The 243,793-nt window shown below is 40.3% G+C and overlaps 1 protein-coding gene and 1 long non-coding RNA gene across 13 annotated transcripts in view; one reads left to right on the top strand and one right to left on the bottom strand.

Moving 5' to 3' along the window:
* The first annotated feature begins 4,274 nt into the window (after positions 1–4,274).
* On the top strand, positions 4,275–165,306 carry LOC148006549 (uncharacterized). Of its 5 annotated transcripts, XR_015684642.1 has the most exons (8): positions 4,275–4,415; positions 5,664–5,734; positions 32,470–32,523; positions 33,328–33,620; positions 111,889–111,981; positions 114,954–114,986; positions 163,909–163,980; positions 165,097–165,306. It is a non-coding gene; the product is annotated as an uncharacterized LOC148006549 (long non-coding RNA). The 5 variants fall into 5 exon arrangements; XR_015684640.1 differs by lacking the exons at positions 4,275–4,415; positions 5,664–5,734; positions 32,470–32,523; positions 33,328–33,620; positions 111,889–111,981 and adding exons at positions 109,854–109,916; positions 110,042–110,123; XR_015684641.1 differs by lacking the exons at positions 4,275–4,415; positions 5,664–5,734; positions 32,470–32,523; positions 33,328–33,620 and adding an exon at positions 109,943–110,123.
* Positions 165,307–222,284: 56,978 nt separating this feature from the next.
* Positions 222,285–243,793, bottom strand: part of Macrod2 (mono-ADP ribosylhydrolase 2) — a 2,026,216-nt gene continuing 2,004,707 nt past the window's right edge. For all 8 annotated transcript variants that reach the window (NM_001428715.1, NM_001428716.1, NM_001428717.1 and 5 more), the window contains 2 exon segments: positions 222,285–225,358; positions 230,717–230,784. In NM_001428715.1, the coding sequence (NP_001415644.1) occupies positions 230,717–230,784 (68 nt within the window). In that variant the 3' untranslated portion in view covers positions 222,285–225,358.

Genomic DNA, 243,793 nt, shown 5'->3' with positions numbered 1-243,793 from the left:
CCACTGTTGTCAAAGAGACCACTTTCAGATTAATTCCAGGATGACAGCAGCCCAGACAATGGAGACCTGAAGCAGTGTGACCAAGGGGGCTGGCAGGCACAGAGAGAAGATGCACCTCTTGTGAGCGGATGTATAGAGAGGGTGGCTTTGGAGGAAAGCACTGTCAGAACGTAGAGGATCAGTCACAGAGGGTGACTCCTTCATAGATGAACCTGCCCCATCATGCTGGCACAGGAAAGGAACTGGTTGTTAAGAGAGGTTAATTATACTAGACGCAGTCCCCATTGTTACTGTGGGGGTCCTTGACTCCCCATGGAGGAAACTGCTGCCTGGGTGCTCTGGGATGGGACTCTAGACACAAAGAGAAGAAACCCTATCATGGACCCTGGCTGGGTCTTTCCAAGGAGTCCCTGGGCCTTAGGGAAGGAAGATAAATCAGCAAAACTTGAAAAGGGCAAGCATTTGTTTAGAGAGAGACAAAGATTAGGGGCTGGCGAGTCCTTCTGGAAGCCCAGGAGCATCACTGATGATACCATCATCAGGGTCAGCACTGACTGAAATCTGTTACTAACCTTCCTAGAGTGAAACCCATGGCAAGTGCGGACTCTCTTCTCTTTCTATTATTTATTTATTTTGTGTGTGTGTGTGTGTGTGTGTGTGTGTGTGTGTGTGTGTGTGAGCTTGAGTGCATGGGCCCGTGCATGTGTTTATTGTAGTTTGAAGCAGGATTTCATACACACTAGGCGAGTGCTCTGCTAAGTGCCCAGCTCTTTCACTGTTCTTTTTCACACAAGGTGTTCCATACATCCCCAGGCTGGTGTGAGCTGACTGTTTATCTCAGAACAGGGCTTGACCCTGAACTCCTTCTACCTCACTTTCCCAAGGAACCAAGATTAGAGGCCTGTGCCAATAGGCCCATGCAAGGATCATATATTTCTGACCCTGACAGAGGAGACTCCTCCCAAAAGGGGATTCATTCTTTTTCTCAGAGGTTCCAGACCATATATATGTGTTACAATTCCCAAAAGGCTGTTGTTGTTTGACTAACATGGGCAATAAACACCTACCGGCCAGAAAAAGCAAATAGAGTAAAATCAGTCTTCAGAATCCAACCTGGCTGGTCTGTGAGCCTTATCAAGTAGAGTGGGTGGGACATTCAGGTAGTATTATTTATCCAATACCTGACCTTGTGGCAAACACTATAGATTTGCATAAATGACAATAGTGATACAAAAAGAGAAGCATTTCTGTTTTAGAAACACAATCTTCTTAGGTATCTGCTCTCCTCTCAGGCTTGGTGTGTGCTCACACTTTTAAGGACTAGCACTTGTGGCTCTGTGTCACTGGCTGTCCCTTGGTCTATCTAGCAGGGCTTGCTTGACAGAACTGGAAGCAGTTCAGAATTCACATCTCCTCTCCTTCCCCATAACTCTTCCCCAAGCACTACCAAATACAAAAACAAAGGCCAGCTTCTGAGTGGGGCCAACATTGCACATATCAGAGGCAGCTAGGCTGAAGCTGCAACTCTGTCAGACTTTGACTTGAGGCAACGCACCAGCTTGGCTTCCTACACACTTCTGTCTTGGCTTCCCATTTAGTCTCGGAGTGCTTTGTGTCACTCATGCTCTTTCTGTCATCCATTTAACCCTTCTCAGAGGAAGGAAGGACCAAATAGGGGAAACCTGGAAGAAAGCTCATGCTCCCGGCCATATTTGTTCAAGAGTTTCTTGCCTTTAGAGCTAAGGATTGGCTGGAATCGCAAACCCTTTATGAGGAGTCCTCAGAAGGATGCTGTTGATTCACAGAGGTCTAGGTAGGTGCACTCCGTTCAGTGTAAACTGACATTGGAGCCCAATAGCCAATGGGCTTGAATTTATTCCAAAGAACATACTCCTTATAGGTAGATTTTTACCATCTATGCTTAAAGTACCTTCTATAACATAAATGAACACATGAGAACTGTCACAGGAAGAAGAAATCATTCTATGTTAATTTCCTCTCAAAGCTAAAGCTGGGTAATCAGAGTCGTGAGCTGACTGTGTTATCTGCCTACAAACAACTGTTGGACTGAGCGGGGGTTGGGTAGTAAATTAAGGTTCAGACATAGTCTTTAGGTATGGGAGAGGCCATGGCAAAGCTACAAGATAGGAGTGTTTTAAATTCAGAAAGACCCTGAAGTCCTGGCAAATAAATTCAACCTGAAGCATTTGACATAATATTTAGCCCACCTCACTCTAATTATCCCTAAATTATAGAATTGCTATGACTTTTACATGAAATTGTATGTACAAAGGATGCTTTGTTAAGCTTGGTGCATAGTAGGTATTTAGTGATGGTACTTGTGTTTTAATGAATTACTTAGTTGCAAATAGAATTTGCTCAAATTAGGAAGGAGGGAAGAACCATTTGGGGGAATTATATAAAGCATGGTTGGCGTAGCCTCAAGGACTAGGAAACTGCCTACTCACACAGCAGTGATTCTAGGCTTGTGATCTAGAGGAGACAGAGACAAGGTGTGCCTTAGGAGAAGTCCATTGTCTCATTGGAATGCTGCCTCCTGCCTCCTGCATTGTTAAATAATCAAAGTGAAAAGAAAAAGAAAAGCAAAAACAAAGGAAAAAGAAAAAAACAAAAGAAAAATGGAGCTAGGTCTGTGAAATTCTGTATTCTGCTGTAATCTTTGTAACCTTTAAAACTGCAGACAGACAAGTAGTTCTTATTTAGTCAGGGACTGCTTGTTGAGGTTGGCCTCTGTTGAATTAAGGGCCACTTTGATTTATTCTCTGTATACAGGCCAATTAGTTTGTTCTTTCAGTCTTAACTTCCCCAATCTTTAACTGTGTAGTTGGGACAAAGAGCCCTGGCCTTCCCCAAAGGATACCCAAAGTCCTCTCCTCCACCCTGATGATCATAGGTAGAGATAACAATTAAAGGAATAGTGTATGAATTCTGAGTTAAGGATTTGAAATGGTTCCTCTAAACACTTCTCCATCTGTGGGTCATGTATCAGATATTTATATTATGATTCATAACGGTAGCGAAATTACAGTTATGAAGTAGCAACAAAAGTAATGGTTGGGGTTCACCACAACATGAAGAACTGTATTAAAGGGCTGCAGCATTAGGAAGGTTGAGAACCACTGATCTACCATGACCAAACCTGGGGAGAGGACCTGTAAGACTGTGGGGTGCTGTAGATTTTAGATAATTATCCTGTTTCCTTATAAGATGACTTGTGTTGGCTTTCTTTTATTGTTGGTTTGTTTTTATCTCTTCCATGATCTGAATGCAGTTTTTAGCTAAACATTTTTCTTGTAAAAACAAACCACTCAGTATTATTCATCTCTGAGCTTTAAGAATTTTGGAAACTTAAACCAATAGAGAAGGCATTACAAGGCTCAGTGCTCTTGGGTGATGAGGATGAGAATCTGGGAGGAGTCTTGGGTTGATGGATGATTCTGACCTACAGCTATTGTCTTTCCTTCTTCCCATGAGGACGGACCCATGCTACCTATAAGAGACAGTCACAGCTTTAAGTGAAGGCATTCTCAGGAGACCTGCCTCTTGTATCAAGACAAGGCAAGAAGCCCTGGAAGCTTTTTGCATTTCTTCTCTCAGCCATGTTTGATTCAGTGTTTAAATCCTGAAAGAAATAACAGCTGTTTTTGTACCATCCCATGGCTTACAGGGAGCCCAGGCTGCTTTGTGATGGAGTGCTTGCGGGATTTAGAAACGCTGACTCCATAGGGCTGCTAGGAACAGACACAGGAATAAAACAAGCTTTGGCAGCATTGATCATGGCCTTGCTGATGAAAAATGCAGTTCCATGTGGCCAGAACATACCTTGAACTGCAGTCCCACTTCCTCATTTACAAGAGGCCAAAATCTGGCAGTGCATGGCTGAATCGGCCACCAGGGTCATGGAGCATATTGGGAGCCAGGGAAGTACAGAGGAAGCACCAATGTAATGCTGCCTCAACTTCTCTCACTTGTTAGATAGATGTCAGTTAGCTGATTTTTCTGGAGTGATATGAGGCTACAACCACCTTGAGGCTGATTTTCCTAACCTTCTCAATGTTAGTGAAGCCTGATCCACAGTTGGGACTCTCAGGCAACAACATCGATCACAAACTCAATACCAGTCAGGCAGTTCATGGACTCAATGTGTTCCTTCCTTTTCTTGTGTCCACCTTTCTTACTTTCCTTGTTCTCATCCCCTTCCCCCTGTTTCCTCTTTATTCCATAATGCTTTGAGAGATGTCTCCTATTCTCAGCAGGGGTTTTCTTTCATCGATGGCGGCCCAGATCATCTAGGCTGACCCAGAAGTGAAATACCGTCACTGCCTTCTGCTTCCCCAGTTTCCAGTTTCTGGGTTGAAGAAGACAGAGCTGAAAGGCAGAAGCGATCTGCCATGGTACGTCATTCTCTGGGTGAACGTAAGGTTGATCGTTTACTCTGGATTCATGCAGAAGGTGACGGAAGGTGCTGAGTTTGTGTACATTCCATCTGCACATTTTACAGGCAGTAGAATTAAACTACCAAATAAAGAGTATGCACAATATAATCTGAGTATCTTACTACCCATCTAAACCAGTGTATGGTTTAGAGACTAAAATAGCTATTGGGGAGACCATTGCAGACTTTCAGAACTTGAAGGATACATAGTGATAAACCAATCCACTCCTTTCCTATACAGTAGATTTGGCAGATTAAGAGGAAATTTGTCTAGGGCACACTGGTGTGTAGTGGCAGAGACCTTTGCTTAAAGTGCCTGGCTTTTCATTCTTCATACTACAACCTCTTAGCCTGTAAGATTCCCAAATATTTTCACCGTCTACATTTTGAATAACAAGAATTGAGCTGAGGATTATTGGAGGCAAAGGTTATATAAAGAATGAAGACATTATTGAGTCACAGTCCTGACCTTGGTACTGAGCGAAGTGACAAGAAGGCATGGAAAATGATGCTTGCATAGACCCATGTGCAGGGGGGAAAAAAATCCGTGTTCTTGGAGATCTGGACATAAGTGCTGATTTAGATACTTACCAACTGTAATCTTAGAAAAGTCTTTTCCTCTTCTCATGCGTAATGCAAAGGAAATTATTTCTGGGGCTCTTCCTTCAGAATTTTATTGTGCAGTTCCAAATGTACATGTTTTAATTCAACAAAATTTTTAATGCATACTTCTTATGTATAGGTTATATGGTCCCAGGAACTGGCGGTTCCACAATGAGTGTGGCATGAGGCAGATACTTATGATAACAGAGCATCATTTTTGCATAAAGGGACAAAAAATGTTACAACCTCAAGGGTCACTCTTCTCCCTGGAAGTAGTAGCTGGAAAAATATCCACCTGTCTCCCTGCTCCCCACAGCCCAGAGTTCTAGGGTTTGCTGTTTCCTGTGGATAGAGTGGCACATGGTGCATTGTTCAGTGGTGATGTTTAAAACACTGTCTTTGAAATATTATGACTGTATGTGTTTGTGTGCGTGTTTCAAGGGTGACCTATATCTTTTAAAGAGAGAACTGTGGCCCACAAGTAAAAATACAATGAAGACTATTAGGAAGTCAGGGCTGAAATCCTGCTGTTGTTATCTCCAGCTTGCTTTGGGGCACCTGGAATACTGACATACTTTTCTTGATTTCTTCTTGCTCTACTCAGGGAAGAAACTTTCCCTGACTATACTGGTCATGAGGTCAAGATGGCAGTGGACTTGGAACCATGAAAAGAAGGTATGAGGAATGGTGTAGGGAAGCACAGACTTATGCTGTGAAGGTTCAAAGGCTGGGTGTGCTGGGGTAAACTGACAGTCGGCAGAGAATCAGAAGAAAAGGCACACACGTTCATTACCACGCACATGTGGATGGGAGCTTCACAAGATAGGGACATCAAAGCCAGGCCAGATGGTTGAAACTTGAATGCCCTCTTCACAAGGAGATGAAATGGAGATGCAGACACTTTGAGAAGCAGGGTAAAGGATGTTTTGAGAGAGATAAATGGCTTGAAGAACAGTCACTAGCTTGGGACCAGGTTCTACCAAGGTGAGGAGTTAGACTTCAGTCTCGTCTTCGGAAATGAGCCGAGACGCACTTTTCTTTGAAAGATAAGGAAACTTCAGAAGTAGTCCTCACCACATGTGCTCACCTCCTGGTACTCTGAATTTGAGGTTCAAGTGGTTGTGGTGGTTTGGATGAGGAATATCCCTCAGAGACTCATGTATCTGAACCCTTGTTTGCCTGTTGATGACACTTTGGGGGAAGATTATTCAATCTTTAGGAAGTGCAGCCATGCTTAGCATGGGTTTTGAGGGTTTATAACCTCATCCAACTTCCTGTGCTGTCTCTCTGCTGCCTGTGTGTATATGAAAATGCAGTGAGGCAGCTTTCTGTTTCTGCTGCCACGCCAGGCATTTCTTGCCACGAGGAATTTATCCCTCTGGGACCTAAGTTACTTTTGGCCATGGGTTCTTATCACAGTGACATAAAAGGAACTGATACAGTGGCATGTTTTTGATATCTTTTGCTTGCCTCCATTTTTCTCTGACACAGAGTTTCACTGTATACTACAGGCTACCTTACCCTCCTCAGTACTGGGGTTTTAGATGTGAGCCGCGACACTGGAAAGCAAAGGGTTGGCAGCGAGCCTGCCATTTATTTTTGGAGTTTACTTGGAGCATCTAGAAAAGAAAGATGAATAAGGCAATCTATTTACAAATTAGTAATAACTAGACTTCCCAGGAAACACCTAAGTGGCATTTGCTAGCAGAAAGATAAGGAAAAACCTTCATCTGTGAGCTACTCTTAGCAGGATGTACTTAGTTAATGTCAATAGCTTAGAATAAATAAACCTGACATTCATGAACTTATGTGATATAACTCACTGGAAAATGTCACATAAGCTTGATGTACAATTAATTTGCTAATTGCCGTGTCTTGCTATTGTGTGTAAACTCTGGAATGGATGAAAACTTCATACTAGGTAGCATCAGTGATTTGTGGTGACTTGGTTTGCTTTGCCTGTGTATTGTGTCAGGTGCTCTCTCAAGTCAGATATGAAGGGTCTAGCCATGGGCAGGAGGTGCTTCACAGCTAAAGCGGCTTCTCTCTTCAGGCAACATAAAACATGTTGTTCTAAAACTATGTGAGACACTTTAAAAGGTAGCCCTCTGCATGTGAGAATTCACATGGTGGAGGCAGGGTAAACAGTTTTGGACTTCTCCAAGGGAATATGCTTGGCTGCCTCTGTGGTAAACTTAGACTCATAAGCAAATGTCATACTTGGTATCATTAATAGTTTCAGTGGAGTCTTAAATGTGTTGTTCTTGTGCTTTCTTAGATGTCTACCAAGGTAAGGCATTGCTGATACCAAATGCTTGACCATCACCAACCTTTACAGTTGAGATTTTGTGTATGTATAGTAGAAAGAAATGATGAAGAGAAATTCAGATTTTACATAATGATACTCAGGATAAAGGCCTAGGAAGTGATCAGGAATACTCTGGGTTTTGCGCATTCTGTAACTATCATGGAAACAAATTAGAGATGGATTTTGGGAGAGCATATTCGTTACTTGCTTCTTATAGTGGATGTGGTCCCCAAGGAAGACCCTGTCTCTAACTCTCTAGTCAGATATATTCCACTTGGTGATATGTTTTCCTCAGGAAGCCTTTACCAGCCCAAGGACTACATACAGTTTCTGCTCCTGCCCCATGCAGTCTTTACTACTTCTTTCTCTTTTCCCCACTAGTGATCTTGATGTACTAGCTGGGCTCTAAGAGCACCAGTAATAGAAATGATGGCAGACACCACTTAATTTTCAGTTAATTTTCTGTTGCTGTGAGAAATGTCATGATCCGAAACAATGTAAGGGAGAAAGATGAACAAGTTTGTTTTGGCTTACAGTTGCAGAGTGCTACAGTCCTTCATGGGAGGGAAGGTGCAGCATAGCATCAGGAGCAGGAAGCTGGCCAGTTACATTTTTATCTGCACATAGGAAGCCAAGAGTGAAAACAGGAATTGATGCAAGGCTGCAAACCCTCAAAGCCCACCAGAAAGACTCCACCTTCCCAACTTGAGACCAATGTTCAAATACATAAGCCATGTTAAGGACTATTTTTTAATTCAAACTGCCACACTACTCTGAAGTACCCACCTCTTAGCTTTTTATTTGTATGCATTGCCCATTTGCAGTTTGAAAACCAAGAGATGAGTATTCTCTTCCATCTAAGTTAAAAAAAAAAGTCTGTAGAGGAGTGAATGAGAAAAAAAAGCACAAAAAAAAAGACAATTGTCTTGTAAATAAAACATACTTACTCTGTCAGCCTCAGCCAGATAGAGTCAATCTGGACAGAGCAATAGGTTTCCACCGTAGCTCTCTACCTTGACCCCTGAATTACCTTGGGCTGCTAAAAAAAGTATTTTACCTGGATTGCATTCCAATGAAATTAGAATTTCAGAGAGAGAGAGAGAGAGAGAGAGAGAGAGAGAGAGAGAGAGAGAGAGAGAGAGTTAGTTCTAAGCATGCACCTTTATAATTGTTTCCCAGGTGGTTCTAATGGACAGTCATATTTGCAAAGCTCTGAGGCAGGAGTTCTGTGGTCATTTGTTATGTTCCTTAGGAAAACAGTCAGGCAAATTTGATCCAAGATGTAAAAGGCCTTAGGCCTAATGTCTTTCCTAGTGTGAGGTCAGCCGGATAAAATGGCAACCCAGTTGTAGAGAAGAGCATTTAGTCCGGCCATGTACAAAATGATCTCTTCTGATGTCTGTGGAACGAATAGGTCTCATGATGACACTTCTAAATGAGATTGTGCTTAATGAGCCGAGGACATTGATGAACCAGAGAAGGACTGGACTCCTCCCATTCCAAGATTATCAGCTTGAGTAATGCATTGGTATCTCTCTCTCTCTCTCTCTCTCTCTCTCTCTCTCTCTCTTTCTCTCTCTCTCCCTCCTTCCCTTCTTCCCTCCCCCCTCTCTTACCATTTAACAAAATGGTTAGCAATTCCTAGCTTATAAGAAAGTATGAAATCCACCTCATTTCAGGGTTACGACTCTCCCCACTCAGAATTGACTCCTTTGTCCTAAAGGAACATAAACAGCGATTTTATACATTATTCCAGAAATGTTGAATGCTGTAGACAACTGGATCACTGTACAGAACCAAGTAGGAGACATATCTGCAGCCAGTGCATGCATGTAAGGAATTTTCTCTCTGCATAATTTTTCGTCTAAGAATGATAGAATGAGGTCCACTTTAATTAAGGGCATAGGGAACACTAATCTATTTTGAAAGGCACCACTAATCTACTTATTCTGAATGGTGGCCATGCTATGTAGATACTAATGTGATTTTCAAGGGAACAGACATAAAAGGGAGTCTAGTGCTAGGAATATCTACAACTGAAACTATGTGTATTTATATTACCTACTCGCTACCAAGCAACCCTAAATCTAGTCTATTATATCTTGTCTAGATAATGGATGTGTCTTATTAAGGGGTTATATACATAATATAATTAAAGTCTGATAAGCAGGGTAAAGTTTTATATATATATATATATATATATATATATATATATATATATATATATATGTTTTCCGTTTGGTTACTATGGTCAATAGTACAAGAGTTTTGTCTCCTAATAAACTATGAGTTACTTTTGTACATACATTTATGCCTTTGGATTTCTATACTGTATAAAGCTAAGAAATAAATTATATGCTACTGTGTTTACACATGCTGTTGCTGTGAAAGTTTCATGATACTGTTGTAATTGTATTCTTTAAACAGATATTAGAACTTCTATAGAAAGTTTCTCACTCATAGAATAGAGTTATTTACAAAATCCTTGAGTAGTTTCAGCAGAGCAAAGTAAAGTGTGCCATCATCAATCTGATTGGCAAAATAGCTGAGTTCTCAATGGAAGAGTCCATGGGGAAAGTCATTAAAAATACTGCAAGAATAGACTGGGGAGATGGCTTTGTTAGGAAAGTGCTTGCTGTGTAAGCAAGAAGACTTGAGTTCTGTCCCTAGAATCTGTACAAAAAAAGTCAGATGTGAGAAAGTAAAGAGGGTAGATCTCTGAGGCCCGCAGGCCAGCCAGTCTAACATAATTTGCAAACTCTAAGCTAGTTAGAGACAGGACTTCAAGAGACAAAAAAAGAAAAAAGTGGTAGGTGTCTCGGGAATGACATCCAAGTTTGATTGACCTCGAGTTTCCAAACTCATACACACAGTCATACATATGCATACATATACACAAATATACTACAGCTATATGAATATCATAAAAAGGAGAGCTGGGGAATGTAGCTCACTGGTACAGCATTTTCTCACCATATATGAAGTCATAGTTTGATCCCCACTACTATTTTATAAAAAGAATTAGCTTCAAATACAAATTGCTGTCTACTGCAGGAAGAAGAACATAAAAATTTGGAATATGGATACATTAATTACTATATAAAATAAAACAAGGAAATGAAAACAACAAAAAACTCTTTGGCAGATTATGAGTATATTTAGAAATATAAAAATCAATGTTTATACTACAGTTCCAAGCAAGGCATTTGGACAAACAGAAAACCATTACTTACACTCAATAGAAAGTGTTCAATGGAGTTCAACCTCAAGGAAAATGAAGTCTGTGTTTCAAAGTACCTGGGTACGCTAACATCTAAGAATGCTATTTGAGCAGCGGGTCCGCTTGTGTTTGGAAGAATGTGCTCTGGGAAGGGAATGTTAGTCAGAACCACAAGTTTTGTGTCTGTGTGTTAGAGTCTATTTTCATATTTTCTGGTGTTTCTCCCAAGGGCAAAACATAAATCTCTTTAGACACAAACAGCTCAGTGGTCAGGAAGGTGCAAGGACTGGGCGACAGAACGTCCTGAGGGTGTGGGGTGCGATGATCATGCTTCAAGGTTATTTCAAAAAGGAGGGAGCAACTAGCAGTTTTGAGTGTTGTTGAGGAACTAAGCCGGGCAGCCAATACGTTCGTCCCTTACTGTAATTGTTTGCGGATTGGACAAAATTCGTATCAGCAGTTCCTATTGAACAAGTGTAGTCTGTAAAGTAGTGTAAGCCCTGGACTAGAGGAAGATGCTCCACACGCCCAGCTCTTAACTCTAGTCCAGTTCTCTTTTAGAGGCCATAAAAGATATGATTGAAATCATGTATGTGGCCACATGCATTAGAATTCTTCATATTGTTCATGTTTGCATTTTTTAAATATGTTGGGCCCCTGTCTTACAGGTACCATTACCCAACGCATGGGTTTTTAGCAGCAGTTCACTCCAGTCAACCTTTTTGTAAAAATCTGCACATTGTCATTGACACCCAGTCCATGTACTTTTTTGAACACTTTTTGGGGTGTGATCCAAAAGACAGCAGAAATTTTCAGTGAGAATCCGTGAAAAGATTTAATTGTAAGGTGTATGTATTCACACAACTTGCCTGTTTCAATGCTGGAGTGAAGAGCTTGCTGACAAGTCCCTGCCTGGGAGGAAACAACCTTCACACCTTCCTGCTAAGTCATGTGTGTTCTAGGGTCCTCTGTGGCAAAGAAAAGAACAGACACAAATGCGTCTTCGTTTTCAGATAGGCTGTCCAGACGGATGGGCTGGATAGCAAGTGCATGGCCTTGGAAAGAAGTAATGCAGACCCTAGATAACTTTTAGATCTAAGATTATAAACAGCAGCAATCAAAAAGGCAGGACGCCTGTCATTGCTAGATTTGGGTAAATCTCATTACTTTGTCTTATTTCTAACAATTGTCTTTTCTTGAGCTCCTGTCTTTTCTTACATCCTGTAACCTTTGAGCTTTCATTGCGTTCACATCTCAAACAGTCAAAAGAAAAAGAGCTTGATTAACAACAGTGTGGTAAAAACCTTTCTGATCACCATTACTAAAGCAGGCAAACAGCCAGTCTGAAAGGCGAACTTCCACCAAGTTATCTGGGACACTCAAGTTCTTCCGTGATAGTTGCGATCTTAGCTTTCCTATTTTGCTTTTTATTTTTCTTTACAAAATGTTGGTTTTGAAAACACATTCAACTAGTTGAGAATCAACTTCTGAGATTGGACAGCATGTGATCCCATAGAACACATTTGCACAGATAATAGAGCACACACCCAGTACCCTGGAGGTATAAGGAAGGTTCGTAGGACAAGATCATTTCACATCTTAGGAAAGATGCGGTTTGAATATGAAGGGAACTTTGTAATGTTTGAAAGGGTAAGGGAGGCAGTTAGGTAGGCGAGCATAGGAAATAGCTTAGTGACGGAGACTATTTGGTATGCACTAAGCACACCCGGCTCTTACAAGGAAGCACCTGTCAGGCAGCTCCTTTCCTTGCGCATTCCATGCATACACTCTCCGAACAATGCACCTAGCAGTCTTGGGTTCCCACCTGCATTACATTCAATACTGGAAAACGGTGTAGGGTTTCGCCTCCCCTAGCTACAGCCAAACTAGACTTTCTAGTCAAACATATCTCCAGAGGATCTAGATATGAAGAATGGAAAGGCTAATCTGGCCAGAACTGGTTTTGGGTTCGTGCATATTAAAGCAAAATTCTGTCCTTAAATGAACTTGGAGTTTCAATGTAATTATTCTTCCTCGTGCACAGGGGACTGTATTATACCAAGGAACTTTTCCCAAATTTTACTGTTTTAAATATTCTAACAATGAATTGCCTAGCACCAGACTCCCTGAAGTCTTAATCCGGGTTGATGAATTCAATCTGAACTAAGCTTTCAGTCTCACTGCTCAGGATTTGTTTCCCTGCCTGGACACCCACAGAGTAGCTTCAGTGGGGGTTTTAGCACAGCCCAGTTCACACTGATGATGCTGCCTACTTGAATTGTTGTCTGTCTGTCAACCTGGAGGTTTGTTGATCCTCCCATTAGTCTGGAGCTGGTCTTGTTTTTGCCTCAGTGGCCCCCATGATCCTTTATCTCACTTCTTAGTTTAACTGGACTCTGAGGCTCTGCTCAACTATGACCCAGCATCTCGACTCTGCAGACCTAGTAGACCCCCAGCAGGGTCACTATTTAATATCATCAGAGACTTCTTCTTCATCCCTGTCAGCTTTCTGCTTACCTTGAGCTTCTTAGAACTTTCTGCTTTGTCCCCTTTAACTCTTTGTAGCCAATCTCTAATACACACACACACACACACACACACACACACACACACACACACACACATCCCTCAGCCAGCTACCGATGAAAATCAGAACTACTTGGCAAATTACAGCCAAGAGAATTGAATTTATTGTTATTCAATAATTCTGACCTTTTGGAAAGACGTGAATAGACACATCTATCTACATACCTGGCATGGTACACTCATGGCAATGATAAAGCTAAGGACACTTGCCTGAGAAATTAAGAGTCGGGCAAATTTCAGCTTCATATGAAAATGCTATTCCCTCCCTGAGCCTGAGGACCTTCTGCAGCCCTGAGAGTGTGGCACGGGGACCAGCAAGTGGATGGTAAGAATGTTCTGCAGTGGCCTCAGCTTTGGTACAGAAAGCTTATAAGATTCCCCACTTCACCCCTTGTTCCCTGACTTGTAGAAGAGTCTCACAGCCAACATTTGTCTTCATTAAAGGTTGTGGATAATTGTTCATTGTTTCACAGCCATTGAAGCTTAATCCTATTTTCAACCTAGATTAAATTCTCAATCATAACCATGCAGATTTCATAATAGAACTGCTATCTTTTCTCATGTGTCTACATCATAATGTGCTATATCATCATCATATTATTATTGTTGTTGTTTCTATGGTGCTTAAAGATAAGTGATTCCAACAGAATTTTTAAAAAGATGGAATGCATACCAACTTGACATTTATAGTCTTTATTTTTATGCTAGTTCAGAAGTAAAACTAATTATGCAAAGTTTATGGTCAAGATATTTTGTTCTGCAACTATTTCTGAAGTCCTCTATGGATAAAGAAAACATAGTTGTTGGAAAGCTCTTAGGCAGATCAGGGTTTCTTTAATATTTTCCACATCCTTCTACTTTTCACACATGTGTAGCATGTGCATATGCTACTTGTGAGAAATCAAAGGATAGCTCTGTGGAGTTGGTTCTCTTAATCCACTTTTACCAGGTTACCAGACTGGCAAAGCAAACAGCTTTATCCCTTGAGCCATCTCACTTGCTTTTTTTTTTTTTTTTTTTTTTTCGTTTTTATTTTTTTTTTATTAACTTGAGTATTTCTTATATACATTTCGAGTGTTATTCCCTTTCCCGGTTTCCGGGCAAACATCCCCCTCCCCCCTCCCCTTCCTTATGGGTGTTCCCCTCCCAACCCTCCCCCCATTGCCGCCCTCCCCCCATAGACTAGTTCACTGGGGGTTCAGTCTTAGCAGGACCCAGGGCTTCCCCTTCCACTGGTGCTCTTACTAGGCTATTCATTGCTACCTATGGGGTCAGAGTCCAGGGTCAGTCCATGTATAGTCTTTAGGTAGTGGCTTAGTCCCTGGAAGCTCTGGTTGCTTGGCATTGTTGTACTTTTGGGGTCTCGAGCCCCTTCAAGCTCTTCCAGTTCTTCCTCTGATTCCTTCAATAGGGGACCTATTCTCAGTTCAGTGGTTTGCTGCTGGCATTCGCCTCTATATTTGCTGTATTCTGGCTGTGTCTCTCAGGAGCGATCTACATCCGGCTCCTGTCGGTCTGCACTTCTTTGCTTCATCCATCTTGTCTAATTGGGTGGCTGTATATGTATGGGCCACATGTGGGGCAGGCTCTGAATGGGTGTTCCTTCAGTCTCTGTTTTAATCTTTGCCTCTCTCTTCCCTGCCAAGGGTATTCTTTTTCCTCATTTAAAGAAGGAGTGAAGCATTCACATTTTGATCATCCGTCTTGAGTTTCGTTTGTTCTAGGGATCTAGGGTAATTCAAGCATTTGGGCTAATAGACACTTATCAATGAGTTCATACCATGTATGTCTTTCTGTGATTGGGTTAGCTCACTCAGGATGATATTTTCCAGTTCCAACCATTTGCCTACGAATTTCATAAACTCGTTGTTTTTGATAGCTGAGTAATATTCCATTGTGTAGATGTACCACATTTTCTGTATCCATTCCTCTGTTGAAGGGCATCTGGGTTCTTTCCATTTTCTGGCTATTATAAATAAGGCTGCGATGAACATAGTGGAGCACGTGTCTCTTTTATATGTTGAGGCATCTTTTGGGTATATGCCCAAGAGAGGTATAGCTGGATCCTCAGGCAGTTCAATGTCCAATTTTCTGAGGAACCTCCAGACTGATTTCCAGAATGGTTTTACCAGTCTGCAATCCCACCAACAATGGAGGAGTGTTCCTCTTTCTCCACATCCTCGCCAGCATCTGCTGTCACCTGAGTTTTTGATCTTAGCCAATCGCACTGGTGTGAGGTGAAATCTCAGGGTTGTTTTGATTTGCATTTCCCTTATGACTAAAGATGTTGAACATTTCTTTAGGTGTTTCTCAGCCATTCGGCATTCCTCAGCTGTGAATTCTTTGTTTAGCTCTGAACCCCATTTTTTAATAGGGTTATTTGTTTCCCTGCGGTCTAACTTCTTGAGTTCTTTGTATATTTTGGATATAAGGCCTCTATCTGTTGTAGGATTGGTAAAGATCTTTTCCCAATCTGTTGGTTGCCGTTTTGTCCTAACCACAGTGTCCTTTGCCTTACAGAAGCTTTGCAGTTTTATGAGATCCCATTTGTCGATTCTTGATCTTAGAGCATAAGCCATTGGTGTTTTGTTCAGGAAATTTTTTTTTACCACTCCTCAATCCAGTCATTGTAGAGCTGCTAGTTCAAAGAAGACCACTGCCAACTAAGCCGTGTCATCTTGGGAAGTCACATTAACTGCTTGGTCTCATTGATAAGAGGTTGGTGTACCTATTTGTTCTCTCCCTCACCCCCTCCTTCCCTCCCTCTTTCCATCCCTCCCTCCCTTCCATCCATCCATCCATCCATCCCTCTCTTCGCCCCTCTCTCTCTCTCCCCTCCCCCTCCCCCTCCTCCCCTTCTCTCTCCTTTTAAGTATGTTGTTACTAACATGAAACTCAAGATTACAAGATGTGTTCTTGGACCATGCTACCATTTTGCTCTGTTTGCCTTTGTCTTTTTGTAGAATGCTTTGTTGATGAGCTCGGGCCTATGTGTATTGTGATAAACACTCCACTTGTTAATAAGCAGTGCTTCCAATTTCCTGCCGCATTTAAAGCTTTGTGAGATTTCTAGGTTACTGAAGCGTGACCAGGATAATGCATAGCGCTTCTATGATTTAGAGCGATGCTGATTCTCCTGTTCTTCGTCCGTCACTAGCTTCCTTCTTCCCTCCATCCTTCCCTCCTTTTACCTCCTTGAGTAACTTGGGTTCTGAGTGAAGGTGTATGGAGAACACCTTTCTATATATAAGCAAGAAATGTGTATCATCCCTGGGAGCTCTGCTTGGTTGGCATTGTTGTTCTTATGAGGTTGCAAGCCCTTTCAGCTCCTTCAATTCTTTCTCTAACTCCTCCAATGGGGACCACGCTCTCAGTTCAATGGTTTGCTGCTAGCATTCGCCTCTGTATTTGACATGCTCTGGCTGAGCCTCTCATGAGGCAGTTATATCAGGCTCCTGTCAGCATGCATTTCTTGGCCTCATCAATATTATCTAGTTTTGGTGGCTGTATATAAATGGGCTGAATACCCAGTTGGGGCAGGCTCTGAATGGCCATTCTTTCAGTCTCTGTTCTAACCTTTGTCTCTATATCCCCTCCTATGAATATTTTTGTTCCTCTTTGTAAGAACTAAAGCATCCACACTTTGGTTGTCCTTTTTCTTGAGCTTCAGGTGGTCTGTGGATTTTATCTTGGATAATTTGAGCTTTTGGGCTAATATCCACTAATCAGTGAGTGCATACCATGTATGTTTTTCTGTGTTTGGGTTACCTCACTCAGGATGATATTTTCTAGTTCCATCCATTTGCTTATGAATTTCATGAGGTCATTGATTTTGATAGGTGAGTAGTACTCCATTGTACAGTGTACCACATTTTCTGTATCCATATTACCCAAAGACTAAACATGGACAGACCCATGGCTCCAGCTGCATATGTAGCACAGGATGGCCTTGTTAGGCACCAATGGGAGGAGAAGCCCTTGGTCCTGCAAAGGCTAGACCCATCCCCAGTGTAGGGGAATGTCAGAGGGTTGGGAAAGAGTGGGGCTGGGAGGGGGAACACCCTCACAGAAGAAGGGGAGGGGATTGGATGAGGGGCTTATGGCCAGGAAACTAGGAAAGGGAATAACATTTGAAATGTAAACAAAAAAGTTTCCAAGAAATAATGAAAAAGAAAGTGTATCATATATTTTAAAACATGTGTTCAAACCCACAGACACCAATTATTAGTTATCAAAGCACAACTTAACCTCTTGTGACAAGAATAACCTCTTCTATCCATTTCAAGTAGGTTATTGATAAGTAGCTTGTTGGAGAGCTTACTAATTGTCATATAGGTCAGGATTGACAGATGAGCCATTTGCTGACTCTTTAAAGCTCCTGAGGGAAAACATAGCTGCTGTGCAGCTTATTCACCAGTCAGCTGAAACCTGCAAGCGACCTGAACTGAAGAAACTGTTGATTCCAACCAGTGTCTTTTCCCATTTCCTCAAAAGTAATTAGTAAACCACAAATTCCAGTCCGTATGAAATTATAAGGACCACCTATGTCCTTAAAGTATAAGAAACTATAAACACAGACACCTACTGTGAAGGTTGTGTTTCTTCTCTTCTTAATATGACTTGCTAATAGAACAACATTTGTTGCAATGAATTGACTCATTTTGAAAGTGAAAGATCTGTTTCTGATGTCAGTTCACCAAAACGACACATAAGATCTTTACATTAGCTGTTGGAGACTATTCCTTGCCACCAGACCTGGAGGTATGCACTGTAGAGGAGACAGGGCTCCACATCTGCTAATGGTGACTTTATTGTTCTTATTCTCCGGGAATCCTTCTTTCTTCTGGCTTCAGAGTTTTCCTTGTGTATCCTCTTCCTTCTCTGAGTTCCTACTATAAAGGGACTCAGTAAAGAAAGAATAAAGTATTCTCGGGGGTAGTCTTAGGAGTGTGCCACAAAGGAAGGCATGTGCTGAGTAGAGTTTCAAACCAGTCCTGGGGCATTGGCTTTGGAGGTAACTATCACATTTCTCAGATAGATTCCCCAGGGCAAAGATTTAGAAAGACTGCTTAGGGAACAGAAAGGGACTCTGAAGATTTGGAGGTACAAAGGTAGATTTGAAAGCCAAAGCAACATCAAGTAAAGAAATAGAAGTGGAGTTGGAAAAGGTAATTGTCAGTAATGGTCCTCAACCACGGTGAGACTCGGTATAGAGCAGATGGCTGCTTTGTACTGCCTTCATTGTACTGCAGCAAGCCCTGCTCTTCATGCTGAATTTCCTCAGGGGCACAGAGGCGTTATACAGTTCAATGGCCCTTCTGCACCCTATGATTGTAGGCTGAGGTCTCCTCCAGAGTCTCTAATACCTCTCCCTGGCCAGCTTCCCTTCCTTATTCTCTGATTAAGGAGCCGTGAGCCTCTCTATCCATCTGCAGCCTAATCTGGAATTTCCAGGGTTCCCCAGCTAACCATTAAATCTGAGAAACAACTATAGAATTCTATGCTTCTGTTTTGTTAGTGGGGTTTGGGGGCAACAGTCCATCAACTGTAAGTGTCAACATACTAGGCTTGGCCACCTGTCCAAAATACAGCAAAGAGATAAATAATTATGAGAAGCAGAAACTATAACTTTTGTGGTAATGCCATGAGTTTTGGCATGAAGAATCGAGGAATGGGGTAAAGGAATTCATAATAAAGTAGTTGCGTTATTGTATTTGGCCATACAGTTTCTACCAAAGAGGTCAAGTTCAGCCACCCAAACATTAGAAACGAATTAAAACAGCCAAATCAATAGTAAAAAGCCGAAAAACTATGATTTATTTAATGTAGCCACATTGTTAAGGAGGACCAAGAGATCCAGTCTCCGCCATGGCTATTTTCAGGGTACTGAAGTAAAATCAAAGTTTAAATAGAGAGTCGAGTAGGTGGACATGAGATTCTTGGGAAATTTTCCATCTCTTTGGGGTCCATTCTTTCAAGAGTCTGCTTGTCAGTTTGAGAGACAAGAGTCGTTTTAGAATATTCTCATTTTTGGCCAGGGAGGTTACAGTCTATGAAGATAGACAACAGATAAGTGCCAGTTCTACAAGGTGATCCAAATAATTATTCATTGTTTGGGGGTACAAGGTGGTTCTCAGAAGCAAATTCCTCCTGCTCCAATGTGTAGCATCCTTATTATTGGTCACTCTCCTCATATGGGGTATTCTGCCTTGTGAAGTCTTCTGTTCCTGGAATTTGAAGTAACTGTTGGTTTAATACAGTAACTGATGACCATTAGGCAACTTGGGGGAGGGAGGGTTATAACAATGGAACATCATAAAAAACTGACAGGATGCCTCCAGTTACCCTTTCATTGTGCCTAGTCTCTGAGGGGAATGAGATAGCTTAGGCATCCCAAATTTCTAGATAGGCACTCCTTAAGTGATTAGTTCACCTATGCGCAGAGATAAGCAGGTGACCCAGAGCAACGAAGTATTAATTGGAGTTTAAAGCCTGGAGTCTGGCAGCCTAACAAGTTGGACTCAGCTGCCTGTCAATTAAAGTGACAAAGCATAGGGAAAAGAGGAGAAGGTATATTTAGTCACTGAAGCCACATGGAAATGGAGGAAATAAAGAGGGGTTCAGTGATATTCAAGTCCATATTTAGGATGCTAAATGGGATTTAGGGTTTTTTAAAAGACATTTTATTTTCAGTGGTGTGTGTGTGTGTGTGTGTGTGTGTGTGTGTGTGTGAGAGAGAGAGAGAGAGAGAGAGAGAGAGAGAGAGAGAGAGAGAGCGAGCCTGTGGAGGCCGGAGGTATTAGCTCGCCTGGAGCTGGAGTTGTGAATGACCTGACAGGTTCTGGGAGCCTACTTTGGGTCCTGTTCATGAGCAGCATGCGCTCAAGTGGTGAGTAGTTTAAGTTTAAATAAAGGGCAAGAGTATGCATTCCTGGTCAAAATGTGCTCAGCCCATCACTGAAACGTTCTTGTTTTAGATTTACTCTTTTCTATAAATGAACAGAACAATTGGAAATCTCCCAGCAGGCTCCTCCTCTGGCTGTCTCTGGGCATTCACTTTCCTTTCCTCCAGATTCTTCCTCTAGCAAAAGAATTTGGGGGAATTCCAGCTCCACGCAGTTTATAGCTTCAATAGTATTATAACTAAGGGGAAGGGTGTATCTCCAGAATATCTTCACTTCTGCCAAGATGGCTATAAAGGCAGATAGAAAATATAGTCAGAGATGCCAGGCTTCCATCCTGCTATTTGTTACTAGGTGGGCCTTTCTGTTACCAGGTTACCGTGGGAAGCCAATGCATTTTAGGTAAAGCATCTTTTAGAACCTGTTACATCCCCATTGGCTCTGGTGTGTTTCCCTGACATCAGTCTTTCCATGCTTTATTTTCACTGTGTACAAATGCTGGAGTTGATGTCAATCCTAAATACATGATGAGACAGACCAATGACCCAAATCATTATGGCCAAATTAATTAAAGCAAGCTTTTTGATTCATGTACAATGACTGTCTTCCCCTAAGACAGGGTTCAAGAAGTCAGCATCAGACATGGCAAAGATAAGGTTTTTATAGTTCAGGGGTAGAGGGGTTTCTAAATTAAGAATTTGGCAGGCAAATAGGCAGGATTACAGAAGCAGAATATAACAGAGTGGTCATAACAAGGTAGTTATAACAGCAGACAGCAGTAATAACCTTGGAAACAAACGTAGGGTTGCAAGATGGTGATGGTGGTCATAACAACAGGCGGTCATAATAACCTTTTAAAACAAAGACACGGCTGCTATTTCCTGGAACAGGCAGTACAGAGCTATTATAGTTAAGGTTACAGATGGGGCATAGCCCAATCTTTCGGAAACAGAGATTTAATCAAGAATGAACTTTGTTTTTACTATAAGATGGCTTTCAAGACAAAATGGAGATAGGGTAGTTCATCATTCCCTCCTTGTCTTGTGCTTCCCTGTCAAATTCTTAATAGGGCCTTAGCATTCTTTATCAAGAGGAAAACAAAATGTGTAATGCATTAAAAGATGTATTGCTCATTCATAAATTATGCCTGCTCGATTAGATATCTTAAGGTTATTATCTTGGTATGACAATTGGAACTACAGGTAACCATTTTGTCCCCTCTTCCAGGACGTTTCCTTTAATATTCCTACCTTTCTGTTAAGGTTAAGTGGCAGCATACGCTCTTCTGTAACTATTTCCTGCTGAAATTAGGATGCTATTGCTAGTGTCTAGGAAGGCTAGAATGTTAGCAAAAGGATGGGAGAGAACTAGGACAATGGGATACTCGTCAGAGCATCAGGAACTGATCCAGCTGAAGAGACAGGGAAGTTACATCCACTGGGCAAGTCCAGCATTTCCCAGTGGTAGACACTGCAAAGTATCTCTGCTAAGACAGATAGACTGGGGACAGCTCAAAGCTAAAGAACCAAAAGGAATCTTTTCTTTTGGAGCTCCCCTTCAGGAATAGGCAATAGGCAGGGAATCTTAGGTTTCTCATTCACAGGAGTATTTCTCTGTAGTCAGTTTGACCTGTAAAAGGTGGGTCTAAGTCTTAATTCTTTCTCAATTCCATAAAACTTACATTATTATGTTTTGTAATCTTAGTGAAATCTACATTGTAGAAAAATCAGCTAACAGGTGTCTGTAAAACAGCTAGAGTAGATCCATGCTTCCAAGTCATAGCAAAAGCTATGCTTTCGGTTAAAAACATAAACATATTTTTTTTTCAGTCCAGAGGGCTGAAGACTGTCTCTATCTAACCCGTCTATATCTCTATCTATAGTGCGCTCTCTCTCTCTCTCTCTCTCTCTCTATATATATATATATATATATATATATATATATATATATATATATATATATACAGAGATGTTTTAACTTGAGGATAAACATCTTTAAGTCTATGTTTGGAAGACAACCAGGGAAAATTTAAAATCTTGAACTTGTGACTGATAATAGCAGTTAATGCTTTTCCAGATTATCAAGACTTGGCTGATTAATGTTAAAACTTTAGATTTCTGAAATCTTAGTATAACAATAGCATAGAATAACTTGCCCTTAAATATATTCAGTCAGTCTTTAGAACCTTATCTCTCTCTCTCTCTCTCTCTCTCTCTCTCTCTCTCTCACACACACACACACACACACACACACACACACACACCCACACAAAGAGAGATGTGTATAATTTAAATTATTTTAGACATGTATAATATATATGTCTTAGTTACAGTTTTACTGCTATGAACAGACACAATGACCAAGATGACTCTTATAATGACAACATTTAATTGGGACTGGCTTACAGGTTTAGAAGTTCAGTTTAGTATCATCAAGGCAGGAACATGGCAGCATCCAGGCAGGCATGGTGCAGGAGGACCTGAGAGTTCTACATCTTCATCTGAAGGCTGCTAGCTGACTATTGGCTTCCAGACAGCTAGAATAGGGTCTTAAAGCCCACTCTCACAGTAAGATACCTATTCAACACTTACTCCAATAGTGCCACTCCCTGGGCCAAGCATATGCAAACCATCACAGTATATAAACCTTAAACTTTTAAAATCCAATTATTTATCTTTAGACATAAGTAAGTGGTTGAATATTGAGAGCAGTCTTTGCAAATAAGTTCCTTTAAATAGTAAAAGTTACATCTAAAACCAGCTTACCCTTTAATGTGAAGCCCATTAGTAGGACAGCCTTGCCTGTGTGTTTGCATTTTTCATCAAGTGACATAATAGCTCTAAAAAGACAAGGCCTGGTTTTTATAAATGCATTAACCAGGCGGCTGTTGCTAAGTTGATAAAGTTAGTTATCTGTCAATACCACCAGGAATCTGAGAAGGATAAATTATATCAGGGAGTATAATTCAGATGCCCTATGTATCAATTAAAAAGACAGAGACTTATGGCTATCCTAGGTTCTTGTGGTCTTGGTGGCTTCATTGGGAGCGAAAGTGTTTGGTCTTTGGCTGTCAACATAGGACAGAATTACATCTTCAGTTGCTGCAAAGGACATCGTCGGCCTTTGGCTGTTAGACCCAGAAGGTCTGAGAGATTTTTCTGGTTAGGAGGAGCTTGGAGAATCTGACCTGCTGTGATGAGGCAGAACAGAGTAGTTAACCCAACAGTGTCCACTTTGTGGGTGGAGGCCTGGTGACAGGGGCAGTTTTTCCCAGCGATTAATGTTTCCATAATTCAGGTGAAGTTGTCTGTGTCCATCATCTTCTTTGGAGATCTTAGGGTTGATTTTAGGAACTGAAATTTCTGTCTGTCATAAGAAGCTTTCTCCATTAAACATTTTAAACATCAGTTTTAGCATCTCTGTAAAGTTTTTAGGGCCATCTATTAAGTATACCTGACTCTAAATAAACTACTTGTATTAGTTACTTCTTTTAGGTTTAACCTTGAAAACATATACAGAAAGCTAAGTGAAGCTTATTAAAATAAATCATTAAATCATAAATTCAGTTCACGGGGACACCAGCAACTTTACTTTCCTCATGCTTTCATAGCACACCATTGCAGAATATCATAGATTTTTATATGACTCAGTTTATGAAAATAAGTAAACCGTAACAAAGTTAGCAAACACAGGGAGGATCTACATATATTCCTAAGTTGGGCTCTGTTAGTATGAATAGACCTTACATAAGGAGCGACATTTTTAATTTTATAGGCTTTTTTGCAGACTGTTTAGGTCATTGTCTTGCTATATCATAAGATAGGAATATCCCAGTTTCTGATGATTAGTGTTTTGTATTTATAATTTTGGCTCTAACTTTAGTTAATCAGCAACTCCACTGAATGTCTGGAATTCAAGTCTAGCCTTGAGTCACTTTCAGAGTAGACCTGTAAGCATAAAAACCATGCCTTGGGTTACATTCTTTAGTTAACAAGAACAGTTAACCAGAAGCAGAACTGTAGAAGTTAAAATAAAAGGTTAGTCCATTTTGAGACTTCGATGGATTATATCTTTGTTTTCATTTTGGCAGGTTTTGCTGCCTATATGTTTAGTTTTGGTAAGATAATCTATGTGGCTTTCTGATTATTAACCCTGTTGTAAGTTTTAAGTGAGCATTTGTTACAGATTCTACAGAGTTTTAACCATATCTGTCTGATAAACTTCTAGATCCTGAGAATACAGAAAGTTCATATAATAGTCTTACAAATTTTTAGATATGGTTTATATCTTAACGAAAGTTTTAGGGAGTTGAATGAAACCAAAAGTTTCAGTTATTTTGTGTCTGCTCTGCCTTGCTCCTATTTTTTCCCCTATCAAGGCAGGTGAATCACCTGACATAGGACAGAAATGTTCCAACTCTATAGCCAACTTTTTATTATAGTAGAAAAGCATAAAACATTGTTTCAAAGTTACCAATATCCAGAACACATTTGAATACCTGTTATACTGAATCCAGTGACTAGAAAGTTAAGAGATAAGAAATTTTCAGTCCTGTCTATTAAAGTAGCCACAGCAAGTGGCAGTGGATCGAGGCTTGGTTGAGCTAGTGAACAAAGTCACCCAGAGTAGCATGCTGGGTGTGTGTGTGTGTGTCCACATTGCCTTAGCTCAGTGGTATTGGAGTGGCAGCAACTAGAGGTTGACTTGTAAAGTCCTTGAAAAGTTAATGCTGAGAGACTATGTATTAAACATAAAGTCCTTTATGTGAGGATCCTGGCTTCCTTCCAAGTATAGGAATCATTTTTCTTTTACTTTCCAAAGTCACCACAAACACAACCCATATCCTAACTCTTCTGACTTAAGACACTTTTATACACTGAGGCATGTCTGGGTGCTGTCTAAGAAATGTTCACATCTTGGAATACTTCATGACAGAAAAAACTCCTCAGTTCATGAAGATTCTGCCTCCTTCAGATAGGTCTTTGGTGTCTGTTGTATGAGTACAATGGACTCATCTAACAATTCAGTAGAATGTAGCACACCCAGTACCTGCAGAAACAACACAGAGTGGAAGAAGTGATGAGAGGCTAAGGCAGGAAACATTTCTAAAAGGCTTGGTAGTAAAACCATGAAAATCCACAGGCATACACTCTGTTAGCCACCAGCTATAAGTCACTACCACATGACTTGGAGTCTCTGGGAAAACCCATATCATACAAAAGCAAACAAAAATGAGGGTGAAACTGACAAACAGAATCAATAGTACAATGAGAATAATTTTCACTTTATGAATCATCTCAAGGGTTTTAGTGACTGCTCTGAAGTGGCTTGTGTCTACTAACTATGGAGCTGGCACTAGAATCTAGATCTTTGACACCAAACCAATGCCTGCCCTACCTTCCTGGCCATAGAACAACAACAAAACTAAACTAGCATAAACAAAAAACCTAGATACCATATTGCAAAGAACTCAGGATTTACCATTATCTTAATGTCTGTGTAAAGAATAACCAGAAGAAGCCACATCACAGGCCATAGTTGTCCCTGCTTATACATATTTCTTTTGATGCATGTGGCTTGGTTGTTTACTTATTTGGCAGGATTAGCAAGTCACGTTGCTTGGGCTTTCAGTGTGGTCCCTTGAGTGTGGAAAGCCACTGAGTCCTCTTATCCTAATACTTGACTGTGGACCACAAGGATGTCTGCGGGGGACACATATAACGGCATGAAACAGATCCACTGCTACTGAAGCCTGCTGCTTCAGACAATCATGGCTCACCTGATTTTCTGAATCACCATTGGCACTAACTGATGTTTCAGAAACTAAAAGCATTTAATTAAACCTGACTTCTGAATTCATTGTGAAAAGAAGGATCCTGTGCCCATGCCCCAACCCTGGTATCCACTAAGCCTAATGTGCTTGTCTGTGATGAAACTCCAATCAGTTGGGCACAGGAAGGGAAGATGAACATAGGAGCTAACTCTTCATTGTATGAAGATGTTGGGTCAGCCAAATGTCAGCTTCTGAGCTATGGTTAGGAGGGCTGTGCTTTGAGAATGTTGGAGTTTCTAGTCTTCATCTCAGCAAAGCAAGGTTGCATTTTGAGTCTGCTGGTGAAACATTTCCTGTGGGTTTCTGCACACATTATTCAGAGGATATATTTTCCCACTGTATCCCATCACTTCAACCTCAGTCCATCAAAGTTTCTTCCAGGAGTTGCCATGTATATCTGTGAACGCCTAGAAATCAATGTTGTGTAGCTAGGGGTAAGTGACTTTTCAGATACAAAGATGCCTTCAAAATGGCATGTGAAAGGTAACATTCAGGGGTGGAGAGATGGCTCAGAGGTTTAGAGCACTGATTGCTCTTCCAGAGGGTCCTGAGTTCAATTCCCAGCAACCACATGGTGGCTCGTAACCAGCTATAGTGAGATCTGGTGCCCTCTTCTGGCCTGCAGGCATACATGCAGGCAGAATACGGTATACATAATAAATGAATGTTTTTAAAAAGGTAATGTTCAGCAAGTCAAGTATAATACTCAGAATTTCCAGTATCATGTTAATTACTCTCTCCTGAAGAAGAGTAGGCAAACCCAAGCCCAACTTTACAGTCAACTCAACAAACCTAAGAAACTAGGGTATAAGAGGAGTGTTGTATGCTGTGTTTACTCCTTTGCCAATGCGATATCCAGGAGACCCAGCTGCCCCAAAGATAAGAACACCTGTGAATGAGACGTTAGCTGAGACATTTAGCCTAATCCTCAGTTCAAGTCTTCATTCTACCTTGGAATTTTTTGTTGTTGTTGTTGTTGTTGTTGTTGTTAGAAGATCGCTCTATGCCTCAAATTCACCACGTGTGCAATGAGGTAACGCAAGGGCACATAATGAATACAGACACTTTAGGACAAGGCTTTGAAACCTGTAAAATACTTTGCATTTTAAAAATCACATCCTTTCCAAAGCAATTTTATATTTAGCTAAAAAAAATAATTCATGGAGATTAGCTAAAATAAGAAACTAAAAATAACTTGAAATCCTCTCATCCATTTTTCTCTAGGCACACATGCTATTATTGTTTGAATGTGAAGGGTCCCACTCAGGCTTGAATTTTGAAAGCTTGCTCCTTAGACCGAGGTGCTATTTGAAGAGTCTATTTGAACTTTTGGAAATGGAATCACGATTGACGGATTATTAGGGGTGGGTCCTTGTATTTCTCAACATGTCCTGCCCTATTTTCTGATTCCTGTTTGCTATGAGGTGATGTCCTGGCTAGTTCCGGGTCAACTTGACACATGCCTATGTCATTTAGCAAGAGGCATTCTCAACTGAGAAAATTTGTCCATATGATCTGCCTATAGGTAAGCCTGTAGTGCATTTTCTTCATTGATGATTGATACGGGGTGTGTAAGAGGCTAGCTCACGTAGTTAGTGCCATCCTTGGGCTGGTGTCTGGGTATAGTAAAGCAGGCTGAGCCAGCCAGAAAGAGAAATCCAGTAAACTGCATCCCTCCATAGACTCTGAATTGGCTTGGGTCTCCAGATTCCTACTCTGACTTCCCTGGATGGTGAACTACAAGCTGTAAGATAAAATATAACCTTTCCTTCCCAAGTTGATTTTGGTCATGGTGTTTTTTCACAGCAATAGAACCCTAACTGAGACTGGTGAGGAGCTCTTCTCTGCCACATGTTTCTACCACCAAGATATAATGACCAAGCATGTCCCCCCAAGTGACCATGGACCAAACCCTCTAGAAAGAGAAACCTAAGCAAATCTTTCCTGCCTCAAGTTATTTCTTTCAGGTATATGGTCATAGCAACAAGAAAGATTACTACTTACTTTCCCTTAAATTGGAGTTATATTGGCCACACATTTGCTTGCTAAGCTACTTTGTTACTTAATGCCATATTGAGTTTAACATTCTGAGCTATTAAGTATTTTGTTCCTATAGCATAGGCCCCAATGATTGTATAATATTTCATTGTATCCTTACAACATTGTTTATTCTTAGTATTACATATTCATGTGGTCTTCAGCCTTTGCCTCTCCATATTCTTTTCTCCCTCTCTCCTTCCCTCCCTTCTCTCTCTCTCTCTCTCTCTCTCTCTCTCTCTCTCTCTCTCTTTCTCTCTCTCTGCTTTCCTTTCTGGCTTGGCTTGGCTCTCTTTTAGTTGGCAGTTCTAAAGGACGCAGCTGAATGCATATTACTGTGGCAGTTCTAATAGAAACAAAAGGCGGCACGTGACTGAAGCCTGCCTGTGCTGCCACGTCCCTTCCTGGGACTTTTAGTTCTCAGAAAAATGCTGCAGAAAGACTTTAGCATGGTTTCTCATCCCTTTCAGTAATTGTTCTTGGCATTCTCCTCCCTTTTCCTATAATCCTACAGGATCCTGCAAATCCTTCCATTGAGTTTCCATATTGCCCAAGGCACCACTGCCCATTCCTGTTCACTATCAAAAGATCTCTACCAAATGCAATCAGGGAACATCTGTAGGTGATAGAATACTAATCTGACTTTTCAACACTTTAAACTAATTAAAAGAATGACTTACAGACTTACTAAAATCAAGGGTAACTCTATAATCTTATGCAGTTATTTAGTTTATCTTTTTTCCTCTATGAATACATAATTGCCCTTGGAAATTGTAAACATTTGCAATATTTTAGCCTGCCATGTAAATTGATATTTGTTTAATTTGTTCACAACATGCATTGGTGTCTTAACTGGAAACTGTTGGGGATCTATTTTAGCCCAATCTCTGTTTTTATGGGCTATTTATGAACCTCGGAAAAGAAGGATTTACTATCATCTTTATGGAAATGCTGTCAGGGCTATAACTATGGTAACACAGATGGCCCCGTTGTAAAACATAAATGCAGTGTGCATACAAGGAAGCGCGCTTAGGTAAATGGATTCTTTGCTAGTCTATGGGACAGAATATGTGCTGTCAGGTAGGTTCTATTTATTTAGGTGGCCGCACAGAGCAAGGAGACAGAATAGCTTTCTTTGCAGTGTTTTGGCTTCTTCAGGTTTAAGACTGGTTAGTAGCTCCTCTCTGACCAGAACACTAAGAAGCAAACCAGGAGAGCTTGTCTTGAGGCTTCTACAGAGAGCTAGTCAATGGCTTCCAAACTGGGAATAAGATCCAAAGTTAACACTAAGGCTAGCTTAGGGCTCATCATGTAAATCTGCATCTTGCTCTGGTGAGTACTGAAAAATAGTCTATAGGAAAACAGAACAGACTTGTGCAAAATTTTCCCAGGAATTACAATGACTACAGATTTAGAATCTAGTAATCCTAGTTTGGGATTCAGTTTGGCCAGACTGGCCTGATGTTGAATAATTTATGCAGCCAATTCCCAGGCATTAGATATTCTCTCTAAACAGGTTCCTTATACATTCTTGACAGTTATGAGGATTTATGGCTCAAGGCTCACCTGCCATGCAGTCAGTACTCTCTAATGGTGGCCACTATTATTTTGTCATTGTTTTATGTTTTAGTAAGATATTTTGGGCTTTAAAGACCTCTATATGCTTCAGTTAATGGGTTTATTGAAAAATACACATAAAGGAATTAGTGAGATAATAATCCTAGCCACAATAGTAGAAGTAAAATGAGCAAGTTTAACAGCAGAGCAGGGAGGCCCATGGGAATACTGAGATTCCCAGGGTATGTAGCATGCTCAGCTCCAAAAATTTGGAAATGCCAAGTTTCCTTAGTCAGTTGATGCTTCATTCTATTTGTACCTGCTTCTTTTCATTTATATCAAACGACTACTAAGCTTTTCTTTTTATAGTGTTCATTTGTTTATTTTATTTTAAAATGAGGTTTTTCGAATTGGAGCATACAGAACACAAAGCCATTATTATTAATGGCTCCATGGCTTCCCATAATATAGGTATAATCAAAGTTGTTGAATCAGTCTTTTCCTACAGAGGGTCTATGTGATTGTTACCAATATTTGACTACTATTTATGGCATGGTTATGTCGTAAAAAATATTTCCGGTTATCCTCAGCAAAATATTTGACAGATAAAAATTATAATTATTCAAGATGTGCAATGTGACAATTTGATTTGTACATACATTACCAATCCAGTTAATTAACACTTCCATGCCAACGGTAGTCATCATTTGTATGTAGGGATGAACACTTAAAAATCTGTTCTCATAAAATGTCAAGTAAACAATATAACATTAATTATAGTTACCATGCTCTATGCCAGAGACTCAGAATTTACTCACCATGTTGCTAAAAGTTGGACCTTTTATACTTCAGAAAAAATTTCCCTGTGTTCTTTCACTCCTAATAGCCAGTTTCCATGCCCTACTTTATGTTCTTGTTCTGCTTCATAGCTTTTTCCCCCTGTCAGGTATTTTCTGCTTTCTAATACTTTAGCTTATTCAAGACCTTGGCTTACTCAATGCCTCTTGGCTTCTCCTGGGGCATCTTTCCAGTTCCTACTGACCTCTTTGCCCTTATTCAACAAGAGTTGAGTTAACCAGAGTCCAACACGTCCATTTTCAGGGTGGAATTGCCTGCACGAATTTTAATAAACCTGCTTGACTACTTAGCTGAGACGCCATTCCTGGTGAAAGTGGGCACAGCTGAATAATATTTTACCTGCTTTTGATGTAGCTGATCTCAACTCCATGCACACTGTGCAGAGACAGAGAGAGTGAGGAACAGGGGAGGGAAACAAGGACATCAGGGTTCAAACAGAACATTGCGTGGCCTGTGTGTCTGCTGGTGACCTGATACTCTGGGATGAAATGGTTGACATGGGAGATGTGACTTTGAAACTTCTCAGTTTTCTCAGTTCCAGTGTGTTGCCTCTGGAAGGGGAGATACTGAACTGTGTGTGAATCCACTGCTTGGATGTGGGCATTTTTCATGCCATGTTGTCTTTGATCAAACCTCCTGGAAACAGGCTCTCAGCTAGAGCCTTGTGGGTTGGTTGGGTGGGTGATGGTCTCTCGAGGCATCCTCCATTAGAAAGTAAGGGGACAAAACTGTGAAAGGAGAAATCAAAGTAGAGCAATTCAACTGGCCTTAAAAACTGCCCCTAACAGAGTGGGGGAGCCAGGACTATACATAGCCAGTAAATTCATCACTGGAAACAAGCTGATAACACCTTCCAGCTCACAGCCATTGCTACAGAGGGACCCCTCAAGGCCAATAATAACCAATCTTCTTGGCAGCTGGGGAAATGCGCGTTCATTCCTGATCGGCCATCATACACATGTTGCTGTCTAATGATCCAGCTTGTCCATGATGTTGCCTCACTTAATGTCTTCTGGCTTTCTGGGTCAAAGTGTGTACAGCAGCACCATGTTTCATTTAATTTAACTAGGAAGACCAATGAAGAGGTGAATTTTAGTCCAGGGGAGGAGAGAAGTCAGAGTAGAAAAGGAGAGATGAATTTTTTAATGCAAACTATTTTATTTGGTACTCAGAAAACTAAAGCAAAGATCACTTTCCAACAATTGGGGCAAAATATCTCTGGTATATTTGTTGCAAGTTAGATACAATGAACATCCATGATATACCATTCATTACCAATTTGCTCTCTCATCAATCCATCCATCCACCCACCCACCCACCCACCCATCCATCATCCATCCATCCATCCATCCATCCATCCATCCATCCATCACACATCCATCTATTCATCCATGCTTTCATTGAGTACCATTCTAGAAACTAAGAATATATAAATATTCAGAGCCAATGAAGGCTTTGGCCCTCTTCCATTCAAGAAGATACACTCTAGTTAGCAAGGCAGATGCTCTATTTCAGGTAGGTAAGATGCTATGAAGAAACAAAGTATGAAGAAACAGGAAATGAGAGAGGATGCTGTTTTATATACCAAGGACCAGGAAGAGCTTTCTGTCCATGTTCTTTTTAAGCAGTGACCATCACAAAGTGAAGGAACCAACAAAAATAATTGGGGGTGGGGGTGGGGTCAGGCATGGTCCAAGCAGAAAGAGCAGGAAATTCAAAACCCTGAGGTATAACAAGTAGGTTTGGGATGGTGGAAGAAGGAAGTAGTCTGTTGAACTCAAATGTTGTGGAATGTTGGGAATGAAGGAGAGGATGATAAGACATGATACTGGAGACAGACAGAAGTTACACTATGTGGGGCCATGGGAAAGTATTTGGAGTGTTTTGAGTGAACCATGAACAGAGGATTGAAGTTACCTTGTGCCTCTACCTCAGCTTAAGCAGCAATACTTCAGTCAAGAGCAAGGATAGAAGAGGGGGACCAACTAGTACAGTCCACAGAGGAAGAACAGGAGAGATGGAGAAGAGCAGAGAAGGAGATATGGTCACTTCAATGCAAAGACAGTCTTATTTGGTGCTCGGAAAGCTAAAACAATTATCTGTTTCCAGCAGTGCATTTGCAACATCTGTGCTGGGTTTGTTGCAAGGTGATGGCACCCTGAGGTATGTATTTAAGGGTGAGTTTTAAAATATGCAACATTAAACTTGGTTCCTGAGTTTAAACTGTTACTCCCTGAGCCCTGTAAGATGAGTGTGAAAGAACCTCTCTCATAGCCCTCCATCGTTGAGTATAAAGGACAATGCTTTTTATCTATGCACACCCAATACTTACTGTAGTGCCTGGGACCAAGGTATATATGAGATGAGTAAAAGACCGTAAATAAACCCCCGATTGATGGAGGCTTCTACAGACAGTATATTTTCTGGGCATTCCTTTTGAGAATTATAACATAAAGTCACAAAAAATAGAATTTTCTCTAACCAATCAAATTGCATTTTGACTTGATATTATGGGAGGTCACATGAGATTGAAAGTTAACAAAGCATGTTCTCTTTGTAACTAACAACTCAACAGGCTCAAAGAATAGCTTTATTTTCTCCTGACTAGATCTCTGTGGCTAATTTTTCCTAAGAATTCATCCCTCATCTGCAGCACAATTTGTCAAGAGTCTCAGCAAAAAGACTCTTCCTCTTTCTCTGAGATGAGTGAGAACTTAACCTACTGTGACCAATGTGTGTGGGAGAAGAGATGCCGAATAGGTCCAGGCTCACCGTAGCTTGTATGGTGGTGTCTGGTTATGGCCCACCAGACCCTTTAGTCTTGAGTCATTCTGTCTGAGAACATCTGTGCCATGCTCTTGAATTCCAAGCTTCCAGGGAGGTATTTCACACAAAGCTTCTCACTAGGTTGCACTATCGTCTTCCAGGTGAATGAATGTGTTACCTACCAAGAATTTTGCTGTCTAGGTGAATGCAGTCCCTGTCAACCTGACCAAATTGCATGAGACACAAGTGAAAGCCATTGAGCCAAGAAGCCCCCCAGGACTAATGAGAGAAAAGAAGTTGTGTTATTGTATATGTTCTGGAGTGTTTTTTTTAAATACAGCAAAGGATACTGAGCAATAGCGATCATGGACATCATGAGATCAATTCGAGGATGGACATTCATGTTGAGTGAGTGATTGCATGCCAAATCTCCTTCTCCCAGGGAGACCTGGAACCCTTCCTATCTGCCACCCATTTCACAGGCCAAAGGACTGGTGAGTCGCTGGTGAGCATGACCTCAGACACATGTCATTATGAGTGAGTGCTTGCCCACCTTCATCTCAATGCTGCTTTTTTAAAATCATTTATTTACTTTATGTACATTGGCGTTTTGTCTGCATGCATGTTTGTGTGAGGATAATGGATCCTCTGCAACTGGAGTTACAGAGAGTTGTGAACTGCCATGTGGGTGCTGGAAATCGAACCCAGGTCCTCTGCTCTTGACCACTGAACTATCTCTCCACCCTCTACCCTCATTTCTACCCATGCTACTCTCTTCTATTTGTCTCCTCAGTTCTCATAAGTAATTTTCTTTATGTTTATAATCAAACTTCTCTCTTGAACATAGTTCCCTATATTCTTTCTCCCTCTTCAGTCCCCACTTATTGTTAAAGTGTTCCCCATACTAATGCTCCCATACTCCCTCTCTGCCCACAGGACTGACAACTTCCTCTCTGAGGCTCTCATTCAGTGTTGGATGGCTAATGTTTTTGCCTGCCTGGCCTCCCTTGAGTTTTATTTTGGTACTATGGAGAAGTCAACCTTTACTCAAGCTCTGGGGATAGACATTCTCCCAGAGAAAACTCCCATAAATCAAAGATACATCAGATGATCATACCCAGAACTTTGTCCTGAATGTTCTAGTGTTTGATCTGGCATTGTTAGAAGATGATTATTACTGAGTGTAGACACCAAGAGTGTAGATGCCAATGTTTGCCTGTTGCCTGGCACTGAGGACCTGAATGCCTTACATGTACTGTGTTCCCAAGCCTGCTTATTTATTGATTATTGTGTGTCTGCCTTTTGTTTTATAAACAGTTATTCCCTGGAGGAGAGTATTTTTCATACCCTCTACCAGTTTTTCTCTCTCAAAGTCTCTTTTCTTTTCATAAACAAATTATTTTTAAATTAAAATCTTCTGGGCCTTGCATATGCTCAGTCATTCCCATGTGGCTGTCTTGCCCTGGCTGGTGGACTGTGGAACTGTAGGGAGACTGCGTGTTTTCACCATGGCTCTCTGTGTGCCAAGTTGGAACTCAGCCCTCACAGAAGGTTGACAGGCACTTCTGGAAGAAAACAACATTTTGTTAGTGCCCAGACTTTCTTGCTGGGTTTACAGTGCTGGTTGTACGAAGTCTAGTATTAACATGGCATACCCTTGGAACTATGATTGGAGGAATATTCTAGAAATCTAATAGAGTTGGCTTATAGAAAATATCATGATCCTAGGTTGAAATTAAGTTGGAGGAGGAAATAGGAGTTCAAGGGTGTGGGGAACAAGTATCTGCGGCCTTAACTTCTACATGTATAGCTTAAGCTTCCTTATCCTGGAAAATCAAGGTCAGATATTCTCAAGAATATGCACCTGCCTTGTTTATTTGTTTGTTTGTTTTTCTCAAGATAGTTTTTATTCTGTAGCCCAGGCTGGTTAGAACTCACAGGCCTCAATTCATGGCAATTCCCTTGCTTACATAAATGAGTCACCACATTTTGCTTAACACTGTCAAGCATGATGTTATTAGAGGAAAATTCCACACTATAAATTTTGTCTTATTTAGAGTTGGTCCTATTTCCAAAATTTCTCACATACATGTAAACATTCCAAACTCCCAAAATATCAGAAGTCTCAAACACTCCTAGTCCCAAGTATTTAGGATAGGGATACTCAGTTCATCCCTCCCCATTGTCTGTTTGTATCTGCCTGTCTATGATTTGCCACTGCCATAAGTACAGAAGGAAGATCTATGGTGTCTCTGAGTCAGTTGACTGTAGGAAGAAAAGCCAGTGGTGAAGGGTGACAGGGGCAAATCTAAGGTTTGTAAACATGGTATCTGCTTTGTTGTCCCACTGGACATTCCTTTCTTGTCATGCCTGTGCATGTTGATGGCTTCCATTTTCCAAGACCAGAGAAAGCCCAAATGCCTTTGCCAGTCTGGGAATGTATTTGTGGTACAGGGGTTGGGTAGACAGATGAGTACAGAGGAGATGCCTGAAGAAGCTACGAACCATGGACAATAAAAAGCTACGGGATAAAGACTTTCGGTCTTTTCAGTCGTGGTGGCATGTTCTATGCAATCTCCCAGCAACCCCTCAGTGAAGCTGAGTTCCTTCATCGAGCTGCCTCACCATTCCAGTCTCTCTCTTATTTGTGCTTTGTACCGAGATCATTGTCTTGGGTGTTTTTCCATTTAACAGCTTCTTAAACTATATTAACTTACTACACTTTTCAACTGATTTATTTTTGGCACAGTCCTAATATGTAGGTGTGTGCAATAGGTACACAAGCCGAACAGTGACAATAAATCTAAAGAAGTTGTTATAAAGCAATATTTGTTACACAAGTAAATTTATTATTTATTAATGGTGAAGGCAAATTTTCATGCTAGTGATAGAAGTGTTTATTTTTATATAAAGAATGAAATCTTGGCTGAATATTTGATGCTGCAGGATGCATAGAGCATCTTCAATATTTTTCAGAGTTGACTGATATTTTGATTTTATAATAGTCTGTGCCAATAACTCTGCTTTGCATGAATCTCTAGCACAGAATGGCAGAAGGGTGTTAGGTGCTGCTTCAGAAGTTGCTGGAAATTCTGTTTCACTCCTAAGCCAAAATCCATTGATTGATTTTTTTCTTTCATGAGACTGAAGTTAGCAATTCAAATAGTAATTTTAAAATCAAACATCCTAACACAATTGAACTCAATGTTGTATTAATTTGATACGTGCTGAGGAATGACTATAGAAAATATTAAAAGCTGTTATTTTCCAAAATTAAACCATTGAGTTTCTACAAGAGCAGAAGCCTTTGTAGGTACAATAAAACAATGCAATTGGTAACATACAAAATAGTCTTAAATCTGAGCCACGGTGTCCGAAGCACATTCTCAGGTGTGGGGCATGTACAGTGTAGAGCAGAGTGGACATGTTGCATGTTCAGAACCAACAGTAGAGAGAAGGCCCATGATAGGACATGGTCATGCACTACTGGAAACATGTTAGCTTCACAATGCATTTGACTGTGGGTCATTGCATGCTCACAAACTTTTAATTCTTATCACATTTCTAGACCATCAAACTGGTCATGTCGCTCATCTAAGAATCTATGGTTTAGGAGAGACCCCAATTCAAGAAGAAGGTTCTCAAACTGCAGAGCCAATCACTGGCAAGAGTGGTGTGGTGTTTATTATAGTTAGAAAATAGGTGACAATGTTCTCAGGACACAAGTTATGCCTAATGATTCCCTCCCCCTCTCTCTACTCCTCTCCCTCCCTCCCTTTGTCTCTCTCTGTCTCTGTCTCTGTCTCTGTCTCTCTCTCTCTCTCTCTCTCTCTCTCTCTCTCTGTGTGTGTGTGTGTGTGTGTGTGTGTGTGTGTTTGTCTTGGTAGGTTTGAGATTGGAATACTGTCAGAATTACTTTGGACTGGAAGATGAATGATAGAAACCAGTCTAGATTCACCCTTGAAATAAACAAAACTGAGCCTTCTACATCAAACCGTTTTCTGCAAAAGTCCTGACTGACCTCCCCCAGCTGCCGTAGTAAGAACACATTAGTTGATAGCACAAAGCATTTTCAGCTCTTGGAAAAGGAAATGATGTCGATGTTCAGACACTTAGTTTCTTTACTTATTAAGGGATCTTTTTGGTTTTAATAGTGCAGTGGTTTTGATATCCAGTTCTGAAATGGCAGCATTATGAGCTGAGCTATGGCCATGAATCGTGCTGATTTTCAAACAGCTATGCTTATTACAAATTCACCAACATAAAAAGTGCCACAGTGATGAACTCGTGTGTCCTGAGCTATGAAATCATGAAAATTTAATGGTTGCACTTTTGTTGCCCCGAATCCTGTTTCCATTGTTGCTGCTTCGTTCCTGTTTAACATGCTTGAAGCATTCCACAATCTAGCAACCTGATCCTTTCAAGACAGCTTGTCTTTCACTGTGTCCAGAGCTGGGACCAAGGGCTTTGATCTTTCCTGCATCCACTCTACAAACTGGCAATGAATTCTCTTACATAGCTGACAGGCTGTAGTGAAATACCAACAGTGGCAGTGATGTTTTAGTTGGAGCTGGGAAAAGGGTATGGCTTTGGACTCAGATTAAGGATTTCACACTAAGATTTAAAACACAAAACAAACAGCATTTTTGAATTCTTCCAAAGTGATTCTTGTGAATGGGTTCAAACTTATAAGAAGCATATATGTGTATAAGAAATATATATATGTATACGATGTATATGCACACATATATGTGTATGTGCATGTGTGTATATATACATATATATTGCTATGTTTGCACTATGATATATGATTTTTCCATTTATATCTTGGGCAGCTTAGGAAAATTGTGACTACTCATCAGAATCATTTTTTGCAGATTAGTTAATGACTTTAGAGATACAAAGTGACTTAAGGTCACATCCCTTAGGAACAGAGTTGGCTTTGCTGTTAGTCCTGTCCTTGTGGTTGTGTCTTACTCTTATGTAGGTATTAGGTTCTTCATCAGCATATTTGTCTGAATCTAACTTTCCCTACCACTGAACACCATTTTTCAGGAAAACATAATCCCATGGAAGCCCCTACCAACACTATGATACTGCCATGGGTTGTAGAAATGTGTGCCTATTCCAATTATTATGTAATCTTTAATTTCATCGTTGTTATCGGAGGATGAATTTACCTACTTATCTACATCTAAGATCATGAATCATTTTGTGGATGATTCTTTTGAGACCTCCTTTCAGGAACCACAGAGATCTTCACCATGGGTGTTCCCAGCAGGTCATACCTTAAGCTGGGTGGCTTCCAGAGAGAATGTTTCTGAGACACAGATGAACACAAACTTGGCTTACTTCTCCAGATTTAAATGGTGAGCCATTATGCCAGGTGTGGCGGTATACACTTTCAATCCCAGCACGTGGTAGGCAGAGGTAGGCACAGATCTCTGAGTTCAAAGCCAGCCTCGTCTGCAGTCTGGACAGTCAGACCTATATAGAGAAACCCCATCTCAAAACAAAACAAAACAAAACAAACAAAAAAGGTGGCTTGTATACTGCTTTCTTTGGAGTCATTGAAGGCTTGCTGTGTATTTTTCCCAGACCTGCATGCTAGGGCTTCATGAAGCTCCACAATCACTGTGTAATTCTGCACATTTAAAGAAGCCCGGGTTGGGGATTTAGCTCAGTGGTAGAGCGCTTGCCTAGCAAACGCAAGGCCCTGGGTTCGATCCCCAGCTCCGAAAAAAAAAAAAAAAGAAAAAAAAAGTGTAGGTAAAGAAGCCCGACACAGCCACAACACTCACTTCCTAAGCTCAAAGGAGCCCACTGGGCCACAGCTCTTCCTGGAAACCATTCAAGCTTTCTTTCCTTTGCTTTGTCACTACTGAGACTCCTTCTCTGTGCCGTGTCTAACTGGGACTCCAGGCTTTCTTTTATCTGTTTGTGACGTTTATCTCTTGAAATGTTGTCTCTGAATCATTTTTCTGGGCACACTCAATCAGCACCATATTGTAAGAAGAGTCTTCCTTTTGTCAGGTCATTTTTCCACAGGTAAATTCCTCTGGAGTCAGGGGAGCTGGATTGTGCTATGCACCTTCCCTACTTGGGTTTAGATGAGTCTTGCACCCTCTTCACTGGCTCTCTGGTGAGAAGTAGGCGATAGTGACAGACACACTGCCTTATGCTTCCTGGGCCATTTGGGTTTGTTTAGCTACTAATACTTTCCATATGCAATTGTCTAGTACCTTGTAAAAGTTTGCCATGAACCTAATGGCTGGAATCAGGATAAATCATTTTCTATTTTTGTGTTTCAGTCTGGGTATATGTGAGCTGGTTTCTTGGCTCTAGGTCTTACAGGAGTGTAGAGCTGCTAAAGTGTTGGACAGGGCTGGGATTTTTATCTGAGCCTCATGATCCTGGCTCATGGAAGAATTCATTTCTTTGTGGTTCTGTCACTGATCATCTGTTCTTTCTCCCCTTTGGTGCTAGGTATTAAATCCAAGATTATCAGGTCTGGGTGCTCTGCTACAGTGCTAGACTCTAGACTCTAGCTGTAACTCCTTGGCCATGCCCATCCCTTCTTACTTTACCCCCTGTCACTGTCTCCTGTATGTGGCCTCTAGTTCTAGTTTATAGCATGCCTGATTCCTTTTTCTCAGCCAAGCAGGAGAATATCTCTTGGCTGATTCCCCTTATAAAGACTGAATCAGTTTGACAAAGGTAATCTCTTTAAGGTTAACTCAGCATCTCCAGGAGGCAAGGGGATGACTTTTTTGTTCTTTTGGTTTTTCCTGGTGTCATACTTGATGTGTCTCAACAGAAAGGTAGCCTTAGTGTTCCTGGATCACATGCTATATGTTTAATTAGGAACCTGATATCCGACAGCTCTGGTTAATAGTACCGTGAGTTCTGATCATCAGTCGTTGGGTCTCATTGGACTCACAGACGTCGGGTCTCATTGGATTTAGCCCTTGGCTTAGCAATCGTGACTGGTCCTTAATCATCTAAAACTGAAATTCTCACAGATCCAGACTGTTCTTCCATTGCTGCAAACAAAGACTCTGGCTTTACAGCATGGATATACAAAGGTGATCTCAGCTCAGATGGCCTTTTTCAATAAACTTTCGGCCAATACTGACTCGCCTTGATTTATGAAAACCTCTTCGTTCTGAAGGTCCTTGATGCAAACAGTTCCTGAATCTTCGGGGAATTCTCTGATATGTCTCATGTTCTCCTTGGCTCAAGATTCAGACTTCAACATTTAATCAACACCAGCCCATCTGCTTTTGAGATTATAACACTTTGTTTCTGTCAAGTTTCCTACTTTTCTTACTGTTGCTATAGAAGAGTTTGAGGAAGAAATCTAAAAGATTATGCTCAATGTGTCATTTTACTCCATTAAAGTGTATGCATTTAAGAGGTGCAACATGATGTTTTGATAGACATATGCTCAGTGGATGACTACTACAGTCAAACATTAACATATCCTACGTGTCATCTTCAACCAGAAGCCAGTTAATGCCATTATTTGAATGTTAGGAATCTCTGAGTGAAAAACAGGCATCCCAGTCGGGAAGACAGTGAAGTCACTGGGTATTCTATGATACAGCTTTGGCAAGGCCTAAGAACATAATCTTGAGACTGTGCAGTAAACCATTGGAATGGGTAGACATGAGTTAGATTTCTTCATGATACAACAATTTTTCAGGAGTTATGAATTGATTAAAACAACTCTACTCCCTCAGTGAACTGGATTAAAGGTTGAAGCACACACAAGACATGAATGGGACTCGAAGATGAACAGCTCCTTCTCATTGCACAAATAGCATGTGATGTTTTAAGTTGAGTCCTTCCTGTTGGGGCAGCTATAAACCTGTAATTAGCAGAGTTAGTAAACTAGAGACCACAGTCATTTGGGAGATGGGCCTCTAAGCATGCCTGTGTGGGGGATTGCCTTGATAAGCTTAACTCCTCTGGGAAGACCCATCATAACGGTGAGAGATCCTGGATTGCATAGAGAAAAGGAGCTGAATCTTAGCAGGCATTCCTTCATTGCTCTCTGTTTGCTGACTGTATATGATGTGACCAGATGCTACAAGATCTTGCCGCCTTGGCTCTCTACCATGAGGGATTGAACTTTAAACTGTGAGCCAAAATAAACTCTTTCTACCTTAAAAAGGTCTCTGGTGCAAACATATGACTTACCTTACCGTCACTGTGTAGGCAGTAGGATGGGGTTCATGGTAGGCTTTTGACCAAGACATCCAAATCTTGAGCCTTACCTTTCAGATCCATAGTCCTAAAAGAATTGCAGCACAGCATTTGGGAGATCGCAGTATTGATCACCCATAAAAAACCCATAGTTCCTACAGACCTGGGGGCTTTATCAGTTTCAAGACTTTCTCATGGTTCCTTGTTTGAAAGACCAATATAAAATGAAGTGATCAAGCCAAAGACCAAGCCTTACTATAATGTTTTCCATCTCTTTATAGGACACAGCCTTTGAATAACACTTACTGTTGACAGATTTTTGACTAGGACTAACCTGTGCCAACATTGATGCCTGTAGTCATCTTAATGAACTTGAGAAAGCCTTTTTTTCCTTAAAGAGAATGAATTGTTAAAAGTAAAAGGAACAGGGGGAAAGAAAAAAAAAGGATAGACTTTTATTCCTAAACCTAAATGTTCCAATCTGGTAAATGTAACTATTTTTTTGTCTTCTATATTTTGTATATTCCTATGAAGAATCCCTTGGAATAAACAAGATTAGGTAATATAACAAAATTAGTATTTTAAGCTATTCGGAAGAAAATGAGTTCACTTATTTCATCTATGTATCTGTTGCATGAGAACACATATGAAACATTCATTTAAACATTTATACACACCTACAAATGTATATAGCTTAAACACGTATATGAATTAAAGCCATGTGTATGATGAGTTATGATGAGCAATGGTTATATCTAATTACATCATCTGAGCTTCCTCTCCTACCACAGCAGAGAGATAGGTGATGGGATAATGTGTGTCACAAAACTCTTCCCAAGTTCCATAGGAAGCAGACATGGGGGTACCTAGAGGTTAAAGAGAATGCAGAAATTGAAGTGCCAGTAAGACAAAGGTAACTTCAATCTGATCTCCATTAGTAACTGACTTCTGTCAACAATCAAATGATTTGAAAACAACTGCTCCCCTCTTCCCTTAAAAATTTGGTAAAGAACCACTCATTGCCTGTTTCATTTTGACATGAGCCTGTTGAGGCCTTTATTGGCTTCTGATCTATGGAAGTAAAAAGTCATTGAGTTGGGTGAGCTCAACTCAAACAACAAAACCAAATTTGTACCGATCTGTCTGACAGCAACAAAATGCTCACGTGACAATCCAAACACAAAAACTAACAGTTCCATTTTCCTTCATCTTTAAAGTCTTTTCTTTGTTTATTGGATGGCCTCCCAATATAAGACTTCAGAGTTTGCCTTTTTTCAAACATGAACTAATATATTTCTCTGGCATTTCGTTTAGCATTTGTTTCTTTGTAAGCAAAATGACTCTAATGTCTTTAGCTATTAGTTTCAAAGTTTCCTCCAATATATATGTTGGCAGTTACTTTCTTTACGATTTATTTATTTGTATCCTAAGATGTTGTTTCTTGTGCCAAGTTTGAAAACTGTATGTAAATAGATCAACAAACATGAAAATATGTGTAATGTCAAGTTACCACCAAAATGGATATAAATAAGTGAAGATTTGACTGGTCATATGGCAAAAAATGAAAAGATTGGTAACATGGAGTAGATTAAGTCCTGCTGAGTGGGAAGTGAGATATGGGGCTTTAAAAATATAAGATTATGAAGCTGTGTTAGTTGGTTTTTCAACTGAGCAATAATTTGAAGAATAAAGTTATTTGGCTCATGGGAAGGTCATGGTAGAACAGGCCATGTCATGGCAATTGGGAAGGGCAGAGGGGATGCCTGTGCCAGTGTGGACTTTCCATACTCTCCCTTTCATTCTGTCTTTCCATCTGCCTCACCTCGGAAGTCCTATATGGAAAGGAAATATGATAGCATTCCCGTAAACAAAAACGTGATTTCTGCATAGCCTGGAGATGTGCACCAAGGAAAAGAGGTCTCTTCTGGTAATGTTTGAGGTCATAAGACATTGGAACTAAATGGCCAAGAAAGCATACTGGACCTGACAAGACAGAAGAACATTTCAAAAGAGTAAGGCACAGGAAAGGAGCATTCGTCTTTCGTCTTTCAACATTTATGTACCAGTTTAATCTTTTACAGTGAGACTCTCTCTCATTTTTTATCCCTAAAGTTGTTTTATAAAGGGAAGATAGTTCTTTGGAGGTCTTCCAAGAGAAATCCAGATCTACTTTCACTTTTCAGAGCACAAATGAAATCAGCACATTGTTAAGCCCAAAAAGTTCAGGCAGCAGGTGGATAATTTAGTCATGGAGCTGGCTGGTTAGTTATTTCAATAATTGAATTTAGGCCATCACGGATAATGTAATCCAGTTTAATTTGCAAAAATGTCAGGCCTGGAGACAGATCAGAAGGAAAGCATTTGGTGATGGCAGAAACGTCACTGGAGAGATTTACATAGTGTTATGAGCTGTCTAAGAAGCGACCCTTTCACAGTATCACGGCTACATTGAAGAGATTTGATTAAGAGCCTTGGCAATCTGGTGTGTGCCATTAATGTTAGTGTTACATAATGCATTTTGATAATTTATTTATGAAATGTTTGATTTAGTAGTCCATTTGTCCCTTGTCAGAAGCATCTTGGAATGCCTTCATTTTTCGTTTGTTTACTTGAATAATAATTTGATTTGGGATTTCCCATTTGGCAAGTGGGTTCTGGTCCCAATAACATATACAATAGGCCTAATAGTATTCTGTTCTAAAAAATCTGTAGTTCCTGGATTTGAAAAGCAAGTTATAAGTAAAACTAACATATCCTCCATTTCCCTTCCTGGATGTATGACAGAACATCTTTATAATTATATTGATTTTTGCTCAAGTATCATTTGTGTTCCTGAGTATGTCTAGAAGGTTTGGGCATGGCTGGTGGATGTGTAAAAGAGTCCAATTGACATTTTCTTGGAGGCTTGGAAGAAAATTGGCCATAAAGGGCTGTGAGTATTAGGTGACATGAGAGAGAAGTAGACATTATAAGTGTATATGGTGGCTGGAATTCAAACTTGATGTGTATCTAATAGACCCATGGATGACTGACATAAAAAAGACTAAAGGCCTAGATCTTAAAGAGACATTATGTTACTGGGGACTACTTTAATTTTCAGGTAGCTTTGTACCTGTGATCTACTTGTGTTGTAGAGCAAAAGATCCCATTGATTCAATGCCAGAGGACAGTGGCTCTTGAAACATTTACATCCATTGACTAGAGTTGTTGAAGTTTTGATACAAGCTGAGTACCACTCCAATATTATGAGATCAATTTGCATGGAGCTGATGATAATTTGTTAAACTCGTGCTGCCCAAGGAGCTCTAGATCAGGACTTTCTATTGAAACAAGTCTTTTCTGTGGTTTCTTTTTATAAAAACCATGTATCAATGAGGTAGAGTATGGATGTTGGTAGAAGTCTCACCATAGCAATAAGTCCTGGATCCATTCTTCCTCGCAAAATCTTACTCTTAGAGTGCTCATTTAATATTTATTACTCAATAGTATTTGTATATATTACTTCCCAGGGGAGATAGATAGTAGATAAAAAGAAATAGAAGTGAAGCTCTTATATATGGAAAAATTTAAGTGTACCAAAAAACTTTGTTGGTTGACACTGGAATATAACCTAATGAAGAGCAATCACAGCTCCAAGTGGATTATCATTATTGCCAATTTCAAACCAAGGAAGTAGAAGTGTTAATTAAACCAATGACTGCTCTGTGTCTAATATCTCTTCTTTTCCCACCCATATACTTAGCAGATAGTATTTTCACCCTGCACTTATTTTGTTGTTTTTAATTTTTTCCAGCATATGTTGGGACCTTGATAACACAAACGGTATGTTTTCACAGATAAAAATGATAGTTTGAGGCTCTCTAATAATCAGGTGCTTCCCATGAAGATCTCTCAAGGTTTTGCAAAGCATTTAGAGTATTTCTGGTATTCTGCATTGTAGAGAGAATATCTTGTGTCTGTATGAGTGTGGCGCCTCTCAATAATAAATATGATGGCCAATTAGTTGGGTAGGAAGTGGAAGGTGGGACTTCCTGAGAGGGCGAAAGGAACTCTGGGGAGAAGAAGGAGGAAGGTCCTTTCGACAGGAGACATGAGAGGAGATGGATGTAACTATGGACCTGGGAGTTATAGCTAGTCACATGGCTGGATGGGGCTAGATGGTTGGGTTAATTAGATGAGCTGGTTGAGAGTCTTCCCAGCAAAGACCTCAGGTTTTGAAATATTAAAAGGTGTGGTTGTTTGGGGAAAAGCTTATCAAGGAATAATTGCTACTTTATCAATTTCTAACATTAATATATACAGATCACAATAACCATTTAATCTATAACACATTGTGGAGATGGGCTATTGCTTCCAACACTGTAACAAAGGTGGGGAATAATTCATAATTCCCTCCCAAATTTAATGTACCTAGGCCTGAACTGTTCTTTCTGGAACAAGCAGGGGACTACATATTCATCCCAGAGTTTTGGTGTGTGATATTTATATGAAACAAGAGAAGTGTCCAGGAATTCTTACATAGGACTCGCTGACTCAGATGTTCTGGCCCCAGTGGAAGCAGTAAAAGGAGCTAGATCATTTATTTCACAGGGTCATATTTATTTTGGCAATAGGTTACACGTCTAAGGATGCTGCAAGCCCATAAGGGTCTCTTTGCAAAGCTTTCCAGGAGGAGATGCTATCAGAAATACAGACTGTGCCCTGTAAGAGCTCATAACCCTGGCTATGAGTGGTTATGCAGCTGTATTTCAGTAAGTCTCTGAGTCATCACCCAAGCTTTACTTCTGGAACATCTGGGATGCCTATGATAGTCAGGTCACTCTGCAAATAAATGTAGTAGGAATCCCTGGGGTGGACCTGGACAACTGTATTTTTCCTCCAGTTCCCTTGAGTGGTCAGCAGTCTAACAAATGCTTAGAATGACTAGTTCAGTCTCTGCTCTTCCAAATGTGGTCTTTGGACCAGTAATATTATCCTCACCCAGGGACTTAATAGGAGTGACGTATCATTGCTCTATTTCAGACCTGCTGAATCTGAATCTGCATTTTTGACAAGATCCTCATAACTCTCTCGTGCAGAGAACGTTTCCAGATGAGTTGAGCACAGTATGGTGGCTTACAACTATTTTTCCAGACCATAGTGGGCTGAAATAACAGGTTTTTCAAAATTCTGGTGTCAGCCTGGGCTACACAGTTTCTAGGCAAGACTAAACTATAGAGTCAGACCCCATTTCACTATCACAAAAGGAAACTTCTATTATGATTAATCTTCATTTGTTGTTAACTGGATTTAAAATCACCAGGGATATGGTGAGGCATACCTTTGGGTATGTCTAAGAAGGCTTTTCCAGAGAAGATTAACTAAGGTGTTAAAATCCACTCTAAATGGGAATAACATCATTCCATGGACTAGATACCTTGACACATGAAAAGGGGAACTGTCTGCTTCCTGATTTGCCATGTGTGAACTGTGTTGCTCTATCACTGAGGACTGAACCCTCTGAGGCCAGGAGCTAAGACAAACTCTTCCTCCTTTGAGTTCTGCTGGGATTTTGACCCAGAGAGGTAGTTACTGGCTACCACAGTAACTGGGCCACCTAATGAGGTTTCTGAGATAGGAGAAGGCAATTTTTATTTTCCATTTTAAAGTGACAAAGAAATGTTTCCCACATTACATATCTGTACAATTTGTTTCAAATGTCATTAACATGTATTTGCAGTTTAGAGATGACTACCTAATAATTTTGTAGGCAAAATGTGATTCAAAACTATAGTCAAGACAATGCTCAGGACAAATAATAAGGATTGGAGATTGGCCTATCAATGTCCTTGGAGGTATTTCACAAATAGGACCCCAGGAGGAAAAGGTGGTTGTCTGACTGCTTTTCTTTTGATAAAGGCCTATATCTACTGGGAGATACATTATTTCTGCAAGAGGCATTTAGAATGGGAAAGGTTGATGGGGATGGAAAACAATAAATGCAAGCTTTGACACTTGTGGGAACACAAATACTGACAAAGGCGAAGTGTATTTTCAAAGCAAGGGAAATATTCACTCTGTGGGTAGATGGAATTTACATAAAACTTGATCAAATACACACTCCCATCCAAAGTTTAACACGGAAGCATGGCCTTTTTATATGGAGCGTTGGTCCTTTGAGATAACAGAAAAGAGGGGTCAGCAGCTGCAGAGAATGGGCATAAATATTAAACACCCAGATGCAAGGAGCTCTAGGCTGGAGAGAGAAATCTCTTGTTGAACTCTGACGTGCTGGCTTCCCTCCTGGCTGTTTCCTTTACCAAAAGTAGCAGAAACATGGAGTCTGTAGAAAGATCTTCAAAAAGATAGATTTGAACACAGATTGACTGGCCTTCTCTAATAGGACAGATTTTTTTTCCTGTAAGTCATTGAAAACCTTAGTGGACAATGTCATGTCTACATTAAGATCCACAATCAGCCTGGCTGTATGTCTGAAGCATCAGCAGTGTCTTTCTCTCTTTCATCTCCTGCTCGCCACTTGCTCATTCCCTCAATCCTTATGCTATTGGTAGTCTTCTATCAGAACCAGCATCAGAAAAGCGATTTCCTTATTTCACTGTTGCAGGATGCCCATGAATGTTTTAGTGGATACTTAGGGTAATTTCCCTTCATTTAATTGGTGTCAGCTTGCCCAGTAACAAGAGAAACTATGCCAAGATTGTTCCCAACAGTTCTGATTTGATCAGACCTGCGCAACATCCAGCATCCTGATGCTCGTTTACAATGTGCTGGCCTTCCCACTGCCACACCATGACGGGTCTGCTTGGTTTTACGGGTAGTATTTGACTTGTCCTTAGATAAAGGTCAAGGGTAATTTATCCACGAGGCATCAACATCTTATTAAACTTTCTAAGCTGGTTGGGATGTGCCAGACTTAACCCACAACTTTTTGTCTCTGTCACAGAGAAAAAGCAGCTGATTGGTCCCCATTCTGTGCCCTGATCTCCAACCTGCCTGCCTGTAATGACCTCTGCTCTGTGTTGCCTCTGTCTTGACCTAGAGTTCCACTTTTCTGTATTACTAACAGTGCTGTGAAGGTCACGTCATCAACTTGATGTTAAATTTACAGACCTGTTTTGTCTAAATTGAATTCGTTTCCAACATTTAGAGATCAGGAGACTTCACAGAAGGACACATGTTGCCTGCATTCTGGGAGGTCTGGCACCAAGGACAACCAGACAGGTACCTCGCATAACTGTTCTCACCAAGGCTTCACCCAGAAGCTGATGGAAACAGATGTAGGGACTCACAGCCAAATATCTTGTGCAAAAGGCAGAGGTAGGATTGGAGGATTTAGAGAGGTCAAGGAGACATAAAAACCAACTAACCTGAGAAGATAGGGGCTCACAGAGACTAAAGAGTATGCATGTGATGGATTTACCCCCCCCCCCAACGTATGTAGCAGATGTGCAGCTTGGTCTTCATGAGGAACCACCAACAACTGGAGCAGGGGCTGTCTCTGACTCTGTTGTCTGCCTCTGAGCTGCCTTGCTTAGGTTCAATTGGAGAAGAAGCATTTATTCTTGCAACTTGATAAGCCAAGGCCTGTGGATATCCATGAGAAGCCTCCCTTTCTCCTCAGAGAAAGGGTAGGTGAGAGGGAGGGTCTGGGAGGAGAGGAGGAAGGAAAACTGTGATTGGAATGTAAAGTAAATAAATCCATTTTTAAAAAAGAAAACACATATTTCTATTTTCTTATTAAAACAAAAATAGAGCAAGGCAGACTATCTAGCCATCTGGGCTAGGTTGACAGAAATGACTGGGTCTAGGAAGTCTCCATGGGCCTGATACCCTTTCCTTCCCCTTGGCCCATCCCCTTGTACCTTTCAGAGGATTGGTAGACAACTTTATCTTATCTTCTTCACTTACTCTCTTTTCTTGGCATGCCAGCATTTCTGTTTAATTCAGTATAATATTTCAATTGTCATATAGCCCGAGTATCCTATCTATAAAGCACTTAGAATGAGGAGTGCTTCTGGTTTTCTGTATTGGATTTTTAATTTTGCTTCTGGTCTTAGAATATTTCCTCATATATACTAAGATATCTTGGGGGCAGGACACACATCTAGGAATGAAGTTCCTATGTATTTAATATATCCCAGGTACACATAGCTGCAAGGTGATTTCATACAGTGGTTGTAGTGGGATTTGGTTCTGATGAGCTGTCAGTGGGGTCAGATATGGGATTTTCACTTTGGCATCAGGTCAGTCAGTAGTGGTTAACGTTTCCATTTGTGCAGCATTTCAATTTTGCATTTTCTGTTTACAGATACCCAACCTTATTGTTGTCATTTGGAGAAGTATTAATTAGTAACTTTCTAATAATTCTGAGTGGTCCTTAGAGTGCATGATCCTTTTTTCTTTTCATGAAATTTCTGTCTGCATCTCTCTCCTTTTTCAAATACAAATGTAACAACTATTACTTTGTACCGTGGGCCTATTTATTTTATACTGCAGTACATCAAAATTCTTCAAAATTCTGTTCTTGCTCTCTGCTGTTCCTGTAGAAGGCAGCATGTCTGGGAACTGTCTGCTTGATTGGAAGATGATCTAAGTTTGAGGGCATGGTGGAAGTTGAGTTCTTCCATAAAGGATTTATGCCTCTTCCTCCGCTGAGCCGGGGTATACCTACTTTGGGATTATGGAAATCAAATTACTTCTTGTGGTTTCTTGGACTACAGAGCTGTTCCTGATACTGGTGAATTAATTAAGGATATGAGGAGTTGCATGGAGTCACCTTCAGACACATGCTAATCCCTCATGCTCCTGGCCCTTGACAATGCTTTGGAATCTCATCACCAGAGATAAACAATGTTCTTTAATCATGGATCAGAGAGTGGGATCAGAGGAGGAGGTTAACACCTGTCAGTGTTGTTTTGTAATAATGTTATGATTTGTTATTTGTTTGGGTGAAGGCTAGTGTCTTACTTACGGTTATTATGGCTGGGATGAAACACTGTGACCAAAAACAACTTGGGGAAGAAAGGGTTTATTTGACTTACATATCACAGTCTGTCCAAGGAAGCCCATACAGAAGCTCAAACTGTGCAGGAGCCTTGAAGCAGGAGCTGATGAGTAAGTCATGGAGGAGTGCTGCTTATTGGCTTGCCCCAATAGTTTGCTCATTGAGTTTTTAATAAAGTTCAAGACTACCTGCCCTAACGTGTCCCCACCCACAACTGGCTGGGCCCTCCCTCTTCAATCACTAATTAAGAAAATTACCCGTAGTCTTGTCTATCTACAACCTAAGACATGGAAACATTTTCTCAATTGAGGTTCCCTCTTCTCATATGACATTCCCTTGTGTCAGGTTGACATAAAACTAGCCAGTACAGATGGAGAAATGACATCGATTTCAATGTACAAGGCTGCTCATATAGTTAAAATGATCTATGAGACAACTTCACCAAAAATCTAATACCAATATGCAAGCATTTATATATGCAGTGATGATCTCTCTCTCTCTCTCTCTCTCTCTCTCTCTCTCTCTCTCTCTCTCTCTCTCTCTCTCTCTCCAGTCCTTGTTAGGAATCTGGAATCAAAGCCATTCTGTGGGACCTGGCCTTGGGTAGAGAAAACACCCATGGCCGACAGCCTCCTGTCTCCTTCTAAAATGAATGCTTCTGACTGATACTGTGTTAAATTCTTTGTGATAAAACTGTTGTGGGAGGATCAACTGAATCTTGTTTCCTTTTAGTGGAATGCCCAAGATGACTGGCATACAAACCATACAGTATGGACTCCTATTTGTTTTCCACCAGAACTGAGGTTCTGTTGTCTGCCTCCCTTCAGCTACTTCCTGCTGATCAAGGAAAACAATGCACTTCATGGCTGATAAAAACCTAAAAAATCATCTCTCTTCACTTTTTATTTTCTCCAAGACATCGATGCATTCCTTTATTCAGAATTGCCATCAACAGAGGACTCATTCAGCATATCCAATCTTCTATATGATAAGAACAGAAATCCCGAAGTGAATGTATATGTTGTGTGCATATACATTTATGAATAATATATATGTACATGCATGAACATCCACCTATTTATATTTATAGCTATGCACACACACATTTTACCTATGGGTACATATGAACTTACACATGTATTCATGATGCTATAGTAATCTGGCTTTCACTCATGAGTTGTCACTGAAAGATGTGTTGCCTTCCATATCTTTTAATCTTTTACTATATCAGACTATTGGTTAGTCAATTACTATATGTCAACCACTCATTGCCTATACCACCACATATGGCCTATGAGCTGTTTTTAAAAGTAAACTTTTGCAAGAACATAGTCACACCCATATAGGCACACCATGAAGATTTGCATCAGTCATGAAGTATGTTGGTTTCCTTGGTCAGCAGGAAGTAGCTGAAGGGAGGTATAGAAGCCTCAGCCCAAGTGTAGTGGAGAAGGAAATAGGACCATGTGCTGTGTGGATCACGTGCTAATCACCTTGGGCATTCCACTGACAGGATTTAAGATTCTGTTGATCCTCCCACATCAGTAATACTACAAATTATTTAACTGTCTACGGCTGCCACAGTAGCATTGATAGACCAGACCTTCTGGCCTCCAAAGTCTAAAGAGCTTGCTCTTTAATCCTTTATAGAAACAGTTTAATGATCCCTATCCTTATCGAGACTCTGATCACTACATTGCATTGGGATAAAATATTTTCTAGTGTGGCTTCTCTTTGTATTTTGTCCTCTGTGTGTGTGTGTGTGTGTGTGTGTGTGTGTGTGTGTGTGTGTGTGTTCAAGTTACTATAAAAACAGAATCTTATGAGTGGACCAGGCTTGAGTACCTAGGGTTAGATAGTACATATGAAAAGGAAGCAATAGCTACTCCTAGGTACCTATTTCATAGGCCCCTAGTGGTCTATGAAGAATATGATTAGGTTTATGATTATAGTTAAAATCCTGACCTGCATGTGATGGTCCCTTGCCATTAATATCAAGAAGCAAGGGATGTCAATCACAGATAGCTGAGCTATGCTAAGAGGGTGGGGAGACAATTTATATTGACTGTCCTTGGGGACACCATTAGGAACTGACCTGACTCTGCTCTCTCCCTACAGTATAAGTGGTTGAATTCTAGCAGAGGCCGTGGTTGCTTTCCTTCAATCAGCTAAAATACTTGGTCTTGTAGGGACTGTCTCTGTTTCACAGGGACCACAAAACAGGGCACATGCAGTATATATCATGTCACCCAGAGGACCAAGGAATGGAAATTGGAGACTTTACAGGGCACTAAAACCAGGCTTCTGTTTTTGACAGCTTGGATACCTGTTTAATTCAACTACTTGCTGGGCAGATTAGCAAAGATGTGGCTAAGTTTTTCTGGCCACAGTTGGCTTCCCCTTAAAGCTCATGAAAGACCCAGGTGATTCTGATATTTAACCACTAGGAACAATCAGACCCAGGCTTTTTTCCTGATGATTCATTTTGTTTTTAATATGAGCACATGAGTGTGGGTGTTCATAGAGCCAGAAGAGAGTATTGGATCCCCTAGAGCTAGAGATGCAAGCATTTGTGAGCCAGCCCATGTGGGTGCTGGAATTCAAACTTAGGTCATCTGCACAAGCAGCAAGTGTACTTATCTGCTGGGCTAGCTCTTCAACCCCAAGTTCTGAATCATATGGGAAGCAAGGGTTTAAAAACTGTATTTGTGAACCGGATGTAGATCTCTCCTGAGAGACACAGCCAGAATATGGCAAGTACATAGGCGAATGCCAGCAGCAAACCACTGAACTGAGAACGGGACTCCTGTTGAAGGAATCAGAGAAAGGACTGAAAGAGCTTGAAGGGGCTCGAGACCCCTTATGAACAACAATGCCAAGCAACCAGAGCTTCCAGGGACTAAGCCACTACCCAAAGACTATACATGGATTGACCCTGGACTCTGACCTCATAGGTAGCAATGAATAGCCTAGTAAGAGCACCAGTGGAAGGGGAAGCCCTGGGTCCTGCTAAGACTGAACCTCAAGTGAATGTGATTGTTGGGGGTAGGGTGGTAATGGGGATAGGAAGGGGAGGGTAACACCCATATAGAAGGGAAGGGGGAGGAGTTAGGGGGATGTTTGCCTGGAAACCGGGAAAGGTAATAACAATTGAAATGTAAATAAGAAATACCCAATTTAATAAAGATGGAGAAAAAAACCAACAAAAAAAACTGTATTTGTGAAGGATTTTGACCTGTATGTAAATCAGACTTTGTCTTGGGACTAAGTTGGCCCAGCTAGGCGACAATCAGTAACCTGTTCCCAGATTCCAAGGCTTTCTTCAGACTTGTGTCACATGACCCAGGGTCACAGTAGAACATATACTGATGGTCCCATAAAGAACCCTGTCCTAGAGGCTCAGTCAAGTGCACAGTGTGACTTCCCAAACACCCAACGAAACACTTAGGGCAGTTAGCAAACTTGGGTTTGGACACTCTCCTTGTTGCTCTCACCTTTGTGTGTTCATGGCCCCCTGTGAGCTTCAGTCACCCCAATTAGAGCTCACTGGAGTCTGAAAACCCCACTCCTCAAGGTTCCATTCAGATGGTCACCAAATCCTACGCTTCTGAACATTTACCCAGGGTCTCATTATTTCTTGCTTTGCATCATCCTAAAAGTGGCACCGTTCCAGATACTTACCTCAGTCAACTTTCTCCTCACACCTCCTTCATGCCTGCTCTCTCTCCAGGGTGCAGGGATTTTCATAGTATGAGATTGTGAGCCTCTTCATAGCCCACTGCTGTTGAATTCCGCAACCTCCTTCACTGTGTGCCTGTACTGCACTGCCCCACGTTCTATATCCTCACTGTTCTATGACCACAATGGACTGTGCTCACACGAAACCACATGCACGCTGCACAGTAGCCACACGACATTATACTCACATTGTACCGTGTCTGAAATACACTATGCCCACACAGACCATGTATCATAAACCTATTGCATTGTACTTTTGCTACAATGACATCGCATCATACACATTCTGTACCATACCTCCAACACAGCATACTCACATTGCATTGTGCTCACAGGACATTAACCCGTACTACATTGTACTCACACTGCACTAATCCACGATGCACGGTACACATAATTTACAGTATCTGCACTTCGCTGACTGGAGCAACACTGATCCCCATTGTGCTGATGCATGCTCACACTGCATTATATACATAAAACACCCACCTCACAATACCTTTGCTGCACTCATAAAGTACTGTACCAACACTGGATTGGCTTACACTTCATTATACCATGGCTCCTTTATATCCACAGTGCCCTGCGTCCACAGTGCACTGACCCGCATTACATTGCACTCACGAAGAACTGCAGGCACACTATACTATCCCCGTGTTGCATTGAGTCCACTTGCATTTGACTCATAATTCACAACTCATGCTTCATTGTCCTTGTGCAGCACTGTTCCAGACTGCCCGGTACCTTCAATGCACCACAGTATACCATGCTGACCCACCCTGCATTAAACACACTTGGGGATCAGGTTCTTTGCAGCTCTGCCTTGCTCAAGCTCTGTTTGCTGTCCCTCTTGCTTCAGTCTAGAATCTAAGCCTCACTGACTTGGGGATCTTAATTTTACCCACTAATCAATCCTCTTAGCATGGAGTAGTGCTTATCACATTGTGAGTGTTCGGTACACATTTGCCGAAGAACAAATTTGCAGATCTTTTTTTCCCCTTCATAATCCACTGCAGTTCCTAATAACCTTCCCTATCAGCAAAAAGTTCCCTCTGTCCAAATTAAATCCCTTTTGCTCCCAGGCAAGTGTATTTCCTTGTCTGCACTTTTGATAGAGCTGGCAAACCAATTAGGCTCCATTTGCCATAGAGAGCTGCAACCTGGGCTCAGAGGATCTGTGAGTTCTTGCCAGCATTGTTCTCATCTACTTTGAGTCATTTCAATTTCATGAATATCTCTTCTGAAACATCATATTATTTTCAAAGAACCAGGAAGCCATCCCTATTAAGGAAGTCGTTTCTGATGTTTACAAAACAGTATAAGGCTTGGGTCTTTCTTTCCCCAGATCTGCAGTCCTGTTCAATGCACCTTGAAACAACACCTGGCTCTCAAGTGGGCTCGTGGTGTGCTTTGCTGGTCTGGAAAAGACCAAATGCCCATGCTTTGGGAACTTTTTCTGTTGTCATCAGGGAATAAAGTGGCCGGTTTCTATTTCCCATTGATGAGAAGCAATTTGTTTGCAAGTGCAGTCATTTGCTATTTGTCCTCCCCTTGCTGGTTCAAGGCCAGCAGGACTCTGAGCCCTGAGGGAGGACTGTCTTTGGAGAGAGGTGGTGATACTCTATTTGCTTTGTTCACAATTGCCATCCTCCTTCCACTGTGTCCTTGGCCAGGATGGGAAAAGGACAAAGAGAGGGAGTAAGTTTCTCTATTCTACAAGAATAGTTGATTCTTCAAAATAGTGTCTAGCCCTTGAGATGGAGAAAGAGCTACTTTGTTTGACCTTACCTCAGCTGACTTCAAGAGCAGAGAACGGGTTTCAGAATGGCCACAGTTCAGAGCCTGCCTCCTGTCTCTTTCACTAGCTGTACGTGTAGTATATTCTTCTCTATGCTGAAGTCTAAATTCTCTATCAAAGTCAGAAGTTTGACCAAGACCCCTCTCAATACCTTCCACTCTTCATAGCACTAAGACTAATGGCCAAGCTCCACAATCCTTTATGACCTGGCTGGTGTCTCTCCATCTGGCTCTACTCTGCCCTTAACCAAATACAGATAAAGTGGAGTCCCAAGAGCATCAGGGCATACAACACCCGGTTCTCCTGCCACCTGCCTGGTTGTCTCTACCTGGGATGCCAGTCTCTATTTTCAACAAAAGCATTATTTCACATTCAATTTGTGGGTCTTATTCCAGGAAAACCCTTCACATTGAGATGGTTGGAATAAATGTTCCTAGAGTGGATATTTCAAAGAACTGATAAGCTCCCCTACCTCCACTGGTTAGAGTAAATGTTCCCATCGTCTCAGGGGAGAAATCATGAGCTCAGAGCCATGCTTGTGCTGCCCTTGAGGATGGAGACATTCAGTCTTTATGACTGGTCTTTTCACTGACCCTTGTTCTAGAACCTCTAACCCTTGGGTGATCCCATCCCACCCCCTTGAAAGCAGTTTTCGTGACCCCCTCCCTTGGGCTCTTGCATTCATAGAACAAATCCCTAAGCTTATGTGGACCACTTTTCCCCATGAGTCTAGGACTCACCACAACCCCAAATTCACCAGGTGACAACCAGGTGATCTGGCCTGGCTGTCATTCTCTCTGGATATTAATTTTTCCTCAGAATGCTGGTAGGGGTAATTAATAACTCTACTTTTACCCAATAAGTTGGTCTTCACCATCTTGCCCCTACTTATTGGGATGTCCCATTCTAATTCACAGTACCCAGCAAGCAATATCTCTCTATGAAAATGCCCCTTAACTTGCACTTTAAAAACAACTCTCTCTAGCGAGCCATAGCTTAGGCTCCCCCCTTCCTCATTTTCTCAGACATTTGCTTTGTTCCTGGTTCTCTGTGTGAACAGCAGGTCTGCCCCTTGTGCTCTGCCCTGGGACACTGATGAGACACTGCTTTCCGGTGAGTGAGGTCATCTGCCCCTGCACTTGTGTACTCTCCATTTTTCTAGGTTTCCTAGAGATGTCTCACCCCAAAGTCAACAGGAAGTACCTAAAGATCATGAAGACCATCCTGCTCCACCATCACCTTTTTCTAATTTTTCTTTTTTAATTAAACCAACCCCGGGGAATGTTAACATTTTGTCTAGGCTCCATCCTACAGTTACCTGGCAACAGCCAGATGTGCCAGACTGAATATCAAAGAGGCTGCTTGCCCCTTCCTCTCTCTCTTGCCTCATTGTGCTTGCTCTGTTCTCTTACCCCTTCCCCCTCTCTTCCCATTTCCCTCCCCCCAACTCTCACTCCATGTACTCATGGCTGGCCTCCTCTCTCTCTCTCTCTCTCTCTCTCTCTCTCTCTCTCTCTCTCTCTCTCTCTCTCTCTGCCTTTCTCTGTCTTTCTCTGTCTTTAATATCCTCTCAACTCCCCTGCCCATGCCCTGAATAAACTCTATATTATACTATGGCTGGTCCCTCAGGGGAAGGAATGCCTCAACATGGGCCCATTGAGGCAACCCCTTCCTCCACACCTGACTACACATCCACCAGGCATATTTCTTCTCTCCTTTATTTTTATTTCACACAATACTAGGCAGTAAGCATTTAATCATTTTATGATAAATTTTAATTTAAAACCTAAGGAAACAGGAGTTTTCAAAGCCATAGGTATATGCTACCACTCTGACCTCTGAGTTTTCCTTCATTCATTCCTTTTACAGTTAACTCAGATACTGGCATTATCACATGTATTTATTGGTACAATGTGCTATTTTAGCAGCATTCTGAGTTCAGTGGGTGCAAACACACACACACACACACACACACACACACACACACACACACACACACAATCGAGTGAACATGCTCTGAAGAAAGCATCCTCTTCTGGGCTCTGGATCAACTTTCAAAGTTTAGAATTTATGTTTCAGATTACTCTGATGGTTTGCCAAGATTGCTATGGAAATCATGACATTTTTCATTTTATTGCTAAATGACGAGCAAGAGTGAACTTCTTAAATGAACCTACAGCATTAACACGAGACAGTGCCGAATACTGCTCTTTTGTCTTTGAGTCCTGCATTTGTCAGAAGCTGATGGGGAAAAAAAAGCCTTCTACTTAGTGGAAGGGCACAGTGTATTTGTGTATCTGTTGGCCCCATGAGGTAATTCATCTCTGCTAATGAAAAGGAACATTATCTAAGTCAAGCTTTTATTATGCTGGTGTATTGAGCAGCCATAAAATGTACCTGGAAAAGTGATTTATTGATCAGGTGATAATGAGGAGACATACCTAGTCTGCTGAAGCATTCTCCTCGGTCCATGGAGAGCAATGAGTGGAATTGGTCAGTGTTAGGGTGTACTATGGCAACTGTTTAGGATTCTGAATCCAGCCCACTGAATGTGTCTCTTGTTATTCAATAGAAATGTTGCAGAAGTGTACCTAGTAGGAAATCAAAGCTCATATTTTAAATGTTCTCAATCAACAGTTTCTTGCCTGATTCTGAAAGTTCAGTAAGAGGTGAAAAGTCTCAGATGGAAAAATACATAGGATGGTTGACAAGAAATGGTTCACACACAAACACATAGAAACACACCACACCACACCCCTCCCCCACACACACACTGAGCATGGAAAGATTTTCAGTTCTAATTAAGTTAGTTGGATTAGAATGACGTGGTCCTTTTCTAAAGAAAACCAACTCATTTAGTTTTAGGATTAATCTGCTAAGAGGAATGCTCAGGTCAGTAGGGCATGAAGCATACTGTGACCCTTCCAACAATCCATCTTTTGGCATACCTTCCCCACGTGAAAAATTCACCCAGAAAGGTGCAAGAGGGTGCATGAATTTTATGCTACCCCACAGTTGGTGGCTTTAACAACAACTCTAGTAGTAACTATTCTCCTGTGAGCAAGGATCCCAGGTGACTCAAAAGACTGGAGGTGACTGATTATTGTAGGACTCTGAATCTTACAGTTTCCTTTCAGTCCTATAAGCTCTCAGTGTTGTTCTTGGCAATAAAATTAAATATAGTCTCTTCTTACATAAAAATTTACTTACATCCAGTTTTGTCAAGTTTTATCTAGAATTTATGTTTCAAAGAATATGCTTCCATCCTATAGTAACACACACACACACACACACACACACACACACACACACACATTGATATAATATCAGGATTGTCCTTTGGAAAGCTGGGATAAAGAAAGAGAAAGATTATGTAGATAAATTAAATCATTTACTTACCTAAATAAAATTGGCTTCAGACCTAATGTTGTTTTCTCCTCAAATTCATATGCTGACACTCTACTAGAGTGTGCTTGAAGACATGGATTCTAAGTGAGGTGAAATGAGGTCATGTGGGTTGACCTGTATAAGAAAGGACAATGGTTGGGAAAGGACAATGGGAGGAGATTGCTCTCTCCCTGCTTCCCTATCTTTTTCCTCTTCTCCCTCTTTCTCTCCTCTATTTGGCCTCCCCCTACCTTTCCTTTACCCTCCCCTTTTCTCTTGTCTCTTTCTCTTTTATCTTCCCCTCAGAAGGGTGACTTTGACAGCATGTTACAGGAAGTGGGCTACCTACAAATCTGAATGAAAATTTTCACTAGACCTGGATTAGCACCTTGATCTTTGTCGTCTCAGCCTCCAGAATTATGGGGAATAAAATTCTATTGTTTAACTGTCTAAGCTGGGCTATTGTCATAGCTGTCTGAGTAGAACAATATAGTTTTCTTACTGTGAAGTGGGAATTTGCTGTGAAAAGGATGGAAAAACATGGAAACCACCTTGGAATTGGATAACAGGTAGAAGGTAGAAAATTTTTGCAATGTGTTCTAGGAAAAAAAAATCTAGATTGCCCCGAAGAGATGGTTTGATGGAATCATCATGTTTAAGGTGATCCTACTGACAGCTCAGACAGAAATGAAAAGATTTTCTCATTAGAGAACACCAAGATGGTGACCCTATCACTCTGTGAAGGGTGTGGAATTAATTGTGAGAAATAAATTTCTGTTATTTAAGCCATCCATTCTATGATGTTCTGACAGCCCTTCTAATGAAAGAAGGTTTAAATAAGTGTAACTGTCAAATTTATTTATAGAATATATTTATTTATTTATTAATAGTTATTTATATAATATGAATATCTTTGGCTTGGTGGTCCTGTGGTAGACTCTATGGCTGATTGTATGGCTATAATAATGCCCACAAGTTCATCTCTAATGTGACCTTGAAATTCACCAATAAAGATATATAATCTATGCTCTTCCTTTTGGGATTTTGCAAGCTTGTATGTCATTGGTAACCAACAAAATTTGGTAGCAGAGATGATGTGTTCCTTCTGAGACTACGTCATAAGGCAATATACTTCCTAATTTGCTAGCTGCTCTTGCTTTCTTTTTGAGCACTGAAGTGATGTGGAGGAATTTGGATAGCCCAACATTGCATGCTATAAGAAGCCTGGGCGAATGAGGAGGTTATCTTCATACACTCTACTGTCAAATTCAGTGATCCAACAGCCTATGAGAGTATTCAACAATTAAGTCAACACTCCTTACACACATGAATGAAGATGATTCTTGATGGCTCAACATTCCAACCACCTGTACTCACTTGGTATCTTATTTCTAGACAGTCAGAACAAGGACTTATTACAGGTACCAGCAAAATGATCTTTGCCATCATCACAGAATTGTCTACTGCCACTGACTTTCTTTTTCCATCTAGGATGGGGCCTGGATGCTCTCCATACCTGTTTTGCCTTTCTCCTAGTCTCCTTGCAAGGTCCCTGATACAGAAGATAAATTTCGGAGATTGTAGCACCACTCAAGGTGGGCAAAGGCTTTGTGCAAGAGCATGAAAAGGGAACATGGTTAGTCTTGGGCTAGACCTTGTCTATTAGGCCTCAGAATAGCCCAGAGTGAAACAAGGCTATTTCTTGGCAGTTCATTCCAGCCAGATCTTCACAGTTCTACATCAAATATGCAGTATTTAGCCTAGGACAAGTACAGTTATGGGTACTAAGGAATATTCATTTAACTTTCTTAAGAAGCTTTGAGTTTTGCTATCATTTTGTTTTAACAGATGAGGACTACTGCAGTTGCTAATTAGTCTCTACTCACATTGACCCAGCAGTGGTGCACGTTCCTTGATACCCACACCAACATCTTGGATTCCTGAATGAAACACACACACACACACACACACACACACACACACACACACACACACACACCACAACAGCCTTTTATTTTAATATGCCTTAAACAGTTCAATGGTTGAACCACTGCCAAAGCTCCATGGACTAACCCCTCCCCTCTATTATTCCTGAGTTATTACTTAGTAAATCTATATCCTATCACTGTTGCCCTACACCCAGCCAGTGTCCTTCTGGGGCTGCTCTTCCCTGGCTCTTACATGTTGGCAGTCTCCTTGTCAGCACTTCTCAGGCATGGCTGCTACTCCTCTGCTTGAATGGTGGCTCTCCCCTTTCCCTCTTTACGCAGTTCCTAGTCTGGGAATCCTAAAAGTCCCGCCTCTGTCTCCCTGCCCAGCCATTGACCGCCAACAACTTTATTTACCAATCAAAACCAAGTAGGGGCAGGGACCCTCAGAGTCTTACATGCAGACATGCTGATTCTTATGGAATTTTGGGACCCCAATTAACATGATATAAATAGCATTAGACCAACTCCACAACAGAGGACTATGAGGTGGGGTGATGTAATGTCACTCTATCAGGATTATTCAGAAAGAAGTGGCTGAACCTGGATTTTTTTATTTTATTTTATTTTTTTTTATTATCTTGAGTATTTCTTATATACATTTCAAGTGTTATTCCCTTTCCCGGTTTCCGGACAGACATCACCCTCCCCCCTCCCCTTCCTTGTGGGTGTTCCCCTCCCAAACCTCCCCTCATTGCCACCCTCCCCGCATAGTCTAGTTCACTGGGGGTTCAGTCTTAGCAGGACCCAGGGCTTCCCCTTCCACTGGTGCTCTTACTAGGATATTCATTGCTACCTATGGGGACAGAGTCCAGGGTCAGTCCATGTATAGTCTTTAGGTAGTGGCTTAGTCCCTGGAAGCTCTGTGAACCTGGATTTTTTAAACCAATTTCCTTTAACTGCTCTTTCTCTTACAGCTTCCAATGCTTCCATATCACCACTGAATAGTCTCCTCTCCTTCACCCGTAACAGAAATTAACATGCTGATTTTCTGTGCCCTGTGTGTGTATGTCTGTGCATGTGTATGTGTGCGTGTGCATGTGTGCGTGTTTGTGTGTGTCTGCATGTGCATTCACATACATATTCTTGTGTACACATCTAGTATGTCTTTTTCCGATGTGCAATTGAGATTTGCCTTTCCTGAACCTGTGGTTGGAGGTAGGAACAGCTAATGTTTGTTTTAAGAGATAAACAAATACTAACCCAGCCAACCATAAAGGCTTCTGGCATTTTCAAAGCATTTCAGACCTTTTCATGAAACCTGTCAGGCCAGAGAAATGATGCTGTCCCTTGTCATTCATTCTTAGTGGGTTTAATGAAGATACAGGGGTTCTCTTGACAAACCCAGTTGGGCTTAGCAGATTAACCAGGCTGCAGAGAGGGTGTGAGGGAACAGACCATTTGTCCTCATCATGTTTATTATGAGAGAAAAGGTTAACTAATCTTTCCCCCTGCATTGACTTTCCCCAGAGCCTAGCAAAAGTGTTGGAGCTGAAATACCTTGAACCCTCTTGCTTATAGGCCTTGTCCTGACTCTCATGATCATGTCACAGATATTATACTCGCATCAGTATCATTTGGGTCGAAAAATTATTATGTTCTGGCTCTCAGAGCTAAGTGTCCAGAACTAAATATTCTGATCTTTTCTTAGGAAATATTATGTTTGTTAGTGAGCTGATCTGGGTGCAGGTTGGTTCTCTTGACTGCCCCTGGTGAATGAATGAACACTGCTATTTTCCAAGTTTATGGTGTGGCTGTAACTCCTAATTGTTGCAAAAAGGCCTCTAATTCCTGCCTTCTGCATCTAAGTATAGTTATTTTCTATAGTTGTGACCACATAGCAAGTTAAGGAAATGATTTCTCCTGGCTCATACAGTAGGAGAGCACTGTCCACAGGGGAGTGGTGAGCAGTAGGGACATCGCAGAGTTCATGCCTACAGAAGCATGTGCCTGTCCCTTGCCATGCTTCCGTGAATCCAGGATGTGGTGAGGGAAATGCTGGAACTTAGCTGGTGTTCTACCCTTTTCCTCACAGAGTGCCGGCCCATGGGATGGTGGCAGCCACGTGCAGGATGGTTCTGCTTTCCTCAATTAATCCTCTCCCAGACATGCCCAGAGGTATGTCTGCCATGAGGTTCTCAATCCAGTCAAAATGTCCAGGAAGATGAACTTTCACACTGTTTTCGAAAACATGCTTTTACAATATTTCACACCAAGTGAGATAGAATCTCACTTCTATACTTTAAAGCATGACTTAGCTGGGTGATTTTCTTTGTCTAATGAGATACTAGCTAAGGCATGAAAAGTGGGGTTTCTTTCTTGCTCTGCATCTAGAATCTGGAGGCTTTAATGTTCCCTTCTCTGGGATAACCTGGTAGTGGGTAGGAGACCATAGGAACAGAAAAGGTTAAATAGTTGGTCTTGCTATCTTGACAGATACTCTGAGAACGTTACAAAAACTAGAAAGGTCATGACCCAGCTGCAAGTCAACCTGTCAACTTCCCATAGCCACAGGGGAGCTCCCAATACACATAAAGTCAAGTAAGGCCAGTTCAGAACTGCAAGGATGGACCAGGGAGTAATCAATTTAATGATACTGTTAAAGTTTTCAACCGGTAACTTTGGGAGTGTTTTGTTACATAGTCAAACCTTACAAATATGGTCACTTTGTGGTTTATTTTATAAGTCTCTGAAAAGTGGGAACAACCATTTTCTGAGTTGGCTACTTTGAATTTGTCATCTCTATTCAAGAATTATATTTTTACCAACAATGTAATAAGGCTTGTTTAAGGCAAAATCAATATTCAGTGTTTACCTTCTATAAGCAAGACAAAACCTATGTTGTTGGGTTAGACGAGTAATACTGGGTATAATGTCTATTTGAATGAATTGAGTGTCACATTACCCTGTTCATGAATATATGGGAGACTAACTAAAAGAAATTTCCTTCCCTCACAGCAAGATCAAATTGATGGTTTAGTTGGACCTAACTAGTTCAGAGATATTGAGTTTGTATTCGAAAATTTGTCATGTAATCAAGTCTTTGGAAACAAATTAACTAGCTGAGAAAAAATAAAATGGCATGCTATTAAAGCCATGTAAAATATATTATGTCAATACTAACAATTAGCAATTATGATTTAAGCCAGTATCTGACATGAATACCGACTGGTCCCCCACAACTTCAGAAATCACATAGCTTCATTTTTATATTGTGACAGACTCCACCCCAACTGAGAAAATATATACTACATTTCAATGGAAAAAGTCACAAGGGAGCAGCAATTGTGGGAGGCATTGATGGGAAATAGTCTACCTCCGATGGTCAGAGGTAAAAGCGGACTTGATCTTGCTTCTCATTTTTGGATCATAATTCCCCATCATGGATGAAATGGATACACATACTGTCACCAGGATCTTCTCCCAACTGCCTGTCTACATCTATTAGATCTAGTTATAAGAAATCAGTTACAAAACAAACAAAAGAATAGTATGGCAATCCATCAAAGGTGAAGGGAAAAGTCCCAGGAGTGAAGAGGTTTTGTCATCAGCAGATAGTTCAGCTGTATTTGTTAAACAAAGAAATTTCCAAAGTCTGGAAGGAGCTGGTTAAGAGTGAAGCAAAAATAATAAGAATCTAGCAAGCCACCAACACAATCGGAGTTGGGACATCTTAGAATCCAACTGCTGTGCAGTGGAAGAGCTGAGAAAGGCCACCTCATTTTGAGCTACTCTTATATGCATCAACTATCATGGTTTTCAGAACTTTTACATCAAATTGATCTAATGTCCACACAACTTCCACTGACCCTGGGTTCATGGCTTCTAGAGAAATGCTGAAAAGGACTAGGATGAGAAAGAAACTCAGAAGAAAGCAGGCATTGCCCGATTACAGGATCTTATTTCCCTGCTCACGGGGCATGAAGACAAACAGACGACCCTGTCAGGAAGATGATCTCCAGGACCCCTTCCTGAGCCTCCCCTGAATTCTGTAAGAACAAAGCTAGTCTTCATGGAGTTTTGCAGTTGTCACTCTGGTGTCCCAGGACCACAAAACTAGTTTCATTTTGTAAACAATTCTTCTCATTTGGAGAATTCTGTACATTTTGAAATTATTAACAAATGAACCAGATTTAAATTGTTTGCTCCATAAAAAACACCTAAGCTGTTCTCTAGTGAATGGTTTATTAGAAACCATATGAACCCACTTCTGAGATGCACATAGAGGAACTTAGCCATTCCCCATAAGGAGCTGGCAATACTGTTGAACAGATGATCCCAGGACAGAGATTTTTCTCTTGATTCAAATTTGGGTGACTTAAAATGTTCAGCATCTTAAGCCCCAAAATGGTCCTGTGAGCTTTCTTTTTCCCACGCAGCGCTTCTCAAGGAGCATCTACCCCTCCTGCCACATCTTTGGCCCTGAGGCTTATTCCTCTGGAAACCAAATCTAAATGGGTTTGCTTGGAACTCAGTTTTGTTTTGCTTTGTTTTGTTTTGGACTCTCTCAGGCCTTTCAAAACAGCTCAGTGCCCTCTACGGAGTTATAATGCATTAAAAATCCTTTTTCCTCATCTCGCTTATTATCTGAAATTACACAGCACTGAATCAGTGGAAGATCTCTTCACCCTGATAGGCTAATTTTAATGATTAACTGAGGAACTGTTAAAATTTTACTTCAATGCTCCACTGTCATTATGGAATTAGTAATAACAACCGTGGTTGGGTAGAATTCTAATGAGACAGAGGGGGTGGCATGAGGGGTGGGCAGGAGTGTCTTTGCTTCCAAACCAGCTGAGGCTTAGATCTTCTAAACACTGATCTGAAAATTTGGAGACTGAATGGCTCTTCAGGAAGGCAAGTTTTCTTAATGAGATTTATATTCTCTTTCAGCCTCTGATTTGTGCTGGAATGGAAGGTGGAGATAGAGCCTGGCTTGTCTAATATTCCATTGTCGAATCATCTAGCAGCTCATAGTATAAGCCACATATAAGGATGAACTCAAGAGGCCATGTGCCATGTCTGAGCAAACGCTGAAGTGGATAGGTCTTTGGACATATGAAGAGGGGGCTCATACTGGTTCTTTTCCTGGATGCCATGATAGTTTGAATAAGAATGGTCGCCATAAGTTAATATATTTGAATATTTGTTTACCAGTTGGTAGACTATTTGGGGGAGGACTAGGAGGTGTGGACTTGTTGAAGGAGGTATGTCGTTAGGAGTGGGTGGGGTTTAAGGTTTCAAAAGCCTACATCAGGTCCATTTTCTTCCCACCCCGCCCCCATGCACCCCCCATCCTCCTTTTCTCTGCCTCCTGCTTATTGATCAGTTACTACAGTCTACAAAATGATGGGCGTGGACTCATTCTCTGAAGCTGTAAGCAAACTTCCAATAAAATGCTTTCTTTTATAAGTTGCCTTGATCATGGTGTCTCTTCACAGCCATAGAACAGTAATTAAGAGAGATTTTCATTGAGAATGGTATAAGGAAGAGGTTCAAGTATCAGAGTTGTGGGGACAGAGAGATGACTCACACTTAAAGGCCTTTACTGCTCTTAAAGATGACCCTGGTTTAGTTTTCAGCACCTGCATCGAATGGCACACAATTACCTGTAACTCCAGTTCCAAGGTGTTCAGTGCTCTCTTCTGGCCTCTTTAAACACCCGCACACATGTGCTGCACATAAACTCACATATGTGTACATAAATGTACATAAATATAGTAAGTATCTAAATAATCAGAATGACCAGTGAAGAGGGTCTTCATATTGCTTCCTGTGGAGATATTTCCCATGTTTTCCTCAATTTGAGCCTCAATTTCAATTTCTCCAACCCACCTGTTTTAGCCCAAACCCATCATTCCTACAAAACTATTTCCAAAAGGGATTTCACTTTGAGAAAAGCTCTCGATATTTAACTTAGGCTGGCCTGAATCTCTATGTAGCCCAGACTTTTCTTGAACTTCAGGTCCTCTGCTTCAGCCTCCAGAGTGCTGAGATATATAGACATGAAGATTTTGTGGTCATCCACAACAGATACTTATCTTTGCTATTCCAGGACATTCCCTTGGAAGCATTTTTCCCTCATGTCCCGCACAGCTCCAGTGATTAACAGGAATAGGAAAGAAATGTTGACAGAACAAAGTCTGACATTGAGATTGGGTGGCCTGGGCTCTCTGCTGGAGGAGTCATAGCAACCCAGAAGTTAATCATGTTTACTATGTATGGTGACAAGGAAAGGTGGGTTATCATATACAGCTGAATATGGGTTTATGGTTTATAGTTGAAACAAGGAATCAGATCTCCTGAACCTGGAATTACAGATGGTTGTGGACCACCAGACATGGGTACTAGAAATCTGACCTCTGGTCCTCAGGATGAGTGAGAAGCATTTTTTAATGAATATTTTATTTATTTACATTTCAAATGTTATCCCCTTTCCCTGTCTCCCACCGCTGGTAACCCCCTATCCCATACTCCCTCCTCTTACTATGAGGGTTCTCCCAAAGATACCTGCCCACCCACACCTGCTTCCCGATCCTGGGCTTTCCCTACACTGGGGCATCAACCCTTCACAGGACCAAGGTCCTATCCTCCCACTGATGTCTCACAAGGCCATCTTCTGCTACATATGTAGCTGGAGGGGCACCTTCCATGTGTACTCTTCGGTTGGTGGTTTAGTCCCTGGGAACTCTGGATAGTCTAGTTGGTTGATATTGTTAACAATTTTATCCTAGGGGGTTGCAAACCCCTTCAGCTCCTTTATTCCTTTCTCTAACTCCTCCACTGGGGACCTCATACTCAGTCCAATGGTTGGCTGCACGAGTCTGCCTCTGTATTTGTCATATTCTGGCAGAGCTTCTCAGGAGTCAGCCATATCATGGTCCTGTCAGCAAGCACTTCTTGGCATTTTTTTCTTTTTTTTTCAGAGCTGGGGACCGAACCCAGGGCCTTGCGTTGCTAGGCAAGCGCTCTACCACTGAGCTAAATCCCCAACCCCTTCTTGGCATTTTCAAAAGTGACTGGGTTCGATGTCTGTATATGGGATGAATACCCAGGTGGATCGTTGCTGGAGGACCTTTCCTTCAGTCTCTGCTTCACACTTTTCCCCTGTATCTCCTCCTGTGACTATTTTTGTTCTCCCTTCTAAGAAAGTCTGAAACATCCTCACTTTGGTTATCCTTCTTCTTGAGCTTCATGTGGTCTGTGAATTGTACCTTGGGTAGTCAGAGCTTTTGGGCTAATATTCTCTTATCAGTGAGTGCATACCATGTGTGTTCTTTTGTGATTGGGTTACCTCACTCAGGATGATATTTTCCAGTTCCAACCATTTGCCTAAGAATTTCATAAAGTCATTGTTTTTGATAGCTGAGTAATATTCCATTGTGTAGATGTACCACATTTTCTGTATCCATTCCTCTGTTGAAGGACATCTGGGCTCTTTCCAGCTTCTGACTATTATAAAGGCTGCTATGAACATGGTGGAGCACATGTCTTTGGTATATGTTGGACCTTCTTTTGGGTGTATGCCCAGTAGTGGCATAGCTGGGTCCTTAGGTAGTACTATGTCCAATTTTCTGAGTAACCGCAGACTGATTTTCAGAGTGGTTGTACCAGCTTGCAATTCTACCAACAATGGAGGAATGTTCCTCTTTCTCCACATCCTTGCCAGCATCTGTTATCACTTGAGTTTTTGATCTTAGCCATTATGGCTGGTGTGAGGTGGAATTGTTTTAATTTACATTTCCTTGATGACTAAGGATGTTGAACATTTCTTTTGGTGATTTTTGGCCATTCGATAATCCTCAGCTGAGAATGTTTTGTTTAGCTCTGTGCCCCATTTTTTTTAATACGGTTATTTGATTCTCTTGAGTTATTTGTATATTTTGGATATCAGCCCTCTATCAGATATAGGATTAAAAAAGATCTTTTCCCAAACTATTGTTTGCTCTTTTGTCCTACTGATAGTGTCTTTTGCCTTACAGAGGCTTTGCAGTTTAATGAGGTCCCATTTGTTGATTGTTGATCTTAGAGCATAAGCCATTGGTGTTCTGTTTAGGAAATTTCCCCCTGTGCCCATGTGTTCTAGGCTCTTTCCTACCTTTTCTTCTATTAGTTTCAGTGTATCATGTGGTGGTCCTTCATCCACTTGGACTTGAGCTTTGTACAAGGAGATAAAAATGGATTGATTTGCATTCTTCTATATGCTGACCTCCATCCAGTTCAACCAGCACCATTTGTTGAAAATGCTATCTTTTTTCCACTGGATGGTTTTAGCTCCTTTGTCAAAGATCAAGTGAAAATAGGTGTGTGAGTTCATTTCTGGGTCTTCAATTCTATTCAATTGATCTACCTGCTGTCCCTGTATCAATACCATAGAGTTTTTATCATGATTGCTCTGAAATAAAACTTGAGGTCAAGGATGTTGATTCCCCAGAAGTTCTTCTATCATTGAGAATAGTTTTCACTATCCTGTTTTTTTTTATTTTTTTGTTATTCCAAATGAATTTGCAAATTGCTCTTTCTATTTCAATAAAGAATTGAGTTGGAATTTTGATGGGGATTGCATTGAATCTGTACATTGCTTTTGGCAAGATGGTCATTTTTTTACAATATTAATCCTGTCAACCCATGATCATGGAAGATCTTTCCATTTTCTGAGATCTTTGATTTCTTTCTTCAGAAACTTGAAGTTCTTATCATACACTTGCTTGGTTAGAGTCACCCCCAGGTGTTTTATATTATTTGTGACTATCGTGAAGGGTGTTATTTCCCTAATTTCTTTCTCAGCCAGTTTCTCCTTTGAGTAGAGGAAGGCTACTGAGTTGTTTGAGTTAATTTTATATTCAGCCAGTATGCTGAAGTTGTTTATCAACTGAAGGAGTTTTCTGGTAGAATTTTTGGAGTCACTTAGTTATACTATCATATCATCTGCAAATAGTGATATTTTGACTTCTTCCTTTCCAATTTGTACCCTTTAACATCTTTTTGTTGTCTAATTGTTCTGGCTAGGACTTCACATACTATATTGAATAGGTAGAGAGAGAGTGGGAATCCTTGTCCAGTCCCCGATTTTAGTGGGGTTGTTTCGGGTGTTTCTCCATTTAGTTTGATGTTGGCTACTGGTTTGCCACATATTGCTTTTACTATGTTTAGGTATGGGCCTTGAATTCCTGATCTTTCCAAGACTTTTAACATGAAGGAGTGTTGAATTTTGTCAAATGCTTTCTCAGCATCTAATGAGATGATCATGTGGAATTTTTTTTCTTTGAGATTGTTTATATAGTGGATTACTTTGATGGCTTTCCATATATTGAACCATCCCTGCATCTGTAGGATGGAACCTACTTTGTTATAATGGATGATTGTTTATTCGTAAATGAAATTGGTTTGAAGTTCTCTTTTTTGTTGGGTCGTTGTGTCATTTAGGTATGAGTATAATTGTGGCTTCATAGAAGGATTCGGGTAGTGTTTTCTCTGTTTTTATTATGTGGAATAGTTTGGAGAGTATTGGTATTAGGTCTTCTTTGAAGGTCTGATAGAATTCTGCACTAAATCCATCTGGTCCTGAACTTTTTTTGATTCAGAGACTTTTAATGACTATTTCTATTTCTTTAAGGGTTATAGAACTGTTTAGATGGTTTATCTGATACTGATTTAACTTTGGTACCTGGTATCTGTCTAGAAAATTGTCCATTTCATCCAGATTTTCCAGTTTTGTTGAGTATAGGCTTTTCTTATAGGATCTGATGATTTCTTGTTTTGTCTCCCCAAATTTCTGATTTTGTTTATTTGGATACTGTCTCTGTGACCTTTGGTTAGTCTGGCTAAGGGTTTATCTATCTTGTTGATTTTCTCAAAGAATCAGCTCCTGGTTTTGTTGATTCTTTGTATAGGTCTTTTTGTTTCTACTTGGTTGATTTCAGCCCAGAGTTTGATTATTTCAAGTTCAGCCTTTGTCCATAGTGATCTGATAGGTTACATGGGATTATTTCACTCTTTTTGTTTCTTTTGAGGCCTGTTTTGTGACTGATTACATGGACAATATTTAGAAGGTAACATGAGGTGCTGAGAAGGTATATTCTTTTATTTTAGGATGAAATGTTCTTTAGATATCTGTTAAATCCATTTTGTTCATAACTTCTGTTTCTGTTTAGTCTGTTTCCATGATCTGTCCATTGTTACAAGTGAGTGTTGAAGTCTCCTACTATTATTGTGTGAGGTACAATGTGTGATTTGAGCTTTAGTAAGTTTTCTGTTATGAATGTAGATAAGATGCCCTTGCATTTGGAGCATAGATGCTCAGATGGAGACTTCAACTTGATAGATTTTTTCCTTTGATGAGTATGAAGTGTCCTTCTTTATCTTTTCTGATGACTGTTGGCCGAAAGTCGATTTTATTTAATACTAGAATGGTTACTCTGGCTTGTTTCTTGGGATCACTTGCTTGGAAAATTTTTTCCAACCTTATCCTCTGAGGTAGTGTTTGTCTTTGTCACTGAGGTGCATTTCCTGTATGCTGCAAAATGTTGGTCCCTGTTTACATATCCAGTCTATTAATCTATGTCTTTTTATTGGGGAATTGAATCCATTGATGTTGAGATATTACAGAAAAGTAATTGCTGCTTCCTGTTATTTTTGTTGTTATACGTGGATTTTTGTGTGTGTGGCTATCTTCTTTTGGCTTTGGTGAAAAAAGATTACTTCTTGCTTTTTCTAGGGTACAATTTCCCTCCTTGTGTTTGAGTTTTCCATCTTTTATCCTTTGTAGGGCTGGATTTGTGAGAAGATATTGTGTAAATTTGGTTTTGTCATGGAATATCTTAGCTTCTCCATCTTTGTTAATTAAGATTTTTTGCGGATATAGTAGCCTGGGTTGGCATTTGTATTCTCTTAGTGTCTGTATGTCGTCTGCCCAGGATCTTCTGGCTCTTAGAGTCTCTAGGAGAAGTCTGGTGTAATTCTGATAGGTCTGCCTTTATATGTTATTTGACCCTTTTCCCTTACTGCTTTTAATATTCTTTCTTTGTTTTGTGCATTTGTTTTTTCGATCATCACGTGACAGGAGGAATTTTTTCTGGTCTGGTCTATTTGGAGTTGTGTAGGCTTCTTGTATGTATATGGGCATCTCTTTGTTTAGGTTCGGGATGTTTTCTTCTATGATTTTGTTGAAGAAATTTACTTACTGGCCCTTTAAGTTGGGAATCTTTGCTTTCCTCTATATCTATTATCCTTAGGTGTGATCTTCTCACTGTGTCCTGGATGTCCTAGACATTTTGGGTGAGGAGCTTTTTGCGTTTTGCATTTTCTTTGACAGTTGTGTCAATGTTTCCCATGTTAGCTTCTGCACCTGAGACTCTCTCTTCTAACTCTTGTATTCTGTAGGTGATGTTTGCATTTATGACTCCTGATCTCTTTCCTAGGTTTTCTATCTCCAGGGTTGTCTCCCTTTGTGATTTCTTCATTGTTTCTATATCCATTTTTAGATCCTGGATGGTTTTGTTCAATTCCTTCACCTGTTTGGTTGTTTTTCTTGTAATTCTTTAAGGTTTTTTTTGTGTTTCCTTTTTTAAGCACTTCTACCTGTTTACTTGTGTTCTCCTGTAATTCTTTAAGGGAGTTATTTTTGTCCTTCTTAAAGTCCTCTATCATCATCATAAGATGTGATTTTTTTAATCAGAATCTTGTTTTTCTGGGGTGTTGGGGCATCCCATGCTTGCTGTAGTAGGATAACTAGGTACTGATGATTCCAAGTGGCCTTGGTTTCTGTTTCTTATGTTCTTGTGCTTGCCTCTTGCCATCTAGTTATCTCTGGTCTTGCTGTCTCTGACTGGAACCTGTCCCTCCTGGGAGCCTATGATCTTTGATGTGTCAGCAAGCCTGGGAGACCAGTTCTCTCTGGGCTGGATTTGGGTCCGAAAAGTTGTGCCAAAGTGCTAACTCTGGGGCACAGATGGAGACTGGAAGGATCCCGAACCCTGTGGTCTCCTGGAAGGCCCCTCTTTGGCCAGTTTTTGGAGCAAAAGTGCTTGTCTCACCTGTGGACTTAGGAGTTACAACACTCCTGGGAGATCAACTCTCCAGGCCAGATTTGGGTCCAGAGAGCTGTGCCACAGGGTTAACTCCAGGGCACAAACGTGTGAGAAACATTCATGACCATGAGAAACTGGAGAGCCATCTCTCCAACCCTGAGATGCTGAATTCTTTTATCCTTTGGTTATGCACTGTGCATCTACTCAGAGCCTATTTCGTGTAAAGTGCATTGCTGTGTGCTGTGGAAAGACAAGGAGTAAGCACCATCTTTCCTGTTTCTTATAATCGACTTAAAGCAAGGATTCCATAAGAGAGCAGTGTCAACACTCCTACTCTGGAACTCTGGGGTGACCCCCGTTTGCTGCCTAAATAGATTATGGACAGGAATAGTGGCATACTGCTTTGACTTTACTGTGCTTGGTGCTGCCGCTCTTGATTCTCGGGTTTCTGTTTTGGTTTACAATTCTTGAATATGTTCTTTTCTGAATCTCTATACCAGATTTAGGAATTTTTGTTGCATTATATCAATGCAGAAAGGTTGCATCCTATTGAAGAACTCTCATTGAGCCCTCTGTCTCCTCCCCGAAGAGTGATTATGATTGTGACTTCTCACAGCTTAACTTAATGTTCATTATATTTTACCTTATTTATTACTTTATTTTGTTACTCAGGTTAGTCTCAAATGCAGGGCTCAAGATTCTGATTTTGCTTTAAATATTAATGCTTATGAGGATGATCCTGTAGTTTATATATAATTACACATTGTTTATACTCATTATTGCAGATTTTCCCAGCATGTGAATACACCATGATTTATATTGCTTTTCTATTGTTGCTGGGCAGTTGGATGGTTTCCAGTTGGAGCACATTATGAACAGTGCTATAGTCATTCTATTATATATACATGAATACAGTTCTGTAGGTATGTGCTCAGGAGTGACATTTTTGGGTCAAAGGATGTGTGTGTATGTTCTGCATCAGTGAGTGCCAAATTGAGTGGCACTCTTAACAAGCATGTTGCTAGAAGTATTTCAGCAGATGAAAGACTTGTTTGGGCATCAGCAATAGGATTTGGTTTTCTACAATGGTGTTTTAGTTATTCGATGGGGGCAGGCTAGGTCTTTCAAATTTTTCTTTAATCATTTTAATCTCCAAAGCAAAAACATGAACATTCCATGTGAGTATTTTGTAATTACTTAACATTGTTGATGCTATAAACATCTGTATTTTGCACAGTTTTTGACCATTCTTACCTTCTTTCTTACTTGTTAGGAGGCAGTTACATCATGCCATTCTAATAAGGTGTGGATCACTCCCCCAGAATGGTTTCTCTGTCAGACTCTTCAGCCTCATTATCTTTCTGACATTCTCATTTTTTTAAACTCTATTTTTCTGCTTGATTGTCACAATCCTTTCTATCTTCTTTAATTTACAAAGCAATAAGTATTTCTTTCCATTACATTTTTGTTGACTCTGTGGACAAACTTCTCAGGTAGTCCTTCAGAGGACACTGGGTTTGCATCCTTAAGTGCTCTCCTCTTGTTCTTAAGCATGGACTTGTAAGTAAAAGTGAGATGATGGTTAAAAGGGTGAGACCTGAGGTCAGATTTCTCTGGGTCAGATACCAGCCTTGCCATGTGCCAACTTTTTAACCACAGGAACCCCTTACCTTCTGTAAACCTCTATCTCCCCATTCAGATAGTTGGATTTGTTGGAGATAAGATTCTACCTTAGCTTCGTGCCTGCTGTGCTCTTGTTCAGAGGGCGTTACTGTCCTGTGACTCATGTCTTACATCCCTGAACCTTGATCACATGGAAGTCCCTTGCCCTGCTCTGCCCTGCCCTGCCAGCCCTTTCCGTCCTTGAATATTTATTTGGTCCACCATGTGTTTACCTGATCCTGTGTCAAGATGGTACTCATAGTGAACAAAGTCCTTGTTTTCAGAGGAGAAAATTTAGTTTGAGTGATAAGAAACCAGTCATCAACAGTACAGATCACTAACTATTGTACTATGCATCTAGAAAGGCATGGTGTTCTTAGTGTCTAATAGGAAGGTATGATGTAATTGGAGAAAACTTTCTTAAGAGACCCTTGTCGTGGAGTCTAAATAATGGGAAAGACTGAATAGACATTCTACCCATTGTAGAGTACATAACCAATTATAATTATCGCTCCTTCGATTGCCATTTTCCTCTTATTTATGAAAGTTATACTCAAGACTGCTTAACAGATACCCCCATGAAGCCATGCATCCTAGCATTCAGGCCTCTGTGGTCTTCTTCCGCACTAACTCTGGGCTTGTCATATGACTTGCTTTAACCAATAGCATATGAGCATGTAGCAGAAGCAGAAGCTCTTAGTCTACCACAAAGACTTCTTTTTGCATGTTTCTCTGACTTTGTATGACAGCTTGTGTAAAGGAAACTCCTAAAGGCTGTGAGACTCTACGGAAAGAAACAAACAAGCAGTTAGACAAGTTGAACCAATTCCCTCATGATTCCAGCCACAGTCACAGGAAATGTGCGTGGATCGGTCTTGCTTCATCAGTTCTTCAGCTAAGACTAGGGGGACAGTAGCTCATGGAGAGAGCCCTGGAGCCATGGAGAATCCTGGCAGCATGTCTTTCAAGATACTAAGTTCTAGAATAGTTATTTTATCTAGAAATGTGTACCTGAATCATACAGCCCATTTGTCCTATCAGATTTAGATTCATATTGTATATAAAAAAACAAAACAAAACAAAATCAAAGAAACCAAAAACACCAGGGTGGACTAAATCCTTTCCCTAAACATCACTCAGTCAGTCTGAAGCATATGAGCCTCATGCCTATGAACTCCCTGACGTCTGATCCTATCCCTTTATCATTTGTGCACATATGCTTTTTCCTGGAGCTATGACTTAATGGCTCTCACTGTGCTACTCTCCAAAGTATTTGCATTTCCTCAAAATGATAAAGTAGTTCAGAAGAAAACAAGATATTTAATATAGTCTTTAAAAAATTGTTTTTGGAAAGTGATGAATAGGAAGACAAAGAAAGCCATGGTGTCTAATTATACTGACTGAAATTGGGGTGGTCTCCAGATCGCAGAAATGCTATAACTGTTTCTCCTAAAGACTGCTTTCTACAACATTGAACCTAGAACTTCACTGCTACATAAGTTATTTCTCTTCCTGTGTTGCAGAGTGTATTAAGCTTTGAATCTTTTCAGCTAGGGCCAGCTTCCCCATGTTTTCCCTAAAGACAAGTGTGATTCTGAAATAAATAGTAGAGTAAATAATGAAATTCAGGATCATGTTACTGCTCACATTTGTGGGGTGCCTGGCAGAAGTTGAAATGGATGTTCCCATGTGACACATAAATAGCTTAACGGTTTAAATTAGATTAACAATGTCTTGAGTGAAATACAGCTTGCTGTTAATGCATTGTCAGACCCAACTTCACATTTAGACCCTTCAGATGAGTCTCTGTTGGTTTGAGACAATGTGGAGGATGATCTATGACTCCTATACCATGGTCCATGACCCTTGTATGTGGTCCTGTCCCAGAAATCAACTTGTTCTTCTTGTATTACCTTCCCTACTTCTGTCCTACACAGAAGCCAACCACATGACAAAGGCTCACAGATTTCCAGCCATCATCCATCACTTGTAACCGCCTCAGGTCTAGTGGAACAGAGTAGAGCCACACAGGTCATTCTTACAAGGATAGCTCTTTCGGCTTTGCTCAGGATCTATACTAGGTTTCCCCTGGAAGTTTCTCTCATAGTACAATGGCCAAAGTCATTAAATGGCTTATTGAATTAGAGAAAGAATGATGTATTCTGATTGTGTTTTCTGTTTTTCAACCTGAATATATACCCATGTCTCCTTCTCAGCTATTATAATAGCAATATCTGGGACACCTGTTCTAACAGTGGCAGTCAACCAAGGGCTGTCTTGTTCTGGGACAGTTCTGGCCCATTACATCTGCCATGACAATGGCTTCTCATAGCAGCCTGGTGACTGAGCTCTTCTTCCTGTTTCAGAGATGAGGGAATTCAGATTCCTGGAAGTGTAAAGTGATAATATTTTGAACCAAGGGAATTCTGATTCCAGAATCCTTGCTCTGAACTGCTTTACAAGTCTTCCCTTTTGGAGCAAACCTCAACTCTCTTAACTCACTGTGATGCTTTTTTTTCTATGTTATACCTTCTTTTTGGATGCTTATGAGATGAGTCAGTGGGTAAAGTTGCTTGCCGCCAAGATTGATGACCTCAGTTTGATCCTGCAAGTTGTCTCTGGTCTTCAGACACTTGTGGCAGGAGTGTCTGTCTGTAAATGTGCATGCATACACACGCACAAGTAAGTATATGTGAAAATACATTTTCCAATGATACAAAATCTATACATGAGTGTCCTATAATGTGGAAAAGTATTTTCAACACTGCGAAAGCTACCCACATGTATATCACCACTTGGCATTATGAATGAATTCTCCTTTCTTCCCATTTATCAGTACAATAAGAATATGCTGGTTTCTTTTAATTAGATAGAGGAATTCAAACTGATGTAATATGATGTGTTAATTTCAAAAGGTTAGGGATCCAATGTGTTATTTCCATACATGTGTACAGAGAGCTAGATCCAGGTGACCTTCTGGTGCTGGGGTTAGGGTGTATCTGAAGGTCAGGCAAAATGAGGAACAGCATGGAGATGGAAGGAAACATTGGATAGTCATGCAAAGCCTTGCTTTTAGGAGGAATGTATAGGATGGAAAGTCACTTGTGAACGGCCACACCTCTTGTTAGTTAGTGGCAGGATCCCACCTAAAGCACAGGCCTTGACACCACAGGAGATTTCTTTTTTTCTTCATGTGCCATCAGCTCTGAATTGACAGGCACCAGCTGCCTGTGCTTTGCTGAAGGACTGACATATTTCCACTTGTAGTAGGCGGGTGCCTGCAGTGCTATCTCTTCTAAGGAATCTCAGATGCTTCTGGTTTGGGGCGGGGGTGCAATGTATGGAAATTAATCTAGTGTTGTGATAAACTTAGCAGTCGTTGGTCACATTCAATGACAGGTGACAATTTTATTCTGAGAAAAGCTAACTGCACAGTGAGGAAGGGAAAAGAGTTTTAATGACAGTAAACTTTTTCCTCCAAGAGGAAAAGAAAAGGACCTCATTTTAAGAGAGGTTGGAGAGGAGTCTCAGAGTTTGGGTATTTATCTTTAAATCTTTTGGGGTGGAAAAATGGACTTGGTACATATATAGGCATCTCAGAATGAATATGTCTCATCTGTCCTAACATATTTCTTTTCTGTATTGTCAGACATATGCTCTATAGAGCCTGGAAAACAGAGAGTAAGATTCAAGTATTTTCAATCCCAATTCCTATCTCTGTTGAGCATGTATAGATGCTCTACCAGACATACTTTTAATCATCTCTTAATCTAATATTAATATAATAACCAATGGCTGGTGAAAATAGAAATATAACAGGTGATGGTAGGGTAGAATGAAGAAATTAGGAAAGAGGAACACCCCTAAGATAGGCTTAGAAATTTCAAGTGGATCCTGGGCAAATATCATTGCTGAAACCGCTTCCAAGTTCTCTGGTAATTAATTCTGCTACTGTAATGGACAGGGCTAAAGGTTCATATCCAACCCCACCTCACCACACTGCAATCATAGTCTAGCCAGATGTAATACCTCACAGACTGCATTCATACTTTTTTCCTGCTCTCCTCAGAGAGATGAAAGAACAATGAAATTGTCATCTCTAAGAAGGAAGCAATGGCCAGAAGGCATTTTCCCTAACTCTTTGACAATATCTGTCTGACTGCTGTCCATTGAGTGAGGAGGCACCATGACCAAAGCAACTTTTATAAAGGATATTTAATTAGTGCTGGCTTACTGGTTCAGAGATTCACTCTATTATCACCATGGTGAGAACATGACAGCATCCAGGCAGATGTGAGGCTGGAGGAGCTGAGAGTTCTGTATCTTGATCCAAGGCAAACAGAAGACTGGCTTCCAGACAGCTAGGGGGAGGGTCTCAACGCACATCCCCACAGTGACACACCTCCTACAACAAGGCTATACCTACACCAACAAGGCCATACCTCCTAATAGTGCGACTCTCTGAGCCAAGCATATTCAAACTACCACAACAGTTTTATCATTTAGAGGCTGCCTTCTGTAGAGTAGTGAACTCCCCTCCTCCCTCTTCCCTCCTTCTCTTCCTCATTTTTCTCCTCCTCTTTCTCCTTCATTTCTTGTTCCTCATCTTCCTTTATTGTGAGCTTTCTAAGCATTGGCATATTGTATACTGTGATGGTTTGTATATGCTTAGCCTAGGGACTGACACTGTTGGGAGGTGTGGCCTTATTAGAATAGGTGTGACCTTGTGGGTGTGTTCTTTAATACTCTTGTCCTAGTTGCCTGGGAGTTAGCATTCTGCTAGCAGCCTTCAGATGAAGATGTAGAACTCTTAGATCCTCCTTTTTTTGCCTTGATAGTAGACTGAACCTCTGAACCTGTGAACCATCCCCAATTAAATGTTGTCCTTATAATAGTTGCTTTGGTCATGGTGTCTGTTCACTGCAGTAAAACACTTACTAAGACATTTAGATTTTGTTTCCATTCTTCAAGAACTTATAAGGGTAATTACACATATGCTCATTAGAGATGATGTTTCAGAAGACTAGGTGCTTGTGCAAATGCACCCAGCTACTAAGTTACTGTGGTAACAATCAGGTTTGTGGTGAGCAATGTATTATTAGATTCCTGTTACACTAATGAAATGTCTGAGACAATTAACTTATACAGGAAAATCTTGTTTTGGGCCTAGAGCTTTAGAAGGTTCAGTTTAAACTGGAGAAGGTGCTGTGTGCCCTCTTCCAAAGCAGCATCTCATGGTGGAAGTGTGTGTGGGGAAAGCAACCTAGAACCACAGGGAAACAGGAAATGACTAGAGTTCCACAGCCACTTCAGTGCCTACAAAGACCATTAGCATGTCCAGGCATTACCCTGGAGTTTTCAGCTCCCAAAGATGCCTTTCTGTGGAACAAGACTTTACAACAAGGACTCTTTAGAAACATTTGCTCAAACCATAGAAAACAGGCACATTTATTTGCTGGGATCAGGAACTGGCTACATTGGGTCGTTAAAGGATATGTTTTCCACAAAGATTAAAAGTGTATATGTCCTGCAAATTACAGGGTCAAAAAGTCTTCTCCAGCAAGACCAAGAGGTTTTTCTCCACTTGAGAGAAACTTATACTCACCATTGACCACAGGTGCCAGTCTCAGAAAACATTAGGAAACAGAATTGGTAAGGGGTGGGAGCACACATAGCACAAGACGGCCATGCCCCTGACAGTTTACAAATCTCCATCAAATGCCAGTTCATTAAGCGGTCACCCAGAATCCAAACCCCTTTAAACTTAAGTGTATATTAAAATGATTAATTAAAACAATTAGCTTTTTAAGGAAGGTCAGATTTCACTGAACAATTGAAATTCACATAAAATAGTCGAAGATATCTACAAGGACACATTTACATGAATGCCTGTTGGCAAGTTTATTTAAAACATATTAAAAAGATGAAGAGACGAAGAGCAAAATATGAGAGGCTATGGAAAACATTCCAAGAAGGATTAATCATTAAGCAAACTAGCTTCCATAATTAATTCAAGGTGTTCAATGTTAGAAGACAATTTGGAGGCTGAGATAGGAATAGCATGAGTCCAACTTTGTCCTGGGCTATGAAACACGTTTCAGGCTGCCTGGGCTATATCATATGATCATATTTTCTTTCTTCCTAATATACTCTTTATTAGGGAGAAAACAATAAAGTTGAGTTAACATGTACGAAATTGTTTTCAAATAATGCTCTACATTTTCTATATATGTTTTCATATTTTTAACTGTATTTTTTTCTTTTCCATCTTTATTAAATTGGGTATATCTTATTTACATTTCAAATGTTATTCCCTTTCCTGGTTTCCAGGGAAAATATTCCCCTAACCCCTTTCCCCTCCCCTTATATACGGGTGCTCCCCTCCCAATCCTGCTCCCATTACTGCCCTCCCCCCAAGAATTCCGTTCACTGGAGATCCAGCCTTGTCAGGATCAAGAGCTTCCCCTTCCACTGGTGCCCTTACTAGGCTATTCATTTCTACCTATGCAGTTGGAGCCCAGGGTCAGTCCATGTATAGTCTTTGGTAGTAGTTTGGTCCCTGGAAGCTCTGGTTGGTTGGCATTGTTGTTCATATGGGGTCTCGAGCCCCTTCAGCTCTTTCAGTCCTTTCTCTGATTCCTTCAATGGGGGTCCCGTTCTCAGTTCAGTGGATTGCTGCTGGCATTCGCCGATGTATTTGCCATATTCTGGCTGTGTCTCTCAGGAGAGATCTACATTCAGTTCCTATCAGCCTGCACTTCTTTGCTTCATCCATCTTATCTAGTCTGGTGGCTGTATATGTATGGGACACACGTGGGGCAGGCTCTGAATGGGCGTTCCTTCAGCCTCTGTTCTAAACTTTGCCTCCCTATCCCCTCCTAAGGGTATTCTTGTTCCCCCTTTAAAGAAGGAGTGAAGCATTTGCATTTTGGTAATCCTTCTTGAGTTTCATGTGTTCTGTTCATCTAGGGTAATTCAAGCATTGGCGCTAATAGCCACTTGTCAATGAGTGCATACCATGTGTGTTTTTCTGTGATTGGGTTACCTCACTCAGGATGATATTTTCCAGTTCCATCCATTTGCCTATGAATTTCATAGTCATTGTTTTTTTATAGCTGAGTAGTATTCCATTGTGTAGCTGTACCATATTTTCTATATCCATTCCTCTGTTGAAGGGCATCTGGGTTCTTTCCAGCTTCTGGCTATTATAAATAAGGCTGCTATGAACATAGTGGAGCATGTGTCTTTGTTAAATGTTGGAGCATCTTTTGGTTATATGCCCGAGAGGTATAGCTGGGTCCTCAGGTAGTGCAATGTCCAATTTTCTGAGGAACCTCCAGAAAGATTTCCAGAATGGTTGTACAAGTCTGCAATCCCACCAACAATGGAGGAGTATTATTCTCTCTCCACATCCTCGAAAAAATCTGCTGTCACCAGAGTTTTTGATCTTAGCCATTCTGACTGGTGTAAGGTAGAATCTCAGGGTTGTTTTCATTTGCATTTCCCTTATGACTAAAGATGTTGAACATTTCTTTAGGAGCTTCTCAGCCATTCGACATTCCTCAGCTGTGAATTCTTTGTTTAGCTCTGAACCCCATTTATAATAGGGTTATTTGTCTCCCTGCAGTCTAACTTCATGAGTTCTTTGTATATTTTGGATATAAGGCCTCTATCAGTTGTAGGATTGGTAAAGATCTTTTCCCAATCCGTTGGTTGCCATTTTGTCCTTACAACAGTGTCAATTGCCTTACAGAAGCTTTGCAGTTTATGAGGTCCAATTTGTCTATTCTTGATCTTAGAGCATAAGCCATTGGTGTTTTGTTGAGGAAATTTTCTCCAGTGCCCATGTGTTCAAGATTCTTCCCCACTTTTTCTTCTATTAGTCTAAGTGTATCTGGTTTAATATGGAGGTCCTTGATCAACTTGGACTTAAGCTTTGTACAGGGTGCTAAGAATGGATCAATCTGCATTCTTCTACATACTGACCTCCAGTTGAACCAGTACCATTTGCTGAAAATGCTATCTTTTTTCAATTGGATGGTTTTGGCTCCTTTGTCAAAAATCAAGTGTTCATAGGTATGTGGGTTCATTTCTGGGTCTTCAATTCTATTCCACTGGTCTATCTGTCTGTGTCTGTACCAATATCATGCAGTTTTTATCACTGTTGCTCTGTAATACTTCTTGAGTTCAGAGACAGTGATTCTCCCAGAAGTCCTTTTATTGTTGAGGATAGTTTTGGCTCTCCTGGGTTTTTTGTTATTCCAGATGAATTTGCATGTAATATCTTGGTTTTGTCATGTAATATCTTGGTTTCTCCATCTATGTTAATTGAGAATTTTGCTGGATACAGTAACCGGAGCTGGCATTTGTGTTCTCTTAGGGTCTGTATGACATCTGTCCAGGATCTTCTGGCTTTTATAGTCTCTTGTGAGAAGTCTGGTGTGATTCTGATAGGTCTGCCTTTATATGTTACTTGACCTCTTTCCCTTACTGCTTTTAATATTCTTTCTTTGTTTTGTGCATTTGGTGTTTTGACTATTATGTGACAGGAGGAGTTTCTTTTCTGGTCCAATCTATTTGGAGTTCTGTAGGCTTCTTGTATGCCTATGGGTATCTCTTTCTTTAGGTTAGGGTAGTTTTCTTCTATGATTTTTGTTGAAGATATTTACTGGTCCTTTGAGTTGGGAGTCTTCACTCTCTTCTATACCTATTATCCTTTGGTTTGATCTTCTCATTGTGTCCTGGATTTCCTGTATGTTTGGGCCAGTAGCTTTTTCCGTTTTACATTATCTTTGACAGTTGTGTCGATGATTTCTATTGAATTTTCTGCTCCTGAGATTCTCTCTTCTATCTCTTGTGTTCTGTTGGTGACGCTTGTATCTATAGTTCCTTGTCTCTTCCTTTGGTTTTCCATATCCAGGGTTGTCTCCCTTTGTCCTTTCTTTATTGTTTCTTTTTCCATTTTCAATTCCTTTACCTGTTTGATTGTGTTTTCCTGTAATTCTTTCAGGGACTTTTGTGTTTCTTCTCTAAGGGCTTCTACTTGTTTACTTGTGTTTTCCTGCATTTCTCTAACAGAGTTCTTTATGTCTTTCTTAAAGTCCTCCATCATCATGATCAAATGTGATTTTAAATCTAGATCTTGCTTTCCTGGTGTGTTTGGATATTCAGTGTGTGCTTTGGTGGGAGAATTGGCCTCTGATGATGCCATGTAGTCTTGGTTTCTGTTGCTTGGGTTCCTGTGCTTGCCTCTCCCCATCAGGTTGTCTCTGGCTTTACCTTGTTTTGCTATTTCTGACAGTGGATTGACTGTCCTATAGGCTTGTGTGTCAGGAGTGTTATAGACCTGTTTTCCTATTTTCTTTCAGCCAGTTATGGTAACAGAGTGTTCTGATTTCAGCCATCCACTGTCCACTGGCTTTCAGCTGTCCCTGTGCACGGGAAACAGAAGGGCCTGGCCCTATTTCTCCTGGGTCCATGTGCACAGGGGGCCAAGATGGTGCTAGACATTTTCCTCTAGAGTCAGAAATGTCTCCTCTGGTTTCCCAGGTGTGTCCGCCCCTCTGAAGTTCTAGCTCTCTTCCATGGGATTTGGGTGCAGGGAGCTGTTTGACTGGGTCTGTTCAGATCCAGGCGCAGTGTGGGATTACTGCAGCTCAGGGCTACTGCAGCTTGACTGCCCCTATCTTCCTGTTCCCAGAGGCCCTATACAGTTTCCTCTTGGGCCAGGGATGTGGGCAAAGGTGGACAGAAGTGTTGGTCTCTCCTGCCCTGCAGTCTCAGGATTGCCCACACGTCTGGGCGATCAGCTCTCTCTCCCACAGGGTTTGGGAGAAGGGAGCTGTGGCATGATCATATTTTTATAACTAACAAACACATTAATAAATAAAATAAATTCACTTAAATCCAGAGCCATGTGACTTTTGAATGATATAGAACATGGCATTATGATGAAAAAATATTTAGGAATTATGGTCTGGGTGGGATCAGATCACCTGAAAAATTAGGATAACTTCCATTGCTAGATGGATAATATTTCTCTAAGCACATTCCCAGGCAGAGAGACTAAGTTGCCTGTGAAAAATACATTAGTGCATTTCCCTTTCAGATAGGAGAGTAGGTGCTTGACTGAGGTATGTGCTAAAGGGTTGGGGTCATGGACATTTGGGATTACACAGCAGGAAGCAAGAATTTTTTTTTTTTTTTTTTTTTATTAACTTGAGTATTTCTTATATACATTTCGAGTGTTATTCCCTTTCCCGGTTTCCGGGCAAACATCCCCCTCCCCCCTCCCCTTCCTTATGGGTGTTCCCCTCCCAACCCTCCCACCATTGCCGCCCTCCCCCCATAGACTAGTTCACTGGGGGTTCAGTCTTAGCAGGACCCAGGGCTTCCCCTTCCACTGGTGCTCTTACTAGTATATTCATTGCTACCTATGGGGTCAGAGTCCAGGGTCAGTCCATGTATAGTCTTTAGGTAGTGGCTTAGTCCCTGGAGGCTCTGGTTGCTTGGCATTGTTGTACTTTTGGGGTCTCGAGCCCCTTCAAGCTCTTCCAGTTCTTTCTCTGATTCCTTCAATAGGGGACCTATTCTCAGTTCAGTGGTTTGCTGCTGGCATTCGCCTCTGTATTTGCTGTATTCTGGCTGTGTCTCTCAGGAGCGATCTACATCCGGCTCCTGTCGGTCTGCACTTCTTTGCTTCATCCATCTAGTCCAATTGGGTGGCTGTATATGTATGGGCCAAATGTGGGACAGGCTCTGAATGGGTGTTCCTTCAGTCTCTGTTTTAATCTTTGCCTCTCCCTTCCCTGCCAAGGGTATTCTTTTTCCTCATTTAAAGAAGGAGTGAAGCATTCACATTTTGATCATCCGTCTTGAGTTTCGTTTGTTCTAGGGATCTAGGGTAATTCAAGCATTTGGGCTAATAGCCACTTATCAATGAGTGCATACCATGTATGTCTTTCTGTGATTGGGTTAGTTCACTCAGGATGATATTTTCCAGTTCCAACCATTTGCCTACGAATTTCATAAACTCGTTGTTTTTGATAGCTGAGTAATATTCCATTGTGTAGATGTACCACATTTTCTGTATCCATTCCTCTGTTGAAGGGCATCTGGGTTCTTTCCATTTTCTGGCTATTATAAATAAGGCTGCAATGAACATAGTGGAGCACGTGTCTCTTTTATATGTTGAGGCATCTTTTGGGTATATGCCCAAGAGAGGTATAGCTGGATCCTCAGGCAGTTCAATGTCCAATTTTCTGAGGAACCTCCAGACTGATTTCCAGAATGGTTTTACCAGTCTGCAATCCCACCAACAATGGAGGAGTGTTCCTCTTTCTCCACATCCTCGCCAGCATCTGCTGTCACCTGAGTTTTTGATCTTAGCCAATCGCACTGGTGTGAGGTGAAATCTCAGGGTTGTTTTGATTTGCATTTCCCTTATGACTAAAGATGTTGAACATTTCTTTAGGTGTTTCTCAGCCATTCGGCATTCCTCAGCTGTGAATTCTTTGTTTAGCTCTGAACCCCATTTTTTAATAGGGTTATTTGTTTCCCTGCGGTCTAACTTCTTGAGTTCTTTGTATATTTTGGATATAAGGCCTCTATCTGTTGTAGGGTTGGTAAAGATCTTTTCCCAATCTGTTGGTTGCCGTTTTGTCCTAACCACAGTGTCCTTTGCCTTACAGAAGCTTTGCAGTTTTATGAGATCCCATTTGTCAATTCTTGATCTTAGAGCATAAGCCATTGGTGTTTTGTTCAGGAAATTTTTTCCAGTGCCCATGTGTTCCAGATGCTTCCCTAGTTTTTCTTCTATTAGTTTGAGTGTGTCTGGTTTGATGTGGAGGTCCTTGATCCACTTGGACTTAAGCTTTGTACAGGGTGATAAGCATGGATCGATCTGCATTCTTCTACATGTTGCCCTCCAGTTGAACCAGCACCATTTGCTGAAAATGCTATCTTTTTTCCAATGGATGGTTTTGGCTCCTTTGTCAAAAATCAAGTGACCATAGGTGTGTGGGTTCATTTCTGGGTCTTCAATTCTATTCCATTGGTCTATCTGTCTGTCTCTGTACCAATACCATGCAGTTTTTATCACTATTGCTCTGTAATACTGCTTGAGTTCAGGGATAGTGATTCCCCCTGAAGTCCTTTTATTGTTGAGGATAGTTTTAGCTATCCTGGGTTTTTTGTTATTCCAGATGAATTTGCAGATTGTTCTGTCTAACTCTTTGAAGAATTGGATTGGTATTTTGATGGGGATTGCATTGAATCTGTAGATCGCTTTTGGTAAAATGGCCATTTTTACTATATTAATCCTGCCAATCCATGAGCATGGGAGATCTTTCCATCTTCTGAGGTCTTCTTCAATTTCTTTCTTCAGTGTCTTGAAGTTCTTATTGTACAGATCTTTTACTTGCTTGGTTAAAGTCACACCGAGGTACTTTATATTATTTGGGTCTATTATGAAGGGTGTCGTTTCCCTAATTTCTTTCTCGGCTTGTTTCTCTTTTGTATAGAGGAAGGCAACTGATTTATTTGAGTTAATTTTATACCCAGCCACTTTGCTGAAGTTGTTTATCAGCTTTAGTAGTTCTCTGGTGGAACTTTTGGGATCACTTAAATATACTATCATATCATCTGCAAATAGTGATATTTTGACCTCTTCTTTTCCGATCTGTATCCCTTTGATCTCCTTTTGTTGTCTGATTGCTCTGGCTAGAACTTCAAGAACTATATTGAATAAGTAGGGAGAGAGTGGGCAGCCTTGTCTAGTCCCTGATTTTAGTGGGATTGCTTCAAGTTTCTCTCCATTTAGTTTAATGTTAGCAACTGGTTTGCTGTATATGGCTTTTACTATGTTTAGGTATGGGCCTTGAATTCCTATTCTTTCCAGGACTTTTATCATGAAGGGGTGTTGAATTTTGTCAAATGCTTTCTCAGCATCTAATGAAATGATCATGTGGTTCTGTTCTTTCAGTTTGTTTATATAATGGATCACGTTGATGGTTTTCCGTATATTAAACCATCCCTGCATGCCTGGGATGAAGCCTACTTGATCATGGTGGATGATTGTTTTGATGTGCTCTTGAATTCGGTTTGCCAGAATTTTATTGAGTATTTTTGCGTCGATATTCATAAGGGAAATTGGTCTGAAGTTCTCTTTCTTTGTTGTGTCTTTGTGTGGTTTAGGTATAAGAGTAATTGTAGCTTCGTAGAAGGAATTTGGTAGGGCTCCATCTGTTTCAATTTTGTGGAATAGTTTGGATAATATTGGTATGAGGTCTTCTATGAAGGTTTGATAGAATTCTGCACTAAACCCATCTGGACCTGGGCTCTTTTTGGTTGGGAGACCTTTAATGACTGCTTCTATTTCCTTAGGAGTTATGGGGTTGTTTAACTGGTTTATCTGTTCCTGATTTAACTTTGATACCTGGTATCTATCTAGGAAATTGTCCATTTCCTGAAGATTTTCAAATTTTGTTGAATATAGGTTTTTATAGTAAGATCTGATGATTTTTTGAATTTCCTCTGAATCTGTAGTTATGTCTCCCTTTTCATTTCTGATTTTGTTAATTTGGACGCACTCTCTGTGTCCTCTCGTTAGTCTGGCTAAGGGTTTATCTATCTTGTTGATTTTCTCAAAGAACCAACTTTTGGTCCTGTTGATTCTTTCTATGGCCCTTTTTGTTTCTACTTGGTTGATTTCAGCTCTGAGTTTGATTATTTCCTGCCTTCTACTCCTCCTGGGTGTATTTGTTTCTTTTTGTTCTAGAGCTTTTAGGTGTGCTGTCAAGCTGCTGACATATGCTCTTTCCTGTTTCTTTCTGCAGGCACTCAGCGCTATGAGTTTTCCTCTTAGCACAGCTTTCATTGTGTCCCATAAGTTTGAGTATGTTGTATCCTCATTTTCATTAAATTCTAAAAAGTTTTTAATTTCTTTCTTTATTTCTTCCTTGACCAGGTTATCATTGAGTAGAGCATTGTTCAATTTCCACGTATATGTGGGCATTCTTCCCTTATTGTTATTGAAGACCAGTTTTAGGCCGTGGTGGTCTGATAGCACGCATGGGATTATTTCTATCTTTTTGTACCTGTTGAGGCCCGTTTTTTGACCAATTATATGGTCAATTTTGGAGAAAGTACCATGAGGAGCTGAGAAGAAGGTATATCCTTTTGCTTTAGGATAGAATGTTCTATAAATATCCGTTAAGTCCATTTGGCTCATGACTTCTCTTAGTCTGTCGACATCACTGTTTAATTTCTGTTTCCATGATCTGTCCATTGATGAGAGTGGGGTGTTAAAATCTCCCACTATTATTGTGTGAGGTGCAATGTGTGTTTTGAGCTTTAGTAAGGTTTCTTTTACGTATGTAGGTGCCCTTGTATTTGGGGCATAGATATTTAGGATTGAGAGTTCATCTTGGTGGATCTTTCCTTTGATGAATATGAAGTGTCCTTCCTTATCTTTTTTGATGACTTTTAGTTGGAAATTGATTTTATTTGATATTAGAATGGCTACTCCAGCTTGCTTCTTCTGACCATTTGCTTGGAAAGTTGTTTTCCAGCCTTTCACTCTGAGGTAGTGTCTATCTTTGTCTCTGAGGTGTGTTTCCTGTAGGCAGCAGAATGCAGGGTCCTCGTTGCGTATCCAGTTTGTTAATTTATGTCTTTTTATTGGGGAGTTGAGGCCATTGATATTGAGAGATATTAAGGAATAGTGATTATTGCTTCCCGTTATATTCATATTTGGATGAAAGGTTATGTTTGTGTGCTTTCATTCTCTTTGTTTTGTTGCCAAGAGGATTAGTTTCTTGCTTCTTCTAGGGTATAGCTTGCCTCCTTATGTTGGGCTTTACCATTTATTATCCTTTGTAGTGCTGGATTTGTAGAAAGATATTGTGTAAATTTGGTTTTGTCATGGAATATCTTGGTTTCTCCATCAATGTTAATTGAGAGTTTTGCTGGATACAGTAACCTGGGCTGGCATTTGTGTTCTCTTAGGGTCTGTATGACATCAGTCCAGGATCTTCTGGCCTTCATAGTTTCTGGCGAGAAGTCTGGTGTGATTCTGATAGGTCTCCCTTTATATGTTACTTGACCTTTTTCCCTTACTGCTTTTAATATTCTTTCTTTATTTTGTGCGTTTGGTGTTTTGACAATTATGTGACGGGAGGTGTTTCTTTTCTGGTCCAATCTATTTGGAGTTCTGTAGGCTTCTTGTATGCCTATGGGTATCTCTTTTTTTAGGTTAGGGAAGTTTTCTTCTATGATTTTGTTGAAGATATTTACTGGTCCTTTGAGCTGGGAGTCTTCACTCTCTTCTATACCTATTATCCTTAGGTTTGATCTTCTCATTGAGTCCTGGATTTCCTGTATGTTTTGGACCAGTAGCTTTTTCCGCTTTACATTATCTTTGACAGTTGAATCAATGATTTCTATGGAATCTTCTGCTCCTGAGATTCTCTCTTCCATCTCTTGTATTCTGTTGGTGAAGCTTGTATCTACAGCTCCTTGTCTCTTCTTTTGGTTTTCTATATCCAGGGTTGTTTCCATGTGTTCTTTCTTGATTGCTTCTATTTCCATTTTTAATTCCTTCATCTGTTTGATTGTGTTTTCCTGGAATTCTTTCAGGGATTTTTGCCATTCCTCTTTGTAGGCTTCTACTTGTTTATTAATGATTTCCTGTGTTTCCCTAAGTGTGTTCATGTCTTTCTTGAAGTCCTCCAGCATCATGATCAAATATGATTTTGAAACTAGATCTTGCTTTTCTGGTGTGTTTGGATATTCCATGTTTGTTTTGGTGGGAGAATTGGGCTCCGATGATGGCATGCAGTCTTGGTTTCTGTTGCTTGTGTTCCTGCGCTTGCCTCTCGCCATCAGATTATCTCTAGTGTTACTTTGTTCTGCTATTTCTGACAGTGGGTAGACTGACCTATAAGCCTGTGTGTCAGGAGTGCTGTAGACCTGTTTTCCTCTCTTTCCGTCAGTTATGGGGACAGTGTGTTCTGCTTTCGGGCGTGTAGTTTTTCCTCTCTACAGGTCTTCAGCTGTTCCTGTGGGCCTGTGTCTTGAGTTCACCAGGCAGCTTTCTTGCAGCAGAAAATTTGGTCTTACCTGTGGTCCCGAGGCTCAGGTTCGCTCGTGGGGTGCTGCCCAGGGGCTCTCTGCAGCGGCAGCAACCAGGAAGACCTGTGCCGCCCCTTCCGGGAGCTTCAGTGCACCAGGGTTCCAGATGGTCTTTGGCTTTTTCCTCTGGCGTCCGAGATGTGTGTGCAGGGAGCAGTCTCTTCTGGTTTCCCAGGCTTGTCTGCCTCTCTGAAGGTTTAGCTCTCCCTCCCACGGGATTTGGGTGCAGAGAACTGTTTATCCGGTCTGTTTCTTTCAGGATCCGGCGGTGTCTCAGGCGCAGAAGTCCTGCCGCTCCTGGGCCCTCCCCCACGGGTGCCCAGAGGCCTTATACAGTTTCCTCTTGGGCCAGGGATGTGGGCAGGGGTGAGCAGTGTTGGTGGTCTCTTCTGCTCTGCAGCCTCAGGAGTGCCCACCTGACCAGGCGGTTGGGTCTCTCTCTCACCGGGTCTGGGAGCAGAGAGCTGCTGCGGGCCGGGATCCGCGGGTGTGGGACTTCCGGTAAACACAGACCGTGCGGGGTCCTAGAGAAATTCTCCTTCCGTGTGTCCCAAGCTCACCAGGCAGCTTTCTTGCAGCAGAAAATTTGGTCCTACCTGTGGTCCCGAGGCTCAGGTTCGCTCGTGGGGTGCTGCCCAGGGGCTCTCTGCAGCGGCAGCAACCAGGAAGACCTGTGCCGCCCCTTCCGGGAGCTTCAGTGCACCAGGGTTCCAGATGGTCTTTGGCTTTTTCCTCTGGCGTCCGAGATGTGTGTGCAGGGAGCAGTCTCTTCTGGTTTCCCAGGCTTGTCTGCCTCTCTGAAGGTTTAGCTCTCCCTCCCACGGGATTTGGGTGCAGAGAACTGTTTATCCGGTCTGTTTCTTTCAGGATCCGGCGGTGTCTCAGGCGCAGAAGTCCTGCCGCTCCTGGGCCCTCCCCCACGGGTGCCCAGAGGCCTTATACAGTTTCCTCTTGGGCCAGGGATGTGGGCAGGGGTGAGCAGTGTTGGTGGTCTCTTCTGCTCTGCAGCCTCAGGAGTGCCCACCTGACCAGGCGGTTGGGTCTCTCTCTCACCGGGTCTGGGAGCAGAGAGCTGCTGCGGGCCGGGATCCGCGTGTCAGGAAGCAAGAATTTGAGGTGGCCCTTGGCAGCAGCTGACTGAAAGACTTGGCACAAAGGATAATCTGAAAGATAATTCTTGGGAATAATCCATGCCCTTGTGGCATCATTTAAGGAAGTCTAGAGTAGAAACAAATGTTATTCTTCAAGCTTGGAAAGGTCAGCTTTGTTGTGTCTTGTCAGATGCAAAGATAATCCTCAAAGCTTCTCAGTTGGATCCTGGTTTCAATCTGATGGGAGATGAGTAGAGAGATGTTTGCTAACATTTTATACTTTGAATTGCTTTTTTCTTCCATGCCCAGAGCACTTGTGAGGGAAAAGGCAAAGGCAAAACATGATGAACTTCTACTAACCTGAGAGTGAGTGTGTGCTTGTGGGATTCTTCCCAACAAGGGAACCATGAAGTAGAGTCCTTGACCCACTGGCCTACAAACAAGTAGTTGGAGTTAGTCACTGTGTAACTATTATTTTCTTTTTCCTTTCATGTAGTCAAAAGGCAAAGATCTAGAAATTTAATATTAAATTTGATTTCAAATATTATTTTAAAAATAAAAACCCTGAAAGATATGAAGATTACTTCCCTTAGGACACAATCGACTGGATCTGAGAAATGACTGACTTCTTATAGTAGGACATGAACCCCTCAGTATAGCTTCTTCAGGTTCATGGCTTTGTGTTCAGCCTCCATAGGCTGCACACTGTTAGTAGTTCGGCACCATGTATTGGATAGTCCCTTACTGAGCAAAGCAAATTCTGAGTACAGAGCACAAATGCCTTCCTCTGGGGATGCTACTGAATAAGTGAGAAACATGAACCTCCACTAATTAAACCTGAAACCAGCAGTCTCACACAATGTCTGTGGAAGATGAAGGCAGTGTATGGATGCAGGGATTGAGGGAGGAAGCAACTTTCATGAAGTCTAACACTCTATGGGGGGGATGATAAAGTGAGATCCAGCTAGGAAATATACATATATGAATATTTGATGCAGTGCTAACAAAGCAGCAAATAGGATGAGAGAGGACAATAAATAAAGGTAAGAAATTACAAAGGTTCTTGTGAAACATGCTCAAATGAAGCCAGCCATCTTTGGGACTATTACACAGTGTGAGGATGAGAAATAAATGACATAGCAGGCTGTGAATGCTGTACACTGAATTAAAATTTGTCCTTCAGCGTTTATGAGAAAGCTAAGACACCTTTTGGAAGCTCCTTCAAATGCCTTCTGTGAGTCAAAACAGAAGGCAGAAGAGGACAAAAACAAGCAAACGAACAAACAAACAAACAAACAAAAAAACAAACAAAAAAACAAGGGTAGGAACAGCAAAGTGAGAAGTCTCTGGTAACATCATAAGCCAGTATGACATGGACAGCTGGAGAAAACGAGTGTTTCCTGGAAACACTGGTCCCCTCCTGTGTTGGGGGTAAGTATCAGAGGAGATGAACTATTAACCCAGCAGGCCCTTGAGTCCTGTTCCTACATCTCAAAGAGAGTTAACGTCCCTCTGAAAGTAGGAAACATTCCCCAGGCACAACCAGGATGTAAGCAAACCTCTCTCCAGAAGGCAGCCCCAGGGAGAGAGCCTTCTCCTGCAGGGCTTTGAGCTCTCACATATCAGCATGTTCCTCTGAGAGGAGTAAATCTGTTCAATCCCTTGGGACCTGGAGAAATCCTTCTGAGAAGAGTGTGTGGCAGTCACACTGCTTAAAAGTAAGAGACGGGTTAGATAGTGTTGTTGAATGCAGAAGATATGCAGACAAATTGAGTTGTTATAATATTATTATTATTTTAGCTCCATGTGGAGAGGGTGGAGAAAGGTTAAAGGTTTCTTGGGCTGAAAAAAACTTCAAACTACCTGCAAGGGAACAGGACAAAACAGTCATTTGGGTCTCCGAAGTTACATACAACTAACCAATCATGCTATTTTGGAAGATTGGATGGGGGGAATGACTGAAACAATTCACTAATTCATTTATTGACTTACTTGCTTCTTTGAACTATGTCCTTCCTGGTGTACTGCCAATTTCCTACTGCTGTTTCCAGCTTAGTGGGCCATGCACATTCTACCTTTGAAATAATTCTATATCCCTCATCTCTTTTCCAGTTTCAGCATCCTTCCTCCCACATCCCAGCCATTGTCCTCTTTTCTCCAAATTCAAATATCTCCCAGATGTCCCTCAAGAACTGATAATGGCTCACTGAATAAAAATCAAATAACTTAGCCTTTTTAAACAACCTTGCATAGGCAAATGTGCTCTTCTATACCCAAATATGGACAGCCTCTGGACATTTGCTAGAAGCGATGTATTAGTTTGTGAAGTCCTGACTACATAGCTTTGTTCTTTATAAACCACCTATCTATTTAACAATTCTTCCAAAAAATGTGTGCATCCCCAGGGGGAAAAAACTAATAGAGACCCATATGCTTGAGGTGTAAATATTTAAAAATAACTAACCAGTTTAGCTGTTAAAACATATTCATCCTTCTCTCTTTACAAATACACCTTCCTGGTGATCTAGAAAGTCAGATTTCCTTTAGAGTCCCGACATTTTTTTAAAATTTTCCTCCATAACATAACAAAGAAGACATAAGCTTCATAAATGTTGTGCTCACAGATCCAACTTGTGTTACAGTCATGACTGTGGGTAGGTTGGTAGTGGTAGACCTGTATTAATGGATTGTATATGTTTCACCCAAAGAGTGTCACTATTAGAAGGCATGGCCTTTTTGGAGTAGGTGTGTCACTTTAAGAACCTCAATCCTAGCTGCTTGGAAGCCAGTATTCTGCTAGCAGCCCTCAGAGGAAGATGTAGAGCTTCCAGCTCCTTCCTCCTGAACCATGTCTGCCTGGATGCTGCCATATTCCCACCTTAATGATAATGGACTGAACCTTTGAATCTGTAAGCCAGCCCCAATTAAATGTTGTCCTTCTAAGAGTTGACTTGGTCATGGTGTTTGTTCACAGAAATAAAATCCTAAGACAACATGTCAGTATGGGCAAGCCTTAGAGACACAAAGTTTCATAGGGAAAACCAAGACCTTAGAAGCAGCGTGAGGGCCCTTTGAAAAAGGAAGTCTGTGCCTTTTATATTTAAGGAATGGCCTATGAAGAAGGCAGTGTGGGAATCTGGGAGGGAAGGGAGCATCTATTTTACTTGAACCTCTTTCTTCACAGGTAAGGAGGCTGATGAAGTACAAGTCATCTGCAGCCAGGCCTGCTTTCCCTAGCTGGTCCAAACTGTTCTCTAACCTTTCCTAGTGCTGTGGCATTCTTGTTAACACAAGGGTCCTACTTTTCTTCAGCCCTTCAGCCTTGCTACTTCTCAGTGTAGGATGTTTGCATTCTTTGATCCATCCTCCCAGTCAGGTAGTCCTTAGAAAGTTCTGCACTGTATGTTACGATCCTGAAAGGAGGGGCTTCTACAGCTTCCTGGGAAGCCAACATCCCTAAATTAGATTTGCTTGACATCGTGTGTCACACTCAACATTTGTCTGGTGCATGTAATTTTTATTTGTTAACCATCTCCTCATAAGAGACTAAGGTCCATTAAAATGAGAACCATGACTGTAGCTGGACTGTCACATCAAGGGTAATAATCTAATGTACAGTCTGGGTTGGTGTATTTTTGTGGAGTGATTGAATAAATGAGGTTGGAATACTTTTGATATTGATAACGACTCAGTGAGTATGGAAAGCTCCAGTGACTAAGTACAAAGGTTATTTTTCTGTTTTTTATAAACACAAGATTTGATAGGCTGTGTAGTGTTGTAGGAACTTGATTATGGAGTCTTCATTCATTTCAGGAAAAATTATTTGGTCTCTTATATAGGATATGTAGGAAGTCATTTCTGGGGGCATTTTCATCATTTCATCATTTTACTCTGGGAGATATATTACATGCTGCTGTCAAGAGCCCAGTTTACTAACATTCTCATTTTTTTGTAAGTCCCCATCCTTCAGTACTGTGGATTGAACTTAGCACCTCAAACATGGATAATCAAGAGATTACCATTGAGCTAAAAGCCCATCCCTAGGAGATGTTTTAATTGGTATGATTTGAATAGCTCATAGTTTTTAGTATGTCTATATTTTTCAGGCACTTGTAGGTTTGAAAAAATTAAGAACAATGTCTAGAGATTTCCCATGTAACCCAGACTTTCCTTCATTATCAGCTCTGCCAGAGTGCAGCCTTCATTACAGTCAATGGTCTACATTATAGCCACTACATTGTCACAGCTTATACTAATGCTCATCTTTGGTATAGTACTCTCTATGGGTGGAAAAATATAATGAAATATATACAGTTACGGTTTCATACATACTATTCACAGTCCTAAGATTTCTCTATAGGACTGGGGAGATAACAAAATCAGTAGTGTTTGCCATGCGTGCTAAGGTCGATTCCCCAGTGCCAGAAATAGTGATACACACCTGTGATCCCAGCGCTGGAGAGGCAGAGGTAGGTCCCTGGGGCTTACTGACCATCCACTCTTGGCTAATGAGGTTCAGTAAGCAACTCCGTCTCAAAAAGGTGAAGTGGCTGGCACTAAAGAATGAGAGGCTTGACCTCTGGCAGGCACATGTGCTCCCACATAGGGATATTCCCCTCCACACATACATGGACCCCGTTCACATAAAACCATTTATGATCTTCCTGCACATTTTCACTCAAATCCCCATCAAATGCTGAACTTTGAGGACAAATCTATTGGTATTCCTCTAAAGATCATGTATGATTTTCTTCTCACATGTTGGAATGTAGGGGATATATACACACACGGTGCCTGTACCTGGGGGTCAGAGGTCAACACTAGTGTTTTCCTCTATCATTTTCTGACTTATTGTTTTGAGACAGTGTCTCTTATTACCCATGGAGCTCATCATTCAGTGAGACTGACTGACCAGCAATGCTCTGAGATCTGCCTCCTTTTAGCTATTGAGCACTAAGCTTATACATAGGATGCTAGGGCTGTAAATTCAAGTCCAAAATGAACATCTCCTCAGCCCTTTTCTCACCTTTTCAGAAAATTTTCTCTAGTTTTGACTTTTTATGACTTGAAAATTATGTGCGTAAGGTGTCTTTGCAAACTAATAATTTTATTCTTTGACAATTTTATACATGTATATAATGTACTTGAATCAGAATTACCACCTATTACTTTCTTTTGTCCTCCTGTCATTCTTTCTGGAGTCCTTCTCAACACATCCACCTCCTACTCTCATGTCTTCTTGAGTTTCACGTTGCTTGCACGTACATGGGTATAGGATTTTCACAGGATCATGAGTAACCTATCAGTGGCTACACTCCTGAAGAAAGTGAGTGTCTCTCTGTCAGCAGCTATTCATTACTAATGGTTCCTCATTTGGGTGGCTCATTAGCTCCTCCCCAATGCATGTTGTAATACTGATTGACTCCGTCTTGTGGAGGTTCACTTGAGGAAACCTCAGGTGTTGTGATTTCCTGTGTCAATGACCACGCCACACCTGGAAGATAGAATTTCACAGCATTCCTCTCAATCATGTGGCTCTTACATTCATTCTGCCCCCTCTTCCTTGATTTTCCCTGACCTTTGTGAAGGGTTGTGTAACTTAGACATCCAATCAGAGATGAACACTCAAGAGTCACTTATTCTCACCAGTTTGACTGTTAACGAGTCTGTTTAATCACTATAAAGTACAAACAGAAGCTTCTGTGACTCATGCTTAGAGGAGCACCAATCTATGGGTTTAAATATAAATATTAAGAAAACGATTGACAACATGTTTGTTTAGAAAACCACAGAAATAGTTACCCACTGTGACCTGTGACTGCCCCATCCGTGTTGGTTTTTTTGTTTGTTTGTTTGTTTGTTTGTTTGTTTCCTTTTGGTTTGTTTTAATTAGGTTTATAGTATCAGGCATGAACTCCTTCCTGGGAGGGGGCCTCAAAGCCAAATCAGAAAGTGGTTGGTCAACACCGTAACATACATGTCACTCTTGCACCACGAGGCACACCTTGTTAGGCAAACCAGTGTTCCATCATGCATGGTCCACAGCTGGGCAAGAGCACTGGTAACTTCTCTACTGTCAGTCAGCATAGCACCTTATAGTGCGATGAAGCTGGTGAACAGATTAGAAGTTTCCAGATCACTTACATCTTGTTTTCTCAATGTTGTTTCGGTGACTGCTTGTTTTTGTTTTTGTTTTCTAACAATTTTCTTACTAAATGTTCTCTCTGATTTGTAAGTTGATTTTCTGGAATTAATTTAAGGAAATTCTTAGCCATTATTGTTAAAAATCTTCCTTTTTTTTTCCTTCTTTTACTTTTAAAATTCTTACCATGTCCATGTTATATAGTTTGTTCTTTGATATCTTAGTCTATTTCTTTAAATCCCTGATCCTTTTCTGTTTCAGGTTGGGATGTTTCTATTGATGCATATTTGTGTTCAGAGATTCTTTAATGACATGTGCCCTTAAAGACACCCCTTATTTCAGTTAAAGTATTTTTGATTTCTAATACTTAATTTTGGCCTTTCTTAGGATTTCAGTCTCTCATCTGCTCTTACATGTCATCTATTGTATTTTTAAAACTCTTTTGCATATGAATCATATTCATTTTACATATCCAATCTGTTTACTCTCTGGTTCAGAGATTTGCTCTTTCATTTCTTTTTCTGCCTGCCTGCCTGCCTGCCTGCCTGCCTGTCTGTCTGTCTGTCTGTCTGTCTGTCTGTCTGTCTGTCTATCTGTCTGTCTCTGTATGCGGGCATGTGGGCGCATATGCTCACATGCATACACATACCCTGCTATCTTTACTTGACAGCTAGGAATTGATGTATTTTGGGGAAAGGAACTGTTGGAAATGAGCCTTAAGTAATGTGGAGGCAATAGGAAGACAGAATATCCTAGTCTTTTAATGAGTCAGCCTCAGGCAGCCAAGTTAAATGTTTCCATCTTTTTTATTATTGATCTTTCTTCTTAAATTAAATATAACATCTTCTGCCTGTAGTTGGATATTTCTCTTCTCTCAGGGTAGCTAGACTCTAATAACACCCCAGCATTTTAGGGTTTGTCAAATGGTGTCTCCTGGGGCTGGGGCTTGTTGAAAATGGAAGCATGCTGGTATATATCAAAATCATTGCTTTCTCCTTCTCTTGCTAAAACCATGAAGATATTTTTTTGTAATGTCCTGGTAAATCTCTAAGAGGTGAAACTCACACAAATGTGGGGTTTGAACACTCATAACTGGATCCTCTTGTAAATTTTACCTCCTGGACTTGTTCATGTAGAGCCTCCAGCAATTCATCAAGAAAAAAATGTGTTTTTCCCACGGTTGTGCTGGTTCCCGTGTCTATGTCCTATGGACAGTACTTTCCAGTCTCTCTAACTTTCAGGGCAGTAATTTGCCCTGTACCCCCAATGTTCTTCTGGATTTAACGAGCGTAATTGATTATATCATGTGCTTAGCTTTTCATTTCATATTACAATAGAACTACGACTTATAAGATCTTTATATGTGTAATAAAAAAATCTGGTCTCATTTTTCTTTCAAATCAGCCAACATTTACCATAATCCTTGATTCTGTAAGTCTCATGAGACATCTTCCAGACTGAGCCACCTGGACTTGTCACTTCTGGGCGTCATCATGTACTTGTAGGCAGTTAGTGAATCATGTGATAACTAGATTGATATAAGGAAGATTCTGTCACATGCCTGACAATTTGTTGCTAGTGGCTGGGACAGCTAAGTGTTCTGCCATCAGTCTAGCAAGGGCTCATTTTCCATGGTGATGTCACAGTTTCAAATATAACTAGAGCAGTCAAGCTTCAAAGTAGGCTCTTTAATCTTCAATTTGTATCTTATATGTTAACATTCCATTGTTTCGAAATTTGTCACATGAGTAAGAGATTAAGTAAGTGGAGAAGAGAAGCCTATCCTATTGACTGAAAGAACTATATAACTGTGACCAAACTTAAAATTTGACTTTATCATTCATCATCAGACATGTATTCTTAAGACCACATATTCTGTAAGCATATTCTATAGGTTTATCTATCAAAAAGGTGCCATTTATCTCCATGGTTCAATTGCCAGGAGGTATATTTGACAAATAATACAGAACTAACTTTGTATCTAATAACATTTGAAAGTGGCAGGAAATGGGTGATAACCTTTTGTGGCAGAGTCTGGAGCTGATTTTGAGAGAGAATAGATACTTAGTCACAGTTCAAACTAGAGAGTTCATGAAACAATATGGTTCCCATTGACTTATTCCAAGTGGGCAGTGGGCAAACAGAGGGAGCATCTGTGGTTCTCTAGGAATTCATTTCAGACTATATTTCTGAAAAATTGTGCAATCTGCTTAGCTGGAACCCACCATGATTCATGCCCAAAGGCTATTAAACTGAAAATATCACATTCCCTTGAATTTCTGGTCTAGAATCCTTCCTATAGAAACAATGTATCCTATCTCCTAAAATTTATGTGGCTTGGCCATACATTGATTGCCTGTGACAAGATGAAGCCTGCATAACCAGCAGAAGACACCACCCTGGACCCAGTAAGCCTGAGATTGAGATTAGATTTCATCACAAATTTTCAGCATTTATTACTTTATACTTCAAATTTTTCATATAACAAGTTGAGGTTAGAGCATCCACTCTATTGGTTATTTTGAATGCATACACATCTAGAACACTTATAATTGGGTTGGCATATGTAAGGCATTCAACAAATACAAGTTTGTATTTGAATTACTACTGAAATAAAAGAAAGTTAGATGATCTCTCCATAGTTAAACTCCTGGATGAAGTTGATTATTTCTGTATAATACTTGGTATTTCTTCTACATGGGCTGAATGTTTACTTCGGCATTCTTTTCTTTTAGGCAAGAGAAATGACTGTGAGAGAGCCAATATCTTACTCACTTAGTAAATTTAATGGGTAATAATAGTCTTTCACGGGTTGAAAGAAGACAACAGCAACCACCATATATGTCATTTTCAGACTTTTAATTTTACATGCTTTCTAAGTCATCATAAAATGTCTTGATGAGGAGTGAAGTGATGACTCATCAAGTAAAGGAACTTATTGCTCAACCTTGAGGAATTAAGTTCAAATCCTCAGAACCATGTAAAATTCCATGCTTGCATGTAGCTCCACCACTATGGAGGACTAGAGAGATTTTGTAAGGCTTGTTGTCCAACTCTAGGTTCAGTGAGAAACCGTGCCTCAAGGGATTAGGGTGGAGAATAACAGTGCAGGATACCCAACATCCTCTAGTCTCTCTGTATGTTCAAGACTGTGCATTCTACATAAATGTGAGTATACCCGACACATACAAATAAGTAAATAAGCAAGTAAATAAATATTTTTTTAAAATTATGATATTGCCAAAGGATTTTTAGATTTGGAGTTTGTTTTGGTTTGTTCTGTTAGTGTTATCTGAAGTAAGGACTTGCTATTCTGGCCTTACATTTTAATCCTCCTGCCTCAGTCTCTCAAGTTCCACTGTGATAAACGTGCAGTTATGGCTGGTGAAACAAAAGGCCAGATTTTCAAATCTGGTCTGTATCAGATTAACAAGGCAGTTTGGGCAATCTTAACATTTCGGAGATCCCATCTTAGCAGGAAGTGGGGAAACCCCACTGAGCAGGGCAGGCTGTGCTAATCAGTTGGCCAGGACTGGGGAAATAAAGAAAGTTGGAAACTGGGTAGGAGAATGTTGTGGTGGGTAATACAGCCATAAGGAGACACCCTCAGTTTCTCTATGAAGACAGGAAAGGCTATGTTGGGTTCTAAAAAATATAAAAAGACTTTTGTTGAAATTGAGGACTCACAGACTGAGGGAGTCAATGATATACAGGAACTTAAGCCTTGAAACGAGTAAGGAGCAATGAGTTCTATCAAGTATTTGGATACATTGAAGTATTGAGAGTTGAAGCATAGATTTGACTTGAGAAGACTGTGGTAGGTTCAGTCATTTATTATAATCATTTCCAGCATGTCTGTTGGCTCAGGACATTGTGTGACAGGATGACAGGTGGAACAGCCATTCCTGTTAAATTCCCAATTTTCCATAATGCTGTGCGCCATTTGTCCTTTTATACATTATACAAGATGGAGGTTTTTTCATATATATGTATATATATGTATATATATATATATATATATATATATATATGTGTGTGTGTGTGTGTGTGTGTGTGTGTGTGTGTGTGTGTGTGTGTGTGAGCGATACATGCATGTTTATATGCATGTTTGCATTGTGTGAGTGCATATGTGATTGTGTATGAAGGAACAAGATTGATGTCGAGGGAATTTCTTTGGTATCTTTCAGCTTATACCTTAAGGCAGGGTCTTTCAATCAACACCTAGAGCTTTCCAGTTTGGCTACTGTAATTGCCCACTTGCATGGGATCACCCCATCTTCTGCCTCCTAAGAGCAGAATTACAGGCAAGCTTCCATATCCACTTAGCATTTCCATGGCTTCTGATCAGTACTTCAGTCCTCTTACTTGCACAACAAGCACTTTAACTAGTGAGGCATCTCTCCAGCTGGCCAGATGGAGCATCTTGAACACAGAAATGATTATAGATAAATAGGTCTTGACTGGAGCTTTAGTACCTCTTAACTGGAGTTGCAGTCTACCATGATGAATAAAGATGAATTGACTGTATGAGTATCCCATTTTGTGTTGTTACTAAGGCTTTGGGTATGGGTCTGGATCTGGCCGAATGCACAAGATTTAGTAGTCTAAAGTAAAATAGCCCTTGAGGTTGTAGAGATCAATTTATATTTCCTTAGTTTTATACACGATATTCAGTGATATACCCAATAGTTCATGCCTTCCAGGTTATAATGTATCTTAATGTCATTGACATGCTTTCTATCATTTTTTCTTTAACTGGAATTTTAGGACTTATTACAGCGAAGATATAACCTTTCCTAATAGACAACCAACCCATATATTTAATGTGGGTCCTGCTCCTGCTCTGGGTAGAAAGTTGAACAGGCTAATTAAGAATAATGAAGAATGATTCTTTTGAATCCTTGTCAAGTCTCATGGTCACCCAAAATTAAAAGCCATCCCATGTAAGATGAACCTTTCAAAGCCTTAAAGAGTCTCGGGGCCCAGAAAAATCACCAGAGGGTCCTTGGTGGATTTGAAGCTCGTCTTGAGGAATGGATCTCATGTGATCTTACTCACTGAATTTATGAGTACCCATCTTTTGGGATCCAGCCTCTGTCTTTCAAGCTAGATCAGGACTGTGAGAGGCAGAGACTTATGAATAGCTTATGTATGTAGTCAAGCCATAGGGTTGGAGGGAAACATTGTGGTTTTGGGAATTTAACAGAGAAGGAAAGTTTTTCTCTGTGTTTGTGTCTTGTGTTATGAGGGTATAGTCTGAACTTTCCATGTATTGCACAATAACCCCAGATCCTCAACTCTGAGCCTTTACAGCAAAGTGCTTAGAAGTCGTCAGTCAAGAAAACTACTTTAAGAATCTGGTTGCTTGTATTTTACTTAAACCAGTGATTAATTGTGAATGTTTGGAAAGGACAAGAAATGAATCATATCTTATAGTTCTTCATGGACAAGCCAGTACATCTATCTCACAGTCAGTTGGGAGGTCTAATCACATAAAATATTTAGGTGGTACCTGATATATAGCGAGCCTTTGATAAATGTGATTGTTTATATTGGTATTGATCAGACTGCTGAGTGATTTGAGCTTTGCTAGGTTTGAGCTTTTAATTGGTTAATATAAAACATTGCACAGACCACATTTCCAATTGTGTCGAGAGCATTTTACCTCCTAAGCTGTGGCCATCTCTCTATATATATCTACAGTACAATTAAATGGATCCTTCTATATCCAATTCTCCATTTTGTTTTTAGTTGCTTCAATGAGGAATTTCAAAGCTATAGATGAAAGTTATGGAGCTGTAGATCAACTCAGTTATTAAGATAAGCAAGCGACTATCTGCACACCATCCTAGTAGAATAAACCCTACTGGAACTGCCAGGAACCATCTGAATGTCTCCTGCAGAACATTTTTTTTCTTTTTTTTCCAATAAACTTGAAATGTATATTTATATTCATTTTTATGAACAATTATGATAAAAGCACGTCCATGTGCATGCAAACAACTCATGATCAACATTAATACTGAGAAAACACAATTCAATGATGGCACTGAAGCTAAGGCAGGTCAAAGCTCTCACTACATCCCCCAGAGTATAATGAGATCAGTTTCAATTAAGCCCAGTCTCTGTGAGCAGAGCAATATATTGGTTCATATGAAACTTGTTCTACAAAACTCGTTTGCATCTATTGATGTTTCGTCTAATCCCACTTTAAAACTTAAGCCCGGACATAACACTCTGCATGTCCCCATACTGCCGAGATGAAAGTAAATAAATTTTAACAGGAAATGGCACTAATTCATGTTCTGCAAATATGTTTGATACTTCTGTAGTCCACACAACATTGTGGAGATGTTTGCCTTTCGGGTTCTGTCACTTGTGGGTGTGGAACTGCCAAAGGCACACAAAGGAAAGCTGCTGCTCTGAATCCATTTTTGAGTCCTGTGGTTTTCAGATGAGCAGAAATGTAGTGAAATCCCAAAGTGTAACTCCACATCAGACCCTTAATCAGAAGGATGTGGGATAGCGTGAAGCCCCAGTCAGAAAGAATGAGGAACTCGGCGGCAACTTCTAGGCATGTGGTAGATTTATTATTTATACATTCCAGATGAATCGTTTTTTTAGTCAGCAAGTTCTTTAGATGTCATTATCCGGGATCACTTCTTTATTATTATTATTATTATTATTATTATTATTATTATTATTATTAACTTGAGTATTTCTTATATACATTTCGAGTGTTATTCCCTTTCCTGGTTTCCAGGCAAACATCCCCCTCCCCCCTCCCCTTCCTTATGGGTGTTCCCCTCCCCATCCTCCCCCCATTGCCGCCCTCCCCCCAACAGTCTAGTTCACTGGGGGTTCAGTCTTAGCAGGACCCAGGGCTTCCCCTTCCACTGGTGCTCTTACTAGGATATTCATTGCTACCTATGAGGTCAGAGTCCAGGGTCAGTCTATCCCTGGAAGCTCTGGTTGCTTGGCATTGTTGTACATATGGGGTCTCGAGCCCTTTCAAGCTCTTCCAGTTCTTTCTCTGATTCCTTCAACGGGGGTCCTATTCTCAGTTCAGTGGTTTGCTGCTGGCATTTGCCTCTGTATTTGCTGTATTCTGGCTGTGTCTCTCAGGAGCAATCTACATCCGGCTCCTGTTGGTCTGCACTTCTTTGCTTCATCCATCTTGTCTATATGGGTGGCTGTATATGTATGGGCCACATGTGGGGCAGGCTCTGAATGGGTGTTCCTTCAGTCTCTGTTTTAATCTTTGCCTCTCTATTCCCTGCCAAGAGTATTCTTGTTCCTCATTTAAAGAAGGAGTGAAGCATTCACATTTTGATCATCCGTCTTGAGTTTCATTTGTTCTAGGCATCTAGGGTAATTCAAGCATTTGGGCTAATAGCCACTTATCAATGAGTGCATACCATGTATGTTTTTCTGTGATTGGGTTAGCTCACTCAGGATGATATTTTCCAGTTCCAACCATTTGCCAACGAATTTCATAAAGTCGTTGTTTTTGATAGCTGAGTAATATTCCATTGTGTAGATGTACCACATTTTCTGTATCCATTCCTCTGCTGAAGGGCTCTGGGTTCTTTCCAGCTTCTGGCTATTATAAATAAGGCTGCGATGAACATAGTGGAGCACATGTCTTTTTTATATGTTGGGGCATCTTTTGGGTATATGCCCAAGAGAGGTATAGCTGGATCCTCAGGCAGTTCAATGTCCAATTTTCTGAGGAACCTCCAGACTGATTTCCAGAATGGTTGTACCAGTCTGCAACCCCACCAACAATGGAGGAGTGTTCCTCTTTCTCCGCATCCTTGCCAGCATCTGCTGTCACCTGAGTTTTTGCTCTTAGCCATTCTCACTGGGGTGAGGTGAAATCTCAGGGTTGTTTTGATTTGCATTTCCCTTATGACTAAAGATGTTGAACATTTCTTTAGCTGTTTCTCAGCCATTAGACATTCCTCAGCTGTGAATTCTTTGTTTAGCTCTGAACCCCACTTTTTAATAGGGTTATTTGTCTCCCTGCGGTATAACTTCTTGAGTTCTTTGTATATTTTGGATATAAGGCCTCTATCTGTTGTAGGATTGGTAAAGATCTTTTCCCAATCTGTTGGTTGCCGTTTTGTCCTAACCACAGTGTCCTTTGCCTTACAGAAGCTTTGCAGTTTTATGAGATCCCATTTGTCTATTCTTGATCTTAGAGCATAAGCCATTTTGTTCAGGAAATTTTTTCCAGTGCCCATGTGTTCCAGCTGCTTCCCTAGTTTTTCTTCTATTAGTTTGAGTGTGTCCTGCAGAACATTTTGACTTCTTTCCTCTTCCTCTACCTTTCATCTCTCAGCTCTTTTCTTTCTTTTTTTTATTACTTTTTTTTTTAGTAACTTAAGTATTTCTTATTTACATTTCGAGTGTTATTCCCTTTCCCAGTTTCTGGGCCAACATCCTCCTAGCCCCTCCCCCTCCCCTTCTTTATCGGTGTTCCCCTCCCCATCCTCCCCCCATTGCTGCCCTCCCCCCAACAGTCTAGTTCACTGGGGGTTCAGTCTTAGCAGGACCCAGGGCTTCCCCTTCCACTGGTGCTCTTACTAGGATATTCATTGCTACCTATGAGGTCAGAGTCCAGGGTCAGTCCATGTATAGTCTTTAGGTAGTACTTAGTCCCTGGAAGCTCTGGTTGCTTGGCATTGTTGTTCATAAGGGGTCTCGAGCCCCTTCAAGCTCTTCCAGTCCTTTCTCTGATTCCTTCAACGGGGGTCCTGTTCTCAGTTCAGTGGTTTGCTGCTGGCATTCGCCTCTGTATTTGCTGTATTCTGGCTGTGTCTCTCAGGAGCGATCTACATCCGGCTCCTGTCGGCCTGCACTTCTTTGCTTCATCCATCTTGTCTAATTGGATGGCTGTATATGTATGGGCCACATGTGGGGCAGGCTCTGAATGGGTGTTCCTTCTGTCTCTGTTTTAATCTTTTCTCAGCTCTTTTCTAATGAGTCCAAGTCATCTGGAGACACTGGTACAAGAAAGGAGATTGTACCAGTGACCTCTTGCTGTATAACAAACCGTCCAAAATTTAATGGCCTAAAATAGCAATGACTGTTCTGTGGGTCAGCCGCACTAGCTCTGCTTTTTTTTTTTTTTTTTTTTTTTTGTAAGAGCTGTTTCTGCTGGTCTTGCCTGAGGTCATTCTGACAGTAGAGATCTGGCAGCTCAACTTAGAACTGAAACTTTCTACTGAGCTCTCTCTTACATTTCATAGAACAGTATTGGCTTCTGCTGGGTCATGTGTCTCTAGTAGGTTAGTGTGGGTCTCTTTATGTGATTGACAGATGTTAAAAGAATAAGAGCAGACACTTGCTTGGCATTAAAGTAAGCTAAAGGGCCAGTCCCAGTCAGGTTGTAAGAAAATCCACTCTAGGGTTTAATAAAAGTCTACAAAGCATCAGCCTATTTTACTCTAACACAGTAGAAGAAGGGGAAGAAGAAAATATGAGAAAGTAACATGAGTACCCACCACGGACCACAGCAGGCATTTCCCCATGCAATAGTTAGCACTCGTTGAGGAATAGCCTATAATATGCACTCAAGGTGATCAACAGTCTTTTGAAAAATGGCTGCTCCCTATCTTTTCAAACTTCATTTATACAGGTTGGATATTGCCTTCTCAACATACTTGGTTCAAATGTAGCCTGTGTTTACATTTTTTTTCTTGTTTGGAGAAAAACCAAGAGTGTCTGGTTAATTATAGCCGGGGTTTGTGGCAGTGGCACTATAGTGTTCTCCCTCCTCCATCAGTTTGAGTTCTACATTGTAGCTTGTTCACATTCTTAGTCAAGGTTATGTCTTTGAGGTGGTTTTATGCTCATATTGACTCCCTACTGTCTGAGCTGTGTTTTGTAAGTTGTGCTTTCAATCTCCCTTTCTTGAAAGGTACCTTGGGAGTGGGAGGTCGCCTGCGAGCCTCTGCTGACAAGGTATATCTCACAGCAATTATGGAACTTTCTGATATATAGTGGATGATTCTTTTTATGCACCGTGCTGCCTATCAACTTCATCGTAAAGTAAATGAGACAGGTTTATCTGAGGCATTTTGATATCCTTTTCTACTAGCTTGTAAACATAAGCTTCATTTTCTATTCTAAGTGTACCTACAGCAGAGACTATGAGTCACTGTGCTTCCTACAGTATTAATCATGTCTTACACTATATCCTTTGTACAAGTTAGGCATTTTAGAGAAAGCACATAGGCACAGAATTCTGAGGAGCTCTGGCCTGAGGAAGAAGTTAATTGAAATTAAAGACTCAGAAGAAAATTGATTTTCGATCATAAAATAAATTAAATATACCACTTAATTCATAAAGACAGTGCTTATTTGAACCGTTGAGGTTAATCTGATTCTATCAAGAGCCATTTATTATAGACTTGATGTATGATGTGTATATATGAATAGAGAAAGTCCCTGTGCTGGCTATTCCTACATCATAAAGGAAATGGGTTCTTAGGTAAAAGTGGTTCCTCCATGATGCACTGACAGCTATATTGTATGGTCATCCAGTTTTCAGCGTTTGAGGAACATTCTTGCTGGGTTTTGCAGAGGCGGTACTGACTTACAGTGCTATCAATTGTGTATGAGGATTCTTTTCCCTCGCACTCCTGCTGACATTTGTTATTTTTTGTCTCCTTGATTATAGCTATTCGAACTCAGTTGGGATAGAATTTCAATGGAGTTTTGATTTGTATTTTATTGGTGTGTAAAAATGCTGAGCTATTTTTCATGCATTTATTGGCTATTATATTTCTCGCTCTGAAAAGTATCTTTTTGGTTCTTGCCCTTTTGTGGATTATGTTACTTGCTGTTTAAATAGTCAATCTATAGATATAGATGAATATAGATGATAGATGGATAGGTGGATAGATACATAGATATGTAGATAGATAAAAAAATCTAGTAATTTTTACATTGATATTGTATATTGCTATTTTGCTGAGTTGATTACTTCTAAAATATTTTGGAGAACTCTTTAGGAGTTTCTAAGAATAGGATCATATTACCTGCCCGTAGGAGTAATCTGTCTTCTTTCCTTATTTGTGGACTTTCTATTTATTTATTTATTTATTTATTTATTCATTTATTTATTTATACTTATTGCCCTGGCTATAATTTCATGTGCTATATTGAATAAGAGCACTAAGACTAGACATTCTTGTCTCATTCCTGATTTTTGAGGCTCTGTTTTTAGTTTTTCCCATTCAGTGTGATCATAGTTGTGGGTTTAGCATATATAGATTCTATTATAGTCAAATAGGTTTCTATATCTTTTCTTTTTTACCTACCACTGTAATATTTGATACTAAGTTTTATTCTTTGAGAGCTTCATAGAGTCTACAATGAAATGTGATCATATCTATCTCCCATTTGCTCCCCCCAAGTCCCTCTGGGCCTCCCTGTAATGACCACCTCTATTCTTTTAATATTCCACTGAGTCAAATTAGTGCTGCTCATATGTGAACAATTGGGGTTATGAGGTCATCCAATGGAACATAGGTGACACCCTCAAGAACAATGACTCTCCCTCCTCTGGTAGCTATCAATTGCCAATAGCTCTTCAGTAAAGGGTGAGGCCTTTTAAGTTCCTCCCTCATCTATGCTGGAAGTTTGGATTCCTTATTCTTGTACAGGTCTTATGCCAGTAACCATAGCTCCTGTGAATTCATGAGTGCCATATTCTTGTCACATCCAGAAAACAGCACTTCTAGCAACCCTCTCCATCCTCCAGTTCTTAAATTCCTCTGCCTTTTCTTTTGGAATGTTCCCTGAACTTGGTGAGTGGTATTGATAAAGATGCACCTTACAATCATTAATGCTCAGCACTTTGACCAGCTGAATAATATTCCATTTTGTATGTATGTCACATTTTCGTTATATATTTTTCTGCTTGTTGATATCTAGGTTGGCTCCATTTCCTAGCCATCTTGAATGAGGCAGCAATGAACATGGGCGTGTCAATGTCTCTGTAGTAGAATATAAAGGGCTGGGTACATACTTATCATGAAGGGGTGTTCAGTTTTGTCAAATGTTTTTTCCAGGATTTATTGAGAAAATTGTGTGAACTCTGTCCTTGGTTTTATCTAGGCACTGCTTTCCATTCATTGACTTGTATGTGTTCAACCACTCTTGCATCTATGTAATGAAATCAACTTGGTCATGGTGTGTGGTATTTCTTAACACATTGTTGAATTTATTTTGCATGTATTTTGTATTTTGCTCTAGAATTTTGCATGTGTGTTCACCAGGATTAGGGATTTACATACATGCTATTTTTGGTTTTTCCCTTATCTGATTTTTTTAAATTAAAGAAATGATCATCAATATAATCCATATTGCATAGAATGAGTTATGAAACACTTCATCTCTTTCTAATTTATGGTATACTTTCAGAAGCATTGGTGTTAATTCTTTAAAGGGCTGGAAAATTTCTTCTAGTCCTCAGATTTTCTTTGTTGGACAACTTTTTGTACTATGTGTATACATTGTTGTTTAAGTTTAAAAATATTTCTTTATTTTTGTGTGTCATAGCATCTAGAAATTCTTTTCTTTTAGTTTGTTGGAGACTAAATTTTTAAAGTAGTCTTTTGTAGTAATAACCCTCACCATGTCCATCTTTCATATATAAGTCTACAAATTTTGGTTATCTCTTTCTTTTGATTCGTCTGGATAAAAGGTCACTATTTTAAAAAATGATTTCAAAGAATCAATTCTATGTTTCTTTTGCCCATTGTGTAGTTATTTTAGAATTAAATTTGTTAACTATAGCTCTGATCTTTTTTAGTTATTTATTTTTTGGTTTTGGTTTTATAAGACATAGAGTTAAATTGATTGTTGTTTCTGTGAATTTCTTGTGTGGGCGTTTGTTATTGCAATCTTCTCTCTTTGATGTATCCATAGGTTCTGATATATTATACTTCTGCTTTCACTTTCTTTCAGTACTTTTCAAAATTTCTCTTGATTCCTTCTGTAGATCTGTGATTGTTCAAAAGTCTTCAATTTAATTTCCACATGTTTATAGGTTTTCTTTCCTTTTAATCCTTTTAAATTTAAAAATTGTTTATTTTATTTTATTTGGCTACATGTATGTATGTAACTACAAGTGTGTTTGGTACACGGGAATGCCAGAAGATTGTGGCATATCCCCTAGAGCTATAATTATAGACAGTTGTGAACCACCGTGTGGCAGTTATGAGCCTAACCCAAGATTTCTACAAGAACAGCAAGTGTTCTTAACAAACGAGCCATCTTACTACTTCCCAAGTTTCTCTTCTTGGCGATTAATTGTTTAATTTCATTATGATCTCAAAAGTTGTAAGAAATTATTTCAATGCTTTGTGGTTACTAACTCTTAATTTGTGGTCTAAAATATGATCAATTTTGGAGACTGTTCCATGAGCTATCATAAAGAATATCTACTTATGATAGCTGCATGATTTCGTAGAAGTCTGCTATGTGCATTTGGTCTACAATGCAGTACTTGAATTATGAAGTTTTCTCATTGGTTTTCTTTTGTTTGCATGTTCTCTGTTTTGGTGACAGGGAGAATGATGTCACTCACTGATACTATTTTGGAGCCTATCTATTCCTTCTGTTCCTTAGTGTCTCATGAACCTGAGAGACACGAAGTTTAATGTACGTATAATTAAAATTGTTTGTGATCTTGCTGTATGATTATCTTTACAGGCATTGTTGAACTTTTCTGTCACTTCTGACCAATTTTGGCCTGACATCTGCTTTATCTGATATGCATACACCTACGTTTGCTTGCTTCCAGATTTTGTTTGCTTGGAATATTAGACTCTGTGCTTTAAATTTTTATCATTATAGTCTCTCTTAGTGCGCTATGTTTGCTTTGGCAGAAAATGGTTGGAGATATATATGTATCCATATATATATATATATATATATATATATATATATATATATGCACCAGTATGTGTTATTCACTTGGAGAGTTAATACCATTTACATCTAGAGTTATAATTGGAAGAAATGAGCTAATTGTTGCCATTTTGATGTTTCTTAATGTCTGTCCCCCCACCCCCCCAAGGATTGATTTGCTTTTCTGGTTCTCTCATAGAGGTCTCTCCTTTCCTGTGCTTTCATGACTATTTTGCCTTACTTTTCTGTGGGCAGCATTCCTCTATGTATCTACTAAAATCATTGCTTAATGGTTAAGAGTTTCTTTAATTTATGTTTAATTTTGAAAGTATTTTTCTTTGAGTTCTGCAAGATAATATTACTGGGTATGGTAATCTAGTTTGTCTGGTATTTTCTTCTATAACTTGAAATATTTTATTAAACATTTTCCTGACTTTAGACTTTCTGTTAAGTAGTTTAGTTTGTTTTTACACTGCTGTGTAAGCACTAACCAAGTACAACTTGGAGAGGAAAGGGTTATTGATCTTATAGTTTACAGTCCTTCATTGAGGGAACCCAGGGCAGGAGACCATGTCAGGAATCTGGAGGTAGGAAACAAGACCATGTAATAATGCTGATTATTGAGTTGCTCTCTATGAATTACTCAGTCTTTCTTACACAACTTGGGATCACCTGCCCTGGGGTGGCACTGCTCACAGTGGGCTAGGTCCTCTCACATTAATCACTAATCAAGAAAATGCTCCAAAAACTTATTTACAGGCCAATCTGATGGAGGCAGTTCTTCAATTGGTGACCCTTCTTCCCAGGTGACTCTAGTTTGTGTCAAGTTAACAATTCTTAGCAGCATAAAGAATCTGATGTTATTCTGGCAGGTTGGTCTTCAAATAAAAAGTTACAACTTTTCTGTAAATGTCACTTTTATTTCCTCAGATGAAGGGATGAGATGAGAGCCAAGCTGCATGAATACAGGGCCTGGTATAAGCCCAGAATGTTTCTATCTATCTGTTCCTAGCCCTAGGCCTGGAAGCTTCTAGCCTCCATACAATCTAACCTTCTGTAAGTTCAGACCTTGAAGGCTTCAGTTTCCAGTCTCCATCTGCTAACCTAGTCCTAGAATGTTTCAGACCCTGAGACTTATTGCTGGATAAACTCACTCTAGAGTTTTCAGAACTCTGGCTGGCTGGTTCAACTCAGTTCTTCTGGCTCAAACTCCTCTCCAAGCTGACTGATTCAAATTGGCTTCTCTCAGCTTCTGACTGAATTACTCTGCTTTGAAAGACTGTCTCCATAAACTCAACTGCCCAGCTCTTCATTGAACTGAACTGCTCTGAACTAAACTGAACTGACCTGAACTGAATTAAACAGAACTGAATTGAATTGTCTTTCAACCTCATTTTTAAGTATCTTCTCTGTCCCTGTTCTCATGAGGGTTGGGCATATTCTATCTCTTACTCATTTTGTCAACTCTTTCTTTGATTTGTCACATTGTCTGACCCTCAATTAAATGTCATTATTTGGGATCAAAGGTGTGTACTAAGGGCATGTCTATATTCTAGCCAGATCATGTCTTTGGATGTGATCTCTTGTCAGAGCATCCATGTTGCTGAATTAAAATTCCTCTACACTTTTTTCTTGTAATTTTCAATTCTGTTTCTTTTACTCCTAATGTTTTCTTTCATTTGTTTGGTTTTTTTTTACTGAAATGGTGGTGGCTCATGTCCTTTTTTATTTCAAGATTTATTTATTGTATATAAGTACACTGTAGCTTTCTTCAGACACACTAGAAGATAGCATCAGATCTCATTACAGATGGTTGTGAGCCACCATGTGGTTGCTGGGATTTGAACTCAGGACCTGTGAGAGAAAGGTCAGTGCTCTTAACCACTGAGCCATCTGTTTAGCCCGTAGTTTGGGGAGGTTCTATTCTAGGCATGTTTGTTTGGGGTTCTAAATGCCTCCTGTACCTGGGTGCCCACAGGTTCCCCAAGATTTGGGAAGTTTTATGCTATTATTTCACTAAGTAGTTTTGCCAGCCTGTTAACTTGGGACCAGTTGCATTATTGTGCACTAAAGGTAAGAAGGTTTGGTCTCTTAGTTTTATTCCAAAAGTCTCAATGTTCATAATTTCTTTTATTAAACCAGTGAATACTTTAATTCATTACCCTTATCTTAAAGTTTGGAAATTCTTTTGCTTGGTCTAATTAGTAGTTGAAGTTTCTTTTGATGCACTGAACTATTTGCTTCCAAGACTTGTTGTTACATAATCTGTCTAAATAACTCTTTCTTTGTTAAAGTCGTATCTTGTATTATCTTCTTTTATTTTTTCTATTTGTTCTTGGAACTCATTGATTATTTTTACAATAACTGTTTTGAATTTTTATCTTGGGTTTAATCTACTTCAATATATTTAGAGTCAGCTACAAGAGAATTATGAACATTTAGAGGAATCCAGTTGCCTTAGTTTTTGACATATTTTGTATTTCCATGTTGATTTTTGCATATCAATTTGTATATATGTCTCTTCCACTTATATGTAAGATCCTTTACTGGAAACCTATCCCTTAATGATGTTTTCTGGGAATAACTCATTGTTTTGAAGTGTTGAATATATTTCCAAATGTATATTGTAGTATAGCTTCTTTGTTACTTCTCCAATGATGATTAGGGTATATGTACTGTGTCAACTCCTGAAGGACCTGCTTTTTTTTTTTTTTTTTTTGCAGGTATCACAAAATGGAGTATTTCTTCTATGTCAGGTGGGTATGTTCTAGACAGGAGCATCCATAGGGTAAACCCTCCATGATTATTTCTTTACTGTTATCAAGAATGTAATGTCTGGAGAAATACTGAGAGCAACCTGTGCTGTAGGCCCTCACAGATGTGGTGTCTACTGTTGGTTTGCTTCAGCAATTACTGTGGGGAGGATGTCCCAGAGACTCATTAGGTCTCCTCTTACCAGGCTTTTAGACTCATTGTTCTTTGAGGTAAAGTATGCACTGAGGTTTGAGTAAAAGTATATGTGTAGATCAAGGGATGATTGTAGATGAGCTGGGAGTATAGCTCTATGTAGAAATTTTATTCAGATACTGTGAGAGTGCTTAATCCCCATCAGCATGTAGAAAGAGTTTAAGGGTTAATCTTCATTGTCAACTTGACTGAATTAAGAATCACCTAAGAGACATACTTTTAGAGGTGTCAGTAAACACACTTTCAGAAACTGGAGGACAGAGGTTGGAAGACACAACAACAAGGAGAAAAGCAACAAATATATTGGAACAGCAGGTGACAAGGAAACAGACACAGGAATGAATTAAAGTGAAATAGCAGCTACAATGGCGACAAGGATCCAGTCAACGATAGGAATGTGGGAGACAGAAGTCATACAGACTAAAAAGTTCCAGAAAAATTATGAGAAAAGACAAAAAGAAATTAAGAAATAAAGAGATATAAAAAGAATATTTGGACAATATAGGTCTGTTGGGGTTGTTCAGCTGTAAACAAACTACAGCTTTCAAAACACAATAGGGACAAAAGCAGAGGATAGGTAGGATGGGAAACCTCTAATTGAGATTAATGAAGGGGAAGAAAAGGAAAAGAGGAAGGAATAGAGAAAAGCAGAAGGGTAGAAGACATGGAGGGAACTAGCTGGAACTGACCCAGAGCCTCCCCCTTCCACCCCTTCCCTGAGGCTTTCATAGTACCAGAAGGTTCTATGAGCACACTGTCAAGGGTGAAGAGCAATGGGTAATCCTACCCAGCTAGAAAGCCTCTGAGCCACATCAATGACTGTACTGGCTCGACTTTCCCAGTGGTGCAATGGTGGCACTTTTATCTGGAGGTTAACTAACAGTTGTTCAATTGAACTTAATCCTTTCTCAGTGGGAAGGAATTTGTGCCTGGTTCTGTAAACTTAGCCAAGTACTCACAGATGGACAGATTATAGACCCTGGAGGATAACACACACTGCCATTTTCCTAAATTAATGTGATTTCCAAATATTATCCTTATAGCCACAGATAATTAGAGCTCTTATTCCTCATGAAGAAAGCTTCTTTTTGCAAAATATGGAGACTATGAGATCCACAGATGGCCAGAATGCAGAGAAAAAGTGGCTTTGGGATGCCCAATTTCAGTCAATATATCTGCAGTGCAAGGCCTATACCTAAGACTGAGGAAATATAATGGTTGAAGAGACAGATTGTAAGAGCCAGAGAACCAGGATTCCTGCTGCTGTGTTCTTTGAACATACCATGGAAAACACACTCCACACACTCACAACAATATGATCACCTTAACAAAACTAAGCTTAATGGCCCCAGTTGAGATGTCACCATGAATGGGGAAAATTTCACAAGGTCTTACCCTTATGTAAAGAGCTACATATGTACAAAGACTTCTGAGAGAGAGAGTTAGTTTCCTCTGGGGATGAGCTCTCACATAGGTTGTCTAATTCTAAGAGTTCAGCCCTGGACTCGTATACAAATGAGCAGTATTAATTCTCTCTCTCTCTCTCTCTCTCTCTCTCTCTCTCTCTCTCTCTCTCTCTCTCTCTCTCTCTGTGTGTGTGTGTGTGTGTGTGTGTGTGTGTGTGTGTGTGTGTTCATGTGTTAGTTACTGGTCAGTCCATCAACTGTAGTGGTTTGGAAACCAAAGTGGTTGTCATGCTTTATCAACTCACAAGCCCAAGGAAGAATGGAATCAAAATTCTCTAAGCTGAAGTTTAAGTTTGAGTTTGTGTCACCCCAGGGCTGGGCTTGACATTCAGTTCTGCTCTTAGTCTAAGACCTTCTTATGACGATGATGTGGAACTGTATGGAAGGCAACAGACTCCACTATGTGGAATAAATGTAGCAGTTCCAAAATTGTCTCTACCCATGACAATGATTTCCAAGGCTCATACCAGCATGCCACTGCAATTGCACAAGTCTGTTCAGGCTCTCACCGCTTGTTAGCAGGCCAATCAGACAGAATTAAGAGAAAGCATGCTGTGTCTCTCACTGGAACCCTGCTGTGCATGATTTTCAATAGGATTACCATAATTTTCAATAGGATTACTTGTGGGCCACGTCATACCACATGGCATATATTGGTGTCCACTGCATGGCTATGTTTACTATACATTGAAGGGAAAAGAAAACAGAGACTTGATCCTACCTGAAAATGAGTGAACTTTACAAGGTGGCTTTCTGTTGACAGCAGCTTTGTTTAGGTTGAGAAGGAGAGTGTTTCTCAGGGGCTGACCTAACATGATTACCCCAAATCCCCTCTGTTCAGACCCCATTCCTGCTCTCTATCTATCTATTCTGGGTCAAGTTTGTAATGTCCTATTTTCTCTTTCCCTTTCTACTCCACACGGACACCTCATAGACTTGCCATAGGCTCAGCGCTGATGATGCCTTTCTTGCCCTCCAGTGATAACTGAAACCTCTGGGTATCTCATTCCTTGTCTCATAGTAGACTTTCGAACCTTCTATCAGGCAGCCTCCTCACTGAGAGGCTGGTTTACTGGCTGCTTCTCTACTGAGTTGCAGAAAAGCTACAAAGTGTGGTTAGTTTCTAATCTGCCACCTTGGCTCCTCCTCTGTGTCCCTGTACACTTTTTGTGAACATATTTCTTCATTCCTTTGGGGTAAATATTTAAATGAAATTGCTATATTATAGAGTAACTATATGTTGTTTAATTTTACATGAAGCTGCCAAGCGTTGATTGCATTTAATACCTCAAGCAAAAATGTGTTTCCGAAGTAGCTTTTTTAAATTAGAAATCTCTGCCCTTCACTTCCATTCACATACACTGTCTGAAAACCTCTAAGCGTTTGTGAGTGGAAGTTTGTATATTTATGATCTCATAGGCAAATGTTAGATTGGAAATTTCAAGAAAAAATACTGATACTAGAAATAATCATGAATATTTATACAATTGTAGTTTTTCATACCTCCAAGTTTTTTGCTTGTTTATAAATTCACCAGCATTTGAGATATAATTCACATACTATAAATTTTTACCTCCTACAGAGATTAGCAGTATGTTGCTTAAGTGGTATAACATTGGCCTGATATCTCATTCTAGAATATTTTTGTTGTATGTTGCATCTTGAATGTCTCCCAAAGGCTCATGTTGTGAGGATTTGGTCCCAAGCCTATTGTACGATTGAGATGAGGTAGGGCTTTGTGGAAGGAATTAATTTAAGAAATGACCTTTTTCCCCCCAGGCTTTGACTTTTACTAAGGGCATCTACATGTCAGGAGCTGTTCTGAGTCAGTAATAAGCTAGCTTACAGGTAGAGCCTGTTTCTTAACTTAGGTCTTCCTAGATCTCTTCTTCATCATCATTTTCTGCTTCTCTTTTCTCCTTCTCTGTCAACTTCCTCTTCCTCCTTTTTCTCTTCCTCTTCATCCTCCTCTTCTTTTTCTTCCTTTTCTTCCTCTTCTTTTCTCCTCCTCTTCTTAACTCATTCACGTTACAACCCTGTCCCTGTCCCCCTCCTGGTCACCCCTCCCACAATCCTTTCTCCTAACCCCTCCCCTTCTCCTCTGAGCAGGTGGGGGTACCCTGGGTATCCTCCCAGCTTTGGCACATCAAGTCTTTGAGGCTAGATACATCCTTTCCCACTGAGGCCAGACAAAGCAGCCCAGCTGGAAGAACATATCCCACCTACAGCCAATAGCTTTTGGGATAACTCCTGCTCCAGTTGTTCTGGACCCACATGAAGACCAAGCTGAACATCTACTACATATGTGTGGGGAGGCCTAGGTTCAGCCTGTGTATGTTCTTTGGTTGGTGGGTCAGTCTCTGAGAGCTCCAAGGGTCAAGGTTATTTGACCCTATTTGTCTTCCTGTGGAATTCCTCTTGTTCCAGAGACCGTGCAATCCTTCCTCCAATTCTTCTATAAGAGTCCCCAAGCTCCATCTACTGTTTGGCTGTGGGTGTCTGCATCTGTCCTGAGTCAGCTGCTTGTTGGAGCCTTTCAGAGGACAGCCATGCTAGACTCCTGTCTCCAAGCATAACAAGAGCATCATTAATAGTGTCAGGGATTGGTGCTTGCATATGGGATGGATCTCAAGTTGGGCCAGTTATTAGTTGGCTATTTCCTCAGTCTCTGCTCCATTTCCTGTTCCGGTATGAATGGCTTTTTAAGGGGATATTGGAACTCTGCCCCTTTCAGTACCATTCTATTACTTTCTAGTCACAACAAGTCGTGCAACTTCCTCTGGTCACACTTCCACCAGGAGTAACTGCCTCTGCATAGGCCCCAAAGCAACCAGCCAGTTGACCATAGATGGAAACCTTCAAGTCTGTGAGCCAAAATAATCCTCTTCCTTCTGATGTGTTCATGGGCATCTTTATAGTGAAGGAAGACTGGGTATTAGGTTTTCATTGTGAAACAGTGCCACAGGCCTGTGTGTCTGAACAGTGCTCATTAGGTGACAGTGTTTCAGGAGGCACATGGTGCAAGTCTATACCTTTATAGCCCAGACTTGCTTCTTACTTTCTGTCTACTCTCTATTTTCTTATTTGTTCCCATGTATTTGAGGTTCTGATGCCATAGCTATAAGTCACTCCTACCATCAGGTCTTTCCTATGATGCCAGACCATATTCTCTCAATGTGTGAGTCCAAATAAATTCTTCCTTTCCATTGTTTTTGTCAGGTATTTATTCACACTGATGAGAAAGAGAATATGGAAGCCATTGTTAAGAAGTGAGGCTACTTCAAGAAGGATGACCAAAATGCAAATGCTTCACTCCTTCTTTAAAAGGGGAACAAGAAAACCCTTGGCAGGGAATAGGGAGACAAAGTTTAGAACAGAAGGAACACCCATTCAGAGCCTGCCCCACATGTGGCCCATACATATACAGCCACCAAACTAGATAAGATTGATGAAGCAAAGAAGTGCAGGCTGACAGGAACAGATGTAGATCTCTCCTGAGAGACACAGCCAGAATACAGCAAATACATAGGTGAATGCCAGCAGCAATCCACTGAACTGAGAACGGGATCCCCGTTGAAGGAATCAGAGAAAGAACTGAAAGAGCTTGAAGGGGCTCAAGACCCCATATGAACAACAATGCCAACCAACCAGAGCTTCCAGGGACTAAGCCACTACACAAAGACTATACATGGACTGACCCTGGACTCCAACTGCATAGGTAGCAATGAATATCCTAGTAAGAGCACCAGTGGAAGGGTCCTGCTAAGACTGAACCCCCAGTGAACGTGATTGTTGGGGGAGGGTGGTAATGGGGGGAGGATGGGGAGGGGAAGCCCATGTAGAAGGGGAGTTAGGGGGATGTTGGCCCGGAAACCGGGAAGGGGAATAATAATCGAAAAGTAATTAAGAAATACTCAATTTAATAAAGATAAAAAAAAAAGAAGTGAGGCTGCTACTGTGATAAACTTGATGGGGCTATTTTTCATAGATCTTCAGATCTGGTTTATGAGAAGAAGAAGAAGAGGAGGAGGAGGAGGAGGAGGAGGAGGAGGAGGAGGAGGAGGAGGAGGAGGAGGAGGAGGAGAAGGAGGAATCTGGATCTGGGAGTGAGATGCTGTAAGGAAACTTTAGTAGCTAGCTCTGGGAGAACATGGAAGGCCAGGATACAGGAACAAGTGAACCCTGAAGGCTGGCTGGTGAAGCTTCAGAGAAGACAGGAGTGTATCAGGAGCTGGCTTTAAGCCAGCCAAGCTGTGTTCCCACAAAGAATCTGGCCTCACTGGATCATGTGCTCTCTATATTTTTTGTGGAACTGTCAGAACTTCTTTCGCTGCAGTGACAGCATTTTGTGCTATCCCAGGCTTATGTGAGATGCCAGTCTCTCGACATCTTTGTCAATATGATAGATTAAAGAAACAAAACAAAAGACTTTTTCCTTAAAGCCTTCAGAATGAGTGCAAAGTACCAGCATATCAAATTTTGACTTGCATTTCCCTCTTCACTAATAATATCCATCATCTTATTTATTTATTAACTATTTAACATGTATCCTCATGTCTTCATATCCTTTGCCTCATTTAAATTATGGGTTTCTCTTTTGTCACTGGACTGAGAGAGTTCTTTAGTTGACACACAAACCTGTTTCAGATGTATGCTCTAAATATTTTTCTCCCATTTTGTGGATTGTTTTCTTTCCTCCTCACTTTCTTTATGATTGTTGTTGTATTCATTATAAGATAGAATCTTGCTCAGGTCAGTGTAGAAATCACTACATACCCCAAGCCAACCTTGAACTCATTGTCCTCTTGGCTCATTCTCCTAACTGCTGAGATTTTAGGTTTATGACTTCTAGTTTTCTTCATAGTTTTTTAGAATCACCTGAGTGGGCTAACTGACATGCCCAGATAAAATGGCACAGCGCAAGAAAGACTGTCACATTCTCTCCTGCTGCTGATGTGTTTGCCTCATTGCTGGTGCTGTTTTCATCAGAGCCAATGTGACAGGCTTCTATCATGTGTCTCTCCAGGAATTCTCAAGGGTTTTGGTACCAGATTGGGACTACTGAGGGACCCATCATATGTGTTAAGGTGCCCAGCTTTGTGGGGTAGACAACTACCAGGTTGTTGGCCTTTCCGGTGTGACACGATCATTGTGAGACTTCTCTGACTGATGAGACTCCTGAGGTACCCAGAGCTAAGGACAGAGCAACTCCCTGGCTCTCAGACTTTCAGCTGTGAAACAAGTGTTGTCCACTATTTCAATGTAATATGTAATTTAATAACTTACATATATGCTTTTCATCCTATCTGTTATGTTGCTCTAGGGAACCCCAACGAATATAACACCTAAGAACAGATTGCTGTATCTAAAAATGCAAGTGATATTTCCAGTTTTAGATCTTCTATTTCGGTCTTGGGTTCATGTTGAGTTAATTTTGTGACATGGTATATGGTAATGATTCAATTTTATTCTTTTTCATTGTGGATGTACAGTTTTTTTGAAGATGTTATTCTTTCTCTATTAAATTTTATTAGCATCATTGTAAAAAGCAAACTCTGAATGGAAAGCTTAATTTTTGAATCACAGTCTCCTTCTTGTGCTGGTACTATGTTCTTGATTATTGTAGCTTCACAGGAAGTTCTGAAATTGGGAACTGTAAGCCATCTAATTTTGGTCTTTTATCTTTCTAAGTTCTTTTGATTATTCTTTGATTTGATTATTTTGGGTCTTTTATATTTTCCCCAGAGTGTTAGTTTGTTAATTTTTGTAAGAATATCCAGCTGTGGTTTTAATAAGTGATTACATTGAAGCTATTAATCAATTTAGAGAATATTTCTATCCAAGCTGTAATAATACCTCCACATACACACACAAAAAAAAAAACAACCAAAAAAACCCCCAAAGAATAGCTTTCGTTCTTCTTATTGTATAAGCTTCTTATATAGCTTATCTTTGTCTTCTTCAGTTTGTTTCAGTGATGTTATACATTTTCAGGTGTGCAAACTTGTACATTATTAAATTTATTCAGAAACATTTAAATTATTATGTGTGTGTGTGTGTGTGTGTGTGTGTGTGTGTGTGTGTGTGTAAGTATGTAGGCTTGCCTTTGCCTGTGCTGTGGTATGAGGAGTATGGAGGTCAGAAGATAGTCTTTATTAGTCTGTTTTCTTCTATTGTGAATTGCAGAGATTAAACTCAGATGTTAGGCTTGCATGGAGAAATCCTCTCGCCTGCTCACCTATCTCACCAGCCCTGATATGTTTGTTGTTAACATCAATTATACATTTTTTAGCTTATGCACTGCTACTATTTAGAAATATGGTTTTCCTTGGTATATTTATCTGGAATGGGGGACCTTGGATTCTGGGTTAATGCTATGTGATCTTATTTGTCTACTGCTTCTGTTTACTAGGATTTTATGAAGGGTCTTTGGCCTGCATTTTACAAAATTTCAATCTTAGTCTGGGTCACAATCAGTGTAATAATAGCAGTGTTATGTAATGTGTTCTGGGGGAAGACTTTCTTCTTTTTCTGGTTGGAAGAGGCTTTGGGAGGTTGGTATTAATTATTCTTTAAATTGTTGGTAAAATAAAACAGTGAAGTCATTGTGTTTTAGGGATGTTCTCAGTTCAGTCTGCTTGTTGACTGTGGATATATATATTCAAATTTTCTACGTACTCTTTTGAATTTTATTTCCATATACTTTGAGGATTTTTGTCTTTTATTGTATACATATGCCCATGTCTATAAAAATAATTTATTAACCAGAGGAAGCAGTAAGATGAGAGCTATACTGAAGCTTTACAAATGTATAGTTTGGGCTGAGCCCAGAACATTTCTCTCTTGTTTCTAATTGTAATCTCTTAGTCTCTGTACAATCTTCCAGCCTCTATTTGCCAACCTAAGCCTAGAATGTTTCAGCCTCTGAAACTTAGTGCTAGTTCCCTTTCTAGGTCCTTCTGAACTCTGACTAGCTGGTTCAACTCAGCTGCTTTGGCTCAAACTTCTCTCCAACCTGACTAATTCAATCTGGTTTCTCTTAGCTTTTCTCTCAAGTGCTCTGCTTGGCCTCAAATTAACTCTGGCGATTAACTTTGGCTCCTTCATATTCTTTGACTTCAACTGCCTCTGCTGACCTGCACTGAACTTCATGAACTCATGAACAAACTCATTTCCACTGCACTGCACTCATTGTACTGACTCCCAACTACCTCTCTCTTTCTGTGCTGCTCTTAAATATTTTCTCTTTCTTGTGTTATTCTTATTAAAATTGGGCATAACTCATTCTGACAAATCTTTCTTTGGATTTGTCACTTTGTCTGCCCTCAATTAGAAGTCATTTTCAAACATGGCTGCATCTGTAAAATAAACTAATTTTACTTACATTGTTTGGGGTTTAAGGTGTTATTAAGGGCATTTCTATATTCTAGCCAAATCATACTCAAATTTAGGGTGTGGCTGCATCCCAGATGGATCATGTAGAGCTAGAAGGTCTTTGGATGTGATCTCTTGCCAGAGCAGTCACATTGCTAAATTAAAATTCCTCTACATGTGTTTGTGTCAGGATTCATGGATGGGAGTGCAGTGCCTGTGTAGGCTCGAAGAAGGTGTAAGATCTTCTTGACTTAAGTTAAAAGAAGTTGTAAGCTGTCTGATGTCTACACTGGGAAATTCAGATCTTCTGTAAGAGCAGTACATGCTTTTAACTGTGAAGCCATGTCTCCAGCCTGTTTTTATGTTTGTAATTAGTGTACGAAATAGTATGGTTCATTATTAACATTTTAATGTGTGAATATCATTTATCTTATGTACATGGTATCGACCTGTCATCTATGTAAGTATCTAACATATATCTACCTATTAATCTACCTATGTTCTAAATCTGAGAGAAAACATGTGATATTTGTCTTTCTGTGTCGAGTTTATTTTGCCTAATCTAACAGTCTCAAGTTCTATTTATCAAAAAAGACATGATTCTGTTCTTTGGGAATAAACAAGACTCCATTGCACATATATATTATATCTTGATACCTTTCATCTTCCTATGAATTCTTAAGTTTTCATAATTTTATATTTCTAAAAAAAATTTTATTTCATCTTTTAATTTTGTTTCTGGTGAAGGTTTCATATCATTCTTGACATTGTAAAAAAAAAAACATTCAAATGAGAGACCTAGACAAGTTAATCAGAAGTTTATTTAGTAAAGGGGAAGAAAATGCACTCCAATGACAGGTTGACTGGTGTGTTCTGAAGCAAGTGGCAGTTGAGTTCTCTATTGTGGACTTGAAAGGCTTAGGAACTGTTTATGAAGTGGTTTACCTATTCAATACCCATGAGTCATAGTAGACCCTGATTTTCTCCTTTAGGGCATCTTACCCTGATTGTCTTGAAAAGTCCCTAAGTGTGGTATTGCAGGTGTTGAGGGTCAAGACCACAGTGAAAGTGATATAAAAATGTTGGGCATTTTCAGCATCCAAATCTATCCTTTATTATTCATATGTATGGAAACTGTGAAAGTTCCTGATGCTGGAAGAGAGTGATGAAGCCAATTGTAGCTCCAAGAAGCATAAAAGCAATGGGGTGGTCTCTCAAGAAATAGCTGTGAGGCAGCACTCCACGAGCAAACTTGAGCCTCTTACCACAGGTAAGACCAAATTTTCTGCTGCAAGAGACCTGCCTGGTGAACTCAGGACACACAGAGGCAAAATTCCTCTAGGACCGGGCACTTCCGGTGTTTACCAGGAGTCCCAAACCCGCGGATCCCGGCCCGCAGCAGCTCTCTGCTCCCAAACCCCGTGGGAGAGAGACCTCACCCCCTGGTCAGGTGGGCACTCCTGAGGCTGCAGAGCAGAAAAGACCACTGCCCACACCTGCTCACATCCCTGGCCCAAGAGGAAACTGTATACGGCCTCTGGGTTCCCGTAGAGGAGGGCCCAGGAGCAGCAGGACCGCTGCGTCTGAGACACTGCCAGAACCTGAAGAGACCTACCAGATAAACAGGTCTCTGCACCCAAATCCGGTGGGAGGGAGAGCTAAACCTTCAGAGAGGCAGACAAGCCTGGGAAACCAGAAGAGACTGCACTCTGCACACATCTCTGACACCAGAGGAAAACACCAAATGCCATCTGGAACCCTGGTGCACGGAAGCTCCCAGAAAGGGCAGCGCAGATCTTCCTGGTTGCTGCCGCCGCGGAGAGCTCATAAGCAAAACCCTGCGAGCAAACTTGAGGCTCGGAACCACAGGTAAGACCAACTTTTCTGCTGCAAGTGACCTGCCTGGTGAACTCCAGGCACAGGCCCACAGGAACAGCTGAAGACCTGTAGAGAGGAAAAACTACATGCCCGAAAGCAGAACAATCTGTCCCCATAACTGGCTAAAAGAAAACAGGAAAACAGGTCTACAGCACTCCTGACACACAGGCTTATAGGACAGACTAGCCACTGTCAGAAATAGCAGAACAAAGTAACACTAGAGATAATCTGATGGCGAGAGGCAAGCTCAGGAACCCAAGCAACAGAAACCAAGACTACATGGTATCATCGGAGCCCAATTCTCCCACCAAAGCAAACACGGAATCCAAACACACCAGAAAAGCAAGATCTACGTTCAAAATCATATTTGATCATGATGCTGGAGGACTTAAGAAAGACGTGAAGAACTCCCTTAGAGAAACACAGGAAAACATTAATAAACAAGTAGAAGCCTACAGAGAGGAATCACAAAAATCCCTGAAAGAATTCCAGGAAAACACAATCAAACAGGTGAAGGAATTAAAAATGTAAATAGAAGCAATCAAGAAAGAACATATGGAAACAACCCTGGATATAGAAAAACAAAAGAAGCGACAAGGAGCTGTAGATACGAGCTTCACCAACAGAATACAAGAGATGGAAGAGAGAATCTCAGGAGCAGAAGATTCAATAGAAATCATTGACTCAACTGTCAAAGATAATGTAAAGCAGAAAAAGCTACTGGTCCAAAACATACAGGAAATCCAGGACTCAATGAGAAGATCAAACCTAAGGATATTAGGTATAGAAGAGAGTGAAGACTCCCAGCTCAAAGGACCAGTAAATATCTTCAACAAAATCATAGAAGAAAACTTCCCTAACCTAAAAAAAGAGATACCCATAGGCATACAAGAAGCCTACAGAACTCCAAATAGATTGGACCAGAAAAGAAACACCTCCCGTCACATAATTGTCAAAACACCAAACGCACAAAATAAAGAAAGAATATTAAAAGCAGTAAAGGAAAAAGGTCAAGTAACATATAAAGGTAGACCTATCAGAATCACACCAGACTTTTCGCCAGAAACTATGAAGGCCAGAAGATCCTAGACAGATGTCATACAGACCCTAAGAGAACAGCCCAGGTTACTGTATCCTGCAAAACTCTCAATTAACATAGATGGAGAAACCAAGATATTCCATGACAAAACCAAATTCACACAATATCTTTCTACAAATCCAGCACTACAAAGGATAATAAATGGTAAAGCCCAACATAAGGAGGCAAGCTATACCCTAGAGAAGCAAGAAACTAATCGTCTTGGCAACAAAACAAAGAGAAGAAAAGCACACAAACATAACCTCATATCCAAATATGAATATAACAGGAAGCAATAATCACTATTCCTTAATATCTCTCAACATCAATGACCTCAACTCCCCAATAAAAAGACGCAGATTAACAAACTGGATACGCAACGAGGACCCTGCATTCTGCTGCCTACAGGAAACACACCTCAGAGACAAAGACAGACACTACCTCAGAGTGAAAGGCTGGAAAACAACTTTCCAAGCAAATGGTTGGAAGAAGCAAGCTGGAGTAGCCATTCTAATATCAAATAAAATCGATTTTCAACTAAAACTCATCAAATAAGATAAGGAAGGACAGTTCATATTTATCGAAGGAAAAATCCACCAGGATGAACTCTCAATCCTAAATATCTATGCCCCAAATACAAGGGCACCTATCTATGTAAAAGAAACCTTACTAAAGTTCAAAACACACATTGCACCTCACACAATAATAATAGGAGATTTCAACACCCCACTCTCATCAATGGACAGATCATGGAAACAGAAATTAAATAGAGACGTAGACAGACTAAGAGAAGTCATGAGCCAAATGGACTTAACAGATATTTATAGAACATTCTATCCTAAAGCAAAAGGATATACCTTCTTCTCAGCTCCTCATGGTACTTTCTCCAAAATTGACCATATACTTGGTCAGAAAACGGGCCTCAACAGGTACAGAAAGATAGAAATAATCCCATGCGTGCTATCAGACCAACACGGCCTAAAACTGGTCTTCAATAACAATAAGGGAAGAATGCCCACATATACGTGGAAATTGAACAATGCTCTACTCAATGATAACCGGGTCAAGGAAGAAATAAAGAAAGAAATTAGACTTTTTAGAATTTAATGTATGAAGGTACAACATACCCAAAATTATGGGACACAATGAAAGCTGTGCTAAGAGGAAAACTCATAGCGCTGAGTGCCTGCAGAAAGAAACAGGAAAGAGCATATGTCAGCAGCTTGACAGCACACCTAAAAGCTCTAGAAGAAAAAGAAGCAAATACACCCAGGAGGAGTAGAAGGCAGGAAATAATCAAACTCAGAGCTGAAATCAACCAAGTAGAAACAAAAAGGACCATAGAAAGAATCAACAGAACCAAAAGTTGGTTCTTTGAGAAAATCAACAAGATAGATAAACCCTTAGCCAGACTAACAAGACGACACAGAGAGTGTGTCCAAATTAACAAAATCAAAAATGAAAAGGGAGACATAACTACCGATTCAGAGGAATTTCAAAAAAATCATCAGATCTTACTATAAAAGCCTATATTTAACAAAACTTGAAAATCTGCAGGAAATGGACAATTTCCTAGACAGATACCAGGTACCGAAGTTAAATCAGGAACAGATAAACCAGTTAAACAACCCCATAACACCTAAGGAAATAGAAGCAGTCATTAAAGGTCTCCGAACCAAAAAGAGCCCAGGTCCAGACGGGTTTAGTGCAGAATTCTATCAGACCTTCATAGAAGACCTCATACCAATATTATCCAAAATATTCCACAAAATTGAAACAGATGGAGCACTACCGAATTCCTTCTATGAAGCCACAATTACTCTTATACCTAAACCACACAAAGACCCAACAAAGAAAGAGAACTTCAGACCAATTTCCCTTATGAATATCGACGCAAAAATACTCAATAAAATTCTGGCAAACCGAATCCAAGAGCACATCAAAACAATCATCCACCATGATCAAGTAGGCTTCATCCCAGGCATGCAGGGATGGTTTAATATACGGAAAACCATCAACATGATCCATTGTATAAACAAACTGAAAGAACAAAACCACATGATCATTTCATTAGATGCTGAGAAAGCATTTGACAAAATTCAACACCCCTTCATGATAAAAGTCCTGGAAAGAATAAGAATTCAAGGCCCATACCTAATCATAGTAAAAGCCATATACAGCAAACCAGTAGCTAACATTAAACTAAATGGAGAGAAACTTGAAGCAATCCCACTACAATCAGGGACTAGACAAGGCTGCCCACTCTCTCCCTACTTATTCAATATAGTTCTTGAAGTTCTAGCCAGAGCAATCAGACAACAAAAGGAGGTCAAGGGGATACAGATCGGAAAAGAAGAAGTCAAAATATCACTATTTGCAGATGATATGATAGTACATTTAAGTGATCCCAAAAGTTGCACCAGAGAACTACTAAAGCTGATAAACAACTTCAGCAAAGTGGCTGGGTATAAAATTAACTCAAATAAATCAGTAGCCTTCCTCTACACAAAAGAGAAACAAGCCGAGAAAGAAATTACGGAAATGACACCCTTCATAATAGACCCAAATAATATAAAGTACCTTGGTGTGACTTTAACCAAGCAAGTAAAAGATCTGTACAATAAGAACTTCAAGACACTGAAGAAAGAAATTGAAGAAGACCTCAGAAGATGGAAAGATCTCCCATGCTCATGGATTGGCAGGATTAATATAGTAAAAATGGCCATTTTACCAAAAGCAATCTACAGATTCAATGCAATCCCCATTAAAATACCAATCCAATTCTTCAAAGAGTTAGACAGAACAATTTGCAAATTCATCTGGAATAACAAAAAACCCAGGATGGCTAAAACTATCCGCAACAATAAAAGGACTTCAGGGGGAATCACTATCCCTGAACTCAAGCAGTATTACAGGGCAATAGCGATAAAAACTGCATGGTATTGGTACAGAGACAGACAGATAGACCAATGGAACAGAACTGAAGACCCAGAAATGAACCCAAACACCTATGGTCACTTGATTTTTGACAAAGGAGCCAGAACCATCCAATGAAAAAAAGATAGCATTTTCAGCAAATGGTGCTGGTTCAACTGGAGGTCAACATGTAGAAGAATGCAGATCGATCCATGCTTATCACCCTGTACAAAGCTTAAGTCCAAGGGGATCAAGGACCTCCACATCAAACCAGATACACTCAAACTAATAGAAGAAAAACTAGGGCAGCATCTCAAACACATGGACACTGGAAAAAATTTCCTGAACAAAACACCAATGGCTTATGCTCTAAGATCAAGAATCGACAAATGTGATCTCATATAACTGCAAAGCTTCTGTAAGCAAAGGACACTGTGGTTAGGACAAAACGGCAACCAACAGGTTGGGAAAAGATCTTTACCAATCCTACAACAGATAGAGGCCTTATATCCAAAATATACAAAGAACTCAAGAAGTTAGACCGCAGGGAGACAAATAACCCTATCAAAAAATGGGGTTCAGAGCTAAAGAAAGAATTCACAGCTGAGGGATGCCGAATGGCTGAGAAACACCTAAAGAAATGTTCAACATCTTTAGTCATAAGGGAAATGCAAATCAAAACAACCCTGAGATTTCACCTCACACCAGTGAGAATGGCTAAGAGCAAAAACTCAGGTGACAGCAGATGCTGGCGAGGATATGGAGACAGAGGAACACTCCTCCATTGTTGGTGGGATAGCAGACTGGTACAACCATTCTGGAAATCAGTCTGGAGGTTCCTCAGAAAATTGGACATTGAACTACCTGAGGATCCAGCTATACCTCTCTTGGGCATATACCCAAAAGATGCCCCAACATATAAAAAAAGACACGTGCTCCACTGTGTTCATCACAGCCTTATTCATAATAGCCAGAAGCTGGAAAGAACCCAGATGCCCTTTAACAGAGGAATGGATACAGAAAATGTGGTACATCTACACAATGGAATATTACTCAGCTATCAAAAACAATGACTTTATGAAATTCGTAGGCAAATGGTTGGAACTGGAAAATATCATCCTGAGTGAGGTAACCCAATCACAGAAAAACACACATGGTATGCACTCATTGATAAGTGGCTATTATCCCAAATGCTTGAATTACCCTAGATGCCTAGAACAAATGAAACTCAAGATGGATGATCAAAATGTGAATGCTTTACTCCTTCTTTAAAAGGGGAACAAGAATACCCTTGGCAGGGAATAGAGAGGCAAAGATTAAAACAGACACAGAAGGAACACCCATTCAGAGCCTGCCCCACATGTGGCCCATACATATACAGCCACCCAATTAGACAAGATGGATGAAGCAAAGAAGTGCAGGCCAACAGGAGCCGGATGTAGATCGCTCCTGAGAGACACAGCCAGAATACAGCAAATACAGAGGCGAATGCCAGCAGCAAACCACTGAACTGAGAATAGAACCCCCATTGAAGGAATCAGAGAAAGAACTGGAAGAGCTTGAAGGGGCTCGAGACCCCATATGTACAACAATGCCAAGCAACCAGCGGTTCCAGGGACTAAGCCACTACCTAAAGACTATACATGGACTGACCCTGGACTCTGACCTCATAGGTAGCAATGAATATCCTAGTAAGAGCACCAGTGGAAGGGGAAGCCCTGGGTCCTGCTAAGACTGAACCCCCAGTGAACGTGATTGTTGGGGGGAGGGCGGCAATGGGGGGAGGATGGGGAGGGGAACACCCATAAAGAAGGGGGGGAAGGGGGATATTTGCCCGGAATCCGGGAAAGGGAATAACACTTGTAATGTATGTAAGAAGTACTCAAGTTAATAAAAAAAAAAAAGAAAAAGGAATAGGTGTGATTTTCTGGTGCCTTTCTATCAAACTTCTTGCAGACCCAGCTTCAAGTTGGACGTTAGTGCTCCTTTCACATTCCTTGTTATATTGACATGGATTATCCTGCTCTTTTTCTTGTTTAGGCTAACCCAAAGTTTGCCTAGTCTATTTATTGTAATGTTTATATATACCCTCCCCCTTTTGTTTCTGTTTCAGTCTTATGGTGTGTGTGTTTATAAATATTATTATGTTTTACCATGGCAACTGTTTTAACAGCATCTTTTAATCTTGTAAAGTATTGTGGTTTTTATTTTTGATCACTGTATTTTCTAATTTCCATCTTGATTTTTTCATCCATAGTTATTAATTTGTGTATTACTTTTTGGTTTTCAAATACACGTAAAATTTCCAAATTCTTCGTGTTTTTGTTGTTATTTGCTCGTTTCTAATTATAGTTTATTGTCTCTTAGGTGGCAAAATGGTAATATGACAAGGGAATATTTTGTCTCTCACAGGCAGTTGCAAATCCCTCACCAGTCCCTCCTAGAGTTGGACAGCAGTTGCTCCTGCAGTGGGGAGAGACATGTACCTGCATGTGAGTTGTGACTCCCTCAGTGACAAGGAATATTAAAATACCCATCTCCTTGTGTCAGAAGCCATGTAGGAAAGATGAAGGCATAAAAGTGAGTTTTCTAGAGATGGCTCACCATTTTGCATGGTCTGTGGTGGTTGAGCTCTGAGAATGCAGAGTCCTTAGAAACATCCCAGGATTGTTTCTTGTGGCTGACAGGCCTTTTCTGTCAATATTGCATAGCCTGAGGATTCCTGAGCATTAGCCCACCCTCTTGAGCAAATTTTCTGCAGATCAACATGAAGATAAACTTTCATAAATTAATGCTGTTTCGGTGAATTAATGACTTTATAAAATGCTTAATTAGATTCAAATAATTTTAGGAAGAAAGTTTAAGGAGATGGTTTAAGTTGTTTTGCCAGAAAGAGGTAATAAAGTAGAGTCAAGAATAGAATGTGCCCCCTCCTCATAGGACAGTAAGTAAATGCTACATAACAAAGAATATAATGAGCTTTCACAATTACACAAAGAGAAATAGGCTTGAAATAAATTTCTGATCAAGGAAAAACATTCATTCTAGATCAGGTCCAAGGATGAAGCCACAGGTGTGTATTATGATAAAGGCTGTGTGAAACTGTTGCATTGAACTTATGATGACCTAATAGAATAAAACACTAATAAAACACTGCTTTGAACTTGTTGTAAAAATATAAAAATAAAAAAGAGTAGTTGTCTTTTCGCTAGGTCCGCGCCGCGGTGCCCAAGATATCTGCTAGATATCTTGGCGGAAACACATCCCAGCCACACGCTTTCCTACACTCAAACCCTCACATAAAAGAACACACAACACAATAATCTTAGATCCATTTGGTAAGATATAATTGCCCACTAAACATACAAAGCCTGGTACTATCCATCCCTTGAGAACATTAATAACAACCTGTAAATACACAGAGCAGAATCTTAACATCACCTGCCATGTTGTCCTGCCACGGCTTCGCACCCTCTCTCTCTCTCCTCTTCCTTCAAACTTCTCTCCCGCCCATCCTTCCTTCTCCTCCAATGACAGGCCTCCTTCTATCCTGTACCTGCCCCTCACCTGTACTTTACAAATTCAATGGGGAGAAGGTTCTGGTGAAGTCACCTGATTCCTGAGTAGTGACAGGGCAGCTGTCCTTGGGGCAGTAGAATTAGCATCAAAATACAGATAACTCCAGGGCAAACCACAAGAGGAACTTACTATCAACATCCCCAGTTAACTCCCATTTCTTTGTAACATTTTATCTATGAAATAATTTTATAAAGAACTTTTGTCTAAGAAGGTGTAGGAAGGTATATATACATCTCTTCCAGCGAGATCACTTATGTTTCAGCAAGTGATAAACAGTCTCCTAAGGCAGTGGAGATTGATGAATTTTAGATCGCTCTATCCCAGATGCTTTAGTCTTCCTGGGAACTCTACTCTCTACATCTCTGTACTTGGGGGAGTAGTTGCCACAGTGGACATAGCTTGAGATGAAGGCTCTTTTCACCTGACAGTATGTGCCTTTCAGGGCTCCCCAGATCCTGTCACCTGACAAGTTAGCATGGAAGCCTGTGCAATTAGATGTTAGTTTGTCACCTGGCTAATAGAGAAGACCTCAGGGCTGTTGATTGTTGTCTGTTAGGCAGGAATGTTCTGTATTAGCCTTGGGCATTCTTTGGGGCTTTGGAGATAGCTAAGGACCTGCCATGCCTTGACAATGCCTTTATGATAAGAACTGGGGCCCACTGAGGGATAGAGGGATGGGTTATCATGCCTCTTATGACTGTTTTAATGTCTATGAATGTGAGTATGTTTATTTTTCTGACAAGAACATTCATGGATTTTATTACATTTTAAAATTAATACCGCAATTCCCATCAGTGGAGCTTTAAGTATTTTACATATATTTACGACACTTAATTTTTATAATAACCTACTGAGATACCATTGTTATATCAATTTTACAGTTAGGGAATTGAGGGGTAGAGATAATTAAGTAACTTGTTTAGGTTGCATATTGAAAAAATTAGGAGAGTACAAATTGAAATTCAAGTTTATCTATGATTTAGAAAAGGTTCAAATAGCTGGGTTGCATAAAACCATTTGGAAAAAACCCTACTCTTCCTCTCATCCTTGTAGCGCAAGACTAGGTGCTTACAAGCTCTCTTTTCTCATCCACCTATTATACATGACATGGCTATTAGTCCTGCATTTTAAAGGTTTCTTTCATTCTTTTCATCTCCACTCCTTCACTATGGCTCCTCCTCTTAGTATTAATTTAATAGTGGATATACATGGTTTCATGAACTTTCTCCTCTACATAGGTATACATATTGCTACTCAGACCCTGGTATAGAACAAAGATCAGCAATGTTCTTCCTTTGAGGTTCATTGACTTAGGCATAAAAACACCCACAGATCATATGCTAACATCTTGGTTGTAACATTTGTATAGAATCAGGTATTGGGTCATCTTTATGTCATGGCTATACTTTGCTGAATCTCAATACATAATATTATCAATACCTTAATGCAGTCTATCATACCCTTTCATAATTGATACCCCTCTTACCTATGCAGAGATAATCAGTGTTCTGTTAGCCATCAAACTATCTTTCTTTTTGTATCTAAAACATATTATTTTGGGTCTTGTTTCATTCATTCAATATCTGTGTAGAATTTGACATTCTTTCATGTAGCAAGTATTTATTTATAGGTATCATTGTTGTTTTGCAGACTTCTGCTACCACAATTAATCTCTGTTCCTTTCTGATAGAAACTTATATTGCCTGTAATCAGAGGCTATTATGAAATATCCTGGGGAAGAATAAATACCTTCTTTATTTCTTTTTGAGGACTATCAATAGTTTGAAGAAGATGTTTTCTGGTCACAGTACTAACTAAATTAATACACTGCTATCTTGCCTTGTGCTCATTTTGAGATTACATATCTAAGTAAAAGAAGGTAAAAATTGGCCTATGATACCAACACTTTCAAACTTTCTCATACTCCTGTTCAGAGTAGATAAAGATGTGTTTTCAGTGGTGATGAGGTAATGAACTTGTAGCACTCCTGTTTTCCTCTTTCCTATGGAACATCTACAGTCTTGGCCATATTAGGAAAACATTCTAATCTTCTGTCTTCATTTATGGAATAGTGACAGACAATATGCTAGAGTGTGTCAACTGAAAAATTCCTTCCTCACATGAAGTGCTAGTATTGTTGTGCAATGAGACTTAAATGGTGGTATATGTCCTCCAAGACTAGCATAGAGAAACAAAAAACATAATGAGGATCCCTTCCTCATAATTCTGAAGATCCGTTTATTAGTTTTAGAACATTTCCATATCTATCTAATGTATCTTGGGGATGGAGCCAAAGTCTAAACTTGAATTTGGGTTAAATAAACACCTTATGTATGTAGCCTGGAGGCATGTGCTAACCATTTTTTTAATGTACCTGTGTTCTCACGGATCAGTCACATGAGATCAGATGAGAAAATTTCCACTGTGGTCATATTGACGTGTGCATTGCAATTTTTAGATTTGGGGATGTCTTAGGTTTTCAAGTTAGAGAAGCCCAGTCTGGATTGCAAACTGTGGTATGTAGTGTCTGGGACCAGGGAAAATAAATACTATAGGGGTTTTAAGCCTTGACTGGTCATGGTTTAACCAGAGTGATCAAATTACTGAGTCACTAGGTATGTTGCCACAGAAGAACTGGATGGAGGCTATGAGGAAGAAAATTATTGATGAGTCTAGGGATTTTTTTTTTTTTGCTTGAGATATTAGACTAATGAAATTCCACTGAGTGGTTTGGGAAGATAGAAGAGTAGCATTGCCCTCCCCCACTCCACCCCATCTGAATTGCATGAATGGGCAAGACTTCTCTAAGAGGAAGATAAGTGGAATTTCAATAAAGAAATGCATCTTGAAGAAGATGATCCGAGAGACTTTGAGAAGGGCCAGTGTTAAAGGTGAGAATGTTTAAAAATGAAACACTAAGAGGTGGTATTTCGTGGGTTTTGCTGAAGAATGTAGTTTTCTTACTTGCACAAGAAGACAGTGGGACATTTTTGAGTGACAGCACTTGATAGTCAGAGGCCCTCCACATATCTTATTCAATCTCTCCTTCAGGCCAATTTGCTCAATAATTAATTTTTTGAGAGGTATCCAACAGTATTTCTGAAAATAGAAGCAAGAAATTCAAACTGTGTTGATTCTCAAAAGCCCCATCCTGGCCCCAAAAAGCCACAACAGCTATCATTTTCGGAGGCCTATTTGTGGCTACGGTGACTGAAATGAGGTGACAGATGCTTAGGAATGCATGTTGCTATTAATTCTGTAGAAATCCAGGGTATCCGTGAAGGGCCAAACACAGGAGAAATTGTAAAAGAAAATAAAATTATTCTAGAACAGGTATAATTATTTCTCATCTAAGCTGTCTACATTTAAGTTATTTAGGAAAGTTATCCACTGAGCTTAGCACCTTCACCTACAAAACTGTTCCTTTTGTCACCTGTCACCTTCCCTCCAGAAGTGTACTAAAAGCAGATTAAGATGCTGAAATCAAAGGTCTTAAAGTGGAGGAATCTAAGGCAATGCACTTGTTCTGCTTTGAGTCCCCGGGTGTTGGCAACACTCCGCGGTTAATACTTCAGGGCACTTCTGGGAGAGGCCGAGAAAATGCCATGGGTTCACCTTAGTGGAAGGCTCTCTTCGGTGTGCTGTTATGCACCACTACCTTTCTCTCTACTGGTGAATCATGGAAACTGATAAAGGTTTTTTATTTTTTCTTTTGGACTCTCATCCAAGTGTTCCCAGTGTTTGTAGAGCTTTTTTAAAATGTTTTTAAAAAAGTTTTCACCTCCCATACTCTTTGACTGCTGTGGTATCTTAGTCTACTTTCTGTTGCTGTAACAGAATAATCTTATGTGGGCTGACTTTTAAGGAAATGTAGTTTCTTTTGGCTCGTGCTTCCAGAAGCCAGACCCAAGGGCTCCATTGAGTTTTCAGCATAGTGTTCTTGCTGTTTTAAGGACTCAGTTTTGATAATGCTACCTGCATCCTCAGGCAGGCCTGTAGCAGAGCTCTCTCCCAGCAGAGGACCTCACAGCTGTTTTGGCTTCTGTGTCTCCCCTGGGCTCACCTCCTTCATTTCAGAAGATGTCTAAGGGCAAAGCAGCCTTTTTCACTGTCTTCACTGTTGGGCCCTTGAGGAAGAAAAGCCCCTTGGAAAGAGATACATCTGCCAGGAGCTTGGAAAGGTTCTGTCAAATCATGTTTTTTGTTTTATATATACAAGTATTGGTTTACAAGACGGGGAATTATATACAAGACTGTTAAGAATCTTAGTTTGCTCTTCAATGAGTTGGGTTTAAATCTTAGCTCTGGTGTGTATAGGACAACTTGGATGATTGCATGGATTATGTAACTTCTATAAAATATTTCCAAGGATGCTTGGTATATAGTGGTGTCTTAGTGTTTCTATGGCTGTGACAAAACACTGTGACCAAAGCAATTTGGAGAGGGAAGGGCTTTTTGGGGCTTACACTTTCACATCACTGTTCGTCATCAAAGTTGGGACAGGAACTCAACTAGGGGAGAAACCTTGAGGCAGGAGGTGATGCAGAGACCATAGAGGGGGCTGCTTCCTCGCTTGCTCCCGATGGCTTTCTCACCCTGTTTTATAGAACACAGGACCACCAGCCAAGGGTGGCACTACTTACAGTGGGAAAGGCTCTTCCCCACCAATCCCTAATAAAGGATGTCTTACAGGCATGCCTATAGCCTGGTCTTGTGGAGGCATTTTCTTAATTGAGGCTCCCACCTCTCAAATGACTCTAGCTTCTATCAATTTGACACAAAACTATCCAGCACAAGTAGATACGAGATAATAGTTTTACAATGAAAGATAGGTAAGGACTCAATCTGTGTCTTATACAAATTAGCTGAAATGAGAGTGTGCTTTAAAGCTACAGGTTTACCCCTAATGGTAGGCTGTTGCAGATCTTGCCAGTAATTGGTTCTAGCCTCCTGTACCCATGCCTTTGTCTCACAAGAACACAGATTTGAGCCATGTGATTTGCTTTAACCACCAGGACAAGATTAAAGATGATGCAAACTATGGGAATAGAGCTTTGTTGAGTATTTGCTTTGTCTAGGGGTGCTTGGAGCATCATTGAACAGGTGAGTGAATAAGTCAAGGCTAGCCCACTTAGAGACACATAGAGAAGATATGTGTTGTCTTAGCAAAGATTATCAAATGGCATCTAACTCTCAAGTGGCCTCATGCTGCTGATGTCATCACATATATGAGTGAGCTCTGGTGACAAAAGCAGATGAATCAAGGACTGAGCCCAGTCACATGTCAGCCTTCCAAATTATGATCTAATAAAGTGGTGGTTGTACTCAGACATAGTTTTAGGTAGTTTATTGTGCAGTTATGGCTAGCTACTTCATTTAGCAACTCCTCAGACTCTGAGAGCTTTAGTGTAAATTGAGTAGGAAACAAATTGAATCGTCTTCACTTTTATGAACACAAAAACTCCTAGTGTTTACAGAACCTAATCTAGGTTGGCCAAACAACCTGGACTTGAATGGGTCACAATGAAATTTATCAAAGACCTCTGGTAACAGACTTTGTACTTCATAATATCCTGAGCTTCTGTTATCTCCATTTGTACATATTCTGCAAAGCATTATGAGGCCTGGCTCATTGGCTTCAGCCTGAAGCACAAATACTAGCTGGAATGATTGATCAGCATTGAGCTGAGTGTAATCAATAAAGTACCGCCCACAGGAGATCATTATTCTAGACTTAATTAGAGGTGGCTTGGTTGTTACAAAGTGGCTATTTAGAAGTTGTAAATGAGTTCAATTTGCTTTTTATTTGTAGCCTAGAAGGTTGGTCTCTGTCCTTTCTCATCCCCTTGAGTCAAAAATATATTCTAAGTGGTTACATGAGACTACATTTATGTGATAAGAGATAGTCTTAGGGAAACTGGAAGGGCAGGGCTCAGAGGATGAAGAATGAGGTAACACGTGAACTATGTTGGGTTCTCAGAGGCTCGTGTGACCAAAATTGCCTATCTTTCCCTACCTAACAGCCAGAGCTTGCTTATGCCCAGGGTCATTTTCTGAGAAGAGCTAGTAACACAACTAACCACTGAAGAGGAGAGGACATCATGTTTGTGCCAATGGAGAATCTCTTTCCAGGCTTGTCCAGATGAAGGGTAAATAGGAAGTACTGATTATGATTGTGTTATGTCTGCAAACCCACTATAAATGGAGAGAGCATTGGATGCATCTACTCTATGGAATACTCTAGCTTTGGCATAGAACATGCTGAAAACTGGTCTGGGAGCTCCTGTATTACTAATACCCAGCTTTGTAAGAAAGTATGTCGCTATGTACTGCTAGCCCAAGCAAAGACCAAAATTCCAAATTCAATACATATAGATTTTGAAAAAAATCATTGACTATTACATCAAATGTTAATAGTTGACTCACATTTATGCAACCAGTAGAAACCGGAACAAGAAATCTCATGACCTTTATACTGACTTCCAAAAAGGTGTCTTAATTTCTTTCTTACTGTTATGATAAAACACCAGGAACAAAGTAACTTAAAAAAAACTTGGGCTTGTGGTTCTAAAGATTTAGCCCCAATGACGGCAGCGTGACAAACACCATGATGGCAGAAACAGTTGAGAGCTCACTAAAAATGATGGGAAGCATTTGAAACCTCAAGCCTGCCCCTCAAACCTCTTCCAACAGGGCTACACTTCCCACTTCTTTCCAAACAGGGGAGATGGTGGCATTTCATTCAAACCATAAACCAAACAGGCTGAGTAAATGTACCCAAAGGTCACGATATTCTACTACTTCCCCCAAGTAACTTGAGAGAATCTTCATACTTAGTGCATGCTGCCTTTTGTATGATGGGCAGAAGAAATCCAGATGTTTGTGGAGAACTGTAAAGGCAATCCTGGAATAGAGATTTTTTTCCCCTGTATGTTGTTAAGTCAAAATGTCTAAGACGTTTTCCCTAAGTTTTCTCTCAGTGAAGAATAGAAGCGGGGTCCAGTTCACCTTGGTGTTATGGGAAAACAGAGAAGACAGCAGCTTAGGCGGTATGACTAGTACTTCTCCAGGACAATTGTTTCTTTTTCATTTGTTCTATGAGCAATTGTATGTCATTGGCTTCTAATTCTGTGTATTTCCTCAAAATGTTTGTCATCTTACAAGTCTCAATTCATTTTATATAGTCTCTAAAGTGGATATAATAAAATGGACTGTAGTTGAATCCCCAAATTATTCCCATCTCTTGGAAATAGTATTCTTTCTGTAAGCTACATGAATGCATTTGTATAAATGAGAGTAAAGCCAATCATGGCTGGAGCAGGTGAGATTTCTGGCTCTAAGAAAAGTCACAGACAACAGCTGTAGGACTTTTGCAGATGCTAGGACATAACAGGTGTTCAATAAAGTCAATCATTGCTCAGTTACATTGCCAACTCAGTATGAATTCATTAAGTCTTGAGAAATCCAAAGCAAAGCCTGAGACTTCATTTGGGGAAAATATCCCCCAGAGACCTGGGAGTTGAAGAATGGCTGTGACTGCCAGTTCCAACTTTATTAAATTTCTGTCCTTAGGCAAACTTTTTGACCTCTCTGACCTTCAGTATTTTCTTATCCCCAGTGGAGCAACATTTACCTGCCATTTTTGATGAACTTATTTTTTTTGCAGGGTTCTAAGGAATGTAAAGCTATTGTTATAATAAGATCTGGTTTCTGCCTTAAGGATTCTTCTGGCATGGCTGGAAGACTAATGAGGAATGACTAAATATGAAGTCCCAGGAGGCAGATAACCATGTGGATGGGGTGATGACTGGAGGGGAAGAGAGAGACAGGAAGGGTTCATAAACTGGAGACTTCAGCTCAGAGTCGGAGATGAAAAAGGAATTAGGTACAAGCTAGCTCGGAAAAGGCACATTTCCAAACAAGAGGAGAGGGAACAGGGTGAACTCTAGCTGGAATGGCAGGGTAGATTTTGGGTGAGCTGAGAAGACTGGCCTATCAGAATAGATCTGCCCAGCTGGCAGTGACAACAGCCTACTGAAGGAGCGAGGTCATTTTACAAGGACCTGTCGATGTAAGCATGTGCACAGTAGACCTTCTGACTTTCTGGTTCAGATAACTTTCAGTGCGATGAATCAGTAGTGGTTCTGTTTAGTTTGCTTTGATAAAACCTTCAAAAAGGAAGCAAAAGAGGAAGTTGTTCCAACTCAAAATGTTTTCCTTTCTTGGGGGATTAATAAAAAGCAGTGAAGCTGGTCAGAAGCATGTTGCCCACTGTGCAGACTACGGGTGACAGTGCCTGAGGAACACAAAACCCTTCTCCAAGACAGACTTTGGTGTCAGACAAGTTTGGATTCCAGATGTCCATTTCTGATAAATCCAGTTCTGTACTTCCTCAGATTTAACCTTACTTTGCCTAAGCATGCATTCCCCATGAGTTTCTGAAGATCTGTGTGCCCCCTCCCCTTTTCAGAGATTTTGTGGATCTATTCTTTCAGGGGTGGTCCTATAACTGCATTGTATTTGTTAACATCTGTTTTACATCTTTGGAAGTATACCAGCAAAGAGCTGAATTTGACAGACCAGAACCAAGACTTCTCAAAGTCAACCCAAATGCTTTCTTGGCCTCCATGTGGTATATATAACTGTCATTGTGGTATATGTAACTGTCATTGTGGGAAACGGATGGATTTCTTTGTTTAATATTTCCTTTACCTTGTCCTCCCAGCTCTAGTGTCTCCTGTCTATCAATGCATACAAAGCAATTTGCAGCCAGGTGGCATTTTAGATACAAAATTAGTGATGATCACCATTTTGAGCTTTTGGGACTGAAAGGCTTCATTCTGAGTTGACTGTCAAGAGGGTATGGACAGGATTACAGGACAAACGAGAGCAGATTGATTGATAGAGGTGAGCAGTCGGGTTACTGCCTCACTTTCTCCAAACTTCCCTGATAGTCAGCCAAGAGTAGATTTCTCATATATTGAAAAGATAAGAAAATTTTTAGTTATCTGGGTAAATATTAATAGAGCAAAGAACCTGATCCGTATTGTTTTGAAATAAAAAATGTAAATATTAACCCCAAAAGAATGCTGGACTCTCCCATTAAAGAGAAATGCCCTTTTTATTAGGGTTATCTCAAAGTTGTTAATGTATACTAGTAATTGCTTCTGGTCTCTTTCTGTTCTTGGTCTCTCTGGGCCATTTGGAAAGAGTGTTCAGAAGGCTCTCTAAAAACAAAAGCAACAACCACGTTAAAAAAACTCACAAATAAACCAAAACACAACAATAAAACCCAACAACAACAAGAAAACAATGCTGTCAAAAATCCATGAAGGAGACAAAGGACAGAGACAGGTATGTGCCTTCCAGCTGTGTGTCCTGTGTACCCTGCTTCTCTAGTATGGAGATATATTCAAAGTCACTTCCATGTGCTGCTGACAAAAATTAAGAGTGTGCAATACATGCATTTTGTGCCTTGAGTTTTTAGAATTTATTTGAAACAATAGTTCACAGCCCAAATTGTGACATCACCATACAGCACTAAGTTGAAAAGAATTGGCAAAAGGAGGGTCTGAATAGTTTTCATGGGTAATCCCAGTGCCTGCTTGAGCTCTGAAGAGATACTTTTGGACAGGGCAGCCGGCTGATACCTGCCTATGCAGTGTGGGGAAACTCACTGTAAAAACAGAGAGACTACTCAGGCAATCAAGAGTCACATGTTCCTTTCCTTACAGGCAAGTCACAATAGGTTCAATGATGTGAGACAGTTTGTTGTGGCTCACAGGAATTCATTGTTAAAATTTTTAGAAGTTCTGTGAGCCATTGGTAGCTTTTATTGGTGATGAAAGAAGTATTCATAGCCCAGAACTTGGCAGATGCTACAAACAGGACTGCCTTCTACCTCACCCCAGAAATTTGTTGCCAACACACTGATTAGAACTGACATTAGAATAATATTTCTTATTAAAAATAGCATAGGAGGTTGGACATTGTGGAATGTGCCCTTAGTCCCAGCATGTGGAAGGTAGAGGCAGACAGATCTCTGGGACTTGGAGGCTAGTCTTGTCTACACAGCAAGCTCCAGGGATAACCCAGTGGCCTTATGCACACCCTTCCTCACCTTCCCCTACAAAGTTGTAGGGTCATAATAACCTGAGTTCAATCGCTAGTAATAACTCTAGAGAAGAACCAATTAATGCAAGTTGTCCTTTGACCTTCACAAGCGTGCCATGGCATGAACACACACACACACACACACACACACACACACACACACACACACTCACACACACGCCATTAAAAATTTAAACATGTTCAAAGGTCTGCAGTTCCTTGGAAAGTGTCCTGTCGAGGTTTTGATCAGGCATCAGTGAAACCTGTATACATGTGTCCTTTTGGCCTGCTCTGTAGATCTGTCATGGGATCTTTTGTTCATAGTGAAATGCACCTTCAAGACAGTGAGAGAGAGAGAGAGAGAGTTACTTGCTGTAAGTATAGCCACAAACCATCAAACAGAGAGTACAAATGCCGCTGAACTGCCCTGAGCCCCACAGAAGGGCTGGTCACTCAGCATTTAAGAGTAAGACAGAGGCTGTGTTCATAGTCTGCAGCCAAAGTGACGATGTAGCCAATGTTACGTCCCTCTATGCATCTAAACACTCTCTCTGTCCTTATGTACACTCCTATTTCTCCTCAGGAAAAATCTCAGGTCCAGGCCCAGAGTAAAGAATAAGTTGACTTTCCTTTTCTTTATGAAATGAAAAGGGACAGAAATGTCTGTGAATGTAGATACATCAAAAAGAGTGAGTAACAAAGGGGTTTTTTTCTTTAAAATATTATTTTTATTGATTCTTTGGGAATGTCACACTATACATCTTAATCACACTTATTTCCCAGTCCTTCTCCATCCACCCCCATGCCCTTGTGACCTCCCTGTCAACAAATTATCTTTAAAAGGTTAATTTGTGTTGTCAATATACTTCTGGAACGTGGTCAAATTTCCAGTGGTCAGCTCTGTAGAGAAAACCAAGTTGTTCTCCAACTGCACGTATCAGAAGCCATCAACTGTGGAGAGCTACACTTTCGCATCCTCATCACAATTTCTAAGAGTTCTCTTTGATGGCTTCCTTTTTAGCCTGTTAATTTTGCCGGGGTTGGGGTGGGAGTAGGAGTTATCACAGAAGCCTTCCATGTCTCTCTTTCTTAATTGTGTGTCTATAGTCATTGATAACACTGTCAAAGTAGCTTCCTAACTCCTTACAGTCTGCCAAAGCTCAAACCATGGGCTTCCTCATGGTTTCTGGTGACAGCACCAACTATGAACACAGTCCCTGGCTGTAGTAGGACTACAGACATTCATATGATCTTTGACGGTACCATGGACCACAGACATCTACGTAGATGCTGGATGCAGTAGTATTTCAGACCTAGATATAGCCCTGGGTGGCAGTAGAGACTCGGACATTATCAGGGACACAGTAGCATAGACCACTCATATTGATGTAGCCTTAGGGGCAGCAGCATGGCTCAGGGACATGAACATGACTTCAGGCCACAGGATAGACCACAGACATCTACATGGTGTTAGGTGGTAACACAGGCAATGGACATCAATGCAGCCCCCAGAAGCATTAGGACTACTGACCTACACATGGCCTTCATTAACATCATGAACCACAGTGGTCCTTTGAGAAGGTCCAATACAGAAAGTTAAGTGTTTCTCATTTTAGGCCAGGGTGATTTCACCCCTGGGTGACATGTTCAGGGGTTGAATCTGTGTTTGCATAAGCTCCAGGCTTCTGGATACCATCCATCTGACCCCACTGGACAACAACCTGCTCCCCTGTCGACCTTAGACCTGTCTCACACCTGTCACTGCCATCACATCTCCAGTTCTGTCTCTCCATGGCACATGCACTGCTGTATTGCCCTGCTCTCCCATCTTTCCTGCTGTAGGATATTTGATCACACTGTGAGCCCCAAGGTTTCATGATTTACTGAAAAGACCCTGTTTCTAGTTGTGATGTGACTCCACCTTTAGCACACACCTTTATTCCCAAACAGTGAAGGTAAAGGTAGTTTTTAGAAGGAAACACCCATGTTTGAAAGTGATATCTAATTGAGTGACAAAGTGACAAATCAGAGAAAGATTTGACAGAATAGGATATGCCCGACTCTCAGGGGAAGAGAAGGGAAAGGGAAGCTACTTAAGAAAGGTAATAACACTCGAAATGTATATAAGAAATACTCAAGTTAATAAAAAATATAAAAAAAGGAGTGCAAAGAGAAAGAGAGAAAGGGGGTAGTTTTACAGAAACAGGTTGAAGAGAGAGTAAGCCAGAGAAGGAGAAGGAGGAGTTAAAAAATTATAACAGATTGACAGAGTTTGTTTGAGGCCAAGCAAAGCAAAAAGTCAGAAGCCACAAAAGAAGCCAGATTGAATCAGTCTTAAGTTGAACTAGACATTCAGAGCTTAGAAAGAACTAGAAAGGGTGACCTTATTCAGCAGTAAGTCTCAGAGGCTGAAAACATTCTAGGCCTACCTTAGATTGGAATGAAGTAATAATGTTGTATATAATTTCTTGAGCATTTGCATTCTGGGCCCATTTTACACACACACACACACACACACACACACACACACACACACACACACACACACACACACACACACCTTGCCATGTAGGCAGTAAATAGCAATCTACGTTTCATTGAAAGCTTCAGCAGCAGCAGCAGCTAAGTAACTATGCTCTTGAAATACTAACAAACTCTGCATTGGAGACGCTGGAGCTAGCAAGCACTCTGGGAGAGTTTTCCTCAGGGCATCCCCTTGGGTCTGTTGGATCTTCACAGCTTTCTTCTCTCACTGAATTGATTTTCATGGATTATTAAATAATGTGCTGTCTGTTCAAACCCTAATTCGGTCATCTTTACTTTTGCACCCATCTCTGTGTCTGTCAAAGCTTTCTGATGGCACTCCCTCAAAAATATTGGAAATGGGAACCAGAAAAACCTTCCACTGCAGCAGGGTGCTCCAGTCCATTGCTCTCACAGAGCCTGCTCTGTCATGAGCAGTGTCAGTGGTCCATCTCACAGCCCAGAACTAGGATCTATACAGCCACTTTCTCACATCTCTTTGGAGAGTCAGTAAGATCTCTATTCCATTCCATTTTCAAGACCTGGGGTGTTTGAGATACACTCCAGGCCTAAGTTTTCCAGTCTTGACTGTGTTAGAAGGGTGATCTTCTCCAAAAGCAATTACCTCTTTGATCAAAGTCTAGAAACATCCTTGGGCCATCCATAACCGCTCACACACAGATCCCTTCATTTCACTGAACCCAACTTCATGCTTGTTCCACCAGTGGATCCAGTCCCATCCTCTGAAGCCTTGCAGAACCAGCTCCCTGTGGAGAGCCCTACACACACAGCTCAGCTATTCTTCTGGGTAACATTACTTCAGTTCACGGGGTAAACTACCTCATGGGAGAAAGTGTTGGTGGAAACTCACAGTAAGTCTAGAAATCTCTATTCATTTTTCTCATTGCTGTGTAGGAATGCCTGACAAAAGTAACATAAGAGAGGAAGGATTTGCTGTTGTTTTCCCATGAGTTAGCCAGCCATGAGGTTACCTTCTATCATCACAGGGAAAGCATGGCAGTAGGCTGTCCATGGCGTCAGGAGAAGGGATTCCTTATGTCTTTCCATCTTGGTGGAACAGGGAGGTAGGACTGAGCTGTAATGCCCAAAGCTACCTAGAAAACCACTGCATCCAAAAGGCCCTACCTGTTAGCGTTTTTATAGCCTTTCCGAGCAATGACACCGGGGTGGAGACAAGTGACCAAACGAATGAGAGTGTGGAGCACGTGCACTTTCAAACCATAACAAAGCCTTCCTGTTAAGTCAAAACAGAGTCATGAAATCTGGAGAAAGTGCTTGGCTCTACTCTCACCTGGGACTTACTGCTTTACAGTTCCCACACCATGCTATGTCTTCAGTCATCGTGTGAGGACTTGTCTGTCCTACATGGTCCCTAATGCTGGTGATCTTCAGAAATGAATTCTGATTCTTCCCTGTAGGTTGATGTCTATCAGCAGGTGAGGGCTGGCACAAGTTAGGTCAAGGCCTATGATTGGACAGTAAAAAGTAAGGTGGGGACAAAGTTTTTGTAAGGTGGGAGAGAAGGGGAAAGGAAGGGAATTGAGATGGACATGGAGAAGGACGGCCTAGATCCAGGTGGTCTTAAATGGCCCTAGGTAGTTGTTATAAAACTAAAATAAGGGTTTTCTTTTACCCTGCAATACGTCTGGCACCATAGTGACACATGACATCTGTTAGATATTTTCAGCTCAGTCAGCAAAGCGTCTCACTCGCTTTGCTCCATCCCATATCATACTGGTGATGGCTACTCTCTGAGCCTGGCAACAATCTCTCTACCCATCTAGTTCCCAATGCAGGGTGCCACCATGCCAGACATACATGTCCCAATTCTATGGCAGCCCAGTATCTCCAGCCACCACACACTCTCTTGAATTCGATTAAATCGCCACATAAAAGAGCACACAACACAATAACCTCTGATCCAATTGATATATAACTGCCCACCTAGACGTGCAAAGCCCTGTACACATCCATCCCTTAAGAACATTCATAACAACCTGTAAATGTGCAGAGAGGAATTTTAACATCTGCCTCCATGTTCTCTCGGCTGCTCCCTCTCCTCTGCTCCAGTCTCCTCCTCCTCTCTAAAACTTTTTCCCCACCCATCTATTCTTCTTGTCCAATGATAGGCCTCGTTCTATCTTGCACCTGCCTTCATCTGCATAATGACATCATCCTACAGGTAGTTATGTATGTTTCTTAAGGGATGGATTTGTATAGGTCAATTTATCTTATCTAGGTAGGTGGTTCATATCTTTATCGTTTGGTTATGAGTTTATTGTGTGTATGTAGTATGGATTGAGAATTTAACATATAAATCTGATTGGTAAGTTACAGTCTATTGAGTCTCGATTTTACTGGTAGTTGGAAGTTTGTACTTTACTACCAGGGGGTGGTTGTTGGGAGTGTGGGCAGAGTCTGTGGCAATAGGCCAGCCCCATACTGGACTTCTAGATCCCTGATTTTACTGGATAGCTGGGAGAGATACTAACCAGAGATAAATTATAATTAGTTCCACATGGCACTCCAGTGCTGGAACTAACTCTAGGGACCAGAGTGACAAGGTGCCACACTGAAACAGACCGGCTGGGTCTGAAAGTATTTGAGGGCAGTGTGGAGCTACTGAGATAAAGGCACTCCACAGTGCCAAGTGACCCTGTGGTACCGGTGCTATGCAGGATAAAAGGTTACCTAGTTTTAATATTTACTGCAACACTTTCATGTTTTATAAACTTAAAGTGTGCATACTTTCTCCTATGATATCCTATAATTTCTAGGAGATATTTTCCAGAATTACCAACAATTACCTTTGTCCTTTTGTTTTAGTTTTCTTTGCAAATTAAATTATGCCAGGTACTAAGTAGTTTTGGTCAATCAATCAAGCAGTTAGCATTTCTAAATATTGTGAGATTCCAAGATGGACAATTCACAGCTTTGGATCTTTGAGAATTCACACATACATCATAATTTCTTGGGTATAGTGGGAGGGCTCTGAAAGACAAGTGGGATAATTAAAATGTGGGTTTAAAATGTACTTTAAAATGGCTATTAACAGATTTCAGTAGACAGACTAAAGGGATATGGAGGGTGGATGTTTTCATTTATAGTCAGGAAGATAGTACTTGAGGTTTTAAAACTAATTTGAAGTTTGGTGACAAATGGTTGTCAGGATGTTAAGGAAGACAGAGACACAAACAGAAGGATGTATGATTGTTTTTTAAAAAAAATAATATGGTAGGTAGAATTGTGGCTCCCCAAAATGTTCATGTCAGTATCCCTAGGAACCTGTGAATGTTACCTTGTGTGCTATAGTTTGTATCTTTAGACTCTTTCAAAGGTCCTCATGGTGTAGACTAGCTTCCCAGAATAGACTTTTAGAGAGTAGCACACTTTTAGGAGGTAGGGTCTAATGTGGGGTGCTCTTTAGGATATTAGATGCTTCAAAGTAGTGGTTAGGACCCACGTCACTTCCTCTTTCTTCTCTGTTTGCTTCCTGGCTCATGATAAGGTGAAAGTCTCTTGCATATGCATCCTGTCAAGGTGCACTGCCAAACTGGAGTCCCCAAAAGCAATGGGCCAACTGATCATAGAGTGAAACCTACTAAACTTGAGCCACAGTGAGTTTTCACCTTTGGTGGGTTGACTATCCCAGGTTATAATTATAGCGATGACAAGCTGACTGCCACACTTGATAAGATTAAGCAGATGTTACTGAACAGAAGCTTTGATACGGTGAGATTTTCTTTTTCTTTTTTTTTCTAATTTTATTTTTCTTGGATATTTTATGAATTTACATTTCAAATGTTATCCTCTTTCCTCCCTCTCCCACACTCCCTTCCCTACTTCTGCTTCTATGAGGATCCTCCCACTCCCATCCACCCACTCCAATCTTAGTGACCTGGCATTACCCTATATTAGGGAAACAAGACTTTACAGGACCAAGGGCTTTTCATCTTATTGATGCTGGACAATGCCATCCTCTGCTACACATGTGGCTGGAGTCATAGGTCCCTTCATGTGTAATGGTTGGTGGTTTAATCCCTGGGAGCTCTGGTGGGGTCTGATTGGTTGATATTCTTGCTCTTCCTAAGGGGTTGCAAACCCCTTTAACCCTTTCAGTCTTTTCTCTAACTCCTCCATTGGAATCTCCTTGTTCAGTCCAATGGTTAACTGCAAGCATTCTCATCTGTAATAGTAAGGCTCTGGCAGAGCCTCTCAGGAGACACCCATATCTGGCTCCTGTCACCAAGCACTTCTTGGCATCAGCAATAGTAACTGAGTTTGGTGGCAGCATATGGGATGGATCCCAAGGTGGGGCAGTCTCTGGATGACCTTTACTGCAGTCACTGCTCCATTCTTTGTCCCTGTATTTCCTCCCCTGAGTATTTTGTTCTCCCTTCTAAGAAGGACTAAAGCATCCACATTTTGGTCTTCCTTCTTCTTGAGCTTCATATGATCTGTGAATTTTTTCTTAGGTATTCCATGCTTTTGGGCTAATATCCACTTATCAGTGAGCACATACCATGAGTGTTCTTTTGTGACTGGGTTATCTCACTCAGAATGATATTATCTAGTTCCATTTATTTGCCTAAAAATTTCATGTAGTCATTGTTTTTAATAGCTGAGTAGTACTCCATTGTGTAAATGTACCTCATTTTCCATATTCATTCCTCTGTTGAAGGACATTTGGGTTCTTTCCAGCTTCTGGCTATTATAAATAAGGCTGCTATGAACACAGTGGAGCATGTGTCCTTGTTATATGTTGGGACATCTTTTAGGTGTATGCCCAGGAGTGGTATAGCTGGGTCCTCAGGTGGTACTATGTCCAGTTTTCTGAGGAACTGCCAGATTGTTTTTCAGAGTGGTTTTAACAGTTTATAATCCCACCAACAATGGAGGAGTGTTCCTCTTTCTTCACATCCTCACCAACATCTGCTGTCACCTGAGTTTTTGATCTTAGCTATTCTGACTGGTGTAAGGTGGGATCTCAGGGTTGTTTTGATTTGCATTTCCCTGATGACTAAGGATGTTGAACATTTCTTTAGGTGTTTCTCAGATATTCAGTATTCTTCAGTTGAGAATTTCTTGTTTCGCTCTTCACCCCATTTTTAATAGGTTATTTGATTCTCTGAAGTCTAACTTTTTGAGTTCTTTGTATAAATTAGATATTAGCCCTCTATTAAATATAGGATTGGTAAAGACTTTTCCCAATCTGTTGGTTGCTATTTTGTCCTATTGACAGTGTCCTTTGCCTTACAGAAGCTTTGCAATTTTATGAAGTCTTGTTTGTCGATTCTTGATCTTAGAGCATAAGCCATTGTGGTTCTGTTCAGGAAAATTTCCCCTGTGCCCACATGTTTGAGGCTCTTCTTTACTTTTTCTTCTATTAGTTTCAGTGTATCTGGTTTTATCTGGAAGTCTTTGATCCACTTGGATTTGAGCTTTGTACAAGGAGATAAAATATGTTAATTTTCATCCTTCTACATGCTGACCTGCAGTTGAACCAGCACCATTTGTTGAAAATGCTGTCATTTTTCCATTGGATAGTTTTAGCTCCTAAGATTAGCCAGGTGGACCCAATCTAATCACGTGACTTCATGAGGCTGTTGTTGTTGTTGTTGTTGTTGTTGTTGTCTGTTGTGAGAGAGAAATGTGATGATGGATGTAGTACTGGCAAGATATTTTATTTCTGGCCTTAGATGTCAGGGATGGGTCCAGGAATCAGGCATAGTGGTGGATTGAGAAGCTAGAAAAGACAAGAGAATGAATGAATTCTCCCATGGGTCTTCCAGAAAGGACTCACTATTTTAAACTTACATCTACTGATGATTGTGGTTGACTTCTGATCTACAAAACAGTAAGATAACAAATTCTCATTGTTTAAAGCTTGTAGTTATTGGTCATGGGAACATAATGAAAATTCTCTGTAATGGATGGGGAAATATGTGGATTTTCCTGACTACAAATTAATGGAATGCAAAGGAAAAGTTTTCAAAGTTTTCAAAGGATGAAACAGGTCTGCGAAGATTTTGTGGACGCCTCTGATCATGTAGGAACTGGGGGCAATTGGTTTTGACTATGTTTAATTCTAAAGTACATATGTATCTCTCTAGAGATTCTGAGCCTACATTTTTTTTAGATAAAGTTAGTTATAGAACAATGAAGCATTAAAGTAAAACTTAAACCTAATATAGGTCGGTTCTAGATAACAATTTCCCGGACAACCACTGTTTATAGTAAAACTTTAGATAGTATTTTTTGAGTCTGATGAAAGAATGAATGAATTCTCTAATGTTCTCTAATTGCACTTCTAATATGTTCATTTTCCACTTGTTTTGATTGATGCAAATTCAACCCAAAATTGTTCATTGGAAAAGTTTCTATGTGCACTCCTTTAGCTCGAAATGGAAACCAGGGGAATGTTTTTTAAGGGAGTGAAGCCTTGAAACTTACTCTTGGTCGAAAAGCTGTTGGGTGACACAGGTACTAGGGCTTTGCTAATCTCAAGGAGAAAATCAACCTCAGGAAGAAGGAGTTGTTCTGTTCTTTGGAGCATGTAAATTGTCATTCTCAGCCCCAATTACTGGGCCTCCTGTTGACAGCCTGTGAGAGCCATGTTCAAAGCCATGCAGCCTTTCTCTTTGGGGCTGGTAATGACAGACAGATAGCTCTGGGTCTTCTTTCCATGACAGAAAACCCCTTTAAAAGTCCTTCCCCACTAGGGCTTTTTTCTTGTATTTCATAAGGTTAAACTAAATGCATCACTCTCTAATGATATTTTGAAAAGTGGATAAATTCAGCAAGTTCTAGCAAATAGCACATGGCCTAGTTATATCATATGCTCAAACCACATGTCTCCCTTCCCCTTTAATGTATATTACTTCCTTTAGCTTGCATGACCTGGTGGTTGGTGGAGGAGGGTGAAGGGAAGCAGTATTTGGTAGCATAAACTAGTTTTCTTCAGCAAACTCAGGGTGTGTTTCCATATACTCTTTAGCAAGCCAGACTCCAAGGCAATTTGAAAGGAAAGTGGGCACCTGTGTTAAATCTGAAATTGACCTTTTTAAAAAAAAACAAAAGATCATTCATCAGGGGGAGAACTCCAACAGAGAGAAAAACAGAAGAATTTTCTTAAACTTTTGTTTAAAATACATTTGTTGTTGCTAGATGTAGCACAGTAAGAGCATACTGTCATTGAGCGAGGATGGTGCAGGCATGTTGACAATCACTTTAGCTTGCCTTGAATTTATATAATTGCTTTGCACTGTGTGACAAACTACCCTTAAAATTACCAACTTTACCTAGCACTGCTTTTAGTACATGATTCTTGGGTCAGTTGAATGGGCCTGCTAATATTCTCTTAGCATTTGCATGTATGTATGGCCAGATGGGTATGTGGTAAAATGGCTTCGCTTAGGTGCTTGGCTGTTGACAGGTTGATGTATCATGAGATAACGAGATGAGGACCTCCTGTCTGTCTTCTGTCTTCTACTTCAGGGTGTCTGCTCTGTAGGCAGAGAAGGGTAGCTTTCATCAGCAGGTGTGTTCAAACTCCTATTTATACCATGTATGCTGATGTCTATTGACAATGGCTGGGCCACAGCTTGATTGAAGGAGTTTAGAAGTCTCATTGTGGAGGCATGGGGACACAGGAGTGGAAAGAACTCAGGGCCACATCTGTAATCCATAAGGGCATACCAAGCAGAAAGATGGTCTGGTCCATAAATCCCATGCTTGCTTGTCTTATTCAAGTCATTTCCTGGGACTGAGGTCTCAGGTTAAGAGTGATGAAGTTAGAATAATGTATCCAAGCCAGTGAAGTATTCTAATTCTTTGCCCAAGGAATTCTACTTCTTCAGATATTTTCTAAGTAAATAATTCTAAATAAGGAAAAATAGTTATGCATAAAGCTATTCCTCAAGGTTTATTTATAGGGATGCAAATTGTAAATAATTTAAATAAACAACCCAAGAGGAGTAGTTAACAGTATATCCTCTTGCGGGAATGCTATAAAAAGTAAAATTATGCCTATGTGTCTAATAATAAGAAAAATTTGCTTACTATAACAATACTTTTAAAATAGAACATCAAATGCTGGTACAAAACAAACAAAAATATACTAAGATGTAGAGAAGTTTCTTGTATGTATTATTGCTATTCTGGGGAGAATGGGGACTATGAATAATTATTTTTCTTCCTCCCACCATTCATTGTTTTTTTTCTTCAAAAAAACTTATCTTTTTAGTTGAAAATAATCTTTTGATTAAAAGTATCTTAACACCCGAATAACAAAACTCCTGGATCTGTTCTTTATTCCTTTAATCTACCATTATGGTATGACTTCTCTGAGATTCTTATATATCAAGTAAGTTGTTTTCTTATCTCATTGTGGGAAGTTAGCTTCTTGTCTCTGAGGCTCTAACTACTCTGCTTTATGGAAAAACAAAACAAAACAACAACAGAAAAACAAAACAAACAAACAAAGCCCATGGGTATCATATGACCAAGAATATAAAAGCAAGATGATTTTCCTTAAGGAGCCTTCTTCTTACCTCGCCTGAATTGCCTTTTATCCAGATCATCTATGTTTATAATTTCTATGGCCTCTTTTAAATAATGCAGTTGAGCAAAACGGGGCATCTCTCTTCAGTCCATTTGGTTTGGGCAAACATATATGAAATAGCAGATGAGCCTGCCTCAGTCTTCATACCCGAGCTGCACAAGAAGGATTCTAGAGGCTCAATCTAGTTCAAAGGGCATGCATGCATGCTGTCTCTTATATTTCAGGCCAAACAGTTGATGAATATTACAGGAGGAATGGAATATTGGAGGAATGGAGCTTAGTTTTTGGTTAAAGGTTGGGGAAATAGAAATATCTTCCATAACAGTGAAATAGGAAGTTAACTCTAAGATTAGTCTGGTCCAAGTGAATGTTTAGTAGTGGAGAAGCTGAGGTCAGAGTAAAAAAGTTCTCATGGCAAGTTGAGAGCCTCGGCTGTATTTGTAGATGATGATGAATGATTTGGAGGCAAGGTGAAAGGATGCTCCCACAAAGTTTACTAGAGGAGACAATGGATATTGGGAGCCTATAGTCCCAATATAGAAGAGGTTGGAGGGCCTACTGCTGAGCCTTTGAATTTAGGAACCGTGTGCTGTGTGCAGAGTGTGGCACTTGGAGTTCTAATACCTGGGTAGCCAAAGGCAAGTGTCATTTGCACCTAGTAGCTCAAGATGAGCCTAAGTAATGTAGTTAGACCCAATCTAAAAAAGTAAGTAGGGCAGCTAGCTAACGCGCAAATAAACAGCAGCTACTGTGAATATATGTGGCCCTTTCTATTTAAAGATTTAAAAATTCAGCCACCCAATTGCATAAGCTTCATTTCAGGAGCTCGCTGGCCACATCTGGCTTATGGCTTGTGTGCTGCATAATGCAGATATGGAACAATTCTGAAATGAAGAAGGTTCTACTGGAACTATAAGCATGGCACTAGAAATAAAGAAGAAAGCCACTACACAAGCCCAGGGAAAAACAGCAGGGTCTCTAAGGCAAGCAGCAATGGCCAGGAAGCATGGCTCTTTCTCATTAGAGCACTGTGTTGGTTGGATTCTCACTGACAATTAGTCTGAATCTGCCATTGACCTCTCATCTGGCTGAGTGTCTGAAAGTACTTTTCTATTGCCTGCGGGACAATGCTTGACAAGTGTTCTGGGAGTATCTTTTGTGTGCATTTAACAATGCCGATAATTTTCACCCTAAGTCTGTTTCTTCGGTGTCTGGGAAGCTTGAAGAGCTAAGAGCTATCAACACTCGTGGAAAGTGCCAAGCGGGAAACATTTCAAGTGCTTTAGAGGAACGGTGCTCCAAATGTTTGAAGCACTATTGTTCTCCAAAAACAGTATCATGATGCTCTTCTGCGACCTCCAGCTATTAAGATCGTAGGCAAAGAGAACTTGCTGCCGTTAACGAGGGTGATTCTGTCAGATTTGTTTTCCTGGATCCAGGGTTCTCGGTGAGTTGCTTCCATGAATCCTGTGAACCGGGTAGTACAGAGTCCATGTGTGTGCACACATATGCTTGCTCACTCTTTAGTGTTCACAGACACACTGAAGGTGCCTGAGTGCAGCTTGGGCTGGCTTAACTGTTCAGCAGGTACCTCAGCATGAACTCAGGATGGTGATGAGAATGGTGCTCCTTCTGCATAAAGAGCGAAGGTGCAGACTTTGCCCTAAGAAACACTGACTTCTGAGACAAGAGAATCAGCAACTACTTCTCGCTTCCTGAGACTTGGATGCGACTTCTGGATCCAAGTTCCTTACCCTGTTCGTTGGATTTTGGGAAAGGATGGTGATACCTTCACATAAACCTTCCCAAATAAAGATACATAAGCATTTCCGCCCCGTTTAAGATATAAAAGGGACCAGAGAATAATGGACTCGACTCAAGGTCTCAACGTGTCTCCTATTAGAGGAGATAATAGTTAACTTCTGTATGGATGCCAGTCCTCATAACTGAAATTTCTTCTTTTGGAGAGAATAATTTTAATTCCTCAACAGTTTTATGTCTCTTCTCTCTTCATTAGAAAATAAGTTCCAAGAGAACAGGTCTCATACATCACTAATTCTCCACATAGCTTCAACAGAGAGAATGGTAATTTCAATGGTAATTTAAAATATAACGACTATTATGTTGCTTATAGTAAAGTGCCAGATTAGCAACTCTTGACTCATCTGTTACGAAGTAATCTGGCATATGTATTTTACAGCCAGGTCAACAGGTGGAGCATAATTACTATTTCAGACGCCAATGTGTTCAGTGATCTACCCATGTCTCCTTTTTCTCCGTTCCTGGAGATAAGAAGTATCTACATTATGACACCACAATTAACTTTAACTGTTTTAAAACTTAATATGTGGCCTATCATATTATATTATTTGCGGTTGACAGTTTTCAGTATGTGTTGTGAATTTCATGAAAATAGCTATATGGTTCCTTTTAATTACTTCACGTTATTGCTTACATCATTGATAATTTTTATTATCAATTTCATTGATCATGGTCATTCAGATGTTACCAAGATTCAGCTCTTACAAACAAACAAACAAATCGTGCTAGACTTGCTGGGCTATGAATGCAGCTTAACGTTTAACTCCTTCCAAAATGGCTACACCAATTTGTTACAGTCTTTCAGTTCTCGAACACTTGGAATAAGCAAAGTTTTAAACTTTATCTTTCTAAAATGAAGCCTTTTGTGGTTGTAATTAGCAATCTCTTACTCACTGATGAGGTTAAGTTATCTTTTTATGTTTCCTGATTGTATGGATTCTGGTGTAAATATGTGCTTACTCAAATATTCTATTTTTCTATTGGGCTTTCCGTGTGTTACTTAGTGGTTTATAAAAGCTTTTCACACAGCCTCTTATCAGCTATAGGTATCAAAAAAGAGCTCTTCCTACTCTGTTGACCTGCCTTTTCCCACCTCAGTCGATGTTTTTTTATTGATGTTTGTTTTCTCTAACAAAAGTTACTAATTTTCATTTAGCCCGTTTGGCAATGTTTTGTCTTTTATCTAGTGCCTTCTGTTTGAATAGTGTTAAAATGACCTTGGCTTATTCCTAGGTCATGAAGAAACTTACGCATTTACTTTTGAAAAGCACTGTTATGCTTAGATCTACAGTCCATGTGGGATGGTCCAGCTAATTTTAGTGCATTATTTTTCCTGTTTCCATATGGATGTGAATATTTTGTTGTCTGTAAAAACCTCATTTTCTTGCACCGAGATATTCACTAGACCTAGTCCTATTTTGATGTAAAGTGCATCCTCGTTCTGTGATTTACTTTGCAATATTTTTATACACAGAGTTTCTATCTGTACATGGCTCTGTTTCCCCACCCCATTTTACCCCTTTGTTCTAGCAGTCTGTTCTTGTTTAATTATTTGCTGTGTCCTTGTGATAAATTTTGATATCTGGGAGAATAAATAATAATCTCATTTTGTTCTTGTCCAAGATTATCTGGGGGAAAACCAGATTATTTGAGCTTCGGAGTTCTTTCCTCGGTTTGTAATCTTAAAATCAGCTTATAAATTTTGACAAACTTACATACCATTGGCATACTGATTGATAGTGCATTAAATTTATAGATCGCATTAGGGAGAATCTGAATCCTTACCAAATGAACTCAGAAACCCATTAATTTGGTTAAGTATTCTTTAATTTATCTCAGTAAAATTCTCTGCTTCTTTGAGTACGGGGTTGTGAACATCATCTATTAGATTTATTTTGAGGAATTTCTTGTCTCTTGCCCCATCTCACAGGGGAGGCATTCATCATTTCTCCATCAAAAATCATGTTGGCTAGCTCTTGGGTGTTGTAGTGCTGTGTTATTCAATACCATTTATCAGATTAAGCCATGAGAACATGGCATTTTGACATTTTTGTAATGTCAGTTTTGACCTTGGGGTTTTTAAAGCATCTAAAATAAACCAGCAAAGTTACAGCTATGATGAAGTTATATGCAGTCTACTTCACTCAGGTACCTATCTTCAGTCTACCTCTCCTCTTAGCCAAAGCCATCCTTGGATTTTATATTTCTAAAACTCAATCAGAGAGGATTTTAATGTAAAGATGTAATTGTATAAAGAACTTGTTGGAATGATTATAAAGTATTATATGGCCTCCTAGAAACCAAAGGTTGGTAAATAAAAATCCCAGTACCAGATACAGAATACTCCCCTAGAAGTGGTCACTCAGGCGTGCACTGGTAATCCGCTAAACAATTCCAGCTAGTGCTACTGTCCTCAGTTACAAAAAGGACAGTTTGTTGAAGGCACCATACACCTTGGTCAGAGGATGTGGAGAAACCAAGTTGGCACTGACCAGAAAGTTTCCTTTATGTTGGTTCGCTTTCATAAAACTAGCCTATGCTGTTAGGTTGCTTGGGCTTGAACAATGATGAACAATCTTACTCAGCTGTGAACCCTGTTAACTCCAGCAATAACCAGAATATCAAGATATTCCCATGGTACAATAGTGGCACAAATGTTATAGGGGGCAACCAATCACTTTCTGATAAGATTTAAGGCCACTCCTCAGGAGGAAATACAGACCTTGCATTGTAAATCTGACCATTATTGGAGAAGTCACAAGCCCCCAATGGTAAATCTTCTGCTATTATTCTGTTTTAAGTGGGCATATCAAATTGCCTTCTAGATTTATATCTCTATACTCAATGATGACCTTATCAGAGAAGTTTCTCTGTGTAATAGACATTGGTTATTGCAGAAACTAACAACTGATCAAAGAGAAGAAACTAAGTGTGAGTGGAGTGCTCAATCACAAATAGGACTTCTGTATAACACCTAACATCTCTCTTTAAAATGCTCAGACGCCATCAGGGAAGAACGAGTGGACGGAGCATAAATGCAAAATGAATCGGTGCCTACTGGATGTGATATAACCACTGTACTGATGAACTCTTAGGAGCTACAGTTGCCTGCACAAGATCAAGCAAGTCAACATTTTAACACAGAGCAAGAATGGGACCATAAGCCTCTCTGAAGAACTATTGACAGTTGATGGCTTTTTCGGGAAAGAGAGTTTTTATTAAAGATGTGGCCCCTTGTAGGTTGATTACATTCTAGTGGATGACCCCATATGCACAAGTATATGATCAGCACAAACTGGATTCTCAATTATTTAAAAAATAAATAAAAATATATGAAGTTTTGGGGTGAGTAGGAAGATAGGGATAAATATGGATATAATTAAAATATATTGTAGGAAATTCTCAAAGAATTAATAAAATATTTTTAAGAATGCTTTATCTGGGGGCTGGGGATTTAGCTCAGTGGTAGAGCACTTGCCTAGCAAGCACAAGGCCCGGGGTTCGGTCCCCAGATCCGAAAAAAAGAAAAGAAAAAAAAAGAATGCTTTATCTGGCATGGTGGGGTGGCACATGTTTTTCATTCCAGCACCTAGAAGCCAAAGTAAGGCTGATATTAGTGATTTCAAGGCCAGCCTGTTCTCTGTATTGTGTTCCAGGCCAGCCTGGGTTAGATTTTAAGATCGACTCATGCCCTATTCTATCTAGATCTTCAACTCATGTTAATGATTCTTCTCAGCTCAGTCTGTCAAATTTATCCAATGGTTTTCTTCTGTGTACCAATGTCTGGTTACTTAAGTCTATGTGGTTATGTTTCTTTTTGGCCTCTAGTCCACCTGAGAGCCTTGCCTCAGTTAAACTCCTACTACCTCTTATATGGCAGGGTGGCTACCAGAGAAATAGTGAGTGGTGTGGAGCAATACAGTGTAACTAGTCCTATATGGCCACCTTATTCCTCAAGACAAGTGTCCCAGAGAGATATACTAGGAATCTTCTAGTCACATTCTTGTCCCTTGCTCCAAACAATCAAGGGTCAGGTTGAATATTAGTCCCCAGAAGTTTATTTTTTTCCACTATTATTTGCTTCTCTAATTGTTACTCTCATATCAGCTAAGGAACACTTACATGTTCTCTAGAGACTGGCACAAAAGATGGAAAAGATCTTTGAAGTTTGCTTCTTGTTTTTGCCTTTCTTCCTTTTCTGCCTTTGTTAACCTAAATATGTCCCTTTTCCCTTAAAGTTTCAAAGAATACCCCCAATGCTGTCTGCTAGTGGCATGATTTACTAAACTTCTTACTTTATGGGGCACTTCGCAAGGTTGCTTATGGGTCCTCTGCAATATGCCAGTTGGTTTGAGCCAATGTTAGTGATCTAAGAAAAATTAAGGAAGAAGTCATAAAATCCATTATGATCAATGCCACAATATTTTGTGTCCTCAGTTCCAATTTCATGTAAGAGTTGATTTATATGGGGTTGATATCAGATGGTGAAACCAGTGAGGTCTATTTTGGTGGCTGGCTGACATAGAAGTCTTGGATAAAGGGTGTTCATATCATTCATGATAAAAGAATATTGAAAAACAATGTGACGCAAATAACATATGTAAGAACTCTAAGGTGCCTCAGCTATTTTTGACATAATTCTAAATTTCTATGGGCTCTTTCTTGAGTCTTCTTTCCTTGTTAGATGCCTCATGGCTCTGTATCAAGAATACCATCCTTCATCTCTGTCTTTATTTTAGTGTTGATATATGTTTATATGTTTATTACTGGCAATGCCAAGCATCAGTCATCATGTCACTTTCAGATGCAACCTGAGCCATTGATAACTTTGACAAAATTCACTGAAGACAACCCACTGATAGGTGCTTTCCTCTTACGCTAACCTATTCAGACCTCAAATACTTAGTAAGGACGTACTGTAAGCTACAGCATGGCGAGTAGCATCACTGTGTAAAATTGGGAGACATAGAATACAGGAGAGTCAAATGCCAGGAAGAATTATTTGAACTATAAATGACAAAATCAGCTCGGGTTCACAGAAAGTAGAAAGGAATATGATGATCTATATAAATGAGAGAGAGATTGATTCTAATATCTGGGATGACTGTATTAGAGAATCTGGCAAGTGGAAGGACTGCCGTAGGTGGAGATTTGTCTCTATTTCTTTGTCCTTTCCTTCTGTGCTTCTTCTCTTCCACCCAGTTCAGGTTTCATTGAGATGACTAGGGATGGGAAGCACGCAGCTTGGCTGCTCCCATGGTTGATTCCTGTAAGAAGAACAGTTCTCTCATAGCTCAATTCAGAAAAATCCCCAAGGATTTTCTTAGCAAAGTATAGAGCAATGAAACCCCCCTGGTTCATGAGGCTTGAAGAAGGTGACCCTGTCTCTAACTCCCATGGGTGAAACTATTACCAAATCTAATCTAACCAATTATTTTGTCCTTAACTAAGAAAATACAAGAGCTTATGGCTGTCACTCAGTAGTAAAGTGCTTGCTAGTACATTAAAAGCCTTGGGTTTGGTACCCTGATCCTGAAAAAGTCAAGAATTCCCTGCTAGAAAGTAAAATGATCATTCTATCCTCTATGGGAGGAGGGACAGGGACATCGATGGTCCTCTCATCACTTTCTCACTAATAATGGAGTAGTGACCCCATCTAGGATGTTTTCATTTCTTACTTGGTCCAATCTTTGCTATTCAAGCTGTTATCCAGCAGTAGCAGTGCCTGGAAGCTGGTTTGAAATACAGACCTCAGGCCCTTTCTCAACCCTCCGATTCTACATTTCAGTCTCTGTTGACAAGTATAGACATATGGATTTTAGAATTTGGGAAGTACAGGCTTAAACTTGGCAGTAAATGGGATTTGGTTGTCCATTTTCTCAGTTTCTGTAGCCTACAGGGATGATGGCTCTCTGACCACTGTTCTGAAGCTCTTGAAGTAGGCCTTGCTCTTCTGAAGCCAGCACAGACATCGGCTGTTGGTCAGATAATATGGAGTGAAAGCAAACTTGGAGATTTCAGGTCCTATGTGTCACATCCCAAATTAGAGGCAAGTTCAGTGCCCCTTCCATGTATGGAATAGATTCTTCCTCTCCGCATCCATCACCCACTCTTGACCTTGCCCAGACTCTGTATACCCAGATGGTTCTGACAAGTGCCAAGATTTCTTTTCCTTCTGAATCTGTCTCCCTATTTCCTCCCTAGCCTCAGGCCCTGGGTATGCCCTTTCTCTAGGATTCCTACAGAAGTGCCCCAGGGACAAGGCAAAAGTGCTTCCTGACCTTGTTCCCATAGGACAAGAAGCCAAGGGCTGAGTCAGGGAGTTTGTTATACACAACCTAGGCTGGGGCTGCCTGGACTCCAGGCTGTTTTCTGCCTAGTGAAGTTATTGGATCACAAGACACAGTCTTGTCTCTGCTGCTCTGGTCCCCTGCCCTGGGCTGGGCTTGCACTTGGCATTTCTTTCCACACTTTCCACAAGCGGCTGGCAACTCCATGCTGGGGGTTTGCCAATGGGAGGCCACTATCTGTTGCTCCAAGCTGCTTCCTCCCTGCTGTTTGTGAAAGCAATCCTTCAAGGGAGCAGGGCCTGCTGCCTTCCACAAAGAATGGCTTTCATCAACTGCTGGGTCATGAGGCTTTGCAGTGGGGGCTGCTGGACCAAGGGCCAGAAGGGAGGGAAGAGCTGGCCACAGTAGCAGATGGAATCTGGCCCAGGGCGGATGTCGAGTGCCTTCTTCAATATGCCTTTTCCCTTTTAATCTCCTCTTGAGCGGAGCTGATCAATTAGAGTTGTAATTATTTTAATCTTCTTCTCTGCTGTCCTGCCTGCCTGCCTGCCTGCCTGCCACTGCCCATTGACTCATTTTGCTAACAATGTACTTAGGTGGCAGCTTGGCCAAGGCCATTTCAAGAAAACTGGCTTTGAAATACCCCAGTGGTGGCACTTGCCTGGCCTGAGGCCACTTTTCCACTGCTATGTGACCTCTGACAAAGCTTTCTCCACTCATTTTCCTCTGCAAAGTGAGTATTCTCTATGGGACGAGAGAAACAAGCTACCACAGTGATACCCACACAGTGTTTAGTCATCACATCAGCATCTGTTCTGCTGAGAACATCAGCTTTAGAGGCAGCAAGTTCCCCTATCTTTTTATCTGGGAGAGCCTGAGTCCTTGTTCCATGAAGGAGCATCATAAGTTCTCAGAGGTGTCACTTGTTATTAGGTAACATGAGGCAGAGGTAGTTCAGAGCACAATGCCAGGTCTGAAGTAACATCTGGGTAAGGATATATGGTCTTTTGTCCAGCTCTTCCCCAAGATGGAGACAGTGTTTGGAAAAGAGTCAGTTTTGTAATTCTGGGTTTGTGCTACGTTATCTAGGTCAAAGGAGCCCCTTTCTCCGGTCATGGGAGATAATGCCAACAAATAATGCAATGGAGATATGCTTGAAATGTGAGTAAAATCTGTTATTCCTATAACCACATAGGAAGTGAAATAAGGAGGCTACTGCCTTAGCGCACAAGGTGAGACTCCCTGGGATTTTGTGAGCTCATTGGATGTGGTATTTATCTATCATCTATCTATTTTTTTTCCTTAGAATGCTATAATTTCATTTTTTTAACAGTTCAATACAATCCCATTGTACATATACATGCCACATTTTCTTTATACATTTATACCTTGAAAGACACTAGTCTGTAGCTTACCTACTGTGAGTTGAATGGTAGTGAATATGGATGCGCTAGTATCTGGGTAGTTCACTGACTTAGAAGCCTTTGTTGGAGTGCTATAGCTGAATCATGTAGGAGTTCCTTTATTCTCCTTTGGTGCCGATAAAACCAGTTGCCACCAGTAGCACCAATTTACATCCATGCCTCCCGTGCCTGCCAGTTTCTATTTCTCTACATCCACCCTTGAGTCATTGGGTCTTTCAAATATGTGTAGGCCGTTGGTGCTTCACTCTACAAGAAGTGTATATTCAATTTATCAGGCCAGGGTTTGATTAGATGATTGGACATTTCATGTTTGAAGTTCTCTGCAGATCCTAGACATTGTTTCCTTATTGAATGCTGTCCCGTTCAGCTTTCTACTGCTGAGGTAGAACACTGTGCGCAAAAGCAGCGTAGCCAGGAAAGGGTAGTCCAGTACCTAAGGAAGTGAAGGCAGGATTATTTGATTTTCGAAGAGCACCCATCTTCAATCAGTGGCAGATATGTTTATAGGTTCAGCAGAATAAGGAGTACTCATAGGCTTTTTAATGTTTCAGTGTTCACCTGACTCACATCTACCTTCCAATTCAGGGAGAAAAACTGGGAGGTAGAATGCTGTTTTAGTTGTTTAGTGTATGTCTGTTTTGCTGTAGAAAATGTCACCATTTTCTAGAGAATCTAAGATTTTGTTTAAAATCCCTACAAAAATGTTGCAGATTCCATCTTGGAGATTGTTGAGCAAATTGTGTCAGCTGATAATCTTGAGCAAATTGTGTTCTCCATAAAGTGTTACCAGCCCGGGGCATCTTTCCAAAACAAAAAGGTAACTCGGGTTTGATTAGTTCTCTTCCATTCACAGCGTGTCTCCTGTTTCTGCTGTCCCAATGAGAAGATGGACAGCATTTACAACGTTTTCTGAAGAACAGAAGAAAGGCTCAATCCTCTTCTACACATTACAAGCAACAGCCTTCCTCTACCAGTCATAACAACAAAGTCTTCTGGAGTGGTATGAGTTATTGTTCTATGTTTAGCAAAAACAAATAAAGCTTTATTTAAAAAATAAAAAAAAGTGGCCTAAGGATTGTTTTTATGGAAATAAGTAAGCTGTAATTGGCATCTAGAATTGAACTCCATTTGTTTTGATTGCTGTAGACAACATGGGAATGTGGAGGCCTTTTATTCGCTATTTCCACAAGGGACTCATGACCTTTGAGAAGGCCTGGCAAGGAAAGACTCAGTGTTAATTTAGTAAGACAGCAAGACTTGGCTGCTGAAAATAGTTATACAGGATAACGCACTGCCTGACTCTCTAAGATCTCATGGTTCTAGTATGTCTCTAGTCACGGACACTGGCATCTGTTTACCTGTATTTTAAGGTCAGGTGTGTTAGACTCAGCAGTTAATAAAAGCTCATAGTCAAACTGTTGGGAGAAATTTTTAACACTTTGAACCATGTGGCTTAAAGCTACATCACATGATATCTTAATGCTGAAAGTCACAGAGGAAGCATAACACATGATATCAGCCTTCTTGCCTAGTAATTGCATAGTTTAAAATTTTAAACCTGCGTTTTTCCCTGAGTGACCATTTATACTAAAGACAGTGCCTTGCTATCTTGCCCAAGGCTGGTCTCAAGCTCCTAGACTCACGTGAATCCTCATGCTTCACCTTCCTGAGCGGCTGGCTGACCTTTGGAAAGGTTTTTTTTGGGGGGGGAGGGGCATTGGGTTGGAAAGATTGCCCCCGTGGTTAAGAACACTTGCTGCTCTTTTTTTTTCTTTTTTTTTTAAATTTAGAGAATACTTTATTAGTTTTTGTAATCAAACCCATGTAGATAAGACCTTACATATTTAATACAGTGTGTTACCCCTGTACAAATGGAAAAAACTTAAGTTCAACATTTCTAGACCAATATGGCTGTTAATTTCTGTACAGTGCCAACTCAACACAGTAAACGGGGATACTTTTTTCCAAAGTTGACAGCACAGCAAAAGTTTCAAAAAATTCAAATTATATATCTGTATATATATATTTATATTTATATAAAAAGACCAATAATAGCAGTGTGTTATGCATCAACAGCAGCAACAGCTTTTCCAGGTTCTGCAGTCATCTGAACAAAACTGTAGAGACATCCAGCACACTCCATTAAAAAAAAAAGTAAAAAAACAAAACCCGAGAATACAGCACAGTTCTGTTACTCTTGTGGTACCTGGCACCATTTTTTTTTTAAATTAGCTTCTCAATCATCATCTGGAAAGAAAACATTCTGAGCAACATCATTAAAAACAGCTCTGATAAAGCACGGTCACTACTACGTATCATAAAGCAGGTACAAGCTATTTTACATCCACAGAGGTATGATACAGTACTGTCCTACATCTATAATACTAGAGGATACAATTTAAAAGGCATTATTTGAGACTTGATTCTACTTTTCCAGCAGAGGGCCCAAAGGATGGTGTGACACAGCTTTGTAAAGAAACATACTCTAGACAGGATTTCCTTTCACTAGTGGCACAGTTCTAAGGATTCATTCTCTCCATGAATGTCAACTAAAACCGTTATTAAAAAAATGAAATATCCCTAGAACAAAACCGTATAACCACCGGATTCACATGAAGATGACCTAGTGGAGACAAGCTGGACCTCACCTTACCAACAAGCTATCAAATCTGTTATGTTTAAACAGTGAGACCTCCAAGGAAGGAGATGCCAAGTAGTGCTTCAAAGGGTCGGACAACAATCAAACACAGCATCCTTTTCAACAGAAGCAGAAGCTCATCTGAATATGCTCAAGGATGCTGACATCAACATTTAATCATCTCCTCACTCATCCAGGAAGAAGGGGAGATCAGTTACTACTGTACTTTATTGTGTTCAACCAAATCACCATGTTACAAAAATAGCAAGCTGCCATAATAAAAAATAAGGCTCCTCTATCCAGCACCAGATAGCATCATTTTACTTTCAAGCCTAGAAATTGCACACTTGTATATAAACCAACCGAAGATGAGGATTGAGAGTGCATCTTGGTGGATTTTTCCTTTGATGAATATGAAGTGTCCTTCCTTATCTTTTTTGATGACTTTTAATTGAAAATTGATTTTATTTGATATTAGAATGGCTACTCCAGCTTGCTTCTTCTGACCATTTGCTTGGAAAGTTGTTTTCCAGCCTTTCACTCTGAGGTAGTGTCTGTCTTTGTCTCTGAGGTGTGTTTCCTGTAGGCAGCAGAATGCAGGGTCCTCATTGCGTATCCAGTTTGTTAATCTATGTCTTTTTATTGGGGAGTTGAGGCCATTGATGTTGAGAGATATTAAGGAATAGTGATTATTGATTCCTGTTATATTCATATTTGGATGTGAGGTTATGTTTGTGTGCTTTTCTTCTCTTTGTTTTGTTGCCAAGATGATTAGTTTCTTGCTTCTTCTAGGGTATAGCTTGCCTCCTTATGTTGGGCTTTACCCTTTATTATCCTCTGTAGTGCTGGATTTGTAGAAAGATATTGTGTAAATTTGGTTTTGTCATGGAATATCTTGGTTTCTCCATCCATGTTAATTGAGAGTTTTGCAGGATACAGTAACCTGGGCTGGCATTTGTGTTCTCTTAGGGTCTGTATGACATCTGTCCAGGATCTTCTGGCCTTCATAGCTTCTGGCGAAAAGTCTGGTGTGATTCTGATAGGTCTGCCTTTATATGTTACTTGACCTTTTTCCCTTACTGCTTTTAATATTCTTTCTTTATTTTGTGTGTTTTGTGTTTTGACAATTATGTGACGGGAGGTGTTTCTTTTCTGGTCCAATCTATTTGGAGTTCTGTAGGCTTCTTGTATGCCTATGGGTATCTCTTTTTTTAGGTTAGGGAAGTTTTCTTCTATGATTTTGTTGAAGATATTTACTGGTCCTTTGAGCTGGGAGTCTTCACTCTCTTCTATACCTATTATCCTTAGGTTTGATCTTCTCATTGAGTCCTGGATTTCCTGTATGTTTTGGACCAGTAGCTTTTTCTGCTTTACATTATCTTTGACAGTTGAGTCAATGATTTCTATGGAATCTTCTGCTCCTGAGATTCTCTCTTCCATCTCTTGTATTCTGTTGGTGAAGCTTGTATCTACAGCTCCTTGTCTTTTCTTTTGATTTTCTATGTCCAGGGTTGTTTCCATGTGTTCTTTCTTGATTGCTTCTATTTCCATTTTTAATTCCTTCAACTGTTTGATTGTGTTTTCCTGGAATTCTTTCAGGGATTTTTGAGATTCCTCTCTGTAGGCTTCTACTTGTTCTCTAAGGGAGTTCTTTATGTCTTTCTTGAAGTCCTCCAGCATCATGATCAAATATGATTTTGAAACTAGATCTTGCTTTTCTGGTGTGTTTGGATATTCCGTGTTTGCTTTGGTGGGAGAATTGGGCTCCGATGATGCCATATAGTCTTGGTTTCTGTTGCTTGGGTTCCTGCGCTTGCCTCTCGCCATCAGATTATCTCTAGTGTTACTTTGTTCTGCTATTTCTGACAGTGGCTAGACTGTCCTATAAGCCTGTGTGTCAGGAGTGCTGTAGACCTGTTTTCCTGTTTTCTTTCAGCCAGTTATGGGGACAGATTGTTCTGCTTTCAGGCGTGTAGTTTTTCCTATTTACAGGTCTTCAGCTGTTCCTGTGGGCCTGTGTCTTGAGTTCACCAGGCAGGTTTCTTGCAGGGGAAAAGTTGGTCCTACCTGCGGTTCCAAGGCTCAAGTTTGCTCGTGGGGTACTGCCTAAGTCCTCTCCGCTGTGGCAGCAACCGGGAAGATCTGCGCCGCTCTTTCCAGGAGCCTCCATGCACCAGGGTTCCAGATGGCGTTTGGTGTTTTCCTCTGGTGTCTGGATGTGCACAGAGTGCAGTCTCTTCTGGTTTCCCAGGCGTGTCTGCCTCTCTGAAGGTTTAGCTCTCCCTCCCACGGGATTTGGGTGCAGAGAACTGTTTATCCGGTCTGTTTCCTTCAGGTTCCGGCGGTGTCTCAGGCGCAGGGGTCCTGCCGCTCCCGGGCCCTCCCGTACGGGAACCCAGAGGCCTTATACAGTTGCCTCTTGGGCCAGGGATGTGGGCAGGGGTGGGCAGTGTTGGTGGTCTCCTCCGCTCTGCAGCCTCAGGAGTGCCCACCTGATCAGGCGGTGAGGTCTCTCTCCCACGGGGTTTGGGAGCAGAGAGCTGCTGCGGGCCGGGATCCGCATCATCTATCTATTATCTATCTATCTATCTATCTATCTATCTATCTATCTATCTATTTTCATTTTATTTATTTATTTTTGTCAAGCTGACATCAACTAGAATCATTTGGGGGGGGGGGGAAACAAACCCTCCATTGAGAAAATGCCCCCATCGGATTGGCCTGTAGGCAAATGTCTTGTAGGGTATTTTCATGACCAATGATCGACATGAGATATCCCAGCCCATTGTGGTTGGTGATGCCTGATGATATAAAAAGCAAGGTGAGCAAGCCTGGTAAGCAGTGGTCCCTTATGGCCTCATTTTCAGTTCCAACTCTAGCCTCCTGCTTTGACACTCTTCCAGTATACATGGCAAGATGTAAGAAGAAATACACCCTTTCTTCCCAAGTCGCTTATGGCCATAGTACGTATCACAACAATAGAAAAGCAAAGTAGGACTAGGTATGCGTGGGTGGAGGAAGAGTGGGATTTGAGGCTCTCATCTGTGAGTATATGAAATATTGATGGCTCCCCTTTCCTTTCCTCTGATGTTCAGCTTTTGTTTCCTTTTGAGAAACAGTATATGTAGTGAAGACTGTTTTGAAGTCATTATGTAGCCGAGGCTGGTCTCAAACTTATGTTTCTTCTATCTGAGCCTTTTGATTGCTGGGGTTCTTGGCCTATTCCATTACACTTAATTTCTCATAGTTTTTGGAGAATGTATTTCATTTTGTTAATCTGAGTATAACAAATGAGGAGATGGGTTAAGAGTTAGCAATACGAGACAAGCCTGGGAAACCAGAAGAGACTGCTCCCTGCACACACATCTCGGACGCCAGAGGAAAAAGCCAAAGACCATCTGGAACCCTGGTGCACTGAAGCTCCCGGAAGGGGCGGCACAGGTCTTCCTGGTTGCTGCCGCTGCAAAGAGCCCCTGGGCAGCACCCCACGAGCGAACCTGAGCCTCGGGACCACAGGTAAGACCAAATTTTCTGCTGCAAGAAAGCTGCCTGGTGAACTCAAGACACAGGCCCACAGGAACAGCTGAAGACCTGTAGAGAGGAAAAACTACACGCCCGAAAGCAGAACACTCTGTCCCCATAACTGACTGAAAGAGAGGAAAACAGGTCTACAGCACTCCTGACACACAGGCTTATAGGACAGTCTAGCCACTGTCAGAAATAGCAGAACAAAGTAACACTAGAGATAATCTGATGGCGAGAGGCAAGCACAGGAACCCAAGCAACAGAAACCAAGACTACATGCCATCATCGGAGCCCAATTCTCCCACCAAAACAAACATGGAATATCCAAACACACCAGAAAAGCAAGATCTAGTTTCAAAATCATATTTGATCATGATGCTGGAGGACTTCAAGAAAGACATGAACACACTTAGGGAAGCACAGGACAACATTAATAAACAAGTAAAAGCCTACAGAGAGGAATCTCAAAAATCCCTGAAAGAATTCCAGGAAAACACAATCAAACAGTTGAAGGAATTAAAAATGGAAATAGAAGCAATCAAGAAAGAACACATGGAAACAACCCTGGATATAGAAAACCAAAAGAAGAGACAAGGAGCTGTAGATACAAGCTTCACCAACAGAATACAAGAGATGGAAGAGAGAATCTCAGGAGCAGAAGATTCCATAGAAATCATTGACTCAACTGTCAAAGATAATGTAAAGCGGAAAAAGCTACTGGTCCAAAACATACAGGAAATCCAGGACTCAATGAGAAGATCAAACCTAAGGATAATAGGTATAGAAGAGAGTGAAGACTACCAGCTCAAAGGACCAGTAAATATCTTCAACAAAATCATAGAAGAAAACTTCCCTAACCTAAAAAAAGAGATACCCATAGACATACAAGAAGCCTACAGAACTCCAAACAGATTGGACCAGAAAAGAAACACCTCCCGTCACATAATTGTCAAAACACCAAACGCACAAAATAAAGAAAGAATATTAAAAGCAGTAAGGGAAAAAGGTCAAGTAACATATAAAGGCAGACCTATCAGAATCACACCAGACTTCTTGCCAGAAACTATGAAGGCCAGAAGATCCTGGACTGATGTCATACAGACCCTAAGAGAACACAAATGCCAGCCCAGGTTACTGTATCCAGCAAAACTCTCAATTAACATGGATGGAGAAACCAAGATATTCCATGACAAAACCAAATTTACACAATATCTTTCTACAAATCCAGCACTACAAAGGATAATAAATGGTAAAGCCCAACATAAGGAGGCAAGCTATACCCTAGAAGAAGCAAGAAACTAATCGTCTTGGCAACAAAACAAAGAGAATGAAAGCACACAAACATAACCTCACATCCAAATATGAATATAACAGGAAGCAATAATCACTATTCCTTAATATCTCTCAATATCAATGGCCTCAACTCCCCAATAAAAAGACATAGATTAACAAACTGGATACGCAACGAGGACCCTGCATTCTGCTGCCTACAGGAAACACACCTCAGAGACAAAGACAGACACTACCTCAGAGTGAAAGGCTGGAAAACAACTTTCCAAGCAAATGGTCAGAAGAAGCAAGCTGGAGTAGCCATTCTAATATCAAATAAAATCAATTTCCAACTAAAAGTCATCAAAAAAGATAAGGAAGGACACTTCATATTCATCAAAGGAAAAATCAACCAAGATGAACTCTCAATCCTAAATATCTATGCCCCAAATACAAGGGCACCTACATACGTAAAAGAAACCTTACTAAAGCTCAAAACACACATTGCACCTCACACAATAATAGTGGGAGATTTCAACACCCCACTCTCATCAATGGACAGATCATGGAAACAGAAATTAAACAGTGATGTCGACAGACTAAGAGAAGTCATGAGCCAAATGGACTTAACGGATATTTATAGAACATTCTATCCTAAAGCAAAAGGATATACCTTCTTCTCAGCTCCTCATGGTACTTTCTCCAAAATTGACCATATAATTGGTCAAAAAATGGGCCTCAACAGGTACAGAAAGATAGAAATAATCCCATGCGTGCTATCGGACCACCACGGCCTAAAACTGGTCTTCAATAACAATAAGGGAAGAATGCCCACATATACGTGGAAATTGAACAATGCTCTACTCAATGATAACCTGGTCAAGGAAGAAATAAAGAAAGAAATTAAAAACTTTTTAGAATTTAATGAAAATGAAGATACAACATACTCAAACTTATGGGACACAATGAAAGCTGTGCTAAGAGGAAAACTCATAGCGCTGAGTGCCTGCAGAAAGAAACAGGAAAGAGCATATGTCAGCAGCTTGACAGCACACCTAAAAGCTCTAGAACAAAAAGAAGCAAATACACCCAGGAGGAGTAGAAGGCAGGAAATAATCAAACTCAGAGCTGAAATCAACCAAGTAGAAACAAAAAGGACCATAGAAAGAATCAACAGAACCAAAAGTTGGTTCTTTGAGAAAATCAACAAGATAGATAAACCCTTAGCCAGACTAACGAGAGGACACAGAGAGTGTGTCCAAATTAACAAAATCAGAAATGAAAAGGGAGACATAACTACAGATTCGGAGGAAATTCAAAAAATCATCAGATCTTACTATAAAAACCTATATTCAACAAAATTTGAAAATCTTCAGGAAATGGACAATTTCCTAGACAGATACCAGGTATCGAGGTTAAATCAGGAACAGATAAACCAGTTAAACAACCCCATAACTCCTAAGGAAATAGAAGCAGTCATTAAAGGTCTCCCAACCAAAAAGAGCCCAGGTCCAGACGGGTTTATTGCAGAATTCTATCAAACCTTCATAGAAGACCTCATACCAATATTATCCAAACTATTCCACAAAATTGAAACAGATGGAGCCCTACCGAATTCCTTCTACGAAGCCACAATTACTCTTATACCTAAACCACACAAAGACACAACAAAGAAAGAGAACTTCAGACCAATTTCCCTTATGAATATTGACGCAAAAATACTCAATAAAATTCTGGCAAACCGAATTCAAGAGCACATCAAAACAATCATCCACCATGATCAAGTAGGCTTCATCCCAGGCATGCAGGGATGGTTTAATATACGGAAAACCATCAACGTGATCCATCGTATAAACAAACTGAAAGAACAGAACCACATGATCATTTCATTAGATGCTGAGAAAGCATTTGACAAAATTCAACACCCCTTCATGATAAAAGTCCTGGAAAGAATAGGAATTCAAGGCCCATACCTAAACATAGTAAAAGCCATATACAGCAAACCAGTTGCTAACATTAAACTAAATGGAGAGAAACTTGAAGCAATCCCACTAAAATCAGGTACTAGACAAGGCTGCCCACTCTCTCCCTACTTATTCAATATAGTTCTTGAAGTTCTAGCCAGAGCAATCAGACAACAAAAGGAGATCAAAGGGATACAGATTGGAAAAGAAGAGGTCAAAATATCACTATTTGCAGATGACATGATAGTATATTTAAGTGATCCCAAAAGTTCCACCAGAGAACTACTAAAGCTGATAAACAACTTCAGCAAAGTGGCTGGGTATAAAATTAACTCAAATAAATCAGTTGCCTTCCTCTATACAAAAGAGAAACAAGCCGAGAAAGAAATTAGGGAAACGACACCCTTCATAATAGACCCAAATAATATAAAGTACCTCGGTGTGACTTTAACCAAGCAAGTAAAAGATCTGTACAATAAGAACTTCAAGACACTGAGGAAAGAAATTGAAGAAGACCTCAGAAGATGGAAAGATCTCCCATGCTCATGGATTGGCAGGATTAATATAGTAAAAATGGCCATTTTACCAAAAGCAATCTACAGATTCAATGCAATCCCCATCAAAATACCAATCCAATTCTTCAAAGAGTTAGACAGAACAATTTGCAAATTCATCTGGAATAACAAAAAACCCAGGATAGCTCAAGCTATCCTCAACAATAAAAGAACTTCAGGGGGAATCACTATCCCTGAACTCAAGCAGTATTACAGAGCAATAGTGATAAAAACTGCATGGTATTGGTACAGAGACAGACAGATAGACCAATGGAATAGAATTGAAGACCCAGAAATGAACCCACACACCTATGGTCACTTGATTTTTGACAAAGGAGCCAAAACCATCCAATGGAAAAAAGATAGCATTTTCAGCAAATGGTGCTGGTTCAACTGGAGGTCAATATGTAGAAGAATGCAGATCGATCCATGCTTATCACCCTGTACAAAGCTTAAGTCCAAGTGGATCAAGGACCTCCACATCAAACCAGACACACTCAAACTAATAGAAGAAAAACTAGGGAAGCATCTGGAACACATGGGCACTGGAAAAAATTTCCTGAACAAAACACCAATGGCTCATGCTCTAAGATCAAGAATCGACAAATGGGATCTCATAAAACTGCAAAGCTTCTGTAAGGCAAAGGACACTGTGGTTAGGACAAAACGGCAACCAACAGATTGGGAAAAGATCTTTACCAATCCTACAACAGATAGAGGCCTTATATCCAAAATATACAAAGAACTCAAGAAGTTAGACCGCAGGGAAACAAATAACCCTATTAAAAAATGGGGTTCAGAGCTAAACAAAGAATTCACAGCTGAGGAATGCCGAATGGCTGAGAAACACCTAAAGAAATGTTCAACATCTTTAGTCATAAGGGAAATGCAAATCAAAACAACCCTGAGATTTCACCTCACACCAGTGCGATTGGCTAAGATCAAAAACTCAGGTGACAGCAGATGCTGGCGAGGATGTGGAGAAAGAGGAACACTCCTCCATTGTTGGTGGGATTGCAGACTGGTAAAACCATTCTGGAAATCAGTCTGGAGGTTCCTCAGAAAATTGGACATTGAACTGCCTGAGGATCCAGCTATACCTCTCTTGGGCATATACCCAAAAGATGCCTCAACATATAAAAGAGACACGTGCTCCACTATGTTCATCGCAGCCTTATTTATAATAGCCAGAAAATGGAAAGAACCCAGATGCCCTTCAACAGAGGAATGGATACAGAAAATGTGGTACATCTACACAATGGAATATTACTCAGCTATCAAAAACAACGAGTTTATGAAATTCGTAGGCAAATGGTTGGAACTGGAAAATATCATCCTGAGTGAGCTAACCCAATCACAGAAAGACATACATGGTATGCACTCATTGATAAGTGGCTATTAGCCCAAATGCTTGAATTACCCTAGATCCCTAGAACAAACGAAACTCAAGACGGATGATCAAAATGTGAATGCTTCACTCCTTCTTTAAATGAGGAAAAAGAATACCCTTGGCAGGGAAGGGAGAGGCAAAGATTAAAACAGAGACTGAAGGAACACCCATTCAGAGCCTGCCCCACATGTGGCCCATACATATACAGCCACCCAATTAGACAAGATGGATGAAGCAAAGAAGTGCAGACCGACAGGAGCCAGATGTAGATCGCTCCTGAGAGACACAGCCAGAATACAGCATATACAGAGGCGAGTGCCAGCAGCAAACCACTGAACTGAGAATAGGTCCCCTATTGAAGGAATCAGAGAAAGAACTGGAAGAGCTTGAAGGGGCTCGAGACCCCAAAAGTACAACAATGTCAAGCAACCAGAGCTTCCAGGGACTAAGCCACTACCTAAAGACTATACATGGACTGACCCTGGACTCTGACCCCATAGGTAGCAATGAATATCCTAGTAAGAGCACCAGTGGAAGGGGAAGCCCTGGGTCCTGCTAAGACTGAACCCCCAGTGAACTAGACTATGGGGGGAGGGCGGCAATGGGGGGAGGGTTGGGAGGGGAACACCCATAGGGAAGGGGAGGGGGGAGGGGGATGTTTGCCCGGAAACCGGGAAAGGGAATAACACTCGAAATGTATATAAGAAATACTCAAGTTAATAAAAAAAAAAAAAGAGTTAGCAATACAAGGTCACTGTTCCCCTATTTGCTACTGTCTCCTCTGCTGTATAGGAAGACATAATAGAGGCTGAGAGGTTCTTTAAGTTGTTCTTACCACAACTTTCGGTCCCAGTGATGCCTCTTCATAGGATTCCAAAAGCACTGTACTTTTATACTGCCCATCACACATCTTGGCTCAATCAGAAGCTTGAATTAGAAGGTTTTTAATCTATACAGGGGGTTTTAATCACAGCTCAGGTTGAGGCAGAACTAGTGCTTCCACATGAACCCACAGAACAGGAACACTAAACCAACTCTTGGTACCTGCTGGATTTGGGAGACCCTTCAACGGGTGGGGAGCATGGACAGAAAGCACAGGAGGGAGAGGGATGGTAATGCCTGTTCTATTTGCCCACGTTCCATAGCACAGTCGAGTCCATTCACCTGGCTTTTATAAGAACAGATTCAGAACCCAAGAAGCTCCCTGAAATCTTAGACGTCGAAAGGCTCTTTCTGACTCCATTGGATGTTGCATTATTGGATATCAGCTTCTCGGAGCACATCTTGCAGCCAGATCAATGTAATGAAAAACACCTTAGGGAAAAGTGTTTAAGCCTGTGTGCTTTGCAATTGTAATTGGGCCAGTCGGATTGGCATTGCAGGGGAAGTAGTTAGAATTGGGAGGTCTCTCCTGCACCTGCTCTCTGGGAGTGGGGCTCTGTAATCAAGCCTGCTAGGTGCTTTAGAGATGTGCTAAATTTGAGAACCATTGCCTTCAGCTGTGGATTTTAAGTTTGGCTGCCTATTAGCACCACCTGGAGAGGTTTTCAAAACACTCTGTGCCCAAAACATCTCCCAGACCAATGAAATAAACGTCTCTGAAGTGGAGACCCAGTATTCAAAAGAAAACTAATCAGGAGACGATGCCAGTGTATGCCAAAGAAGAGAAAGTGCTCCTTTAAAATATGGAAGATAACCACATTAAAGCCTTTGAGCCAGATCTCTTATCCAGTGAAGCTGCTGGGGAGAGAAAAGACAAAATGGACCTGGGGACTCTTCAGAACCAGCCTGGTCTCATAGGAAAGGCACCGGGGAGGAACTTGTAAATCCCATCAGTGCAGACAGCCTCGTTGATAACTGAGGTTGTTTCCCTCTTCAGACTCTTGTAATTTCTTGGTATGGAAGAATCACTTGTCAGTGCAAGACCAAGAAAAGGTTAGAGCTTTTGAAGATCAGATGCCATAATAGATATGGATCTGGAGCAGCTTAAAGTAGAATTGTGTTTGTCTAGACCCCAAAAAACAGGGGAAAATCAGTTTTTACCCCTAAAAGCCTTTTCCTTGTTAAAGTCCCTCTTTGGCACCACTGATTTCACTCATAAGGCTTATCCCACCTCCTGGGCTTTGCCAATTCTCCCGTTGAAATCACCGAGCCTGCTCTTGTAGTGACACTGTGGATGAAGAGTGGTCCACTGGCATGTCTGGGCTTGGCTTGAGCGAGCTTCATCCTCTGCAGTGACTCAGACATTGAGACATGTGGGAGGTGATTTTAGTTTTCAATCCTCTGATTTGGATGACTATGGAAAACTTACCTCTGTGACTGGTACAATGAATCTGCTCTGGTTGTATCTTGGGAATCGTGGGCCCAGAAATGGCAAGACACAAGGGAAGGGAAAGATGAAGCCTCAGAGGCCGTTGACAGTACCCGCAGCATGCAAGTAGCTTCTAGTCTGCCTTTGAGGACTGTCTGTAATGAGAGTAACATCTCTCGTAGTTTACTAAGTAGTGTGTAGCCTTCATTCATGCATGCTTTGCCTGGGCATAGATCACATGACACTTTGAGGGCTGTAAAGGTCTGTAACTCACATAAGCACCAGGGGCTAAATCATTTTGCTCAATGATTGCTCAATAATCAGGAAGGAATGTATTTCCATGCTGCGATCCCATGTGGCTTAAACAAGTTCCCAGAGGTTTCTCTTGGTTTTGTCCACCACTGAGCTGATTTTTATGATCTTCCAGCTTGTGATCTTGTCTTTGGGTGTATTGTTTTTCTCATTGCTATTTGATTTTCTTAGGAGTGATGTGTGTAGAGGCAAAGGGAAGTGGTGGGGAAGTGCTCTGTAGTCACGTGCTACCCAAATAGGCCTGCACACTTCCTCTTCCGGTCACTCTGTTATGGATGTTCTTGGCTTGGGCTGCCAAGAAGAAGCTCCTGGAAGCCTTTATTGCATTTGTCTCTCAACTGAACTGGTAGATTGCTGTAGTGGTTCTGAATGAGAAATGTCCTCCAGTTCATTCTTCCCTGCTTGCTGCAGGAGGATGGAAATGTGAAGTGAAGGTATTGGGCTATCTGCTGCCACTCTCCTTACACATATGGAGTCTCCTCCTAGAATATCAAGCCAAAATAATTCTTCCTTGTATATGCTGCTTTTGGTCACAGCATGTTATCACAACAACAGAAAAATAATTAACACAGTGGGGATCTTACGTAGACTTTTAAGGACCATGCATGTTCTATAAGTTTATTTTTTTTGAATGGGTAGGGCCTAGTACGAAGAAGGGAGACCACTGCGGGGGCTGTTTAAAGAGAAATATTGAGTCCCTTGCTTTCTCCTTTTCTTCTTCTCCACCCTCCTTACCTCCAGAAGGTGAGCAGTGTTGTTCCACTGTGTGCTTGCCTCTAGGATGCTACCTTATATGGCTCCAAAGGCTGCTGGCTTAATGACCCAGTGCCTACAAATCCTGAAACTGTGATACTGATAAAACTTTCTTTCCTTTAGGTAATGTTTTTCAGGCATTGGTCTCAGAGACAGACAGCTAAGGCAATCCCTATAGTTGCAACTGAAGGTCTTTGATTTTCTTTCTTCCTTAACTGGAGAGCAAGCCTGCAGAAATCCCTCCTGCTAGATTAATGGAAAGAGGTTCTCCTTTGTACTGGAAAAAGCCAGTTCTCATCTGTCTTCAGGCTATCTGGAGATCTTGGGATCTGGTGGAAGAGATGGCTCCTAGCTCTTGTGACATGTGTCGCCTTATCAAAGTTTCCCAGGTGAGCATCTGGCTGTTGTTGACTGAAGCTATCTATCATCAGGGCGGCCATAATAGACTTCGTGGGATGGTGGCTTTAAACATTGTCTCTTGACCTTGCATTTTTCGGGTAAAGGTTCAAAGGCGTGAAGTCAGAAACACAGCTTAGACTGCTATAACAACAAACCATAAAGTTTTACCAAAGAAGCTGAAGAGCAGGTGTGGGACCCACCCAAGCCCAGTTTGGAGGTGTGCAGCTTGGCACGCAGAAATGGGCTCCTTCTCCTGTCAGTGGGGTTAATAAAAAGCTGTATAAGACAAAAGATACACTACAGTAAACAGGTAAAACTGAGCAGGCAGAGTCTGAAGAAGATGAATGTGAATGGCCTTCCCCCTACAGCTAGGATCGTTTACCTGTGTGTTTAAATCAATATGCATTCAAGTTCATCTTTCCCTAGCTCTCTCCCTCCTCCTCCCTGCTGAGTTACATGAATTAGAGTTGTGACTTGGTCTGGGTTTTTGTTTATCTAGCTATGTAACTTCGACCCAGTGATTTATTTCAGTCCAACTATGTATAACAAACATGTGACTCAGCTTCAATTGAAAGAATAATTTAAGTATTAGATTTAGATAATAATTTACTTTAAAAATAATAGCGCACGAGTAGATATTAATTTACTTTAAAAATAATAGCACATAAGTAATGCTTTCATCTCGTTGTATCAACAGTGCATTTTATTGAAATCACATATTTTTTTTTTGGAAACCAAAAATTACAGTGAAAAGAGCAGTGTATCTGCAATTTTGCAAATCGTTTTTAATATCCTACCCAATAGGCAGCAGCTGACTGGAAGTGATGTCTGTCTTCCTTCAGCTCGCCTTGAGTTCATCTCATTGTAGCCACAGGAAAACACTCTGTTACTCAGGGGACTAAAGAGCAGAAGGAGAGAGAGAGGTTTTAGGAATCTGATGGAAGTGGTTTTGATCCTGTGAACCTGAAAAGACCTTGGAGGTCCCAGGACTTCCCAGTAAACAATGATACCATGTTCTAGTACAGAGAAGGCTTGGGATGCTTTTGTGAGGGTGGGTTAGTTTTGGCTATGTCGGTATTGTTTTTTCATATTAATGGATGTGTTCATCTCTGGACACATGATAAGCAATTTTATTTATCCATAGGTGATATGACTTTCGTTAAGTCTCACACCATGAGCAAATGACTGAGGTCCCTATTTACCACATCCCAGTATCCCTATCTATTTCAGGTCATGGCTGCCATATTCTGCCCTCTAATCTGAACTCTCCAGCCCCAGGGCTGGGCTTCCTTTCCCCCAGAGGCCCTTCCCTATAAAATCCAGCCACTGTGGTTATCTGCCCCCTTTTACCTCTTGTCTTCTTGGCTACTGTACCTGGTTCCCCTCTCTCTTCATGTGGCTAAGGGTCATGTCCACTCTGCACTTTCCTCGATGTCTTTGCCTCTCCCTACCCACTCCCTTTTATTTACAATAAACCTTCTCCTTCACCACACCTAGAAACAATAATGCCCTTTCCTTTTTATTTCATTTCTCTTCATTCAACTTTAAAATTAAGTTTACTTAGTTGTATTAAATCAGTCAATTTTCTGAAGCTTTAGATTTGTAGCAGTCGAAGAACAAAATAATAGCTGTGTCCAAGTGGGTTGGGGTTGACAAGGAAGGGTTCTCTAGGACTTTATTCTTTGCCAGAGGTTTGGGCAGAATTTCATCAAATAATGAAGTTTCTAAAATGTCATTTTCAGTTACGTTTTATAAAAACTATTGTATGAAGTCATATTTATTTCTAGTCAGTAATGCTCTTCCTGAGGCAATAGGAGAGAAGTAGTAAGTCAACTGTCTCTCATTCATGTGCCTCAAATAAGGTGAACTGGAGAAGAGACAGAAGGATGGGCTGATGTGTAGTTAAGAAAATGTACTAAAATGTTAACGACAGCTCTAAAGGACAAGAATATAGACGTGCAATTCCTTTCCTTTTTCCTTGTGAACTTTTTCATAATTCAACACTAGGGAAAGTATGTAAAGGGCAAGATGAAGCAAACTTAGGAGCTGGGCAAATGTGAGATTTGAGTGACTGGCTTGGGAAGCACTGATTGGAAAAGCACACATATGGACGTGTTCCCACCCACTCCACATCTGCATCTTGGTGATGCTTCCTGGACAGCAAGGGCCAGAGCAGGTGGCAAGATCTATAGCTGGTGCCAGAGTTAAGAAATGGGCATGAATTTAAAGCAGGAGAACATGGGTAGATGATATGGATGTAATGTGGCCATCTTGTTATGGAGCATACAGTTGTGGGCCGAGATGAGGTCACTGTATTTGCTTGAATCTGTACAAGAATCTTTGTTCAAGCCTAGAGTTTCCATGCAAGTGTAAGAGCTAGAGAAGCAGAGGCCAGGGCACCCTGTGAACAGGTGATGGACCTGGAATGGAAATCTTTATGACTTTTCCATAGACATGACTAATAACTAATTCTAGTAAAGATAACAATACATATGGTGTTAAATACTGGTTTGTGTGGCTTGGTATAGGGGTAAAGGAAAGAAAGTAAATTCTGGTTTTATGAAGTTAGTCTTACCTGGGCACAACCTTTAAAAATAATGAGCATTTCAATGAAAAGAGACAGAGACTTGAAAATGGCTGGGCAGACTGCATGAACTCTTGCAGCTACTATGCACAAGCCACTGAAGACGCGTTGCTCCTGGGAACCCCTGTTTCCTCTTCTGCTGGCCACATGAACTTTGGAGCATGCCCAAGGTTTAATTTTCTCACCTGTAAATGCCAGCAATAACAATAAGATTTCCTGTGGTTATGAGGATTCAGTGAAATGATGCATAGAAAGCAGTTATTCAGATGCCTTTGAAGGGCTCAGTGGATACGAGCTGTCATTATTGCAGTTACAGGCAAGAAAGGGCAGATCATGTTGTGATGCTTCTTTTCTGTTATGTTAATTTTAGCTCAAATACACAGGACACTTTGGTGTACTAAGGAAGAGAAGAACGCACAGAGCTGAGCTCAAGAGCTACTTGCCTGATTGCTGAAGGATGTGCTTTGGTCATGATCCCTGGGGGGGCTGTTAGAGAAAGTCAATCTTTGTGTTCGTGTTCTGACTCTCCTGGTAGTGTATACAGTTCTGGCCCTAGAAAGAAAAGAAAAGAGAGGAAAAGAAAGGAATAGAAAAGAAGAAAAGAAACAAGAGAATTCAAACTAACTGTTTTCAGAATTGTAATTTCCTGCTTAGCTGAAGGCCAAACTCTAGAGTAGTGGTCTTCACCCTTCCAAATGCTGTGATCCTTTATACAGTTCCTCATATAACAGAACCAACCATAAAATTGTTTTTGTTGCTACTTCACAGTTGTAATTTTGCTACTGCTATGAATTGTAATGTGAATATCTGTGTTTTTGGATGCTCTTAGGCGACCCCTGTGAAAAGATTAATTGACTCCCAAAGAGATTGTGCCCCAACATTGAGAATCACGGCTTTAGAGGGAAAGGTTTAATTCCAGGTTCTTTTTATTACCATGCATGACTTCCCGCTGGTGTTTCTTTTAGACCCTTCTGGAGAACCCAACTACCTGTGGGTTTCTCTTTTCCCTCAACCCTGCTGATCAATCTGTGGCCTTCTTGAAAGTAGGCATATTGGGTAAATGAACCCTTCCCCCTCTTCCTCACTTTCTCATCTCTTAGTGCTGAGGGTGCTGAGATGGGACTGGATAGGAAGAGAGGAAAATCAGGGCTGGTGGCTGGAGCGGAGTCTCATTCACTCAAATGGATAATTCTGAGGAAGAAGACCTAGGAAAGAGCTAGCTGGTTGCTAGAGGCAGCTGCTCTGGATATTAAGCACCTGTGAGTTGTGTGCAGCTGCATTGGTAATAAACTGGCTCAAAGAATCTGCTTTCTCATTACTTTCATTTATGGAGCGGTGATCCTGCTGAGCGTTCTATTGGGGAAAGGATTGAGCAACTGGACAGTCAAAGTTCCTCTTCTCCAGCAGAGGTCTTGAATGCTCAGGATACATGCTACAAGAGGGAAAAAAATAAAACCAGGCTCCAGGTAATTGTCAGAGAGCGATGAATTAGGGCAGAGGTGGTGATGGATGACTTGAGGGAGAGTGGGCATTAGATGTGGTCAGAGGAGCTGAAACCTGAAGGACAGGAAGAAGCAGCAAAGAGCAGCTAGCAGAGGGAGCTGCCAGAGCAACGATCCTGCAAAGGAAATGAAAGGGATCCTTCCAAGGAAGAGAAAGAAGGTGCAGGAGATGTATGTGCTTTGTCTCTGATGCCTTGCCCATTGACGAGGCAAAGTCACTGTTTTATGAATGGGGGAAAATAAATGAAGAGATGCTTGCCCCCTTGTTTTAGTAGCCAGAGTTGAGTATGTAATCTTAGAGCCTTCCAACTAGCTGGGATGATACTTTGAGCCTTGAACTAGTTATTATGAGAAGAAAGAGGCAAGCAAGATTCATAGCTAGCTAAGCCTGAAGTTGGTGAGTATATACAGAAAACAACCAACCACATTGGCACCATCGGTATTTACCAGACAGACAGGAGTGACTTTGCCAGCATCTATGGCTGAGTTGGAGAATGAGGGTAGGGTTGTTCAAAGTTTCTCCCAAAAAGTAGACCCAAAAAGCAGATCTAGCAGATATGAGCTGCATCTCTACACACAGGAGCTGTTCCCAAAAATCCATGACTTGGGACAAGTCAAAGATGTTGACTTCCGTCTCTGAAATACCTGGGTCAGGGCTCCTTCACTTACCAGCAGCGTGCCATGGGCTGAAGTGGTTGTACTGCAACTGTTTGGTGTGAGTGTGATGCATTGTTAAGTCTCTGGAAGGGCAAATCCAAAGTCCTTCTGGTGCTATACTGCTATTGTCACTATCTGCTTGGTATTTTTGTTTTTAAAAAGACAGTAGTTACAACTGATTTCAGAGTGCCAATATTTGGTGCTCATTATTGGAAATTGCTTCCCATTTCTCTTTAGCAATGCACTCTCTTTGTGCCTATGATTTCAATCACTGAGTTGTTAAGATGTGAATATTTAAGGATTTAACTTATGTCTAATTTATTTATAATCAATTACAAATAAAATTTGACTCTTTACTAAGAGGCGACTGTAGATGGCAAATGAGCTCATAAAAATGTTTCAAATCACATTTTTAATGAAATATCAATTAAAATAATAATGAGATACCACTATACAACTAGACATACCAAATGCTGGCAAAGGCATGGGATCATGGAAAACTAGTTCATTGACTATGAGAAAGCAGAAATGTCACAGACATTTTGGAGAATACCATGGCAATTCTAACAAGACTCTGCTCTTGCCACGTGATCTGGCGGTTACATTCCTCAATATGTACCTGAATGAGTTAAAAACCTATGCCCACATAAAAAGCCCTAATGTATGATGTTTACAGTAACTTTTTTTTAAATCATTGTTAAATCTGGAAACTGACCAAAGGGTCCTTGAGTAGATGAATGGGTAAATCAACAGCTGCCTCTGAAAAATGGAATATTATCTAGCACTAGAAAGAAACATGTGACCAACCCACGGGACGACATGGAGGAACTGTAAAAGCATATTACTAAATGGAATAAGCCACCATGAAGTGCTTTTGTGGTGAGTAGTTTTAACCACATATATTCTGAATAACACACACCTAAGGAGACAGACCAAAAAGGGTCAACTTCCAGGAGGGAGGGAGGAACAAATAGGAGGGCAGAGGCTCCTTCACCTGGTGAGATGCTATAAATTCTTACAATGAGAGATGCCTGACACTCTGCCTTTATCCAAACCCATAGAATGTACAACCAAAAACAAGCCTATGACCAAAACAGATCACAGGGGAAAATGGAGAATTAGTATTGGTTCTCCAATCGTAATGGCTGTATTACATGGGTTGGAGATGTTTATTATGTGGGGAGAAGAATGTGGATGCTTCATAAACTGAGCCTTTTAGTAAGAATAGATGTTCTCTGTATTACAGAAATAGGCTATGAATGAAAATAATCAATATAAAAACATTTTAAACATGCTATTATGGTTCAGTTTTAGGCTTTTAAAGTATCATCCAGTATGTTTTAAAATGGCTGACACCCGTTTGTTATGCAAATAGACCAGGAGAATGAACATGGGGACATTGAGATTGGGAAAGGCACATCAGCAGACTGTAGGCAGGGAGTCCTTTGATCCTATCCAGATGAATAAGTACCTGTGTCCTGTTATTTAAATGGTCTCTCCTCACTGTGTCCATTTATTACTGCTTTTGAATGTGAAAGAACAGCAGTTCCTCTGGAACGGGACAGCAGCCCAGGAAGTGATAGGCAGTATCATTTCAAATTGCAACCACATTTAGTGTATTTAATGAAAACTGCCCTCCACACTCGACCTTAACCCAGGAATTCTTATCAATGCCAGAAACCTGGCTCATTAATTAAGGCTGCCCTTGGACTGAGCTGCATCCGAAATGATGATTTGCTGAGGGAAAACAAAAAAGACCTAGTGAGGCAAAAGAAAGCTTGGAAAGACGTCTGCGAGATAACAACCGTGCCACACCTAGTCATTGGAGGATTCTGGAGTCCTGGATTGGCTCCCAAGGACACAGAATTCTCAGCTTCGTGTAGGATTTTTAATTATAGCATGCAGATATATAAAAATATCTTGTAAACTCCACATAGACAGACTCTGGATCTCTCAAGCAAGGCGGTTGAAATCTCATAGGATAGGCAAGTGAAGTTCAAATTCATGCAGCACCTTGTTGGAAATGGAGGGAAATCTGGACTTGGAGATCAAGGTCATACAACTAACAGATGGTGACCTCACAACTTGAACCCTACTCTGTGGGTCTTGATAACGTATTTTATCAGCACCATGTTGGTGATTAGCAGATACTCAAAGCAATACATATATCAAAGAAAAACAAAAGTCTCTGAGGAAGAAGTACAGGAAACGTTTATGGATGGAAATTCTGACATTTTGGGCCAACAGGTGATGATAAACCGAAATGAATCATGTAAATACCAGCAATTACCCTTGCTAATTAAAATGTGGTAATATAAATAATGTTCTAATAAGTGAGCTTGGATGAGTTTTCCTAGGTTGATTGTCACCTTCTGTCTCCCATGAAACACTTTGCTTCTTTGTGTTCTAAGTTGTTCAGCTTGAGGTCTTCTCACTTGGGGTATTTAGAAACTTGGTTTGAAAACTGGGTCAAGTTTAACACTTAGGTGAAGGGAAATGAGGCAGCCCTCACATCCAATTGCACATAGTTATACCGTTCAACCCTACCTAATGGAAGCAAATCTCAAAAAGTATTTTTTTTTCTTCCTCCTCAAATATCATCATCAGGTTATTTCTGCTTTTCAGGATGCTATAATTGCGTTTTTCTTTGGAAATGTCAAATCAGGCTATGAATACAGTATAATTAGTGTGCAGGAAAGAGCCAGGCAGGTGAGTACTGGCGTAGAGCAAGGACTTAACATAGCTGGCAAAGGTGGTCCTTCCCAGAGCCTGGGAGAGGCTGAGAGGAGTTTTTGAGACATGACCCTGGGCAGTAGGTGTGACAAAGAGGCCCAGGTGGCCAGGTGGAAGGTGTGACTCGGTATTCATGTTGATAGGGAGGCAGTCATGCTCTGGCATGGTCTCAGTAATGCCACCGGACTGCACTAATAAAGCAAGAAGAGTTCCTGGCTGGAGGAAACAAAACTAGAAACTGTGTCTAAGACCTGAAAGGGGCAGGGCTGGCTCTGTCAAGGCAGGCGTACCGTTCCTTCAGCGTGAGGCATTACTGTTACACCTGTTCTCAAATGGCTCTAAGATGGACAGTTTAAAGTACCCAACATCTAAGTTACAGGGACTACTTTGTACCACTGATCTCGTCTGTGTGAAGTTTAAAGATATTTTCAATAACATTGACAAAACAATCTATGGAACAGTGGAAATAAAAAGGCTGGTCCTTCTTTTAGAAAAGAGTTTTATTAAGACACATACCCCATGCAAACCACCCACTTTAAGTGTATAATTCAGTGACTTTTAGCATATGCATAAAGTTGTGCAAGTATTTCTATATTTTATCACTCCAGAAAGGAAACCCTATCTCTCAGAGTCCAATTTTCAGTTCCTTCTGATGTCCCCACACCAGACATTAGCAGCCAGCAATCCACTTGCTTTCTGTGGGTTTTCCTAACTTAGACATTTCACAGCAACAGACTCATACAGTAGATGGACTTTGGCATCAGATTTCATTCGGTTGGCATATTTTCAAGGTTCCTATTTGTTATTCTATGTTCATGTACATATGCTATGATGTATGTGTGTAAACACATACATATATACATACATATATACATATGCACATATGTACATATACATACATACTTTATTTTATAGATATGAAATGCAAATTGATAGCCGTTTGGGTTGTTTCTCAGTTTGAACTATTTTGAATTATGTTTCTATGACTATTTACATAAAAAGTTATAGGTAGACATTTGTTTTCATTATTCTTGGTGAAAAATTGGAATTTCTGGATGACCCAGTAGTCCTCGGTTTTGTTGTTGTTGTTGTTGTTTGTTTGTTTGTTTGTTTTGCTAGCTTCTGGATCTTTCCACAACCTCTTACCAATAGTGTATGGCGGCTCTGCCTTACACACATCTGGCAGTGCTTGCAAACATCTGTCTTTTGTTGTAGTCAGCCAGCTAGATGGAAAGTGGCACTTCATCATGACATTGCATGGACTTGCTGTTGACCCATTTGACTTGCATTTTGTATGATTTGGCTAATCATGAAGTGCTGCTTTGTGTGGGCTTATTGACAGACACATATTATCCTTGGATAATGGATAATCAAGTTTCTTCCCAGTTTATTTGAACAATTGTGTCACTTTGCTAGTTGAGGAGATCTTTATTCAGAACGTAATTTCATGATCAAACACCTGAAGTTCGAATATTTCCCCCTATTTTATGAGTTGTCTTCCTTTTCATGGTGTCCTCTGAAGCACAAACATTTTTAATTTGGATGAGACACAATCTACCCATTTTTCCCATTGTTTCTATTTTTCAATTATATCTAAGAAACTTTTCCCAACCCATTGTCATGATGATGCATGCCCATGTTTTTGTTTGGTTCTAAAGTTATAGTTTTAGCTCTTATAGTGAATATTGGATACTGTCTGGATTCGTTTATCTTTGTGCTGTGAGGTACAGGCCCTATTTCAATCTTCAGTTGGATATCTAATTGTCCTGGCACCACTGAGATGGCTCTGTCCTGACTGGGTCATCTTGGCACCTCTGTTTTTTTTTTTGTTTAAATAATAATAACTTTACATGTGGAAGCTTATTTGTGAAAACTCAGTTTTGTTCCACTCATCCCTATGCCTTCCCTGCTGGTATTACCCTGATTTGAATAATGTAGTTTTGAAATCAAGAGACGTGACTACAATAGTTTTAATAGCTTCCTCTAGATTGATTTGTTTATTCTTATATCTCCATCTAATTTTGGGGAGTAACTTCTCATTTCTTTAAATAAACCAGATGAAATTTTGATAAGGTAAATTGTGTACTTCTTGTTAACTATTCCTACATTTTTCTCACTATTGTGAGTAGTATTATTTGCTTAATAGCATTTAAGATTTTTGTTCATTGGTAATTGACTAGCCCTCATACTACATTTGGGAACAAGCAAGCAAACACCTTTTAAATTATTCCAAGTTATTTTTTGTTTGACTCTGCCAAAGGAAATGAGGATGGGCCTGTTGTTTCCACATCTCCCTAGTATGGCTGTGAATGCCTTTAATATGAGTGCTTGGGGAGTATAGACAAGGTGAGTTTGGGACCAGGCTGATCTATGGCCAGTTTCAGGCAAGCCCAGGGATACATAATGAGATCCTGTCTCAAAATATGAAAGCAAACAAACAATATTATTTTTCATTCCCTGATGATTTGATGTAAGGTTTTACAGTTTTCAAAGAATAACATTCTTTACCTTTTGTTAAATTTATTTTAGGTATTTTTCTTTTCGATAATATTACAAATATTATATGTTCTTAAATCACAGATCCTGTGATTAATAATAAGCCCATTAGAAGATCAATTTTACACTCTACAAATTTGATGAACTCATTTATTCCAAATTTGTGAAAGAGGATCTCTTAAGATTTTTTTATATATGAGGTATGGTGGTTTGAGTGGCTCCTATAGGCTCATACATTTGGATACATGGCATCTAATTGGTGAAACTGTTTAGGATGCATTAGGATGTGTAGCTTTGTTAGAGGGGGTATGTCACTGAGAGTAGGCTTTGAGAAAATCCCAGTTATTTCTGTCTGTGTTGAGCTTATGGATCAAGATGTAAGCTCTTTTACTACTCTAGCACCATGCCTGCCTGCTTACTTCCATATTCTCTACCATGATGGTTATAGACTCATTCTCTGAAACTGTAATCCCCCAATAAACTCTTTCTCCTGTTAGTTGCCTTGGCCATGGTATCCTATCATGGAACTATAAAGTAACTAAGAAAGAAGATCGTGTAAAATGTGCTTTTCTTTCTAAGCTTTTTCATTTCTCCATGCAATTAAATTCTAGCACAATAGATATATAAGAATGGAGGGACAACTGTGTACTAGGAATGCCTTGAATGCCTATGAATATAGTTGGTAAAAGAGAACCAAAGGCTCAGTCCTCATCACTCTAGTGAGATATATATATGTATATATAGTTATATGTAGTTATTAATTGAAACAGAAAATAAGTAATTAACACATGCAAAAAGATCATATGCTAGAACTGCCAATAAATCAGTTTCATTTTACAAAGAGAAAGGAGTGAGAAAATTGATTTATTTTAAAAATTAAAAAACTGAGACGAGAAAATAATTGAAGTAAAGTTACTAGGGCAAATAAAGAGGCCATGGTAGCTAGAATGATGGCCAGTATAGGTGGAGCATGGGAAGGGAAGGTGAGAAGAGGTGGGCATGGACAAGAATAGGTAATTTATACTCTAAGAGGCCCTTTCATAGAGTATGGATTTTTATCCAAATGTGATGAGAAGCACCAGAGGATTTTTGACTCATGGACCTATTTCTAGAAAAATGTTAATACAAAGAAAGCTTTTGATGAATTACCATGAATTTTTAAGGACTTGAATTGAAAGAGAGTGAGCAGAAAGGATCTCATTTACTCACAGGCCTCACCCTAAGCTTGCTTATTATTTACTTAATGACATTTTCTATTCATCTTATTTGATAATTGGGGGGCGGTTAAAATAGTTGGCTTCATTCTTCACTGTGAAAGTACTCTGTTAAAACTATTTACGGACTTTTATAGGCTCTGGAGAGGAATGGATTTTACAGACACTTTGTCATATGCATGGCATGTTTTGGCAACTCACTGTGTGTAGAAAATGAAGTAGAAAGTAATGTGTGCTCTCCAGTTCGCCGTCTGCGGTTAGATCCTCCAGCTAGATTGCTGTTTTTCTAACAGTTTATGTCGCTCAAACTAGAGAGTGGGCCTTTTTTTTTTAATAAGGCATTGCTCCAATATTTCTATTGTCCCTCAAAGCCTAGCAGGATGCTCATAAGAAGTGATAGTCAATTCAGTCCATGAACGTAGAGTCTGGGCATGTCTTTATGATTCTATGATGAAAATCGTAAGATGGGGCTAGAGACATGTTTCAGCAGTTAAGAGATCAGTCTGCTTTCCAGCCTCAATGTCAAGTGGCTCATAACTTCCTGTGACTCTAATTTTGGGTGGATTAATATCTCTGGCTTACCTACACATTTACATGTATATGCCCTCTTCTCACATGCACACATAACAAAAAAATGAAAATTAATCTTTTTTAAAAAGTAGTGAACTTCACTGAAGTCAATTCATTCAGCAGTGTGTATCATTCACATGTGTATATCTGTGTAAACAAAGCTTCCTTCTACTGGGGATGATGTAACAAAGTATTGTAGACAAGAGACATTCATCCCTCCCTGTTCTGAAGGCTGGAAGGTACAGGACCAAAGCGCTAGCAGGAATGGGTTCAGGTAAGGGCTTTTTTTAAATTAGTTTTCACATGGCTGCCACCTCACTGGGTCTTCAGAAGACAGAGTGAGCAAACTCTGAGACCTCTTTGTATAGGAACTAATGTTATCATGAGTGTCCCTTATTCATGACCTTATTTGAACCTAGAACCTCTCCATGTTTTTATCCCCAATGCCACTAAACTTGAGTTGAGGAGCCTTCTATCCATAAGTTTCATGAGGAACCAACATTCATTTTCTGGCAATAACCAACCAGGAAATTGTTCTGATTGTGGACTTCCCAGTCACAATCTCCCTATTCTTCACAGTTAACCATTGGCTAAAGGAGTTTTATGTGGCTTTTAACTTAATAATAGTTAAAATTAGACAATGTATACTTTGGGTTCAAGATATATTTTAATAATAGAAAAAAACCCAGGGAAACCTATAAAAAACTGTTTGGGTTAGATGCTCACCATTGGGCCAATCATGATGATCAGTAAATGTTGTCCTATATATGTCCTGTCTCCTAACTTTGCTCTAAGAAGAAGAGATGACTGAATGAAAATGAAATTTTAATTTAATGTAGTAGGTTGGAGTTGAGGATTGGCTCTTAGATTAGATAAGGTATTAGTTGAAAATCTCAACTTTCTTCTGAGCTCCCCCACAACAACATGAGACTTCTTTGCACAGTATGTCTTTTATTCTTTGCATGTCTATTTGATGATATGCATCTATCTTTATATTATTGTCTTCTCTCTGTGTACTGTTTCTCTTTAATACTGTGTGTCTCTCTTTGCAGTGTGTGTTTCCCTGAAATGTTTGATGAACATTTCAACCTTAGTCTCTTTTCCACACACTATTCTTAAACTCGATTTATATAGTGCATAGAACTGCTGTAAATAGAGTTGCTTAAACTAGACATCTAAAAATTATCCTAATTCCTCCCTGTCTCATCCCATATATCCTATGCTCTCAGACCTGGATTTACAATTTTGCCCATTTCCTGTGGCAAACACCTCACTTAAACAGTGTCTTAGTCTTATTACCATGAAGAGACATGACAAATATTATAAATTAAAACATTTAATTGGAGCTTGCTTACATTTTCAGAGGTTTAATCCATTATCTTTATGGTGAGCAGCATGGCAGCATACAAATAAGATATAGCTGAGCATTCTATATACAGATCCAAAGGCAACAGGAAGAAAGCCTCTGTGCTTGGTTTGGGCCCTTGAAACCTTAATGACATACTTCCTCTAACAAGGCAACACCTACCCAAACAAGGCCACACTGCCTAATCCTTTCAAATAGCTCTACTTCCTGGTGACCAATCATTCAAATGTATGAATTTATTGGGAACGTTCTTATTTAAATCACCACATTCCACTTCCTGGCCCTCAAAGATTTATAGCCATTTCATAATCCAAAAATGTGCTCATTTCAACTTCAAAGTCCCCATAGTCTATAACAGTTTCAACCCTGTTTATAAGTTCAAAGTCTCTTCTGAGTCTCATAGTAATTTTCTAACTGTGACCCCTATAAACCAAATTTTAAAAGGAGACTACATACTTCCAACATACAATGGCACAGGATATACCATACCACTCTAAAGTGAGGAAAAGGGATCATAGTAAAGAAATACTAGACTAAAGGAAGACCAAAAGCAAGCTGGGCAAACTGTAACCTCTGCATTTCCATGTCTGATGTCAAAGTACTTTTTATATCTCCACCTCTTTCAACTTTGTTGACTGAACACACTTCTCTCTTCTGGATTGCTTCCACACCCAGTTAGCATCTCTGCGTTCTGGGTATCCCACAATTCTGGCTGCTCCAGAATCTTGGCATCTCCAATAAAATTTAGGCTTTATTTTCAGAGCTTCACAAAATGGTCTCTCTGGTCCTCCATTCAAGGACACCCCCGACACATGCCTTGCCTCAGAAGCTTTCCATAGTTGTGAAAGGAGAATCCATAACCAGGTTTTTGTATCCTTGACTCTAAAGGCAAAATCACATGCTGAAGCTGCCAAATTCTGTTGCTTGTTGGGACTAGATCATGGACTTCTTGTTAGTTCAATTATGTCTGCATCAGCTTTCTGTTGATGGTTTCTTCCCTTACTAAACCTTTCTTTAATTCCGTTTCACAAGTTCAAAGCTTAGTTAGGTGGGGTTTTGCCCAGAAGTAACTATTCCCCTTTCTCCATTTAGTATCAAGCTTTTCTTTGAACTTTTATCTCCTTAGGCCTTGGACTTAGCTTCATTTACTTCCTACTGCTTTCTTTTCCTTCATACTGTACATTATTTATTGTTCCTTTCTCAGCTTCCTCCTTTTCACTATAGCTCTGCATAAGAGTGATCACTAAAACCTAATGTGATACAGCCAATACGAGGCTGTCTTGAAATTTCCTCTGTCAATGCCAATAATCCAAAACTCTTCAATTTAGCCTCAGTCATATTTTTTAGACAAGGGGATTAATCAGCCCCATTCTTTACCAATATATTGCTAGAGTGATCTCTAGACCATTTACTAATATTATTCTTCCCTGAAATCTCTTGAAATTGTAAGCATGAGGATAGTAAATCCTGTAGTCCAGTTATCTCTTCAACCTTCCACCTGAGGTTGAAAAATGTGATACTATTTCTCCAATTGCATGTTATATGAATACCTCAATATGATAGGGGCTGTCATAATTTACATTGCTCTCAGCATCACTGTCTTTGAAGCTCCTACTAGTATGACCCATTATGCGTCCCCCTTAAGGTAGTCAATTGCTTTCCTCATCAAACCTCCACATTCTTCCTACAAACAGCATTGTCAACTTCTGTCTTAATCAGTGTTCTATTGCTATAACGGGACACTATGACCATGGCAATTCTTATAAAAGAAAACATTTCAGGCTGGAGAGATGGCTCAGTGGTTAAGAGCACTTACTGCTCTTCCAGAGGTCCTGAGTTCAAATCCCAGCAATCACATGGCTCACAACCATCTATAATGAGATCTGATGCCCTCTTCTGGTGTGTCTGAAGACAGCTACAGTGTACTCATATATAATAAATAAATAAATCTTTAAAATTTTTTTAAAAAGATAACATTTCATTGGAGATTGCTTTTATTTTCAGAGGCGTAGTCCATTATCTTTATGGCAGGGAGTAAGGCAGCATACAGGCAGACATAGCAACTGAAAGTTCTACATGATCCTAAAGCAAGAGAGAGATCCTCTAGGTCTGCCTTGGGCCCTTGAAACCCCCAGCCCCACTCTCAGTGACATACTTCCTCCAACAAGGCCACACCTATTCCAGTAATGCCACACGTCCTAATCCTTTCAATAGTGCCACTTCTGGTGATCAATCATTCAAACGTATGAACCTATGGGAGGATTCTTCTTCAAACTACCACAAGCAGCAGCATTTCCTTATGAAGCAATTATTTTCTTGATATTCTAGTGTCCACTTTTTTCTTTCTCTGGTCATCCTGCTTTCTATTATACTCTGCACCATAGCCAAGTGTGGCTACATAAAATCAAATATGTTCAAAGACTGCTTTCTCAGTTGCACTAGCCATATCTCAAGGATATAGCCAATATTACCCTGTGGTGAGAGCAACCGTATTGGGGAACCCACATGACATTCAGCTGGGAAAATAGCCTGGTATTTTGCAAACTCATGGGCAAGACTTAGAGTAGATATTATTGGATGCCAGAATTTACTATCCCATTTACTTCATTTACTTCACTTTTTCCCCTTTATCCTCCCAGTATCATTGCCCTTCCCTCTACTACAGCACACTATGCTCTTATCACCTTGTCTTGCCTAGCTTTGCATTCATATAAGAAAATTTAGATGGTCCACACCTTAAAATTTGACTTACAATTTTAACCCATAGAATAATATGAAAGCAATATATATACCAAAAAAAAAAAAAACCACCTTAATAGAATCTGATTCCCAGTTACTGATGTCTCTTCACTCAACTTTGTGGTCAGAAGTATGCACAAATACTCTGTAATGTGGTGTGCCTCTATGCTGTTTGGTAAACTATGTGGATTAAAGATGTCTGCCACATTGTATTGAGGCATTTCTATGCATAATTCTATGTGGAATATTCTTTGATAGATATATATGGTGTGTAATGATCAATGAAAGAAGTAAGTAGTTCTGTCTTTCCAAACATATGCACTGTGAACAAATCATACTTTCCAGTTATTTTGAAATACAGCTTGAATTAACTAATAATTTAGCGCATTATGGAGAAATCAGAAGTGAAGACTTGGGGTAGACCTCTGCGGTAGAACACCTGTTTCATACATGAAAAGCAGATGCTAGGTTGCAGAAATAAAGGTTGCTGTTTATTTGTGTTTTAATATAATTTCCATAACTTCTCTCTAGCATCCCTTCCTATTTCATGTCATGGTAAGCAGTATTTATTTTCTAAATTTGACTTTATAGTTTCTACAAATCAGTGAGAATATAAAACATTTGTCTTTCTGTGTATTGTGTATTTCATTAAGCATAAAGCATCTCCCATTCCAGGGTTTCTTGTAGTTCCATTCTTTTGTTGTGGTTGAACAATATTGTAGCATGAATAGACGCACAACACTTTTCTCACTCTTGCATCTACTGAAGGTACTTACGATGTTCCTGTTTTTGACAGCAGTGATGCAGTGAGCATGGAAGTGCAAGCATTTCTTTCATAGAATGACTTATCTCTGGATACATATGTATCTGTGGAATTCGAGGATTGTCCATACCATATCCCATCATGTCTGCTATAATTTACATGCACACCAAATATATTGGCCATAGTGTGCTACTTATTTTTAAGATGTTTATTGTTTGAGAATTTCATACATGCCTGTAGTTTTGATCAACTCTATCCCCTTTTCTTCTCCTCTAATTCCTGTTCTATCTCCCCCACTTTTCCTTTCAACTTCCCATGCTCTCTTTAAATTTAACTATGTTTATTTATTTATTTTTCTTTATTTATTTAGTGGTGTGTGTGTGTGTGTGTGTGTGTGTGTGTGTGTGTGTGTGTGTGTTTGGGACCAGTGAACCCACATAGTGATGCCCATAGAACTTGTGTGTAGGACTCCTCACTGGCTCATGGGTAGCCGGTCAGTGGCTGCATCCCTGAAGAAAACTGATTTTTTGATAACAATCATTCTAACTGAGGTGATAGGATAGATCATTATTGTTTTAAAAGAATTACTTCTTTTTTCTTAGCAGATTCTGATTGTACACAGTAATGAGGATCAGTGTGATAGATGCATATAAAGCACCTCCTGATAGAATCTAAAATGTTCTCTGTACTCATCCCCCTCCCCTAACTCTTCCCAATTACTAATGATTACTAATCTACTTTCAAGTTGACTCTTTTATTTTTATATTTTTAAATTGGATATTTTATTTATTTACATTTCAAATGGTATCCCCTTTCCCACTTTCTCCTCTGGAAATCCCCTATCCCATCCCCCTTACCCTGCTTCTATGAGGGTGCTCCCCCACCTACCCACTCCTGTCTCACCAACCTAGAATTCCTCTACACTGGTGCATCAAGCCTTCATAGGACCAAGGGCTTGCCCTCCCATTGATGCCAGATAAGGCCTCTTCAGTTCCTTTATTACTTCCCCCAAATTCTCCATTCAGGTCCCTGTGATCAGTCCAAAAGATCAGCTTAAAGCATTCCCATCTGTATTGATCAGGATCTGGCACAGCCTCTCAGGTGACAGCTATATCAGGCTCCTGTCATCATGCACTTCTTGGCATCAGCCATAATGTCTGGGTTTGGTGTTTGTATGTGGGATGGATCCCCAGGTGGGGCAGTCTCAGAATGGCCTTTCCTTCAGGCTCTGTTCCACTCTTTGTCCTTGTATTTCCTTTAGCCAGGAGCAATTCTGGGTTAAAATTTTGGAAATGGGTGGGGGGCACCATCCTTCAATCTGGGGGCCATGTCTAACCTCTGAATATGGTCTTGACAGGTTCTCTCTCCCTTTTGTGGGGCATTTAAGCTAATGTCATCCCTGTAGGGTCCTGGGAAACTCTTGATTTCCTGGCATCTGGTACTTTCTGGTTGCTACCCCACAGTTCTTGATCCCCCATAGCTACACATTTCTGTCCAATTTCCTGACCCTCTGTACATCTCTTCAATCTCCTCCCATACCTGATTCTGTCCCCTTTCCCCCTCCCCTCCGTTCTTCCTCCCAAGTCCTTCCCACCCTCTACTTTCCTTGATTATTTTGTTCCCCCTTCTAAGTAAGACTGAAGCATTCACTCACTGGTTTTCCTTCCTCTTAAGTTTTATGTGTCCATGAGCTGTATTGTGGGAATTCAAAGCTCTTTGCCTAATATCCACTTATTAGTGAAAACATACTATGTGTGTTCTGTGACTGAGTTGCCTCACTCAGGATGATATTCTCTAGACCCATTCATTTGCCTGCTAATTTCATAAAGTCATTGTTTTGAAAGACTGAATAGTACTCCATTGTGTAAATGTATGACATTTCTGTATCTATTCCTCTGCTGAGGGACATCTGAATTGTTTCCAATTTGAAGCTATTATAAATATGACTGCTATGAACACAGTAGAGCATATATCCTTGTTACATGTGGAACATCTTTTGGTTATATGCCTAGGAGTGGTATAGCTGGGTCCTCAGGTAGTACTATGTCCAATTTTCTTAGGAACCACCAGACTGATTTTCAGAGTGGTTGTACCAGCTTGCAATCCCACCAACATTGGAAGTGTGTTCCTCTTTCTCCACATCCTTGCCAGCATCTGCTGTCACCTGAGTTTTTGATCTTAGCCATTCTGATTTGTGTGAGGTGAAATCTCAGGGTTGTTTTGATTTGCATTTCCCTGATGATTAAGGATGTTGAACATTTCTTTAGATGCTTCTCGTCCATTTGATATCCCACAGTTGAGAATTCTTTGTTTAGTTCTGTTTCCCATTTTTAAATAGGGTTATTTGGTTCTCTGGAGTCTAACTTTTTGAGTTCTTTGTATATATTGGATATTAATCCTCTATTGGATGTAGAATGGTAAAGATCTTTTCCCAATCTGTTGACCGTTTTTTGCCCCAATGATAGTGTCTTTTGCCTTACAGAAGCTTTGCAATTTAAGAGGTCCCATTTGTCAATTCTTGATTTTAGAGCTTAAGCCATTGGTGTTCTGTTTAGGAAAATTTCCCCTGTGCTGATGTATTTGAGGCATTTCCCCACTTTCTCTTCTATTAGATTCAGTGTATCTTGTTTCATGTGGAGGTCCTTGATCCACTTGGAATTCATTCTGTGTTTTTTGCTATTCCAAATGAATTTGAGAATTGTTCTTTCCCACTCTATGAAGAATTGAGTTGGAATTTTGATGGGGATTGCATCGAATCTGTAGATTGCTTTTGGCAAGATGGCCATTTTTACTATATTAATCCTGCCAATCAGCATGGGAAGATCTTTCCATCTTCTCAGAGCTTCAATTTCTTCTTCAGAGACTTGAAGTTCTTGTATAGATCTTTCACTTGCTTGGTTAGAGTCACACCGAAGTATTTTATATTATTTGTGACTATTGTGGAAGGTGTCATTTCCCTAATTTTCTTCTCAGACTGTTTATCCTTTGACTATAGGAAGGCTACTGATTTGTTTGAGTTAATTTTATATCCAGCCACTTTGCTGAAGTTGTTTATCAACTAAAGTCTTCTGGTGGAATTTGGGGGGGGGGTCACTTAAATATACTATCATATCATCTGCAAATAGTGATATTTTGACTTCTTCCTTTCCAATTTGTATTTCTTTGACGTCCTTTTGTTGTCTAATTATTCTGGCTAGGATTTCAAGTATTATATTGAATAGATAGAAGGAGAGTCGGCAGTCTTGATTTTAATGGGAATGCTTCAAGATTCTCTACATTTAGTTTGATGTTGGCTACTGGTTTTCTGTATATTGCTTTTACTATGTTTAGGTCTGGACCTTGAATTCCTGATTTTTCCAAGACTTTTATTATGAAGGGATGCTGAATTTTGTCAAATGCTTTTTCAGCATCTAATGAAATGATCTTGTGAGTATTTTCTTTGAGTTTGTTTATGTGGTGGATTACGTTGATGGATTTCTGTTTATTGAACCATCCCAGCATACCTGGGACAAAGTCTACTTGATCATGATGGATGATCATTTTAATGTGTTCTTGGATTTGGTTTGTGAGAATTTTATTGAGTATTTTTACATTGATATTCATAAGGGAAATTGGTCTGAAGTTCTCTTTGGGTCTTTCTGTAGTTTTGGTATCGTAACTATGGCTTCATAGAATGAACTTGGGAGTGTTCTTTCTGTATCTATTTTGTGGAATAGTTTGAAGAGTATTGGTATTAGATCTTCTTTGAAAGTCTGATAGAATTCGGCAATAAACCCATCTGGTCCTGAGCTTTTTTTGGTTAGGATACCATTAATGACTGTCTTTATTTCTTTAGGAGTTATGGGACTATTTAGATGGTTTATCTGATGCTTATTTAACTTTGGTACTGGGTATCTGTCTAGAAAGTTGTCCATTTCATCCAGATTTTCCAGTTTTTTTTGAATATAGACTTTTGTCGTAGGATATGATGATATTTTTGAATTTCCTCAGTTTCTGTTGTTATGTCTCCCTTTTGATTTCTGATTTTGTTAATTTGGTTACTGTCCTTGTGCTCTCTGATTAGTCTGGCTAACAGTTTATCTATCTTGTTGATTTTCTCGAAAAAAAAAAACAACCAAATAAACAAACAACAAAAACAAAAAACAAAAAACAAAACAAAGCAAAACAAACAAACAAAAAAAAAAAAAAAACAAACCAGCTCCTGGTTTTCTTGATTCTGCTTATAGTTCTTTGTGTTTCTACTTGGTTGATTTCAACCCTGATTTTGATTATTTCCTGCCATCTGCTCCTCTCAGGTGTATTTGCTTCTTTTTGTTCTAGAGCTTTCAGGTGTGCTGTCAAGCTGCTAGTATATGCTTTCTCCAGTTTCTTTTTGCAGGCACTCAGAGCTGTGACTTTTCCTCTTAGCACTGCATTCATTGTTTCTCATAAGTTTGGATATGTTTTTGCCTTCATTTTCATTAAATTCTAAAAAGTCTTTAATTTCTTTCTTAATTTCTTCCTTGACCAGGTTATCATTGCACAGAGAGTTGTTCAGCTTCCATGTTTATGTGGCCTTTCTGTTATTTTTGTTGTTATTGAAGACCAGCCTTAGTCTGTGGTGATCTGACAGGATGCTGGATTATTTTAATCTTCGTGGATCTGTTGAAACCTATTTTGTGACTGATTATATGGTTAATTTTGGAGAAGGTACCATGAGGTGCTGAGAACAAGGTATATTCTTTTGTTTTAGGATGAAATGTTTATAGATATCTGTTAAATCCATTTGATTCATAACTTCTGTTGGTTTCACTGTGTCTCTGTTTAGTTTTTGTTTCCATCATCTGTCCATTGATGAGAGTGGGATTTTGAAGTCTCCCATTATTATTGTGTGAGGCTCAATGTGTGCTTTGAACGTTAGTAAAGTTTCTTTTATGAATATAGGTGCCCTTGCATTTGGAACATAGATGTTCAGAATTGAGAGTTCTTCTTGGTAGATTTTTCCTTTGAGTATGAAATGTCTTTCTTTATCTTTTTTGATAACTTTTGATTAAAAGTTAATTTTATTTGATATTAGAATGGCTACTCCAGCTTGTTTCTTGGGACCATTGGCTTGCAAAATTGTTTTCCAGCCCTTTACTCTGATATAGTATCTGTCTTTGTCACTGAGTTGCATTTCCTGTATGCAGCAAAATTCTGGGTCCTGTTTACATATCAAGTCTATTAGTCTATGTCTTTTATTTGGGGAATTGAGTCCGATTGAGTTTAAGAGATATTAAGGAATAGTGGTTGTTGCTTCCTGTTATTTTTGTCATTACAGGTGGAATTATGTTTGTGTGACTCTTCTTTTGGGTTAGTTGAAAGAACATTATTTTCTTGCATTTTCTAGGGTGTGGTTTCCCTTTTTGTGTTGAAGTTTTCCATCTATTGTCATTTGTAGAGCTGGATTTTTGTAAAGATATTGCTTAAATTTGTTTTCGTCATAGAATATCTTGGTTTCTCTATGTTAATTGAGAGTTTTGCTGGGTATAGAAGCCTGGGCTGGCATATGTGTTCTCTTAGGGTCTATATCTCTCCAGTATATTCTAGCTTTCATAGTCTCTGTTGAGTAGTCTAGTGTAATTTTGATAAGTCTGCCTTTATGTTACTTGACCTTTTCCCCTTACTGCTTTTAGTATTCTTTCTTTGTTTTGTGCAGTTAGTGCTTTGACTATTTATTATATGATGGGCAGAATTTCTCTTATGGTCAATCTATTTTGAGTTCTGTAGGTTTCTTGTATGTTTTTAGGGGCATCTCTTTCTTTAGGTTAGGGAAGTTTTTTCTGTAATTTTTTGAAGATATTTACTGGCCCTTTAAGTTGGGAATCTTGCTCTGTTCTATACCTATTATCCTTAAGTCTGATCTTCTCATTGTGTCCTGGATTTCCTGGATGTTTTGGCTTAGGAGCTTTTTGCATTTTGCATTTTCTTTAATTGTTGTGTTAATGTTTTCTATTTTATCTTCTGCACCGAGATTCTCTCTTTATCTCTTGTATTCTGTTGGTGATGCTTGCAGCTATGACTCCTGATCTCTCTCCTAGGTTTCCTATCTCCAGAGTTGTCTTCTTTCATGATATATTTATTGTTTCTATTTCTACTTTTAGATCCTGAATGGTTTTGTTTAATTCCTTCACCTGTTTGGTTGTGTTTTTCTATAATTCTTTAACGGAGTTTTGTGTTTCCTCTTTAATGGCTTTAAAGGCTTCTACCTGTATTCTCCTGTGGTTTCTTAAGGGAGTTATTTATGTCCTTCTTAAAGTCCTCTAACATCATCATGAGATGAGATTTTTAAATCAGAATCTTGCTTTTCCAGTATGTTGGGGGTCCAGGACTTGCTGTGGTGAGAGAACTAGGTTTAGAAGATTCCAAGAGTGGTCTTGGTTTCTTTTGTTTAGGTTCTCACAATTGCCTCTTGTAGTCTGGTTATCTCTTGTGTTAGCTGTCTCTGACTATGCTTATTTCTCCTATAAGCTTGAGCGATAGCACTTCTGGGAGATCAGCTCTTTCTGGTCAGAGTTTAGGTATAGAGAGCTGTGGTACAGGGTCAGCTCTGGGTGCAGGTGAAAACAAGAAGGATCCTGATTTATGTCACTACTCAGTTCCTGTATCTGAGGGCTCTGGACGGGAGGAGGGTATCCCTCTTGGGGCAGGTGTTTGAGCAGAAGTGGTGGTTTTTCCTATGGTCTCAGTTGTGTTAGCACTTGTAGGATAAGATTTGGATACTGAGAGCTATGGCACACAGGGTCAGCTCCAGGCACAGATGGAAACGTGAAGGATCATGTCCCAGGCTACTCCTCCATTCCTGTTTCCTGTGGGCTCCTGGTGGGTCCCTTAGAGCAGAAGTGGTGCCTTAACCTGCATTCTCAGGTGTGTCAGCACTCTTGAGAGACCCATTCCCTCCTTGTGGGATTTGGGTATGGAGAGCTGTGGCATAGAGTCTCAGGTCTCAGACTGACTTTTAAAAATAAGATTTATTTATTTATGGATATGTGTGTTATGTCTGCATAGACATCTGCACAGCAGAAGGCATCAGAATTCACGGAGCTACAGTTATAGATGGTTTTGGTCTGCCCTGTAGATTTTGGGGGCTTGAACTCAGTACCTTTGGAAGAACACCCAGTGCTCTTAACTGCTGAGCCATCTGCCTAGCCCCTGAGATTGTCTTTTTAAAGTTTCTCTTTATGAAAAAGAATATTCAATGCATTTATTTCTATTTCTGTCTCCCTTTCAAATTATATTCTCCAGATCCATCCTTGTTACTGTAAATGATGTTATTATACTTTTTATGACCAAATAGTACTCCATTGTGGATGTGCACAATATTTTCATTATTCACTTATCTGTTGTTAGGCTAGTTCTGTGTCTTTGCTGCTATGCCTAGAGTCACAGTGACATGAGCATGCAGCAATAGCCTTGCCAAGCTGATTTCATTGCCTGAGTATATAACTAGATCATAAGGTAATTCTATCTTGCAGTTTTTGAGGAACAGTTATGTTGTTCTTTACAGTATGTACCAAATTTTACTATTATTTTGTATATGTTCATTTTTAGTGGATTAGCCGGCCAGACAGTAGTTTCATTTCTGGGAATGTCCATTTTATCTCACAGATCTGTGCATTTATTAAAACCAGCATTTACTGTTTAGTGTATTTTGTTTATGGAGTATTTTTTGTTTGTTTGTTGTTTGTTTGAGTTTTCTTTTTACAGTTCAGGCCCTTTAATCTCTTTTTGTACATTAGACCATGAACTTGTAAGGAATCAGCACCAGTAGTTCAGTCTCCTTCCTGTTAGTCCTCACTAAGTGTGCCTCTCTGGGTGGTCCAGCCTGGCACTTCAGCTGAACAAGGGGCCCTTCTCTCTGGCTTCCTCTTCTTATTGTTACCCCCACCCACCTCAGGAAGCTCTCTCTGCTCTTAAGTGCTTGATGTGCTCAATCTGAACATTAATACTCTTGGCATTATGCTCTTCTTCTTTTTCTTCTTCTGCCCTCCTCCTCCTCCCCCTCCTCCTGCTTCCCTTCTTCCACCTCCTCTTCTTCCTCCTCTTCCTCCTCATTTTCTTCCTTCTCCCCATCCGTCCCCCTCCTCCTCTTCCTCCTCCTCTCCATCTTCCTCCTCCTCTTCATCTTCCTCCTCTTCTTCATCTTCCTCCTCCTCTTCATCTTCCTCCTCCTCTTCCTCCTCTTCTTTCTCCTCCTCTTTATGTCATAGTTTTATTTCTCTGGTTTATCTCAGAAGACCTGTTCTTGGGTTCTGAAATTCTTTTTTCTGCTTGGTTTAAACTCCATTGTATACTCTGGTTTGTATTTTAGCCACTGACTGAGAATTTTAGCTCTAGCAATTCACTTGATTCTTTTGTGTGATTTCTTATTCCTACCATAAATGTTTTTCTCATTTCATTTTATAGCTTTATCTGTATCTTAACATCTAATGGAATTTCTTTAGGATCATTCATTTGAATCTTCAAGAATTTTCTAGAATTGGAATTGCCTCATCCTGTGAACTCTTTATGGACAATTACTCTGTCATTGGAGATACTATGATCTATCTTGTTCCTATAGTGATGTCTGCACATCTATATAACAGTTACCTCTTCCCATTCTTTGGAACAATTTTCATAGGAATGCATTTTTTTAAAAAATTTGACAGGGTGTGGGATGTCAGTTAGATAGATAGGTGACTTCACAACTATAATTGCTATGTGAACTTTTGCTATAATAATTGTCACCAATATGCATTGTGCTTTTGTATCTCTACATTGCATATTTCCAGGATTGCCTTTCTCCTTTCTTTTGAAATGGAGCCTGTCTTTTGTTCTCATTTTATAAGGGGAGGTGTGACAAGTCCTGCCCCTGGAACATCGCCAGGCCACTGATGCCCATGATCCTCATGTGTGATGATGGTTGCTGTTGCCCTGAAGCTGATCTGCTGTCTTTACTACTTTATTATCAATCTTTCTTTCTGGGGAATATAGTTCTCCTATTACTCAAAGCTAATCATATCATAATAAATGTAAAAAATGTGATTCTCTGGAATGAGGGATGGAGGTGGTCATGAAGTTGTGGAGAACAAGCAACAGGTCTTCTGCTTGGCCTTTAGTGCCATGGGAAAGGATCTAGACAACATAACTACAGAGGACATAAAATCCTACATGGTCCTTTGTAGGAATAGTTCATTTCCAGACTTGGCCTTGAATTTGGAATCATGAGGAGGCCCATGTACCCTCTACTCCAATGACTGCTGCATTAATTACCTAATGTGAGGATAGAGAGCTAAAGTAGTCTCAAAAAGAAAAGGCAAGGATAGAAAAAATAGAAATTTATATATGATTTAGGAATAAATAGTATTAGAAGGAGAGTACATGAGGTTATGGAATTGCTAGGAAGAAGAAACAAAGAGTTGAGGATTAAAAGATGTTGTAGAAGCATATAAAAAGTTAGTAATTTGTTCTCCTAACTATTTGAAAAATTGGAGATGGTAATGCCTGGAAAGATATTAGAGAGAGCTAGCTGCTTTACTTACATAAGTTTTAAAACTTTGTAAGGAGTCATTTTAATTTTAGTAGTCTGTCATCTTTCTGTTCTTACATGAAAATAGTTACTAAAGACTGCTGTCTGTTGTACCAGGAAACTGCAAAAACTGTGCCCAGACACCTGTGAAGAACAGGCTGTGTAAAACTATGAGGAAATATGCTTTTGCTTTGTGTTTAGTTTCTGCTCTAAGGAAACGGGGTTGGGACTATTGATCTGGGATTCAAAGAATTTATGTAAATTTAAGAATTTTTGAAGATTATTAACAATGATCAGGGCCTTGATGGTGTAACTGTGGTCAATAAAAGACTAAGTTCAGGCTCTCTGGTTAGGAGAAGGCTAAAGGATTATGAGAAAGGAGAAGAAAGGAGAAGAAGAAAGAATGATGAGAATCTTCAGGAAAGACAGAGAGAGAGTACCTGAACTGATAGCTTGCATCTACTACTGACTCCGAGTCATTACTGAATCAGCGACACTCCAATTCCTGCCTTTCTTGGGATCCTCCCCATGATGAGTCTGGACCTGGGCATTATTCTCCATTGCACTTAGGGGCACAATACACTTTAAGTTAGTTAAGTTGGTTCTTCTCCCTAGGAGAGGCATTTTGACCTATAATAACCTCACTGTGATGGTTCTTAAGAATCTAAACTCAAATCAATATGAAGCATCTGTCTCATGAGTGGCATGACTTAGGAACAAGGATCTCAGAGGATACAATTTCAACATAGGAATTTGTTTTGTTTTGTGTTTAAGAATTACTTTTAGTTATGTATAGGAGTATGTGTGTATTGTGTGTCTGTGTATGTCTGTGTGATTTTGTGTAGGTATGAGTATGTGTGTGTAGGTATGTGCATATGAGTACAAGTGTGAGTAGAAGCCAGAGTTATTGAATTCCCAGTAGCTAGAGACAGTTGTGAACTGCCTGATATATGTATTGAATTGAAGTCAGTTCCTCTATAAAAGCAATAACTTCTCTTAACCAATGAGCTGTCTTTCCAGCCCACAACAAAGAAACCTATCAGGCACAAACATTCAGAGCTCAGCACACCTCAAGGATTCCAAAGTCCTTGTCTTTTTGGCTCTTTCCCTAGACAAACAAGAAGCTCAGTTTGAGCACTTAAATTGCTACTTGCCAGAAACTTTCTAATAAACCAGACTTTTAATCACCAGTTAATATTATGCATCCTTTTCCTAAAGCAGCTGCTGAAGCACTTTACCGTAAGTTTCCACTTCATTATTAAGCCTCATGGCTGATCTGAGTTCAGAAGTTGTAGTAGACCCATCTCAGCATCACTCTCCCACCTCAGGTGCAGCATCTCTTCTTTTCTTCTTTGCTTTCTAATTATGAGAGCTTACACAGTTGACAGAGAGGTTCAGGTTCCCTGGGAAGCTTTCCTTAGAACCTCACTGGCCCCACCCTCAGACCTTCCGATTCAGTGGCTCTCAGATGACTGTTGAACTCTCATTCTAGCAGTTTCCAGGTAACACTTACTGATACTGCTCCCCGACTGAGCCCCAATGTATGAGAACTCCCATTCCCATGCCCGAGCTTGGCTTCTCAAAGCTACAGTCTGGGAGAATGGGGCAAATGATGCCTGTAGGGCTGTTGAAGTCACTGGTCTTTTGCTTCACCAACTTCCCCTAGATGATTCTCAAATGCATCCTATAGTTTCCCAGAGCCTGGTTCTGTGTCCCAGACCCTCACTTAAGTAAACACAATATACATTTGCTCAGCTCTCTTCTCTCCCTCACTCTGTGGTTTATTTTTCATGGCATTTACTCATACATAAACCATCTGTACCCATGTCCTTGCCCTAGTCTATGCTCGAGTGGATCCCTAATGAAGTCAGAGTCTTGTGTCTGAATCTTTAGGTCCCTTGAGTCCACTCACTGATTTTTCTTAGGATTCTCATGCATCATCATGCAAAGAACTCAAAGATCTAAAGTTGATTTCACTGAGCTGAAGGACAGTGGATTCTGTGTCTGCTCACAACACCATTTCTTCCTCTTCTGTGGTACTCATCTATTTTGACTAATTGTGCAACTCTGCAGAGCTGCTGTCTCTCCCGCTACACTTTGCCGACTGGATCTAGCTTGTTCACCATAATTGCTTTTGTGTATAAAATTATACTTGCTAAGTAATAGGCACTTTTTGAGCAATTTGGAATGAATGACCTGATGAACCAGTTTTTAGACACCACTTAATATTATACCGCACATTTATGAAACTGTTTATAAAAATGCTTTACTACAAATTTTCATTTCATTATTCAGAACCACAAGAAGCAGAAAACAGTTTTGCTATCTTTTTTTTTATAGAATTGATCAAGTAGCTATTATGTTTATCCAGACTCTTTGCTAAAGATTGTGATACAGAGATATAAAAGAAAATTTCTCAGCAGCTCAGTGGTAGAGTCCCTGACATGCTCAAACCCTAAGGATATACAAGTGTAGTGACACACACACCATTAAGTCTAGCATTCAGGAGGCAGAGGTAGGTAGATCACTGTGAATTCCAGGACAGCTAAGGCTATATGTAGAAACCCTATCTCAAACAAACAAACAAGCAAGCAAGAAAACAAAGAAACAAAAAAGACCCCACCCACAGTTGATGCCCAAACATTACAGATACACACACACACACACACACACACACACACACACACACACACACGAATTCTCAATCTTCAGTGTGCCTTTTGACCTTGTTAAGCTGTAGATTCTGATTCAGTGTGTCTTGGTGGACCCCGAAACTCTCTGCTTTTACTAATTCCCAGGGTCACAGGCTCATGCTGTTGGCATGGAGATGATGTTGAGAAGAAAGATGTAGCCTAGAAGTCTCAGCTTGAGTTGCACAGTGAAACCTGCAATTCTGATTGCGGGTTACCATCATGGAAGACTAAGTTGGTTCATCAGGATATTTGAAAACTTGCCAAGAGAGGGGCTAGGGTGATGGCTTAGTTGGTAAATTCTTGCCATACAAACATAAGAACCTGAGTTTAGATACCATGTAACCACATACAACTCCACGTACAGTTGTAGGTCACCCCTACAGAGCCAGGGAGACAATAGCAGGAGACTCTGAGCTTATAGGTCAGCCAGACTAGCCAAATCAGTAAGATCCAAGTACAATTAGAAACTAATATAAAATGGAAATAAACAGAAAGCAAACAAGCAAAACACCTAATGTGATGGATGAAGACAACATGTCAACTTCTGGTCTTCACACACATGTGTACTTATAAGCATATACTTACATGCATGCATACAAAAAGAAGGAAAGTTGATACTACTGTTTGCCTAACTGTTCCACGGTTGTGGTTTCAGTATTTTAAGGCACCAAATGCCCTTGGAGGGCATATTACATCATTATAGTGAACCCCCATCCCTGACTGTCTAAGTGAGTCTGAAGTAAGACCTGAGAATATTCATCTTTAACAAGGGGTCCAGGTTCTAATGATGATGTTGACTTTGTGAAGCACCCTGAGAGGAGAGTCAGGTAAGTAGATGACTGGCAGTAAAGTGTGGAAGCTCAGCCACAGGACCATTATCTAGGGAGGATATAAGCCCAAGGAAAGAACTAGTGAAAGAAACAGTCCTGGCTAGAGAGACCACAGAGAGTTCCAGAGATGAAAGGAAAAAGCATTTCAAACACTTTAACAATCTTGAAGCATAAACACAGAGCAAGGCAGTTACTACAGGGCACAAGGTTTGATCATTAGCCCTGGGCATGATGGTGGTGATGATGACAATAATGATGATGACACATTAAGGCAAAAGAGCATTCAATGCTCTTCTTTGGCCCTGTCAAAGCAATAGGGGGCCAGCAAAGAGTGGATGGGACCAAGTTCTGTATACTGTAAGCCTAGAGGACAGTGACAATGTAATAACTGGATGTAATAACTAGAATCTGACAGGGTGACGACACTAAGGACACAAACCTCAGAGGTGGGGTGATAGGTGGAGAGATTTAGTGGGATGGAAAGAACAGATGTGTCAGTCTGTCAATAGCACCAATTGGTTGTTGGAACTTCAGCCAAACTATGTGGTCTTCATCACCTAAATTGATGACTGTACCAAAAACACATAGATGGGGTGTTTGGGGCAAGGTGAGCATGAGGAGTGAGGTGGTGGTAAAGATTCAAGAGCACTGGTATTCCTTGGTAAGCCATTAGATGTACAGTTCTGCAGCTTGGAAGATGTGGTCCAAGCAGAAGGAAGAAGATGCTCAAATTGTGCAGAGGGTACTGTGTAGCGGTGATCTTCACTAACCACTTTGCTCCTGGATGGTCACTGATTCTCACGTGTGGGCAGGCTTTAAGGTCCGGTCTTTCTTCTTCATGTAGTGGTGATCTCTGCTTCTTCACTTCTAGTTCCTAGCCTGCACAAATCTAAAGGTCCCACCTCAGTCTATCTGCCCAGCCATTAGCTATGACACTTTATTGATTGATCAAAACTCAACCGGGGATAAGACCTTCAGCATTTGGACATGCAGATTCCCTATTTGGGAGGCCGAATTAAATCAAAGCACTGGAACCAATCCCCAAAGTACTCAGAGTGAAATTCAGAGTTCACCAAGTCTCAGATCCTATCAGTATATGTAAAACTATCCCCAAATTCTGAGGTTTACAGGAACAGTGGTCATTGATTCAGTCAGCATTCTGTCTCGGCCCAAGGGCACAAGCTCTGCCCACATCTGTTCCACAGACTTTCAGACAGGGTGAACTGAGTAAACAATGAGGCTTCGCTTCCAAACTCAGAAGAGCTTCTGAGAAGCACAAACTACATGCCTAGCAAGTGGTGCTAGCTGTCAGTCGGAGCTCAGTGTGTCCTATGAGCCAGAGGTTGCTAGGATGTCAGGGGAAGGCTTCTTTCTGGGCTCTCAACAGAGTGATGACTTGGTCTCAAGAGAACCATGCTGAAAATATATCAGCTGCATGCTCTCTTACAAAGTCACAGAATCATTCTTTAGATGTTTACAAGCTCAGCCCATTCTAAAGGGAGGGAACAGATCTCCACCTCTTATTCTCAATGGGAGGCATGTAGAAGTGACACTGTGAGATCAGTGCGTGGATAAAAGGTCACCTTTGATAGCTACATCTCTAGTTCGACACCTTTTCTTTTATTCCCCCAAATGAAAAGCCCAGAAAAGGAAAGAGTCTGAGCATCCTGACCTGAAGCTTAAGTTCTTTCCTCTGCGGTCAAGCTACCCAGTGTCCACAGGCAGCCTGGCAACAGTGGATCCCGGACTTTAATATGATGCCTGAGTTAGCCATCTGCACTGTGTGTGAGAAAATGGTTCTTTGGACAGGTTTCTCTGGCTACGGATGCTGAGGGCTCCATCCTAGTTCTCAATTGCTAGGCGACATCCCTTGAGCATCCTCTGCAACTCCATTTCATACAAAGTGTCAAACCCATGTTCCACAGAGATACCTGAGAGGCAGGTGCGATGTGTACTCATTTCTCACACGCTAATCCCCGGCCGCTAATCCCTGGCAGACCCTTTTCTTTTCTTTAATTTTTTGGTGGTGAGAAGGAGGAATGGAGAATCTTTTTCTAGGGCATGGAAAACAGTATCTGACAGTGGGGTAGGGTGGTCTCAGCTGACTGGCAGTCTGGCACCATGGAAGAGCCACTCAGTTCATTACCTTCCAGTTCAGTGACACTGCTTTAGGGAAAACAGAAGGTGCTAGAAACACCTTAAGTCCCATTAACCCTTATGGGTGAGGATATAGGGTCTTAGGCCATCTGCTTTGGGGCAATGAATAAAGAAATAGCTTATGCTGTCATTGGCCAGAATTCTATATAGCAAGAAAACAATGGGTGGATCCTTTGGAATAAATCAAAATAAAACAAATCAAAACCCACAGCCCTTCTACATGCTAATGCGAAGGCCACTAGTCAGTTGTGAATACTCATAACCTAAAGGCTGATGTCACCTCAAACTGGCATCCAGTGTTCCCTACTTGCCCATTGACAATTTTGAACGCTGGCACTGTGCCAGGCATTGCAGATGCAGCACTGCACAGGCTCCGCCCTGCATGGGGTAGGAATTAGATGTAAAAGTGGAAAGCCACGTGTCAGGGTCAGGAAAGCAGGTGTCAGGGTCAGGAAACCAGATCCAAGCCCAACTTCTTTAGACTCAGGGTGATTGCCCCTGGCCTCTGCCATTGTGCAGCTGTGATTGGCAGGCCTGAACAGAGATAGGTTCACATATGCCTTGGCCTCAAAAATGAGAGCCTGTTCCAGCCAGCCTTTGCCAGCCTCATGCTGACTGACCACATCACAGTCCATACCTAAGGGTCAGCTCCCTCTTAGTATAAGACCACGGGCCATGGGTGTCCCCACTGATAACTCACATTTCGGTATTATCTCTTAAATTCCCAGTACACACAAAAGACTCTTAAAACAGCTGAATATCTCTGAATGCTAAGGAGAGTTCGAAGAACAAGAGTTGGTCCTCTGCATCTCAGCACTCACTCTCTCACTCTCTAGGCTCCCAGACCAGGCTTTTAGATTTGGAATTTGCAGCTGATTCCTGCCTGTGTCACCGCCTTAGATGTTCTCCTGCCACATCAGCTTGCTGAAGTCATCTTGAAACCTTACTGAGAGAAATCACTATGAGGTAGACTGTGATTCTTTGGAGGGTTGTGTGCTAGAGTTGGTGAGTGGTAGTGTTTGACAAGCATCCTGATACTGTGCATCTGAATCAAAGCTAATGTTGAATGACAGGCAGGTTCTCAGGCAGAGTCTATAGGCTTGTCTTCTAAGCAAGCTTGAAACACCCAGCCACCCCACAAGTACTGTCTATGGTTGCCTAATGGCCTGGTTGAGTAGTTGCCACTGAGACTAGCATTTCAAACCTGCTAACCTATCTTGCCATTTAAAGGACAATTGCAAACTCACTCTGATGGTTAACCAGTCAAAACTATGGATTCTAATAGACTGGGAAATGTATAGATCAGGGATACCTATCAACCCGCCTGTCCCCTAGCCTACAGCAATCCTGATCTAATTGTTCTTCAGTGCACCGTGGCCACTGAGATTCATAAACATTTGCAGGCAACACAGATGGGCTGCAGGTCCCAATGGGTTAAACTGGAGCATCGTTAGTGCCTTCCTCTTGTCTCCTTCCCAATTCAACCATGTGACTGTCATTTTTAGATTTGGAATTTGCAGCTGATTCCTGCAGCTGCTTTGGGAAACAGATTTTAAGGAGAAAGTTAAAATGCACAGCTGAGAACTGTGACTCCCCACCACCACCACCCAGCACATTTATATGCAAATAGCCAAGAGCCTTGTTTTTGCAACCATTAAAATTGAAACCCAAAAACTCAGTTATCTTTTTTGCACTGTTTAACCTCCCCTGCTTCTCAGGGCACATTCCTAGCTACCTCTTGCTTTTCTCCTGCATAGCCATGCTCAGCCATTCCCCACCTCCTTATTAATGAACACAGAGTATGCTTCATTTCCTTAGAGCCCTGCTTGCTGGGAGATGTTGCTATTTAGTGTTTGCCAATTTCTACAGGGAAGGGAGTATTCTCTTTTGTGGGATTAAGATGAAATCTGCCTGAAAATGAATGTGTGGAGAAGCTAAGGGTGAACATACACTTGTCCAAGGTTGGGGGTTCCTGAGGTAATTTTAAGATGCTATCAGATCCCTTTCTCCAGAGGCAAGTAATGATGTTAGAGGCGAAGTCCTCCTTTTACCTACTGTCTTCTAGAAAGGAGACTCATATACTTCCAGAGCATTTAACAGCATCTAAGGGGCTGGTAAAAAGTGTACCAACCTGGTTCTTAACCTAGGGTAATGATGTATATATGGCTCAGGGAGATGGCCCAGAAAATAAATAAATAAATGGTGGGATATTCTCTCTCTCTCTCTCTCTCTCTCTCTCTCTCTCTCTCCCCTCTCTCCTCTCTCTCCCCCTTCCTTCCTTCTTCCTTCTTTTTAAAATATGTTAACCTTCAAATAATATACGAAGTTCACCAAGATGGATTAGTGGGAAAAGGCATTTGCCACTGAGTACAAGGACCCAGTATCTATCCTTGTAACCCACCCACATGGTCAAAGAAAGAGAACATACTTCTGCAAGCTATTCTCTTCATGACCATGCAAACACACTAAATGCAATTAATGAATTTTTTAAAATTTAATTTTATACTCATTGATGTTTTGCCTGCACATATGTCTGTACATGACATGCATACCATATCCAAGAAAATGTCAGAAGTGGTTGTTGGATCCCCTAGAACAGGAGGCAGACTGTTATGAGCTGCCGTGTGAGTGCTGGGGACTGAACCTGGTTCCTCTGAAATCATAACTGCTAAATCATAACCACTGAGCTAACTCTCCATTTCCAATACTTTGTTTTAAGTATGCAAAAGGTCCTAAATGATGTTGCATGCATTTAACTCCCTTACTAAGTCAGGGTGGGAGTATGGGTGGCAGAGATAGTGGCAGGGTGGGGGAGGGGAGATCACTGTGAGTTTTTTCAAGGATTGGTCTACATAGCAGCAAGTTCCTGGCCAGCTAGCTTAAATTGAAAACTAGGTGGGGGGGGGGGAGGCAAATTAAGCATAATTAATTTGTGTCTTTCATGAACCTTTCCAAATGTTCATCCTTTCTCGTTTCCATAGCAATAGTGTCAAGATCAATTGGGGACATCTTTGACACTACTTACGCTTCTTTTCCAGGATTTGCAATGAATTTAGTTTTGTCTTCATAGATTCCTTGGATCTGAGACAGATTCTTGGTGTTTCTTTGTATTTAATGACCTTGAAAGTGTGACAGGCCTGCCATTTATAGACTTTCCTTCCTTTGGTGTTTTGGTAAGGTAGAGCTCACAAGACAATTTGATTGTGCAGTTACAGTTGAGAACATTGACCCAAGGTATTTGAGGACGAAGCCCTGTGCTTGGTAAATTGCCTCTGGGAATTATGAGAATTGAAGTAGTAACTAGAGCAGAGTGTGGCCCAGCAGAGCCCAGATACTTCTGTGTACCCTTTCTCTAGAGCTTTCTTCAGAATGACTGCTATCTATTCTCCTCTTTCTTCCTCATATCAAGGTCACAGATTAGAGAATCCATTTGGCACAGGCCCAACTTTTTCATACCATACTGACATGGAGTCACTTTCAAAACTGGATCATATCCCACTTTTGCTGAACAGCAAGGAAAGATGGCCAAATGTAGGCTTCTGTTCCTGTGGACTCTCCATGATAGAGCTTGGGCTTATCCTAACTGCTCCTCTCATTACAATGGCAGCTCTCAGAGATTGGGAGTAAGCCAACCACCTCCAGGCCTTTGCTTTGCCCTATGTGGGACAGTTTCAGGAGACTGGATGCACATGCGGAGTCTGCTAATCCTCAAAGGGTTCCTCTCTGGTCTTGTTTCCCTTCTTCCTGTCCCTCCTTTGCTTTCTCCTTTTTCATGTGATGGGAAGTTCTACCTATGCCCTTAAGACCCTCCAGGAAAGAGTGAAGGCTAACACAGGCAAGTCCGTACATACTTGCTAAGGAAAGAAACATCGAAGAGATTGTAATAAACAACTTATAATTGGTTAAGAGGAGACCTATGATATTTAATTATGCAAGTTCATTTCGTTTGTACTACTTGCCCAGCCTCTCTCTTTGTAGATTGCTGGCCTTTCTAGTCCTTTCCATCTTTCTATTAGAATTCATCTGTTTCTTCCGAACAGAGAAAGATGGCCCTGGAGAAGAGCCAGCCAATACATCCCTCCCTGCAGCAGGAGCACGCTAGCAGCAGTCAGCCAAACACACATCCTTTCTCTTTTATTCTTGTCACAGTTAAAAATGGAAAGAAAGTTTGGGTACCCAGTATGACCCTGGTAGATTTAGAAAAAGTTAAAGTTAAGTTTCTCTCTCCTGGCTGCTAAAAAGAATAAATCAAATATCATTTCTCCTTATATAGGGTAGGGAGATGACACCATTATTTCTATGTGCCATGAAATGTATATGTGTAGGTATGCATACAACATTTACATTTATATGAAATTCTTAACTGGTAAATAATTGTCATTATGTTCTAGATATGACATCCATGGCTATGAAAGGGGAAGTCAGGCTGTAAGACTGATATTTAAACCTTTACTTTCAAATGTTTCAACATTGCCGTTCATACGATCTAGTTTTTGAATAGCTGCCTGGAAACCCAACAGACAGAGAAGCTGGCCCCTCGTGGGCTGTTCTAGCTTATAGTTACTTTAGGGAATTGAAATGCACAGATATTCTAGCATATGAAATTGCGAATTAGATGCATGGCTTAAAGATCCTCAGGACTTTTTACCTTTCCTAGCTGTCAAGGGATCACACCTGTCAATCACCTTAGTATAGCAGAGTTGTTCTCAAAGGCTTGGCCCCCAGGGCAACAGTAGCAACTGTATTACTTGAAAGTTGTTAGAGGCACAAAGTTCTGACATTTCTTCCCTGGATTCCTAAATCAGAAGCTACAAGACATAGAGCCCAGGTTGAGGTCCAGGATTTGGGACTCACTAGTGTCTGAAGGCAATTCTGTTGTTGGGTCAAGTGCAGAAACCTCCAGCCTAAGTAGTTAGGATAATAACTTCTGGATGCTTACTTGACGTGTGGCCTTGTGCAAATAATTAGTTTCCTAGTACCTTAGGTGGCTCACCTTAAAGGCAGAGTTGAAGCAATGTTATGTTGAAGCATTGTTATGAAGATAGAGTTAACTTATGAACAGTTATATGACCAGCGAAGAATGCTATTTAACATTAAATACTTACAGATTTTTCTGTCCATATTGATTATACTTTTCCATTTACCCAAACAAAAACCTAGTATTTTTTTTCTAGCCTTTTACTGGTTGGGCTGTTTTAGAGAGTACTCAGAACCCTTAAGGATGCTGTTGCCTAAGTCTTTCCTAGACTAGGCTGCTGATGAGTCCCCTCTAACTGTGTAATGCCAGTAACTGGCATCAGAGGAAGTGAAACCAAAAACAGTGTTTCTGGAGCAACTCAGACCTCTCTGCGAAGCAGCTGATAACCACTCGCTAGATGCCTGTGTGCGTCGCAGATAAAGAGACCCATGACCAGCTCTTGAAACCCTTATTCCTTTGCAAAGTGGATGATTGCTTAGAGAGTATGATCGCTCAAGACACACTGACATTTACATAGCATTTGCCTCCTCAGTCACTACACAGACAGGCAGAGACAGGAGATTGATGGGTAAGAAGGCCCAAACAGTCAGCACAAGGCTTTGGAGCAGAAGGTTGGGAAAGCAATTGTTATTCAGGCTACAGCTCAGACTTTTCCACAGGTCATGGGTAAGCAGGAATGTCTCTTCTATGGAACACTTCAGGAGGCTGCGTGTAGAGCAAATGTCTTCTCTCCTAGTTATCAGAAATAAGCATGACTCCTCTGGCTCAATTTTTCCAGGTACCGAGAGGAGGAGAATAGGATTTTTAAAAATTAAAAAAGAAGGGGTGTTATCTCTTGGTGAAAAACATGACAGAGTGTGTTTAAGGCAAATCTGGAACACTAATCAATACATAATATGGAGGGACAATTGAAAATGGAGAAAAGTGAAGGTTGAGTTTGCCGCGCTAAGTATCGGCTCACTCACTTAAAGCACAGTAGCAAGTCAGTCATTAGGAAACAGCAGGATGAGAGGTAGCAGAAAACAGATCCTTGTATAAATGCAAAACAAGCATCTGTTAAGGAATAATCTCGGGATAAAGGATCTGGTTGTGCCATGTAAGAACTGGTCCTAAAAATATTTTGAAAACTAAGTCCAGTTGCCTCTCACTAACCACCAAATTAACAAAATAAATTCAAGCTGTATTAAGGTGTAGGTAGCAACATGGACCCACATAAAAACACAGGTTGAAGCAGATTGGGAACAAAAGGACAAACATGTGGACATCTGGGCAGCTCCTATGGTTAGACAAAAGACAAAAGGGTGTCCATTTAGGGGTTAATCAAGACAATCAACTCTCTTGTGCTAGGTGTCCTTAATAAAAATGAGAAATAAATGCAGGAATAGAGACATGACAATGATTATACTCTATTCTGCTATATCTTCAAGATTCCTTTTAGTTTAAATTTAAATGTCATTTAATAATGTTTGTGGTATATTTGTGTGTGTATGTGTGTACATGTGTGTGTGTGCATGTATGTGTGAGCATGTGTGCATGCCACAGCATGCATGTAGGGGTTAGAGAAGAATTTTTAGGAATCATTTTTTTCCTTCTACTTTGCTGAGTTTCTTGTTTTCGCCATGCTGCATAGTCTGGGCTACTTGGCCTAGAAGCTTCCAGCAAAGCTCTGTCTTATCTCATCTTCCTGTAGGAACCCTGAGATTACAGATGGAAAGCACGGCATGTAGTTTTCTTGTTTGGTATTTGTTTGTTGCTCCAGTGATTGAACAGAGCCGTTAGGGTTGCATTGCAAGTACATTTACCTGCTGAGGCATCTCACTGGCTCAGTATCCCCACGATTCTTTCTACCCAAGACACTAGAAGAGCTTTTTAGCTTTATCGCACAGTCTTAAGTCCCCTGCCCAGTGTTGAACTGCTTTGTCCAACTAATACAGTCAGTTGAGATGCCTCTTCGAGTTGGTGACTTGCTCGGTCTTGGTGAATGGAAACAGTGGGCTGGAGCAGAGCATGCAGTTACACCACAGTACGAAGCAGGCAGCAAGCCGGATCAGCAGCAGTCACGGTCTTTTTCCTGCCAGTTACTCAGCCAAACTGTAGCTCCCAGGAGTTAGCGTCTGCTCAGCTGACCCAATTGTGCTCATTAATGTATGGGCACAACTGATGGCACACATTCCATTCTGGGTGTGACTCAGAGTAATGTCTTCTCTTTGGTTGCTTCATAGTGACCTTGGGGCTTCATGCTGAAGGGAACAGTATACCAAGATGGCAGCTTGGAGGAATAAGTGGTCTTCACTGCTAAGCTAACTCTCCATTCTAGTTTTGCAAACAGATTTTGTGGTTGCTGCTTCTGCTTCTTCTTCAGGGCTGAGCATCTTGCTGATTTAATTACCATAACTGAACTCATTTCCCCTTCATAACATTTTCACAAAGGCCAACACACACACACACACACACACACACACACAGAGAGAGAGAGAGAGAGAGAGAGAGAGAGAGAGAGAGAGAGAGAGAGAGAGACCTTTCAGTCAGGAGGCTGTCTTACAAAAAGGAATGTATCAACAACTTTCCTGAATAAAAGCCCCAAGTAGAATTCCTTCCTTCAACAATTACTTAATGTGTGTTCCACATGTGCCAAATCCAGGGTTGGAACTTGGGTTTCCTAAGAGAGTTAAATATTTTCCATAAGTTTTTCTTAAATGAGTTTAATAAATAAATCATTTAAGTGCTAAGGAAAAGGGGATGGGGGAGACTAAAGACATCAGTATGTGGGTAGGGCTAGGAGTGGTTTGTAGCATTGTAAAGGACATCTGCTGTGATGCTCACTGAGAAAGCTTTGAGAATATCCAAAATGATGAACAAAGTCCATGTGAATTGCCAGAAAAAGAACATTCTAGAAAAGTCAGTGGAAAGCTTTAAGGAGAGAAAGAAACATGGCTGATGTATCTCAGGAGCCTGGTGTCATGAAGCCAGTGGGGAGAGAATAGCAGAGCTCTGTGTCAGGGACCCTGAGGATATTGATACACTTTGGTTTTAGCTGGACACAGTGGCACACAGGATTTGTTATAGCATTTGAGAAATAGAGGTGGGAAGATCAGTTGGCCTTATCTAGTCTCAGCTATCCAAGTGTTCAAGGCTATCCTGAGCTACATGAGACCCTGTCTCAAGAAGTGAGGTGGTGTAGAGAACAGAAATGAGAATGAGTATTATTCCTTCAAACAGAAAACCACTGCAGACATATCCCAAAAGTAGCTTTAAAGCCGAATTTAATAAATCCCATGACTGATAGAAAAGGCTACTGAAATCAACATTGGAACTGGTAAAGTTCTTCCTCCTAGCAAACACATCAAATTAGAGAAATTACTGATTGGTCCAATTAGGGTGACAAATCTTTCTAAACCAATCATTGAGATCTGGTAGCTAACTTCCTGTGATTGACCAACCTGGTTATGTGACTGTCATCTTCTGGCCAGTGTAGGATCTGAGGATCTATAACCAGAAAAGCTAAATAAGGCTTTTTCTACTAGGGTAAAAGATTTCATCAGAGGCAGAAGCAGAAATGAAGTTCAGCAGGCATTGTCAGCCACAAAAGACATGAAGCCCAGATGAAGGGAAAGAGATTTTCTTCCACAGAGAGATTAAAAGGGACTGTGTGTCAGAAAATATCACAATCACAATAATGAAGTAAGAGACAAGTAGAAAAATTTATGCAGGAAACATGACAATAAAGGTAAAACTCTCTCTATATATATAAAGAGCCAGCTCATAAATATCAATAAAAAAAAGCAAAATCCCAGTGATAAATGACCAGAAGAACATGAACAGATTAATTCCCCAATCAGAAAATACAAGCAGCTGACAGAAATCTGTCCACCCTCATTAGTAAATGAAGACAGGATAGTTAAAGTAATAATGAGAAACAATTTCTCATGCTGACATGTTTAAGTGTCCATGTTTATAGTGCCCTCAAGGTCATGGAGGGACCCACAAAGTGGAAATTCTCATTTTATAATTGCTAGCTGTATGACTTTGTAACGTAATTTGGTGATTAGTGCCAAATATTCATTAACCCCAGGGCATCTGCTGAAAGTGTAGCCTAGTGTAGATCGAAACTGTAGTGAAAGAAAAATAATGCTAGTAGTTTTCATTTAAAAGAAGAAAGACTCAAGTTGAGTGTCATGCTACAGGGAATTGGTACAATAGACCTCCACCATTGTTATAAAATATTTTTAAATGACTTAGAGAAATGACTGAGAAGAACATGCCTGTGATATACCTACCTGAAGAAGCAATGGGCATCCACGACACAGGGTATGGTTCATTCAACTTTGAAAATAATAAATATAAAATGAAAAGAAATCAGAGATTATTATCTGACTACTTATGTGATTTTATCAATTCACACTTACTATTTTGATGGATTGGTACACAGAGGAAAAGACAGCATAAAGAGTCTTATCAGTAGTTGTTTATTCCATGTAAGGATTGGAGGGGTGTGTGTTTGTGTGTGTGTGTGTGTGTGTGTGTGTGTTTTCTCTTACTGTTGGCAAATTAAGAATAAATTTGATATGGGATAAGTAGCTTACCTATAAAATTTCATGTTAGGGTATTTAAATTTTCTATTGCTACCTCTTAAAATTATTCATGATAGGTACTGAAGATTTACCCATTTTTTATGGAATTTCAAATAAGAAAAAGACTTAATATCCTTATTCAGTGCTCATTTTTCTTTTGCTAAATATTTTAATTTAATGCACTCTCTTAAAACTTTTTAACTATAAAAATATTGTAATACAAAGTTAAATATTTAAGAATATCCCACAATTATCATTGAATAGTCAACACTAAAACAGACAAATTAACTAAATTATTAATTCTCCTCTGCAGTCTCCACTTGCTATAGTTTGCCTGGGAAATATTCTTGTACAATTGTGTTTGAATGCTGGTTGAAGTGTCAGTGGAAAAACATGAGTTTTTTTCATGAAGAGTCTTGAATAGCTGGGTATAAAAGAAACAGTGTATCTAGCAGGGATTAAATCAACTCAAATGATCATCGTTATCATTGTGAACCATTGTGTTAAGAATGCCTGCTAAAACAGAAGGCTGTGCTACCTGCTTTTTATTTCTTCTTCAAATTTTATTTACTACTGGAAACATGTTCCTCTAGTGTGGCAGCTTAGCTGTTCTCACCATCCATCACTAGCATTTTATGAAAGATCACACTTGGTTGCCTACAAGAACAACAGCTGAAAAACTTGTTCTGAAAGGGATGGAAATTTAATTTTGTGGAATGAGTATGTATATCCACTTTGGAAAACGTTTTGAGGTTTTTCACAGTGATTTTTGGAAGCTCTGGACCACACTTTGAACTATGTTTTGTAATTTTATCTATCATGAAACATGTCAACAGTGCAGTAAGGGTGTGGCTGCCACAATCACAGAGCCAATGACAAAGCTCAAAGGAGGTACTTGAGAAGAAATTCAATAATGGAAGATGTATCCCAAGGGTGATCCCATTTTTTTTTTATCTTAGCAACCTATGTCTGCATCTCAGAAACTGTTAGTAAGTTAATGGCTTATTAGAAACAAAAATTTGGGGTGGGTGTGTATGTGTGTGTATATGAATGTGTGTGTGTGTGTGTGTGTGTGTGTGTGTGTGTGTGTGTGTGTGTGTGTATTTGGGAGCACCTAATAGAAACTTCTCTGTAGTTTGAAAAACTGGGCAGACTCCAACTAGTCTCAGTAGGGAATGAAGATCATTGAGTAAAAGTGGACTAACAGAGGCAACTTTAAAGATATTTCATTTATTTATTTATTTATTTATTTATTTATTTATTTATTTATTATTTACTTACTTAATGTAGGTGAGCACACTGTCACTATCTTCAGACACACCAGAAGAGGGCATCAGATCCCATTACAGATGTTTGTGAGCCAACATGTGGTTGCTGGGAATTGAACTCAGGACCTCTGGAAGTGCATGCAGCCAATGGTCTTAAGCATTGATCCATTTCTCCAGCCCTAGAGGCAACTTTAAACATGCTCATTTATGACCAAATAGCATTAAATGAATACAGAGTTACTGCTTGAGGCTACAGGACAAATTTCACAAAACACATAATTCCACATTATCCTCTCAAAGAAGTTTATTTGCACTCTGCTCTAACAAATATAGTTCGAAGGCAACAGTCATTTAAGTGTCATAGTGTGTGGCACAGATGAAAAGAGACAAACAGACTCAGAAGCTGTCCAGCATTTCAAGACTGCTTTAACAAAAGAGGCACGTGTTACCCTAGTAATACCAGAAGACATTTTTTTCCTTGCAAGCAACAGACTACATTTATTTGCATTAAGTAAAAACATATCTTGTTCAAGAAAATTACTTTTTTCCTGATTTTTCCTTTATATCACAAATGTCAGGGTAAGGCAAATCCTTAATGAGTCATATGATAAAAACCCTATTTCCCGAGAAAATATATTGAACATATTCTGCTAACTTTGTTGTTTTTCAAAGCACAGCTGACATGCACCACATACAGAGAAATGTCTTTGCAAACCAAGTGCATCAAGCAGAACTGTATTAATTCACAAAGAGGCTTTTCAGTGTTTCATAGAAAGATTTACAATTAGCTGCAGTGATTAATATGTGACCCAGTATCATAGACAGTGCTTTGGAGGTCTTCTTTGTAAGCTTTTATCAAAGAAGACATGTCCATCATCTGAATAGTTATCAGTAAGAGGAAAAGCCCCTTTGTCTAGTCTGCAGTGAGTACCTTTTTAATTAAGACTATTATGTTGAAGGTCTACTTCAATCCTCTGTATGAAAACATGACTAATAACAGGGCTACTTTCCTCCCATCCCCCTATTGCCCTTTATGTCATGTGGCCCAGCTGAAGTGTGTTTGGAAATGGCCATCCAGCATTCATGTGCAGAAAGCATTGGTTCACTTCCCATCATGTACTACCTTGTACAGCCTGTGCAGTGACAGGGCCAGTGAATAATGGGTTTCCTTGTCTGAGATGCCTTCAGTCTGGCCCAGAGCTAAAATTTTTATATTTCATTATTGAAGTGTAAATTAACTGCATTATTTATTTTAAAGCATACAATCATTCAGCCACGTAGCAACCAAAAATCTACTGCAAAGCAAAGATGAAAATGCACTTTAATTCATAAAAGGAAGTTTAAGCAAATTCAGGAGTTTGGGACTCCTTCTCTGTTTCCTAAATCTAAAGATTCCTTTCCTTTTCCTACAGTTTCCACAGACTTTTCTCTCCCTGTTTCTTAATCCATTCCCACACAAAATGAGCAAACACAAAGGCTGCCATTGGTAATGAGAAAGGTGGGCTGGAATTGTCTCAGTCCTGGCTATTCCTCTTCTCTCAGGCGTGCCTTCCCACTGTGACCCTATTCAGGAGGGACAGTAACACTCCCCCATCCGGAACCTTTCTAGCATGGTTCTCTCATCTGTCAGGCACTTCACAAAAATGGTGGGTGCTTGTAAAATAGCTGTGAAGATGGTAAGAAACATTGAAGCGATCTATCTGGATGGCTTCTTAGATTATTTAGAGGAAGCATTGTTCTAGAAAACAACGGGTAATGGAGAGGTATATGCTATCATGTCAAACTGTTGAAAGAGGAGGAAAAGAAAAAGCAAAAGCCATGGAGAAATGTGAAATTCCTGAAACAGCCTTGTTATTATGTTGATGAACTATGTTAATGAAAATGAGATGTTAAAAGGTAACATACTCAGAGGTATGGTTTGCTTAGAAACAGAAATTAATGCAGAGCAGGCAAAACTAGTCACAGGAAGATAAGATGGATTTTCCACAGGAAAGGGCAAAGCTGGTGAATTGAATGAGATACTTATGAAGTGGTACCATTTCACTGTCTTCTTTAGATATTCTCAGTTAGTTCCACTTTCCCCTCTCTGTTAGGAATAGCAACATAAAACATCATGATTCTAAAAGACTCTGGAGTTAAGATAGTATGCAAAAGACACTAGCATGTCTTTGGAACCCCAAGAGGCAGTGTGAGACCGAGGTTTGTTCTGGGATGGATACTTGGGATGATGTCCAGCCTCCTCTGGTCCTCATTGCTTGAACTTCGACTGCTCTACTTGCTCCTTATGTTGTGGATAGTTCTGACTAAGATTTGGATGAATGGATAAGCCATCAAATCACCCTTGGATTTGGCATTAGCAGACCAGGAAGCCAAGGCTGGAAGTAATGGCTCCAAATGTAACTTCAAGTGTGAGCCTCTGAAGGCCATCACATCTTGGATCACCATGGATATTCTTTTTATGAAGAGTAGAGACTTCAAGTGGAACTTTGATGACTAAAATGGTTATTAATAGATTTATTTGAGACCTAAATGAAGCAAGCCCCTCCCCTTTATCTCAATGATAGTAACACCCATTCCAATCGTGTACAAAGGACCATATCTTGGTGATTGGCTCCATATGGAAGCAGTAACAACCTCATCAACCAAGGAAGCATTGCCTGAAATCAGTGTCAAAAATGAACACACACGGCATCCTGGGTGTGATGGATGGAGGTTCTAGTGGCTGCCAACACTGAGCTTTGTTAATGCCTGATTTGAATATTTTGAGTTTCTTATCAGACCTCCTCCAATGGTTATTCAATTTGTAACCGTTTCTGCCCTTCCTCCTTCGTCAGTAGATTACACCAGTGCTGGGCAACTTGAACTTTAGCCTGCAGCTTGTCATTACATTCCTTCTTTTTCAAGGGACGCATCGTCCTGTAACCAGTTTTGTGAGAGAACCGAGAAAGCAGAGAGGGACCAGGAGACCTGGGTGAGTATTAACCCTATCACCATGGCCCAAAGGGTGAGGCATGAAGAAAAGACAGAAATGATAGGGACTGGTGCCTGAAAAATGCTCAGCATGGGGCCTCCTCACACATATGGAGGGAGCTCACTTGCTTTTTCTTTTTTCTTGTCTTTTCTTTTTGTTTTGTTTTTTCATTTTTTTTTCTTGTCTGTAGGTAAACAACAAAATGCAGCTGGAGAATTAGAGCAAAGGACCCCCTTTCTTCCACGAACTTACTTTCCCCCCTCCCCCACCCCCTTCCACAGCACACACTATCTTCTTCCCAAGTCCCCCAGGGCCAGGCCTTGCCATGCTGAGGGCTGTCATTTAGCTTCAGTTCTTTGTTCCTTTGCTTCATCTTGTGGCCCTGAGGAAGACAAAGAGAAACCACTTGTTAGATTAAAGATTAAGCATCTTCACAAGGTTTAGCAAAAAGTACCTTTTCAACGCAGTGCTTGAAACGTCTCTCAGTTCTCAAACAGGCCTAGGAATAGCTTACTTGGTTATCAAAGAGCTTTGCCTATCTGAACTGTAATTGCTGACACATGGTATCTTTCAAGATCTTATAAATCACTCCTGATAAATATAGGCCACATGACAAACTCCTTCAGCTGATGTGGATGATTAACTCAAGTGTTCAAAGAATTCTTTGAACAATCTACCTTTGATGTTCTTCCTTTCCCAGACTATGAGTACATTCTAGATTCTAGAGACTGGTATGTGAACAACTCATAGCATGCAGATTTGCAGAAGCCTTTGATGAAGCCTTTTTTTCTTGAGTATCAGTTGGGTCCTCCACCCATGAGACAACTCTAATATACTCTTTTCCAGAAGAGTCTATGGTCATTTTAGTTTGACTTTTAAAACTGAGGTCCACTCTACCTCCAGGGAAATACACAAGCCAGGTATATTCAGTTACTTCTAGTCTTAAGAGTCACATTTAATCTGTGACACTATCATGATCAAAAAAATTTGCATGACTAAAGAAATTTCCTTTTCCCAAGTCTACTCTTGCTGGAACCAATAATTGTGAAGTTTGGTTTCCTGATCTAGAACTTTCTACAGATGAGATCTCTATAAACAGGATTACACAAGCGTCTCTCTGCTTGGCTCCTCTCACTCAGCATAGTGTTTGAGAGTTATATTCTTGCTTCTTAACTTTATTCTTTTTTTTCCAGTAATGGTTGCCATTACTCTGTCTGGAAAGATCATATTTTTCATCCATTCTACTGTGAGATAGTTAGACTGTGTCAAAAAATTAGCATAGGCATGATATTTGTATTCATGCCTACAGCAAACACCCTTCACTTCTACTCTGTGCCCAAGCTAGACCTCTCTCAATCCCTAGCTACCACTATCCTCATTTCATGTTGACATTTTTGTTTAGTGGCTTATTTCATTTAACACAATGTACTATATTCCATTCATTTGTTGCATTTGTCCATGATGACGTTTTCTTTGTGGACATATAGCGTAACTCTCTATCTTAGCTACTATGAACAATGTAGCAATAAATACCAGTATGTGTATATGCCATGCTGATCTATGTTAAAGACTGGGATGGCTATATATTTTGCCATTTTTATTTCATTGAAAATAGACTTTTCATATAATCTATTATGATTACAGTTTCTCCTTCCCCAATTCCTATCAACCATATCTTATAGAAATTCTAAATCACTATTTTAAAATCAATAGTGATGCTGAAGGGAGTGAGATGGAATATTACTGTAGTGTGGGTTTGCATTTCCCTGATGGCTAATGGTATTCATTGTTTTGTTTTCTTTTGTTCTTCATATATTAGTTGGACATTGGTATTTTGAGAGGTATCTATTTTCTTATCGAGTAGAAAATTTGCTTTTAAGTTTTTTGGGCTCTCTTTTGGATATTCTTCCTTTGGGATATGTAGCTGGCAACCCCCCTTCACCCTGGCCCCCAACTCTGTAGATATCTCTCTGTTATGTTGCTTGTCTTCATTTGCTGCATGAAAGCTTTGCCATTGGATGTAATCGTACTTGGAAGTTTTCCTTTTGCTCTTTGGGTCCTCTCTGGGAATAAAATTGCCCAGACCACTGTCATAAAGTGTTTTCCTCTGTTTTGGGTGTTACAGTTAGGGGTTTGATGCCCGGTCCCTTCCCCAAAAACACACAAACATTTCTTTTAAGTTAGTTTTTATACAGAGAGAAAAGTGGTAGGCACATTTCAATCCTCTGCATGTGGATTCTGGCTTTGCAAGGTCATGCCTTCCAGTTGGCTCTTTTAACTCAGGATTGCATTTTTATTACTGTTTTCTATTTCCATAGGATTAAGGTTTTGCTGCTATTATTCTATTGTTTGTGAAGAAATTCCATTTTTGTGAAGAAACTCTTTGGTTTTATATTAGTTGCTTTTCTAATCGCTGTGACTTAATGCCTGACAAGAAGCAAAATAAGGGGGAAAGGAATTTTCTAGGTTGCAGTTTAACAAAGAATGGAGCCCATCATGGTAGTTGGAGAGGAAAGGGAAGATGGTGGGATGTGACCTTGAGTTCACAGTCAGGAAGCAGAGGGAAGACTGACTGAAGAATTCATAACCTTCAAAAAATCGCACCAGCAAGGGATCAAGTTTACAAACATTAAGCTTGTAAGGGGTATTTCTCATTCAGGCCATCACGGGTGTTATGGCCGAGACTGCACAGAGTCTACAGGCTATCACTTTTCTTTTGTAATATGAACAGTTTAACAATGGTAATTCTCCTCTATCCATTAAATGGAACTTCTCCTATACGTACGTCTCTGATTTCATGCTGTGGTGTCTTATGATTTTTCACTAGCAGCATCTTTCACTCCCTTGGTTAAATTTATTTCTGATAGCTTATTTTTGTAGTTATTTTGAAAGATTGCTTTCCTGACTTTCCTCTTTTTCTCAGAACATTGTTAAGATGATCTGTGTACTGCTACTTTCCTGATTTTATCTGTCTTTCTATATAGAACCATATCATCTGCAAAAAAGAATATTATTCTTCCCATTCCATTTTTATGTCTTTATTGGCCTTTCTAAAACTTCCAGTACCCATAGCTAGAAAAAAGTGACATCACTTTATCTTCTTATGGGTTTGTTTTGGTTTAAATGTAAAAGGTCCACCATGGGCTCTGACCCCTGAATATTTGGTTTCTGGGTGGTTGCACTATTTTGGGATGTAGTAGAAACCATTGTAAGTCAAGCCTACCTGGATGACATAGGGTATTTAGAAGCAGGCCATTGAAGTCTATACTCTTCTCTGAATCTAGTCTAATATTCTGCTTCTTGATGCTCCAGGTGATGAGGTCATTTTACAAGCTCCCATCACCAGCAAAACAGGCTCTCTATAGCCATATTCTTCCCCTTATATTTTATCTGATATTTTATCACAGCAATTAATAAGTAGTTGGTATTCTGGGCTTACAGAACATGCTTTTGTTTTTCACCACTTGGTATAATGCTGACTATTAATTGTAATATTGGCGGGAGTGTTTATAATGAAGAGTTGCTAAAAAAATCTGATAGATTTAAAAATACTCAAATGATCATATAATTTCTATCTTCCAGATTACTTAATGCCATTACATTTATTAATTTGCATCTATGAAACAACCCTTAAAGTTCCTGGGGTAAAATCAGCTTGATAATGCTGAATGGTCATTTTTTTTATGCTAACCTTTTGGGCTTCTTTGCCTCTTTCATTTAAGTATAACAGTTTTGAAAGAACTGTCTATAGTCAGTGTGAGTATGACCTTGAAGGTTTTATTGAAACTCAAATGGCCTTTCCCTGTCCTGATGTTCCTGCTGATCTTCAAGGGTTCAAATAGATTTTTCCTCCTTCTTCACTGATTTTTGTTAGAGTAATTGAAAATACAGGGTCTAACATTTTTAACTCCTATCAATGTGGGAGTTTCAGTTACTCCATATTTTTGTACCAGATGATGATGTTCACTTTCTAAAAGAAGTGGCTCAGTGTCAACGCACATCAAACTACATCTGATGAGGCTAAGAGAGTAAGAACTACGTGCAAACGCTAACCACAATAGTAGTGTAAAAATAAAGGCTTCACATACATTAATGTTGTTTGATGTAATTAATATGAAAAACAAAGTCTAACCTGTGACTCTGCTAAAAGAAGAAAACTATATGTCACAGTGCACAGAAGGCTGGGAAGAGATGGGAGAGGAAGCTGAAGAAGAAGAGAGAACCCAGTGTCTGTGGCAGACTGTCTCTAGTTATCCTGATGGATGGTTAAGACTATGAATGCTCAAGTTTCATGTGTGAAACAGTGTGATATTTGCATATGCACATCTTTCTGTGTAATTCAAATTACCTCGAGATTATCAAAATACTTGATGTAACATAATGATGTGTTTTGTAGTTGTCATCCTGCATTAGGACTAACAAGGAAAGTCTCTACATGGTCACTACATATGCAATTCTTGGGTTTTGTTTTTTAAGTATTTTAAATTCATGGTTTTCTTGAATCAGTGGACATAGGAACAACATATCTGAGTAGCCAGAGATACTATCTAGTATGCATTAACATATATGTGGGATAGAGCCCAGAAAACCAGTGTGGTAAACAAGCAAGTTTCCTTGTCACTTTAAATTAAAGTTACAGTTGATGATGCTGGGCTTATTAATTAATTTAGATAGATTGCTCTGGTAGCCTATGACGTTCTAATAAAGTTAATATTTGGGATCTGTATGAATATGGAAAAGCACCATCATGCTTTCTGCAAGCAATGTTTGAGCTATTCAAAAGCAGGTAAGAGAAGAAATGATGACGACTATGTTTACACATTCAAGTAATTTTGAATTGGAAGTATTTGAACCTCCGTGTGTATCTGAGGTCAAGGAAAATAGATCTAGACCTGTACTTTACTTGGATGTTAATAGGAAAAAAAAATCCAAAAGTTGTACTTTGTTGGTGGCTAAAGAATAAAAGGGACAAGAGGCACTGAGGAATGGTGGGAACTATTTGTCTCAGTTCATTATTTTTCAATGGGAACTTCCCAGAGTATTTGAAGCACAAATACTCTGGGTATTTGAAGTATTTTCCCACCTTTCCTACAGCCCTTTCTAGGGTTGCGAGCATTGTGGAAAAGCTAATAGATTATTTATCACTCTAGATATGATTTAGACTGTGTGGTCTGGTTACCATAGCTTTATTTTCCTGGGAGTTGCCTTGGGCTCATTGAACTCAAGGAATGTCTATACAGATGTACATGTCTTCAGGAAGCAGTGTGCCACCTCAAGCACCTATTTTTCTGCCAAGACATATTTATATGTCTTTATATATTCTTTCAGGTAAAGATTTAGTGAGACACATAAAAAGCAGATATACCAAACAACACAGTGTGGTGTTCCTGGAAAAATGATGCTTCTGGAATCAGCTGGAGTACTGAAGTAATGAGATCACCCTAGGAGTCAAGGGGTAAGACTGATAGGAAAACACTATTCTTGTCCAAGTGAGGAAATCTAAGGTGTTCCGTGATTTAATTATGCTTGCTACAGCTTGTTCTTTCTACTTAAGGATGACAAGCTTCCATGAGGTAATCTTTCTTCTAAACACCCTGTTATTAGGTTTAAAGATCTATAAAGTCAAGCCCAAGCTACATTCTGGGAGCTGAAAAGCAAAGATAAATACAGCATCTTGTTTGCAAATTAATCCTAGTGGTTAGCTCATGAATTGAAAAATCCCTCCATCCGGGTAACTTACCTATTGGAGATCTTCCTGCAGACTCTCTGTCATCTCATTTACACCATCCACCTGACTGTTCATGTCAACTGTAAACAGAAAGAGTTAAACCATTATCAAACCTAAACTGTTAAACACATGAAAATTGCCACTATTGTTTGAAAATGTTCCAATTTCCTGTCTTATGCCTTTTCTGTTTTCATTTATTCATGACATTGGGACCAGGAGGTTAGAATTCATTCTCCTCTTGGCTGAGCTGTCATTTCATGCAAGATTCGTGGTTTGGCAATTTGAGTGTATTTATTACCATCCTTAAATAGATAAATTCAAAGGCCCTAATAGATATCTAGGAAAACCAAGAAAGAAAACAAAGAAAAGCAGACCATTGACATGCAGAGAGGTGCACAGTTCCCTCCATAGTGGCAAGGTCAATAGACCTGGTCGGTTTGTTGTGTTTTTCAATTTCAGAATTCAAAACAGTTCCTGCAGATTTGCCAGTGGGTCTGACAGCTAGTAGCCACCATGAGATAGAAAAGCAAAGCAAAGCAACATGTGTGTCTTTTACTTGTGTTCCTTCTTTGTGAATATTTACATAAACATAAAATGTATAATTATTGCCTTTCTCCAAAAGTGGCCCAAAGCACTCACTCTGGAAATTTCCAAGGGTCAGCAAGTTTAATGAGATTTTTTAGTATCCAAGTCCATACTGTAATCGAAGAAAATAAATGAAGAAGTGGACAGTGGCTGACTGGGAATTTAGCTCGGTTGGTAAGAGTGCTGAGTCTAACGCTGAGTCATAGGTTGAGTTCCTAGCAACAGATAGGGGAAACAGCCAATGAAAGATCATTAACTGTGAAACTCTGACTCCAAATCCCTGGCAAACAAATATAATCTTTAGTTCAAATGTCCAGGACCAGTGCTGGTAGCCATCAGCTCCTCTCCTTTCCAACTTGCAAGAAGCCAATGAAAGACACCTAATACTTCTAGTTAGCTTTCTTCTAATACCCACCTCCAAATACTGAATTGGTGCCTTCCACTTTGAGAACTGAACATATCCCTCTTGCCTGCATTCACTGGCAGAACTGGCTAATACTATCACTATAATAACATTACTTACTTGGGAAGTGTCTGCTCTTTGAATGAAACTAACAACTAAATTTTTTTCTTTTTTCCAGAACATGAAAGAGTAAAATAATGGAATAATGGTGGGTGCTGGTCCCACACTACATGGATGCTTCAAAGAATGACATCCTTGGATAGCATCCAATGACCCCTCTCACGCTTCCAGGCTTAAAATGGTGATATCTCTTTTCTTATCTGAAAACTGCACTGATTTACTAATTATTTCTCAATTCATTTCAAACTTCATCTGTAAACTGGCCAGATGCAATAGTTCTGTCAGCAAGAGAAGCATTTATGTTCTGTTCAACCCGGCATACGTGTTTCTGTAAATGCTCCCCTCAAAGTAGAACATACAGAAGTAAGCATGGTGAAATGCTTGTTTTCTGTTCCTTCTAGTCAAAAGACACCTGGTCTACAGCCTATTAGTGTATGTTCTATAAAAAGCATTCCATGATTAAATAGCTCTTTGTAAAAGTAAAGTTTTTTCATATTAAAGAAGTTCTTGCTAAGCCTTCAGAGTCTACAGGTCACTACTGCATCTAGGACTTAGACTCGAGATTTTACATATCACTTTGTTGTTTTCCAAGGATCAGTATATGGGGCTTATCCAAGTGATAAGAAATCATTTTATATTTTTAGGGGCAGGCTGGAACTGGTTCTAGTTTAACTGAACTCCATTGTCAGGTTGGTGGGTCTGGGGCATCTTCTGGATAATGAATGGTCATGAGTAGAGGAATAAAAATTAAGGCAGACAGTTCCAGTAATGGCAAGCCTATAGGGTAGAGAAATAGCTGCTATAAGAAGCTTTATTTAGCCCTGCGGTTCAGACACCACCCAGATCTGAAGGGACCCTGTCAATAGCTCCCTACACCCAAATCCTGTAGGAGGGAGAGCTAAACCTTCAGAGGGGCAGACATGCCTGGGAAGCCAGAAGAGACTACACTCTGCCCACATTTCTGACTCCAGAGGAAAACACCTAATGCCATCTGGAACCCCTGTGCACAGGGGTCAGAGAAAAGACACCCAGGCCCTTCTGGTTGCTGCCCTCACGGAGAGCTCGAACACAGCCCCCACCCCCACCCCCAGGAGCAACCTCAGGCTGGAACCAGAGGTAAGACAAACATTTCTGCTCCAAGTGAACTGCCTGGTGGACTCAGGACACTCACAGGCAAAATTTCTCTGGGACCGGACACATCCGGTTTTTAGCTAAAGCCTGAACCTCACTGATCCCGGCCCACAGCTCTCTGTTCTCAAACACCATGGGAGAGAAAGCTCACTGCCTAGATAGGTGGGCACTCCTGAGAATGCAGAGCTGGAGAGACCGCCAATACTGCCCACCCTTGCCCACATCCCTGGCCCAAGAGGAAACTATATAGGGCCTCTGGGAACAGGAAGATAGGGACACTCAAGCAGCAGGTCCTCTGCGGTCCAGATACCACCTGGATCTGAAGGGAGCCTATCAAAAGCTCCTTGCAACCAAATCCCGTGGGAGGGAGAGCTAAACCTTCAGGGAGGCAGACATGCCTGGGAAGCCAGAAGAGACTACACTCTGCCCACATTTCTGACTCTAGAGGAAAACGCCTAATGCCATCTGGGACCCCTGTGCATAGGGGCCCAACAAAAGGCAGGGCAGGCCCTTCTGGTTGCCGCCCTCATGGAGAGCTCAAACGCAGGCCGCCAGGAGCAACTTCAGGCCAGGGACCAGAGGTAAGACCAACTTCTCTGCTCCAAGTGACGGGCCTGGTGGACACAAGACACACACCCAGAGTAACAGCTGAAGATCAGTAGACAGAAAAGACTACACGCCTGAAAGCAGAACACTCTGTTCCCATAACTGGCTGAAAGAAAACAGGAAAACAGGTCTACAGCACTCCTGACACACAGGACTATAGGACGGTCTAGCCACTGTCAGAAATAGCAGAACAAGGTGACAGCAGAGACAACCTGACGGGAAGAGGCAAGTGCAGGAACCCAAGCAACAGAAACCAAGACTACCTGTCATCATCAGAGCCCAATTCTCCCACCAAAGCAAACACTGAATATCCAAACACACCAGAAAAGCAAAATCTAGATTTAAAATCACATTTGATCATGATGATGAAGGATTTCAAGAAAGACATAAAGAACTCCTTTAGAGGAATGCAGAAAAACATAAATAAACAAGTAGAAGCCTATAGAGAGGAATCACAAAAATCCCTGAAAGAATTCCAGGAAAACACAAACAGGTGAAGGAACTAAAAATGGAAATAGAAGCAATAAAGAAAGCACAAAAGGAAAAAACCCTGGAAATAGAAAACCAAAGGAAGAGACAAGGAGACGTAGATATAAGCATCACCAACATAATACAAGAGATAGATGAGAGAATCTCAGGAGCAGATAATTCCATAGAAATCATCGACACAACTGTCAAAGATAATGTAAAATAGAAAAAGCTACTGGTCCAAAACATACAGGAAATCCAGGACTCAATGAGAAGATCAAACCTAAGGATAATAGGTATAGAAGAGAGTGAAGACTCCCAGCTCAAAGGACCAGTAAATATCTTCAACAAAATCATAGAAGAAAACTTCCCTAACCTAAAGAAAGAGATGCCCATAAACATACAAGAAGCCTACAAAACTCCAAATAGATTGGACCAGAAAAGAAACTCCTCCCATCACATAATAGTCAAAACACCAAATGCACAAAACAAAGAAAGAATATTAAAAGCAGTAAGGGAAAAAGGTCAAGTGACATATAAAGGCAGACCTATCAGAATCACACCAGACTTCGCTCCAGAGACTATGAAAGCCAGAAGATCCTGGATAGATGTCATACAGATCCTAAGAGAACAGAAATGCCAGCCCAGGTTACTGTATCCTGCAAAACTCTCAATTAACATAGATGGAGAAACCAAGATATTCCATGACAAAACCAAATTTACACAGTATCTTTCTACAAATCCAGCCCTAACCTACAAAGGATATTAAATGGTAAAGCCCAACATAAGGAGGCAAGCTACACCCTAGAAAAACAAGAAACTAATCGTCTTGGCAACAAAACAAAGAGAAGAAAAGCACACAAACATAATCTCACATCCACATACAAATATAACAGGAAGCAACAATCACTATTCCTTAATATCTCTCAACATCAATGGACTTAACTCCCCAATAAAAATACATAGATTAACAAACTGGATATGTAAAGAGGACACTGCATTCTGCTGCCTACAGGAAACACACCTTAGAGACAAAGACAGACACTACCTCAGAGTGAAAGACTGGAAAACAACTTTCCAAGAAAATGGTCTGAAGAAGCAAGCTGGAGTAGCCATTCTAATATTGAATAAAATCGATTTTCAACCAAAAGTCATCAAAAAAGATAAGGAAGGACACTTCATATTCATCAAAGGAAAAATCCACCAAGATGAACTCTCAATCCTAAATATCTATGCTCCAAATACAAGGGCACCTACATACATAAAAGAAACCTTGCACCTCATACAATAATAGTAGCAGATTTCAACACCACACTCTTATCAATGGAGAGATCATGGAAACAGAAATTAAACAGAGACATAGACAGACTAAGAGAAGTCATGAACCAAATGGACTTAAGAGATATTTATAGAACATGCTATCCTAAAACAAAAGGATACACATTCTTCTCACCACCTCATGGTAGTTTCTCCAAAATTGACCATATAATTGGTCATGAAACAGGCCTCAATGGATACAGAAAGATAGAAATAATCCCATGCATCCTATCAAACCACCATGGGCTAAAGCTGGTCTTTAACAACAATAAGGGAAGAATGCCCACATATACATGGAAAGTGGACAATGCTTTACTCAATGATAATCTATTCAAGGAAGAAATAAAGAAAGAAATTAAAGACTTCTTAGACTTTAATGAAAAAGAAGGTACAACATACCCAAACTTATGGGACACAATGAAAGCTGTGTTAAGAAGAACACTCATAGCTCTGAGTGCCTGCAGGAAGAAACAGGAGAGAGCATATATCAGCACACCTAAAAGCTATAGAACAAAAAGAAGCAAATACACCCAGGAGGAGTACAAGGCAGGAAATAATCAAACTCAGAGCCGAAATCAACCAAGTAGAAACAAAAAGGACTATATGAAGAACTAACATAAGCTAAAGTTGGCTCTTTGAGAAAATCAACAAGATAGATAAACCCTTAGCCAGACTAACAAGAGGACACAGACAGTGTGTCCAAATTAACAGAATCAGAAATGAAAAGGGAGACATAACAAAAGAGTCAGAGGAAATTCAAAAAATCATCAGATCCTACTACAAAAGCCTATATTCAACACAACGTGAAAATCTGCAGGAAATGGACAATTTCCTAGACAGATACCAGGTACCGAAGTTAAATCAGGAACAGATAAACCAGTTAAACAACCCCATAACTCCTAAAGAAATAGAAGCAGTCATTAAAGGTCTCCCAATCAAAAAGAGCCCAGGTCCAGGCGGGTTTAGTGCAGAATTCTATCAGACCTTCATAGAAGACCGCATACCAATATTATCCAAACTATTCCACAAAATTGAAACAGATGGAGCCCTACCGAATTCCTTCTATGAAGCCACAATTACTCTTATACCTAAACCACACAAAGACCCAACAAAGAAAGAGAACTTCAGACCAATTTCCCTTATGAATATTGATGCAAAAATACTCAATAAAATTCTGGCAAACCAAATCCAAGAGCACATCAAAACAATCATCCAGCATGATCAAGTAGGCTTAATCCCAGGCATGCAGGGATGGTTTAATATAGGAAAACCATCAACGTAATCCACTATATAAACAAACTGAAAGATAAAAACCACATGATCATTTCATTAGATGCTGAGAAAGCATTTGACAAAATTCAACACCCCTTCATGATAAAAGTCCTGGAAAGAATAGGAATTCAAGGTCAATACCTAAACATAGTAAAAGCCATATACAGCAAACCAGTAGCTAACATTAAACTAAATGGAGAGAAACTTGAAGTAATCTCACTAAAATCAGGGACTAGACAAGGCTGCCCACTCTCTCCCTACTTATTCAATATAGTTCTTGAAGTTCTAGCCAGAGCAATCAGACAACAAAAGGAGGTCAAGGGGATACAGATCGGAAAAGAAGAAGTCAAAATATCACTATTTGCAGATGATAAGATAGTATATTTAAGTGATCCCAAAAGTTCCACCAGAGAACTACTAAAGCTGATAAACAACTTCAGCAAAGTGGCTGGGTATAAAATTAACTCAAATAAATCAGTAGCCTTCCTCTACACAAAAGAGAAACAAGCCGAGAAAGAAATTAGGGAAACGACACCCTTCATAATAGACCCAAATAATATAAAGTACCTCGGTGTGACTTTAACCAAGCAAGTAAAAGATCTGTACCATAAGAACTTCAAGACTCTGAAGAAAGAAATTGAAGAAGACCTCAGAAGATGGAAAGATCTCCCATGCTCATGGATTGGCAGGATTAATATAGTAAAAATGGCCATTTTACCAAAAGCGATCTACAGATTCAATGCAATCCCCATCAAAATACCAATCCAATTCTTCAAAGAGTTAGACAGAACAATTTGCAAATTCATCTGGAATAACAAAAAACCCAGGGTAGCTAAAACTATCCTCAACAATAACAGGAGTTCAGGGGGTATCACTATCCCTGAACTCAAGCAGTATTACAGAGCAATAGTGATAAAAACTGCATGGTATTGGTACAGAGACAGACAGATAGACCAATGGAACAGAATTGAAGATGCAGAAATGAACCCACACACCTATGGGCACTTGATTTTTGACAAAGGAGCCAAAACCATCAAATGGAAAAAAGATAGCATTTTCAGCAAATGGTGCTGGTTCAACTGGAGGTCAACATGTAGAAGAATGCAGATCGATCCATGCTTATCACCCTGTACAAAGCTTAAGTCCAAGTGGATCAAGGACCTCCTCATCAAACCAGATACACTCAAACTAATAGAAGAAAAACTAGGGCAGCATCTCGAACACATGGGCACTGGAAAAAATTTCCTGAACAAAACACCAATGGCTTATGCTCTAAGATCAAGAATCGACAAATGGGATCTCATAAAACTGCAAAGCTTCTGTAAGGCAAAGGACACTGTGGTTAGGACAAAACGGCAACCAACAGATTGGGAAAAGATCTTTACCAATCCTACAACAGATAGAGGCCTTATATCCAAAATATACAAAGAACTCAAGAAGTTAGACCGCAGGGAGACAAATAACCCTATTAAAAAATGGGGTTCAGAGCTAAACAAAGAATGCACAGCTGAGGAATGCTGAATGGCTGAGAAACACCTAAAGAAATGTTCAACATCTTTAGTCATAAGGGAAATGCACATCAAAACAACCCTGAGATTTCACCTCACACCAGTGAGAATGGCTAAGATCAAAACTCAGGTGACAGCAGATGCTGGCGAGGATGTGGAGAAAGAGGAACACTCCTCCATTGTTGGTGGGATTGCAGACTGGTACAACCATTCTGGAAATCAGTCTGGAGGTTCCTCAGAAAATTGGACATTGAACTGCCTGAGGATCCAGCTATACCTCTCTTGGGTATATACCCAAAAGATGCCCCAACATATAAAAAAGACACGTTCTCCACTATGTTCATCGCAGCCTTATTTATAATAGCCAGAAGCTGGAAAGAACCCAGATGCCCTTCAACAGAGGAATGGATACAGAAAATGTGGTACATCTACACAATGGAATATTACTCAGCTATCAAAAACAATGACTTTATGAAATTCATAGACAAATGGTTGGAACTGGAAAATATCATCCTGAGTGAGGTAACCCAATCACAGAAAAACACACATGGTATGCACTCATTGATAAGTGGCTATTAGCCCAAATGCTTGAATTACCCTAGATGCCTAGAACAAATGAAACTCAAGACAGATGATCAAAATGTGAATGCTTCATTCCTTCTTTAAAAGGGGAACAAGAATACCCTTGGCAGGGAAGAGAGAGGCAAAGATTAAAACAGAGGCAGAAGGAACACCCATTCAGAGCCTGCCCCACATGTGGCCCATACATATACAGCCACCCAATTAGACAAGATGGATGAAGCAAAGAATTGCAGACCGACAGGAGCCGGATGTAGATTGCTCCCGAGAGACACAGCCAGAATACAGCAAACACAGAGGCGAATGCCAGCAGCAAACCACTGAACTGAGAATAGGACCCCCGTTGAAGGAATCAGAGAAAGAACTGGAAGAGCTTGAAGGGCTCGAGGCCCCTTATGAACAACAATGCCAAGCAACCAGAGCTTCCAGGGACTAAGGCACTAAAGACTATATATGGACTGACCCTGGACTCTGACCTCATAGGTAGCAATGAATATCCTAGTAAGAGCACCAGTGGAAGGGGAAGCCCTGGGTCCTGCTAAGACTGAACCCCCAGTGAACTAGACTGTTGGGGGGAGGGCGGCAATGGGGGGAGGATGGGGAGGGGAACACTCATAAGAAAGTGGAGGGGGGAGGGGGATGTTTGCCCGGAAACCGTGAAAGGGAATAACACTCGAAATGTATATAAGAAATACTCAAGTTAATAAAAAAAAAAAAAAGAGGAAGCTGTGTAAAATGTCAAAAAAAAAAATAGGGTTCTCCAAAGACTATACATGGATTGACCCTGGGCTCCAACCTCATAGGTAGCAATGAATAGCCTAGTAAGAGCACCAGTGGAAGGGGAAGTCCTTGGTCCTGCCAAGACTGAACCCCCCGTGAATGTGATTGTTGGGGGGAGGGTGGTAATGGGGGGAGGATGGGGAGGGGACACCCATAGATAAGGGGAGGGGGAGGGGGATGTTGGCCCGGAAACTGGGAAAGGGAATAACAATCGAAATGTAAGTAAGAAATACCCAAGTTAATAAAGATGGAAAAAAAAACTTTATTTAATGCCATATTACTTGCCCTTATGGCTGAATTATTTCCTAATTGATTTTAACTCAAAGGAATTTACTTTTTTTTTTCTTTTCCTGAAAAAACACTCAAAGCTAGAGAAGATGGTGACTGACTGACAAGTTTTGGTGTTTGTCTTTTCAGTAACAGTTGGAGTTCAACAACTAATAGACTAGCTTTTTAGGAACCGAGTAGATTAGCTAGAGACCATATGATGGTCTCTAGGGTAACAACAAGAGAATTTGTTTGGAAGTTCTAGGCATGCAGTGCAGTCTACCCTTGATGGAAAATTGTTCTTCCTCCATTGGGGAAGCTCATTCTCTTTGACTCAGCAAGCTACTTCAGGGAGGCCACTTGCTTATGTGGCCATAAAGGAAGAAGAGGGCAACTACATGGATCTGCAGAATTACCACTAGCAATAAATGGGTGACAGATGTCATGCTCTCATTCTAGTGTAACAAAATGAGAAGACACAGTGACCAGGCAACAGGTAAAGACTTGCCTGTGGCATCCTTCCCCTTACTCTAAACATTGAGCCCTACATGGGGAGATGTTGCTGACATAAAAGAGGGACACATAATTGAGTCCCAGTCTTAAACCTGGACCCTGGAACAAAGCTAGCCACAGTGAAAAGTGGTGCTGGAGAAAGACCTGTGCCCCCTAGTATACCCAGGGCCTGAACCACTGAATCTAAATTAGGTTTGGTAGTTAACTGCCTCCACAATGCCTCCTTAAGTCTATGGTGGCTGAGTAAAGAATAAGGCTCAACCTCCTGGAAGAAAGGTTTTTAAGCAAGCTAGCATGCAGCATTAACACTCCTGCGACACTTTGATACAAGACCTGGTAGAATGTCTGCCACAGCTCAAAGCCTGATAACCCATTTCTAACATTAGGAAGAGGCGTGTATGTTCCAGGAACAGATTCCAGTTTGGATACAGCTTTGGCAGCCTACAGCACAGATGCTCTCTTGCTGTGGCTATGAAAATCTCTGTAGCCTTGTATGTGACCCAGCCTAGTGCCAGCCTTGGTAGCTGAGGGACTGTTTGTACCATGTATCTCAAATCTGAGGTAATGCAGCTTTAACAAGCCAGTTAACAGAGTTTCAACATTATCTGGGTACCAGGAATAGACTGCACCCTGTGCTTTGGCCAATACCAACTGAGATGTCGCTCCTTGATGTACCTGACTGTATAACCTCTTGTTACCATGAGACATAGGCACATCTCAGCTTAGCATTAGTAAGGACTGCTGTGTTCAATACCATCTCAACTAAATATGCTATAAGAACAAATTGCTGAGGGTACTAATTGATGGGTTTTAACAGCTCAGGGCCAAATTCCTGGATGAAACCTAACACAGAAATTGTTAATTCCTCCTACTCCCAGGCTTGGCTACCAACAGCCTCTGGAAGATCTCCAGGGCAAGGTAAGGACATGGGGTACTAGACTTCTAAAGTATCTCTCATAGCTTGGGCTGGTCGCAGCAATCTGTTGCCACAATTCCACTTTACTAACAAGCAATCATATTCGTGTGTGCCTTGGAGCTACCCCAATGTTGTGCTATTCTTGGCAGCGTTACTGGCCACAAATGTGACATTGGAGCTAAAGGGGAGACTATCAACAGTGAATTTTTTCTGAAGTCAGTCTGAGCCCCGCCCTGGCACTTTCCAACAAGCTGTAACTGTGGATAACAGAGACATGCTTATCGGGCACAATTTCATTATGAACAATAAAATTAAGTGTATATTTGGACAAATTTTGGCTGAAACAATACATACTACTCCTCATAGACCTTGACCTGGGAGCCACCCAGGACTTAGATACAGGGTGGAAGAGAAACCAGGAGACACGCAGCCTGCTTCTCCTTTTTGGGAAGATGACTACTGACAAAACTGGGCAGGAACTCACTGGTTGAAACTGGAATGGCCTGTCATGTTATCAAGTGTTTTGAGGAAACTGGGACCTTACTTCATGCCCAAAATAGATGTGTGGAACTGACTAGTACAGGAGAACTCTCTGGAAATGTAAACACTTGTTTTAAGAAAAGTACTTTAAAAAAAAAAAAAGAAAAGTACTTTCAGGAGAAAAGAACAGAAATGCTACAAAGACAAAAGGAATTTAAAAAAAAAATCTCCCCCTAAATCTGAGCTAAAAAATTTGCTTAGCAAATTAAAATCACAACAGAAGGCATTGGGAGATTAGTTGAGGAGAACCATTAGTGAGCTAGAATTCCTGCTTCTGTGAGATGCAGAACTGAAAATGAGGAAGGCAAATAATTTGTCTTTGGGACACTATTAGAAAAAGAACAAATATTTGGGTAATTGGAGTCCAAGAATAGTACCAAAGGAGTAGAAATTATTCAACTATAGAATTCTTTCTTCATGAACAACGCAAACATTTATATATAGCAAGGCCCAGGGTCACCAATGAAATTTAATCTGGTCTACCTTTCAAATGTATGTTATGACTTAAGGTAAGTGATAAAGAAATTCTCAAAGCTGTAAGAGAAAAGAAGCAAATAAAGTTTACAGGTGCCCCAAGAGGTCTGGAAGCAGGTTGCTCAGTGTATCATACAGGTCAGGAGAAAGTGGAATATAGTCTCTGTAGGGCTGATGGGAAGAGACACTATGTCCAGCAAATATCCCCATTAGTAATCAAGGACTAACAGAAGCATCACCAAACTGAAGTCAAGACAGTGTGTGAGAGTGCGCTACAGAAATGCAAAGGACCTTTCAGACTGAAAGAATTATCAAGTAAGAAGAATAGGTATCTGTAAAATATATGCACTGATTTACAGGTAAATCAAACTAGTTAGCAGTGGAAACATGGCAGATAAGAGTACTTTTACAAAGAAGACTCCAGAAGCTAATGATCGCCAGACCAATAGGCTAAGAAATAACTATTAACCAAGACAGAGAATTAGAATTTCAAAAGCTCAGAATTACTCTTGCTTTCATGTCACTTCTCCCATTTTTCAAAACAGCATCTTATGTAGTCCAGAATGGACTGAACTTACTATGTGGCTGAGGATGACTTTGAACTCGTCTTTGGCTCTGCTTCTAAAGAGCTGAGATTACAAGTGTGTGTCACCACACTTCATCAACTCTGAATATTTGTTTGCCCCTTTGATTCTGTTCTCTACAGCATTATTTCAAATGGTTTTTTGTGTTGTATTGAGTGTGATGAAAAGAATTGTAAAGCAAACCAAAGGAAAGATGAAGAGTAGAAGAGGAAGAAGACTAGGAATGATTTATATAAGGGCTGAATTAGAGATTACCTACCAATAATTACCTTGAATGTAAACAAATTAATTTTTTAACTAAACATCATAGTAACTGGTTGGGATAAAATGCATAGCCAAACCACATAATGGCTTGACAACACTCACTTTAAAACTCAAGGCATGTATAACTGAGAACAAAGAGATGGACTGAAATATTCCGTGCTAAAAGGTGCCAAAAGAAATCAGGAATAACCATACATTCATCTAAAGCAAATATCCCAAGCAAAAGGAGGGTTAAATTGCATGCTAGACCCAGGCTCTAGCAGTCATCCACAGAATGCTCATTTTCTAAAGGCACACAGAATGCTCTTCAGGACATATGTCATACAGAAAAGCCCAATGTATTTTTGGATGTAAATTATATTGTTAACAATCTGTAGATGTATGAATAAAATTGGCCACTGGAATAGACTGAAACAAATAAAAATGTAGATAACATACTAAAACCTAGCAGATGCAATGGCTATAACATTAAAAGGGAAGTTTATAGGAACTAATTCAATTATAAGAGGAAATTGGAAATATTGTAAACAACCTATCCATGAATATCAAGGATCTAGAAAACAATGTCAAACCAAACCAACACGAATAAAAAGAAAAATCAAACAATGCAAACATTAAACACTTCTTTAGAAGGATGAAATAATTAACCCTCAGCTAACTTAAGGAAAGAGAATAATAAAGTCAGATTTAAAGGGAGTCAATATAAGTGATAAATACAGAAGACCATGAATGGTTATATAACAACTGTATGTCAAATGACTG

Source organism: Rattus norvegicus, chromosome 3, assembly GCF_021556685.1.
Source record: "Rattus norvegicus strain SHRSP/BbbUtx chromosome 3, alternate assembly SHRSP_T2T, whole genome shotgun sequence".
Taxonomy (NCBI): Eukaryota; Metazoa; Chordata; class Mammalia; order Rodentia; family Muridae; genus Rattus; species Rattus norvegicus.
Note: the sequence above shows the minus strand (reverse complement) of the source record. Positions and strands in the feature narration are given on the sequence as shown.